At 40.2% G+C, this 228,355-nt stretch overlaps 3 protein-coding genes, 1 non-coding gene and 3 pseudogenes across 8 annotated transcripts; 4 read left to right on the plus strand and 3 right to left on the minus strand.

Annotated features, from left to right (window-relative positions):
• The first annotated feature begins 4,146 nt into the window (after positions 1–4,146).
• On the plus strand, positions 4,147–54,269 carry TC2N (tandem C2 domains, nuclear). 4 transcript variants are annotated; one of them, XM_054567135.1, is made up of 12 exons: positions 4,147–4,662; positions 25,581–25,703; positions 27,028–27,261; positions 35,692–35,859; positions 36,871–36,962; positions 38,326–38,401; positions 38,958–39,058; positions 39,467–39,583; positions 43,240–43,431; positions 45,933–46,047; positions 48,245–48,444; positions 52,888–54,269. In XM_054567135.1, exons 2-12 carry the CDS (start codon positions 25,637–25,639, stop codon positions 52,996–52,998), a joined length of 1,473 nt encoding a protein of 490 aa, XP_054423110.1. In that variant the 5' UTR covers positions 4,147–4,662; positions 25,581–25,636; the 3' UTR covers positions 52,999–54,269. The 4 variants fall into 4 exon arrangements, with proteins under 4 accessions (XP_054423110.1, XP_054423108.1, XP_054423106.1 ...); XM_054567133.1 differs by lacking the exon at positions 4,147–4,662 and adding an exon at positions 14,955–15,024; XM_054567131.1 differs by lacking the exon at positions 4,147–4,662 and adding an exon at positions 15,282–15,376.
• LOC129065787 (peptidyl-prolyl cis-trans isomerase A-like) lies at positions 28,770–34,355 on the minus strand (annotated as a pseudogene).
• Positions 54,270–63,223: 8,954 nt separating the features above from the next.
• LOC129066128 (Z30 small nucleolar RNA) lies at positions 63,224–63,323 on the plus strand. The gene has a single exon (XR_008528660.1). It is a non-coding gene; the product is annotated as a Z30 small nucleolar RNA (small nucleolar RNA).
• A 17,543-nt stretch (positions 63,324–80,866) lies between these two features.
• On the plus strand, positions 80,867–152,482 carry CATSPERB (cation channel sperm associated auxiliary subunit beta). Its single transcript, XM_054566976.1, has 26 exons — positions 80,867–80,945; positions 85,997–86,085; positions 88,048–88,188; positions 91,196–91,256; positions 93,912–94,007; positions 98,145–98,294; positions 104,560–104,655; positions 104,765–104,883; positions 106,364–106,396; positions 108,882–108,948; positions 109,220–109,266; positions 109,657–109,809; positions 111,187–111,339; positions 114,068–114,212; positions 121,882–122,036; positions 124,800–124,954; positions 129,176–129,363; positions 131,530–131,862; positions 137,892–138,031; positions 140,117–140,314; positions 141,125–141,235; positions 143,920–144,030; positions 145,259–145,394; positions 146,796–146,896; positions 148,280–148,354; positions 152,282–152,482. Exons 1-26 carry the CDS (start codon positions 80,867–80,869, stop codon positions 152,480–152,482), a joined length of 3,333 nt encoding a protein of 1,110 aa, XP_054422951.1.
• LOC129066052 (pyruvate dehydrogenase (acetyl-transferring) kinase isozyme 3, mitochondrial-like) lies at positions 92,148–92,935 on the minus strand (annotated as a pseudogene).
• A 21,096-nt stretch (positions 152,483–173,578) lies between the features above and the next one.
• On the minus strand, positions 173,579–174,861 carry LOC129065712 (eukaryotic translation initiation factor 3 subunit E-like; annotated as a pseudogene).
• An 8,083-nt stretch (positions 174,862–182,944) lies between these two features.
• PPP4R3A (protein phosphatase 4 regulatory subunit 3A) lies at positions 182,945–220,366 on the plus strand. Of its 2 annotated transcripts, none has more exons than XM_054567136.1 (15): positions 182,945–183,966; positions 194,935–194,990; positions 198,238–198,336; positions 201,974–202,591; positions 205,148–205,225; positions 205,307–205,423; positions 205,851–206,006; positions 208,021–208,152; positions 208,254–208,356; positions 209,801–209,959; positions 215,125–215,294; positions 216,353–216,495; positions 217,151–217,341; positions 217,771–217,997; positions 219,147–220,366. In XM_054567136.1, exons 1-15 carry the CDS (start codon positions 183,825–183,827, stop codon positions 219,255–219,257), a joined length of 2,502 nt encoding a protein of 833 aa, XP_054423111.1. In that variant the 5' UTR covers positions 182,945–183,824; the 3' UTR covers positions 219,258–220,366. The 2 variants fall into 2 exon arrangements, with proteins under 2 accessions (XP_054423111.1, XP_054423112.1); XM_054567137.1 differs by having other exon boundaries at positions 205,851–205,967.
• Positions 220,367–228,355: the final 7,989 nt, after the last annotated feature.

Genomic DNA, 228,355 nt, shown 5'->3' on the forward strand with positions numbered 1-228,355 from the left:
ACTGGGTCTTTCTTCCACACTCAACTTCATGTGAAGCACCCGAAATCCAAGTCCGTCGTACTCTCTTGTGCAGGAACCCTACTCCAACTCAGCTGCCAGCCCACCTGAGGGGTTTCAGGCCAGAAACCCCGCAGAGGCTCAGCCGCACAAAGATACTTTGCAGGAGACAGCAGCCCCCTCTCAGAGGGGAGATGTGGACATAAAAAGCTATTCCTGTCCCCGTTTTGAAAAGACATGTTCCTTCTCTGCTGCCTGTCCTTTGGCCGACCAGAGGCAATGGGGTAGGCTCTGTTGGCCTCTACCTGCACCCGCCCCTAAAATGCTCAAGGTGTGGATTGCGGAGATCCAGAGGAACCTGTCCGTCTGTCAGTCAGGGGATGCTGCCCCGGCCGCTTTGGGGAGAAGCTAAAGAAGCACAAGACGTTGTCCTGCCCTTGAGAAACATTCCAGAAAACTACCCTTAGCTTTTTTGGAAACTTTGTTCAGCTTGTTTGGTCTTTCTCATCCTCTAATAACAACCTCTTATATTTTAATCCTCCTCCTCCCTCCCTGTATTTCCTTTTCTTTTATGTGTCTATATGTATAGAGATTTAAACCTTCTGTCACCCTTATTGTTCTATTTTTTAATGTTAACCTCTTTTTTTTAATAAAAATTTTTTTAACTTATTGATTTCAGAGCGAGAGGAAGGGAGGGAGAGAAAGAGAGAGGCTGATCTGTTGTTTCACCCATTTATGCATTCACTGGTTGATTCTTGAATGTGCCTTGACTGGGAATTGAACTTATAATGTTGGTATATCTGGATGCTGCTCTAACCAACTGAGCTACCCAGCCAGGACTGTTCTATTTTTTTATGCTCGTAAATTTCTAAGACATGTGGAGCAGTATTGTCCCTTCCATCTTTTATAGGAAAAAGGCAAATCAAACCCAGAGGTAAATGAATTTGTTCAAGACCGTCTCTACGTAAGTGACAGAGCTTGCCCTTAAACTGCAGGCCAGGGTCCTTCCTGCACATGCCAGGGCCTTTGGTCCAGGGGTTGTGAGCTTCAGCCTATAGCCTGGAAAACTCCACTTAGTTCAGACCAGCCATCTTGTCAGAGCAAGAGCTCTGGGTGCTGAAGCCTGATTCTGTTTAGATACCATTCTGTTTTAAAAACCGACTTCCAGCCTGGTTTTACATTAAGTTTATTAACTGGTTTGAAGAACTCCGGATTTTGCCTCTGGCCTCAGAGAACTGCTCTTACTAGGTTACACGAATATTTTGACTCAATAAGGATTTGCGCAAACAATGCATCCCACAGGAGAAATGCATGCCAGATCCCAGATGTTTAACACGTTTGCTTCAGATATTGGAGTTCATGGCCTCTTGTGCTTGTTACACCAAAAAAATGTAAGACCATAGAAATGATTTTTAATATCTGGGAGTGCCGCAAGGTCAGGCTGGATTCTGGGCAATCGTGGCATTTCAACAAGTTTTTTGATCACAGGTTTTTCGTCTGTGTGTGTGTGTGTAATTTTAAAGAACAATCCAAGCAGAGAATTCAATGAGGGGGAGTCTGAACTCCTTAGTTTTGAGTCAATTCCAGTTCATTTTGGTTGATCTATGCAAAATATTCAAAAAGTTTCCCTTCTAATCCTGACATTGACTCTCCAACTTGTAGTCACTCACTTGGGTCTGCCATTCCATCAACCAACCATTTATTGATAAGCCTTGGTGCTCAGAATGCTGTAACACTAATAATAGCCTGCATCCCCTGGGGATGACTTTCTTGGCCTATGACATAGCCTTTAACCCGTCAGCTTCAAAAACCAGCCACCGTCCTCTCTGCCTCCATTATGGTCAGTGGGCTAGCCAGTCTCTCTGCGTCCACACTTGCCCCCTGCTCCCTGCAGTGTGTTCTCAATGCAACAGCTGGAGTGCAAATGTTAAATTGGTTCATGTCATTCCTCTACTTTATACCCTCCAATGGCTTCTTAGCCTATTTGGGGGGAAAGCAAATAATAATGGCCTACGCTCTCTCCTTCACCCCAGTGCCTACCCCACACTCCTCTGTCCTCAATTCCCAACCCTCTCCCTCTCTTTTGCTCCAGTTGTCTGGCCCACTCGCAGTCCCTCAAATGTGCCAGGCAGGTTTCTTCTGTGTGGTTCACTGGGCCAGCACAGAGTGCAGCACACATGTTGCGTTATGTGTATTAAGGTAGGAAAGTGGGAGAGAAGTTGTTTCAAGCAATTGACCAGTTAGGGATCTATTGGTGGGGTCAAAAGAAATTCAAAGCCCATGACGATTCATTTTTTTCAACAATCTTTCTTGTAGGAAATTTGGCCCCAAACAGTTTTCCCTTATAAATTGAAAAAGTCAAAGTTAGTGAGGGAAAGTATTTTTATCCTGATAGAATACACATATTGTTAGGAGGTTGGTTATTTTCACTTAACTGTGACATGTTAAGTGTTGGGATCTTTACATTATGGGAATCTAGTACCTGTGATTAACTTACTGAACCACTGAATGAGCAATGATATCCCCAAATTAAAACTCTCTTGCAGCGTTGAAAAAGTGAATCATTTGAGGAAATGTGTTTCAGCTACTTAGGAATATACTTTTTGAAGCACTAAACCTTTAAAATAGTTGTAATCATTTTGATGGATATTAGAAATAAAGTATCTACCACTTTCCTGTCTTGGTAGCCACACTATAAATATCCTAGGTAAAGTTTTACTTGGTGCATGATTATCATTATAAACTTTTGTGGCTACACTCTTCTGTATCATAATACAGTGATGAGTCTGTTTGCACCACACCAAATGCTCGAGGTGACTGTGCTTCTTGAGTCCTCGTGTATTCATTGCGTAATTTTACATGGGAATTTGGGAAGAAACAAAGGACTATAAATGAGCAACTTGCATTCCTGAGAGTTTTGTGAGACCCTTAGCCATATCGATGGTTCAAAAGGAGAGGTAAATTTATGTGCTAATTACAAGTGAAAGGGCCTTAGATCATTTCAATAATCTCTTCTTTTACTGTTGTCTGCATTTGATGCTTCTATGAACAGCATAGAGCGTCTCCAAAACACTGGCCGCTTTTAGAATTTGGGACCAGAGACACATTGACTCAGGATCAAACGGAGGGAGAATAAGCAAAGAGAGAATGGAGAGGTACTGGTCACAAGTTCCATTTACTTCACATCTCGCTAGGAGGAAGTTTTGTTCATGACACTGATATTGTCATTTAGCTCAAGACCATCTTAACCTGCTACTGTTAATCATTACACATACATCCCCTAATGTGAAGTGGTCTGCATCCTATTAACTCACATTTAAATACCGCTATAAAGTATACAAAATTCTTTCATTTTTAATTTTATACATCAGACATTTGAATATTATCTGCGCCATTGTCCCAGGCCCTGTGGTAGACATCAAGAATGCAAAGGTGAATGTGGCCCTGTCCCTTTCCGTTTTCTTATTGTGACCATCATAACAGTGCTAAGAGGTTGCCAGGGCAAAGGTGACTATTACCTCCACTTCACTGAAAGAGAGAAGGGGGCTCAGGGAGGCTTCTGAGCTGTCACAAAAGAAATATTAAAGCCAGGATTTACACTCAGGTTTTCTGCCTCCAAATTCCGTGTTTTCTGTCTAGTATCTCATGCCATAAACATGCTACACAGTGCGTGGCATGTGATAGGCTCACCAAGAGGGGAGCATTTAAAATAGATACAAATGTATGCAAATCACAATCAATTAAAAATGCCAGACTCAGTTACAAAGAATCTTGTAGGGACCTAGTTTTTTTCAGTACTCATATCAAGTCCCTTGTGTTTAAGTGAGGGAATCTAAACATGTATTAACTTAGACAAAAGGTTTTATTTATCAGATGTACTCCAGTACAGTGGGAAATCAGAGTGCAGCTTCCCACAGGACTGAATGCAGCCAAGACCTCTAATGCCTTTGGAACCTTTTAAACCACTTCTTATCTTTACTTCTCTCCAATTATCAGCTCCATTCTCCTTCATTATATGTTGACTTCTGCCTAGGAGACCTGGCCACCAAATTGTCTTCTGTTGCTGAAAAGAGGACTGACTGTTCTTGCCTAGTTAGTAATTGAAAAGGAATTCTAGAGAAAGATTCTGGTTGGCCCTTCTGGAGTCAGGTGCCTTTTCATGAAACCAGTCCACTCTGACTCGGGGGATAAAATCATGGGAAAACAGTAGCCACAGCCAGAAGTACAAATTTGGGGTGGAGGAAGGAGCGGTTCTCGTAATCTTCTCATGATATAAAGGGATGTCTATTCCGAGCATCCTAAATTTAAGCTACAAAAATATTTTTTTACGAACTGTCCCATTCAGCCTTGGAAATGAAATATTTGCAGAACTCCATCACAACACTTTGCTGTGTTTAAAGGACTCAGCCAATGCCACAGGGAAGGAGCAGAACTCCATGCAGGAGAAGCTAAGGAGTCTGCGTTACCTTCAGCCAGTCCAGGAAGTGAAGGAGGAACTGGCCCAGCGCAGTGAGAACAATCTCGTGAAGGATGGAGAGACGGTGACTATGAGGAAGACTGAGCATACAGCATGACAGTCATCAAGTGATATCGATTTTTGGGCATGGCTGTAGTCATCTTGAGGAAGATAGGAGGCAGAAAGCAGAAACTCCTGGAGCTAGAAAGGTTAGTAATCTTCTGGTCTGTTCCTTTCATTTTTGATATGAGTAGATAGGTTGAAGAAGTGATCTGCCCAAACCCTAAAGCCTTACTTATTTCATTGGCACAGTAGGAAAAATAATGACCCCAACCCTTGCCTATGGCAAGGGGTTATTCTTCCGAGGGAAATTGGAGTAAGTTACGGGAAGTTGAACAGTGCCCTTTTGTTTACCACTAGGCTGACCTCTCCCAGGGAGCAGGTATACATATGCAGATGGCTGATGAAGATGGGACAGGTGATAAAAATTGGATGCCTGGATAAGGGAAAGATCCTGAGTCAATGGGTTTTGAAAGTAGACTTTACCTCCTTCATTACCTATACAAAGCTAGATCCTCTACCGCTTACTCAGACCAGTCCTGATCCTGTGAATTTTCTCCTAGTTATCATATACATGCCAGGGCTGGTCACCACGTGAGGGTCTTCCTTGTTACCTGACTTTCTTTTCAAATGTTCTTACACCAATGAAGTCCTTTCCAATATCCATTCTATCCTATAAGTAGCAGCAATGTGGTTTAGTACAGTACATTGAGCTCAACTTACCAGTTAGGACTGATCAGTCAAAATGTTATCTTATCCTCTTTGCCAGTTATTTATTCAAGAATCAGCATGTGACCCAATTCTGGCCACAGAGCTATGAGGAGAAGTTTGACAGCTTTTCTCAAGAGGGGTCCAGGAGACTTTATTCTGCTTCCTCACTCGAGTCAAAGGAGGACGTTCTGATGGCCCCGGCAGGCTTTCTACAAACACAAGGCAACTAGATTTAGGACGAAGCTCACACAATCTGGAACAGAGCAAAGGGAGGGAGAACATTCAGTGACACGTGGCTGAATTGCTGGATCAGTGGCTCTGAAGCCTTGCCAGCCCTTGGACTTCCTTTTAGGTTAGCCATGCCAGGTGCCCGCTGCTGCATCATGAACCCTCCCAAAACTTAGTGTCTTAAAACAACACGGTATCATTACTTAGTTCATAAATCTGCAATATGGCAGGGTTCATGGGGACGGCTCGTCTCTGTCCCACGAGGTGCCAGCTGGGGGCTGGCGGACCCACATCCTGGATGGCTCACCGCAGAACTGGAAAGCTGGCACGGGCTCAGTCATGTCCGAAAGTCGTAACCCTGGGATCCTTCTCACGTGGCTCCTCCTCCACACGCTGCTTAGGCTTCCTCCGAGCATGGTGGCTGGACTCCAAGGGCCAGCTTCCGAGGGGAACCCAGTAGAAGTGGGATTGCTTTTTATGACCTAGCTTTCGACATCCTATTCCATTATTTCCACATCCTGTCATTTGCACAGCCCTGTCTGGGTCAGCCAGTCCCTCTGCTTAGCCTCGATGTAGGAGAGAGGACACCCCAATCTTTGGAGAGAGGAAATTCCAAGAATTTTGAACATGATTTAAACCACCACCCCAGCTAATGCATTTCCTTATTTTTATGACCATTTGAGTCTGGTTTTTTATTTGTGGCTGAAAACATCCTTATTGATACAGTTAGTGTCATCTCAGCTGTAGGTAGCAGGGTGTCTTAACGTCTCAACAACAATGCCAACAGTAACGTGCTAACCAGTAATTTACTAGTAATTGAATACCAAGGGTTTGAAACTATTTCCTTTTTTTCTTTGGCAAATTAGAACAGCATCAAGCTGAACACTGTAAATAGATTAGAGTCATTTATCTTAATTCTAGTAGAGCTTCTAAATGGGTGGTAAAGCGATGGGATCAGAGCAAGAATATGGTACCTGCAAGCATTATTCAAGTTAAGAGCTTTTGGCTGGATGCTTCTTTTAAGAAGAGTTGGAAGATACTTCACAGTTCATGTGCGCGGGGTCAAGTTCTTTTCCTTCTCCACATATTCTCCAGTTAAGCCAATGAGGTTAAAGACTTATGATCACATGTGATGTTCTCTTTATAGTTCTGATGGTATTTCTGTGGGAAAGGGAAGAAATAAAGAAACTCTTCGTGATCATCTGCATTGTCCTGCCCCATGATGAACTCAGTCTAGTAAAACAAATCATTTCTAAGTGCTCATTGTTTTCTTAGCACTCTGCTAGGCATTGCAGATATAACTACCTTAAGATGTAGTTCTCACCCTGACGGTGTGGCTTAGTTGGTTGAAGCATCATCCCGTACACCAAAAGGTTGCTGGTTCGATCCCCAGGCGGGGTACGGGCAGGAGGCAACTGATCGCTGTTTCTCTCTTTCATCGATGTCTCTCTCTCTCTCTCTCTCTCACTCTCTCTCTCTCTCCCCCCCTCCCTCTCTCATCAATAAACATATCCTCAGGTGAGGATTTTAAAAAATGCAGTATTCTGGGGGCCTAGAAAATAAATAAAATGCAACTGAAAAGCAATGGGGAACTACTTAAAATTAAGGGCTAAACTGGGTATACACATCAGCCTTATAAAGGAAAGGGGAGTGAATGAGAGCTGAGCATTTACTGGACTTCAAGGTGCTTCCTCACCCAGAAGGGGCAGCAGCAGATCACTTGATCCTTTCTCTCCAACCTCGAGCTACCTGTGACTGGACCAGGGTGAACATCTGACGTAGGGGTGCCCACCCATAGGCCGGCCAGCAGCCTGTGCCCTGTGTGCGGTCCAGTTAACAAATATGAGCCGAGCCCCTCAGATTCCTCTCCTCGGAATCTGGAACGTGACAAGCAGTCATTACTCTTAGGTTGCAGGCCCTGAACTCAAAGGTCCAGTGCTGCGACCTGTACAGAGTGGCAGTCCCTGAGTGGGAGTGACAGGGGATTGAGAAAGGACAATACAACACAAAGACACAACACAAGACAGTTTAGAGAGAAGCGGGGGCCAGGTGGGGCATCGTCCTCTGATGGAGAGACAATGACGATGACCACAGTCTCCACCTTTATTTTATAGGAGTTGGTTAGATAAAGCTCAAGGGAGTTTTGCAGACTTAGGGGAAGGCTGTGGGCATGGATTGTTCCATTCCCTGGCTATCTACATGATAAGCTTTCTTCTGCAAAGGTTGCTGTCGTCTTTGGCGGGAGCTTGCGGTTATCTACTTCCTTCTCAACGCCCCGTGCCCCCTGCCCCCTGGGCTCAGGCTGTTGCCAGTTGCCAGCTTACTCTGTCTTGCAGATACAAGTGTCAAGCGTGGCCTTGCCAAGCACTTAACCTGGCTTTTGACGTCAGCCTTCACTGTCCCCCATGGTCCAGCAGTCAAGGAAGCCACGGTGGAACTGGGGGCAGACTGCCGCTTTGAGGGGCTTGGGGCTCAGAGAAGCCAGCTGGGATGGGCAGGCGCGCAGAGAAAAGTGGCCTCTCTGAGACCAGAGGCCCAGAGCTGCCTGGGCTGCCTCAGCTGCACCCGCTCTACTGGCCACTCGTGCAGATTCCCGAACCCGCTACGTTCCCCTCGCTTCCTTGCCCGTGCTTGGGCCGGGATGAGAAGACCACGCTGTGCCTTCTGCCTGAACGAATTTCAGCGGGTTTCTCCTACTTGTTACCGTCAGAGTTCTGTTCAGAAGAAGTCAAGAATCCATAGACGAGATGGTGATCTCAACCAGCCTTGAGTAAGGAATAGGGTTCACGTAAAAACAATTGCTGTGACTTAATGAGAGGAGCTGGACCCCCGGAGTCACACACAGCCTTGGGTTCAGATTCTGGCTCCTCGACTGCTTTGTTGCGATCGTGGAAAAGTTACTTATCTGTGAAGTTTAGATAATATCTACTCTGCAGGGGTGTTGCAAGAATTAAAATAAGTATATATATATATCATTACACATACACACACACACATTAACACAGTGCGTGGCATGTGACAGGCCAGTAAAGAATGGGTGCTATTATCATTCCAAACATATCTGGAGGAGAAAAAGGAAGTAATTTTCAACCCTGTTCCCAGTTATGTAAAGTGGTTTTGACTGAGGCATTTTGTATTTCCCAACATTTAAGAAGTTGGGACTTGGAGGGGGTGCGGGTGTGTGTGCATGCGCGTTTGTTTGGCAAGGGTATTGTTTGTCTTCCTTTCCCATTGAAGCCATATTCATGATGTTCTTGGACTAGCTGTTACTAATCAGGCACGGAGCGCGAGATGAACAGGGGTGATGAGTTGGTCAGACTGCCGAGCAAGTGTGTGTTTTGCAGAAGAAGCCAGTTTATTTCCTGAGGGGATGTTTTTCAGAAATGGAAAGGGAGGCTTCACTGGCCTGTCAGGTCCCCTGAGTGCCATTACCTTGTGGAGTGACACAATAGCTCTCTAACAGCCAGTGCGCGCAGTGCAGTGAGCTGCGCTGGAAGCACGTTTGCACTGTTGGTGGTGGTTTCTGTCCTTCTCGTAAGTGAAGCCCACGTCAAGGAGGAAATGGACTGCAGACCTCCCACATTTCCTCAAAAACTTTTCCAACATCCTCGGTCCCTCGTGAACTGGAAGGGCGGGGGAAGCGAGTGAAAGGCAGAGAGTGGTAGGGGGGGGGGAGCAGGGGCATCTGAAAAATTGGGATTATGAAATGTTTGAGGACAGGCTCCCTACCATGCTGTGTATTCACATAAAGACAAATGCATGCTTCAAACTGAAAGATTAAAATACAATTGTCATAAAAATATGTCTTTGGATATTTGGTTCATCTGCCAACCACATTTATTCATGAGTTCTCTTTATGGGCTTGGAGCAGATTGAAAGAGAGGGGAAGGAAGTCTTGGCACCCTAAGCTGCCTGAGGGTTTTGCTGGGTGTATGAGTTTTTCCTAAAACTCTGATAAATGCAAAAATCACAATGATAAGCTTCAGGTTTTTTTTTCATATAGTGATTTACAGTTGTATTTACAAACAACCATTAGTATTCAAAGATAGCCTTCTGAAGAGTTTAAGTCTTTCTCTCCTCTGATGTGACAAATAGATTTTACATCTACCCAAAAGGATAAAAAATGTCAAATAGAATTTTACTGAGGGAACAAAGATGAAACTCTAACTTACCATTGGCCCAAATGGTGCCTCCTAGTGGTTTGGTGGGAGAATCCTGGGTTCACTGCTCTGGAACTCTGGTGCCACGATGGGGTAAGAGTGCCTCTCCCACCATCCCAGAAAATCACAGTTGGAGGGTATGTCAGGTAACTACTGCTGTGTAACAAACAGCCCCAAATTGCCTTGACCTACAACAACAATCATCTACTATTTCTCACCTGTCTGCTGCTCAGCTGGGGGAATGCTGATCTGGTCTGGGCTTATCTGGGGACTCCAGTCTATGGCCCTCATCCTCCTTGGACCAGCTGGCTGGCCCAGACAAAATCTTCTCATGGTGTTGGCAGAAGCACAAGAGGGTATGCAGAAACGTGAGAGTCCTCTTCAGGCATAAGCTCAGAAATGTAACACTGTTACTTCCATCTCGTTCTATTGGCCAAACCAAGTCACATGGCTGAAGTCATAATCAAGGGGTAGAAAAATATACTCCACTCCTTGAGTGAAAGGAACTTCAAAGTTATGGTAAAGGGTGTGAATACAGTGAGAGATAGAGCACTTGGCCAATACTGTAATCTGCTATAGAGAAGGCCTATGGCTACGACTGGACCCTTGGTGAATGGGACCACACAGGTGGCCAGCAACTGTGACAGTCCAATCTGTTCTGGGGTATTGATACAGCTATCACAACATGATGCTATTCATCACTCAATATTCCTTTTCATTTTCCTAATTTTGGTAACATATCCCTCCCCAGCAACTTTCTGATTATCATTTAGTTTCCTGTATGGCTAGTTCTGCAAGTGTAGTGCTTTGCCCATAAGATATAAATGTCTGGAGCCTGCAATAATTCCATTTCTCATGCAATATTAATAGACTCTGTTAATATTAATAGACCTTATTGTCTATTTCAGTGTCTAGTGAGCCTGACAGAGTCTTCTTCAACAGAGTTTAACTTGGCATGCGAAAGGGGAAGAGAAGGAAGGTTCTAAGCTTGAAAAGCTGGAAGTCAATTTCCATTCTACAGTCAAGTCACAGTAGGAAGCCAATGGGCCTCCATGAAACTCTCAGTCTTCTGTGCTGTGACGTTTCATTGATTAACAGGGTTTAGAGGAGAGAAGGGCTGTGGGGTGAGGACATTGACGAAGGAGGCCCTTCTCATGGTTAGATCTCTTGGTGAAGCACCTATGACCAGCCGCTTTTCCCATTGTCACCTTAGTCTTAGTGGGTACCAGTCACCCAGGAGAGAATATGGTGGGAGAAGGGAAAAAAAATGAAGAAAAAAGTCATCCTGCCACAAATAGTCCGTAGTTTATTCAACTCATGTATCCTGTAGAGCAACATATAAACTCCGTAGCAAGATATTCGAGAGCCTACAGAGCCCCTCTTCTCACTCCCGTCTTCTGTCGTTCCTCAGTGCACACTCTACTTTCAATAACACTAGACCTCCTGAAGACCACTGAGGGAAATTCTTCAAAGCGCAAGAAGAGGACCAGCGGTGGCTGATAAAGGTGATGAAGATGATGTGATAGGTGACCCTGTGCCTGTTTTCAAGTCAAGATGTCAGCATTCTGATCAGGTGGCCACCTGAGGGCGAGAACAAAGAGCTGCGTGTCCATAAAGCTTTTTCTCTCTCCATGTGGGACAACCTTAAAGTCTTTATGACCTTAATACCTTCTTTGATAGATTCTCACATTCCATGTTTTCCATGCAATGCCCAGAGCAGGAGACAACATTTTTCTAGTGTTTTATGTAATCTATAAGTCCCAATTTATGACAGTGTTAATCAGGGTAAGTAAAGCTAGCTGACAGGGAAAAAGAAATCCCCAGATATGATTAGTTCACACAGTAAAGTTTGTTTTTCACTTGCATCACAATCCAATTAAGCTCAGTGAAAGGTGGTGGAGCTTTGTCCCGTGAAGTCAATCAGTGACCAGAACTTCTTCCATCTGGTCTCATTGTCCGCGCTAGCAATGGTTAGCAAGGGTTTAGTAATAGTCCAAGGTGGTCAAGGGAGGGGAAGAGGGAGAGAGTGTGGAGAAGGCTCACCAGCTCCTAGTTGCCTAGATCAGAAGTGAAACTCTACCTCTGCTCAGATTCCATTGGTGAGAACTGGTCACATGGACAAAGTACTTCAGTTTTGTGCCCAGGAAGAGGAATCGAGGTTTGGTGGGCCTTCACAACTCTGCCAAAACGTCACTTTCTCTCAGAAGCAAGTGCTTAGGACTGTGCCTGGCACACCATAGACATTCAAAAATGTTTGTTTAACAAGCAAATGAATAAATAAATACCTATGTATAAACTTTTCCTGTAGTTTTTCTAAAGCTGAAAATGGAAAGAGAATACTTTGAAGGGAAACGGAGATCTGTCTGCCCTCCCTACTCCTGCATTGTATTCATATGCCCATTTGTATTTGTGAAATTATTTTACAAGCATTCTAGGAATTCATATTTTTTAAAGCTTTGTTTTTCCTTCATTCAACAAATATTTTAGTGTTTTCTGCGTGTCAGGTGCTATGAGATATATTCAGGAAACAGGTGGAAGTCCTAATTCCTGTCTATTGGTAACTCACATGGAATGAGTTTAGTAGGAAGAGGGAAAAGAAATCAGTAACCACAGCTATTGTATAGGTACTACGACAGAGATATGGATGGATTATGGCGGGAACATTGAGGAAGGGCACTGAATTCACTCTGGGATGCATGTTGTGGAGCTCCATCTTCCGAAAGAAGTGATACTTCAGCTGAATGAACATGAATTTGCCAGTTGGGACCCATTAAATAGAGTCAAGGGGAGCAGTAGTGCAAATTTGGCAATTTAGGGAACTACAATTGATTCAGAAGGTCAACAATGTGTGGTGGGGGGTAGCAGGAGGTGAGCCTGGAGAGGTAGGGATGGACTGAGCCACAAATCACTTATGAGCTGCACTGACTGAAGGCAGAATGAAAAGAGATTAGGCCAGAGATTAAGTGATTTGTCTCTTTCAACTGAGTCAACACGCACGCGAAATCTAAGCAGCACTCTTACCCACATCAACCCTAATCTATTTTTTGCTTCAGATCTGTCTCAAATAATATAAGACATTAATATTAAAAAGGAAACAAACGAAAACTCAGAATGCTGCACAACTCTCCTTTTGTGGGAGGAGGTTAACCGCTGGGGCACAGAGAAAGGCGTGGGTACAGTACCCGCCGTGTATATCCGTGAGGCCTGGCCTCTGAAAGTGGAACAGGAAGGAGGCCCATTTCAAGGACAATAAAGGAAATGGTTTCATTGTTTTCAAAGAACTATTTCTGTCAATGGAGTGGATTATTCTAAGGAATCCTTTTTAGATGGAAGACGGAAGAAAACTGGGAACAATTTGGGGAGCTCTTACTCTTGGAATTTCTGCGTCAGTGAAGAGGTTGTTGCGGTTGCTGAGTTAGGGAGCTAAGCACCCAGTCCCGTTCGATATGCATTGTTGACCGTTCATGCATTCGTTCATTTTTCGTTCATTCAGCACATCACAGTGACCATTTTGTGCCCTGAACTATGACATCAGGTTTGGGAGTAAAAGAGAAGTAAAGATCCTTGTTTCTCTCTCTCTCTCTCTCTCTCTCTCTCTCTCTCTCTCTCTCTCTCTCTCTCTCTCTCTCCCCCATTTGACCCTTAAATACAGCACATCACACATCTTTAAAAAGCCTTTGAGTCTGAAGTCCAGAGTCAATCTTGACTCTTCTTGGGCAGCCACTGTTTGTCTGATCCTCAATACCTTCCACTGTAAAATGAAGACAATTACAGTTACATCATAATTGTGAGGATGAATTGAGATGACTCATGTGAAAGTTTTGTGTAAACAGTACAGAACTTTGCAAACATTTGTAATAGAGTGGAAGATTATTTATGGTAAATGTACTTGGACTTTAAAGCAGTGTTTATCAAAGTGCACTGGCTGAAACACTATTGCTCCGGGATTGTAACAGGCATTTCTCAAGAAGAGAGTTGAGCAGTCTCTGAGGAAGGTAAAACTTAACCCTCTTAAGGTTTCTGACTAGAAATGAAAAATAAATTGACATAGATTAGCCCTGGCTGATGTGGCTCAGTGGATTGAGCGCTGGCCTGTGAACCAAAGAGTCACCGGTTGGATTCCCAGTCAAGGCACATGCCTGGGTTGCGGGTCAGGTCCCCAGTATGGGGTGCACAAGAGGCAACCACATATTAGTATTTCCCTCCCTCTCTTTCTCACTCCCTTCCCCTTTCTCTAAAAATAAACAAAATCTTAAAAAAATAAATTGACATAGATTAATAGGAGCAAAGCAGGCAAATTTTTACATGCACTGGAGAGCACCAATAGGAAATTGAAGACCCAAAGGAGCAGTTAGAGCTAGACATTTATACACTAAGTTGGACAAAGAGTAGTGAATAGTGAAAACGGGAAAAGACAGAGGGACTTGAGCTATGGTAGTTACTCGTGTACTGACTAGGAGGATAAGGGTCAGTTTAACAAAGTTTCTATATATTTCCCTCCTCCTTGACTCCCATCTCTGGTGATCAGAATGTTTCTTTCCTTCTAGTATTCGGAGGACATCTTTCACACTGGAGTTTCCTTTGCTTTCAGGAAGAAAAAGGAAGGTCTTATGCTACAGTGTCATGTTTTGGGGTGGCATAGTCTGCTACCTTCCAGGTCAAATAAATTTCCGAAGTGCAGGATGATAGAAAGTAAAACAGCTTTCAGGCCTGTAAACGTGCCATCAATTTCAAGGGGAGCAACTATATAGGGGTGGGCAAAAGTAGGTTTACAGCTGTTCATAGGGAAAATGATACAATCATTACTACTACAAGAATACACTGCGTTTTTGCATACTCATAACTTCCAGCATTGAATGCGGACATGGCCATTGCAGGGGATACCCGTAGGATTCCTTTCAACATGCCTGCTGCTGGCAAGGTGCTAGTAGATGCAAAACCACAAAAGTGCAGGGATGTGGGGTAACTATAAAAGACATTATAACTAGGATGTAAACACTAAAGTCCAGTAATACTACAGCTAGAAGGTTCTGTCTTCCCAAAGAAAAAAAAGTGTGCAGAAATATCTCTGGCAAGAGAAACTGCCTCTTTCTTCCCTATTCAAAGAGGTTCATCAGGCCAGTGGCTTTCCCTCTATTCCTCTTCTATTCTTTTCTCTCTTCGGATCCCTCAAAACACTCCAAACTGCCTGGTAGCCTCATAGACATCGACGGCGCAGGCGCCGTGTGCTCAGGTACGCGGACCCAGGGCCCCGCCCGGCCTCGCCCCACCCCGCCCCTCGGCTTGCAGTACCCGACGAGCGGGCGGGGAACCTGGAGGAACAGGGGCGGGGCCTCGGGCAGCTGCTTGGCGAGGTGATCGAGACACGATTCGCGGGGGCGGCGACGACAGAGCGTCCATTGCCCGAAGCAGGTAACCCGGCGGGGCAGCGCGGCGCCGCCTCGGTGCGGTGTGGGGCAGGGGTGCCCCGAGAGCCGCGCGTGGAGACCCCGGGGCGCCGGCGTGGGAGGGAGCCGGCCGGCCCAGGTGCGCTGTCGGGGGCGCTTCTGCGGGCGCGCTGCTTGGCGCGGGCCTCGAGTGATCCTCGGCCGTGGCCTCCGGTGTCCTGCCCGCGGGGTTGGGTGGGCGTATGAGAGCGGCCCCGGACCCAGCGAGTAGATTTTTGGTCCCAGGCCTCGTGGGGCTCAGTGTCCTACGACTGTTCTGCAGGTTTTTTCGTCTCCTTAAACTTTTTTTAAAAAGATCTCCTTCGTTGCGGGCCCCGGTGAGTGTTCGAGTCTGCTCTCCGGAGGGAGGCTTAGGGTCGTTGGACAACTGCGATCACCGCGGCCTGGAAGGCAGTGCCTCGGCCTGTTTAGCGGGGTGGGTTGTGGGGTTCACCGGTCCACTCAGGGGGACCCCTGGCCCGGAGGTAGGGGAGTCGCCCCCACCGCCCAGGTGGGCTCCGGGCCCGGGCCCCAGGAAGGGGTAGCGCACAGCCTTCGCCGATAGTCAGATGAGAACTGGTTAGTGGAGTGTTTCTGAACTTTTTGAAGTGGCAAAGAGGTGTTAAAACGTCACTTTCCTTTGGTTTTTGCACAGCACAAATGATCTGCCCAGGTAGATTTTAGATTTGGTATCTATTTCTCCCAGTGTTTTGTGGGATTTTGTTTTTTTTCCTTTTCTTTGCTATGGGTTCCTTTAAGTAAAGGAATTTAACATTGCATACAGACGTCTAGGTATAGGCAAAAGGGGCGCCAAGCCAAAAACATTGATTCCTGTAGAATATTTAAAATACAGCATGTGAAAGGATTGCTTTTGTAGTTAAAATATTATAGTGATTCTAACTCCAGGTAGACTGTTAATAGAGTTCTGTTAAAAAAAAAAAAAAAAAAAAAAGGCCTGGAAATACTGAGAGTTAATAACAACACTGTCCCCCGTTTACCAATTTAATATTTTGATATGCACCTTTATCAAGGTTTAAAACTTGCTTTTTCCGAAGGAAATGTTGGTACTGCTTGCTTCTGAGAGCTGGGATTTGAGAATTGCTTTTTATCATCTTTTGTATTTTGTCATTTTTGCTAATTACTATGAGTTACCTTCATAACTGGAGGAAAGACTTTATAAAATTTTGCGCTTTTTTTACCCTTTAAGACAAGAATTTTAAGTATCTCTTGTATTTCATTGGCTCCTCTTGAATTATAATAAATAATCCAATCATAAATTTAATTTATGAATAAATCTAACAAGTTGATAGACTAATTCGGGTAGAGACAAAATGAGTTGGAGATTCTTGCAAGACATCCCGGCAAGGCTGTCTGATGGGCAGTTTATTGATCTATATTGGTGTTTGGATTTGCTGAGGTCAGTATCAGAGATGTCGATGTTGGAAGCATCTGGATCGTGGAAGTTAATTCTGAGAGAGGAAGAAATCATTCAAGTATATAGAGTAAGAAGAGAGGGAGACCAAGGAAGGGGAATGCCAGTATTTAACGGATAGGTGGGCACAGTCAGGGAAGAAAGGAAGAGAACAAGCAGACAGTGGTGTCGTGGGAGCCAAGCGAGGGAACAGGCTTAAGGAGAATCTCAGAGTAAAATGTGTCAGAAGAACCAGGGACATTGGAGCTGATAAAGTGCCCATTGGCCTTGCTGGGAAGGAGGGGAGTCACTGATCTTAGCAAACATAATTTACATAAATTGACATGGCTAGAAGCCAAGTTTGAGTGAATGTGAGGCGTAAATAGAGGATGAAGAAATAAAGATAGTGAGGGTTGAATCTTTATTTTTTTCAAAGAAGTGACAGGGTGGTAGAGGGGACTTGAAAGTCAGATTGGAAGGAAGATAAGGAAAATACTTTTGTGTTAAAGTGCATCTCACAGCATCTTCCCTCCCTCGTAGTTAAGTAGCAAAAGCTGAGAGCCAGGAGGGGACCAATTTGGTGGAGCTACGGTATTAGCAGTGTTTCGTGTCTCCCCGCCTTCGAATGACGAACACTATGTTAGTGCAGTTTTGGCCTGTTGGGTTCGGGTGTCGTTATCCGTGTTCAAGTCACTTTGTAACTGGTGGGCTGTATTTCACCTGAGTTCCAGTGCACTGACTCCCAGCTTGCTGTTAACTCCTGTGATTCTCTCACGTGTATCTCAGTAACTCCTCTAAGATTCTTCCAGGGAGATCATATATTTTGACTAAGTCAGAATCCATGAGGCATACGTCAGTGAGGGCCTTTGCTTCAGTTATTACTAAGCATTCCAGGGAAAAGGCTCTTAAGATTGAAATTTCTTAGTAATGAATTCCACTTCAGTCACCATTGGGCGTTTACATTTTTGGGGGTTGTTGTTCAGACAAGTAGTTCTGTATGTATTTCCCGTAGGAATATGAGAAGCGCTCAAATGGAAAAGGCTCATCATCAAGGGTTAACCAGGTGTGGAGCAGCGGGCGCCCTCACACCCTGCTGGGGGTTGAGGGATCCGGGGCGCCTTACAGAGCTTGCGGGCAGTGTTCACGAAAGTGAAATACGTGCATAAGTCATGCCCAGACGCGCCTGACCAGATCCTAGAAAAGCCCGAGTAGTTTAGAGCACAGAACGCAGGTCAGTGGGAACTCAAGGATGGGGGCAAGGGGAAGGGAGGAAGCGTGGGTTAAAGGGGTGTGAGGAAGCTTTGGGGGGACGATGGGGGATGATGTGTGTATTTTCTTGACTGTGAAGATGCTCTCCTCAATGTATACCTATGTCTGACTCATGTAAGTGTACATTTTAAATATGTGCCATTTACTGTAAGTCAATTGTGCCTCAATAAAGCTATAAAAAAGAGTAAATAAAAATAAAGAGTAGAAGAACACACCATTTAAGTGGTAATAATACAGTTGACCCTTGGGCCAAGTGGAGGTTGGGGCGCTGACCCCCCGTGCGGCTGGAAATCCATGTATAAACTTGACTGCCCCCGGAACTTAGCTACTAATACCCTACTTTTGACAGGAGGCCTTGCTGATAACATAAACAGTGGGTAACCCATATTTTGTATGTTATATGTGTTATATACTCTATTCTTATACTAACGTAAGCTAGAGGAAAAAATGTTATTACAAAAATCATAAAGAGGAGAAACTACACTCGTAGCATTTCTTGAAAAATATCCCTGTATTAGTCGACTTATGCTGTTCAAAACCGGTGGTGTTCAAGGTCAGCTATATTTCTTTCTTCCTTTCCTCCCTTCCGTCCCCTCTCTGCAAGAATTCCCTTAGCTTTCTTACGGTGGAGTTGTGGGTGTTCAGCTCTGCTGGATTATACTGGAATTGTTTTATAAGGTGGTTGTACCAGTTTATACTCTCACAAGCTGTGTGTTAAGTGTTTGCTTTGTTCCTTTTCTCAACCACATTGAAACATGTGTACAGTAACATTTGTATTTGACTGAATTTTTTCTTTTCAACACTCTGGTAGGTGTGGAAATGGTACCCCACTAGGAGTTAATTTACATTTCCTTAATTACTAATGATTTTGAGCCTTTTATAATTCCTCTTCTATGGGATGTCTATTCGTGTCTTTTGCCTAGATTTTATTGTCATTCAAAATCTTGTAAAAATTGACTCCTAGGAGCCTTTAAAAAAAATACATATTCTGTGTACTAATCCCTTGTCAGTTATACATGTGACAAGTATCTTTTTCCTAGTAAATACCACCTTTTGCTGTGTATAATGTGCTCCCACATTTTTGGCCCAAACGTTCAGGGAAAAAAATCTTCCTTTTTTTAATTTAATTTTTTATTTATTTCTATTTAGATACTTGTTTTTGTATTATAAAGGAATTCAGCATTTTTTTGAACATATTACGGTACAAGAAATTTCGTGTAACAAATAATTACAAAACACAAGAACAGATACAAGGTATTTCAGGTGTTACCCATGTGTAATGCGCATCCTTAATTTTTCCCTCAAAAATTTGGGCAAAAAGTACACACTACATGGCAAAACGTGGTGGCTTGTCTTCTTACTTTCTTTATAGTGCTTTTTGATGGACATATTCTATAGTTTAATGTACTTCAACGTGTCATCCTTTTCATTATGGTTAGTACCCTTGGCATCTCGTTGAACAAATTTTTCCCTTTCCCAACGTCACAAATATCTAGTCTGATATTTTCTTCTAGAAGTTTTAAAATGTTGCCGTTCATATTTATGTCCTTAATATGTGTGAAAATGATTTTTGTGTGGTGTGAAGTGGGAAGATCTCGTTTTCTTCTCCCATATGGGTAATCTCTTTTCCAGTATTATGTATTAAGTTTCCATGTACGTGTGCATGTTTTTGCTGTTTTTTTCCTTTGGTTTCCTTGCGTATCCTTGCTGCGATCTTACTTTAGTTGCATAAAGAGCCTTGATACCTAAGAGAACAAGTCACGCACACATGCTTCCTTTAAAACTGCACTCCCGCTCAAATTAGTGCTTAATTTTTTCTAAAGTAAACTTTTTATTGTAGTTGTGTGTTATTTAAATCTTAATATCTCTACAGTAACCGCCAGAGGTCCCAAGTAATACTGAAGCTATTTTAATGTGGACCGTGTCAGGCTGTCTTTAGTTCCTGCGGATCCTGTCCTAACTCACCAGACTTAATTCTACCTTGAAAAGCAAACATTGGATTTTCATTTGGGGCTTTATAGTGAAGATATTGGAAAAACTTTCACACGGAAGACAGCCAAGAATGCTGTATTAAAACAAATTAAACGGTAGTTAGGAATTGGTATGTTAAAATCTAAGAGAAGGCTGAAACTCTGAGATACTAAAGGAGCCCCTAAGTCTTATCTGAGGGTATTTGCTCACCTGGGAGAACTTGATTGGACTCGAGTAAGAACTTGGTGGATTTGCAGAAAGGAAGGCGTAGCTGGAAGTCAGCACAGGGCTCAGCCAGGGTTAGCTAACAGAGACTTTCTGCTCATGGTTCTGGGACGCCAAAGGTCTGCGATGTCATGTCAAAGATGAAAACTCACTGTACCTCCTTCAAGGATCTGCAGGGAACGTTGCCTTGACCTTACGTGAAACGGAGGGAGAAAGCCTGTCCTTAGGAAGGTGCAGCCACCAGACAGAGGGTGGGAGAAATTGACATCACCGTGGTGGTCTTAAAAAGTTTCAAAATGTGAATTTTTAAAATCCTTTTATATGGAGATATAATTCACCTACCATAAAATTTACCCTTTTAAAGTGTACTATTTAGTGAATAGTACACTATTAGAGTGTACTATAAAGTGTACTATATATTCACAAAGTTGTGCAACCATCATCACTAATTCCAAAACATTTTCATCACCCCAAAAGGAAAGCATATACCATTAGCAGTCACTCCTTATTTCTTCCCCTCCCCCGAACCTCCGGCAATCACTAATCTACATTCTGTCAATGTGCTTATTCCGGGCATTTCATATGAATGAAATCATACAGTACGTGCTCTTTTTTGTCTTGCTTTGTTCACTGAACATAATGTTTTAGAGGTTTATTCATGTTGTAGCATGAATCAGTACTTTATTTCTGTTTCTACCTGAGTAATATTCTGCTATATACATATACCACATTTTGTTTTTCTCTTCATTAGCAATGGACGCTTGGGTTGTATCCACTTTTTGGCTACTGTGAGTAATGTGCTCTGGACATTTGCATGGAAATAGAGTTTTCAGTCTCACAGATGTATTGACCTAGGAGTGGAATTCCTGGGTCATACGTTAGCTCTGTGGTTAAGTTCTTGAGGAAGTACCAAATTGTTTTTACAAGCAGCTGCACCGTTTTTCATTTCCACCAACAATATATGAGGCTTCCAGTTTCTTCACATCCTCACCAACACTTATTTTGTCTGACTTTTTGACTAGTGCCATCCTAGTGTGTGTGAAGTGGTATCTCATTGTGGTTCTGATTTGCATTTTCCTAATGACTAATGATGTTGAGAATCTTTTCATGTGTTTATTGGCCGTTTGTTGATCTTTTTGGAAAACATATCTATTCATATCCCTTGCCCATTTTTAAATTGGGTTATTTGTAAAAACATGAATTTAAAATCATCTGGTAAGCAAATGCAGTTATTCTCTGTAGGAGTATACTTTCCATCTTAGAGTTTTGAAGTCAGTGATCATTAATTTGTTGCCAAAGATAACTCAAGTACATAAGGAAATAAGACAACTTGAGCAAGAATCAGCAGAAACAGTAGATAATTAGAAGTAAACTTACAAAAGCTTTATGTATTGGATTAGCAGTCATTGACTATTAAAATAACTATGATGGACTATTTTAAGGATATAAAAGACAAGTTTAAAAATAGATGCAGGGAGCAGGAAGCTTAAAAGTGACAGAGATACAGAGCTGGTTAAAAAAAGAACAATGTAATTTCTATTCATGAAAAATGCAGTAATGAAAACTCAAAACTCATTTGTTGCGTTTAACCACAAATTCTGGGATATAGATCAGAATAAATTATTCAGAAAACAGCTCAAAGAGACAGAAATGGAAAATATAAAAGAGATTAAGAGACATGGAAATGAGAGTCATCAGAATGAGAAGTTATAGTGAGGAAGTCTAATAAATTGGAGTTTTTGAAAGAAATAGAGAATAGGCAAAGCAATATTTAAAGAGATAATGATGGAAGATTTTTCAGTACTGGGAAATCTACCAGTACTGGTGGAAAGACATCAATCCACAGATGGGTTATTCCTTGATTGCTGAATAGTATTTCATCGTATAGTTACAGTACAATTCGTTCATTCACCTGCTGATAGACATTTGATAGTTTGGGCTATTTCAGGTAGAGCTGCTATGAACAGTAGTGTACAAGTCTTTGTGTGGATAGTATCATTTCTTTTTTCTTGACCTAGGAATGCGATGTCTTGATCATATAAAGGAGGTGTGAGCTTAATTTAAGACACTGCCAAGCCATTTGATATTGCAACCAGTTGAATATGAGAGTTTTACTTGTTCTGCATGCTTGCAAACTCTTGAATGGCCAGTCTTTGCAATTTTATCCTTTTCATTAAGTGTGTAGTATTATCTCATTGTAGTTTTAATTTGCAGTTTTCTAATAACTAATGGTGTTGAACATACTTTCATATGCTATTTTGTCTTCTTGTATATTTCTTTGGAGAAGGGTCTGCTCAAATACTTTGCTTATTTTTAAATTATGATATTTTTCTTTTATTGTTGAATTGTAATAGTCCATATATTCTAGAGATAAGCTCATTATTTGGTTTATGATTTGCAAATATTTTCTCCCAGTCTTTGAATTATCTTTTCACTTTGTTGATGGTGTCTTTGTAATATATCAAAATATAACTAATACATCAAAATTTTGTTATTTGATTTAATGTATCTAAATTTTCTTTTACTGCTGTGCTTTTGGTGTCATATGTAAAAAATCAGTGCCTAACGCATGTTCACAAAGAATTAATTACTTCTGTGTTTTTTTCTAGGAGTTTTGTAATTTTAACTCTTACATATAGGTGATCAATTTTGAGTTAATTTTTATGTACAGTATATGGTAGTCATTCACTTTTTTTTTGCATGTGGATATCCATTTGTCCCAGCACCATTTGTTGAAACAACTATTCTTTTCTCTTTAAAATTTCTTGGCACCTTGATTGGCCATGAATGTATAGTTTTGTTTCTAGGCTCTCACTTTTATGCCATTGATCCATATGTCTGTCCTTATGCCTATATTGCAGTCTTAATTACTGCCGCTTTGTGGTAAATTTTGAAGTCAAGAAGTATATCTTCCAACTTTGTTCTTTTTCAAGATTGTTTTGGCTCTCTGTTTTTTGCATTTTCGTATGAATTTTAAGATCACCACTTCTGTAAAGAAGCTGAAAGGGATTGTGTTAAATCTAGAAAATTTGGGGTATATTGTTAAATCTTAATATGTCTTTCAATCCATGAAAATGGGATGTCTTCATTTATTGAAGTCTTCTTTAATATCTTTCAATAATGTTTTATAGCTTTCAGTGTACAGGTTTTGCATTTCTCTTATTAAAGTATTCCTAAGTATTTTAGGGTTCTTTTAGATATTATTATGAATAGAATGGATTTCTTAATTTCAGTTTTAGATTGTTCATTTTCAGTGCATGGAAATACAGCTAGTTTTTGTAATCAATCATATGTCTTGGCAACTGTGTGCAACTTGTTTATTACTACTAAAAGTTTTTAGTGGATTCCTTTACTCATTTTATTTACAAGATCAAGTTATCTGTAAATAAAGAAAGTTTTACTTTTTCATTTACAGTATGGGTGTCATGTATAGCTTTTAGTCTAATTGCACTGGCTAGAACCTCCAGTACATTGTTGAACAGAAGTGGTAGAAGTGGACATCCTTGTCTTTTGCTTGGGTTTAGAGGGAACGTATTCAGTCCTTCAGCAGCTACAGTGATGTGAACTGTAGCTTTTTCACAGATACTCTTTATTTCGATGAGAATATTCTCTTCTATTCCTTGTTTGATCAGCTTTCCTTTTTATCATGAATGAATATTGGAATTTTCAGATTTTTTTTGTACTTACTGAGATGATCACGTGATTTTTGTCACGTGTTTTATTATGTAATGTATTACATGAATTGATATTCAGACGTTAAACCAACCTTGCAATCCTAGGATAAATCTCACTTGGTTATGGTGTTTACATGTTTCTGGGTTCAGTCTGCTAGCATTTTGTTGAGAATTTTTGTGTCTATATTCATGAGGAATAGCCATCCTTTTGTTGTTAATTTATTTGTGTCTATATTTAAAGTACATTTCTTGTAGCCAGCATATAGTTGGGTTGCGTCTTTTTGGCCAATCTGACAGTCTCTGCCTTTTAATTGGTGTATTTAGAGCATTTACACTTAACGTGACTTTCGGTATGGTTAGGTTTCATTGTGTCACTTTGCAGTTTTTTATTCATCCCACCTGTTTTTTGTTCCGCCTAGTGTGTAATCTTACTGTTTGTTTACTACTCATCCCAACTGTTCTTTGTCTCCCCCTTTTTCTCTGCTTTCTTTTATATTAAGACTTTTCTTCCTATAATTCCTTTTGATCAGCCTTTTGGCTCATTAGCTAAGCCTCTGTTTTCTTAGTTCAGCGGTTGCTCTAGGGTTAACAGGACATACGTTTAACTTGGCAGAGGGCGGCAGAGGCACCGCTGCGTGCTGGTGCCGACTGAGGCTGCTCGCGGGGCTGGCAGGGCTTCCGTGGAGGGCGCAGCCTGGGTGGGTCCACAGGGCCGTGCAGGGCTGGGCTGGGCGGCGCTGGCAAGGCTAACGGAGAGCGTCGGAACGGCACCTGTCGTCAGCAGACCAGCGAGGAGGGAAAAGGGCCTAGAAAAGGGGAAAGAGTGGCGCCCACCAGCGCTTCTGATGCTGGAGAAAGATCCCTGGCTCTCCAGCACGCTCCCCAAAATTAGTGTATCGCCTCCCGGTGTGACCCGCGTGCTTTTCAAGCTGCCACCTCTGTGCTGGGACTTGGGAAGAGCACAGTCTTCGTTTCCCTCGGCTCTCTGTTACGGCGGCTCCTCTCGGCGGTGCGGACCCCCGGGCTGCACTCAGGCCCCTCCCTCTTGTGAGGGGGACTCTCTGTAGCTGTGATATCCCCCGCGCTGGTGGGTCACCCCATGGGGATTGGAGGGTGGGGCAGGGCTTGACTAGACTGAGCCTCTGCCCCCCTTACCCTCTCAAGGTGGCTTTTTCTTTATATCTGAAGTTGTAGAAAACCTCTCCTGCTAGTTTGCAGTGCGTTCCCAGAGACAGCTGTTCTCGATGCAGTTGTAGTTTCGGTGTCAGTGAGAGGAGGTGAGCTCAGGATTTTGCTGCTCCGCCACCTTGCACCTGAAAGCCAGGAGTCTTGCTCTTGACTGCCAGTTTAGCTTGTCCGTGAAATGTCATTCCGTGCGATTGGTACACTGTCCCTCCAACAAACGTGTCTCCTGGACGTGAAGTTCTTACATGGTCTTGTATTTCAGGTAAATTTTAAACAGACTCCCTTTTTTTCTAATATATCTTATTTGTGACTTAATTAGTTGGTGGGGTGTGTGTGTGTTACAGTGATTAAGATATATTTTTCTCCTAATGTAATTCTAAGCATTAAACTATCTCATGAAGTATGAAGTTATTTGTTTTTTGGCCCCATGATAGGGTCTTTGGTTTACCAAAAGAATTAATTTGGAGCAAGTGAAATCTTTCTCACACTTTTGTTATGAGTGCCATCTTATATTTCAAGTTTTGCTTGGTCATCAATCGAGATACACAAGGCAAAAGAGAGTATTGAGAGTGGAGATTTTCTTTTTTCCAGATGAACATTGAAATTTTTCGTTTAGTAATTTTAAGCATGTTATTTTATTAACTTAAAAGGAGCCCAGGTTATACAAATTACATATAGGAACAAAAATCTATCATCCTCTAAACATTTGAATGTCTTAGAAAGGCGGGTAATATAATTTATTGTATTTAGTGATTCCTGACGACATTAAGCATGATCATTTCAACTTGTTTTCTGTTCTGCCAACAGATTAATATTAAAATTGGAAGTTTGTATCTCTCGCTCGATTCTGGAAATTGAATGTAATGGCAACAGAATTTATAAAGAGTTGCTGTCAAGGATGTTTTTATGGTGAAACAGAAAAGCACGACTGTAAGTTTCATTTTGCTTTGACTTCAACAAACACTTATTTGTGGCATTTTGTAATAAAAGGATAAATGAGACATATTTCCTAACTTCATGGGAGAGGCAGACACATAAATATAAGACCCACTAGGTAAGTGTCAAAATACCCTGGAGCATGGGGGGAGAGATGACTCCAACCCAGGAGACACCCTGGGACAGTCCCACAGGGAAGGTGGCGCTAGGCAGGGGAGCGTGAGGAGGGTTTTAGCGAGCTAAGTGGGAGGAAGGATGGAGAGAAGCTGAGCACCGGGCAGGAATGTTACAGGCGGATGAAGTGTAGGCAAGGTCGGGAGAGAAGCATTGGGTGTGTTTGGAGGACCGCGTGCTCTGGCACATGTTTTAACGTCCGTTTGTGAACAGTGCATTAAAAATGCCTTTTGCGGGTGAATGACCAATAGAGGAGGACACATGGAGAGAAGAGACCCATACAGTTATCAAGACCCACATATTTCAAGGAGTCCTGGAGATTTCTCTTTCTATTGCATGGTTTCCTCATCTCTTCAGGATTATGACGGGAACTTTGCTTTTCATTGTTTTTTTCTCGTATTTCTTAGTCTAGAGCATAGCTTCCTAGTATATTTGAGTATGAAGGCTTCTTTTTTGCACTGAAACATTTTATAAATCAATACACAATGGTAGTTATACTTTTATTCATTCTATAGACAATACCGATGATACATAGACTGTGGGCCATCCCTTACCTCCCCATCCTAACTCACGCATTTTAGGAGTCACATATCGTTTTAGAGAATGGACAACAGAGGTCAGAGATGCTTGCACAGGGAGAGTGGCTATTATATTCGGGTCAGTGTATATTTTATTTTGTAATTTGGTGAAGATTTTTGTAGACTTAGAGACCTAAATTTAGCTTCTTTTCAGAGTTGCTTTATGTATTTAAGACTGATGTTAGTCTTAGTATTACATTAGTATTGACAAGAATTGCTTAGATTTTACTTGAAAATATTGTGTAATTAACTTCAAAATAAACTTGTTTTCCATCTGTGAACTCTTTTGTGGAAATGAGACTCTTTATAGACTGCGCTTACCCTTATGATAAATTAATATACTTTGGCAGTAGTCTATTAATTACTCAGCTATTGGCCGGACAGAATTGCTGTGGAGTCCAGATGTGTTTGATAGGACCCAAGAGTAGTTTCTGTATCAGCAGTTTTTTCTAAAGTGATTGAAAAAGTACCAGAGCGTGTTAGGTTTAGATTATTATATATAAATCTACATGCATATTTGTGATTTTTTTCTCTTTTTCTTTCCTTTCCCCTTCTTTTACATGCAGTGTCCATGGAAAGAGACTTCCAAACAGCCGCCTCCGATAGCTACAGTACCCCTGTCTGTGTACCTCCCATGACCGCTGTTTCCGTAAGGCCTCAGGTTGGCTGTTCTGAGGATTATTTACTTTCCAGATTACCATCTGATGGCAAGCAAGTACCGTTTGTGGTGCCCAGGTTTAAGTTATCTTATATTCAGCCCAGGATACAAGGAACTGCTTCGCATCTAGAAGAACTTGAAGGTAAACAATAGAATGGCAGGGTTTAAAAATCAATGTGCAGCTTTTAAATGATGTTATTGTGCTCTTTTGCATCTTTAACATAAAGATACACCTTTTGTACACAGGTTTTATATTTCACTTCTTATGTTTTGTTCTTTCTATAGAGGAACTTAATGTATAGTATCTGACCATAATACAACACATTTGTATGTAGATTTGGTCTCTTTTAAAGGAATGTTATAACCATAGTACATCAGTTATCCTTCACCATCTAGAAAGAAAAATAGAGGAATTATTCTGTATTCATTAGTAAATATAGGAAACAGTCTGTCTACTGTTTTCTAAAGTTTGGTGTATAAAGAAATAAGGAAGCAATAAAGGAGTCATTCTTCCTTCTCATCTTTCTACACCACTACAGTTCCCAGTCTGTAAATACACTTGCCACTCTAAATAGCTGCTTGAATGAGGTAGATTCATTGACTGAATTTTGGCTGATGTTGTAGGGGCCACTGGACTAATGAAGAGGAAACAACATGTAACTCTTGTATTTTAAAAAATAATTTTGTTTTAGTGGATTGAAATATTCAGCCACAATGATTATTTTCTCTCAAAATTTTATTATGAAAAATTTCAAACATACATAAAAATTAAAAGAACTTAACAGTGAATACCTATACATGCGATCTGCCCAGAAAAAGTCCAGCCATTGTTAATATAACCAGAATGTTTTGTGTGACACCGATGTAACCTGGCAGCCAAGGAGAGTGGACTGGAATGCACATGCATGAACAATGATGACTTCACTGTACTAGTCAGTGGAGGTTGTAGACGCCGTTGAGTGAGCATGTGTCCTGTGTGGCTGTCACATTTAAAACAACTGAGCAAGGAGAGCAGCGAATCTGCATCAGATTTTGTGTTAAGCTAGAACATTCCTCTGTGGAAACTCTTAAGAGGATTCAGAAGGCCACAGCTGTGGGCAACTGGTGATTAGCAGCTTCATCACAACAACGCCCCCCACTGATGCATCACAGCTCATGCACATTTTCTCAAGACTAAAATCACCTTTGAAAGGGAAGAGATTTCAGACCATTGATGAAATTCAGGCAACTACAACAGGGCAGCTGATGGTGATTGAGAGAACTGTGTGAGGTCCCAAGGTGCCTGCTTTGAAGGCAACTGAGGAGTCATTGTCCTGTGTACAATGTTTCTTGTATCTTGTATCTTCTTCAGTAAATGTTTCTCCATTTTTCATAGCACATGGCCGGATACTTTCTGGATGGACCTCTTATTTATCTACCACATAGATCCTTACATTTACATTTTTTTGTTGTTTAGTTTTTATTTCATAATCATAAACTTAATCTGCAGTCCAGCTAGAGTTGGAAGGGGTAAGGAAACATGGAGCCCGATGAACTGCGGCAAAAGCGCGAAGATTATAGAACATTCCAAGCAGGTGGGGGTGAAGGGGTGCTCTCTTGAGCTACAGAAGGAATGGTCTGGTGGTTAAGATAAAACACAAGTCAAATGTATTAGCGTTGTCCACAGTCGGTAATGGTGATCGTGCTGGTCTTGCCGTTCCTGGACCCACAGCGCTCCATGGCTGTCACAACGTCCACGCCGTCCTTGCCCTGGCCCAAGACCACATGCTTGCCATCCAGCCACTCGGTCTTGGCAGTGCAGATGAAAACCTGGGAACTGTTTGTCTTGGGTCCAGCATTTGCCATGGACAAGATGCCAGGACCTGTGTGCTTCAGGATGAAATTTTCATCATCAAATTTCTCCCCATAGATGGATTTGCTGCCTGTACCGTTGTGGCGTGTGAAGTCACCCCCGATCCCAGCACATCAATCCCAGAATAATTCGGTGAAAGCAGAAACCTTTATAACCAAATCCTTTCTCCCCCGTGCTCAGAGCACGAAAGTTTTCTGCTGTCTTTGGAACTTTGCCTGCAAACAGCTTGAAGGAGACGCGGCCCAAGGGCTTGCCATCAGCAGCAATATCGAAGAACACGGTGGGGTTGACCACGGCTGGGCACGGGAAAAACCAAGGTGGCAGCGGCGTCTGCCAGGCCTACATTTACTATACTTCTCACATACCTATCCGTCTACCCATTTCACTGTGTATTATTAATCCATTTTGTGGGGGAGAATGCATGTTAGTAAATTGTGGACATCAGTAGACTTCCCTCTAAATATTTAAGCACATAGATCATTTACTAGCGTTCAGTATCTGTTTAGTCTTCTTTCAACATACACTTTACATGCAATGAGCTGCCCAAGTTTTAAGTGTGTAATTTTCAAGTTTTGCCAAATGCATATACATATACCAGTGTCATCAAAATTCCTATCAAGATGTAGAATATTTCTTCAAATATTTTTTTCTTCCCCATCCTTTCTATTTTCTTCTGGGGTCCAACTACATGTATGTAGGACCTTCTGGTATTGTTTTATGTATCTCTGAGACTTTTTTTTTCCAATCTTTTTTTTCCTCTCTGTTCTTAAGATTAGATCATACTGATCTATTTTCAAATTTATTGTCTCTTTACTTTGTTATCTCCATCCAGCTGTTAAGCCCATCCAGTGAATTTTATATTTTAGACATTATAATTTTTAGCTGTAGAATTTACATTTGGTTCTTTTCTATAGTTTCTGTCTTTGCTGTTGTGTTGTTTTTTTTTTATTGTGAGCCTATTTTCTTTTATGTCTTTGAGCTTTAACATCTTTCTTATTTTTTAAAAGATTTTATTTATTTATTTTTAGAGAGAGGGGAAGGGAGGGAGAAGGAGAGGAAGAGAAACGTTGGATTTTTGCCTCTTGTATGTGCACTGACAAGGGATTGAACCTGCAACCAAGGCGTGTACACTGGCCAGGAATTGAACTGGCTGCCTTGCAGTTTGCTGGATGATGCCCAGCCAACTGAGCCACACTGGTCAGGGCCGAGCTTTAACATCTTTGTCTACAAAATCTAACGTCTAGGTCATCTAGATTTGGAATCTGTGTATTGTCTTTTTTTTTTTTTTTTTTTTTTGAGAATGGGTCACATTCTTCTGTTTCTTTGTGTTTGGGGGTAACTTTGGATTATATTCTGGACGTTGGATATTGTAGAGGCTCTAGAATCTGTTTTATTACTCAGGGTGTTTTTCTCTTTTTTTCTTTTCATTTTTCAGCAGACAACTTAGGTTGGACTCTGCAACTTGGTAGTGGGAGCTCTTACCTCAGCTTAGTTTTATTATCCTTAGTTGGAGTTTCTCCCACACACGTGTGGTTCAGGGATCAGCTAGGTATTCAAGCAGACTTTATTCGCATAGTTTGGGGTTTTCTCCTTTCCAAGATTCCCACCTTCCTTTCTAGCCGCTGTGATCACTCTGAACTTTGCCTTCTGGTTCTTCAGGCCAAAAAGACTGGATTTTCTATTGCCGTTTTATCCGCCCTGCTCAGTGCCAACTTTGGCCTGCCCTTTAGGCTAAACGTTATTAAAAACAAATAACTAACTTTGTGCTATTCCCTTTTTTCCAAGAGTAAGATCCTGTCCAGGTTCTGCAGTTGTTCACTCCCCAGTGCCTTTCGGGGGGTTTTAGTCTGTTAGTTTTGTTTCGGTTTTGGTCTAGAGTTCAGTGTTGTTATCTATAGGAGAGTAGGGCCTGGTGGGAGTGATTTTTTTATGAAACAAAGGAGAAAAAAAATGAACCCTGGGCTTTGTTTTTCGTATGTCAGTAGTGTCTCTAAAAGATAGTGTTTAAAGCTCTGGCTCACAGGATACCGTGATTAATTGGTTTTTCTCTTTCTCTCATACTTGTTTAACAACACTGGGATTAAACCATATAAACAGTCTTGTAATTTGTTTTACTCACATCATATATTCTGAACATGTTTTCAAATTCATTGCTTTTTAATGGCTCCATAGGATTAAATTATATGGGTGAACCACAATTTATTTAATAAATGACCAATTTTTAGACATATAGGGTATTTTATTTTGTTTTATTTTTTTTATAATCAGAAAATAAGTGAAAAATACCTACCTGGCAATATGTGATAGTTTTTCATTGTATCACTAGAAAAATTACTTTTTGAGTTGAGTAAGTAGGAAATTTGTTTATACTTAAAGTATAGCCTCATTAAGGCTGTCTTGAAGCCATCTGATTTTTAGCATATTGGAGAGAGAATTACTTTATATAACTATAGTCAAGAAGGCATTCTTGGTACCTAATTACAGAAGTAAAATATGTGTAAGGTGTATGCGTACCTGCCTCTGTTAGTGATGGGCTGATAAGAAGATTTAGAAAGGAAGATAGAGCAGACCAATATCAATAATGACTAAAGTTATGTTTCAAATATTTGAAATTTGTTTTTGTTGCATTGCTTACTGGATGATGAGTCTGCTTATAGCTGTAGCTTTCTGCTTTGATAACGGACAGATTCTGCCATTAACATTTTACTGTGCTTGCTTTATCACCTATCTACCTATCCATCGGACAATGCATATTAATACTGAAATTTTAAATAGGGCTTTTGAGAGGTATAGACAATTATGTTACTTTACATTTAATTTTACACCACCGTGGTTCTCTAAATTGGGTGAATTTCCTCTTTAACTTAAAAAATGATATCACTGTGTGCTCTTTGAGGGGAAAATTGGAATTCTGTAGTGGCTTACTTATAAAGGAAAAATGAAATCAGAATATTCTTTTTTAGGTATAGCCTATAAAGGAAGTGAGTCATTTTTAGTGCTACTACTCTTGACAGTGCTATTCTTGTTACCATAAACAGACTTTCGTAGCAGTGCTCGTGCGCTGGATGATCCAAGTGTTAGCTTGCAGGGGCGCAGGCTCTGTATAAGGCCCTCTGGCAGCATCTTTTCCTGTGGCGCCCCTCCGACTATGGACTGTGCTTGGATTGTACTCGTAGTTTTTTGAACCAGAATGAGGATAAAATCTCACCTCATATTTTTTCTTATGTAAACTCAGTGTGAAACTACCTGTTTTATTGTTTAGCATAGTTCAAAAAATACTAGTTTATACTGTTGGTTCCATTTAAATGGTACAAAAAGAATTAAAACATGGTAATAATTTAAATATTTTAAAAAACTTTATATATTATTTCCAGTGTGTTTTGAAAAAAATTGATCTAAACATAAAACATGATCTTCTGGTCAAGATGGAGGTGTAGGTTACCTCCACAGCAAAAATTACAACTAGGCTACAAAACAAGTATCACCCAGATTCATCAGAAAGTTGAACTGTATGGAAGTCTGACAACCGAGGGTTTAAAGAAGCCACATTCTCCCGGCAGGTAGGAGGGGCAGAGAGGCGGACGGGCGTGGAGATGCGGAGCGGTGCAGAGAGGCAGCAGCACGGGTGGCTCCACATCCAAGTGTAGCAGATAAAAATAGGGAAACATACCACAGAAGCAAGTGATTCCAGCCCCAGACCAGACCGTCCAGCCCAGGGTTCCGATGCAAGGATGATAAATCCCCATAACTTCCGACTGTAAAAACCAGTGGGGGTTGGGGTGGCGGGAGGAACTGCAGGATTCTCAGGAAACTCCTCGCAAAGGGCCCCCAAAGGAGTCAGGACTTGACGCAGACCCACCCCCTCTGGGATTCAGCATTAGGGCAACAGCTGGAAGGGCACAAGTGACGAATGGGGAGAAAATGAAGTGACTGGGAACGGGGAGAGTGCCAGGAGACAGCCTTCTTCTGGGCAAATCTCCAGAGGCCTGGCTGCGGCATTGTCCCCTCTTCGAGCCCTCCCCTACACTGAGCCAAAAAGTGGTGAATGCATTGCCCTGCCCTGACAATTAGCTAAGCCTCTACCCCTTACAATTTACAGATGCCTTTTCTACAGTAGGCCATACTACTAAGGCAGCGAGTCAAAGTAACTCTACCTAATACACAGAAACAAACACAGGGAGGCTGCCAAATTGAGGAGACAAAGAAATACGGCCCAATTGAAAGAACAGGAGAAATCTCCAGAGAAAGAACTAAACGAAATGGAGATAAGAAACCTATCAGATGCAGAGTTCGAAACACTGGTTATCAGGATGCTCAAAGAACTCCCTGGGTACTGCAACCGCATAAAAAAGACCCAGGCAGAAATGAAGGTTGCATTAAGTGAAATAAAGAAAAATCTATAGGAGACCATCAGCAGGGGGGATGAAACTGAGAATCAAATCAATGATTTGGGACATAAGGAAGAAATAAGCCTTCAAAAGAACAGCAAAAAGAAAAAAGATTTTTTAAAAATGAGCATAGAAAATGAGCATAGAATTGCTGGGACATCTCCAAATGTACCAACATCCTAATCATAGGGGTGCCAGAAGGAGATAGGGAGAACAAGAAACTGAAAACTTATTTGAAAAAATAACAAAAGAAAACTTCCCTAATTTGGTGAAGGAAATAGACATACAAGTCCAGGAAGCACAGAGGGTCCCAAACAAGGTGGACCCAAAGAGGACCACACCAAGACACATCATAATTAAAATGTCAAAGGTTAAAGATAAAGAGAGAATCTTAAAAGCAGCAAGAGAAAAGCAGATAGTTACCTACAAAGGAGTTCCCATAAGACTGTTAACTGATTTCTCAAAAGAAACTTTGCAGGCTAGAAGGACTGGTAAGAAGTATTCAAAGTGATGAAAAGCAGGGACCTACAGCCAAGATTGCTCTACCCAGCAAAGTTATCATTTAGAATTCAAGAGCAGATAAAGTGCTTCCCAGACAACGTAAAACTAAAGGAGTTCATCATCACCAAAATATTCTTATATGAAATGTTAAAGGGAACTATATGAGAAAAAGAAGACCAAAACTATGAACATTAAAATGGCAACAAATTCACAACTATCAACAACTGAATGTAAAAAACAAACTAAGCAAACAAAGCAGGACAGGAACAGAACCATAGATATGGAGATCATTTGGAGGGTCATCAGCAGAGAGGGGGAAGGGGGAGAAGGAGGGGAAAGGAACACCATCAAGAAGCATAATTGCTAGGTACAAAATAGACAGGGGGATGTTAAGAACAGGATAGGAAAGGGAGTAGCCAAAGTACTTATGTGCATGACCCATGGACATGAACTAATTGCTGGAGGGGGAGATTGCTGGAAAGAACCTACGTGCATGACCTATAGACATGAAGTAAGGGAGGGATTACCAGATGGGGGGAGCAAAAGGGGAAAACTTGGGACAACCGTAATAGCATAATCAATAAAATATTAAAAAGTGAAAAAATAAATACAAAACATATAGGAAAAAAACAAAGAAATGTATAGCTCAGTGATCTATTTCAAAGCAAACCATGGTGTGCAGTCACCATCAGTCGAGGGAGCATAACCAGCAACCCCAGAGCTCCCATCACCCCCCTTGTCAGTCACTTTAGAGTAATCAGTGTCCCAGTTGTTACACTCGCGACTTTCTTGCTTTTCTCCCTCTCCCAGCTGAGTATATATTCCTAAATGTTATGGTTTAGTGTCATTTTTGTCTTCAAACCTTTATATAAATGAAATTACATGTTCAGTATTTGTTCTTTTGTTTATGGGTAGCTTCCATTCATTTTCATACCTGTACAGAGTGTATCTATTTATTGTATTCCATTTGGATGACATACGGTAGTGGTTCTGTAGAGCACACTGTAATGTGTTTTATGTAATAAGTATATGCTATAGTTCATCTGTCTTACTGTTGATGCGACACTTGAGTTTTTCCCAGTTTTTGGCCATTATGGATAATGATGCTTGTGAACATTCTTGTACTTGTCTCTTGGTGCAAAGATGCAAGCATTTCACTTGTGTGTATGTCCCAGAATGGGATTTTTGGGTCGTAGAGTATAAATATATTTAGCTTTAGTAGAAATTAGCAAAGTGTCTTCCACAATGATCATATCAGTTGGCATTTTCATCAGCAGAGTATGACAGTTCATATTGCTCTCCTTTTCTTGTCAGCTCTTGCTATTGTCAGGCTTTTTAATTTCAGTTGTGGTGAGCATGTAGTAGTGTCTTATTAGAGGTTTAATTTACATTTCTCTCATTGACCAATGAGATTGAGCATGTGGTCAGTTTTTGTAAATGTTCTGGTCTTCATGAAAAAGAGTACACTGCCAAAAAGAGACAGTCTTTTTACTTAGATGTTTTTTTGTGTAAGGAGAAAAATAAAAGGAAACTCGGGTCACAAAATACAGAATTGTCCACAACATTTTGGAATGTGTGCTTAGGGGCAAAGAAAAATGTCAGCAGTTCACCAGACTGCCTCAGGAGCAGGCTTCTTGGCTGATGCCTGGCAGGATACCCTACGCAGTTAGAGCTAGGTAACTGTGTGCTTATCTAGGTATCAAATGCATGTGAGTTAGTATTGAATATTATGCGAGACAAACATTTTTTTCCTTTGCCCTCAATGCTCCAACTACTGGCTAATAACTTCAAGAAAATGATGTCGTAAAACCTGAGAAACATTTGTTTTCAGGATCTGCCAGAGCATCTTTTGGAGATCGAAAGGCAGAACTTTCTGGCTCATTCCATCCTGGACCCAGTTATGACGTCTATAACCCGTTCTATGTGAATCAGCGCGTTTCACCAGATTTGAGCCGGCGCTTTCCTCCTTGTTTAGAAGCGACAAGATTATATGGATCAGGTTTGAATTTTTTTTAATCTTTTTCCTCTTTGTGTGTGTGTGTGTGTTTTCAGAGTTCAGCTTTTTATTGAACGTGTACAAAAGAGGTTTAGTCAAAAAGACCAAAGCCTTTCAGGCTCCTCAGATTCTTCTTTCTTCGTTTCCACTTCTCACCAAGGGCAGCAGTGGCGGCTCTTTGTGCTTCTCTTTTAGCAAATGTATAAGTCAAATGAAATCTAAGGCCCTGAAAGAGTTGAGTCTTACTATGGAAAACTACTTACAAATTAAAAAAAAGACAGGCTTCAGAGGTGATGTGATAAACAACATGACTTCTTTGTGGTATTCTATCTAATATAAAAATGGAAAGATTAATAAGTTATGTGTGTGAGTGAGTTCTAAATCCATTTTATTTATCCTTTCTTGGAAGAAGTTTTATTTACAGATTACTTTGGATATATTTTATATATCATTTATCCATTCACCAATTCCACAACAGATAACTAGCCTTTTCGTTTTCTGTGCTCTATTCTGTGAAAATGATAAATTTAGAAACTCATGATATGATTAGAAATGTAAACAGAGAAAATAGAAAACACCTAAATGATTTTAGAACAGAAATTTCTTGGTTTCATATTTGAAACTGCATCGGTTATAGTCTATCTTGTGTATATCTGATTCACAAAATTCTCATTGTTCTTTAGGTCTGTATGTATGTATGTCTATACATATATATGTTGCTATGTATGTATAGACATACATATATTGCTGCCTCAGCCCTGAATTCAGGATGAGGTACTAAAAATAAAGATTTATTTAAATATGTGCAGAGTTCCATTCCTTAAGGATCTTACAGTTTAGGAGGGAAACTAGAAATACAGGATCACATAGGATTTGGTAGTGATTTATTAAAAATAAGTGCTCATTAAATAGTTGAATTGCATTTAGTACAGAGGACTTACTTCTTCTTAGATTATTCTTCTGTTTCTTCTTCTTTACTGTAAAAATAAGTAATTTATTCATGTCCCTTTGTAGCTTGTGACTTAAGGACCAACAAACTCCCTGGTTCTTCCGGGCTAAGCAAGTCCATGTTCGATCTTACAAGCTCATCGCAGAAGTTCACCCAGGTATATCATGTATATCAATTTAATTATATCTGGTCATTTATTTTCAAACTGAAAACTCAGAAACCTATGAATTTCATTAGGAACAACATGTTTTACATCTTTTGGAGATGTGTCTATTTTAATATCTCTTCAGATAACACTTGACATTTCCCATGGGCATTACTTTAGGAGGCTTTCAACAGAATACAAAAAGGCAGTAGTTTTTATTTTGATTTTTTAGGAATCTTACATCTTTCAGTTGGTACACACTCAGACACTAGGAATTTAAAATGGTATATAATTAAAAGTGCTTATTGATTTCACTTTCTTTAATGAACATAACTGTAGTTAATAAAAATTAGTGTTTCTATTGAGATGTAGAAGTTTAATTATTCACAGTGTTAATGTTAACCCTGTCCTATTTCTCAAAATGAATTGAGAATTTTTAATATTTAAAAGTATTTCTTTTTATAATGTAAGCAAACTGTTATTATTTAAAAAATAGAAAGTAGACCTCAGCAAAAGTAAAAAGACAACCCTCCTGTATTCCTAAAACCGAGAGTAAAAGCACTGTGCAAATATTATCTATATATACTTGTAGACTTTTTTTCAAGTGAATATATAGACATATACTTTATTAATATGGGAATATATTCTAAATAATCCTTAACAATCCCAATTGAGTTATTTTTGCAGACTTAATTCTTTATAGCACCAGTTCTTTACCATGCATTGGAACTGTGTGAAGAGCTTGTTAAAATACAGGATGCCAGACCCCGCCCCCTGAACTTTTGAGTTAGTAGCTCTGCAGTGGGGCCTGACTTTGTGTTTCTAGTAGTTACCCAGGTGATGCTGGTACTCCTGGTCTAGAGAAACCATGCTTTAGGAACTTCTGTTTTACAGGTTTTTAGGTAGCAGGGCACTTCTGAATACATTCTGATTTTCATTAGTACTTTTAAATATGAAACATAAGCCATAATCTCTTCATCCTTATTATAAAACCAAACCAAACAACAAAGGCTTTTCATAGATTATATAGTAAGATATTTAAGATTTTCCTGATAACACACACGTCTCTTTTCTTCTTTTTTATCTAAAAGTGGAAAATTAAAAAAAATTATTATATATTGCTTTGTCATTCCACTTATGGATGCATTCATTTGTTGCTTCTTATATGTGCCCTGACTGGGGATTGAACCTGCAACCTTGGCATATTGGGATGACACTCTAACCAACTGAGTTCCCCGGCCAGGGCAAAAATGGGAAATTTTTATCAGTAGCCGTCAAAATGGTTAGCATGCAGTTTGGTAGTAGGGTAGGTATTATTTCAGAATCCTCAAGGTTGGATACACAGTTCCTGACTAAAGAAGAATTTTATTTGTAGAGACATGATTCACTGTCCAGTGTGCCCAGTAGCTCTTCGTCGAGGAAGAATTCTCAGGGGAGTAACAGAAGCTTGGGTAAGGAATCAAGTGTCCTGTTTTTATATTCTTAAGGGAATTATTTTTACCCAGTAGTAATTTGAAAGTATATATGATAAAGTGAAAGAAATTCTAGATCATTATGTCTATGTTGGCAGTGTTATCTGCTTACGAATATACACATCAGATGGTCCTCTTTTTAGTGGTCAGGCATGAATGTGTCTTTTTAAAAAGTGAAGCAGTTAAATATCTTTTGTTGGTTGTTTTAAAGTATATTAGTGAAGGAACTTCCTGAAGCATTCAGTATGAAGGCCCTATCAACGTTATTTGGTAAGGTTTTTCTTAGTTCAAACTTAAACTTCTCAGGTTATAATTGGGTTAACTTTTTAAGCCATGCATTACTTTTTATAGCGTATCTTCCCTCCAGCAGGTCAGTGAAACACCAGAGTGTGATATTTGTCTTATTAAATTGTCAACTTTAAAGAATAATTGTAGCACTTTTCAGCTTTACCCTTAAAATCAGATTGTATCAAAACTTAATTGGGTTAGAAGGATTGTATAGCATTTCAAACATCTTTGTCCTTTTACAATTCAGATACTATCACTCTATCAGGAGACGAAGGAGACTGTGGGAGATTGAACGTGAAGGTGTTTTACAATTCTTCCGCAGAGCAGATCTGGATCACAGTGTTGCAGGTAAATCCTTAGAGTGAACACCAATATTTCTTACAAAATTCAGTATTTAGACATGACATAAGCGTATACTGCTGCTGTCTTCTGGGGAACGGGTCATTCCCTTCTTTGGAATTTAGGGTTCTATAGTATTTTGTAGAAAACAGTACTTAATAAAGAATCTAAAGAAAATAAATTAGTAGGTATGATCAAAGTGTTTGATTTTTTTCACCTCAAGAAGGAAATGGATGTGATATCTAGAACATTAAATGTCCAGTATTTTAATGTGGATGAAACAGGAGGTCTCAGTAGGCTAAAGTTTACTTTTACAGTTTGTATCTAAAGTCATTAACTCAAGAAATGCATAATATATTTGTATTTTCAGTATTTTTGTATTTGTAAGATTCAAGCTGTATTTAAAATCTTTTTTAGTGCAAAGATTTAAGTTGGCCCTCCAGCTGTGGCGATACTCCTGCCGTTTCTGTAAAAGGAGTACTGACTTTGCCCAAACCAGTGCATTTCAGATCTTCAGCCAAGGAAGCCTCCAGCGTAAGTGGCTCTCTGCGTTTGAATTCTCTTGATGTTTTTCTCGTATTTGTCACTTTAACCCATGTGAAGAATTGGAATAAGAAAGTGTTTTATTTTGGGGAAAACTATAGGTTATGTACCCCTTGCTTTTTAAGGACAATTTTGAGCCTGAAAAGTATTTACTATTTCTCTGTCCAATAATAAAGTGCATTTAAAAAGAAAATTTTAATCACTAAAGTATATAGAAGATAAACAATCGATAAGAAAACTCTTTATTTTTCTCTTATGAGAGGAAAATAAATGTCTCTTATTTTTATCCTCTTTCTCCCCATCCCATATGGCTTTGAGAAATAATTGCATGATTGTAATTAATTACTTTTAAATACTTCTCATTATTATAATTAGGAGATTTATGATCCTGATTTGGTTTTGTAGGCTCTAGATTTCACATTAACTTAAATATATATTTTTGTCTTCTGATATGGGTTGAAAGTGTAGTGTTTCTCCATGCAAATGAAAGGTATTTTCTACAAAAATATATCATTTAAAATTAAGGTAATTCAAATGATTAATAAATGTGGAATTACATATTGTTTTTATTGTCAATCTTCCTATCTTCCTTTTTTTTAAAATTAAAATCAGATGAAATTTTTTAAGTACTGTAGTAAATAAAGCATTCTGAAAATTATTTTAATGCTAATACATATCAAAACCTTAAACTGTTAGTATTTATACTTTTTAAATATAGTTATTCTACTATATAGTTAAATATTTTAATCTGTTCCATGCAAATAATTATATATAAAAGTATATAAAAAAATATATATATACAGAGTAGGCAAAAGTAGGTGTATAGTTTTTTGTATGAAAAAAGACATGCAGGTTATGATTGTTACAAAAGCTTTGTTGACTCAGGAGAATGCCAGAGCGGCACAGCGCAGTTAGGTGCGACCTTGTCCGCGCTCAGATTGCCAGCCCCCATTGTTTATGCCTTCCGTAGCCTGCCTGCGGTTCTCAAGGATACTTCGGCACAGAGTTCTTCATTGTCATCAGTTTGTTGACATGCTTCTCCTTTGTTACCTAAAAGATAAATCATAAGGATATGAAATAAAAAGAAATAACAAAAATGCAAATAAATAATATAATTATACATAAATAATAATATAAAAGTAAACTCTATGTTTTGCATACTCACAACTGTAAACCTACTTTTTCCCATCCCTGTCTATTACGTGAGGGGGTGATGTGTGTGTAGCGGGGGCGGGCGGGGGGGAGTCTGTCCAGAAAGTATCCAGCTGTGCAATGTGAAAATGGGAAAGACATTTATTGAAGAAGATACAAGATAGAAGAAACATTGTACGTAGGGTAATGATGCATCAGTCCCCTTCCCAGTAGGCACTGTGGGACCTCACAGAGTTCTCCCAATTGCCATCAGCTGCTCCATCGTATTTTCCTGAATCTCATTGATGGTCTGAAATCTCTTCCCTTTCAAAGGTGATTTTAGTCTTGGGAAAAGCCAGAAGTTGCAGGGCACCAAATTTGAGCTATTGGGAGGCTGAGTCACCTGGGTGATTTGATGTTTCACCAAAAAACTCTTCATGACATGGGATGCATCAGTGGAGACGTTGTCATGATGAAGCTGCCAGTCACCAGTTACCCAGAGCTGCGGCCTTTTGAGTCATCTGAATGGTTTCCACAGAGGAATGTTCAAGCTTAATGCAAAATTGGATGTAGACTTGATGCCGCACTCACTGTCATTTGGAGTGCAATGGCCACACAGCACACATGCTTACTCAAAGGCGTCTCCCACCCCCCACCAGCTGCTACAGTGAAGTCATCATTGTTCACACGAGTGCATTCCGAGCCACTCTCCTTGGCTGCCAGGTTACATTGACGTCCTGCAAACCATTCTTGTTATATTAACAATGGCTGGGCTTTTTTCCAAACAGACCTCATGTATATAGTATTCTTGACAATTTGTTCATAGTAGGAAAGTTGGACAACATCTAAATGTCTCCTGTAGGGGAACAATTGCGAAAACCCATGGAATACCATGGGTATCAGTTTCCTAGCGTTTTTGTAACTAAGTACCGCAGACTAGACTTAGAACAACAGAAATGGATCTCTCACATCTTTTGGAGGAAGCCTGGAATTAGGATTTCAGCAGCATTGGTTGAAGGATCCTCCTTTGCTGAAGGAGGATCTGCTTCGCACCTCTCTGCTAGCTTCTGGCGGTGGCCAGCGACCCTCGGCGTCCCTTGGCTTCACCCTCATCTCGGCCTCCCTCCTCACAGGACGTTCTCCCGGTCTCTGTGTGTCTTCACAAGGCCGTTTTCTCTACTCCAGCAGGCCCTCGTCTTAACCTCACTAATTACATCTTCAGTGACCCTATTTCCAAATAAGGTCACATTCCAAGTTCCTCGGGGTTAGGACATCAACGTTTTTAGGCCGGGGCGGGGGGGGGATTCAGTGTATTTTTTGGAGGGGTGACGCAATTGAATCCGTAACACCATGTGACAGAATACTGGAAAGCATTTAAAAAATGTATAGAAAGTGTTTTCAAGGATGTGGGAAAATGTTCTTAATAAGCGAGAAGACAAATCAAAATTGATGTCTATATAGTAGGATATCACATTATGAAAACATGCAGTATAGAAAATCTAAATGGAAATAAGTGCTATCTCTGGTTGTAATGCTGACACTTAGTTAACAATTTCATATGTTGATTTTTCAAAGAAAACTAAGTTAACTTGGGAAAGGTTGGGGGGAAAAGAAAGCGTAAGTCCTTGGTGACTCTCAGAAGCACGGTTCTGACTGCACAGAGATAAAAAGCCACAGTGAAAGAGAACATTCAGGCGCAGCGTCTAAGCTCTGGATATTAGTTGCCCGCTATCTTGCTTTTCCAAAAGGCAGAAAAAGAAAGAAAGAAAAAATAGCTTTTCAAAAGGATCTAGTAAAGATGGAAAGAAGGGTGTGTGTAGCAAAGAATAGTCTAGTGTCAAGAAGATCTTAGCCCGTGGTAAACCAGGGTTTAAAAATATTAAAAGTAACAAAAAGAACATCTGAAAATATTTCGAGCATGGAAAACATGGACTTCCCTTGTGGTTTGGATGCCTATGTGAGAAGGTGGAACTTTATACTCATGTTTTCCTTTGTTTTCTCTCTCAAGGAGATTGGTGGAGAAATTGAGGCCCAAGATAGATGGGAAGAGCATTAGACAAAGAATCACTCCTTTCAAGAAATAACTCAAGTCTTGTAACCTGAACAAATAGATTTGGAGTACTGAGAGAGCTCGCCTGAGATTCCTAAATCACTCCTATTTACTGGTGAAGAATTGTAAATAGCAGAAAAGATGCCCCAGAACCAAAAATGGAAAATAGCCTAATTTTCAGAAAGGGGAAAAGCTATATATACTTGGTGTTGATATTGACCTGAATTCCTGATTAACTAATTAATAGGATGATTTGTGAAATTAAGAAAGGCAATACCAGGATAAATTCTGGAAAAGCAAGCTAAGGCCATTCTCATTCATTTACATTAAAAATTTATTATTATTGTAAAAAATCAGAGCCACCTTTCCTGGATTATAAAATGTCATTCTTATTTATCTCGTATTGGCATACCATTCTTTTTTCAGTCCTTTAATTTATGTATTTTGTATTTTCTTTTTTTTTTAGACTATTGAATTTATGGAAACTTTTGTATTTGCTATTAAACTCCAAAGTCTGCAAACTGCAAGGCTTGTGTTTAAGATTCAAACCCAGACCCCCAGGAAAAAAACCATTGGGGAGTGCTCGCTGTCACTCAGGGCTCTCAGCACACAGGAAGTCGATTACTCTTTGGATATAATGCCACCTTCAAAGATGTCTGTAAGTAATAGTAGTCTGTAAATAACCCTGGACTATGGATAATTTTAAATTATTAATTTTTTATAGTTTCTTTTAGTAGATGATAACTTAGGAAAAGCAGGAAAGAATCATGAACTGTAAACGTCACCAGAAACTACCTTCCAATAGATTAAGAAAGTTGTTTTTAATCATGAATCAGCCATATATCTGTCCATGAATTGGGTATAAAAGAAGTCCTTTCCTCTGGAATGTAAATAATGTTTATCATCACCCAAGGACAGCTTGTTGATTTTAGAGAGAGGGGAAGAGAAGGAGAGGGAGCGGGAAAGAAGCATCGGTATGAGAGAGAAACATTGATTGGTTTGCCTCTCATATGTGCCCCAAGTGGGGAACAAAGCACAGCCTGGGTATTGTCCTGACCAGGAATGGAACCCGCAGCCTTTCGGGTCACCGGTTCACCACACGATGCTGCAGCCCGCTGAGCCGCGCCAGCCCGGGCGCAGCCGGTAGCTTTTGTAAAGACCTTCATTAGCCACAGTGTTGATTTATTTTTGAGACCTGGTGTTTTGCTTGTCTCAGCGAGCCACCTGAACATTTAAATTGTTTAGAAATTCCTGATAACTTAATTATATAGTTTCTACGTAGGGATAATGTTTATAGAAATCAGCCATAAGCTTTTATAAGGTCAAAGCTTATGGGATTTTAAATTTACATAGGATTTATATTTTACCTACTTTTCAAAAATATTTAAGATGACTTGAAGTGGCCCTGAACCCTGGACACACATTAGAATCACCAAGGGAACTGTAAAAAAAAAGCCCACTCCTCAACCAACTAAATCAGAGTATTTGGGGGGCATAGGACCAGAGGCGTCCGTAAGTTTCAAAAGCTCTGCAGGTGATTCTAACATGTAGCCTGGCTTGAGAATCACTGCATTTGGTGGAAAGTAAGTATTAAAAACTTTTTAAAAATGGATTACTGTAATTGATCGAGAAGAGTTGAAATTTCTTGATTTCTCTATTCCTTGTCCATTGTTTTCTGCCTCCGTCCCCCAGTGTTTTTTTATAGTGTTTATTGCAACTCAGAATTATGCAAGTTAACTTGTTTTAAACAAAACAAGGCCTGAGCTTTCATCTTTCGTATTTTGCTGGGCTCTTAACAAGGTGAGGAGGGCCTGTCATGTTCTCGCATTGAATGTTTGTGTGTAGATCGATAGAAAGAATAAATGACGAGTGAAAATGTGCCAGTTAGGTTATTTTCTGTTAAAATATAGCAAATTTGTTTTATAGCTGGGAGCAGTTTGTCACTGGCATCTTTGAAACTAGCTTAGTAGATAATAATCTGCAAACATCCTTTACAGAAGGCACAAGTATTTAAATGGAGAATTCATCTATTAGAACGGAAATTCATCGCTCTAGACTTTATATAGGGCACTTTAACCTCAGCAGTTGATTTTATGCTTTTAAGTGAATCACTTTGCACTGTCTCTTCTTGATTTCTTACGGCATAACCAATTTTAAAACTCAGTATCATGTTTTAAGAGAATGCCCAAGATTCAGTCAATGGAATGTACCTAGAAAAGTTCTTTTTTAGTAAGACAAGAGCCAGTTATTGGGACTGCCAGACGATTATCAAATATAAATGACTCTCCATAAAGTGTCACTTAGCTGGGCTGTGGCCTTTCCTCAACCGGGATTAGCAAAGACTTTTGTGTCTGCCTGTGCTGAGCCCTATGCGATCTCTTAACATTATGTTCTCGCTTTGTCCCCATACTTACTCTTTTCAACACATGAAGAGTAATGTTTGTGTGTTTGGACAACTTTATGTTTCTCTTTTATTTTTCACTCCAAGGACTTTGGAATCCATGTAAGCAGGCTGGCTTGTGTTCCCTTTCACAGACATATTACCAGCTTTCCTCTGCTGTTAGTCAGCAGTACTGAGCAGCACATTTTTACTTTCCCCCACCTTTTCTATGTCTCTTTCTTTTTATTGTTTGCCTCAGGTTTTCCTTGACCTTTTCCTTATTATTTACTGCCTCATAATTTTCACTAGGTTCCTTCTTGCCAGCTCTCTTCTTTGGCTTGCTCGCATTCAGCATGGTAATTCAGCTCCCAATCCACAAATCTGTCCATTGTCTGTGGTCTCTGATTTTGGTAGCACCTACTCTGGTTCCTAAATTTAGAAAAAATAATGATGATTCTCAGTTATTACGTTTTCAAATAATATTTCCTATGTTCTCAAAAAATAATTCAAATGATTACATTTAAGTGTTTTGAAAGTTTGCTTGCTCTTTTAGTGTTTATTGCACTGACATTTGCCCTAGTAAAACTGCTTACGCATTAAGTTTGTTTTTAATTTGAATTGTCTTTTGGTCTCCCTGATTTTGAAGAATCCGTATGTAGCTGTATGCCAGTAAAAAGCAGTGATCTCAGAATTTGTAATCTAAGCTGTTTATTTTTGAATTTTTGAAATATCTCAAAACTTTATTCTTAATTACTGAATGATGCTTTTTGGATATGCAGGTTTGCCATGCAGAACTTGAACTGGGGACTTGTTTCCAAGCGGTAAATAGCAGGATTCAGTTGCAGATTCTCGAGGCACAGTACCTTCCAAGCTCATCAACACCTCTGACTTTGAGTAAGTACATCAGTGGTTCAAAGTGAAATCTAAAGAAAATATTAGTAAAAGATAGTTTTTTCTACACTTATGGAGATTAAAATTTTAATAACTTTTATTATTCAACTCAAGTACTTATCTTTTAACTTAAAATCACTTCATTGGACTTCACATTTTAGCCATGGTGTCTGCCCGAATCCACTGGTCTGTTGATTCTTCTCCAGTCGTGATGTCTCTGCATTTGAGGCTGTTCCTTATTCGGCTCACTGGTAGCTGTAGGTTGAGTGGCCACAGAGCTATCAGACATGTTTTATCAGCCTCATAAGTTATCCTGAGCCCGTTGCTGGATACTCTGCTAACAAGAAACTTAATTTCAAAAAATCAAATATCAAACCCAACCCTTGAAAGGCTTCCCCCCCGCCCCCGCTCCTAGCGCTTTGGGCACAGCCAGGGGTTCTGATGATTTGGCTGCGCAGGCCTGGGTCACATGGCCGCCCCTAGAGCTGGAGGTCGAGGTCAGCTCTGCCTGCGGGGCCGAGGGTGTGGTAAGAGCGCTCCTGTCAGAAGGGGATCTTTGGAGCTGACAGAAGTAATGGACGTCCAGTATCACTAATGAGACCGCAAATAAATACAACTCAGCATTCAATTCACAGAGCTAGGCAGGCAGCCAACACGAAGGAAAGAAGTAAGGAAATAAAGCCAGAATTGAAGTTGATAAGTATTGAGGCAACAACAAAGGACAATAAGTAAAACTGAAAGTTTTTTCTTTGAAAAGATCATTAAAATAGACAAACTAAACCTATGATAGGCCGGATCAAGCAAAAAATAAAGAGAACATGAACAAGGATGAGGAAAAAAATTTTCAAATTCAGAAGATTTAATAATAAAGAAGAAAATGCCATTTATAGCCACCAATGCATTTGAAATCTATTTAAAATAAATGATTTTTTTATGGGAAATTGTTCAAGCTCACTAGAGAAGAGTGAAAACCTCAATAAAACAAAATCTATATAAAAGTAGTTAACTTCTAATAAAAGCACAAGGCCAAGATGATTTTACTGGCAGATTCTACCAACCTTAAGGAACATGTAATTCCTATATTATATAAGCTGTTCCAAAGCGTGAAGAAAGATGGAAAAAGTTATTTTATGGGGTTAGCATATTCTTTATGTCAAAACAGAAAGGATAGTAAATACATGCAAAAATACCTATAGACTACCGTCCCTTAGGTAGACAGATGGAAAAATCATAAAAAATAAGCAAAAAAAGTCCAACTTGGCATTAAAACAGTAAATTACCAGGACTACAAAATGTTAATTCTAGGAAACAGGAACAACAGTAGAAATCTACGGATGTAATTTATTACATTAACCGGTGTCTTTCTTAAATCAGAACTGCTAGTCAGGATGACCAGTGACCTCTGTTTTATGACCCTAACGGCCAGTCTCGGTCCTCACTTTGCGGCTCCCCGCTTTCTTGCCGCCCCAGCAGCCTCAGCCCCACCCGGTGGCTACCCCGTTAGTCAGACTGCACTTCTGCCTCACCTGCGGGCACCGTGTGCTGGTCGTGGGCTGGGGAGTCCGCTTAGGTGAAAGCCATATAAACCCAAGTTTCACCCCGTGCAGTTCCCATCTTCCAAGAGCCAACTTTCCTCCAATTTCTTTTCTGTTTTTGGTCAGTCTGTAGTGTCTGAAGTAACTATTCTTTATATTTTCCCCAGAGTTTATTTTTGGTATCTATGGAAACATTAGTTTGTAGAAGCTCTTCTACCATTACTAGAAGCTCTACATCTCAAATTTATTTAAAGAGTAGATTTTCTCAAGTGAGCCTATGTTTAACTTGTGGAGTCTCGAGCACAGAATTCACCTATATGAAACTGTGGAATAAGTCCCTCCAGCTGTCCAGAAAAGTTGGTGCCTCTCTTTTGTGTGACCCTTTACAATGTACACACCTTGCTGCTCATTGTTTTCTATGCCTACAGCCCCAGTCTCCAGTGGCATTCATGTTGGAGGAAGATTAAATTCATCTGAGGTTACAGTAGTCAATTATAAAGTGTGATAAAAATTAGAAAGTTTACTAACGGTGTTTTCTGTTATGGCAGTGGCTCATCAGATCTTGAAAAGTGGCTTCTTTTTATTTTTACAACAAACATATAGATACATATCTGTATATGAGGCTTTAGAGAATATTTTATGTATCAGCATTTCTTATTTTTTAGGTTTTTTTGTGAAGGTGGCAATGTTTAGCTCAGGAGAGCTGATTTACAAGAAGAAGACACGCTTACTGAAGGCTTCCAATGGAAGAGTCAAGTGGGGGGAGACTATGATTTTTCCACTTGTACAGAATGAAAAAGAAATTGCTTTTCTCATTAAGCTTTATAGTCGAAGCTCTGTAAGAAGAAGACACTTTGTGGGCCAGGTTAGTAGGGAGTTTTTATCTTGAGTTCTTTTCTCGCACTTTTCTGCATTCGCATTTAAACAGCTGGTTAACAAAAGGAATGTAGGATAAAATTGAAGTCTGATGAAGTACAAGTCTTCAGCATCGTAAGTTAAAATTCAGTGTTGCCACAAAAATCTTTTCAGACTTTTCTGCTTAAATACAAATACATGGAATTTCTGAGCAATTGGGCTTATCCTAAAATACGTTTTTTTCCAGATAAAATTTGCATTTTTACTGAGGGAAAGTAAATCTTTTTTTGTGCTTTTTAACTTTAAAAATGGTGAGAACAATCAGCTTTTTAGGTCCTTATGAAGGAGGGACTGCTGAGCGTTCCAGTCGCGTTTCCTAAGGCTTCAGATACCCAAGATTACATTATTCTTTTTTTGTTCAATTTAAGGTTTAACTCTGTCTACTATTAACTGAATTATGTTAGATTTGAACTCATAAAAAAACATCATTTTTATAGTAGTTGCACTATTATTTAGATAGGCAATATGGGTGTCTGGATAAAAATCTATTTTAAAATTCTTAGTAGTCTGTATAAGACAACATAGTAACATTTGCCTACTTGCCAGGCCTGTAGGAACTTGTCTCCTTTTGTCCTTCCATTCTTTACTCTGAATGGATTAGTGGGAGCAATCTCTTGAGTTTTATCTTAAGTACAGTTGTTTGACTCAGATTTAAATCTCAAAATCTACATTATTGGCAAGGTGTGACTAGCAGTCTATGTGAAATTTTAAAAATGATATGTGAATTTTCAAAGATTAATATTAACTCTTTGACTTCATATATTTTACGTACAATATTTGTAAAAGACATTATAGTTTTGTTTTTCATTTTTTCTTATTCAAAAAATTTAAACTCAACAGTATACTTTTCAAAGCTATAAGGCCCACGAAGTGAATTTTGTTAAAGTTTTCCTGTTCCAAGCTTCCACTATCATGTTTGAATGGAATAGGTTTACTTCATGGATGACTTTCAGGATAACTTTTTTGGTAATTCTACCTCTTTGGTTAATATAAAGTTAAGAATAATAATTGTGGCAAGGTCCTTGCTGGTCATCTGTTCCCTGTAGCTTGTCTGGAAGCTTCTCCAGGAGCCAGCACGGCGGAGTGGCCAAGTGTGGAACCAAGGTCTCCCACTCCTGCGTCAACCAAGCACTCTGTTACCAGTTTTTATGTTGGGGTGTGTAAGGTTTTATGTGAAAGAAAAGTTCTTCAGACCATGAGATGAAGGGGAAATGTTTAAAAACCAGTGAGTGAACTGCTCAAATTTTTTTATTTAAAAGAATTAGAAACAGTCTCAGAGAAGTTAATTTCAAAGCGGCAGCACTGGTTAGTGTTAGAGCTGAGATGGGAATTCAGGGTTTTTGAGTTTTTATCCCCATTACCCCCTTAACATGTAACCATTGTGCAATCTTACCTTTGCATAATGCTTTACAGTTTTCCCAAGTTCCTTCACATCTCTTGTCTAAAGTTACATAGGTGATGAGCACCACAATATTATTTACAGTGGGTAGGGAATGACTACTTATTAGATTTCAATTAAAATTACAGTTTTACATACTGTACAAAATGCATAAAATTGCATAAATTAGATTTCTCACCAATCTAAGTTAAATCAAGATTAGTCTGAGCCAATCTTCACAAAAATGGTTTTGAGTGATTGGGATCAATTTTAAGTTGAGTTCCTAGATTTCTTCAATAAGAAAGGATACTAATTGTTTTGGGAGGAATGATTATATAATTATCTCACATTGAATTTTTAAATTGAATTGGATCATATAAAATCGTCCTCAGGCTAACTAAATAGGTTAAATGTTTCTTATGCATTTTTAAAAATTATATTTTATTGATTTTGCTATTACAGTTGTCCTGATTTTCCTCCCTGTGCCCCCCTCCACCCAGCGGCCCCCACTTTCTCAGGCAGTTTCCCTACCACCATTCATGTCCATGGGCCATGCGTATAAGTTCTTGGTCTGCTCCATCCCCTACACTGTACTTTACATCCCTATGGCTATTCTGTGACTACCTATTTGTACTTCTTAATCCCCTCACCTCCTCACCCATTTCCCCACACCCCTCTCCCATTTGGCGACCATCAAAATGTCCTCTATATCCATGATTCTGTCTCTGTTCTTCTTCTTTGCCTAGTTTGCTTTTTAGATTCAATTGTTGATAGCTTTATATTTTTTGCGATTTTATTGTTCATAGTTTTGATCCTCTTTTTCTTCAATAAGCCCCTTTAACATTTCAAGTAATAATGGTTTGATGATGATGAACTCCTTTGGTTTTTTCTTGTCTGGGAAGCTCTTTATCTCCCCTTCGATCCTAAATAATATCTTTGCTGGGTAGAGTAATCTTGCCTGTAAGTCCCCACTTTTCATGACTGAACTGCTCTTCTCTTGCTGCTTTTAAGAGTCTCTCTCTATCTTTAACATATGGCTTTTTAATTATGATGTGTCTTGGAGTGGGCCTGTTTGCATCCATCTTGTTTGGGATCCCTGTGCTTCCTGGACTTGTATGTCTATTTCTGTCACCAATTTAAGGACGTTTTCTTTCACTGTTTTTTCAAATAGATTTCCAATTTCTTGCACTGTCTCTTGTCCTTCTGGCACCCCTGTGATGCAAATGTTGGAATGCTGGAAGTTGTCTGAGAGGCTGCTTACACTGTCCTAATTTTTTTTTTATTTTTTCTTTTTGTTGTTCTGATTGGTTGTTTTTTGCTTCCTTATGTTACAAATCATTGATTTGATTCTCAGCTTCATCCACCATACTGTTGTTTCCCTGTAAATTGTTCTTTTTTCAATTAGTGTACCCTTCATTTCTGCCTGGGTCTTTTTTACGCTGCTGAGGTCCTCACTAATTTCCTTGAGCATCTTTATAACCAGTGTTTTGGACTCTGCATCTGATAGGTTGCTTATCTCCATTTTGTTTAGTTCTTTTTCTGCAGTTTGGATCTGTTCTTTTATGTGGGCCATGTTTGTCTCCTCGTTTTGGCAGCCTCCCTGTGTTTGTTTCTATGTATTAGGTAGAGCTGCTTTGACTCCGTGTCTTGGTGGTGTTGCCTAATGTGGTAGGTGTTCTGTAGGGTCCAGTGGCACAGCCTCCACTCTCACCCAAGCTGGGTACTCGAGGTGCGCCCTTTGTGTGGGTTGAGTACACCCTCCTCTTGTAGTTGAGCCTTGGTTGCTGTGGGCAGGTCAATGGGAGGGATTTACCCAGGCCAGTTGGGAGCAGGGATTGGCTGTGACCACTTACCATGTCCCTCTGTCCTCCACGGAGGATCAGCTGTACAGGGGCAGGGTGGTGGTGCTCCACCTTGGTCTGTAGCTGTCCACTGGGTGCACTGGGTGCAGCGCCCACTTGTGCTTTTTGCCCAGGGCCACCCTGCCTGAGATATGAAGCAATGTAAGATGGTTGCTACTTGCGCTGGGCTTGGAGATTCCCAGGCAAAGCCAAGCTGTGGATCTAGGTTGGCTGCCTTTAGTGCCAGGCCTGGGACTCCCTGAGGCCAGCTGTTGCTTGTTTTAGAGGATTTAGGAAGGTGTGCAGCATGCGCCAAGACCAGCCATTCATGTGGAAAAGCAGCTTGGGTGGGCCCGTAAGTTGGGTGGGGTGGAGTCACTGGGGAATCTCCAAGGTGGGTCAGACAGTGCAGGCCAGGTTGATGGAGTCTCAGACACAGCAGCAGCTTGTTAGCTCTGTGAGGGGAGTGTTTAGTAAAGGGACAATGGCCTCTGCTCGCCTTGATGCCGGACACTTCAGTTCCCCCACTGTGGCACTGGTGCCTTTCAAGTTGCTACCACAGTGCCAGAGCTCAGAGGGACTGAGTCCAGTAGACGAGTCCCTGGGTGGGTTCTTTAAAGGGAACTGCTTGGGGCTTCAGAAGTTTCTTCCATTGACTCAATCGCCACAGGTTTATGCAACCAGAGCTTGTGGGGGCTTATCTTCCTGGCACTGGAACCCTTGGTGGGGGTCCTGGTATGGGTCTGGGACTCCTTGCTCCTGAGGTGTCCCTCCTGAATTTTTATCCACCACGCGTGGGTGAGGGACCAGCCCGCTCTGCGTCTGCGCCCCTCCTACGGTCTGGATGGATGTGGTTTCATTACTTCCGTAGTTGTTAGACTTTCATTCAACTCAATTTCTGATGGTTCTGAGTGATAGTGGTTCTGCATTTTAGTTGTAATTTTGATGTGGTTGTGTGAAGAGATGAGCCATGTCCGCCTACCCTGCCATCTTCAATAGGCTAAATGTTTTCACATTGAAGTTTCATATAGAGAAATCAGACTTTTCGAATAGTGGAAAAATGTTTAATTGAATATATGTAAACCAAACTTCCAGTTGTCTTTTATCAATAAGATTAATGAACTGAACTCACCATTTCTATGTTAGGTTAAATGGTTGTACTGTTCCTTTGCAGATTTGTGTAAGCGAAGACAGTAATAACACAGAAGCAGCAAACCAGTGGAAAGAGACAGTTACAAATCCCGAAAAGGTTGTTATCCAGTGGCACAAATTAAATCCATCTTGAAGACTTCACATGTTATTTGGTGAAGAATTTGACATTCTTTTAGAAGACTTGTGATTTCAATTTGCTACCAATGAGAAGAGACAAATCAATATATTTCTCAAGTTATTTATGGAGGTCATAATTGTAGTATATAATGGACCTGTTAGAATACTGAACTTGATAAAAAGTGGTATGAATTAGATCAGATATCCAAAGTAAAGGAAATGTTTAAAAACTATTCCAAAATAGACAATAAAATAAAATGGTTGTATTATTAGGGCAACTAAATACATTTAAAGAATTAATGAGAATGTCAACCATGGGTAGTTACTGCCATATTATATTTATAGGTTATTTTCAAGCTTTACCTAGATATTCTTAATGTAGTATATCAAGTTCTCTGTTGGTACTATTACACATTTAGAAGACTTGACCACTATTTCAGTGCTAATCATTACTGATTATATCTTAACTTCACTGTTTACTTCTTGCTACATATTTTTCTCTCAGATAGCAAAAATTTCTGCTAATGAGTAGACCAAGTGCTCTGTGTTCGTGGTCTTTCATTTTCCTCCCTCTCGCCTTGTCTCCCACATGCCAGGAAATGGACGGTGACATTTTAGGCCAGAAGTACCCTTTGGCACAGCTCCAGCATGCCCTCTTCATTCTGGTTCCTCTGCTCTGTGTATCTTACTGAGATTTTTCCAAATGAACACTTAATTCCCCTTAGCCTAGACATTGCCTCCTCAAGCTATAACACGTACGTACTTCACAAGCGCTTTGCTCCTAATGACTAGAGTCTGTGGTGCGCTGGTGGTGTTGACAGGGGCTCTCTGTGCATTTTGAAATATTTTAAAAATTTTATGTATTGAATTTTAGAGAGTAAGAGGAAGGGGAGAGAGAGGGAAAGAGAAAGGAAGAAAGAGGTATCAATTTGTTGTTCTACTTACGTCTTTGTTGAGTCTTGCATGTGCCCTGACTGGGGATCGAACCCACAACCTTGACATAGCAGGGTGACACTCTAACCAACTGAGCTACCCAGCTAGGGCTGAAATACTTTTTTCGATTTGTGAAAAATGGCATATTGGTCAGTTCTCAAATGGACTTTTAAGATAAATCACCTTGTGTGGTAGTCTGTTGAATCTTTGAGACAAATGGCGACTATTTCAAATAAATTTTTAAAATAGACTTTGTTTCTGGTTCACAGCAAAGTTGAGAGGAGGGCACAGAGAGTTCCCTCATGTCCCCTCGCTCCACACAAGCACAGCCTCCCCCACTCTTAGCAGCTGCACGGAGCGGCATATTTGCTACACTGAACCTACACTGACATACACTACACTGACCTACACTGTGAACCTACACTGACATAGCAGGGTCACCTGAGAGCCATAGTTGACATGAGGGTCGCTCTTGTACATTCTGTGAGTTTTGATAAATGCATAACAACCTGTTTCACTGCTATAAAATCCTCTGCAAATGCAACTATTTTAATAGCTACCAGAAAAGTAAGTGTATTGGCTTTTAGATAATAAATAATGGATTTTATTGTTTTAAGAAATCTAGAATTTTCTTTGAGCAGTTTTTTTGTGTTCTATTATTGCTTTCAATTCCTGAATGTATTATTTGTAGTTGTGTATTTAACTCAATTTTAATTATTTTATTTAATTTTCAATATTTTTACAATATGTGTATAATGTATAATTAAAAGCTATGATTTCCTAGTTTGTTGTATATCTTAGGTAAATAAAACAATCAAAAGAAAACTTTTTCATTTAAGAGTCCTTTCAGTTAGAGGTATTGCTACAACTGAGATCCCAGATATGTTCATTAGCGTTTGCTTAAGCCTTCCTCAGGTGAAGGCGTACTGAACAGAGATCCTGGTTGTTTCTTTGAAGATTTATGTGGAAATATAAAAAGAAAATAACTCCTTACGAGGAAAACATTAGAAGCTGGTAATAAAAAAATGAGATGCTGTGCAAAAATCGCTTCCCCTTGTATTTGCGTAGGCATTTCTTGACCTTTGCTCACTAATCATGAGAAGGGAACCAAAACAACGCTGAGTGACCAGAGGAAGCCATGAGAGGGGCCTGCTGCTCGCTCATCCCTTGCTCAGCCCTCTTCCCTAACAGTGCATTTACTTAGAAGCTTTCAGGTGAATACAATTAAATATCAGCAGCCCATGTCAAAAGATAACAGCATCACTATTTGGCGTTCATTTAGTTTTGCATGGTTTTTTAGTATAACTCCTAGAGGAATGACCACCGAAGTATATCAGTTCCAGCTCTTATCAGACTGGTAAGAAGGAACCCGTGGGATTTGAAACATATGTCATATAATTGTGCTCTGAAAATAACGTCAACTGAACTTTTGTTTGAATTCAATTATATGAATTTCTCTGATACTAATGTGCTGAAACTGTATTTCCCAGCAACAATTTCCTTTGTTTGTTTAATGAAATAATTGCTTTTCTATGAAGGGTTTCAGAAATTCAAAATAAATTTCAATGTTTTATATTATGACCGTTACAGATATTTAAAAAATATACATATCTTCTCACTCTACATTGTCTCTCTGCAATCTCACCTATTTTCTTGACTCCAAGTGCTATCTACCAGCTGAAGGCTGTCAAATTTAGATCTTCACCCAAACCTCTCTAATGAGCTCCACTGTCATTTGGATAATGCAGACATTATTTCTCGAACATATCCCAGACCAAACTTTTGATTTCTCATTCTTTCCACAAACCCAGCCTTCCCTGTTCCCCATCTGAGTAAAAGGAACGACCTTTGCCCCACCCCCCGCCCGCTTGGCCAGCCCAGAAACCTAGGAGTCACTCCAGAGCTCCTCTTTCTCTCATCTCTCCTAACTCAATCCATTACCCTATTCAGAAGCACGTCCTGAGTGAGCTCCACTGTAACTTCCCTGGTCCGAGACAACATCACCTCCCACCTACAGAACCACTCTCTCCCTGGAAGTGGTCTCCGTCGTATTTCTCTCTAATCCATTCTCCACCTAGCAGCCAGAGTGACGCTTCTCAAATGCAGCTGGGATTACCATCCCTTAGGCTCCTGGTGTGAAGTCCAAAATCCTGAGCATGTCTGCAGCCAGCGTGGTCTGAGCCCTGCTTTCCATTCCAGCCTCACTGTGAACTCTTCCCCTGACCTGTCTTCAGTTCTTGGAGACTGTGCACACCCAGCATCCTTAGGGTCTTCATGTGCGCTTTGTGTGGGATAGTTTCCTCTTTATTCTGCCCTTTGCTAAGTCCTGGTCTTCTTTTAGACCTAGCTTAAATATCTGCTGCTCAGAAAAGTCCTTTTTTTTTTTTACATCTTAGGCACTGTTAAATTCTATTTTCCTATATGATTTTCCTTTATAGCTTTTATAATTGTGGTTACAGCGTTACATAACAGTTTTGTTTAATGTCTCTCCCATACTACAATTTTCATGAAAGCTGAGTCACATTGTTACGTTCCTCAGGGTAGCACAGTGCCTGGTGCATAAGAGGCACATAGTAAATATTTGTTTATTCATTCACTTACCAGATAGGCAGTATTTGGGGTGGTAGGAATATAGCAGTGAATAAGCAAAGAGGTGAACAAACACATTGGGTCATATTTTATTGCTCAGGAAAGCAGTAAAGGCTAGTACAGTATCTTGTTGAGAGAGAGAATGCTGGATTATATGTTACCACTACATTTACTTCAAAAATCCATTGATGTATTTAATTATAGAAAAGAGAAATATGTTAGCCTCACACTGAGGTATGGCCTAGGGAAAAAAAGACATAGAAAATTTTTTTTCTGAAATTCCAGGCAGTGTTTGTAACATAATTAGTGCTAACTTTTGAAGTTTGCTATTGAGATAGTCATCTGATTTTACCTTATTGTTGCATGTTAACAGCTTAATATATATCATAACCAAGCACACAAATTCTATGTTTACTTAAAACATTTGGTTTTTTGCAGGGAGCCAGGTAAGTTTGATTCCTTTATAAAATTTGAGAGATACTTACATTGTGTCCAGCTTGGAAAAGTTCCTATAAGATATAAATAACCTTATATTTAAGTTACTGTATTTAGCATGTTAAACAGGATTCCCAAGACTTCTGTAGAAAGGAAGAGGAGCAGGAGATGGTTTGGCAACAGTTCTGTCTGGAAAGACAGAAGGAGAATTTTGGAGACCTTTTCTGATAGAATTTAAGAAAGGGACTCTGGGAAGAGGGAGTAAGAGAAGCAAGTCTAACCCCATACAGGTCTCAGTGCTAAGGACTTGCCCTCGCAGGTAATAGGTCTGCAGATAAGGAAGGTGGAGAGGGTTGCTGAGTAACGTTTTCTTACTCATAGTGAAAAGGAACCCTGGGAAGAAGAACAGGTTGGCAGTCAGGAAGAAGAGAGGCCTATTGGAGGAAGAAAAGCTGATGGAGGACAGTTAAGGATGGAAAAGGAGCAAGGTAATGGTGCAGCTGAATAGTGAACTCTCAGTGAGTTGCCTATTTGTGTCCTAATACAGTATACTTTTTACATAAGTCACCCGGTCATAATTCAGCTTTCCTTCAGAGAAATGCTCATAAAATTCTTAATGATTCCCTTCCCCTCCTTTCCTCCTTCCTTCTTCCCGCCTTTCCTTCCTCTTTCTCTCCCCCTCCCCACTGTTTATCAAAATGCATGCTCAGTTTCTGCCTTCTTCCTAGAAAACCTGAAAACTGCTTTGATGTATTATAATAAAATCTTTGAGTGTTGTGTTTGAAAAAGACGGGAAGAGTCCTCCAGTGGAACTGCCCATCTACCTAGAATTTAGGAATATCAGGAAACGTTTATTCCAGAGCTGCTGTGTGCCTCTCGCATTAGGTGCTGGGAATGCACCTCGTAAGCAACAACTCTGCCCTCAGCAAGCTAATGTGGTAGTGAATGTATCAGAACATTGGGTTTTATGCAATGAGAGAGCAAATCGAAGATGAGAGAATCTGTGTGTGGTCTCCTTCTGTGGAACTGTTTTGTATACTAATTGTCATTTAATTTCTTCCTATCTTATTTCAAATACTCATGTTCATAATAATTGATGAATTATTACCTACAGTTTTGGGGTTTTTTTAAGTATATTTAAAGATATTATTTTCCTTGAGCTATTCTGAGCTAAAACAATTTGAAGACCAACCCACATGTAAATCAGTTTGTTTTTTTTTTGGCTTTAAAAGATAGTAAAGTTGATTTTCTAAATGTGATTTCTTTTTATTGACTTTAAATGAAAAAGACGATGGACATCCTTATATTGTGTTGAGTTATTTTTAGGGTATTTGGGAAGGCCAAAGAGAAAATGTGTCCAATTTTCTGCATTTACTTTCTTCGTGTATGTATTCATATTTCTACCCCTCAGTGGGGTCGTGTATATTATAAAAAAGTACTTTAGTCTTTACTATAAACATTTCATTTATTTTTCCTTACAGATACTGTATTTTTTTTTTAAATATATGGGCAAGGCAAAAGGAAGGGTGGGCTAAAGAGAGTGCGCTTTTGCAGGGAAATGGTGACATCAGGGGCCAAGAAAGCCAGGGTCAGCGGTAGGACCTGGTTTATGGTGTGTGCGTGTGCATGCCCCCACGCGTGTGTGCCCTTCCGTGCCTGCAACACACATGTCCTGTATCTTGTACAAAAATAACATCTGTTTTCTTGAAAGTGAGGGCAATAAATGATTCCAACTGGGTTGGAAGAGTGATGGAAACATTATGACAGATTTGATCGCAGTCAAGTTTGTTTCTTTTCCCGGTCTAGAAAGAGCTAACCTTAAGAAAATACAAAGGGGAAAAGTTTTCCCTTTCCATGTCCAAAAGAAAGTACGTTGCAGAAAAAATAACAAAGCAACAGAAGAATGTCAGAAATGACTGGCTTTGTTCTTTTGGCCTAGAGTGTACGGTTCTCTGTGGGCGAGAGCTGCGCCCGGTGCCTAGCGTCCGGTCTCCCTTTGCTGTGTGCATAAAAATGAGGTCATGGGGGTTCCTATTCCTCGTTCCTTCTTGAAAGCTGAGAGGGGTTTAAAAAAAAAATCTGTTTTCCCTAATGATATTACGTGGCTGTATAAAACAAGATAATAGTTTTTGACTCCTTTCTTCCCCAACACAGCAGTAATAATTTGCACCCAGCTTGTGAACCTTGAAAAAAGCCCCTCAGGTGATTCTGTTATACTCCTTATAGAATCAATGAAGTATGTAGGCCATGGTGAAACTCACACACATAACAAGACTGTGTAGTTTTTTTTGGCGGGGTGGGGGGAGCTCGATTTTTATCGTAAAATACACATAACGTAAAATTTACCGTCTTACCCTTTTTAAGTGTATAGTTTGTGGTATTAAATATATTCATATCAGCAGACACCACCATCTATCTCCATAACTCCTTCTGTCTTATAAAACCCACTAAAAATAACTCGTTCCTCCCTCCCCCAGCCCCCAGCAACCACCATTCCACTTGCTATCTCTGTGATCTGGACTACTCTGGGTCTCATGGGAGTAGAATCCTACAGTAGTTTTCCTTTTGTGACTGGTTTATTTCACCTAACACAATGTCCTAAAGGCTCGTCCATGTTACAGCATGTGTCAGAACTTTCTTACTTTTTAAGGCTGAACGAGGTTGCAGTGTATGTATTGTAGATACCACGTTTTGCTTATCCTTTCTTTCAACAGTGGACACTTAGGTTGCTTCCATATTTTAGCTATTGTGAATAACGCTGCTACAAGCACAAATGTACCTTCAAGATCCTGCCTTCAGTTCTTACGTGTATATATGCAGAAGTGGAATTTCTGGATCCTATGGTAATTCCATTTTTCATTTTTTGAGGGACCACCTTACTCTTGTCCATTGTTGCCATACCATTTTACATTCATGTGCTTATTGGCTATCTGCATATCTTCTTTGGAGAAATATCTATTCAAGTTCTTTGTTCTTTTTTGAGTGGAAGTTTTTTGGGTGTCGTTTCTGAGTTTGGGGGTTCTCTATATGTTCTGGATGTTCATCCTCAGTCATATTTATGGTCTGCAAATATATTCTCATTCTGTGGGCTGCCTTTTTTACGTTGTTGATATCTTCTGATGCACCAAGTTTTTTTAACTTTTATGAAGTCCAATTTGACTATTTTTACTTTTCTTGCCTGTGTCTTTGGTGTTGTATCCAAGAAATATTGTCAGTCCTAGGCCTTGAAATTTTATCTTCAGGCAGTTCACACATTAAAATGTAATTCATCCTTATGGGTTCCAGGAGTGCTTGTTTCTTATTAATATTATTGCCTAGATATTTTTCATGTCCTTGGAGTGGGATAAGTAAACTAGGTACACATATATTTTGTTTTTAAAATAGAATGTTGGAAGGTGTTATGTTAATCTTTTGGTCTTTGGGCCATATTTGTAGAACATTGACCCAATCAAATATTCCTTTGTAGAGACGACTCTTTTCAGGACCTTGTGTGCCTCCTGTTGCTTGCCACAGACCCGAGGAAAGCTTGGATGCTGCGTGAGAAGGGAGGTGGGAATGGCTGGGGGAGACCAAGACGCCTCGAGACAGCCTCACCTGCGTGAAGTCTGTGCGCACAGCGGCTGGGCCACCGCTCTGCAAGGCTTGGATTTTCATTCAGCCAGAACAGCAATAAATTAGGGGATTAGCTCAGCTAACAAAACTTTCCAAGGTCTGATGCACAAACTACAATGCTGGTTTCCTAATTTATAGAGGGAGGATAGTCCCTTCCAACGACAGAAATATTTATGTCTGCCTTCACAGTCAATCTCTGTTTTGTGTCAAGGCACCTGCAAAATTGAATTTTAGAAGCCAGATAATTGTTTGGAGCATTAAATCAAAACAAAGGGAAGTGAATTGTAGACAGTTATCCAGGCTCTGGTGTGGACGGTTGAACATCCCGCCGCAAGCAGGAGGCTGCCGAAGTTCCTCGCTGTCTGATGCCCATATTTAGTGTCTTTCTTCTGGAGAGCACAGGGCTCACGCAGCTTATTCTGCCTCTTCGACTTTCGCTTTTGCTATATTTCATGCTAATCATCTCTACCCATTTACAGACTCTTTGGCGAGGCAGGTTATCATTTAATCAATGAAGTCTCCGCTTGCTAGGTTATAATCGCGTTTTACAGCGTCTCCCAGACATGCCCAGGTCATCTGAAGTGCAGCTGTCGGCATTTGCACCACTCTGGTTGCCTGTAGATGTGTGTTCTGTAATAGATAAATGAAGCCTCTAGGTTTGTAGTTTCAGTTCTATTGACAGCACTTGAAGTATTTGACACAGTTGATTACAAAGCACTTATCTTCATTTTTGAGAAACTTTCTGATGCATTTTCTGCATTTAATGCATTTTGATGTATTAGCTGCACTGGCTTTAAGCACTGTAGGGGCCATGCTGGAGAATACGGCCCTGAATTCGATGGTAAGGGAACCGGACAGGATGTATGTGGTGCTTGGCTGGGGGGCTGCACAGTGCTAGGGAGGTGCGAGAAGTTGACCAGTGCAGCGTTCCTCCCCGGCTTGTTGCAGGAAGTCACAGGTCATGGGAGACTCTGTCACTGTTTGGGACTTGGATGACTGGAGCTCAGAGCTTCCAAATGGTGATCCGCTTTCCAAAGACACGGGGAAATGGCGGTTGGGAAAAGCCTGACTCAGCTCTGCGTGCTCCTCACCTCTCTAGCAGGATTTCTGTTTGTATTGCAAGGCCACTTGAACGGTTGGAAGTGTGCTGTTGGTACTGCCCAGCATCTCTGCTTGCCGCTCTGAAAGTGACAGCGTTCTCTTTTTCTGCCTTGGGAAGAAAATAACGAGAAACAGCTTTTTCATTCGACGTATGGTGTACAGCTGTTTTGTAGTCTTATATCATGGTATTACGTTTTAAAGACTTACCAGTATTCCCTGCACTGCCACAATGTTTTCTGCAAGTTTCAGAAGTAGACTTTCCTCATCATGAGTATGTTAGTTCATAATGTCACCAAATATTAAGAGATTCCTTCACTCAGTGCCGTCTTTACCCCATTGGTGGGGTGGTGGCGCTAAGTTACTGGAAAGCAATCTGCCGTCCTCGTTCTTAACCGACGTGACAGGGCTATCGTTATCAGGTAAGCGTTACCACAGCAGTATTTGCTAGAGAGCTACAAGTTCTAGTGCTGAAGCTACTGAGGAATTTACTTAACCTGAGGTTAACTTTCTGCTTGCTGTCTGTGGGGTCTGGTCACAATAACAGAAACCATTAATGATTTTCATTTGTGGGGGGTTACTATACTATACCTATAAAAAACAGCTGGAGGCTTACTTATAGAAAAGGCTGTTTGCTAAGATTTCAAATAATTTCATCATGGAGAAATAATGATGAGGAAAAAATACACACAAAGTTCTAGGCATGGAGATAAAACAGGAGTAATACATCACTTACCACCACTCGGGCCTCTTTGAGGAGGTTATTTAATGTCCATACCCAAAGAAAATGATAGGCACCTGAGAAATGCTTTATCTTATATAGGTAAATGACTTACTGTCCGTCCCAATAAATGGAGCTTTCAAGTCAGCTGATGTGTAACGGGCCAATATTATATGTGGGGTCCAGAGAAGACTATTTCTGTATTGTTTTTTCTGTTTTATAACTAAATCTATATACAGGTCATTTAAAATTTTTAATGTTTAAAGTTTACTTGGCGTACATTTCTCTCCTGCCTCCATGTGTGTCTGTGAGAAAGCCGTGGGAGAAAGTGCTCAGCCGACTTGTGTTGTGACAGGGCGGCCATTAATGGTCAGATAGTTCCCAGTGGGATCTGACTCAAGGTAAATAGCAGTAGTTAATATTAACTACGAGAGATTAATTACCTGCTAGAAGTCTCTTGAAATACTAGCCTGTCCTGAGAAAAAGAGAATTTGATGATATGTAAATCCATATCCTTTGGGAAGGCTGATTTCTCCTTTTCTCAGGATACAGAATAAGACACAGGCTGTGATAAAATCCCAGCACGCGAGATCACTAGCTCAGGTCTGGGGTTTTCTACGCGGGTGTCTCCTACACAGCCTTGCCCTTCTGGCCTAGGCTTACATTGTTTTTCCATCGCCTATAAACGCTGTGGTCAGTGCCTCCTTTTTTCTGCCCACTTTGCCTACCTAATTTCAGTGCAGCAGGAGAGTCTCAGCTTAGGATCACTTTCGCCAGGGAGCCTTTGGCATTGGCAGTTCTCTAGAGAAACAGAACCAACGTTACTTATAATAATGCATATTAAAATACTTTAATGCGATGGCGAGTGAAGTATAGTCCAACCCGGTATTGCCTTTCTTCAGTATTGGCCTTGACCGGGGTATGATCACCTACCTAATCATCTCTCTGAGCTGGAAAAAAAATTTTTAAATATATAATTAATATATTTTATGAATATATTTACTAACTAAAATGAATTTTAATGTATAAAGTAGTGTATTACTAACTGGCTCGCCCCTCACAGAGCCTGGGAAGTCCCACACCTGCGCTGGGGGCTGGCAGGCGCGAGCCCGCGAGAGCAGGTGGTGCGTTCTCACCCCACGGCCGGCGGGCGGGGGCCCAGGGGCCGCCGCTGCAGGCGAGGGCCCGAGCCGGGCTGCGGGAGGGTTCCCTCCAGCTCCGGGAGGCGCGTCTTGTTTCTTTTTTCTTTTTTTCCTATTTAGGCCTTTAAGGGATTGGGTGGAAGACAGTCCGCTTTACCCAAAGTCCACCGACTTAAATGATACTCTTATCCCAGACCACCTTCCGGTCCCATATGAATTCACCGTCACTCCGGCACCGCCCCCCGCCCCGCCCCCGCTTCTCACGCTAACCCAGGTTTGCGTTCAGGGCCCCTGAGGCCTGACTTACTGTTGGCAGTGCTCTGCCACTTTTGTTTTGAAAACAAAACAAAACAAAACAAAACATGAGAAATAACTTATTTTATAAAATTAAGAAATTTCAGCATTTGTGGTTTGCATAGCACTTGCAACAAGATTCTTCTCAGAATTCTGTGGTTTAGCTGCTCTACTTCTATTAATGTGACCCAGAGTTTCATTCATTTTAACCCATGATACCACTCTTTGAATTTGCAATTAGACCAGTAGGTCTTGAACTCTACATGAACTGTTGTTAGGCCGACTTTTCTTTGTCCTCTTCCAGTCCTGTTCTTCAGTAATTGATGACATATAATGTAAGTGTAGATTTTCACATTAGAATTCCTATTTTAAAATATTAATAGTTATTTAGCCTTGCAGAGCGATCTTAGAATCATAGAATCTTAGAGTAAAATGAACATTTTATAACAAAAACTGGAGTCCAAAGTAAATGTTGTATAGATTTATCAGCTAATTAGTGGCAGGGCTGAATCGAGGATTCATGTTTCCTAATGTTTAGTAGCCTTTGACTTGACAGACACCAAATACCTGCTACATCTCCAGGTAATGCATTAAGTGCTATATTTTGGTTAAAATCATTTTCGAACAAGTCACTGCCTGTTTCAGTTGTAGAGAGGAAATATTGGGATATCACATATTATCCAGGTAATATGGCTTTCTGTAATTTGAAAATCAATAGCCATTTCGTTATATCTTTGCCTTAGTTATTGATAAAATTCTTACAACAGTCAGGGTACGGATGTTGCTCTACTGTCTGCTACTTATTTTAATAAGTATGTTGTAGATGTCATTTATTTAACCATTACTTAACAATTAGAGTTCTATCTAGTTAAATTTTATTTATTTTGATATGACTGGAAAGGAAAAATATCTTGCTCTGAGGATGCGTTTTGCTTTGAGTTTTTGTTATTTCTAAATCAAAGTAAAGATTGACATGACAAACTGAAGAAATAAAGGAAATCTTGTTTTTACATTTATTATTTCTTAAATGCCACAAGTGACCGTAAAATAGCCTTCATTTGAATCAGTATGCTCAGTTGCCCGGCCCCTTTAAGAATAAGTGCATTTTACTTAAACCTATGGGAAATTGAGTTGAAACTCAATAAATGTTAATTCCTTTCTCTTTGATGGTATGCGGTGTTCCCGTGCAATGAAAGGCATGATAGTATGTGGGTTAAAAAATCATTGCAATTTAGTTTTAAATTTTTGCATTTAGTCACTAGAAGCATTTTGAATCACAGCTTAAAATGATTGCTTTGCTGCTGACTCTATGGGCGATTAGATTCTTGAGAACAAATACTCAACTTTGAGATCTTGGATCTGAAAGAGTGTTAAACATGTATTTGTTTGTCAAGTGCTCACAGGCAGTCCAAGTGCCTTGTGGTGTTGGTTGTGGAAGACGGGATCTAAGCCCTTCCCTAACGGAGGGGGCTCTGCCAAAGATACCAGAGAGGGGAGTACGCCTCTCGTTGCCGGATTCTGGAGGAGCAAGACTTGGGGGAAGTGCAGGGTGCAGGTCCCCCATCTCAGGAACCAGCTGAAAACTTGTGATTCCATTTCTGCTGTCACCCTACCTTTATTGACCGCAGCTGGTCTTTCAAAATTTTAAGACTCTTAGAAGATTTTCTAATGCACATTTCAATATAATCATTATCAAAGATGAGAGAGAATTATGTCAGACCTTCTTCAAAAATTGTAAGCTTGTTCTTAAATCCCTTTGAAAGAAATCAGCAATCCAGGAATGAATGCTTTCGTTTTAGCCTACTTCCTAGGGTTGCTGAGGCAGGGTACATTTCTAGTAATGAAACTGAGAATTCTTTCTTTCCTGGAAATTCTTCTTGGGAGTGTAAAATTTCCTGAGCAAGATGTGACATTGGCTATTTATGTAATATGTTGGATTTGACTGTCAGCTCTTTGTTTAATGAGGGTGTGAGAGGTTTGTGCCAAACAGGAATGTGAAGTCAAAGTTAAGTATGGTATCATCTTACTACACGTCACATGAACAAACCCGGATTCATAAGCAAATAGGTTGAACATTTAAATTTTACCAGCTCAGATAAGCCAGCTATAAATAGTTTTCTCTCTTAACTTGCATGCAGTTGGGGGAACTTTATCCTTTTTGCTTCAGGAAGATGTTTTTAGAAGAAAACTTGGCCCCCCAAATTGTGTCCCCAGGTTGGTGAACGTGTGAGGGAGGTTTCTTCGGTGACTGCAGCGTTCAAGGATGTGTGCTTCTAGTGCATGTAAATCACAACACGTGGCTGAGAGCTGAGTCTTTAGAATAATGCTTGACTTGCTAAGATTCAGGCCCCAGCTCTCCTCTGTCTCTAGCTCTTCGGTAAGTACTCAATTCTGCCATGCTACACTGCAAGATCTGTTTAGAACAAGTGCTTCCAGATCTTGCACAGACAGCATTTGTGGTCCACGCTGCTTTTTGGGATGCATTTGGAGAGCATGCTCTAGGGCCCTTCAGTAGCACATAAACCCTAACTCTCGGGAATTCCCGTAGTTACTACCTAGTCTATCTTGTGAGACAGCGTTTCTCTGCCTCAGCACTGTTGGCATTTTTGGCTGGGTAGCTGTTTGGCGTGGTGGGACTGAGGGTCTTGCCTGATCACTGTGGGAGACAGCAGCATCCTTGCCTTCTCAGTGAAAGGCAGGAGCACACTGTCCCCAGGATGACAGTCCAGAATGTCTCCGCCGATTGCCAAATCTCCCCGTTTGAGAATCACTGCTCCAAGACAAAATACAATGTTGGATAAAAGACGTTAGCAAGTACCTAGTTTTCATTTCTCTCTTTTTGTCCTGTGCTGTGACTTAGTTAAGATCTCGTGACTCCTCAGTCACAGGGATAACAGGGGTCTCTTACTTTTCAGCCAGCTGCTCTTCCCACCATAACACGCCTTCTCGGTTTGGGTTTCCTGAACTCTGAGCCCCTATTTGGGGGCTTGTCCACCACGGGGGTCCTGCTGGAGCACCGCCAGCCATTTAGTCACCTCCTGCACGCTGTGTGCGTAAAATCCGTAGCTCTCCTTAAATGTCCCCTTGCACGCATTGTTTTGGGTTGTTTCCCGAAACACAACTGTGAGGTGAGGATTTGTGTAAAAGTGGCTTATGAGGAAGTGTTCTCGGGACAAGCTGGTGGGGCAGTAGAGAAGGGGACCGGGAGAGAAGGAAACTAAACAAGGGCACCAGAGCAGGCACACTTCCAAGAGGTAGATGTAGCTCTGGCCCCGAGGAGGGTCCTGGAGGGTGCACCCCAGAATTACCCAGATGGGGTGCAAGGGAACTGGAGTATTTATGCTTCCCTGCCTAGCAGTCACTGGGTGAGGTAGAGTTTCTTAACCCGGGCGCTAGTGACATTTTGGGCTTAGTTCTTTGTTCTGTGTTACGGCTGTCTGGCCTTTGCATTGTAGGGTGTTCAGCAGCATCCCTGGCTTCAACCTGCTAAGATAGCACCCCAGACCCCTCCCAGTGGTCACAGCCAAAAATGCCTCTAGACATTTGGACCTCGGAAGGTCAGCATTGGCCCCAGTTGAGCGCCCCGGGTTTAAGGGTTGCCTCTGGGTGGCACGGAGCCCCAGGAGCCTCAGGCTTTGGGCACAGAGGTCTTTGGCCACCGGAGCAGCAACAGGCAGAGACCCCGGGAGCACACCAGCAGCCGGCGCGCAGGGAAGGCCAGTGAGTCCCAGTGGATACAGGCACAGCGCTGCCATCAGCTGCTCCACGTGCACGAACTTATTAAATCTCTACCCTTCAGCTACATGAGCAGGAGAGAGTGATCTGATATGAAGGGCCAGTTTCCCTTTAAGGGCTGGTCTTGGATTGGCAACTGAATGTGCTCTGTCTTATAGCCCTCCCCACAGCCACAGTACTTGAACCACCCTACCCTTGCTACCAACACCAACTGCTTCTTCCCTGGGGCTCATTTCTGTCTCTGGGGGAGTGGCTTGATTTGAAATCTGATTCAAGAAGGAGTTTAATGACTTGGCACCATCCCCGCACTGGAGTTTCTGGGTTTTGTTTTGCTGTATCACAGAAAGTCGCTGTGTGAGCTGTATTTTTCTAATCTTGGACCTATTTTCTTTCAGTCCTTCCTCCTGTCCGTTATTCACATATTCAGCAAGTGTTTACTGTGTGCCTACTACATGCCCAGCACTTTGCTAGGTGCTGGGAACGCAAGAGGAGATGTAGGAGAGGCGATCTCTGTGTTCAGGGAACTTCCGGTCCAGGAGAGGAGAAAGATAAGAAATGAGTCGTAGTTCAAACGGCAGGATTGTCAGACAGTGACCGTGAGTCCTCACTCTGGGTTTCCTGGACAATGAGAACGGGGGCCTCCTCGTTTCCCAGTAGGAGGGCCTGTGCCTAGTTCTTCTCTGGGGGGACTGTCCTCCCGGTAGAGGTGATTGCAGCTTCACAGGGAAGCTGGCACGCTTAGCTCCAGTGCCCAGCCTGCCTGGCACCAAGTGGCTGGTGTTGCTCTAAAGTTAAGGTTCTGTAAACAGGGAGTAGCAGGGGCTCGCTGTCTCCCGACCAGAGGCCCAGCCCGCTACCGCAGTGGTTTCTGTGGGAAGAGGGTGGGATACCCCCATCTGTTCCTCACTCGCTAGTCTGGGCCTTTTACTTGTAAGTTTTCTCCCCCAGGAAAGCCTATCTTTAATCCAGGCTGCAAAATGTGGAATTTGTCTTGAAGCCTGCATAATGAGTACTGTAAAGAACAAAGCAGATTTGAGAGAGCTGCTGTGTACGTTGGATTATCAGACTAATCCAAAAGTCCTGTTCAAGAAAGGGACACTTAAGCTGAGATCTGAACCCGGAGAAAGTAAATCCGTGGAGACGCAGGGCCACAGCCCTCTGGGCAGAGGCTGAGTGTGGGAAACAGCTGAGGCGGGGAAGAGCTCAGCGGGTGTGAGGAACCGGGAAAGGCTCAGTGTAGGCGGCTGCGGCGTGGGGTTGAGGGGGGAAACTGAACGTGGCATGAGACAAAGCTGGAGAAGTTCGGAATACAGCGACCAGATCATAGAAAATGACCTCACTGGCCATCATTAGGAATTCTCATTATATCCAAAGTACAAGGGAAACGACTGACTTAGGTTTTTAAAAGATAACGGTTATTGCTATGTGGAGCGTGGTGTAGAACGGGAGCGATGAGGTCAGGAAACCGACATAGTGGTCTGCTTGCGGGACGGTGGTCCCCGTGGGAGGGTCATGGCAGGGCACGTGGGGAGCAGTGGAGAACTGAGATCCGTTTTGGAGGCACAATCCACTGGGCAGGTCAGCCAACAGGACAGAGGGGCGAGAGGGTGAGAATCAAGGATGCCTCCCCAGGTCTTGACTGATGCTACTGGGTGGGCGACGAGACGGGGGAAACGCTAGGGGAGAAGGACTGGGGTGTGGAAGGGGGCAAAATAAAGGCTTCGATTTTGATTGTGTGAAATGTGAAATGTGAGCTGTCGAGGGATTGAAGAGCAGCTGCACATACACCAGTGAGAAGTTCAGAGGCAAGGTCTGGGTGGGACATGTAAATATGTAAGTGTTGGGGCCACTGGCATGCACGCAACATTGACAGCTAGGAGACTGAGTAGGCGTGAGATTTTGACACAAACAGAAAGATTTGCCCTGGAACTTCTCCACTTGACGGGTATATGCCTGGGTTTCTTTTCACCCCTGGAGGGTTTTCAGCTGTGGTTTTTCCAATAAGATATTTTGTTTGAATTACATCTCTGATTCTATTCACTATAATCCTAGTTATTTAAAAAATCTGAAATAAAACATTTCTGCATTAGTTACAGTTTACCCCCTTGGGTTTTGTTTTTTATTACAGCAGTCTGATTTGGTTTCATACATTTCTGCCTGTCGTAGCTTTGTCGGGTGTGTTCAGCGCCCCCCATTCCTGTGCTTGGAACGCCCCTACTTAGGAGTCTTGGTGTGAAATGGAACCCGAAATGCCACATGGTTAGTAGCTCACCCTTCTTTGCAGCTTGGGCCCAGACCTGTGACCTAGGGCGGATCAGTCAGGTGTATCCATGTGACTGTTGAACCTGGAGCTTGTGGTGATAAAGAGGCAGCGGCAGCGAAGCATCTCAGCAACATCCAGTCTCAAGGCCACAGCAAGCGTTCAGTGCCTGTGCAGGGCGTGTGGTAAGTAGTAGGTGTCTGGTGGTTTCGGTTGCGGTAGCAGCTATGTGCTCACGGTGTCTTCTGTGGCCTGATATTTAGCTGTGGCCTTGGCACCTCTGAGCCGTGCCACCAATTCTGTGAGTCAAACAATATGCTTTCAGTTGACTCCTTTTCTCCTCTTTCCTCTTACACCATCATTCTGTCTTGGACTTAGAATTATCTTTCTGGGGTGCTTTTCTTTCTTGAAGTGCATACTGTAGAAGTTCTATTAGTGTGGAACTGTTGATGGTAAACACTCTATTTCTATCTGCTAAAGACTATTTCACTCTCGCTCCTGAAAGATGATTTTGCTGGGTACATAATTGTAAGTTGACAGTTATTCTTCTCAACACTTTGAAGGTCTTCTTCCTTTGTCTCCTAGCCTTAGTTATCCCTGAAGTTAATTGCCTTTCTTGTTACCATATTTTACCGTGTATAATGCGTTCCCATGTACAATGCACACCCATGTTTTTGGCCCAAACCTTCAGAAAGAAAGACTTTTGTTTTAATTTTTAATTCAACTATTTATTTATTTATATTTAGAAACAAAACTGATTATCATATTCCTGGGTATCTTGCATAGGGATAGTGTTATTGCTTTCTGGAGTTATACTTTTAATGCATAAGCATAAATAAAATAATTGGAAAAACATTTATATAGATACAGAATTAGGACTACCCATGTATAGTGTGCATCCTTATTTTTCCCTCAAAAATTTGGGCAAAAAAGTGTGCATTATACATGGCAAAATACAGTATTTCTTTGTAGGTCATCTGTCCAGTTAATTCTAAGTTCTTTTAAAGAACTGAAGTCAAACTGATTGAGAAGCTCTAGAAATTACTAGAAATATATTGGCCAGTAATTTTCCTAATAGTCTTCTTGTTTTAGTCTAAATATCAAAATCCTGCCCCATGTGTAAAACTGGTTTGTTTTTATTTTACTATGATTCTATCACTGATTCACCCTGATACCATTTTTGTATTCCATATTTCAAAGTTTACAGTCTTCTGCAATTATGTCTGCTCTCAGATATCTTACACTATCACCACCATTCCGTAGGGCTGCTGACTCTCCATCCAGTCTTTCCCCTTCTGAGAGTCTAGGTGCAAAATCAGTAGCCTGCGATGTAATGAACTGAGATGAATTGAGCCCATTCAAATGGACTGTTAACAGATCAGCAACTGTAGAATCAAACCATAAGCTGCAGAAGACCAGCGAAGCATCGTATTTAATGAGGAAGCACTAGAAGCTCTCCCTTTACAGTCAGGCGTGAGATAAGGATGAAATCATCACAATTATCTTTGTTCTGGAGGCATTGGCTATTGCAATTAGACTGAGGTAAAAAATAAGCAGTAAACAAAATTTTAAAAGGAGGAAGATCAAACCAATATTTGCAGAGCCTTGGAATCAATAGAAAGGCTAAGTGACAGGGTAATTCAGGAAGGTCATTGAGACATAAGCACAGAAATAGAACTGCATCTATTCAGGCAACACCCGGTTAGAAGTAGAGATGGAAGGAACTCCATCGCATAGGTTTGAAAAGATGGAAGGAGAAGAATTGGCTTAGCGTGCAGCATGCCAAATCTATATGAAGAAAACTGAAAAGCACCATGAAGACTTAAGGAAATGTAAAGACATTGCCACATTTGGATGGGAAAATTCAAAATCATAATGTCGATTCTCTTTAAGTTACTCTAACTGGCCCCAACTCCCAGCAGGGTATTTAGTTTTTGTTTGGAATTGGACAAGCTTCTTCTAAAAAACCATGTGGACAAATAAATAATTACCAGGAAAAGTCTGAGAAGAGGGTACTACCTATATTAAATGTACTAAATTAAAGGGTACTAACTACTCTAAATATAAAAACTTTTTCTGCAATAATGAAAATAATGACATACTGGCACATAAATGGATCAAGAATTCAAAGGAACACACTGGAAAACCCAGAAACAGACCAAATATGCACATCAATTAAATAAAGGTTTTATTTCAAGAAATAACAGTGGAGAAAGAAAGGATTGTTTAGTAAACAGCTTTAGGACAACTGGGTAGCACCTGAAAAAAAAAGTTGGATCTCTACTTCATAGATTATACCAAAATGATTTCCAGATGAATCAAAGAAGTCACATTAAAAGTGAAACCATAAATTACCAACGATAAAAGAGAAAATCCATTTATTTAACTATAAAAAAAATCACATCACCGTAAAAAAGTCAAATGACAAAGTACAGAGGGAGGAAATTTGTTTTGTAGTTCACATCACAGACAAAGGACTTTTCTTAACATATAAAAATGCTTGCCCTAGCTGGGTAGCTCAGTTAGAGTGCCATCCCAATGCACCAAGGTTGAGGGTTCGATCCCTAGTCTGGGCACATACAAGAATCAACCAATGAATGCATAAATAAGTAAAATAAATCGCTCTCTCCCCCCCAACTACCCTCCCCGCTCCTGTCTCTAAAATCAGTAAATAAAAAAGGTGCTTACAAATCAATAAGAAAATATCAACAATCCAGAAGAAATGGACAAAGCCTATGAATGAAGACCCCAGGAGAAAGGAAGCATGCAATAGGGGGAATGCGCATGCGGTGCCAATGCAACGCTTTGGTTGCGGGATGGTGCGGAGGGCTGGCGCTCCCGCCGCGGTGAGAGTGTGTGCTACTGCAGCAGCAGTGACAAGCGACATGAGAACACCTCAACTGCCAAAACACTTTTCCTTCAACCTAGCAATTTCTTTCCCAGAATTTATCTTACAGCTATTCCTACTCATGTGTGAAATGACACATGGATGAGAATATTGTTTGTGATACAAGGAATTGGAAACGACTGACATGTCTATCAATACAGGTGGCTGGTTATATAAATTATGGTACATCCACCCAATGGAATAAGAGGTAGCCACTAAAAAAGAATGGGGCAGATGTAAGGGAAAGGCTCCAAGATGTATTGTTAGGTTCAGAAGTTCAGAGAGAATGGTGTATGGTAAGCTACTTTTAAATAAGAAGAAGAGCGTGTGTGTGTGTGTGTGTGTGTGTGTGTGTAAACACACTTATAATACAGAATGGGATAAATAGTAGTGTTATCCCAATTTTTCAGATAAGGGAACAGGATTAAAGTGGCTAAGAAACTTTCAAAGACAACAAAGACCACAAAAATGAAAATCCAGGAACTCTTAACTACAGAGTTCCTACTTCTTACTAATCTGTATTATCTTCAGTGGGGAGAAGAATGTTGCTTTTATTAAAGCTGCCCAAATATTATGATGATATCAGAGTTCAAGAGAAGCAGAACCAGGAGGACATTATACTTATATCTACATCTCTATCATCTATCAATCAATCACCTATCTACCCACATGTGTATCTAGATGTACAAGTATATGTACGTGCATGCATGCACCCAGTAGTTTGTTTGCCGTAAGGAAGTGGCTTGTGCAGTGGAGGGTTGGCTAAGCAAGCCTGGAGTCTATAGGGTGGGTGGTCACAAAGGGAGGGTCCCGCCAGGCTGGGACCCCGGAGCATGAGCTGAAGCTTGAAGTGTCCAGACTGAGTTCCGTCCATCCAAGACAATCTCGCATTCGTTAATTCAAGGTCACCCACTAAAGGTCTTTGACTGCACTTGCAAGACCCTTCATGGCAGCACCTAGATTCGTGTTCGAGTAACGGGGAGAAGGCCTGTGGATTCCACAGAAGGACAGCTGCCTCCCTGCTGGCCCTCCAGCTCTGGGAAGACTGTCTCCAGGAAGCCCTGCTTCATGGGAAACATGCAAGGATGGGAATTCTGGAGAACGAGGCCAAGCTGACACATCAGAGAACTAGCACGGTCCACCCCTTGTCAACTTGGCACCCATAAACATCTGCTCATCTTATACTTAATGTCCATAAAAGGGCAGTAACCAAGTCATACTTCTGCCTAACCTGATACAACTGTCCTGTGCACAAGTGAACAGGCTAACCCTTCCCCTGAAGAAGAACACAAAGTCCTCAAGTGACGTATAGTCTTCTGATTAACGCAAGTGAGAAGATAAGAGGATGACAGAGAGAAAGCCACAGAAATATTTGAGATATGCATACACACACACAAATATTCATATTGAGATATAGAGGAAATGCTGACTACTAAATAGTGCTCATTCCTACCACTGGTCGTGTGCTCATTATTTATAGCTGCCTTCTTCTACCCAGTCCTTATTTTCTCTGCCCTCAGCAAGCACCTCGGCTGACTGCATTGTTTTCACTGGCAGGGTGACCTTACCTTCGTTCTCCAAGGTCTGGCCTATTAGCAGGCCTGCCCCAATCGGGTTGCCTTCCATCAGCTTGGATCTCGGGACATGGGAGCACTAAAAGGTGCCCTGGGGAACCGCCTGTAAACCACGTGTACTCTTGCTTGCCCCTCTTGTGTAATGCCAGCCAAGCTTCCTCTCCGCAGCCAGGAGGGGTGGGAGAGAATCAACCCCCTCTTCCCCTGTTGATGCACAGTCATGAGAGGCCAGAGGGGTCGGGCAGCAGCCTCAGTTTGCGGTTCAGGGAAGTCACTGTTGTGATCTGTACTCGTTCTCCATTACTGCGTAAGCAACACCACCAACCTTGTGGCCTAAACCATTACCCTGTTAGTACCTTGCCATTTCTGTTGGACAGCAGTCCAGACCCCTGGGTCTCTGTCCGGGACCCCACAGGGCTGCCATCGAAGTGCTGGCTGGGTTGATTTTTCATCTGGAGGCCCAGCTGGTTGGTAGGATTTATTTCCTTGTCACTGTGTAACAGAAGGCCCTAGCTTCTTACCAGCTGGAGGCCACCTTCAGCTCCTAATGGCTGCCTGAGTTTCCCTGCCTTGTGGCCCTCTCCACAGGCAGCCCCCAACACAGCTATTTGCTTCTTCGAAGCCAGCAGAAGGATCCACCTTCTTATTTAATCTCTCAGCCTTCTTACATAATGACACATAATCACAGGCGTGGCACCTCATCACCCAGTTGTTGTAAAATGTAACCTAAACAAAGGAGTGACATCTCATCAACTCTGCCATGTCCTATTGGTTAGAAGCAGTCGCAGGCCCCGCCCACACTCGGGAAGAGGGTTTTATAAGAACAGGATCATTGTAGGTTGCCTTAGCTTATGTTGCCACAGTAACTGTGTAAATACTGTTCATTTCCAAGCCAAATAGCATGCCAGAATTATATTGTATTTCCTTTTTTATGGTTTGAATGTCATAACCACCAGGCCATCAAAAAAGGGAATGTCCCCAGAGGGGTGTTAGCTAGACTTACTGTGGAGATCGCTGCACAGTATAAACAAATGTTGAGTCATCATGTCGTACACCTGAAACTAATATAATGTTACATGTCAGTTATATCTCAACTTTAAAAAGAATGTTCCCAGCATTAAAATCGAATAGATTTCTTACTTTACTACCCTCCATCAATTTCATGATGTTTAAATTCCCGGTGCATTTAGGATTTCTGTTTATTGGTTTTGAACCCACATTTACGCTCGCTCCTGCTGAACTAAACTCTAAAGGGATTTCTAAAGTGGCATAAACCCACAAGGACAGAGAAACCTGAAGAAGTGGAACAGAAGTTAGAAAGCTCGAAAGCAGATGGATAAGTGGTACCCTAACTGGCAGACCCAGGAACGCTGCATTCTCAGCCGGCCCAGGGGGAGGATTGGGAGCGATGGGGTGCAGACAGCAGGACCCCCAAGGGCACAGGGCTCCGCAGCACTGCAGATGTGGGCCAAGAAAGCGGGGCTAAAAGTGGGATTGTCTGAACCCTCACAGACGTTTTAGACCCTTTCCCCAATGCTCTTTGTCTGGCACCTGCCCTTCCCCCACCTAGGCGGGGGGCTGCGGGATTACTCTCTGGAGAGGGTAGATCTGAGGATCTCTGGGCGAGTGGAAAGTCTGAGACCGGGACCATACCGAAAGCGGGCACGGTGCGTGCTTGCGTGCTAAGCACGGGCGCCCGCGAGCGCCAGCAAGCCGGCCTGCACTATTTCGGAAGGAGGTGGGGAGACCCCAGGAAATTTGAGAAGCTGCAGGGGAAAGACCTACAACTCAGCGGTTATTTCTCAATAAAACAACTTCTCCAGAATATGCTGCTGGTTCTCATCCCTGTCCACAGCTGATAGACCATTCTCTTGGATCCAGAGCTTCAAATGAGCTTCTAAATCTGAGAAAACAACCAAGGATCATAAAAAGTATTGGGAAAGTCTCAAAATTGAAAGACTGAGACCAGAAAAATGACTTGGATAAATCAAACTATGCAAGGAGGTTAAAACAAAACAAAACAAAACTAACCCTATCATTAGTAGTCTCAGAAAAAAGAGATTACATAAGAATAGAATGCATCAAAAGCTCTGAGAATAAAACAATTATTACAAAATAAAAGTGTTATAGATATTGTAAAAATTAATATAGAGAGTTTGGGAGACAAAGTTCAGAAAACCCTTAGAAGATTAAACAAAACGACGAAGGGATGGAAAATAGGCGCAGACAGAAAATTAGACCGAAAGCAGACCAGAGGACAGCTGAGCGACGGAGGAACAGGCGGAGCGCTCGCGTGTTGGGGGCGTGGAGGGAACGGGCGCCAAGCCTCTCCTTGCATCGTGGGGAGTCAATGCACAGTGCCTAAAACGGAAACACGACAGAAGAGCAAAAGATCGAAAGGGATTGTCTCTGGGGAGGGGAAGACGGGTGAAGCATGCAAGGAACCGCTGCTTTGGGCAACAAGGCTCTTTCAACTTTGTCCATACATAACTCGGATAAAAAAGTAAACCAGAGAGAGAAAGCACAGTTTAAAAAGTGCCATCTTGTATTATGACTGGGAACATTACATCATTGTAGAGCATTTCGTTTTTGCTATCCCCTTCTATTTTTTTTCTTGTTGACAGAGAATGACACGCCTCTTCAAGTTTTTTCTGTCTTCTCAGCCGCGCTTCACGCCGTGTTTCTTTCTTGTTTTGTTCCCCACTCCTCCAGCAGCAGCGCTGTGGCCGTTCCAGTGCCACTGCTCGCTCTCCAGGCTCGCCCTTCACTGGTGTCCCAGATGGATTCCAGTTCTTTCTAGATCCCATGCCTTTCCACTCTCTTGCGTACACCTTCAAGAAACTTCCTGAGAATGATGCATAGGATGTAAGTTTTCAGTTCCTAGTTGTATCAGCTACTGCGTAGGCCATCGATGTGCACCCAGCACTGCAGGCATTTCAGTTTTGATGCAGTTTAGGGAGACGACTTGTCACAGTGTTGCTGCAGAGACTGAAAACTACAGCTGGCTTCCATTGTTAATCATTGTGGTCACCCTATCTCATGGGAAACCGGAAACAGAGAGCGCCTCAGGGTTCTGGGAAATGAGCCCTTATTAGGAGAGAGATTTTGTTGAGTTCAGCACATTATTTCAGATTGAGGAGTAATTTTCTCCTTTAGATCAAGGTCACCAGAAAGGGTCAGAAAAAGATATTTCTTACCCAGGCTCTTCCAGGAGTCAGTTAACTTCAGATACCAGCCATCTTTCATGACATGAGCGTAACACAGGGTCTACGTTGCCCCGTGAAGGGACTTCTGAAGAACATGAGTATAAAACAGGTTTTATTGTCATCGTTTAAAAAATTATTTGTTAGCCTCTGTGATCACTCATGACCAGTCAGGTACTGAGTGAGTCAGAAAGGGTTGGTGTCAGCCCACTCATCAAAGGCCGCCTGAGTGAGTATAACCAGCCCCACAGAGGACGTTCACACGCCGAACCTGAGAGCAGGTGGGCACTTCATTCGGTCTTCCTGATCCCCATGCAGCTCATCCCTAGCTTTGCGCTTTCTGTATTTACTTAGGTAGTTTCGTGTGTCAGTAACGTCTTCTCTATTTCAGTCCCGCTCTTCCTGCAAGACCCAGTTAAGAAGCTCTCTCTGAGAGCCTGTCTTCTCTTAAACCTCATTGTGTGCCGTGGGCATCATCCTTTAACATTTATGTTTTCCTCAGGCATTCAGCAATGCCATGATGACTGAAGTATTTATGGATAGTCTCAGGTGGGTTTCTAAACCTTCCTCCATAGATGTTGTAGTAAAGATGATAGGTTTTGAGAAACTCCACCTCTTGTAGATTTTTAAAGAAAATGACCTTTGGTCCTCTGAAAGAGGCAGTTAATTGGAAATTCCAACTGCTGTCCTTTGGATTTTCTAAGCAGGCTTCTGTACTGGGCAGCAGCTGATTGGCTGTTACCAAAGTTAAGAGTAACTGAAATCTCAGCTCCTGAACTGGGGTCTTCTTTCTCAGCCTACGTGGAAGACATCTTCGGAAAACACAAAAATAAAAGTGTGCGAGGCAGGCAGCCCGTTAAGAGTGAATTGCAGTAAGAAATAAGAACCCTACTAGAGTATGAATTCACAATGTGTAACTATTGCATGGTAATGGAGTAACCGCAAATGAACTAGCTGTGGAGGAGGTAGGTTCCTTTTCTGGGGGCAAGTCCCTGTATTTACCTTGGTGCCAAAGAAGAAAAAATGTCCAGATATGTGACTTATATCTGACAATTATGTAAAAGTCGTGTGAACATGTGGACTCTGAGCTAGTGTCTATTAAGTGCTCATTCAATGTAAAATAGCTGTTAGACGGTTTAAATATATTACTCATTCCGTTCTCACAATAACCATGTGTCATCCCTGTTTCACCGAATAGAAAATGAGCTTGTAGAAGTGAAGTAGCTTTCCAAAGATCCAACATCTCAGGGGCAGAACTGCTGCTGGGCCACAGTGTGTCCTTTTCTTTACCATGAGACGATGCTTGAAAGAAGACAGTATCGAAGTGAGAAATAGTGTCATATTGAAGAGTGAGACTAATGTAGGTATGGAGCAGAATTATGGTGGACAAATGTAGTGGGTTGGGTGAGAATTCACATCTAATTATGAACGTTATATCCTCACTTTAAAAAATTTTTATTTTGTGCCATCTTTGTATGCTCACTAGATCTATTGAAGCTGGAGGACTCTGCCACTAGATAGTAAGACTTCGAACATGTTACTTAATGCCTCATACATCAACTCTCAAGTGCATTCCATCTCTAAATTAAAATATATACACAGGCTGAATTGCCAGAACAAGGGGGCGTGAGGCTGGTAGCAGACCCATAAAGAACCCAGAGACTGCTCCTTAGTTGTCTCTCCCCTGAATTATGTCCTCTCAGTTTCCTTTCCTTAATGAAAATGTTAAAAACAAAACAAAACAAAAACCCCTTTCAAAGTAAGCTTTTTGTTCTTTGGTCAAAGATAGATATAACCAAATTTGGCGGGGGCAGGGGATGAGGAACACTGACAGGTCCTAACGGTGCTGTATCTCTGAATCTGTTCAGCAAAATAATACAAGACTTTTCTGGTAAGGAGACTGTTTTTAAAGTTTGACTGTGGTGACCTCTCCATTTAATGTTAAATTTACTCGAATGCCCTAAAAATATAATGAAGCACAGCACCATGCTGATAATAATTTTGACGAACCATTTCTTTCCTCTTACCTTGTGAAAATAAGTTGTTTTCTCAGATCTCTAAAAAACGCACTTAAGAAAAAACTCTCCCCTATGTGATAAGGGTGGTGAATTTAAAAATCCAACAAATGCTTGAGCTTTTATGGTCAATTAAATGTAATGAATGAAGCAAACCAGCTTTGAGAGAAGAAAAAAAAGCATCAGTTAAATTTAATGTGCTCAGTTGTCAGGAGCTGCACAAAATCTGGATTTTCCTCTGCCTGCAGCTGGTAAGTTAGTTTGTTACTGTTTCTTGAATGCTGGCAAAAGACAGAGTCTTCTCCATCAAAAGACAAAGTTCTTGTCACTCACAGCAAAAGCAGTAGCCAGGTAGCAGCATGACGCTCATTCCAGTTTCCCATATGCCCCTGAGATACATGTCTTGGATGCTGCGTTAATTCACTAGGGTCACTAAGCAAGATCCCACACACTAGGTGGGCTTCCACCACAGAAATGTACTGTCTCGTGGTTCTGGAGGCTCTGAGTCTGAGATCAAAGTGTTGGCAGGGTTGACTCCTGAGGGACAGAAGGCGAGGAGCTGTCCAGGCCTCGCTCCTCGGCGCGTAGATGGCCACCTTCTCCCTGTGTCTTCACTTCGTCTTCCCAGTGTCTGAGCGTGTATCCAAATTTCCCCTTCTTATAAGGACACCAGTCATATTGGATTAGGGCCACCTTCATGACCTCATTTTAACTTAATCATATCTAGAAAGACTCTCCAAATACAACCACATTTTCAGGTACTGGAGTGTAGGACTTCAGTATGAATTTTTGAAAGGGCACAATGCAGCCCACGAGAGATGCTCACTTATACTCACGGTGGGTGCATTACAGGAGAGGAACCCTGAGCTTGGGAGATTCACCGTGGGAACAAACCTGCTCTTGTCCAAGGAAAACCACCTTATCCCTCAAAGGTCTCTCACTGCAAACACAACTCAAAAGAGAATGTGCCGCAGGAACGTGCAGGGATGCCCAGGATCCATGTGGACCGTCTTCCCCGCAACACTGCAGTCGAAGTCTCCGATTAAGGTGCAGCTGTACTGTCGTCAGAGAGTTTGTTAGGTCAGGTTCCGTTTTCACACAGCTGTGGAATTGACGTACCTCTCCGGCAGTCATCTGCACTGAAGAAAAGCCTGAGCCGTGCCTCTTTAGTATGCAGTACTTGTATTGATAAATATCTTTCATACCAGTTAGGGAGTAAATGTGGAGTTTAGTCAACTGTTATGTCATCTGCTTTTGTCACATACTGAGAAATATTTTTAATTTAAAGGAAGAGATGTTTCTTAACTCTGTAGTTGTTTATAGTGAAGGAACTCAAAAATATGTTTGAAGTTATCAAATGGAAATAATTCTTATTTCTCCCAACAGATGGAATTGTTACTTTTATATGTTATAATTTTACTTTTGAACATGTGTGATTTTTCTTCAGGAGTAATATATAATAAAGGTAAGTTTCAGACTCTCTATCTCTCCATTTTTCTTCTCAGAAGTTCTCCTTTATATCCCTTCCTTGCTAACAGTTAAAATATTTTTCTTCTAGTACTTCTTTGTTACCGTATCTTCCAATTTTCTGAGGTATTATCTATTGTACTCTAGTTCAGAAGTTTCTAATACTATCACTGTGAATCTATTGTTAGGTTGTATACATATAGGCTTTTCTTTTTGCTACACTATTTCATTACTTAGAAGTCATAGAATCTTTAACATTTAAGGAGCACTTTATATTTGTGAGACTTCCTTTGAATCTCTTTTTTTCTCCCTAAATAGTCGCTTGTAGTATGAATTATAATCTGAATTATAAGGCTAGTAGATTGAGACTGAGAAAATTTTCTGAAATACAGAATTTAACCAAAGTGGCCCCTCGGTACCTGCAGGGGATTGGTTCCAGAACCGCCCACAGGTACGAAAATTCGCACATACTCAAGTCGCTCAAGTGAAATGGTGCAGAAGAATGCATACAGTTGGCCCCACATCCCACATCTCCAGATTCCCAATGGTGGATCGAAAATACTATTGGGACCGGATCTTAAAATGTGTTAAAATTCAAGGCAAAGAACAGAGTAGAGAGAACCCCACAAGCACTTCAGGAGCACTGGCGTGTAGGTTCCGTGCAGAGGAGTTGGAAAGAGGGGCGTGGCCATTTAACTGCGTCTCACAGGATGAAGAGAAATGACTCTTAGACACAGAAACACCTTGATTCCACTCTGACTTACCGTTGTGAGCCGGGTGACTTTTGAGCAATGCCTCAATCTTCCTGAGTCTTGGTTCAGTCTTTGTTAAAGAGGAGACAGTAACACATATGGAACAAGGTGACATGTAAACCCGGAGTCTGGCTCAAGTCTATTACCCAAAGGAATTAATTTCCTCTGTTTAGCTTCTCTTCCTTTATGGAGTTTATTCATTAGGCAATGGAGTGTCAGTGGAGATTTTTTAAGCAGAGAAGCGATTTGGACTTCAGAATCAAATTATAGCTTTAATGTATAGATCTGGCAACGTTATCAAGTATAGGCAAAGTAAATGTATAGGACAACTTTAAAAACTGTTTAACATTATAACCTCAAAATACACTTTAAGCCATATTTGTGATACTTGCATTAATATAGTTTCTTATAGGATTTTGAGAATAGCATTGAAACTGTTAGGTTGTACAATGAATAAGATGCAATCAATCATAAAGAAAACTTGCATTCACATCCTACTCCTTAGGGCTAGCTCCTCCTCTGTCCTTGGATGAACATTTGGGGAAGCCCCATGAATTTTTTTGATTACAATGAGGTGGTTTGAACAGCTTCCAGTGATTTCAACTTATAAAACACAGTGTTTCATTGTAACCAAAATACCCAAGCCCATGTAACAATCATAACTGAGCCCTTGTTTTATAATAGAAGCTTCTCTTTTTCCTGACTGGGAAAGCTGTTAGGTGAGAAGCCCATAGTTAGGGAAGAAGGGTTAAGGTCACTTCCCCTTCTCTCCACGTGGAGCTGAGGTTCCTTCTCACCAGCTTGCTAACTTTGAGCTTGGGTCCTCCCTGGGGCAGGGAGGAGGTGGGGGAGGCAGGAAGAACAGCAGTTCCTACCCAACAGATTCTGCAGTGGCCACTGGAAACCAGACCTCTCTGAACCTAGTCAATGTATAGCATGTGATGTTGACCCTCAACCTCCGGGCACTTGCCCAGGTCCTACAGAGTCCCCTTCCTTCCATTAAACTACTGGAAATGTCTTAGCTACAGTTCTAACAAGGGCTAAAACTTTGCCAGTTTGGCTGGTCATCAATTTTTTTGCCTGCTCCTGAAAATCCAGCTGTGCCTCCCAATTCTTTTTGCTAAGACCCACTTGTCACTCAGGGAAACATTTGAGGACAGGACCCAAGATGACCCAGTGCTCGTTATTTCTCACAAGTGGCCAATGAGATGCATTCATGCATCTTTTGCCCCAGAAAATCTGGGTGGCGCAGGACCCTCAACATAGCCACCTCCTTCCCATAAAACCTTGTCCTATCCTCTCCACCAAATCATCTCTTGTCTGTTTCCAGGCAAGAGTCTGAGCTTATACCCCAAATTAAAGCAATATATGTTACATTGTTGCGTGATCCCATCAAAGCCTCTCTTCTCAGACTCAAGATAAGGAGAAAGAATAGAGGATTCTGGAAAGATAGCAGAGTGGGAAGCATCAGGAATCTGTCTCTCCACCTAGACAATAGTTGCATTGGAGGAATTTGATGTGACTTCTTTGTAACCCTGAAATCTACTGAAGATTTGTTACTTCCAGGGGAAGGTTTGGACAGTAAATAATAGTTCATTTCAGTCATTACCACCTCATCACGGTAGAAACTACCCACCCGCCATGCTCACCCCCAGGGCAGGCAGCTGTGCTCATGTTCCTGGAGCAGTTGCATCCAGCTTGCAGAAGCCAAGCTGGACAAAAAGGGCCCCACATTTTGAATATTGGGGCTATGTGCTCCAATTGCTGATTGCTGATTCTGATCACAGGGTGCAGACAAAGAGGCAGAGAGCCATTGTCGTTACCTTCTCCTGCCCCCCCATCCCCCCACATCCCCCGACATCTGTTGCTGCCAGAACCTCTCCCTCTGGCTGAAATGATTTTCAGGGGATTTAAAGGGCCAGTGTCCTTTCCCCCTCCTTCATTTTTCACTTATTTCCCCTTCTGGGAATCAGACATTAAGGACTAGGGCATTAAAAAACCGTGTATATGAAGGGAAATTAGAAAGTGACTGCACGTGCTCAGGAGAATGCACCGGCTCAGAGAAGGACTGAGGAGACCTTAGGTTTACACTCAGGCTGGTCCTTTTCACAGAGACAGCCTGAACAACAACACAAAAGCTAACAATAAACACAATAACAAAAAATCAACCCCTGGGGAATGGGGAGAATCTGATTTCTAGAGTTACCACATTATTAGATTCAAATGTTTAGTTTTCAACAGCAACAAAAAAAATCACAAGATATTCAAAGGAACATGAAAGCATGGCCCATTCAAAGGGAAAAAAATAACTGGAACTTTTCTAGAAAAAGATCTGATGGCAGATCTACTAGATAATTACTTTAAAACAATCATCCTAAAGATGTTTGAAAAACTTATGAAATATGTGAAGAACGTCAACAAAATAATGTATGAACAAAACAGAAATATCAACAAAGACATAGAAAACCTATAAAGAAACCAAAAAGAAATGCAGGAGCTAAAAAGTATAATAACTGAAATAAAAAGTTCACTAAAGAGATTCAAAGGCAGATTTGAGCATGTAGAATAAGGAATCAGTGAACTTGAAGATAGGACAAAGGAAATTATTGCAGCTGAGAGGCAGAAAATAAAAAGGTTGAAGAAAAGCAGAGAGTCAGGGACCTGTGAAACATTGTCACATGGACCAACATACACATTTGGGAATAACTGAAGAGATGAGAGAGAGAGAGAGAAAATATGTGAAGAAATAATGGCTGAAAACGTCCCAAATTTGGTGAGAGGCATCAACACAAACATTCGGGAAGCTCAACAAACTCCAAGTATGATAATCTCACAGAGACTCACACTGAGACACATTATAATCAAACATTCAGAAACCAAAGATAAAGAATCTTGAAACAGCAAGAAAGAACAAATCATTAAGTACAAAGGAGTCTCAATAAGATAACAGCAGACTTCTCATGAGAAACATTGGAGTCCAGAAAGCAGTCTGCCAATATATTCAAAATTCTAAAAGAGAAGACCTGTCAACCAAGAGTTTTATATCTGGGAAAACTACACTTCAGAATGAGGGAGAAAGTAAGACATTTTCAGGTAAACAAGCAGAGGGAGTTTGTTACCACTGCAAGAAATTCTCAAGGGCGTCCTGCAGGGTGAAATGTAAGAACACTGGACAGTAACTTGAAACCATGTGGAGAAATAAAAATGTTAATAAAGGTAAATGCATGGGCAATGATAAAAGCCAGTATTATTGTAACAACAGATTGTAACTCTTTTACATGATGTAAGAAATTAATATTTTTTAAAAATATATTAGTGTAAAAGCTAGTATTATTGTAACTTGGTTTACAATTCTAGATCCTCTCTTCCACATAATTTAAGAGATTAATGCATTTAAAAATATTTCTGTTTGGGGGCACACAATGTATAGAAATGTAATTTTGTGACACCAACAACTGCAAAGGGTGGGGATGGCACTGGAAAGGAGTAGTTTTTGTGTATCATTGAAGCTAAGCTGCTATATAATCAAATTAGAGTGTTTACCTTTAGGATGTTAAGTATAATCCCCATGGAAACCACAAAGAAAACAGCTATAGAATATATACAAAGAAAATTAGAAAGGAATTTAAATGTTTCACTGCAAAAAAAAAAAAAAATCAGCTCACTACAAAAGACGACAGTAAGTCAGGAAATGAGGGGGAACGGCATAAGACAGGTAGGAAACTAATAGCAAAATGACAGAAGTAAGTCTCTCCTTATCAGGGTAAGTGGGTTAAAACTCTTCGGTCAAATGGCCGGGATTGGCAGGGTGGATAAAAACAGATGGCATCCAGCTCTAGGCTGTGTGCAAGAGCTTTGCTTTAGATCCAGATAAGGAGAACGGTCTCCCTCCCCTCCACCTTCCTTTGTGTGAGAGGAGTCACCTTCACGTTAATATTGGACTATTAAAACTACCTTTCTTTCCAGTCTCCAACTCCTTTCCCTTTTGTAGGCTCAGCAAGGCTGAGGAGCTTAAGAGTCGGGGACAGTTTGTAGACCGCCTCTGAAAAGTTTGCACTGTAGCCTTGTACACGGTATGTTTTAGTTTAGTGTTCAGTCAAACCTTCCTTTTTAGGGTCCTGATTTTTTATCCTGAAAATTAAAAATGGTAGAGGGTTTGAATTTTAGGTAGAGGTATATGAGTTCAGAGCATACAGTTATAACTATTCTTTTAAAAATATTTTGTCAGTTTAAAATTATAATTTTAAGTTCCATCAGTAACTTAAGACATATATTTATATATATTTGTATTATTTAGGTGATAAAGAGGGATACTTTGCTTGCGGTAGCCAAGGGTTCTCCAAAAATAATGAAATAATCAAGTTGTATCTCTCCTCAGATGACTTGGTGAGGCCCACTAATACCGTGTTGCAATCTTTTACATTCCTTTTTACTCCATATGTAAAGCCAGTAGCACTGTACTCTTTTCAAATATCTACTACTGTGTTCAGACTTGGGGAGGTAAAACCCTGCATAAATAATAATCCTTTCTATTCCATTCCACTTGGATTAGGAACAATATTTCATTTAGCCTTTGAATGCCCTGCGTGGTTTTCCTTTTTTTTTCTGCAGATGCCTCATCCTTCCCTTTTTTAAAAGATTGGCTGTAATGATTTTCCTTTGTTCTGGATGTGATTTGTACTTTGGAAGGTTGACAGAGGTAGCCTGGTAGACAAAGAAAGGCATCTCCCTGACCTTTAGAAACAATCATTCCCTTTTATAACACGTACCACATTGCAATTGTCATTGGGGTAAGGGACGAGCAAATTCCTTTGATTCAAATAATGGCAGATTCAAAACACACACTCACTCAACAAAATAAAATAAAACTCATTATTAAGATAGCCATGTGGCAAATGCTAACAAAAACATAAGTTAATAAAAAATGCACAGATCGTTTAAAAATCTATGATAAATATAATAAAAACTAACAAAAACACCCTACAAGGACAAATACATGTAGCCCACACTCTGCTTTGACTTACTTCTAGTTCCTTCTTAATATGCCAAACATATATACACTTTTTTTTATTTACAACTATTGTGAAGTGCATGCCTTTTGAGGAAAAAAAGAAAAAGGCCCGTTTGTGTTTATATGGTATGGGAAAAGAAGTGCTTTAGAGAAAGAGACACCGGCAGGCAGAGCTGGGGTTAGACCTTGGTCCTTCCACGTACGGTCTGTGTGCCCTGGTGTGCATTACCGAACCTCTCTGATCTCAGTTTTGTCCTTTTTAAAGGGGAATTATAACCCGCTTTTTGGGTAGTTGTGTTGTAGTCGGCCTAGAAATGGTATTAGTAAAAGTAACAACTAAATGTATAAACTGCTTATGTGTATCAGACATTTTTCAGAGTGTTTTGTGTTCGTGGTGACATTTAATCTTCTTTAATATAAGAATTGTAGAGAAGTACTAACCCTACCCTCTTACGTTCACTGACTTGGGGCCTAAAAAGTAAACTGACCAAAGACAGATTGACAAGAGAAAAAAAACTGTATTTATACGTGCAACGTGTTTATCCTGGGAAATCAATGAGAGGAGCTCGAAGGGGCAGTTAGAATTTAGGGCTTATATGCCATCCTAACAGAGGGCAATGAATTGTGGAAAGTGACAAAGACAAAGGAAAAGGAGTTTGCATTTATCTTCCTTTCAATCCCATTAAAATGTAAGTTCCATGAGGGCAAGGATTTTTGTTTTGTTTGCTTCCGTTTCCCCAGCATTATATCACTGCCTCATTTGTAGAGAGAGCTCAGTAAATATTTTTGGAATGACTATGTTTCACCATTTTATAGCTAGGGACTCTGAAACTTAGGTAACTTATCCAAACTACTGGGAGAAATAAACAAGTTAAAACTCCTAGTATCTATCACCATTTGTGATTGCTACCTTTTCACATACTTTCTTAAAACTGGGCAATATCCAACAAAAAGCAGCAAAAAAAAAAAGCAGCAAAAATTTGCTTTATATGTTACTTTCTATTAGACACAAAATAAGGATTTCTACATGCAATAGCATATGACTTTGATTCTGTGTTTATTAAGTGTAATAATTTTATGACCCCTTCTGTGACAAAGAAGATTATTAGAAGGATTAATAAAACCTGTTGTGACGCCAGCATAATAGGTTACTGAGTTCTGAAAGTGTATTTTTCAAAATCCACCCTTTTCCTAGAGACTAGAATTACTAAAGATAGCAGTCTTCAGCAGCATCTCTTTGGCATAGATTTCTTCCCACTTTTAACATAATGTAATACGCTCCTCTCCGTTGAATTGTCATTACTGGTTTGTTTTGCCCCACCCCCTCTTTCCTAAAGAAAATCCAGTGTCTTTTCCAGTCGGAAAGTATGCTTTCTTCAGAGGAGTTTCGAAGCGTGTTCACATCAGGAGGCCTTGCTCCCACCTTGGCAATCATAAATAGCACATATACTGGCATCTTCTACTTTAATCTAACTTTGGTAATTACATTTTATTTTATCCTGTGATGTGTTATTAATAAGAGGCATACTTTTTAAATGGAATGTATTTTTTTTAAATAGCCAGTCCAGTAATATTACATAGGTATGTATAGTACAGGGTTATACTTTCTGCTTTAAACAGTCATATGTTTTTTCAAAGAAATTAAGAGAGGAAAAGAAAAAAATACATATGGTTGCTTTCTACTTACCTCCTTATTTACTATTTCCACTGCCCTTCATCCTTTTCTGTAGATATAAGTTGCCATCTAGTGTCATATCCTTTTAGCTTGAAGAACTTCTTTTAGCATTTCTTACAGTGCAGGTTGGCTGGCAACAATTCTCTGGGATTTTTTTCCCCTTGCAAATGTCTTATTTTGCCTTCATTTTTTTGGTAACAACTTTATTAAGACATAATTTACATACATACAATTCACCTTAAAGCGTAAAATTAAATGATTTTAGTGTATTCATAGAGTGTGCAACCCCTATGTTTTCTTCTAAAAAGCTCCTAGTTTTACCTTTTACATTTAGGTCACTGATCCACGTTAGTTCCTTTTTGTGTGTGGCGTGAGGCCGTCGGGGTCCACATCATCCCTTTGCATGTGGATTTCCAACTGCCCAGCACCATTTGTTGGAAATACAATACTATTATTTTGTTTCTATTGAATTGTTCTGGCACCTTTGTTGAAAATCAATTGACTACAAATAGGAGGATTTATTTCTGAATTTCTCAATTACATTTCATGCTCTATGCATGTCTTTTAAGCCACTACCATGTTGCCTTGATACTGTTGATTTGTAGTGAGTTTTGAAATCACAAGAATGAGTCCTACAACTTTGATTTTCTTTTTCAAGATTGTTTTTACTAGCGTCCATATGAATTTTGCTAGTTTTTATATGAATTTTAAGGTAAGTTTGTCAATTTTTGTAAAGAAGCCAGCTGAAATTCTGATAGGGATTATATTGAACCTATAGATCAATTTAGGGAGTATTGCTATTTTAATAATATTAAGTCTTCCAAACATGAATGTAGGATATTTCTCTATTTATTTAGATTTTCTTTAATTTGTTACAACAATGTTTTGTATTTTTCAGAGTCTAAGTGGTATACTTCTTTTATTAAATATTTTCATAATATAATATTTTATTGTATTTGATGCTATTGTAAAAGGAATTGTTTACTTAATCTCATTTTTAGATTGTTCTTTGCAAATATGTAGAAATACCATTAATTCTTGTATATTGATCTTATATACTGAAACCTTGCTGAACTCACTTATGAATTTTAATAATTTTTAGTGGTCACAGTTTTTGAATAACAATATTGTCAGATATAGAGTTTCTGGTTTATCACCTTTCCTTTCAGCACTTAGAATATGTCACTCTGAATTTTAAGTTGCCACTTGACACTATTGTTTCTGAGTGAGAGGTCAATTATTAATTTTATTGTTTTCCCCTATATGTGTTATTTTTCTCTGAATGCTTTTAAGATTGTTTCTTTGTGCCCCTGACTGATGTGGCTCATTGGTTGGGCATTGGCTGCAAAACAAAAGGTCACGGGTTCAATTCCCAGGTAGGGCACATGCCTGGGTTGCAGGTTCTGTCCTGGGTCAGGGCATGTAAGAGAGGCAACTGATCAATGTTTCTCTCTCAATTTATGTTTTCTCCCTCTCTTTCTCCCTCCTTTCCTCTCTCTCTAAAAATAAATAGATAAATAAAATCTTTTTTAAAAAAAATATCTCTTTGTGTTCACTTTAATTGAGTTTCTCTGGGTTGCTTGAATTGTAGGTTTACCAAATTTGTAAAGTCTTCAGCCACTATTTCTCTCCCAAAATGGCCTCTGCCACTTTCTGTGTCTCTCTTCCTGCCTTGGATTTTAATTACGCACATTTTGGAACTTGTGATATTGTCCCACAGATATCTAAGTCTCTACTCATTTTTCTTCAGTCATTTCGCTCTTTTTCAGATTGGATAATTTCAATTGCTATATTTCTAAGTTCATCTGTTCTTTCTCTTGCTATCTCTAATCTGTTTTTGAACTCATCTAATAAATATTTTTTTCCAGTTATTTTACTTTCCACACTCATATTTTCCATTGGGCTTTATAGCTGTATTTTTTTAAAAAATTATGTGCTGGGATTCCCTATCCATTCCTTCATTAGGACATTTTCCTTAAATCTATGTACATACTTGTAATAGTTGCTTTGAGGGCTTTACCTGCTATCTGGACTCTCTCTGAGTCTAGTTTTTCCCCTGAATATCAGTGGTGCATTCCTGTTTCTTTTCATGTCTTGTCATTTTTGGTTGAAAACTGGATATTGATGATAATAACTGTAGCAACTCTGGATTCTGTTATGTTCCTATAAAAATTTGCTGTTGTTTTTGTTGGTGGTGGTTTAAAGGCTATTTTTTTGCTTGGCGCAAACTGCAAATTGTCTTACCTATGGTTTCAGCAGATGATATATCTGCTCAGTTCTTTGAGCTGCTTCTTCTTCTTCTTCTTCTTTTTTTTTTAACATGGCCTTCTATGGGTCTTCTCTGCACTTGTGTTGCCCAAGGATTTCAGAAGAGGGTATATTTAACTCTTAGATCATATTTGCAGTTCATTTGCTCCTGGGATCTTCCTCTTAAATTCCCAAATTCTCTGTCAATACCAAGCTCTGTCCTCTGAAACATCAAGCCAGCGATGTTTTAGCTTTGTCTTTCTAAGCTTGGCTGTATGATATTTCATTTTGTGGCTATAATATTATATACATAACTGATGAACATCTTAGTTATTTCCAATATACTACTATTACAAATAATGATGAAGAAAATTCTTGAATACATTTCACACATATATGAATATAATGTAGGATAAATTTGTAAGAATAAAAGTACTGGGTAAAGAGTTTATATATTGGATATTTTTGTTTTACATTTGTTTTTAAGAGATAGAGTGCAATATGCAGAAATAAGTGTTATTTACACTGTAAAACATTGTTTTCTGATGTCTTTTTTATTTAAGTACAGAGATCAAGTTTACTGGTTGATTACTATTCCCAGAGAAAACATCACAAAAAATACAGGTAAGAGTGATCTGAACTGATTATTTTAGTCATGGGTCTGGATTTCCAAATTCATCAAATAAAAATATTGATTACATTATAAAATTATTTGTTAACCCATGTAAATGCCTCATATAGTATTTGGGTCATACTAAAAATTACTTGTGCTTAATCTGAAATTCAGATTTAATTGAAAATTAATTTAACTTCTGTATTTATCTGAAAATTCTCATAGATTTTTCTGACATACATAACATTTATATTATTCTTTATTTAAAGTAAACTTATTTTCTAGAACTTGAAAAACTAAAGTATTGAGAAATTCCTGTACCAATTAATTTTATTGAAACTGAACCATTAATTTTAAAATGTTGTAGGCTATAATGGGTAATGTGTTATTTTACTGTGGAATCTGCTATTTAGTGTTACGTGGCAGCCTAGTTTTTGTGCTTATTTGCCACTTGGTGAATTACTATTCAAATGTTTTTTCAAGTTTATTATATATTCTAGATACAAGTCCTTGTCAGATATATGATTTGCAAATACCTTCTGCCAGTATATGGCTTGTATTTTTCATTTCTTAAGAATGTCTCTTGAGTATCAGGGTTTTTTGATTTTGATGAAGTCTAATTTATCTGTTTTTAATTTTATGGGTTATACTTTTGGCATCCTCACTAAAAAATCTTTTCCTAACCCAAGTTTATGGTTCTAGGTTGTATATTTAGGTTGATGACTCAGTTTGCTTTTTGTACATTATATGGACTGAGGTTAATTTGGGGGAAATATGAATATGCAATTGTTCCAGCACCCTTGCAGTACAAACGATTTTGTCTCCATTAAATTGCTCTTTCTGGGCTGTCTTTTACCGATACTCACTGTCACTGTCTTGATGACTTTAGCTTCATAAAACGTTCAACTAGTATAGAGAAAACAAGCATTCGAGCCCTGCAATAATGTGGTGCTAATTTTCAGAGTGGGCACCTTCGCCTTGGTCACTTCTCTAATGGACAAGTCTTCTTTACCCAAAGTAACATGGGTTTTAACAGCCAGAGAGCCCTCTTTTCTATAACTCTTCATGCAGTTCTGCTGTTGTTCTGAGTTCTTGAACAGCATGTCAGGAGGGCACATAAGCTACCTGAGTATGTTTGTCTTGAGTTTTGGCATTGAACTCTTCAGCTTCCAGCCCTGGATCTGCCAGCTAACACTGTTCACACGGCCTCTTGGCTGTCTCATATGTGCCCTTCACTACCTTAGCCACATTACAGGTGAGAGTAATACTTCCTTTGTATTTAGGATGAGCAGGATTGGTATCACCACCAAAGAGAAGTGTGTGTGGGTTAATAAGCATCTGGAAAGAGATATTGTTGGTATAAAACCAGTCCAGAAGATATGGAGCGCTACTCCCAATGAAAATATCAAATCCATCCTTTTCCTTATATTCAATCATTTCATGTACCAATATAAGAACCATATCATCATTCCTGTTTCTAATTTTAATTAAGACTGTAAAAAGTTATCCAGGACCTGTGTTTCTTCAGAGCTCATATTTTTCTCTTTTCAAAGTTCATGAAAACTATGCGTATGCCAACTTGGATCCAGTCCCAGGGAAGGCCAATTATGTTCTCTATCAGAAGATCAACTTCTCTCATTGTGAGAGCCAGTTGTGCAGGAAACTCCTTTTGGAGAAGCATAGATGACATTTCTCACACCATTTTCTTTCATAAAGCCCAGGAACTCCTTGATACAGAACAGTGACAGCAAGAGCACAAATAGCAGTTGATGTGCTTGGGTACCAGGTGCTTCAGAAGTCACTGGAAGAGCCATATCCTTGCTGGGGTGATGCATAGACCCACCTAGAAGCCTGGGTAGACATGAGAGCTTGTGCAGCCCAGCTGTTTGGGTCAAGCATGTTTTTTATGGGTGCGCCCTGGTTTCAGCTTCGGCCTCATCCTGGCCTGTGGCACAACCGCTACAGCTGCTCCCAGGCTGAGTGCACCATCCATGGCTTCCCCAGATCCTATGTGCTCTTTCAACTCATCCATATTTTTTATTTTAAGTGGGTTTCTTAGAGTTCGCATATAGTTCAGTCTTGATTTTTACCTCTAATCTAGACATCTGACTCTTGATTGGTATTTTTAGACCATTAACATTTAATATAATTGTTGGTATGGTTGTAATAAAATCTGCTATCAGGTTGTTTTCTATTTGTTCCAGGTCTTTGGTTCCACTTTTCCTTTCCTGTCTTCATTCATATTACTTATTTTTTGTGATTCCATTTTATCTCCACTTATTGGCATATTATTTATGCTTTAAAATATTCTTATTGTCAGCCCTGGGGTTTACACTATATATTTTAATTAATCACAGTCTACTTTAAAAAAATATTATACAATTACACCTGAAATACATAATTTGCTTTTCACTAATCCACAACCACCCTCAGAGAAAAATTATGATCTAAAATATTACCTGGATTCATTGCTATGGTGGTAGATCAATTCACAATTCTTTTTCTTTATTGTATCATCAAATGTTTATAAGAAAGCATATATAAATACAATCAAAATGATTGGGAAATGAAAGGTACTTGTTGTGGGTGATATTCATATAGTCTTAAATTTTACCAATGTGACATACTAAAAAATAGTTAATTATTTGCCTTTTGTTTTCAAACAGATATTGCAGCTATAGAACAATGGCTAGTAAGAATTAATTTACAACATGGATTAAGTATTTATACTACTGAAGGAACACTATTGGATAGTGTCCGAGGTAAATGCCAGCAGATAAGAATAAAATGGAATTTCTGGTATTCTTTCAACAAATCTTGTAACCTACTACATGCCCCACTCTGTGCTAACGACTGGAGATAAATAAGAGATGATCATGACCCTCACCATCCTAATGAGGCAAAGAATTAAATACACACGGGTAATTGTTCAGAGAGGGCTGCAGCAAGTGCTGCAGACACATGGAAGTACATTTTTTATGTAGCCACGTTGCAGGTCATACTAGAGAATGGCTTTCGGAAGTTAGTTTTTGCATCTTTTATAAAGGTGTTATAGAAGGTAATGTTCATCGCATCGCAGTCTTCTGTATCAGGACCATCAGCAAAATTTCTTGTTCAGTCTTAGTAAGAACATTTCTATTTTTTCATGAAAAAAATGGTTGCTTTATTTTAAGGCTATAAACGTTGAGTGCTATAACTGACTAGGTTTCTTTTTTCCAGATCTCTGATTTATAGCCCAATTTATGGATCACCTATAGCGCTATATAGTATAATTTTTAAAAAAAATACTCAGCCCTGGATCTTGTATTTATCCTCAAGTTCCTTACCTTCCGTTTTACTTTTATTATTTTTTTAAAAATCCTCATCTAATAATATGCATCTATTGATTGTAGAGAGAGAGGAAGGTGGGGGAGAGGGAGGGAGAAACTTTGATGTAAGAGAGAAACATCCCTAGGTTGCCTCCCCTACATGCCCTAACTGGGGATCAAACCTGCAGCCTTTTGGTGTATGGGATGATGCTCCAACCAACTGAGCCACCCGGCCAGGGCTTTACTTTATTCTTTTATTCCTACTTTTAATACGGTGCTATGTAGAGTATAGAGTAGAAATAAATATTGCATTTTATGAGAAGGGTCACCAGGGTCGCTTTAAGACAAGTAATGATGCCTGGACGCTTCCACATACCAATTAAAACCTGATCTCTTTCTGTGAGGCCAGGCATCTTTAGTTAAGAACAAAAGTTTCCCAGCTGACCCTGATGTGTGGAGCTACTCTAGAAAAAAGTTTGCATATGTACCAAGAGACATATACAACCCTACTTAATGCAGCGTTGTGATAAGAAAAATGGAAAATGACATAAAAGTACAGCAGCAAGGGAAAAGACAAATACATGTCGCGTATTTTGTTAGAATGAAGTACATAGACTCATATATGTCATCAAGAACGGAGCGCAAAAACATTGGTGAAAAATCAAGTTACAGAATAGAATAGGAAAGCATTTATCTAAAATTCAGAAAATGCATAAAGCAATGCTGTATGTTGTTCATGGATATATATTAGTGAAGATAAAAAAGGATGGGCTAGAAAGATACACATGAAATACAGCCATTTAATGACAGTGGTTGCATATGGGGATGGGACCGCGGAGGGGGCAGGGGCGTCTTCCATCAGATCTGTATTGTTTTGTTTCTTTGACCAAAGATAACATATCTGAAACAAAAATGACCAAACATTGTGCGCTCCTATGTTTTCCTAGTGTCCAAACTTTTCAAAAAGAGTGAGCCAGTCATTCAATCCTTGCAAGATTTTGAGGCTCTGCTATTTTGAATTTTTTTTACTAGTTTAGTCCATTTAAAAAAAAAAAGTTTATTTTTGTTGTACTTTTTCTCATTATCATTTATCCCCCTTATACCCTCTCCCACCCCCGCTCACCCCGTCCCCCACCCTGCAGCCACCACACTGTCGCCTCATCCACGAGTCCTTTATTTCGCGCAATCCATTCATCCCCAGCTCCCCGCCCAGGGCGGTCAGCTTGCTCTCTGTCTATGAGTCTATCTCTAGTTCACTGATTTCACTCATATGTGGAACCTAATGAACAAACTAAACTGAAACTGAATACTTGCAAATACTAAAATAGCAATATAAAATTATTTGAATTTAAAAAAGAATCTGAAATCTGAATCATCTACATATTGAAATGTACCATGAGTATTACATACCGCATTATAGTTTTAATGTACACTATTTAGAATTTACAGCCCTGGCTAATGTGGCTCAGTGGATTGAGCACTGACGTGAGAACCGAAGGGTCACTGGTTCTATTCCCAGTCAGGGCACATGTCTGGGTTGCAGCCCAGGTCCCCAGTGGGAGGCATGAAAGAGGCAACTACATATTGATGTTTCTCTCACTGTCTTTCTCCCTCCCTTCCCCTCTCTAAAAATACATAAATAAAAACCTTAAAAAACAATTTACGGAGGCTCACAAATTAGTAGTTCTTAAAGGTTCCAGATGCAGAAATGAGAGTCCTCTGTTAGAGGGACTGAAATGCGCCCCACGTCGCGGAAGCGCAGTAAATGACTGAAAGCAGCGTAGAGTGAATTTGGAGAGGCTGGTAAGATCATGGTGAAAAGTGTGCATTTTATTCTAGTCACAGTGAAAAGCTGTTGGAGCGTTTTAAGCAGGAGAGTGGTAAATTCTGATTTATGCCTTATAAAAAGAGCACTTTGGCTGCTGTGTAAAGAACTGACTCCCGGGGGAAGGATGGCAAGAATAGAATACAGGAAATTGGTTGGCAGCTGTGGCCGTGGTCCACTCAGGAGATGGTCCAGGAGTCCTCGGGCTGCAGGGTGAGCAGTGGAGGTGGCGAGAAGGACGAGGCTTCAGAGTGCATTCTGGAAGTAGAGCTGCTACGACTTCCCGGTGGATTGGGCCGAGGGAAACAGAGGTGTGGGGGATGGATCCTAGATTTCTCACTGGAGCAATCACATGCGTGGTGTTCTCACTCACTGAAATGATGAGGACGGGGGGAGAGAACATTGGAAAATGACAATCAAGGTTAAGGGCAAGTTAACAGTTGGAAGTATTCCTTCACCACTAATGCAAAGAGATGTTTAAAAATGTTGTCCCCACTTTCTAATCTCCCGTCCATACCCCAGACCAACCACTAAAACAGTTCTTAATCACAATTATGAGTCACCTTCATATGGATCACTTTTCTATCTCTGTTTAACTTCTCAGTAGCAGGCAAGACTTTTTAATCACCCCCTCATTATTAAGGCACTTAAAATGCAGTACCTGGCTTTAAGGAGATCACACGTAAGGGGTGTTTCCAAGTCGATGCCCTCCTGTCCAGCTGCGAGCTCACAGCTCCCTGCCCTCCAAGACCTGGTTGGTAATTGCCTGCGCACACATGCGACGCCCTGGAAACTCAGCCGCCTTGCCCCAGATTTCTTTGACTTTTGGAGCGGATTAGGTCGGTTATAAATCGTGCCTCTTTCCCTTCTTGGCTGTCCCTACACTATGTCAACTCAGATGGAAATCTAGCTCCTTTCCTGGCTTTGCAGTGAAAAAAAGACTGTACATGAAAAATATATCACATACAGTCTTCGGTTTTGTAGCAGATTTTATTAAAAGCTTGGGCAGTGGCAGCAGATTTACACAGTGACAGCACTATTCTGTCACATTTCCCTGGCTTACTTTTTTGTATGCGCTTTTCTCATTTTTTCAGAAGAGAAGAAGTCCTCCCCTTTTCTTGTGCATTAATATTTGACTTTATCCGACCCCAACCCTCTGCATACCTAAGAATAGATCTCTGAGTGGAAGATGGCTGCCTCTGGTTGTTGTGTGTGTTTTTTTTTTTCCTGTTGGTTCTACCCCAACTTCTTAATATCTTCCAGAAATCCCTCTAAGCCCCTTGGCCATAATGATGACTTTCCCTCGTTGCCACTGCTATTCAGACTTATTCTCATTTTTTTTGTATCTACTGCTGTTTAGATGGGTTTGGGGTGCTTGGGGAGGGGGACAAAAGATAAATGTACGGGCTCTTGAAGCAGAAGTTGCACTCTAAGTTATAAATGTGCATAGCATGTGATCCAGAGATTTAGTTTCTAGGTATAGATCTATAGCCAGTTATATGACCAAAGCAGATCTATTCCATCCCACGTGTGCTTCTGCGGCATGACCTTGCCAGGCCCCATCAAGGGCAATTAGGCCTCATTCTTCTCATGCTGGAAAATAAGAACTGACCTATTTTTAACGACTGGAGAGTAAGGCAATGGCCCATTTTTGGAACAATGGAATAGTTCCTTCACACAGGTCCTCTAAAACCCTTAAAGGAAAGCAGTATTCCATTTGTCAAGGGTCCTGCCTCAATGTAAACACCCAAACTTGATTTTCATAGAACCTATTCTTCAGTGGACCCTCGGGACGAAGGTAACGAGAGACGGCCTCCAAGAGTTACTCCCACATGTGGTGGGCCTGAAAGTGACAAAATGCCCTTGCGCCAACGATGTAGCGTTGCTTGGCTTCCTTGTGAATTTGACAGGCAACGGTAAGTGAATGGCTTTATTGAATGTTGGGAATGGCATTTTGTATTTTATAACTGTGATGTTTAACTGGCAGTACATGCCAAATGCATAGATGTGATAATGGAGTAAAAACGGTTCCTAAAAATACCCAAGAATGTCCTTCCATCACTGCACCTTGTCTGTTTGGACATGTGATTTACTATGTTTTCCTCTAACTTTTTGCCCTGTTAACAGTGACTTCAGTGTCTTTCCTAATTTCCTTTATCCTCTGTCCTCCGCTAATGCATTACTTCCTTCTAGAGATTATTTACTGTGATTCTAATCCATCAATTCTAATCCATCAACATGGCTAATCTTACCTATTTGTACAAGAATAGCCATGTACAAATAGATGCTGCAATTCCAGGATATCACATTTTGTAATTTATTATGTATGTGTTTTTACATGACTACTGTAATACTTCATAGGGTCCTTACACATTTCAGGTACTAATTGTATTATTCTAGTTGTTTTTCCCAGGTCACTGATGACCACCAGCCCCCAAACAGTGAATATAGAAGAACAAATACATAGATAAAAGAATTTAAGAAATAAGAAACAAAATTTTATTACTCACAGATAATATGTGTATCCACATAAAAACCAAAAGAACCAACAGAAAAACTATCAGAACAAATATGGGAGCACTATAGAATTGAAGGATATACTAATAATTTTTGAAAACCACCCCACCAAAGGCCACTAAAGATTCTAAATTTTTTTCTTATATTTTATTGATTATGCTCTTACAGCTGTCCTGAAGATTCTAATTTTAAAATCTTTATTCAGAAAGTATCAAACCTCTAAAGGGACCCAGAGAGAAACAAAATGAACAAATGAAAAAAGTCACAAGGCCTGTGGTACAGAAATTATAAAAGTTTAAGGAAGGCCACAAAAAAAGACTAAAGTAAATAAAATAGTTATGTTCATGAACAGGAACTTTTAACATTGTGAAGATGTTAACTCTCTCTAAATTTATGCATCAGTGCAATACAACTCCAAGAAAAATTACAACAGTATTTGTGTGCGTGCAGAAATGGACAAGCCAACCCCCGAATTCACATGGGAGAGTGAAGCACTATGAATAATAAATAACAAACATAATTTTTAAAAAGAGTAAACAGAACAAAAACCTGCCCTACCATGACTTACTATAAAGTAATGGATTCACACTATGCATTGGTATAAGGAAAGACAAATAAGCCTTCCCCAAGTTTCTTCGCATTCCTAAAGGCTTCCAATCTTTCAGTTACCTCTAGCTCTGAGTGCCCGCTTATGCTCAGTCAGCTTAGTGATAAATGCGTCTCTTTCCTCTGTGTATCAACTCACGGAAGCTAGTTTGTTCCGTGGATGCTGGGCTCGGTAGGGCCCCTCCACCTTCTCTTCATGGGAACACCCGCACGCCCCTGCCCTACTTCTGCAGGCCACAGGGGAGCGGCCATTCTTACTCCCCTGCGCTCAAGCCTGTCACACAAGTGAAAGTCTCAGTGAGAAGGGACAGTCTCTGCTTGTTGGGGTCTCGCTCACCAGATCACTTCAGCGTCTTGGGAAAAGAAACTGCTTCAGCCACCTGCTCTCTAGATGCAACCACCGCCCTTTCCCCAGCTGGCCGCCTCTGTGCTCAAGCAGAACCGCGGTTCCCGCAGCATCAAGCCGCCGTGGCCTGAACGAGCAGTTCCTATGCGAGGCCCTTGTCTGTCCCCGCAGCCTCACACCGCGTGGAATGAATGGTGAGGACAGCTACCCAGGGGCGCCACACGCTCCAGTTCGTGCTTCTTGCCCACCTTCCTCCTCTGCGACACCCCTGCCACATCCGCCATGCCTCTCCTCCTGGTTTTATCAGTCACCGCCAGAGCCCTACACCTCCCAGGTCGCCTATGGTCACCTAACCCATCAACTGTTCTGACGTCCTTAAATTTCACCCAAACTTCGGTCCCTCTCCATCCACCCAAGTCCACCCAGTGGAATTTGTGGTCTGTCGTCAGCAAACTCTTGTCTCCGACTGGCCCCTTATCTTTCTTGCCGTAAGGAGTAACCTGGCCATTCCCAGTTAAGTCTTTCTCCTGTGGGCCCCTCCCACAGGCCACCAATGTCTCAGACCCCAAGGGCAGAGCTGTCATCCTTGCTCCTCACAGCTACTTCTTAAAAATTACTCTCTTCTCCTTCAAAACGCCCAGCTCCTTTGAGCTCAGACTTGACCTCCCTCGAACCCTTCTTCCCTGCCAGCCTGCGGAGAGCTTCCTATCACTCACACTCACTCCTGAGGCCCCTGCCTGCCTCGCCACCCGATTATTGTGCTGTTCTCGGGGACTTCCCCATCCATGTGAGTGACCCATGCAATACTCAGTCCAACGCCCCCTCTCCTTCAATGATCTTTGCCCCATCTTTACGTCTACGGTCACATTCTTGACCTTGTCACCTCTAATAACGTTATTGCTCCCAAACCTCCACAGCAAGCATCTCGCGCTCTGCCCACTGCACCCCACTCTTTCAGTCCCTCCAGTACTCACACGCCAACATTCCTTTGAGTCTACTGAGCCTTCACTGCGGTAGCCCTACCACTCTTTTTTGCTACCCAGAATTTTTACTTTCTTCTTGTTTCATCATCATTTGCATAGTCTATCCTTGTAAGTACTTCTGTGAGTTCCTTGCCCTTCTCTATCTTCCTTACCTGCACAATCCAAACTCAGGCTAAAACCATCTCTACCCCTTCCCTGGAATAACAGAAGTTTACTAGAAAAAACACGCACACTGGTGTCACTTTAAAATCCCACCGGCTGACTTCCCTATAAATTCATGATCACAAATCTCAGGCGGGTCCTCAGCGCAGTGCAGAAATCCTCTCTCTCTTCGTGGGCATATTTATTTTCCCACTCTGCAAAATGGGCTTGTCACACCTCTTCCCACTCCTCAAACCCTCTACCTCCCCTTTGTTTCCCGTTCCCTCTCAGATGTGCCTTTGACACTTCATGTACAAAGTCACGATCGGTCACAAGGAACTGTCTCTGCACCTGCGTGTCCGCCGTTCCCCCCGGTATTTGTGCTCTCACACGCTTTGCCTTTGGCCTGTGGCACTGTGGGAAGTGCCTCTGCTGCCTGCGAAGGTCACCGCTCACCCCTCGTGTGCTCTGGGTCCCTTTCCCTCCCGGCCCCCTGATGCGCGTTGCTCCTGCATCTCACCCGCAAATCTCACTTTTCCTGTGTGTGTTCCTCCTCCTCGCTGGGTCAGAGCACCAACAGGCAGGCAAACCCTGATGTCCCACAGCTGAAGCAAAATTTCATTTACCTCACTTTACTCCCATCCCCCACTTTTCTGTTTTCCTTCAAAGCAAAATTTCTGGAAACAATTTATCGTAGATGGTGCTACCATCTCCACCTCCCATTGCATCTTCATTCCATTGCGCATCAGACTTGTTCCCACTTCTCGACTCAACGGTTCTTCCCAAGACCACCCTTGGTCTCCATATTGCCAGCTCTCTTTCAGGAGCCTTTGACCCATCTGACCACTCTCTCCTCAAAATATTTTATTCTTGCCCTGGATGGGTAGCTCAGTTGGTTGGAATGTCATCTCAGGCACCAAAATGTCACCGATTTGGTCCTCGGTCGGGGCACGTCCCTAGGTTGCGGTAGGGGCATGTACAGGAGGCAACCAATCAATGTGTCTCACAGCTCTCACATTGATGTTTCTCTCTCTCTCTCTAAAAATCAGTAAAAATGTATCTTCAGGTGAGGACTTAAAAACAACATTTTATTCTCTTGTCTTTCTTGACACCACCTCGGATTGCCTTCATCATACCTCTTGGTCACTTCTTCGTTTTCTAGGCAGGCTCCTGAAATGTTGGTAACCCTGGACTTCGTCCTTGGCTCTTCTTCCTTACACACTGCCCGCTCTTCCTGAGAAACCTAACCCAGTCTCGTGGCGGTAACGCCAGTTAAAGCTGACAATTCCCAAACCTACATTTCTGGTGCTGACCACTCCTTGGAGACCAAACTCAATGCCAGTTGTCAATTTGACATTTCCCCTTGATGTCCAGTGAGCATCTCCTGTATCGCAAGTCTAATCCAGAGCTCTTGATTCATTGCCCTCGAAAACCCGGTCCTCTCCAGTGTTCCCCTCCCTAATATATGTGCAGTTACTTGAAACTCAGTTCTAGGGCACATTCTCGACTGCCTTACTCTCGGGACATTCTGGGGTGGCGCTATTCCCAGCGTCCATCCCCATGGCAACCTCTTCTCACCTCTGCTCAAATCTGAAGTCAATGCTGTTTCGCCACAGGCTGACAGTCTCTTACGTGGTCCCCCTCGGTCTCGTCTTGTCCCAGGATAACTCACCCCGCCCCCCCCAGCTACCAGCATGATCTTCTCAAGTGTGAATCAAATCACATCACTTACAAACTTCAAGTACTCCAGTGGCTTCCCTTGGCCCATTACAGCGCAACCCAAATTCTCCCCAGGGTCTGCCTCGGCCTCTGTAACCCTGGGATGCATGGGAGGCCAGTGCGGCATGGAGAATGGCCTGAATTTCAGTCTAAAATATTAGCCAGAATGAAGCATCAACTATTTCTGAACTTTGCTGGAGTCTGGCCCTGTAAGACCACGCTGTGCACGTAGCATCACCTCACTTAGAACCCAGTACACTGCTACAGTGCTTAGAAAGGCAAAGCTTATCTTTAGCCTTTCCCCTTCCTGGAAAAAGCAGAGGATAATAACACTTCTTCCTACATTTTTCCCTACCCAGAAAAGAGCCAGGAATGAAAATATATTCTTTACACTATGACTGGCCCTACATTCACCTTTTGGAAACAAAGTGTATGCATCAGATTATCAACCATCCTCAGACGCCCACACTCCACACCCCTAACCCTCAGTCATTATGACTTCTGACTAAAGCACAGAAGACTCAATATTCCTAGCTGTGGCCAAGGAAAGGCAGGATCAGGGAACAAAGTACTTTCGGTATTTGCAATATGTGTGTTTTTGTTTTTGTTTTTGTTTTTTTTTATTGTTCAAGTACATTGTCTCCATATTTCCCCCACTACTCTCCCCCACCCCGCACACCCCCACCTCCCACCCTTAATCCTACGTCCTTTGGCTTCGTCCACGGGCCCTTTATACATGTTCCTTAAGGACCCTTCCCTTGCTTTCCCCCCTCCCCCGTCCCTTCTGGTCTCTGTCAGTTTGTTCTTTATTTCAATGTCTCTGGTTATATTTTGCCTGCTTGTTTGTTTTGTGGATTAGGTTCCACTTATAGGTGAGATCATGTGGTGTTTGTCTTACACTGCCTGGCTTATTTGTTTGATCTTTTTAATAGGTTCCCATGAGGCATTAGCAAATTTTTTTTTCCTTTTTTTAAAATCACAAATATTAAAGTAAATCAGTTTTTCCTCTTGGGGTTTACATTTTAATGTTTTATTTGGAGGTTTTTTTATTGTTCACTAAAACTGTACTGATGATATAGGACCATATTTGGGCTCAAAAGGATATTAGGGAGGAAAAACTCTTCATCTGCCCCCTTAAGTTCAGTGCCAGGGATCAGTGAATTAAACTGTCAAAGATTCCCAGGAGAAAAGACATGTAGTTTTTATTAATACTTAACATACATGGGAGTTCAAAGAAGTAGTTAAACTCGGGAGTTTATATACCATTTTAACAAAGGACAGGGATCTGGGCCTCAAAGGATGACACGTTGTGGGGAAGTGACGAGGCAGCAAGTGGGGGGACGGATGGAAGGCAAGAGTTATTTCGTAAGGTCTGTTCAGGCACACTTGCCTCAGCGTCGACTCACATCTCTGGAGATAAGAGTGTCCTCCTCTTTCTGGTACCATGGGGCACCTTTCTCAAGGGAAAATTTATGCCCTGCTTTTAGGCAGAGAAGGGGAAGACAGAGAACTCGCCTTGCATCTATCGATTCTCAGTTGCCTTCAGCGCAAAATAATCCTCTGACAAAGTGGCATATTTTGGGGCGGTATATTCTGACCCCCTTCAATATAAAGCACAATGCTTAATAATTAAGTCAGATGGCTGGTTAAAATCCTGGGGTTTTTTAAAATCCTGAAGTTATTTCTGCTTCCTGGTGCTGGGGGAAGGGGGGATTCAACCCGAGGGGAACGACTCGAGCGCAGGCAGAGAGCGGGCAGGCCCGTGGAGCAGAGCAGGCGCTGGCTCCTGCAAGCCTAGCACCATAGATGTGAGCTACTCCCTTTGCAAAGTTGTCTCGCCTTAACCATCATCCTTTGCTCTGGTGGCAGGTGTTTACATAGGCGTCAGCTTTTCCGGATTTTGGAACTATGATGATACCATGTGGTATAACCTGACCGATATGATCTATTCCCAAGTTGGAGAAGGTAATTCCCCTAACAGTGCCTTCGCTTCAGCATTTCATTTCTATCAACATTTAATCAATATTTCACCCCTGCCTTACTTTATGATCTATGGTATGATTTCTTACTTTAGAACACACAGAGCTCTCATTGATGGATATGGTTTTAACAAATCATTTCTTAGTTATGCTCACATCTTTGGGACTTTTTATAAGTCAAGATCTTCGTTATCGATCAAGCCCTCTCCTAACGGTAGGTGAACTGCTTTGTATCGAATAGTTAACCTAAATATCTTTCACGACATAAAGTAGAAACACTGAATTCTTGAGTTATGGGTGGTCTATCTTAGAATGGAAATGTTTCTTCCTTTTAAAAAATGTAAATGCATGATATGGTGCCTTCTTCCTTTACCTTGCAGTGACTATATCATTGGGAAATGGTACTAGTTTTATTGCTATTTAGATTTATAGTAAGTTTTACATACATACAAGTAGAAAGCACTTTATCTATTTGTCTATATATCTGTAATTATATATGTTCCCAAAATACTTTATGGTACTCTATAAAGCTAAATATAGTATTGCAAAAGTAACTGAAGTTAATGTGACTTTTGGGATTGAGAGAAGGGGGAATATACTGTATTTTGCCATGTATCATGAGCACTCCCATATTTGGCCCAAACTTTCAGGAAAAGAATCTTTCATTTTAATTCATCCAATTATTGATTTACTTATATTTAGATATCTGTTTTTGTATTATAAAGGAATTTTAGCATTTATTCTTGAACATACAGCTATCATTGCTTTCGAGAGTTACACTGATAATGCATAAACATAAATAAAAGAATTAAAGACATTTATATAGATACAGAATTAGAACATCCCATGTATAATTGAATCCATATTTTTCCCTCAAAAATTTGGGGAAAAAAGTATGCATTATACACCGCAAAATACGGTACATTTTGGGGAAGATAACACAACATGCATAGAATAAAATTCTTAAGAATGTTAATAAACACCTTTCAAAAATTACAACAGAAATCGTGATAGCCGTAAAGACTTAGGAACAATGGAAGGGCAGAAGGATAAGCAGGGAAGGGGCAGTAGGCTGGTTGAGAAGCAGGTATGTGCTCTGCACAGTAACTGCGGCCTTCCTGCGCGTGTACAGATATTCACAGGCTCCCCTCCTTCCTTAGGGTCTCTGAGAAAGTGCCACTTGTTGCTCAGACAACTAATCGATCTGGCTTTCTTTGTGCTTATCACATAATTGCTAAAGCAGAGCTGTAGATGCCAGGAACAGCGACTCAAGTTCAAAGTCCAGAGGGCTTGATCTAGGGGCTGTGCTGGGCTGGGCGGCAGGAGGGCCTGCGGGAAACGGTGGGTGAACTTTGGGCCTCCCCACACCCGAGAGGGTGCGGACTTAGGGGACAAGGGCTGCCCCGTCTTCACTCCTCCACGTCAGTCTCCAGCAGATGGGGCGTCGGCTCCAAGTCCTCGCTGGCGTTAAGGCATAGATAGATTAATCCAGTGGCGAAACAAGGCAAAGCCTGATGGGGAAATCCCCAGGATACTGTGTAAACAACGTAAGGGGCTGGTTTCACTGGGACAGTTCACTCCTAACTGCTGGGCTAAAAGGACACATTGCCTTCAGTACAATTTAAATTGCGAAGTTTTGTTAAGCCTTTGTTAAGAGGCGAGCAAAAATTAAAGTTCCTTTTTTTTCCTTCTAGTTTTCAAGGGCAGACTTTTGTGGTTTCGAAAGGGTAAGATGCTTTAAATGTCCAAGGTGTGGGTAAAAGATATGTTTCCTGGTGCCCAAAGGGATGAGGTGCAAGAGGAGAGTTCAAGATGTGGATTATTCCTGTTACTATAATATTATTTGCCATTTAAGCTAAAAAATTGTATTTCTACCAACTGTCAAGCAATGATCTCCTCTCATAACTCAAAGGACACAGTGCCCACGTTGTTTTGGAGGCCAGCCCACCTCTACTTTCGGTCCTGCCCAGGGTCATTGTGGGTGTTCAGGTATTTTCTGCCCAAGGGTGCCCAGGGGAAAGAGAGTTGTGGCTGAAATCTGGCTAAGACTTTACTCCCAATCCAACCACCCCCATGCAGGAGAAAGTCACTTTCTAATTCGCACGGAAGTGCCATAGAAGCTAGCCACACCTCCGCGTCTGCGTTTTGGGGGGATTTTGTTCCATCGGTTATCTCCCCTCTCTGTTACAAGGTCAAGTTTCATGATTTAATAGGTCATTTCCATCAACAGACAAGCATGTTTTAGTCTGGAAAGCACAACACAAATTTTGAGTATCCCTGCGCTTTTGCCATGGCCCCGCCCCCATCCCCCCATCATACGCACATGCACAGTCAAAACTGAAATTGTTCCGGAAAGTGTAGGGATTTACCTTCGGATAAGACCTCTTTTTTAATGACTGAAGGCAGGGTGGTTAGGAATGGGCTGTACGTGGCTGTTTAGGAAGGTTTGAAGGAGTTAATATTTGATGATTTATTCATTTACTTTTTTAGTCATTCTACAAATATTTGAGTACTTTCTATAGCCCATGCTTGTTTAGACAAGAAGAATTCCATAATGAACAAAACACAGTCCCTACTCTCCTGTAGATAGGAATCAGGGCTTAATGAAAGCAAAGCAGGCAACGGAAACGGAGAGCAAGGGCGAAGATAAGGTTCTACTTTAAAGAGGGTGACTTTGGCAGACCTCTCCGAGGAAGTGAAATTCAGGCACAAACTTGAGTGACTTGAAGAAGCACGTTTAGACACAGGTAGTAAGCACAATGATGCTAAATTGGGAAGTTAGTGTGAGAGAAAATCTGTTAGCCACCAAAATCTGTTTAGGAGGAATAGCAGGGACTTCGGATCACTTCTTTAAGAATAACATTCTCACTTGTATAAGACACACAAGATCCTTAATTCCTGTCATGCCTACCCTTCACCTCAAGCCATCCTTGCCCGCCATTGACTTCATTCTCAGTACATTTTCTCCAATTGTTAGTAGGAATAGCTACCAGGTTCATAAGTGATCAGCTTAGCCATCCCAATGGGAGGACAGCATCTCTTTCCCAGGAGTCCCTATAAGTTGCCAGGCCAACTCATTCACCTGATGGGATCCTGCGTTCCTTCTTAACCAATCTTTGTAACTCTAAGTCAGACCTGGGTCATGAGCTCATCCTTTAGAATGAAGTCAACCTGCTCAGGTGAAATGATCTCCTAAGATAATTGACTGGGCTGTTATCAGTTGGATTCCAGGTAGAAAATAAACAAGAAGAAATCTAAAGAGGAAGAAAAGGAGTAAGTCCGGGTCCAATAAAGATTCTATATTAATTGCTCCGATATTATAATGATAATGATAGTGGCCTGCAAACCTGAAGATTTATATAAGAACTCAAAAAGTTCATTTGATATAAGCACCTTAGCTTAAAGATACCACACCATTTTAATACACTGTGGTACATTCTGTTTTAAGGGGCTTTTTTGGTTTTTTTTTTTTAGCAGTTTTATTGAGATATGATACACATAAAATTCAACCATATAAACTGTACAAGTCAGCAGGCTTTAGTGTATTCACAGAGTTGTGTAACCACTACTACTATCGATTTGAGAGCACTGAAGAGGATAATGCACAGATTATACAGATTTTACTACTGACCTATGAAAATGTGAGAAGGTCTCCCTTTTGTTTCAACAATAATTTCAAAGTCAGAATCTTCCTATAACAAAAAAAATCTCAAACTCTTACATATAATTCATATCCAAATACGATCTCACTTCCTTGAAAGCTTCCCTCTTATGACCAGTTTTTCAAAACACATATTTTTATGGCTTTTTTTCTTATTGCTTCTCACTCCTGTCAGGCTTCTGTGAAGAGTCCTTAAGCCCAGCTACACCTCAGAATAAAAGATAAGCACGTGACCCACTATGACTGTGACAAGAGGCTGACAGCTTCTGGTAGCTTCAAAAAGACTAGGTGATAAACCAGGGCATCTGCCATTAACACATGCTAATTCCTGTGAAATTTCTTTTTATTCCTTTTCTGCACATGTGTTGTTCAAAAAGCATTATTCTTGTTTCTTGTCCTCATTCTACAACCTTTTATTTGCATATAATTTTTCTCTCTCCATTTGCCTCATATCCCTGAACTATTGAACTTTAACATTTTTAAAGTGTTTTTCCTACTTTACATCTTACGCCTGCATATTGCCTAAATGATATTTTTATTTATTTATGTAGGTGGACTATGTCAAAGGAAAATTGTGGTATAATGAAAGGTGTTTTGCTAACAGAGAACAATTTGAAGGTAAATTTTAGTTAAAGAGGTATTAACAGGCTTTTTTCCTACATAGCACATATACATTAAATAAAATGACAAAAATAGAATAAAGTGTAAACCTCGGTTTGTTCCGTATATGTTAATGGCTTAAGACTTGGGGTGTGGGTGGGAATCAATTTAAGTCTGAGACAACAGGCACTCCCTGAAAGAAGTGCAAGAAAATTGATTCGACTACATTTAATAATACATTTAGAAATATAGATGCTGCTTGTAATATCTGTGCCTTCATATTTTATAGCTGACTACGTTACTATCACCTTTGAGAGAAACAGGACCTTAAGTGAGGTATGATATTGAATGGATTAAAAAGTAAGAAATTTCATTGTGCACAATTTTAGGGATTATTTTTAATCTAAAAAAAAAAGCGATTATACAGACTGAAAGACTTAATGATTACTCATTGTTCACAGTGGTACCTGTACTTGGGTTTAATGGTGATTAATTATGCCACAACTAGACCTACACAGGGGTTCCAGAAAAACAACCTGTGCCAGAAGGGATGCTTTCTGAACTTACATCCGCCAGAAGAGAACACAGACGCTAAAGATTTAACACTTTTTAAAAAAAAATTTAACACTTCTATTTGTAGTCAGTCATTAGTTTATTTGCTTAAGAGAACTAATTAGAGCTTATATGTCAAAAACAGCATTAATTTCACCTTTCTCTTTTTTGTAGGCGAGCTCTTGTTTTTATAGTCGAGAGCCGTTTTTGGAATGGTTACCTTGCTTCCCTCACCTTTCAAAAAATGTGAAAACTATTCCTTCAACTGTAATTACATTTCTTGTTGACCAAGAGCATCTTTCTGGAGTCTACCTCTTACATAACGAGGTAACCTCGCGGTCCGGAGGTCGTTGCCCCTGACACTGGAATAATGAATGTTTAACCGAGCAAAACCGCTTCCGAGTTCCCGTCATCTTTGGTGGTAGAATTTGGTCACACTGGCAACAGCAGAAGTCTTTATGGCTAATAACATAGATTAAGACACTTGAGAGATTTCTCTCTTCTGATTGTCATTCAGTTTGATGAAAATGGAAACTAGGATGCTGTTTGCATAGTGATTCTTCTTTGCTTATTCTCCCCAAGAACATAAGCTGAGTTCGGTCTGTATAAATATAAGGTTTCCTAAAAGTGGTTAGCTTAGGTGAACAAATAATGGAAATAAGTTGCCACAGTTTTATATTTTCTATTCCAAAGGGGCTTAACCCCAACTGTGAATTAGAATTTTTCGTAGAGCCATTACATATATTTCAGCCCTACCCTTGTGGTTTTAGGGGAGAAAAAAATAATTTTCCTCTACCCTCTTAGGTTCAGTGACCAGAGTCCTTTTCATTAAACTGACAAAAGACAGAATAGCTGGAGGAAAGAAAACAGCTGATTTATGTGTGCAGTGCCTATACAGGCGGATGTGAGTCCGCGATGAGTGACTCCAAAAGGGGGTTAAAATTTGAGGGTTATGCACCCTCTTAATAGGCTAAGGGGGAGAGAAAGGCACTTAGGGAGACAACAAATGAAAGATCGTGGCTTTACAGGAGATAACATAGCTGGTGACAATGTTTGTTTATACAGGTGTGAGAGGCCTTTCTGTCCCCTTCAGGGTGATGAATCATCCACAAAGGAGGGACTGGGGTTGGCTTTATTCACATTCTCCCTTGTGTGAGTGGGTCCTCCCTGAAGAAGGAATTTATGGCAGCCCTATTTCTCAGAGGTTGCTGCTTTTAGTCAGATAAGGGAAGGCTTTCTTTCCCGCATCTGTTCAATCTCAAACGTCTTCAGTTTAAAATAATCTTTATAACAAAGTGGCATATCTTGGGAATTATATTCTAATCCCCTTCAAGAGCGTGAACCAATAGAATTGGAGTGTGGCCCAGGAGCCCACACTTTTAAAAAGCAGTTTGAAGCGATAGAATGAGCTCAGGGATTGCAGTCTTTCTGCTGAGTTCAGTCATTCTGCCATTTATAGAACCTTGGAGAAATTATTCAATCTTCTAAACTTCATGTTTAATAGTTATTAAATGAATGTGTTTGGGGGGGGCGTTGCAGAGTAAAGAGATATTAATGCTGCTAATCTTTCCACTTCTATGCCGTGTTAATGGGTCCCTATCTTAATCCAAATCTGAGTAACAGGAAACTCTGAAAATTATAACACAAATTAGTATTACTCATGGAAAAATTCTTATGATTGCTCAATGCTTTATCTATTTCTAGAAAGAGACTGCTGTCTCCGTACACAACCTAAAAAATAACAAACCAAGTTTGAAACAAAAATTTCCACTTTTCAAGTTTCCTTCAACATTCTCTTCTCCTGTTGGAATGGTATTCCACCCACGAAGCCACTTCCTCTATGTCTACGGGGATCAGGTGGGTACCATGAAATTTCACTCTCTAGTGTAGGCGGGAACCATTCCCGTCGTCTATGCCGAGTGGTTACACATCAAGGAAAGAACTGTCGCTGCTGATCAGGGAGGCGGAAAGCCTGAGGAGAAGGGAATGAGAGGAGATGAATCAGAGACAACGAATATGATTTTTTTGCAAAGTTTTGCTGAAATGTAGAGCTGTGAAATGAGAAATGGTTGAAGGAGGAAGGGTGTTCAAGAGCTGTTTGTTTTTTTCTTAAGATTGGAGAGAGTCCACTGTGTGCTGATGGGAATTGTTCAGTAGGAGGGCAAATGGATGCTGCAGGAAAGAGAGAGGTTTGTGGAGCAATGGATGTTTCTAAATAGGTGAGAGGAGAGGAGATTTATGCTCTAGTGGAGAGGTTGGCCTCAGGAGGAGAATTAACCTACAGTTACAGGAGGGAAGGGAGAGGTGATGGGTTCAAAGCTGGTAGGTGGGTAGATGTGGTAACGGAAGCATGGGGAACTTCTGTTTTCGCAATAAAAAATCAAAGTCCTTATTTGAGAGTGAGGATGGAGGAAGAGCATTGGGGGTTTGAAGGAAGAGAACAAAGTTAAATAGTGGCAAAGGGGGATGGAAGAATGAACGAAGGAAATGCAGTGTGATTGTGTGAGCTTTATGTTCATGATTTAAGTGTGACGAGCTCAGCGTCACTGCATGTTCTTCTCCATGTTCGGTCACGGTTTGTCAGGGTTGTATTTAACCGCCGCTGGAGTTCTACCAAGAACTTGCTAATAAGTAAAAGTGTACAGAACAGAATGCAATAAAACAAACAATAAAATTAAGAAATTAAAGGCATGAATGTTAAAAAAGTAGCAAACTCTAAAAGGTATAACCAAAAGATATGATTGTCTATGAAGGAAATCTAAAAGATACATGCAAATTACTAACACAAACAAAAAAGGAGGAAGAAGAAGGGTAGGATTCTGTTCATTAAAGACATCATGGAAAGTGAAAATACAAACTGGAAGATAACATTTGCAACACACTTAACTGAGAAAGAAGTACGTGTAAGAATAAATAAAGAATTCCTACAGAGCAATACAAAAAAAAGGTTAAGTTGATTAAAAAATACAAATGGGCATTTTACAGAGAAGGAAATTCAAATGGAATAAACATGTGAGGAGATGATATAACTCACAAGTCATCAGGGGACCGCAAATCACGAGTGCAGTGTGGTATTTTCAGCTATTTAATTAGCAAAACATGTTGGCAACGCTCATGTTGAAGAGGATGTGGATCCCTTTGACATTGCTGATGGGAAGGTAGATTCCTGAAACTTTTTAGGACAGCAATTTGGCATTATTGTTGTCCTGTAAGTTTCAATGTTTGCATGTTCTGTGACCACCAATGTCACTGTTTTTGGCAAGAAAAACATATATATAAGGAAACATTTAAAAATTTTCATCGCAGCACTGTTGCTAATAGCACTGGGTAACTGAAAATAATCCAGAAGCCCATGAATAGGAGAATGAATAAATTACATTTTATTCACATGATGAACTATACAGCAACAGAAAAGCAAATTAACTGAACCATATGCAAAATGTATGAATAGAAGTAAATGATATTGGGGGAAAGTAAGTTCTAGAAGACAATATATAGTCTGATACCCTTGTATCCAAAAAAAAAAGTTTAAAGAACAAAAAATAAAATCAAGCAATATATTAAACATATGTACGTGTTTAAACTAAAACAAAATAGCAAGGGAATGAAAAATACAAATTTCAGACCTTGGATATCTCTGAGGAAAGAGGCAGGGTGGTAGGATTGGGGAGAAATTTATAGGAAAAGGTGACGTAGCAATATGCTAATTCTTGGGTTCGGCTGTCAGTTCACACATGTTCAGTATATTATTAAATAAATAACATAAGAAAAATAAAACTGAGCCATAAATAGGTTAATAATTTAAAATATTCAGAAAAATGCAATGAGATGCCATAGTTTTCATTCAAATAATCAATAAAACTTGAAAACAAATTTTTGATAGTGTCAGGTGTTGGTGAGGTTTGGAGAAATGGATACTCTCGTCATTACTTAAAAGAATATAAGCTGGTTCAGCAAAATTCAAGAACATTTAAAAGCCAGAAATCTTCATTTGAGTAAGACTTAGGGAATTAAAAGAAGTCGCTAGCACGATTCATCTTCAGACAATTGTTACCAAAAGACAAGGCAACGGGGAAACCTGCCTGCTGTGTGTACGTCCTAGTACAGCTGAGGACGTACTAGGGTTCCAGGACCCACCCTTGCAGACGTCTGGGGGCTCTTTCACACCAAACACGTCCACAGGCATATCTGCCAGAGGCCTGGAACGGGAAGTCTCACATCAGAATCGGTTAAACTCTCTTCTCCTTACTCAGATACACCCAGCACTTCATTCTTCTATCAACAAGGGGACCCCATGTGGGAGGTGCTGGGCATCACTTCATTCTTTTATACATTCACCGTACATGCTGTGTAGACCTGAGCCTGTCACATACACTGTCATACAAACCCCAGGAAGGAAATACAGGGCAGGCCGAGTAAGGAGTCTGTACACGTGTGTGTAAGGGGGCAGGGGAATGGGTGAACGTGGGAATGTGGAAAAGACCGAGCTGCGTGAGTTTTCCTGTGCAGGAAGGTTGGGCTGGTAGGTGAAGGCTGAAGGGGCGTGGCAGCTCTTTGATGTGGGGTTTCCATTTTCTTCCCTTAGGTATGGCTGTCCATCGATGGCGGCAACACGTTTGACTTATTGGCTGACCTTCATGAAGATGTCATAAAGAGCACTTACCATAGCTTCTATACTTCTGATATTACTTTTGTCTGCCAAAGTGGAAATGTTTACTTGACGAAGGCAGGTGAGGGATCCACGTTTATTGGTGTGAGCCCTACACATGAAAAATCGGCCACGTCGGGCAACTAACCTTAAGGTCTAAGACCTATTAAGAGCGATTGATGGATTTAAGCATGTTTTTAATTGTAAAATACGCATGACATGAAATTTACCATCTTAGCCATTTTAAAGTGTACAGCCCAGACACTGAATATACATTCAGAATGTTCAGTAACCATCACTACCATCCATCCCCAGAACTCTTTTTGTCCTGTAAAACTGAAACTCTATCTTTTAAACACTTGATTCTCCCTTCTCCTCTGCTCACAGCCCCTGGCAACCACCATTCTACTTTCTAATTTTGTGATTTTGACTATGCCAGGTCTCTCACATCAGTGGAATCACGTGGTATTTGTTCTTTTGTGACTGGGTTATTTAACTTAGTATAATGTTCTCAGTGTCCATCCATGCCATTTCATACTGTAGCCTTTTCTTCATTTTTAAGGCTGAATAGTATTCCATTTATGTAAATGCCACATTTTGCTCATTTGTTCATCCCATTGATGAACGCTTGGGTTTCTTCCATGGTTTAGCTATTGTGAGTAGCACTGTTAGAAACATGGGTGCACAAGTATCTCTTTGAGACCCTGCTTTCAATTTTTGTGGGAGTATAACCAGACGTGGAATTGCTGGATCATATAGTAATCCTATTTTTAATATTTTTGAGAAACTTCCATATGTTTCCCAGTGGCTGCACCATTTTACATTCCCACCACTAGCATAGAGTTCCGGTTTTTCCACATCCTATCAACACTTGCTATTTTCTGTTTTTTTCATAGTAGTCATCCTAAAGGGTGTGAGGTGGTATCTCATTATAGTTTCGATTTGCATTTTCCCTAGTGATTAGTGATGTCTAGTATCTTGTGCTTATTGTCTGTTTGTAAATCTTCTCCGGGGAAATGTCCATTCAAGTCCTTTGCCCATTTTTTAATTAGATTGTATGTATTTTTCTTATTGTTTAGTTTTAGGAGTTCTCTATGTATTCTGGGTATTAATCCCTTATTGGATATATGATCTGCAAATATTTTCTCCCATTTTGTGGGTTACCTTTAACCTCCTTGGTTAAGATGATTTCTGGGTATTTTCTTGGGTTCGATGTTATTTGCTCTAATATAATGTAGGTGAATTATTCTCGAGACCTGTTTGCTTCACGTCAAGCAGGACCTAGATTCGTTTTCTCAGCTTGGGGCAGTGCCTTGGAAGGCTGTAATTTGACTTCACTCCAGACAGCTTGACTCTCCACTCTGCTCTTACTCTGGATACCATCTCCTCTGCTGTCACCTTCTCCCTTGTTGGAGGAGGCTATTACGGAGGGTCCTCAGGAATTTTTAATTTACTTTTCTTCCCTCAATATTGCCTCAGAGGGCTGGGTGTAGGGTAGCGTGACCTGTCACCCCAGAAGTGTCTCTTTCTTTCCTTAGCTCCTTTTTCTCTATTTTGGCATGTTGCTCCTTTTCTTTTTTTGATTTCTGCTGATGGCTTTGTTTTTGGTTTTTGCTCTCCATCTACTTATTTATTTATGTTTGTTTTTATCGTAAAATATGTAAAACACAAAATTTAGTATTTTAACCATTTGGAAGTGTACAATTCAGTGATATTAAGCACATTCAAACTGCTTTACAACCACCATCACCACCCGTCTCCCTCCAGAACTTTTTCATCTTCCTGAACTAAAATTCCATGCCCCTTAAACAAGGCCTTCCTCCTCCTCCTCCCTGCCAGCCCCTGGCCACTCCTTTCTGTCCCTGTTGACTTGACTGCTCTAGGCACCTCCGATCCATGGAGTGATACAGTACGTGCCCTTTTGTGAGTGGCTTATGTCACTAACACATTGTCTTCGGGTTTCATCCACGGGTTAGCACACCTCACCCTTCGTTCCTTTTTATGGCCAAATGACATTTCATTGTATGAACAGAGCACATTTTATTGACCCATTTACCAGGATATTTGGGTTGAAAGACATTTGATGTTTTTTCCCCCCACTTTTGGAGGTTAAGAATAATGCCATTGTGAACATTTATGTACAAGTCTTTGCATAAGCATGTAGAAGACATCAAAAGCAACCTGCTAGAAGGAAGTGGGAGAATGTCTTCTTAACTTTAGAATAGGCAAAAATTTCTTAACAGGATCTGAGAAGCAGAAAGCACTAATCATAAAAGAAAAGATTCATAAATTTTTAACTTTTGAAAATAAATATATAATATATAAACATGTATTATATATAAAATATATAGTAATATAGATATGTTTATATATATATATATATGTGTGTGTGTGTGTGTGTATATATATGGTTCATTCTGGTAGTGTTCCCAGAATGATGATGCTACCAATTGTATAAAAGTAATGCTGAACTTCAGTAACTTACTAGGCGAGGGAGGTTTCCTTTAGGAATATAGTCTCCCAGCGCAACTTGAGTTGCACTTCCATAGAATATAGAGTCAGTGTGGAGATCGGGGTAAACTTGGGGACATCTGATAAGGTCTGACCAGAGTGGGAAAAACAGATTGTCTCCAAGACAAGCGTGAGACCGGTTTTCTTTTGGTTTGTTTTTAACATTGTCAGCATTCTTGACTGTCTAGCTGAAAACCAGTTTTTTCTGGTCTGGTAAGTCTCTGACAGAATTTGAATCACGCTTTGGCTACAGGTTTCTGATACGACTTCAGAAAGCCTGGTTTCTCGGACCCCAATATTGTGTCCTCGGTGCTCAGGGGCACAATCAGTTTTGTCGCCCTAACATCTGTTTGTCCTTCCGAATTCAAGGATAAGGAGAGACCACAAAATTCTGATCCTATTTTCCCATATCTTTGCCACTATGTTTACTTACTCTCAGTTATGTCAATAAAACTTCTGCTGGTTCATGCTGGCATCAAGATTACCTTTGCAATTTATTTGTCTAAATCATTTGTTGTGACAGCATTTGTGCAGTAGCGTTTACGAATCTGATGGTCAGCCATCATGTGATTATGAAATAAACAACAATGATTTTGAGCACCATTGGGAGGGGTGGGGAAGTCGAGTGAGGCACGGACCACGTCTGGCGCTCCAGAAGGCTCCCTCCAGCCGCTTGGCGGTCCGTGTGCCTCCATGGCGAGCCAGTATCCCAGCTTCTAATCCCACAGTTTTGCCTGGTTTTGAACCTCACGGAAATAGAATTATGCAGTATATGTTCTTTGGTGTCTGACTTTTCTCAGTCAATATGATGACTCAGAGTTCTGCGTTCCATTAACGTGTGTTAGTACTTTGTTCTTTTTCACTGCGGTGTAGTCTTCCATTGTGTGAATATTCACCCATTCCGCTGCTGATGGGTATTTGAATCATCTCCATTTGAGGGCTATTATTTAAAAAGTAGCTCTACACTTTTTGCATAACTTTTTTTTGCTGGACAGAGCTTTCACTTGTTTGGAATATAGTTAGGAATACAATCGCTGCATTATCCAGTATGCGTTTGTTTAGCTTTTGGTGGGAAAAAAATTGAGCAGTGCCAACACTTTTCTGCAGTGAGTGTAATGAGTTTCCCGCGCTGCCAGCGATGGGAAGGAATTCCAGTTGCTCCCCTTCCTGTCCAGCACTTAGTGTTTTTAGTCTCTTCAGTGCTGAGCCATTGTGCTTAGTATGTAATGGCATCTCACTGAAGATTTCGTTTGCATGAGTAATTATGTTGAGCATATTTTCATATGTTCATTGGCCAATTTTTATATCTTTTTTGATAAATTATATCTTCTGGTCCTTTTAAATCAAGTTTTGATTGAATTAACCTTTTCTTATTGATTTCTATGAGTTTTTGAATGTATTATGGATATGAGTCCCTTTTTAGCAATGTAACTTGCAAACATCTTTTCTCAACCACTGGCTTGTCTTTTTTATTCTTTTCATGGTATTTCTTGGTGAGCCAAATTATTGATTTTCAGAAGTCAAATTTATGAATCTTTTCTTTTATGGTTAGTGCTTCTTGCTTGTCATCTCCTGTTAAGACATTTTTGCCTGCTCCAAAGTTAAGAAGACATTCTCCTGCTTCCTTCCAGCATATTGTTTTAGATTTCTTATGTAGGCTTATGTAACATCTCTAATTTTGCATATGTGGTTTGAGGTAAAAGTTTTTTTCCCCATAAAGCTGTCAGGTTCTCTACCCTGGCCTTGAGTTAGACGTTCAAGGTCATAGGCCTTTTTTTTTTTTTTTTTTTTTGTAAGCTCTCCGATACATACACAGAAGCCCTGCCACCCCCCATCTTTGTGAAACCCTAGCTGCCCCTGCGGTCACGCGCCCCACCCCACGTCCCCCTGGGGCCTGGCCTCCGCTGGCACGCCGCCCACGCCGCTCCCAGCAGTCATCTGGGCAGTGACCCCGGCACGTGTCGCAAAACCTACCAGGTAGAGGTCACCTGTGCGTTCCTTAAATGTGTGAGCTCCTCAGTCCCAGAATCCTGCCTTGATGTTCTGCTTTCCAGGTTTTTCTGATAAAAGTACTGTATCATTTGTGGTCCTGGCCGAAAACACAATTCCACTCAAATGCTTCGCCTGAAGAGGAGTGGACAGTTAAAGAACCAACAATGATAGTAAAATATCCGAAGACCGACAATGGAAGGAAGTCATTACAGTCCCTTTGATGAAAGGGGTAATACAAATAAATAGATAATAGGTAGGTAGGCAGGCAGGCAGGCAGGCAGGCAGATAGACAGACAGACTTCTCTCTCCTCCCCTTGTTCCTATTGTCTGTCAGTGCTTTTGGTTGGTCAAATCCAGTCAGAAGCCAGCCAGAAACAGCACAAGTGTTGTGATTCATAGGGCTCAGCGTTCCAGGGCCCCGGACAAGAAACAGGAAGCCTGAGAGTGGATCAGCACATCTTATGAAACAAAAATCAAAATAGACTAAGCAAGATGACTTTGGAAATGGTAAAAATAATTAACACCTACGGAAACTAAATTAAATGAGCAATATAAATTCTAAACTTTTAAAAATTATAGATATAAACTATAGGAACATGTCCACACACCGAATGAAAAACCAGTAAATAGAAAGAATCTAAAATGACAAATCCAGAAACTAAAGATTGAGAAACTGCAAGTTTTAGGAATTTCCAGTGATGCACAGAGGTGGCGGCTCTCTGTTTCTTTTATCTACACAGATAAATGAGTAAATGCTGAATATAAGAAAAAAGAAAACCAAAATTGACGAGAAAGCATTACTTTTTAAAAACTAAAAATAACATCAATAATAAAAGCAAAGATACTTCTGAATTATTTGAAACAGAAAGTGTAAATCAATTTTAAAGGCACATAAAAAATCACACCAGCCTTGGATTTTTCTGCTACAACCATAAATATCTCATATTTACCTAAAGAGCCTTCTGAGGAAAATAATATTACCTAAGAATCTGGAGCTACTTCAACTAGTTATTCATATGCAAAGCCAACACAAGAATGTTATGAACATTATAATTCATCAAATCTGAGGTCCATTAACTCTTAGATGCACCTTGTTAACACAAAGAGTGAAAAAATCTTCCAGTTAAACCTTAACACAGTGTTTTTGCAGGGACCTTGGGGGGCGGTGCATAGGTTGCTGTGGCATTATTTCCACCCTCAGACTTGTGTTGCTTGGTGTGTGGTCGGCGATTTTGCATGTCATCTCTGTAGAAAAACATAATAAAATTTCATCTACTTTTGATTTTCTACCTTTCTTAGGTCCTATAAAGTACCTGGTGGTGGTTCTAGTACTTGGTTGTGGTTCTGCAAGAAAATGTGGAATTGTGGTATTTCTTAGGTCACCTTTTGCTTTACCGATGATTACATGCCTTGCTTTGTTTTCCCCTTGTGCTGCACCCATGATAAATGATTCATAATGTGGTATTTTTGAGGGCATTTTTAGCAGCGATACAATCCAACATGCATTACACCAGTGATTCTAGAATCAGGGAAGTGCTGACAGTGTACAGACCGCTGAGACAGGTACATGCGCGTGTAGGCGATTGACCACTGTGGCCTGAGCGCCACCTGCTGGACAATAGCTGTAAGACACACCAATTATAAAACAATTTACAAGACACTAAAAATGTGGGAAAAATATAGCTCATGTTTATAGATGACATATGGCATATTGAACTTTAGAAAATTTAATGGTTACTTTTACAAGGCCAAGAAGTTCGCAGATTAAACAGGACTTCTGGGTGTGTCTCAGAAGAGGTTTTGGGGTAAGGTGAGCATTTGAATGGGTGGACTCAGTAGAGCAGCGAGCCCTCCGGGGTGGGGTGGGCATCACCCAGGCCTTTGGGGACCTGAGTGGAACCAAAAGGCAGAGGAAAGAGGAATTCCCCCGCTTTGCTTCCTGCCTGTCTGCTTGGCCTGGGGCGTTGGTCTGCTGCCCTTGGAGGGGGACGTGCCTTAGTGGCCCGGAACTTCGCAGGCTCCCCTGGTGCTCGGCGTGTGGCTCTCCAGCCTGCAGACTGCAGGTCGTGGGACTTCTCAGCCTCCACCGTTGCACGAGCTACTTCCTCATAATGCAGCGCTTCCTTTTTCTATATCGTTTTGGAAAGTGGTGAGAAGTGGTTGGGTTCTATGTGTACTTTGAGGCTAAAGTCAATAGGCTCTGCTGATGGATTAAATATAGGCTGTGCGAGGGATTAAGAAGGACACCGAGGGTTACAGGCTGAGCAACAGGAAGGATGCCGAAATGGAAACGAGGGGCCTCAGGACGAGGGAGGTCAGCTCGAGGATTAGGAGCTCCGTGTGGGGCGGGTCCAGTCGGGGAGGCCTGACTGAGGTGGATCTGGAGCTGTCCGCCAGCAGTCAGATGTAAATTTGGAATTCATGGAGGAGAACCAGATGGCAGGTTTAAATTTGGGAGCCACCTGCCTAAAAATGGATTTTAAATCCTAAAACTGGACGAGCCCTTCAGAGACAGCGAGAGAAGAGCTCTAAGTTCCGAGAGCTGGAGCCCTCCGGCGTTTAGAGATCAGAGACGGAGGGTGGGCTTCTCAGGGGGCACCCCCTCTCGCCCCCCCCCCAACGTGCCCGGCTCAGGAGCGTTGGGGCGGGGTGTGGAAATCAGCCTTGTTCAGCCTGAGCCCTGAGCTCTCACTCCGTCCCCATCCTCCACCAGGGGGCTCCGGCCTTCTCTGGGTCTGTGTCTGGTTAAGGGAATGCTGTGGTCCTCCTGCCAGACTATTCCCACAACCCTCCATGTGTCGCCTTAGGGCACGAGAGAAACACAGGATACTACATTTGGAACAACGTCTACTATGGTTTATGGTCCAGTGGTCTCTACTCTAATTTCCTTTGCCTCCCAGAGGGTTATTTCTCATTGCCTTCTGCCTCTTCAGGAATCTGACACCCTGCTATTAGGAAGAGACACCACAACCGGGGGACATAACCCCTCTTCTTCTCGACATCTTTAACACCTGCTCACTCTGTCAGTCCTTCACCTACTTCAGTGAACAGGTTCTGTAATGAAATGGAGCCAGGAAAAGACTTCCTAGGCACTTAGCAAAGACTAGCATGTATTTCACGAATGCTGGAGTCTCAGAGCTCTACACTCACCCTTTCATTTAAATGAGGAGGTTTTACAAAGTGTGCTATTAAAACTTCTCCAGTTGTATTAGGTCAGTATCAAGAGACTTCTGTTTCTTTCCTAACAGGATTAGAAACATACAGTAGAATTGGATCTATTACTGATAACATTTTCACATTGTACTATGACCACATGGGATTCATACATAAACTGACTCCAGATCATTTCAAAGCCAGTGAGCTACATGGAGCCTTTGTAAATTCTAAAGGTATCTTTGGGCAGGTAAGTGATGTAATGCATTTCAGCAGTTTGCCTTGTGTTAAAAATAAATGCCACATTCCATACACAGAGTGGGAAAATGGGAAAAGATATCCTTTGGGACAAACCCTTATTAATGCACCTTGCTCTACATAACTAGGGGAAAAAGCTCCATATTCCAGGGAACATCTCCTAAACCTTGCAGGTCCCATTCAGGGTCACATAGATTTAACTCCACCCTGGGTGGCTCCACACAAGTACCTCCACCGCAGACCACCACCAGGTAGTCTAAGCCAGATCCGTTACTGCCGACCCAGGTTCACGGTGGCTTGGACTCCCTACCTCTCAAGACTGACCTTGAACAAATACCAGTTGTTTTCCCTATTGGTTTGCCCTTCTTTATATGAACCCTGCCCCCTTGTTTCTTCTTTTTGTAATGCTAACATAGGAAAGAGCTCTTGTCTTTTTCATGGATGATGCTATGTACAGGTTGTTCTAATAATTTGAACGTTCAGTGCGCCACTTGTGAATGTCCATATGCCTGCGGCCTCACTGCTGGGCACACAGTCGTGAAAATGGGCCTTTATCAACATGAGGGCAAAGAAGCAAACAGATTTTTTGACTGGGGTTTAACGAAACCTGCCCAAAGGAAGGAGAACGAAGGATGAGTCTAGCTGTAGCAGAGCATTTCCAGTCTGCAGACCAAGAAGGCAGTTGGAAAGATGGTGTTTCGCTTTGCGACAACACGGAAACACCGGGAGGGTGTTGGGCAGGGTGCATAAGTCGGAGAGAGGAAGACCAATGCTACGTGATTTCACGTCTGTGTGGAACCTAAAAAACACAATAAACAAGCAGGACAGAAACAGACTCACAGATATAGAGAGCATTCTGATGATCTCCAGATGGGAGAGGGTTGGGGGAGGGGTGAAAAGGGGAAGGGATTAAGAAATAGATTGTTTGGTACACAATAGTCGTGGGGGTATGAAGTACAGCATAGGTAATATAGTAAATAATATCATAATAGCTATGTATCGTGCCAGGAAGGGGCTAGATGTATTGGGGTCACTTTGCAAGTTATATAAATGTCTAAGAAACTGGGCTGTACACGTGCAACTAATATAATATTGTGTGTCAGCTGTGATTGAAAAATAAAATATTAGTTAATGTTAAAAAACAAAGAAGATGGTGTTTTGACGCAAATCCAGTGATGGGAACAGGAGGGCGGGACTAACCAAACAAGCGCTTACCTCCATTTTTCACGACCTTCACACTTCATAGAAAAACTCTTACTTCTCTTCCATGAAAGCTTAAATCAGAAAAATCAAATGCCGAGCGAGATTTTTATACTCATGAGTTCAAGGAGCGCATCCCCAGTGTTGTCACCCCACCCCCCACCCCGCGCCCCACCCCGCCCCGCCCAGCAAACTATCCCTGCATCCCATCCAGATGAAAAACGATCGCTGGCCTTCACTGGGCCCTGTTGTGAGCCCTTATAAATGTTGATGACACCCATGGGTCCTCATTTTACGGAGGAGGAAGTGAGGCGCAGCAAGCCACATCGTTGACCCCAGTTACATCTCCCACCGGGCAGCGACTGGACCCGGCGTCCCTCCAGGCCCGCGGCGCCAGGGCCCGCGCTTTCGGTCATGACCCCGCCGCCTTTCCCCGGCTCGCACGCGCTGTTCACGGGACGTTCTGACACTCCCGGGCTAGCACGGGGCGTAGAGACTTCTACAGCGCTTTCAGCCTTTCCAGGGTCCGGAAGCCGTCGGTTCGGTCCCGCGCTCATTCCCCTTGCACCTGTTTCTTGCTCTCCCCCCTTCTCAGTGGTTCCCAAATTTAAGAGACTAGCAAAAGGCAACAGAAAATGGGGCTCGGGGGTGTTTTATGCTGGCCGGGCCCCCAACCAGCCCGCGCTAGGTACCACTCACTCCTCGGGTCGCAGCAGCAGGCCCGCTCCAGCCGGCCTCCGGGCGCGGCCTCCACCTCTCCGCCCACCCCCTGAAAGTTCCCAAAGCCACAGGGCTGGGAGCCGAGAGGGGTGTCTTAAAAAGAAGGCCCTCGGCGTCAGAAAGCTGGGCCGAAGCTGCCCGTGCTGGCCACGAGGGAAAGCCTCATGAACCAGCGGGAGTGAGAACGGCACAGGCCACTGGCGTTGGGGACTCAGACGGTATCTGTGCACAGAGTCACCAGCAGGGGACCCGGAGCGGCAACTTGCAAAGGGAGGGAGGTGCTTCCGGGCTCCTGTCCTAAATAAAGGTCTGGATAAGAACCGAGTTTAGAATCTGCACCTCCGGGTTCCTCCACACACGCAAGCGGTACGCTCGGGCCTCTCTACACCCCTCGGCTCCAGCCTTCTACAAATGGCACAGAACCTATTCTTTTCTTTTTTAAGATTTTAAATTTATTTTTAGAGATAGAGGAAGGGAGGGAGAATGAGAGGGAGAGAAACATTGATGTAAGAGAAACATCGATCGGTTGCCTCTGGTATGTGCCCTGACCAGGGACCAAACCAGCAACCCTGGTATGTGCCCCGGGGCAGAATGACGCCAAACCCACTGAGCCACACGGGTCAGGCCAGGGCACAGGAATCTTAGAGGAAAACTTACTCCTCAGACATTTTCCCTATGTACATGGACATTCAAACAGAACATGCTGAGGTAGTGCCCCTATGGATAAGCAAAACAGTGCTGCTCGGATATGAACTGGAAACAGATCTGCAATCTACGTTTTGTCATCATCGAAGTATAAAGTTTTTTAAATGCAATATTATTTCGCCCACTCCAGGCTCCTGATATGGGCTTTGAGACTGCACTTGCCCCACAGTATATCTCCCTGGACGAAATGATCTTCTATGCCTACGTGCCCGACAGTGAACCTGCAGAAAGTATACATACCAAGAAATTCAACAACATTCACTCTGGAAAAGTGATACACTTCAGGTAACCATTTACGTTTATTTAGTTGGCACACTGGTTCCTGGATTCTCAATTTTGAGCCTACTTTTTTGAGTAATTTTCTTGGTCAAATAGAGTGAGTCTTTTCTCTCTCTCTCTCTCTCTCTCTCTCTTTTTTGATACCTCACAAGGCCAAATACAGCTGTAGACTCCAAGGTACCTTGCTTGATGCTACAATTTCAGAAACTTGGAGCTAGTTACAGTGGCACCATGGGGCCAAGCTGTAGAAAGGTGCATTTTCTGCCATGAGGGTAAAATGTTCAAGGCCACGCTGGACACTGCTTGTGTGTCCTAAAAACAGATACGCCTAACGTGGCGAAGGCCATCTTGCGTGAAACACTGCATGACAGGGTATGTGGGTTTCTCGGGTGCGCTCCCTCCTAAGATACTGGCAAGAGCCACTGTTACCCTTAAGGCTATCTTTAGGGCCTAGGTACTGTCTTTGAAGAACATTATGAATTCTATAACCCCCCCCCGCAAAAAAAACTAACAACCAAAAAAGGAACAATTTCAGATTACCAGAAACTCAGCCTATCCCAAAGGCAGTGGGCCCTCTTCCGCCAGGTGAGAATCTGTTTATTACCTATGAACTGGTTTGTCAGCGCACGCCCTGTCCCACAGGCAGCACCTCACGCACCGTGCAGCCGCTCCCTCGGAGCTGGGGAAGGAGATTGGAATCAGATATAATAGCACAAATGCTGGTGGTAGTTTTTTTTTCCCACAAGGACTGTAGAACTTTCTGTCTCTAAGCAAAGTATCCATGATCGCTAGAACTTCATTGTTCTCAGTGGCTTTTATATGTGTGACATTCCAGGTCATTTTGTTGGTGTTTATACTGTAGGAATGTCCTTGTAGAGAGCATAGAATCACTTTTGAAAAAATTAACGTGCTCATATGATCTCAATGTTAATATGAGTTTCCCATAACCTATTTTATAAAAATTCTCTTAAGGATCAGGATATTCGAAAACCAGACCAGCACATTCTGTGATCAGATGCAGTAACTTTGCTCTACTTGCAGAGAAACTAGGGGACAGGCATTTCCAAGGCAGGAAATAAGAGAAAAGAGCCAAGATCAGAGAACTGGGCTAAGTGAACATCAACCAGGCCCATCCAGGATCTGCGAGCCAAAAGTTATGACGTCAGCAAGAGGCCAGAGGCAGATGGCTAGATAGTCAGGGAGTAAAGCGCAGTGAGCCCTTCATCGGTCTCTTCCACGATAATTATTGAGCATTCATCCATGACGGCACTATGGTTGTGCTGGGATAGAGCTAAGAGGAAGACATCACTTCAACTTGTATTCTAGAACAGGAAGTGGGCAAGAAGGTAGTTAGAGTTGACATAAGTCTACATCAGAAAAGTGTGTCTCGTTGAGCGAGCGGTTTCCTGGGGTGGAGCCCCGCTGGAGGTTCTGGGAAGGTTCTCAGGACAAGGATGCTCACAGCAGGTTAGAAGAATGAGGAATGGGGGTGGACGAAGGTTCCAGACTTGAGAGCACAGCATGGAAAAGGCCCCCAGCCGAAAGGAACACGGTATGTGTTTGAGAAATCAAACAACAACAAAAACCAACCAGGTGACTTCAGTGTCATCAGCAAAGGAGGAAAGTCGGGCAGCGCCTTTGGAGTCCCGGTAAGGAGTTTGGATGTTAGTCCAGGAGAGGACGAAGCACAGAAGGCTTCGGATGAGCTGAGTAACTGGGCTGATAGACGTGTCACTTGTCTACTGCATAAGCTGGGGAAACCAACTTTGTTTTTCTTCCTACTGTGCCTTCTGAAATCCCCTCTGTGGACTGATTTCCTGTCTACCTCTCGATGAAGTATGAGGTGAAAAGTATAGCTTTTCTCTTAGAAAGTAAATAAATATTTCCTTGACTTAAAAAAGTAATAATCACATGATGCCATCCCTGTCTAGTGTTTTAAAAAGCTTTATACTCTTAACCAATTCATATTTGTTTCCCAAACTGTATTTGGAACCTGACCCAAACTCGGAAGCCCAGAGGGTAGGGAGGTAGAGTGTCTCTCATTCTTACTGTTTTCTGGTTCATACCCTCCTCCGTCATAGCTTAGGTTTCTAGCCCTTCTAGTTTGGGCGAAAGAAGGGAGGACAGTAGAGGGGGCGAGAGGCCTTCCTGATGGAGACCTCCAGAATCCTTCAAAGAGGGCAATGCCGCTCTTCTAACCGGTGACAACTAGAAGGCCCATCACCACCACAGCTCTGCGTTCCTCTGCCGCTCTCCTGGGTGCCTTCCCCCTTCTCCCTTCGGCAGCGGGCCATCGTTCTGGGCAGCATTCCTTTTCCCTCCTGCCTCTGTCCCACCTCCACGGCTATGCCAGTCCCCAGGAACGAGCACTGTCTTGCATTTTGTGGGAACACTGAAAACATTTTTTTTCTTTATAACTCTAACGTATGCATACATATCGAAATATATTTAGTTTTGCTACATGTATTATGTAGCTATGTAGACCTTCTCATGTGCTGTGCCTTTTTTCATCATGCTTTTAAATTTTTCTTATGCTTCATAAATTACTCAATATTGATATATGCACCTATAGTTCACTCTGATGAACACACCACAACTTATTTAACTATGCTCCTCTGGTGTCTGGTAGTAGTTTCAAACTTTTGCTATTTATTTTTACGTTTTTAATTTATCTAGAATTGACGTGTGCATTGGGAAATGAGAATATGATTTATTTATTTATTTCTCTAATAATAATCAATTGCCCTAAGGGTCCCCACCGATCTGCAGTGTTACCCTGTGATATATCATAGTTCCATGTATGCAGTGGTCTGTTTCTAGTCCTTCTTCATTTTCATTGCTGTCATTTGTCTTCTCTCCACCCCACTGCATTTCTCTAACTATATAACACAGTAATAGCATCCCCTCCTGGTTTTCCTTGGCCTTTCTTCTTGCATTTAAATGTGAGATTGAGCGTGTCAAGTTTATTAACGAAAAAAAATGACAACTGTTAATAGAAATGACTAGTTTGTGTAGATTTTTGCATGGAAAAAAATCATAAATTTCCCTCAAAATAGACTGTGTCGCAGTACCGAAGTTGCCATAATAGTATACAACAATAAAATGTGTTTTAAAAAGCTATCCTTTTCATTTTCAGAGATAACATAAAGATCTTCACATGAGTTCAATCTAAATCATAGTTCACTTGTAGGCTTCGCTGAGCCCTGTAAAGATGAAAGGTGTGGTGGAACACCATGCTGTATTTAAATGTTGTTTTCAAACTTTTTTTCTGTGAAAATCATATGGAAACTTCTAAAATGGAATTTAGTGCACATGTACTGCTTAATAAAGACTGATAAAGAAGTTTGAATAGAAAATTGGAAAAAAAAAGACAAAAAAGAAATAACCCCTTGCAGCCAAATTCTTCCTTACGTCTGCCATTGCATACTGGGTGGACATTTCTTACTCTTCTTCTAGGAATAAGACAATGCTACTTCATTCCCTTAGAATTTTAGGCTCAAGACAGCATCCCGACCCCCCGTCGGGGGTAGAGGGTTACTATTTTATACTTCCCTCTAATAGTGTTTATTAGCCTCTGCCCTGAGGTTGAGTTGACGTTGCTTCTTCACCTTGTTTCTTTCAGTTAGACATTGTAATAAGACCATTTTCTCTATGTAATTAACAACTCTGTAAATACCAGCTTAACAGTTGCATTTTTGTTAAGTAGATCATGTATTAACATCTACTTAATTTTCCTATTGTTGGTAATTCTTATTTCTAACTTTTATCATAATGCTGTGATGGACATCTTTATGTAGAGAGATGCCCCCTACCCCGCACCCCCATGTTTCAAGTTACTTCCTTGAGGTGAAGCCTTATCAGTAGTAGACTTATGGAATCAGAAGAGAAACAAATAATGCTATAGCTCTTAATGAATAATATCAAATTGCTTTCTGGGAAGTCTGCACCAATTTCTAATCCCCATCAGTAGCAGATGAATGCCTTTCTCTGCTCACTCCTGAACGCTGTCATTTAAAAACCTTTGCTAATTTGATAGGTGAAAACTTGTCTCCAATTGCTGTAACTGGCATTTAATTGATTAGCTAATGAGGTTGAAGAAATACTAACCAAATGTTCTTTTGTTAGCCATTTGTGTGGTACATTTTGTTTGTAACTTACATGTTCATAAACTTGCTCATGTAAGCCACAGTTTTACCCAAATTCCTTCACGTGTGTTGGTTTGTTTAGGAAAAGTGGAAAGGCCTACATAAGAAAGATACTGCAACATAGCACTTCTGAAGGATTTTTGTCTGCTGTTTTTGCCGAAATAATAGAACCTTTTGAAATAGAAGATGTGCGTGAGAGCCCTTGTTTGTCTAGTTCCCTTTCCATTAAGCAAGACGGAGCCTTCTTTAAACTTACTCTTCAAACACAAAGTAAGTGAAATGATATACTATAGCTCTTATGGCTAGTAAGGATGAAAAGTTATCTTTTAAGAAGGGTTCAGGCTCATTTATAGAACAGTAGACTTCAAATTTAGTCCAATTGGCAACCTCCAGAAATATTCATCTATGTAGGTTTCTGGAGGAATTTTGTATTTCTAATATAATAAAACCAAGCTATAAGTTCATTGATATTACATCAATACTGGTACCTGTTATTTATTCCTGTGATGTTATTTTTGTATTAAACAGTCTTCAAGAAAAATGGCAGAAAATAGGAAGTCCGTGCAGACTTTGCCCTCCATGATAAAATAATTTTAAATCACTATTAGGTAGGATATTTCTATTTCAAAGGATTATATGATAAATACATACCAAAACTTAGTATAATTTATTGTAAGAATTTGGGTTTTACTCTGAGTAAATAGGAAGCCATGGGAGGGTTTTGAGCAGAAAGTGACAAGATAGGACTTGCGTTTAACAAGATCATTTTGGCTGCTGTGTTGAGGACAGACTGGGCAGGGGATAGAGAAAGTACAAGAAAGATAGCAGAGAACTCAGGAGGCTATTACAATGATCAGGCCAGGGGTCATATTAAATTTAAGATGCCTGCTCTGACTGGTGTGGCTCAGTGTATTGAGCATCGGCCTGTGAAAAGAAAGGTCACTTGTTCAATTCCCAGTCAGGGCACATGCCTGGGTTGTGGGCCAGGTTCCTGGTTGGGGGCATGCAAGAGGCAACCAATAGATGTTTCTCTTACACATCAATGTTTCTCTCTCTCTCCTTCTTCCTCCCTTCACCTCTCTCTAAAAAAAATAAATAAAATTAAAAAAAAATAATTTAAGATGCCTGTTACTCATCCAAGGGGAGAAATAAGGTAGATATTTGGAAAGATGAGTCTGGTGTTCAGTAAAGAACATCTGGGCTGGAGAGATAAATTTGAGCAGTCAGCACATACATGATAGTTAATACTATGAGACCAGGGGAGATCACGTGGAAAATGGCTGTAGGTATAGAAAGGGAATGGCTGAGGTCTAACCCTTGGTGTTCTAACAATTAGTGGTCCAGGAGATGGGGTAGAACTGGAAAAGAGGTTGGAAGGTCTGCTCAGAGGAGAACTAAGCAAAGATGTTTAGATGCTGCCCATAGGTCAGGTAAGATGAGGAAAGAAAACTGGCCAGTGGATCTGTGTGAAAATCATTGGTAACTTTGACAGAAGCTGTTGCTGGGTGGAGTAGTAGAACCCAAAGTCTAACTGGATTAACTTCAACAGTTTAGGAGAGAAGGTGAAGACCATGAGTAAGGCATCTCAGGGAATTTCATTACAGAGGGAAGGTGAGAACTTACGTGGCCCTCAGGGGATGTAGGAAAGGATTTTGTTGGTGTATCTAAAATCAGAGAAATTAAAGCATGTATGCATAATAAAGGGAGTTATGAGGTTCTCTTTGTTTATTTTTTCAGAATGAGGCAAGTATTGTTGTTTCATGACCTATCAAACATTTGATAATAAAAAGAAGGAACATTTGCTAGCGATACCCTCCCCGCTCTGTGAGACAGCCTTCTTTTGACGTCCCTCGGGTTCTCGAAAGGCCCTCCCCCAATCGCTGCTTCTTTGCCTGCTTTGTGGACTCTTTCCACTCCTTGTATGTATTTCTTATGGTCCTGCCCTAGGGCCCCTTTTCTTCTAAATCTTCATGCTCTCCTTAAACAATCCGTTATTCGTGCCTTCAACAAATATTTGTCGAGCACCTTCTGTGGAACAGGCAGATGTTAGGTACTGGGAAAACACTGGCTACATCCTCCTTCTATGGGAGAATCATGATAAAGATGCTAAGTTATTAAGGCTCTTGGCAGTTTTATAGTGAAGAAATCCGCTTTCTTATAATAAGTTAGCCCTACATGTTTTTTTTTCTTTTCTACTGATAATTTTATAGAATACATTTCATAGTAAAGGGTTAATACAGATTTGTGTTTGACGTATTTGTGACACACTTTCTATAAATTAATTTGATGTGTAACCTGAAATCTGGCAGATGTGTTTTATGGTGAAGACCAGAGCTTAAACACTCCAATGGAGTGTTCGCAGATGAAGTCCACCAGTCTGCTTGGAGAACCCTGGCTGTTTTATTTTATATCAAATCACTCCCGTTTTAGCTCCAGGTGCTGTGTCGTCATTCCAAGATTCAGACATAGAGAAGACCGTGGTGATCCCTGGTTACAGCAGCTTCCTGATCGTAAGCATCGTGGACGATAAGAATGCTTTAGCTAAGGCTACCATGCCTAGAAGAGTACCCACCGGTATGACTTTTGTAAAAGACTCCTGGTTCCTGTACGACTTTGGGCAAAGGAATGGACGGATATGGGAAATATATGCAAAACCATGTAATTATTGGTTTGAGCAGTATGATAATTCACTATCCCTCAACGTCCTGAAATATGTTGATCTGGGGAAATCTCAGGCTTTAAAAGTGAAGGTCAAACCTCATATAAAAGGTAAGTTTATTTTTATCAGGAAACATCAAAAAGAAATGTTTTTGTTTACACTGCATGTGAAATATACTCTTTGACATATCTTTCGTTTCCATAGCAGCCGGCTTTCTACTTATAACAGTATTAGCTTCTAATTATTGAGCACTTACTATGTGTGAGGCTCTGTATTCAATGATTTTTTCATACATTTTTTAATGTAACGTTTATAACAACCCTAAAAGGTAGACTATAATTATCATTTTACAAATGAGGAAAATAAGGTTTGGATTATTATAATTATTTCAAGTGTTTGTTTTAAAGCCCAGCAATGGCTTCTAAATAAAATTCTTTACTTTTCTCCATTTTCCAGCATTTATTTATTACAGAAGTAATGATGAAACATTAACAATGATGGAGAAATGGCATCCTTGAAAAAAATTTTTTTAATTTAGTAATTAACTGAGCTAGAAACAGAGGAGGGAAAGAGAAGGAAGGGAGAGAAAGAAAAGAAAAGTCTGCCAGCAGAAATGAAGAGGGAACTCAAAGCCAAAACATGTGCCAGGGTGTGGTTTCCCAAAGGACATGGGGCTCAGCTATGGGCTGCACAGGCCGGGGATGCATGTTAAGGCCCACGCCTTGGCAGGAGATGTGGCTTTGGGCCATCCTACTTTGTGTTAGGAAATTGGAACTGAGACTGTTAATCTATAGAGAAGGGATTCAGAAAACTCTACATACCATTCCACCCAAAAATGGAGCTGGGGAGATGGTCACTTCTGTGACGCTCAAAGTGGCGAAAAAGGATCTCCTGGAAAAACCCCAAACTCCAGGACTGGGCGACACCAGAGTCTACCCACCAGGCGCAGGAACCTTGAGCTGAGAAACAAAGGTAATCCCAGAGCGCCAGCCGCAGCTCGCATGGAACCCGTAGTGGAATATTTTCATAGCCCCGGTAACAGGGGCTTCCATGGGGAAAGATCGGTCTTCGTTAAACATGACTCAACGAAAACAGTTTGAAAACTCTGCAGGGACATGGCCCAGCAGGAGGGAGGGTCGGCAGGCACAAGAAATAGGAAATTTTAACCTCTTAGAACCTGAGATGATAGAAAAATCAGAAAGACACTAAAAATAAGCATACGTAAAACTCCTAGATTTAAAAAAAGGACATATGAGCCATAATAAAAGGAAAAGCACCATTTTTAAAAGAAGCTTACTTGAAAAATGGAACCAACTATAATTCATATAAATGAAAACGATGGGCTTTGAAAAACAGTGGAAGACATCTATTTCGATTTTCATCATATCGTGTACTAAACATCTGGAAAAACTTCTTTCTGAAACTCTTAGAGTTCTATTTCATTGATTATAATTCTAACTGTCCATATTTCCTTCAAGTAATTTTAGAGTTTCAATTTTATGATTTTAACTTTCCATTTAATTCTTTAATTTATCTAGATTTGTTTTGGTGTATTGTAGGTGGTTAGCGAGTTGTTCTGAGATGGCTTATTGAATAGTGTATCCTTTCTTCACTGATTTCAAAATACAACTTTATCTTAACATGCAGTTTACCTATTGTTTTTTACCACTTCTAGGTCTTAAAATTCTGTTCCTCTCTCTCTTTATATTCCAGCCCAAATCCCACAGTGTCCTAATTATTTTAGCTTTAAAATATGCCAAATTGTTGTTAAATGGTGCAATCAGCTTTACTCATTGAGTCTGATGGAAGTAAACAGTAATCAGCAAATTAACCCAGTTGCCTTCTTGTGAAGAAAAGCCTCTCCTGTGTCTCTCAATCGGTGGTCCCTGGGTCAGCTGTATCAGCCTCGTCTGGGTGCTTATTAGAAATTCAGGGTCTTCCGAGATTCCATTTGAATTTTAGGGCTGTTTTTCCTATTTCTGTGAAAAACTCGATTGGACTTTTGATAGGAATTGCACTGACTCTGTAGACTGCTTTTGGTAATACGGACATTTTAGCAATATCAGTTCTTACCATCCTTAAATGTGGGCGAATCGGTTCTTAGACCCAGTTCCTGTGAGGGAGGTCTCCCCATACCGACAAACAAGGCTCTGGACACCAGCTGGCTGTCCTACAATTTATCTCAATTCTGACACTATCTTTCCAGAAACAGCATCAAATTCCACCAGGGTTCAGCCCCCCAAACTGCCAACCCGACTTCAGACAGCAGTTGCAAGCTCAGATTGTAACCTGTGCTTCGGACGGAGTGGCTACAGGTTGGAGGTTCTCCTGGCCTCTTCCCTGGGTTCCTTTAATTTGCTAGAGCAGCTCACAGATCTCCAAGGAACATGTTAGTTACCGGACTACTAGTTTATTATAAAAGGCTATGATTAGGGATACAGGTGAACATCCAGAAGGAAGAGCCGTATAGGTCAAAACATTGAGAAAGCGCGCAGAGCTCCCATGCCCTCCTCGGGCACGCTACCCCCTCCCCCCTGCCCCGGCTCCTCCATGAGTTCCCTGACCCAGGACTCTCTGAACCCGGTCCTTTTGGATTTCCATGGAGGCTTGGTTACATAAGCATAATTAATTAAACCTTTGGCCATTGGATCGATCCATCCTGGGTGTGGGGTGGGAGCAGGGACTGAAAATTCCAACCTGGCAAGTAGCTCCTGTCATAAGGTGTGACCCAAAAGTCACCTTATTAACATAGCAAAAGGCAGCTTTGTTGCTCTCATCACGTAGGAAATTCCAAGAGTTTTGAGAGCTCTGTGCCAGAAGTGAGACAGAAGACCAAACACGTATTTCCTGTTCTAAATCACAGTATCACAGTGGGATACTTTTGTACTCACTGTGTCTTTTTCACTACCTTTCACTGATGTTTTAGAGTTTTCAGTGTACAGGCCTTTCACCTCCTTTTTTAAACTTATTCCTAGGCATTTTATTTTATTTTTGGGGGGTGTTATTATGAATGGGATTGCTTTCTTAATTTCTCTTTCAGATAGTTCATTGCTAGTGTTTAGGGATACAACTGATTTTGTATATTGATTTTTGTATCCTAGAACGTTACTGACCTTCTTTCTTCTAACAGTTTTTTGGTAAAGTTGTTAGGGTTTCCTGTATGTAAAAGCCTGTCATCTGCAAAAACAGAGGCAATTTTACTTCTTCCTTTCTGATTTGGAAGTCTTTTACTTATTTTTCTTGCCAAATTGCTCTGGGCAGAACTTCCTGTTCTATGTTGAGCAGAGGTGGCAAGAGTTGATATCCTTGTCTTGTTCCCTATTTTAGAGGAAAAGCTTTAAGCTTTGATTATAATGAATGTGGTCAGTATGAGGACATGTGAGTATGATGTTAGCTATGGGTTTGAATATGATGTTAACTATGAGCTTGTCATTAATGGCCTTTATTATGTTGAGGTACATTCCTTCTATACCTAATTTGCTGAGAGTGTTTTTCATGAATAGATGTTGAATTTTGTCAAATGCTTTTTCTGCATTTATTGAGATGGTAAATAATTTTTATTCTTTATTCTGTTAATATGGTATATCACATTAGAAACTCTGAATATCCAAAGCAATCTTGAGAAAGAACAAAGCTGGAAGCATCACACTTCCTGATTTAAACTGTACTACAAAGCTATGTTAATCAAAACATACTGACACAAAAACAGGCAGACCAATGGAGCAGAATAGAGCCCAGAAATAAATTCATTCGTATCTAGTGAGCTAATTTTTTTTTTCAGCCTCACTCGAGGATTTTTTTTATTGATTTGAGAGAGACAGAGAGAGAAAAGGAACATCAATTTGAGAGAGAAACATAGATTGGTTGCTTCCCATGTGCACCCTGACCGGGAATCAAACCTGCAACCTAGGTATGTGCCCTGACTAGGGAGCAAACCTGCAACCTTTTGGTCTATAGGATAATGCTCCAACCAGCTGAGTCACCCAGCCAGGGCTGGTCAGCCAAGCTTTGACTAGGAAGCCAGGAACACACCATAGAGAAAGGATAATCTCTTTATTAAGAGCTGGGTGACTGGATAATCACATGAATGAAACTGGACACTTATCTTACATCACTCACAAAAATTAACTAAAAATGGGTTAAAGACTAAATGTAAGACTTGAAAGCATAACATTCCTAGTAGAAAACACAAGGAAAAAGCTCCATGACATTGGTCTTGGCAATGATTTTTATTTTTTTAAATGGCACCCAAAGCACAGGCAACAAAAGCGAAAGTAAACAAGCGGGACTACAGCAAACTGAAAAGCTTCTGCCCAACAACAATAAAAATAAATAAATTAATAAATGCCAATCAACAAAATGAAAAGGCAATGGGAGCAAATATTTGCAAACTAGATACCTGAGAAGGGGTTAGTAGCTAAAATATAAGGAACTCATACAATTGAATAGCCAAAAAAAAAAAAAAGGGACCAAAAATTTAATTAAAAAACGAGCAAAGAACCTGAATATTTTCCCAAAGAAGTCACAAATGGCCAAGAGGGTACATAAAAAGGTGTTCGATATTTCTTACCATCGGAGAAATGCAAATGAAAACCACTACAAGGCATCACCTCATAGCTGTCAGATGGCTATTATCAAAAAGATAAGAGATAACAAAAGTTGGGGAGGCTGTGGAGAAAGGGGAACCCTTCTGCACTGTTAGTAGGAATGTATATTGATCCAGCCACTGTGGAAAACAGTATGGAAGTTCCTCAAAAAATTAGAAATGGAACCACTATATGATCCAGTGATCTCACTTTCGGGTATATATCTGAGGGAAATGAAATCAGTTTCTCAATGAGATAACTGCACTCCTATGTTAATTGCAGTATTACTCACAATAGCCAAGATATGGAAACAACATGTGTCCATTGACAGATGAATGGTAAAGAAGATGCAGTGCATATACACAATGGAACACTGTCCAGCCATAAAAAAGAAGCAAATCCTGACATTTGCAACAACATGGGTGAACCAGGAGGACATCGTGCTAAGTGAAATAAGGCACATGGGGAAAGACAAGTACTGCATGGTTATCACTCATATGTGGAATCTAAACAAACAAACAAAAAAAAGCCTAGCTCTTAGAACCAGAGAGTAGATTCTAGTTGCCAGGGAGGGAACATCAGCAGATGTTGATCAAAGGGTACAAATAGCTAGTTATAAAATGAATAAGTTCTGGGGATGTTATGTACTGCGTGGTGATTGTAGTTAATAGTACTGCATTATGTATTTGAAATTTGCTAAAAACGTAGATTTCAAGCATTCTCACCACACACACAAAAGATAACGATATGTGAGGTGGTGAATATGTTAGTTGTGGTAATCATTTCACAACGTATACATATCACAAATCATTGTATTATACACTTTAAAAAATACAATTTGATGATCAATTTACCTCAGTAAGGCTGGGGAGGGGTGGAATGTGGAACATCAGCCCCCTCTTCAGACCTGCTAAATCAGAATGTGCATTTTAACAGAATCCCTGGTTACAGTTTAGGAAGCACTGGCCAGATCACTTTGGTTTAAGGGAAACTTCAGATGCAACTTCAGGCAAATCATTTCTTACTTCTCATTCCTGATTTACTCATTAGTAAAGATGGCTATTAGGCCACACAGTGTTTCAAAACTCCATTTCCTTTAAATTTCTCAGCATGGAAAGATTGCACACAGGTCGCCTTGCAGGCACGAATTGCCCTGGTGACATATTATGTTAATTGCCTACAAGTTTTCTCTGGATAACAATTGACTGACAGCCCTTTAAACTAGCCTTCTAAACTGAGTTGGCTGAGCTATCCAGCTCAGTGTGACCAGTGCCAACCAAGTGACCTTTATGTGCACTTGAGAACCTGGCTGAGGAAATAAGGGGTGGAGTGGAGCAGTATTTTTGTGAGAAATTTGGAGAAAATATTTGCAAAGTTATATTTTTCTAGTAACTATTAAAATTAACTCTACATAAATTCCTAACTGTATTCACAGGCATTACAGAGTCTTCATGAGAGATTCTTAGATGTTCTAGAATCCTGATTAGCCAATTGTTATTAAATTGTTTAAAATTTTTGTGATTCGCCATTAACCATTTGCCTTGTTTCTGTAGGTGTTCAAAAACCTGCAATACCACTACTGAAAATAATTGTTGGAAACCCAACTGTGTTGGACGTTAAAGCTGAAGGCTCTTTTGATGAAGCTGATAGTTACATAATGGAAATTACTGTAGCTAGCAATGCTTTACTGCAAGTAAGATTTTCTCTAATTACAAAAAAAAATCAACTAATTATAGAAAAGTTAGAATATAAGCTGAGGGAAACCTGTAAGGTTAGGGCTACGGTTAGGGTTAGGGGTTAAAAGAGAGTGATCTCTGTTAAAGACTAGCTGAGTTAGGTCTCATTTCTGGTACTTTCAATGTGAACTTGGGACAGTTACTTTACTGTGGTTAGTTTCCTTACCTATAAAAATGGAGCTGATAATAATAATACCTACCACATACAGTTGTTTTAAGAATTAAATGTGATAATTCAAGTAGGACATCTGAAACATAGAAAATGCCCAGTCACTGAGAACTTACAGTATTTTCCTATTTTTCCCATAAAGCTGGAAGAATGTTCTATGTACCCTTAAAAATATTTGCTCCTTCCACTTAACTATATGTTTCAATCCTTTCAAGTCAATACATTCTTTTCTACATATTCTAAAGTTTTTTTTTATCATGAAGACTTTAAAATAGAGACAAAAGTAGAATTTCCCTATCTCTATTACACTTGAATTAAATAATAGTCAAGATGTTGTTATTTTTGTTTTATCATCCCTGTTCAATTTTTTGTTTATGTCCTGACATTCTTAAATGCATAGCCGTTTCATCCTGCCGTTTCATCCCTACGTGCTTCAGTCTGCACCTCTAAGAGTGTTAGTATGACCTCTCATACAGTCACAATGCCATTATCATCCCTAAAACTTTTTAAACTAAATTTTGGGTTTGAAACTTGTAAGTCCTGTAAATCTCAGTCTATAATCAAATTTCCCCAGCTTTCTAAAAATGTTTTGTAGCTGATTTCTTTGAATTGGGATCCAAACAAGATTCACACAGTATGTGATTATTTTATCTCTTACGTCTCTTTTAGTTGAAAGGTACTATTCCATTTTATTTTCCTGCCATTGAATTGTAGAAATTGGGTCAGCTGTGCTGTAGAATGTCCAGCCTCCTAACTTTTGCTGTTTGCTTCCTTGTTTCTTGTTGGACTTGCGCTTCCCCTCCACCCCAAATATCCTTTAAGAGTATAACCCTACGTGGATTGTGGTTCACTATATTTTGGCAAAAATGTATTTAAAATGCACCATTTTTAATGGCTATAGAATATGGGAATAGAAGTAAAGCTCCCCCTACCACAGTTTACTATGCCACTAGAGTTATTAGTATTTCTGTTCTCTAAAAATTCAAAAAAATACTTTAAAATTTCAAACAGAATTTGTCGGGTTTTGTTGCATGTTTAATATTGTTCCAATTTCAAATACTTGGATTGTGCATGAATCCCACTAAAAACAGAGCTTTGTGAGATACAGCGATTGTTAATGGAATAACTTCTTTTCAGAGTGTGTGCCAATAGAAGTTATGGTCTTCATGTCATCAAAGCACATGTCCAGGTGCCCGGCAGTGAGGGCGGGGGGCCCCGTCGATGTGAGCAGGATGTGACTACGGTGTTTATTTAATAAGCCCTTCCTGATTCTTGCGTATTTCCAAGTGTTGCTCATGTCCAGTTAGATAGGAATGTATGTCTTCCTGGAAAAGAATGTGTTTTCTATTATGATTTATTCTCAAACAGATATTTATGTCAAACTTATCACTCTATTTCTGTTTCTATGAATGTTCTTTTTCCATTTCTTTTCTTTTTCTATATTCTTTCATTGGTTACTGGGTTATTTTGCTCAGGCTGCCATTACAAAAAAATATACCACAGACTGGGAGGCTTTAAACAAGAGAAATTTATTTTCTCACAGTTCTAGAGGCTAGAAGTTCAAGATCAAGGTGTCGGTGGGGTTGGTTTCTGGGCCCCTTTCCTTGCCTCTTGCCTGTGTCTTCACATCATCCTCCCTCCGTGTGTGCCTGTGTTCACATTTCCTCTTGCTGTAAGGACACCCATCATATGAAATTAGGGCCTACCCTAGCGACCTCATTTTAGCTCAGTTGCCTCTTTAAAGACCCTATCCCCAAACGCAGCCACACTCGGAGATACTCGAGGTTAAGCTACCAGCATATGAATTTCGTGGGGACGCAGTGCATCCTGGAACAGTTACTTGAAATAACCTTCCTAATTTGGATATTTCCAGGGAACGACTTCACTGGCATTTGTCGCCTGGAAAGCATCAACGGACTGCTTTGTGACAACATTCGTGCCAACATTGAAAAGCAGCTGCAGTTACCTCAAATCCATGCATCACATTCCCAGCAAAGTTATCCCGTTGGAAGACTGGATCAGTGGAGTTCACAAAGACAGCCAGGGTTTTAATATGATCAAAACTTTGCCGGTAATAAAACAAAAAAAAGCAAACAAACAAAACCTGAGCAGATTGTTTTAAGGGTACCAGTGATGTACTTAGTACTTTTGTGTGATTAGCTAGCCATTCGATCTTAGCATTTCTTTCCTAAGATACTCAAAACACTCCAGTTATTTTTTAGTCCCTATGTTAGTTCAAGGATGTGACAATGACTTATTTCTAAAATGTAAAGAGTTTCTGAAATAATGATTTTTCTTGGTAACTTAGTTTCATCATTATTAATATCATTATGTATATAAATGGTGGCATAATCATGGGCTTTTGTAATATATGAAGTTATTTGCCCCTATGTTGACCTGTCCTGAGCTAACATTACTGGCCCCATTTCAATGTAGTAGCTATTTTAATTTTTGCCTTGTCAAAATCTGTGACTTTTTAAAATAGAAATTATTACTCTGTTAACTAATTAATTACTATTAATTTCCTTGTAGCAAAAAAAAAAAAAAGCCAAATAACAAAACTTGAAGAATCTAGTGACTAAATATGTCACTAGAACTTTTTATAAGGTTTTTAAACATTTTTTGCATTGACTTTATGACCACTATTTTAGGCACTCAAAAGGTTTTCACTTATTTACAAGATCCAAGTTATATTAGCATGGATTGAGGTTGCTGAAATTCCAGAAAATATTGGTTTGGGAGCATAGGGTGAATAGAAATTTACTTTAATACCTGGAGCTAAAAGCAAAATATTTTCTGAAAGTGCTTTTCTGGAAAGTCAAGATATTTGCATTGAAGACATAGTAAATAATGACATATATTTTTGTTTAATCACCTGCAGATAAACTACAGGCCTCCATCTAATATGGGGATTGCCATTCCACTTACAGATCATTTTTATCATGCAGATCCTAGCAAGCCCATACCAAGAAATCTATTTCACAAGTCAAAGGTAAATCATTTTTCTACAAATAAACTAGTATTTATTTGAATTCAAGAAATCATTGAGGAAAATTACAGCTGGAAGTAGCTACAGGGATTCAATGAGAAGTAGCATTTAGTGTAATGTTCCCTCTGCCCTTGTTGGTGATGATGCTGCTGCTGGTGGTGATGGCGGTGATGATGATGGTTGTGATGGTGATGGTGGTGGTGATGATGGTGATGATGATAGTTGTGATGGTGATGGCGGTGGTGGTGGTGATGGCGGTGATGATGATGGTTGTGATGGTGATGGTGGTGGTGATGATGGTGATGATGATGGTTGTGATGGTGATGGCGGTGGTGGTGGTGATGGCGGTGATGATGATGGCGGTGGTCATAGTGGTGATGATGATGACGACGATGATGATTGCTACTGCTGTTGCTACCCGTTCCTCCAACTACTAGTTTAGTCCCTCTCGTTCTACTGCTATTCCTGGTTATGGTTTTGGAATCAAGAAGTCTAATGGGTACTTTACTCCTAACCCCTCCCTGGCTGCCATTTGGATTTCAAATGGGATATAGGGGGTGAAAGCATTTTTTCTCGAATAAAAAGAGCCCCTAGACCCATCTCACACCTCTAGCCCTGGAGAAGGATGGTGTCCAAAGGAAAGAGGAGTGTTTGCTCCAACAGAAGCACACTCAAACTCCTGCCAAGGTCCTGCCTAGGAAGGAGCCCAGCAGCACTCTGCTCTCCGGAGCGTGGAGGGAGCTAAGTAGAGAACAGAGAAAGAGTACATTATGGGGTAGCTTCTTGAGGAAACTTCACAGATGCCTATGGAATCTGTCTCCAAAAAAACGCACTTACCTGCCTCTATATACGTGTATAAACAGACATTCGTATCCATTCATGGACATGCATGCACATACACACACAATGACATAAAATTGTTTCTTTTGTTTAAACTTCTCCACTGTCTTTCCATCTCAGTCTGAGTAAAAACCAAATTCTCACAGTGGTTTGCAAGGTCCCCCTTGATTTGGCTTTGGCTCCGCATCTAACCTGATGTTGCCCAGGTCAGCCTGGTCCAGCCACACAGGCCCCGTTGCTGTTCCTCTCATGTGACAGGCATGTTTCTACCTCAGGGCCTTTGCAGTTTCAAGAACTCCGTCTGGAATGCTCTTCCACGCACTGTGGCACGGCGCACTTCATCACCGTCCTTAGGTTTTTGCTTAAATGTTACGTTTGTTGCGAGGCCTTCCTTAACCCCTTTATTTCGGATTGCAATTCCCGTCTCCACGATTACCCACCCACCCCCCCGCCATCCACCTTCCCTGCCTAATTTGTCCTTATTGCAATTATTATAGTTTTGCATATTTTACTTGTTTATTTTATTTATTGTATTTCATAAAAAGGTAAGCTAAAGAAGTCAGGGTTTTTTAAAGAAAATCTATTTTGTTCTCTACTCTATCTTTAGTACCAAGAACAGTGCCAGGCATGGGGAGTGCTTAAAAATAGTTGAACAAACTAATAATACACATTTACACACATTTGGTTACACACATACACAACACGAGGAGGTCGACCTCTTGAATCTTGGATTTCAAGGAAAGAAGCTCTGCTCTGGGCAGTGAGCAACTATAATGCTAAGTTCTTCGATTCCAGTTTCTCACAAAGATAAACCTGGTTGTGTCACTAGAGCCAAGCCTCCTGTATGAAAATATGACTTTACTGTATTTACATGGAAATCTTTAGGGGTTTTTTTCAGGGTTTTTTGGGGGAGAGTTGAATAGGAAATATAACTAATATACCCCTAAGTAGATGAGAGTTTTTAATGCATCTTTTGAAATTCAACAACTGTTCATTTCAGCATTGCCGGTGTTATCAGGCACGGTACAGACGTTCTCTGAGGACACAGCAATGAACATGATAAGCATGGTATCTTCATGAATCTTCACTCTAATGCGGGAGAACAGGCATTAAATTAAAAAGTTATACAAACTAAATAGCGTTATCCAGTGCAGTGTCTGTGAACAGCAAGGCCCTGCAGAACCGGAACAAAAATTACCTGGGACTATTTCTACGACATCACGTTCTCACTAATAGTTACTGAATCGGAAACCATGGAATGTGGTCCTGAAATCTGAACTTTTAAAAAATCTCCTGGTTGATCCTCGCTTACCCTAAAGTTTCAGACAGACATGTAATAGAGACAGACATAAAACGCACAATATGACTGTGGAGCAGAGATGCCCAATTCAGTCCAAGGGAGTCACACTGAGAGATGAGTAGGAGTTAACCAAACCAGGGAAGATGGCAGAGAGCAGGCCAGGGTGGAGGGGACACAAACGGCATCTGGGAGGAGGAAGCACCGTGCACAAAGCACAGCGATGGGGAAGGGCTCAGTGACTTTGCACCATATTGTTGTTAGGGAAATGCACATCAAAACCACCATGAGATAGCACTTCATGCGCGCTAGGATAGCTATGACAACGTATAAACCGGCAAGCAGCTCAGTGATACTTGGATTCAAATCACCAAGTGTGGAGACACAATTCAGAAATACATTCCTTTTATTATTAATGGGTTTGTTCCCTTTTCTCAGGGATTTTACTTATTCGGAGGACAAATATTGTTTGAGCATTTACTCAATGTAAATGTGCGTGTAGACACTCTGCCACAGGGGAAAAGTCAACATTTATTAATTCTGTTTGCAGAAATCTGGAAAATTCAAACAGTGCGCTAATGTGTCTACTCGGGAGGAGTGCAATTGCACACATGACCAGAAGTTTTCACATGCTGTTGCTTTCTCAGATTGCAGAGAAAAGGTGAGTTCATTTTTAATGACCTGAAGACAGAGTACTTTCATATCAAATAGATTCTGAAATGTGTATTTTGGTTAAGGACGGAAACTAAGAGATAAATAATGTCTTATTATGGCATAGAACTAAAGATGATACAGAGCTAAAAAGATCTGGAGTTAAGTGTTCCCAGACAAGTTAGTTAACATCATCTGTAAGATAGAATAATATCTGTACTGCTTGTCCATTTCACAGTTTCTTATAAAGATACCCTCTCACATATGCATGAAAGCAGTTTGTAACTTGTCAAGCACTCCACTACATTATGGTGAATACTGATTCACTCAAAAACATTTACTATCTAATGTACATCAGGTTCTGGGATAATAGAAGTCGAAATCCTATCATCAAGAAGTTTAGCCTAGTAGTTGTGACAAAATACAAGACAATATAATATGTTGGTGAAGAGAACAGATTATATGAAATATTTCCTCCTGTCAGTCTCAGAACACTCAAAGGTGTAGCATGTTGGGGTTTGCGTTAGCCAAATTAAGTATGTACTTGGTATGACTTTCCAGTAGGTCTACTTCAAATGCCATATAAGCTATATATAGCATTATATTATGTAATTTATCTTTACCTGTAAAAATAAGATCACTTACTACAATATTGGGCATAGAGTTACAGTAAATTGTGAGTGTTGTTATTCCATACCTGTCAACCCTCTCCCCTTGCTGAATTACAGTAATATTTCTTAAGCATTTACTACCTACTAAACCCTTCTCTAAGCCTTCTCCGTGATTCCATTTGGAGCCAGGTAATTTGCCAAAGATCACATCGCTCATATGTGATGGAGTTAGATTTGAGCTCTGACTCCAGAGCCTGAGTTTAGAGAGTATGGCTGAAAGGTCATGACCAGCAAGGAGAGAGGCAGGCGGGGTCAGGGCAGAATCCAGGTCATGAGTGCCTTATGGGATATGGGGTAGCTAAAAAGGTTTGCATATCTTCATAGTAAATTCCTGTGGAAGAGGCCCATAGAAAGTTACAAATTTTGTTAGCACAGTGTTTGTCTATCGCTTTTGGAGTTCACATTGATTCTGCTGTAAGACAGATTTTTATTGTCAGAACCCCTAAGTAGCCCATTTCATTTCGAGAAGCCAAACTTTTGGGAACGTAGCTATGCACTCTTTGCTAGGAAATCAAATTAGTATTGTCTTTTCCAAATTTACATCCATCCTTGGAATTTGCATTGTAGGTTCCTCGTTTCAAGTTTCCAGTTACACAGTATCCAATTTCTTTGGAAATTCACAGTGAGGATGGACATGTGCCAGTGGAAACTCCCTATCTGGTGACCGTGACGGAAGTGAATAAGAGGGAGAACTGGGAACTCAGTAGGGTTTGCTTTTTTTCTATAATTATCTTACCTTATACGTGATGTCGTTCTTACATAGGTTAAGTGGTTTGTGGTTTATGAGAACTGCATGAGAAACAGCAGGGGCGCTTTGGAAAAGGGTTTGAATCTGTCGGCACTTTGCTGTTCCTTCTATTCCTGTTCTTTCCCTCTTATTTCATCATCACTTCCTGTGATCTGGACCCTGTGGCATAAAAGCATTTTTGAAGAATTTGAACCGCACGATATTTGAAAGCTATTTTGTAGATCAGGAGCAAAAATGATTGTGTGAATGGGCGCTGCCTGTCGGCCTAAGTGTCTCCTGTCACCGCTCACGGGGACTTACACAGGAGGCTACGAGGGGGGGTCGCCGGACAATCGATCATTTTCATCTTCTACTTATATGAGAAAATTTCTTAAAGGTTTTATGGTAAAATAATTGAAAAGATGCAGAAGTACTTTTAAATAAGAAAAATTAAATTTTCTACAATTAATTTTACCTCAAACGTGTAGTCTTTTGTTGCACGTTTTGAGTTCGGTTTTGTATGAATACTTTAAGGCAATAGGTAGATAGGCAGACAGATTGAATTAAATAATATTTTGATTAGTCATTAATGTTACGAAAAATCCAGACATCTGATGTTCAGTGAGTCTTACTGTGCCCAACATATGCTTTTTTGGAATGAAAAATCAGTATAGAAAACTACTAAATATTTTGCTTTAGCTAACATCGCATTTTCTGTGGTCTGCTAGAGCCTGCTGTTAGCGCTTTGAGCACTCATTAGTAAACCTTCAAGCATTTTGCATTCTGGTTGTTAAACCATTGGTAGTTTGAAATTAGCCATGGTGAGAGTGTTTACACTATGGGAATTGGAAAATGCCATAATCAGAGCTTTTTTCCCCCTTAGGTCCTGTATACCATTACATCACTGCAATTTTAACCGCCACACTATACATCTGGTTTTAGAAAGAATCATAAGAAAGGCAGGTGTGACTGATCATCTTGGGGAGAAAAGGTTTTAGTGATCCTATCGTGAAATTTTTCTGCCACCTTCTTTAACTTCACGTAACAACTTCTAAGATGGTCCTGAAAGAATCTCATTGTCAAAGACATAAAGTACGTGCAGGTCAGGACTGGTCATGAGCAGGGGACTGGAAGGAATTAAGGTGGTCAGAGGTCTTGTTCTTTTTGACAATGCCCCTGAGAAGATGCCAAGTGAGATGCAAGGCCTAATCTCCCCTAAATTTATCCTCTACAAAGTCAAGCAGAACTAAAAATACAGGACAGCTTAGTCACGTCATGGAGTGGACTCTTTCATTTTACCCTAATGTATGCAAAACGTTTTATACAAAATGAGAAAAAAATAGATACAAGCTTAAACTATACTTCATGTACTTTTAGAACACACCGTACCAGAAAAAGTAAAAAAACTGAAAAAGTACTTAGAATCTATCCTTCAGGTTCCAGTGTATAATCCTTCAGGCCTCAACTTAAGCATAAAGGTAAGTTGGCAGCATTTGTACCATTCCTGTTTTGAGTTGAGATCAAATGTATATGTCTAAACTAAGATCAGTTTTAGTTTTAAAGTATAGGTATCCATGAATTGCAGAAACAGCATCCTTCAAGTATGAGATCTGTCCAGAAGGTATCCAGCCATGTAATATGAAAAGTAGAGACATTTACTGAAGAAGATACAAAATAAAAGAAACATTGTACACAGGACAATGACACCTCAGTCCCCTTCAAAGTAGGCGCCTTGGGACCTCACACAATTCCCCCAATCACCATCAGCTGTCCCGTCATATTTTCCTGAATTTCACTGATGGTCTGAAATCTCTTCCCTTTCAAAGATGATTTTAATTTTGGGAAAAGCCAGAAGTCACAGGGTGCCAAACCTGGGCCGTAGGAAGGGCTGGCTGAGTCACCTGGGTGATTTGATGTTTTGCCAAAAAATTTCACAAGACATGATACACGAACAGGCACATTGTCGTGATGAAGCTGCCAGTCACCAGCTGCACACAGCTGCGGCCTTCTGAATCATCCCAGTAGTTTCCATGGAGGAATGTTCATAGTGCAAAATAGGATACAGATTCATTGCTCTACTCACTCAGTCATTTTGAATGCAATAGGCACACAGCGCACATGCTCACTCAACAGCATCTACTGCCTCCACTGACCAGTCTAGTAAGGTCATCATTGTTCCACACGCACATTCCAGTCCGCTCTCCTTGCCTGCCGGGTTACATGGATGCCGTGCAAACTGTTGTATTAACAACGGCTGGACTTTTTTTGGACAGACCTCGTATGTGGAGAGTGTTTATTTTTCCGTTTCCTTCAGTGTTGTTATTTCTAAAGGTATCTGAAAGTTGAATTTAGCATTAACTTAATGATTTTTTGAGCTGATAAGCAAGACCAATACATTATCCATCAAGGTGGAGCTAAAAGGGCATTTCCAAAAGTCAGGGGCCATGGGCTCTTCACCTGCAGGTACACAGACGTGCCTTGTGGTTCCATCTGCCCATAAGGACACATGGAGTTGATATAATCTAGGTAACTGTTGAGAAAGCCAATGAAAGTCAGGGGACATACCAAACCATGAATAGGAGGGCTAGCCCAACATATGTGTCAAGGCCACGTGAGGTTTCACATTTCTGTCTCTGCATTCTAACTGTAAAGTGCGGCATCAGCTACTGAGTGCCTCTGTTTCAAACTCTTGTCCTTCTCCTTCCATTTTCATTTTGAAAAATACTGTACATGCCCAGAGCCTTCAGGCAACTGGAATTTCAATGAAACGTCTATAGGGAAAGTGGCCCCAGTGTATATTTTTACTTAAAACAACATACATGTCTGTGCCGCTAACGACCAGGTATGTTTTTTTTCCACAGGGCTCTGAGCTCTTTCATTTCAGAGTGTCCGTCGTTCCGGGGGTCACTTTTTGTAACTTAGTTGAAGAATTTCAGGTACGGTGAGTCAGGTCCAGGTATCGAATGGGGTGAGGGCTGGGGGAATAACATAACAAGCGTCCATCCAAAAGACACGGAGGATTTAAACATGGCAGGTCTGTGTGACTGGCACGGCTTGGGGACAGGGTACCCTGAAGCCTGGTGGTGACGTTGTCGGGAATGGGGCAGTGAGAGCACATGACATGAGGCAGGACCTGTGTTTATTTTTGTTCACTCTCCACCTTCCATGTTCAGCTCAGTTTTCTGACTTTCCACGCCCTTCCTCTCCCCCTCGCCCTCCCACCGACACGCACGTCTGCAATGTCGCCATCTCTGCTGTTATCCTACCTTTGGTTAGGCGCATTATAATAGCAAAGTCTTGAATACTACAAAAGCTAACAGGATTTAAAGAATTTGGAACCAAAATAAGTCTCCCCAAATCACCCCGTGATGTGCAGGGACTCGTTTTTATTAATTTAAGTAACGACATCTGCTGTCTCTGGGAAATGGGAAGGAAAGAGGATTTGGTTAAATCGATTGATGACTCATTCATTGCCAAATACCGATACCACCTTATTGATAATAAAATCAGTCTCCCCTCTGCCTACCTTCAGTTGGCCCTCCTGGCCCTGCCCCAGGGCCAGCCCCAGAATGGCTCTCATATCTGCGGTGCCGCGAGGCCATGGCAGGAGGACAGACACCTAGGACCCTGCGAGAACACCCACCTCTCCGGACAGAGGAATTAGGAAAAGAGGCGCCTGACAAACGAAGGGCATCGGAGGAAACCCCTCTTTGTTCTTCTCTCTTTTTCCTCACCTCTTTGTGCCTGAAGCAGCCCAGTTTCAGGGAACAACACAATAAATAGTACAGGGAGCTTAAATTCTCAGAGACCATCAGCTCTCTTCCCAGAGGACTTGGAAAAGGGCTTTTGGGAATAGAAAGTGGGGGTGAGGGGGCACTAAGAGAAGGGAGTTGGAGAAGGAGATTCCTAATTCTGTGCATGAACTAGCACAGGTACCAAGCAGCACACTAGCAGAACACGCCTAAAGAAGCAGAGCAAAGGCTTCAAAATAAAACTGTAACATAAACACCACTTAAGTCCCTGAGGAACCCCTGAGCGGCACAGGAGCCCAGAAGGCACGGTGCCTGGCAGAGGCCTTGAGCCTGGAACCGACGCTGGAGCCGCAACACACGGAAGGTGAAGCTTCCTTGCGACCTCAGCTCAGCCAGCATCACTGGCCCCCGAAACAAACAGAGAGTTCACGTTTGTCAGGGAATTTTTAACAGAAACCAGAGTCCCACAACATAATTATCTCCAGTGTCCAGGATACAATCCAAAATTACTCAACATACCAAGGCCTAAGAAAATATAATCAATTCTGAAGAGAAAAGACAACTAGCAAATGACAACAAATGGATTTATCAGACAGATATTTTAAATCATTATAACCATGTGCCATTTTCAAATAAATGGAAAGGGAGAGATTTTTAAGCAGAGAAATAGAAACTCTATAAAAAATAATCAAATGGAGATTTTAGAACTGAAAATACAATTTTTTAGTTCAATTTTTAAAATTTTTAAGTCACTGGATGGACTCAATAGCAGAATGGATATGGCAAAAAAAAAAAATGCATTTGAAAGTAAATAAGTAGAAATCTAACCTGAAGAAAAAGATTTTTAAAGGAATAGCCTCAGGGACCTATGTGACAATATCAAAAGCTCTAACATTTATGTCACCAGAGTCCATGAAGTAGAGAAAAAAGAGATGAGTGCAGAAAAAATATGTATTTGAATAAATAAAGCCTGAAAAGTTGGTAAAGACATATACTTACATATTCAAGAAGCTTAATGAATCCCAAACAGGGTAAACTCAAAGAAATCATGCTTAAACTCATCATAATCAGACTACTAAAAAATCAAAGATAAAGAAAAATATCTCAAAACCATCCAGAGAAAAATAACATTACATATAAGGGAACACCAATTTGAATGATAGCAGATTTCTTGTCAGAAACCAAAGAAGCTAGAAGAAAGTTGTGTGACATCTTTAATGTGATGGGGTGAGGTTGGGGAGGGAGGAGAAAGAACTATCAATCCAGGATTCTATATCTAGTGAAAATATTCCTTCAGGAATGAAAGCAAAGTAACGGCATTCTCAGCTAAAGGAAACTAAGAAAATCTACTGTGGACAAAATGTCTCTTAAAGAAAAATGCTTAAGGAAGTTCGTCAGGCTAAAAGCAAGTATCAACAGAAGAAAATGAATTTTCAGGAATGGAGGAAAAACTACAAAAACGAGTAAAAGTAAAAAGGAAGTAATTGCACAGTTAACGGAGAGAATCATTAAGAAATAATTTTTTTTAAAGATTGTAAAATAGCTTATTTATACCAAGTGAGGTAATAAAGCTCACAGGAGCAGTACTGTCAGTAGAATAGAAATACTGAATCTGAAAGGAATTGTGAAACAATTGATAGCATACAGAGCCTGTTCCTAAGAAAATAGATACCCCGTTGGGTCACTGGGAGGATGGTGGCACATTTAACTTGAGTTATACCCTTATCAATCCTTTTTCTTACCAGATAACATTTGCCCTCATTCCCCACTATTCTATTTCTATTCCACTCCACTTCCTTCTACCTCAAAAGATGGTCTTGCTTCCTATACTTCACAGAGAAAACGTGAGCCACTGAGCTTGAACCACCTTCGTCCCCATATGCCCCTGCCTGTACATTCCACATAAATGGCACCATCCTTAGCCAAACTCTCAGAGAAAAAGACACCTCTGTGCCTCTTGGTCAATAATCCTATCTTGGCTTCAGGAACTTGTCTTCCTAATTACCGCATTTTGTCATGTATAATGGCAAACCATGTTTTTGGCCCAAAACATGTTGTTTTTAGGAAAAAAATCTTTCATTTTCATTTTTTATTTTTTAAAGACTTTATTTCTTTTCTTTTCTGCGAGAGGGGAATGGAGGGAGAAAGAGAGGGAGAGAAACGTCAATATGTGGTTGCCTCTCACAAGCCCCACACTGGGGACCTGGCCTGCAACCCAGGCATGTGCCCTGACTGGGAATTGAACCAAAGACCCTTTGCTTCGCAGTCCAGTGCTCAATCCACTGAGGCACACCAGCCAGGGCTCATTTCAATTTTTTAGTTCAATTTTTAAAATTTATATTTATAAATAAAACCAATTATCATGTTCCAGGGTATTCTTTTGCATATGGATATCGTTACTTCTTTCTAGAGTTACGTTTTCAACACATAAGCATAAATAAAAGAATTTAAAACATTTATATAGGTACAGAATTAGTACTACCCATGTGTAATATGCATCCTTATTTTTCCCTAATAAATCTGAGCAAAAAAGTGCTCATTATACACAGAAAAATATGGTATCCATTCAGGGAGAGAAACCATGTTGAACACAGAGAAATTTCCCTTTGTCAGCACTTAATTAGAGGATTTTCTAAAGATAGCTTGAGAAAGCACAGGCTTAATCCCTCTACCTGGATGTCCCCTGTTCTCTTCTTCTGTGAACCCGCTTATTTTTCAAGACCCTGCTCAGGAAGCACCTCCCCGACCCCCCAACGAGGTAGTCAGGCATTCCCTGACCCTGGTCCTACCACGCTGGGCCCATCCCTCCATAACTGAATGTAGGACAGTTTCCTGCCACGTACCTGTCCTATCTGCCTACGTCTGCCACTAAGGAGACAGGATAAAAGTGTAGGGTAATAAGGAGGATTCTCATTCCCTGTCTATCGTGTGAAAATTGTTACTTACTGAATCATTGGGAGACTGTCTCCAGGCTTTGTGGATGCTGAGTAAGTCTGGGCAGCATTTGGCTGCATGATTAACAGTGTCCCCACCATGTGGGAACTGTATCAAGTTCAGTGTTTTGAATTACTAGGTTCAGAAAGCTTAAAGGCTTTGCTTTTTCTGTTGCAGATTTACGTCGATGAAGTACCGCTGCCATTTCCAGGACACACACTTATTGCCATCGCAACCGCCGTGGTGCTGGGGGGGTTAATTTTTATAGCATTTATTTTTCAAATACGTAATATCCACCCATTGGATAATTGCCAAAAATTCATCAGAAGAAACAAAAACTTATCAAATACCAGTGCCAGCGAGCTGGCTTTTAGGTGAAAATCTGAATAGTGCACATAGGATCATCCTAATTTTCTCTTTATTTCCTAGTTTTATTAGACAATTCCTAGAATAATATATTTAAATGTTAATATAAAACCTAGATAAAATACTACAGAATTGCCATTATAACTCAAATTGCTATTTGTCAATATGTTTACTATTCCATTCTCTTATTTTATTTTAAATTTTTATGTCAACCCTTCTATAAAGGATTTTTCCTTGGGGTTCTTAAAAAAATATAAAATGATAAACAGCTCTGTGTGAAATGGGTTTTCTGTATTTTTCAGCTTTTATTGGCTGGAGCCCATTCTGTGGGATCCGCACGCCTGAGCCTTGTTCTTTTCATTAGGAGTGTGAGCAGACTGTGGTCCTGCCAGGGTAAGACAGGCGGCAAAGGAGACTAACCTGCAGGTGTGCTTTTAGAGCTTCGTGAGAATTAAAGTTGGCGCCATCCGGGTTTCTTAGAGCAACTTCATAAGCAGATTGTAGCACCCAAAGAGAGGGAAATGCGCCCCCCACCGCGGGGGCGTTGGGAGGACACGGCATCTTGGGCGAGGTATGGCTCCAAGCAGCATGCAGAATTCCACAGATGCCCGCCTGTGTGCGCTGTCAGAGCACGCGCCCCCAGGTCCTCAGTAGGTGGCCAGGCCATTCATAGGTCATCACTGTCCTGGAAAAACTCAGGAGCAGCAGCACCCTGCTTTGGCAACTAGGGGACAGGTGAGGCATCCCGTCCCAAAGAGCCCAGGGCTAGGAGCTGAAAATCGTGGCCATGCCGTGTATCCTGAAAGTTCCTTTGAGAGGGCTGGGAGCGAAGTGGATACGAGCATCAGACTCATGAGCCAGACGTCTCCGGTTTGCCACTTCATTGTCACCTAGCACGGCACAGAAATTGGGCAGGATTTATATGAGTCAATCCAATCCCTTAGAACCGCAGTTAGCAGCCGTAGCCAGCACACTGAAGGCGGTATCACTATGAAAACGAACTGAGAACATGTTACGTTCTTCAGTCTCTGATCAAACATCTCAAAACTGCCAGCCCATAGAAATTTCCCCAGAGATTTGATGATAAAATGAATTCATTTCTATACCTTGCAATTCTGTGATGTAACTCTTTTTTATTCTGATTATGCTTACCACCCTCCCGTTTGTTTTCAGTCAGAACCCACTATTTGACTAAGAGGGATTCTGAGGCTTGGCCCGCAAAGGTGGAAGAGGGGGAAGCGACAAATTTTTCCCTGAAGGAAGAATTGAGATGATATTTGGTCGGTGGATCATTTAGACAGTTTTTGTAACAGTGGCAACCCTCAGCTCCCGCCTCTCAGTGGGTTGTGACAAGAAGCATGTGTTTCTTGCTCGCTGGCCTGTGGCATGGCCGTGGTGGCTCTGCTCCCGGCAGGTGTACCCTACGTGGTTGTCCTCTGGAACAGGCTGAAGAGCAGGAGTCACCTGACAGCTCTTCTCATGGCACAGGACCAGACCCAAGAGACCCAGCCAAATCACCTGAACTGTCTAAAGCAAGGGATGCACATCATGCCTGCTCGTACTCCATTAGCCAAATCACATCCCATGGCCAAGCCCAGTGCCAGCGGGACAGGGATGTACACTGTTCTCATTCTAAATGTCAGGTCTTGGGAGCACTCTCTCACCTGGTTGCTTCGTTATCAATTACCGTTATCAATTACCGTATGACCAGCTCCACAACTTAGTGCCTTAAAAAACAACTGCTTTATTCGCTCCAGGCAGTGTAGTCTGGGCTGAGTTTAGCAGGGTGGTTCCACTGGCCTTGCCAGAGGTCATCTGTTCATGGCCTTCAGCAGGCAGGTTGGCCCGGGGCTGGGCTCAGCTAAGCGCCTCATGTATGAGCTTCTTTATTTATGTGGTCCCAGGGCCTCTCCCTTTTCAAAAGACCTCTCCACATGGCCTCTGTATGTGGAGGCTCCCATGCCTTCTCCACCAGGGGAGCTGGACCCGTTATATGGCAGCTCAAGGCTCCTAAACATTGCAAAAGGAGAAGCCGCCGCAAATCAGGCCTAGTACTGGCACAACATCACCCGCACCCTATTGGCTAAAGGATATCCCGCCCTGATTCAAAGGAAGAGGACTATGCACAATCGTGAATATCGAGATGTGGTTCACTGAAGGCCATGAATGCAACAGACTGCCAGAAACCGCCCTCCTCAGAAAGTCCGGGCTCCTCTGCATGCTGGGGCTGGAATGCCCAAGCTGACTTCCTAACTCCCCTCACTGGCTTCTCAGCTGGTTTGGCCAGAACACCTGGGAGCTGGTCAGGCATCTCTCTCTCTCCACGTGATCTCTCCACGGAGGCAGCTCTTAGGCTTAACTCACAGCCTTGCGGTATCATAGTAACTGGACTTCTTGCATGGAGGTTGGCTTTCCCCAAAACAAAAAATTGGGAACTGCCTGGTTTTCTTTAATATTTGGACTTTGAAGCCTCAGAATATCACTTCTGCTTCATTCTATGGGTCAAGGTGGTCAGCCCAGATTCAAAGGGAGGACGCACACATTCCATCTCTTCTGAGTGGCAAGGTGACATTGCAAAAGAGCCTATGGGTCAGGAGGAATTGTTACAGTCGTCTTTGGAAATGTAATCTGCCGCTTTGATGTTCATCGAAGAAATCTCCTTGGGCTCTGAAGTCAACTCGCAGCCTGCTTCGGAAGTGCACGGTGTCAGTTCTGTGCCAGCTTTTCCATCATCTTAGCTTTTGGCCATGGGTAATGAAAGATTCATTCAGAAGGGTCACAAAATAATTCTGACCAAGGCTATTTTGTCTAGACCAATATTTTTGAAATTTGAGTTTTTCGGCACCATCAGAAGCAACCATCCAAAGCCGAAGGACCAACATCCTTCTTTCCGTGGTGAACTGCAGCGGCACCTCCGTACTTGTTAATGCATTGGGGAACTCGTGACGAGTGCCGAAAGCGACAAGAACCAAACATGACGAGTGATAAAGCATTTTCTCTTGCAGAGCGGCGTCATGACTCGTACAAGTTCTAGCAAGTGCGATGAGTCCCAAGCAAGCTGCCAAGTGCTGAAACATTTTTCCTTGTCAAAATGTGACCGAGTGCAGGGTTTGATGAGTTCTGAAGCCCGACGAGTACCGAGGTCTGACTGTACCATCCACCCTGCTCCTCCCAGTTCACGCCCATCTCACGTCACACTCAGTGGGCCCACGACCCTGCCCTGCCCCAGGCAGCTCGGAGCTGCAGTAGCGGGCATTCCTGTACAGACTCTCTCTCTCTCTCTCTCTCTCTCTCTCTCTCTCTCTCTCTCTCTCTCTCTCTCTCACGCGCACGCACACGCACACACACGCATGCACGCACGCACACGCACACACACGCACGCGCGCACACACACTGCCATCCTGTGGCTAAGCTCCACCCCACCGCAACTTCCACCTCTAGGTTCCTGATTCAAGGTAAAAATCCTCAGTGCGAATTGGCTGAAGGAGGCTGAATCAGTTGGTCATCCGTAGGCTGATCAGCTATGATCAGAGGACAGGGTCACAGCAGCTGAGACCTAGCCCTCCTGTTCATTGGGACCATTCCCAGAGAAGAAGAAAATCATTTTTCAGCTTGGCCTCCAACTGGTGAGGAACAGGAAAAAGCTGGGTACAGCCTCCGGAGAGCAGAGGGGGTGACTGAGGGTGACTGTGAAAACGGGCGCCCTGGGCCAGCTGCCATGCTGGGCAGGTAGAAGGGAGGCGGAAGGCTGGGGGTTGGTGGGCAAGGCTGCAAAGGGCGCAAACCTCCCTCCTTCCTCGTCCAAACAAGGTTGCGGGCTCACCCACCGGCCCCCTCAATGCATCAGGCCTTTTCGCCTCCAGCTCCCAGGTGGGCAGCTGTGGCCCAGGAGGGGCGGAGACGGGGAGCTGCCAGCCTCCTCAGCTCAGCACCTTGGTTTGTGCCTCTCCCCCTCCCCCGCTGGTATGAAGAGCAAATATTGAATGACTGGCGTGTGATGCCATGAGGGCTGAGCTGGGATAGTGGTATGTGGCAGCCAGTGTCTTTAGAACCTCAGCCTGCCTTGGGGTCTGAAGCAGGTCCCCAGGCCCACAGCTTAGACAGCAGCTCTTCCCTGCCATGCCCCTCCCCCGCCAGCCTGCCCCTCCCCCGCCAGCCTCCTACTCTCAGCCTTTCCTTCTTTTCCTGTCCCCTGACCCTGCTACACATGTAAAGAGCCGTCTGGGAAGACCCGTGTACACCTTCTTTCAGTTTATGTATAGCTCTTCCTGCCACCCCATTATGATTCAGCCGAATGACCATGGAAAGACTGATTCTGGAAGCGAGGAAATGAATGATTATGGACTCTCTTCTCAGTGATCAGGTACTTTTTCCATGTGAATAAAAGAAATACTATAGGATCTGTTAGATTGACCCTACCTCTTCCAATGTTCACTGGGGGTCAAAGACCTAGGCTTCAACATTTTTAGGGGGAATCCATGCATTTAAACCGTCTAATAAACTGGCTGCTGTCCTTCTCATAGAAACATTCAAACTTGCCCTCAACCTCAAATCAGTTTTAATAAGTATTTCTCATGGTTTCTTAAATACCATGAGAAAGACAGATATCTGGTATTTAGAGACATAAATGTTTAGTATTTTGGTAAAACTTTAGGGTAATAACAGTAATGCTAGAAAGGACCTTCATTTTGATGATGGCTAAGTTTGTTCCATTTGTGGCAACCAGGACTCCCCTTTCTGGAATGGCAAATATTTTTCCCTCTTCAATATTGACCCAATGGATACACGCACGTATTCGGGAGAATCAGAGTAGTAGCTAGTGGTCCTCTGGGGATCCCGTGCTGCCTGCTGCACCTGTGTCCATAATGAGAGAGGCCGCTTCTCTGACCCTGGAGAGGTTACTACCTAAGGGTGCTGACTGTAGGCTTTTAGACATGTGGATGTAAGGTTTCCTTTTTTTTTTTTTTTAACGATTTTATTTATTTATTTTTAGAGAGAGGGGAAGGAAGGGAGAAAGAGAGGGAGAGAAACATTGATGTGCGAGAGACACTGTTGCTCGCCTCTTGTGTGCCCCCTGCTGGGGACCTGGCCCGCAACCCAGGCATGTGCCCGAGACTGGGAATCGAACCAGCGACCTTGGTTTGAAGGCCAGCATTCAATTCATTGAGCCACATCAGCCAGGGGAAGGTTTCTTTTTCGGATGGAAAAGTACTTTTCTGGCCGAGAAAACTTATAACCATAGTCTTTCTGCCTTCTAGACTTGTAATTTGACCTTCCTTGAACATTCTTGCATTCCTAGAATAAACCCTACTTGATCATGATGTTTTATTTTTCCAATACACTGTTGAGTCTGGCTAACTAATTATTTACTCTGGACTTTGATGCTGTGAATGTAACTGAACTGAGCCTGTAATTTTCTTTTCTGGTACTGTCTGTATCTGGTTTTGGCATAAAAGTAGCTCAATCATACAATGAGTTTGGCAGCTCCCCTTCTTCTCTTTTATGGAAGTGTTCACTTGGGCATGGACTGTCTGTTCCAGAAGGATTTTATAAACTCACTGGTAAAAATATGATAGCAGGCCTCACTCTTCTGTCTACTTAGCCAACCTCCTGGATTTACTTATTTACAATTTTACCAAGCCCTATATTTTTCATTTTCTACCCCAATTCCTTCTAAAAACACTTCTTCTCTTGGTCTTCCAGCTCATTGCTCTCTTCTTCAGTTATCAAGTCGATCACTTATTCCCATAGATTAAGCTTCCTGACTTGATGTTATTCACTTATTTGACAAATAGTCATTAAGCCTCAGGTGCTTTCCCAGGCATCCACTAACCTGTACAGACTTTTGTAAGGGATAAAGAGCAGAGGTTTTCCTTCCTCCAATAGCTCTTCTCTCAGTGATGGAAGGGCATTTAGTTTCTTAGTTCAGCCCCTGTTTTTTATTAGAACAGATATGTTTATTTGTGGTACTTGTGTTTCCAACTTTATTTTATTCTATACTAAAGACGCCTCTCTTTTCTAATACAGTAATAGATGTTTCAGCTTTGAGTTGCTCATTTTCTTTTGCTTTAGAGTTTAGAAATAGCGTATACATCATGAAGTAACAAAACTTTCCGATTCTAATAGTTTGTCCCAATTTGGTAGAGGTACTTTTCTCTTTGTTTTCTTCCCTAATTTCAGAGCATTAATATCTATTCATTCACACACATTTGTTCATTCATAATAAATCAATGTGTACTGTTTGTTTGTTTGTCCATCATGTCCTGCATCCCAGGCCACATGCTAGGTGTTAAGGCTGCAAAGATGTGAACAGCGTGTCCTCTTCCCTACAGAACCTGGGATCTGCTAGGTGGGAAAAACTGGTAAGGTTAACCCAAAATGCTCAAGTGTGGTGCCATCCATCCCAAAGATGTGATTATCAACATGAATAAATGTAAAGGGACGAAGGATTTAAAATCAGTAAAACTAGCGAGGAGTTGGGGAGGGGAAGGGGCTTGCCTGACCTGTAATTGCCAGGGCATGGTGTGCGTGTAAGGTGGGTCTTGATATGAGGGAAGGCGCTGCCACACGGGAAGAGGAGGTTTTTATCGCCGTTGTTTTTGCTTTTTCCCCATGGCATCTTTTCCGATTGTGGTTACATTTTGAATCGTGTTTGGGCCCTGCTAACTTTCCTAGAAATAAGGAGACTCGTGGGTCGATGAGCCCTCCCATTCACAGTGGCGCTGACCCTCGCCATGGGGCTCCTCGGTATTTTTTTAAAATCAAAATGATAATAAATCCACCAACTTTACACAGACCCAAAGAGTCGTATTTGCAATTTGGTTTATTTACTTATTATTGTTTTATTTAAATGGGTGCCATTAAGATTGGGAACCCCATTCTCCCGTGATGTGTCCTTTGTTAAAGAAAACTGACCATGTTACCTGGTTGATTGGTATTCCAAGAGAAAAAAAATCAGTAATAAGACAGGTAAAAATTATTTGCGTTACTTCTCTTATAAGTAGGTTATAGTTTAAATGTTAATAATACATGCATTGAGATTTATTTTTGATTAAGCTATTTTGAACCAAATTTTGAAGTTGATAAAAAGGTTAATAATTGGTTTTAATCACTTTGCAATGTTAAACCTAAAAAAAATTTCAGACTAAATACTTTCATGAAAGTATATCTACCAAAAAAAGTATCAGATAAGCTAATTTCCTAAAACTATAAATATTTCAATTTATTCTTCTCAAAAGTTTTAAATTCAGCATCTCTGTATGGACCAATAAAGAGATTAATTTCAAATAAAATTTTTATTAAGAGAAGTAAAATTAAGTAGTCTTTCAAATGATAATAGAAATGATGATAGTTTTAAAAGTTGATTTAGTTCAGAGCAACAGGGAACAGACAGACTTGAATGGAAGGTATTTAACTGCCAGAGTTTTATTCACAATGAGAGGCAATGTGGCGAAAAAGAGTAACATGGAATCTGCCATTTGAGAATATAGTCATTTGGAGTTATTGAAGTTCTGAGATGCACAGGATATTGACATTAAAATCTAATGAGAATTGGCAAAGATAGAAAACAATAAGATGTAGTATTAATGAGAACAGCTGTTTGAATGTAGGTTGGTAGAATCTGACAGGAAGGTAATTTGGCAATATATTTTATAGGTTTTGAATATATTCATACCATTTGTCTCATGGTTCCACTTAACCAAATGAAACAATTAGCTAAACACTAAGAATCAGGGAGAAGCAGGGCTGACATTGAAAACTTTAAACAGCCACCGTGGGCTAGGATCGGCCAGCCAACACGCATGCCTACCTAATCGGAACACTTGCTGTCTGTGAACCGCCGCATGTCTCGTGCTGACGCATATGTCTGAGCCAACTGTCAGCCCGTACGTGAGGGTGTTCCCACAGGACTGCTGACAATAGTAATCAATTAGAAACCTCTCATATGTACAACAGTAGGAACTTGGTTAAATTAGTTTTGATACACCCATATGGTAGAATACAATGAAGTCAGGTTTTTAAGGATAAGTGACAAACTTGTCTTAATGCAGTGTTAAGGAACAAAACAATTATAAAATACTATATACTATATGATCCAAATATGCAATACAATCCAAGTTTTATTTAAAACATACAAACTGAGAAAATCGACCACACAATTACCAGCGGTTACGGGCTGGGTAACAGATGACAGCTGTTGCCAATATTTTAAGTTTTGTAAATGTTTACAGCAAACTTGTACTAAGTTTAGAAAAGACAAATGTATTTAACAATATTATGAGAAGGGATATTTTTCATATTTTGTGTTTTCTCTAGGGAACCAGACTTTATTTGGAGACACTGATAATGTAAAAGTTGTGGTTCCTGGGTCCAGTGACTCCTGGTTACAGAGTTTCTTTGTTACTGAAATGTGGGATAAACAGAGGCCCTGGAACTTGCCACAATGTCTAAAAGAGCGCCAGCTGCAAAGATCTCCCCACCAGAGACTTGATTCGTAGGCAACTTTAGACGTCAAAATGGCATTAAATTGTCGGTGCATTCCAGCAAATGTCAGCATTGGATTCAAAAGCCTGTTCTACAGAATAAAGTGATCCTCAGTATATTGATCTGGGATCATTTCAGGATTTTATCTTTAAAATCATCCCTGCTGGTAAAGGTGAGCTTGATACCTGTACTCTGTCTTCCACACTTACTCCAACTTTATTAAAAAATTACATTGACTGTGGTTACCAGCAACAAAATGAAATTTAGTTGGTTGTAGGTTAGTTCTAGCAGTTAAAATTCCTTCTAAGAGGACATTTTTTTCTTATTCTCTTGAACTTTCAAAATTCTTTCTTACAAAAGCACTAGTATTATTTTCATACATGGGTGACTTTTTTAGAACAGCTTATTGAAATATAATTTATATACCATAAAATTGACCTTTTCAAAGACTACGGTTCAATCATTTTTAGCATATGTAGAGACGTAGGCAACCATCACCATGATCTAAGTTTAGAAATTATCATCACCTCCAAATGAAACCTCTCGCGCCCTTTAGTCAGTCTCCACTGTGCACCTTAAGCCCAAGTCTACTTTCTGTCTCTTCCGAGTTGCTCATTCTGGACAGGTTATATACATTGAGTCACACAGGATGTGACTTTGGAGACTTGCTTCTTTCACTTAACATACTGCTTTCAAGTTCATCTGTGTTGTCTCATCAATCAGTACTTCATTTCTTTTTAGTGTTTTATCGTATTCTATTATTATGGACACACCACATTTTGTTTATCCATTCATCAGTTGATGGATATTTGGGTTGTTTCAGCCTTTAGGCTATTCTGAATAATGCTGCTAAAAACATTAATATCCAAGACTTTGTGTGGACACATGCTTTCAGTTCTCTTGAGTAGATATTGAGGAGTGGAATCGCTGAGTCATATAGTAACTCTAGATTTAACATTTGGAGGATGTGCCAAATTGTTTTTCAGAGCGGTTGCGCTGTTTTTACATTCTCAACCACAAGGGGAAGGGTTCCAGTTTCCCCACATCCTCACCCACACTTTCTCTTGTCCTTTTTATTATAGACATCCTAGTGGGTGTGAAGTGGTATCTCAGTGTAATTTTCATTTGCATTTGCCTAATGACCATAATGTTGAGAGTCTTTTCATGTGCTTTTTAGCCACTTACATAACATTTTACGGGAAGATGTCTATTTGTTGGAAAGACTATTCTTTTACAGTTGATTTTTTAATAGTAAAATTTATTACATATATCTCCATTTAAAAAAAATGTAAATATTTGGATAACTTAAAAAATGTAAGAAGGAATAAAGAAGGGAAAAATTCATATTTCTACTACATAAAGACAACTACTTTTAACTGTTCAAATATATGGGATGTGCATATGTATATTTAACTTAACTTACATGATATTATGCCATAAATTTTATTGTTTCCTTTAACACTCAATATTTTGTTTGGTGTACCTCTGGTCTGTGACTTCTGACTAGTGCATAGTAATTCATATTATAAATACACTTTCACCACATTTCACCCACTTCCCTGTGGATGAAACCCGGATCGGCTCCCACCGCCCTGACGGTGAACATCACCCCCTGAACAAGCGTCCCTGCCCGCGTTGCCTGAAGGGCATGGGTGAACATTCCCCCGACATACACACCCACAAGTGAACTTGCTGGGCCAAAGAGAATTCACATTCTTAATTTCCTCCAAATGATTGTTTCTAGAATACCCTTCCCCATTTATACTTTCACCAGAACTGCAAGAGTTCCCAGGTACCCCATCTTATCCAACACTGAGTAGCATATTTATTTTATTTTTGTCCTCCGGCGGGTATAACATGGTAGCTATTGTTTCCGAATGATTACTAGTAAGTTTGAGCCTTCTTCATATACTTGTTAGTTATTGAATCTTCCCTGTCAGCTTATTGTCTACTGCCCAATTTTCTGTTGAATATAATTATTTCCTCAGTAATTTGCCTGAGTCCCTTAAATATTGAGTGGTTTTCACTGTTTTGATCATAATTGACAACAGAAAGTATATTTTACATCACAATCAACACATATACTTTATATAATACGTTAATATGCACGAAGACTATACATGAATATATTATTGCTTATAGTATTTAAGTATATGAATAATTATGTTACTATGTATCAATATACTACATATGCATATGTAAATATATATCCCCAACAAACATACACTAGATGTATACATGTATATTTTTAAATTTACATTTATATTTACATAATATATACAAAAGTTTGATGGGTATATTTCTCTAATACTTATTATGTGCAATTCTATTCTACTTATTGCTTTAGATGCTGATTGTGATCCACTAAGTTAAATTTATCACCCAAGAATGGTCTAGAAATGATAGTCTAAAATTAATTGTCCTTGATGTAATCCCTGATCAGTTATAGATTTGCAAACATCTCCCAATCTGTCATGTCAGTTAATTTTACCAGTGGGTACATTATCAGAAATCTTTAATTTTCATGTACTGAAACCTCTCTCCATTATTTGAGACTTGGTTAGGAAATTTCTCTCCACTTCTAGTTCACATATGTATTCTCCTATGTTTTCTTTGATTTAATTTAAAATTTTACTTTTGAATTTAGGTAAATTCAGTCTGAGACCCACCGTCTTAGTTTAATATAAGGTAGTAATTCAACTTTATTGCCCAGTGCCATCACCTGATTTTTTTAAACCATTCCTTTGTGGTATCTTCTATCAAATTCCCACGAAACATGGATTTATTTCTCTTTCTTGGTCCAATTGTTGGTTTTGCACTAGTATTCTGTTGTTTGATCACTTTTTCATGTGATGTATGTCAAAGATAAAAATCAGGCGAGTAAAAAGATTGACTTTTTCATGCAACCTGGGGAGCATCCAAGATCCAACAATCAGAGTGTTGGTGGGGGGGGGGGGTGCCTTCGACTTTTATGGGGAGGAGTAAACAAGTCGCGCGGGGTGGGAGTGTTGGTGATTTGTAGTTGGGGTTGTTTTTCAAGGAGGAGCAGTCTCCATCAGTTATGTGAACAGGAAATATTTTTCTCTGTGGTTAGTGTCAGGGGACAAAACAGTTTTAATCTTAGTAAATCAATCATGAGACAAAGATTGGGAAGTTGGAGGGTCAGTGTCTGGCCTTGTCAGGAGGTTCCGGCAAAAGGGGAAAGGTCTGTAATTGACCTTGTCAGTGCCCCTCTTGTTCAAGACAAACATCATCTGTCTTGGAGCATTCTTAGGAATTAGAGTAATTCTGCGGGGCGTCGGTCAAGAGTCAGCCGAGTCGTCCACAGGGTCAGCAGTTTCTCGCCGGCCTTCTCCCTGGAGCAACAGCTGCGCCATCTGTTGAGCGCTGAGGGTGGTCTGAAGCTGGGAAAGGGCTCTGGAGACGAGGCGATTCATTAAAGGGATACGTATAAGAGAAAGCAGGAAACTGATTGTGCGGGGTGCATTCAGGAGTGAAAAGCAAGACTCAAGAGCAGCGGGAACCAGTCTAGTGGACCCTAGGAAACTGGTGCGGACAGGTCCTTCGATGGTGAGGTCTGGCGGTGGTGGCGGCAATACAGCGAATTTCTCAGTTAGCATCTCAAATGTCCTCGCTTGTGCTGCACAGCCACAAGAGGTTTAGGGGAACAAAAATGCAAAAGCTCAGGGCCCTGAATGTTGGTAGGTAATTGAAGAATCGAGAAGAACATGATAAGAGAGGCAGAAATAAGAAGGTAAAGGGAAGGCATGGTTCAAGAAAGTCCTGAAATGAATGAACAACAGGAAATAAAATAACGATGAGAAGAATATAAAGGAGAACTATGGAGAGGGCTAGAGAGGAGAACCCTAGAGTCGTGTTGCAGCATCTCAGGAAGAACCTGACTCCCTTGTGATGTGACCTACCTGTTCCGAACTCACAAGAAAGCAGTCTGTCTCGTGTCATTCCTGCTTTGGGGAGCTCTCCAGAGGGCCTCCATTTAAAGTCTCCTGTTGGGGGGAACTCCCCCAAATTCAGAATAACACTTGTATTTTTAAAATTGAGAAACACGAATACAAGGTTGATGCCTGGTGTTATGCAGCAGTGTGAATGTTTAGGAAGACAGAAGAAGGTTCCTCCCAGCTGGAATCAAGATTGGTCTTCTGGTGGTGTCTTTTCCAGAAGGCTGCCTCTGCTACCTGAAGATAAGGGCCAAGGTGGGCTGTCTGGGGGAGAGGTGGATTTGAACTGTTGGTAACAAGTAAGAACGTATTGAATAAGACTTTGGCGGGTCTTCAGAATACAGACTGGATCACATTGGAATCTCCCGTCCTCCAGCAAGAATAAGGCATCCTCCCTGGCCTGACGGCAATTATGTTATAAAAAGATAGTCAATGCTAAGAGGAGAGTGAGGATCAAGGGACCACCAGGGCCAAGGGCGAGGCTTCAGGCCACGTCAGGCTGCATTCTGCAGAGTCTGGCTTCTAAGAGCACCGCTGGCCCTCCTGTTCTTTGAGAGTTGGAGATGAGGAGGACGACACAGTTGGTGAGGGCAGAGGAGCTCACTGACCGTCCCGAATAATCTTAGTGAGACAGGGAGCTCCTCCATCACCAGAGAGGAGTGAAGCGGTCCCCCAAGTGGGAAAAATTCCCTCCAGCAGCAGCTCAGCTAGAGTTGTGGCAGCTGCCTGTGTGCAGGGGAAAGCTTCCCAGCATTCCTTCTAGAATGCAGCTTATGGTTAGAACATAGTTGCACCCATGAGACTTTGGGAGTTGAATCAATCTGTTTGCCAGCGGAGAGAGGGACCTGAAGGAGCTGGCTGTCATCCTTGCTCCACACTTACGTTTGTATCAGGATAATGTTTCTGGCAGATGGGACATATGGAGGTTACCCGTTACATGTGACTGCCTAAGCGTCCCCTCCAATATTGGTGGGGGAGACCTTTAAGATTTGCTCTATCATGATGTGTAATCTTATGGAGGCTGTGGACCAATTTGGTAACTACTCCCTTTAAATAGGAAGTGCTTGACACGCTGGGTCGAAGATGAGGATAAAGTACCAAAAGGCTGATGGCTTGTTGTGTTGTTCAGGGTGCCTAAAGCATGCCCTTCCCTTTCCTATTTATAAAGGGAAAGGGTGATGAGTTTTCATTTAGGGACCTAGAGAAATAAGCCAGGGCCTCACTAAACCCCTGAGGCACGACAGTCCCTGCCTATCGTTGGTTTGTACATGGGAAACCAAAAAGATATTGTGAGTTGGATGATAAAAGCGGAATGCAAGTCGATGACTGTAAAATGAGTGGTGTGTGGGACAGAGGCCAGAAGGGCACAGGGTTAGGAGCTGGAGGAAGCCTCTTCTGTTTCTGGTTCACGGGCTTTGCACTGGCCAATACCCCTTGGCAGTGGCTTCTTTACTGGGGTTACAGGATGTTCCAGGGACTGGATAGATGGCCTAAGAGCACCTTGTCACAGAGGCCTGAACTTACAGATTGAAAGCTTTGGAGGGCTTATTGCTACTTTTAGGGGATAGTGTGGTAATCTTGGAAGGCTTTATTTCTGCTCTGACAGACCTAGTCTCCTGGATTTGGCCTATAAGTGGAGCGACCACATCCAAAGGGGTCAGGTGTCTTCTTGGCACCTGTCTTAGTCTGTTTGGGCTGCTGTAACAGGACCTTAGATGGGTGGCTTATTCCTCACAGTCCCAGAGGCTGAGAAGGCCAAGAGCAAGGGGCTGGCAGGGGTGGCGTCAGTGGGAGCCTGCTTCCCGGTTCACAGACAGCCGTCCTTTAGCTGTGCCCGCACATCATGGGAGGGATGAGGGAGCCCCCTGGGGTCCCTTTGATAAGGGCACTAATTTCATGTTTGACCGAGAATCACCTCCCTAAGGCCCCACCTCCTAACAGCATCACACGGGGGGTTGATTTTCACCATGTGAATTCTGAGGAAACAAACATTCGGTCTGTAGCAGCACTTAAGGGACCTAAAGAGTTTCAGCACCAGTAAGTTAGCTCGTCAGCGAGAGAGTCATTCAAGGGCAAAGGGGCAAGGCACAGAGTAAGGACCTTGAGTCGGCTGGGGCCCTCAGGAGAGCGAAGAATACTGAAATTCCAACTGGAAAGCGAACATCTTCCCAGAAGGGTTCCTGGGTAGTGGAGCTAAGCAGAAAGGTGATGGATATTCTCATTATCTTGATTGTGGTGATGTTCTACTGGTGTGTACACTTGTCAAAACTTAGCAAGTTTTTGCTTTAAACCCTATATAAAGCAAACTTTATATAAAACTTTATACCCTATAAAATGTATATACACACCGGTTGTGACAGGCACGGCATGCCCTCTCCAGAGTGTTTCTGCGGTGTGTCACCAGCCCACCGTTGTCCCGTGAGAATGTGAGCGGTGGGGTCCGATTTCTCAATCCCTCCAGAGAAGTAAGAAATCCAGATTTTTATGTAAAATCTCCCAATTTTTAAACTACACAGGCAGACTTAATAGGTCAGTGAGCTGGATTTGACCTTCAGATTAGGGGTTTGCAAGCTCTAATCTGAGGATGAAATGATTCTCCTGGTAAAGGATTTAACAGGTCCGGTACACAGAAGTCAGAAGTGTGTTGATTATTAAGTTTTCAGTGACAACAATGGCCCTGTGGTTCATTGGCCTTAAACTCTGTTCTTGATCCCTTTCTCCTCACTTAGAAACATAAAGATACACTCAACTTCAAATCTTTTAAAAATACAGCTCTCTGCCAGGCATTTTTCACATATAGTTTATCAGAAGAGCCAACACTCTTTTAGCATTTTTTCTTTATCTTTTGAATCAGGTTCATTAGGGTGGAACTGGTTAATAAAATTATATAGGTTTCAGGTGTACAATTCTATGGTCTGTCATCTGTATATGGCATTATGTACCCATTCTCCAATGTTTTTTTTTCTATTATTTATATGGTTTGAAACTCAAGAAGTGAGTGCCATTATGAATTTTCAAGAAGCTGACCCCAGAATTCAAAAAGAGAACGTTGAACTTCCTGGGTCAGGAGCGGGAAGAATGCTGAGGGAGGACCACTCTAGCGGGGAACATTGCCACCTTCTGGCACAGAGAGGAAATGCAACAGCAAACACGGCAGGCAGCCCCTTGGTGCAAAGCACTCAAATTGCAATTTCAGTATGTATACGTTCTGACTGCTTACATAAAAAAATTCTGAGGATGGACACTGACATTGGAATCACAGGCAATGTACAATTTAGGACAGTCCACAATGTATTCTGAATGGGTATCCAGTTCTCCCGAGAGTAGGCACTGCTCACATTTCAGAGAGAACGTGCCCAATTTTCAGGCAGCCTCATTTATTTTTGTACCAGAGACACAGTGCCCACCCATGTAGTCACTCTTTTTTGATAGTGGTCGTGAAAGGAGGGTATAACAGTCATGCTTTAAGAGACACTGAGGGAAGATGGGAGAATGAAAAAGTATAAAGAAAAACCTGGACCCTTTGCAATTTGACCTAGCGTGGCCCTGATCATGTCATGCAAATCATCTCTTGAACCTTGCAAGCTTGTGTTCCATTACTTGTGAATCTCCGTTATAAAGACAGAAGATAAAGTGAAGGATACCCAAGTACTAGTCCATGCTTGTAACCCTATGATTTTTGAAAAAAAAATTATGTTGTATTATTTAGGACTATTTGTGAGGCTTTAGCTTTTATTTATCTACTATGAGTAGAATCCCAACTTTAAATACTTGGTAAATAGCAAAATCGTCATACTGAATCCACTTTTTGTTAAAATGTAAATGTGTTGCTAAACTATGCTAAGATGATACAATCTTTTTTTTTATTTTTAAAATAAAGACTTGACATTCCCTCCATTTATGTATCCTATTAAGAAGCAATAGAAAACGATGGTTTTTTAAAAATTAATAAACAGAATGTACTTAACACTCCTGTCTGTAGTCTAATATGCTCTTAACAATGGTTTCTTTAGAATTATTGTATTTGTTATCGAAGAGTAAAAGCAATGAATCATTTCAATGAGACAGCTTTCCATGGCAGAAACAACACTGAATTTAGGGTTCAGAGCCCCACCTTCAAGCTTCAACTTCTCTCTTGCCAGCTATGCAAACCTTGGGTAAATCCTAATCTTTCTCATTTTCTTCATCAGTAAAATGAGACACTTGGATTTCATGACTTCTGGATTTTGATCCCAACTGTAACCACCTATGTTTGTATTTATTTATATTCTTTAAGTAATTTTTTATTTTTCAATTACAGTGGACATACTATAAATATTAACTTTTTAATTAATTAAATTATTTTAAATATGAATTAAATATAAATATGAACTTTACATATCAATTAAATTTCTCTTCAGAAGTGACAATATTTCCAGAATCTTTCCAGGGAGTGTTTTTTTCTTAAGTAAATTAACTAAAATTTTAAATTAAATATGAAAATTTTCAAACTGTTGCTGAGCATACATTTTTATCATTTGTAGGCTACTAAAGAGGATGGCAACTTCTGAGCACATTTGTTCACTATGTATTTATTGGGTTTTTCATTTAGGACTATAACGGATTAGTGATTGCATATTACTATGGCTATATAATTTAGGTTGCCAAATGGCATGTTGATATTGTTTAACAAACCATTTATAAAATGGTGTTTGAAAACAGAATTCTATTTAATCTTAGCAGTTAATTAATGTTTACCATTCAATGTCTAGTTAATCAATATTCTATTTGACCTTACAGTCTGCTAATGTTTAGCACTTGATACTCTTTTTCCTAAAAAACAAAGAATGATGTTTCCCTTTTCATTATAAATAGTCCTAAAGATACCCTTGCAGTCAAATTTTGATACTGAACTTTCTCTTCCTTTCTTGTCATTAAATGTAGTTCACTTGTGACAGTTACCAAAATTCAACATCACTTGTCTTGGTTACATGATGTTATCACCTGAATGTTTTGTATAAACAATTGTCTTGAACTTGAAAAGCACCCGTAGTTATATTAAAACCTTGCATATTGTTTCCAGATACTCTGTTCCTTTAAGTGATTGGGATAAGGGAGTACTCTGAGACTAATGGTTTCAACATGATCAAAACACTGCTGGTAAGAAATATAAGTAAATTCCATTCAAGTTAATTAGTAATGTCAATATCAGGCTACTCTGATTCAGTTACTTTACTTCGAGATACTTAAAATCCTCTACGACTATTAATGTAGAGAAAGACTTTTTTAAAGACTTTTAACTTAACTGGACAGAAAACATAAGATTCAAATTGCTTTTCTAATGGCTATCATTCATCTTAAGATATTATCGTAAGAAAGCTATATTTAATTTTATCGTGCATCATGTTACCTGTAGCGGGGTCTGTAGAATGGTGGCCCTTAAAAACATAGATCCACGTCCTAATGCCTAGAACCTATGATTGTTACTTTATTTGAAGGGGTGGTGGGGGTGGGAAAGGCCTTTGCAGGTACAATTAACTTAGGGATTTTGAGATAGGGAAACTGTTCTGGATTATCTGAATGAGACTTAAATGCCATCACAAGACAGATGCACAGAAGAGAAGACACAGAAGAGGAGGAAGCAATGTGGCCACGGTGACAGATTGGAGTGATGCAGCCACAAGCCAAGAGACACCTGCAGCCACTGAAAGCTGGAAAAGGGCCGGGACACATTCTGTCCTTGGAGGCTCTGGAGGGAGTACAACTCTGCTGACACCCCGATTTCAGACGCCTGGCCCCGGGGCTATGGGAGCGGGCTCCTCTTGTCCCAGGCCACCCAGTTAGTGGTAATTTGTCACTGCAGCGCCAGGAAACTCATGCTTCACCTCAGTTACACTGCTTTCTGGTGAGTGTCTAGAATGTCAACTGCCTTTAAAATTTTCTGTCTCCCATAGTTGTTTTTATTTATTTTTTTGAATAAGAGAAACTTAACAGTTAAGAAAGGACTATTATATTTTGGATTCAAATGTTTTAATCTGTGATGACAAGTTACAGTATTTCCAGGTATTATCAAATGAGGTTTTTGTTGTGGATTGTTTTCTTCAGATGACATTAACTATGTAGAACTTTGTAGCTACTAATAAAAGAAGATAGCATCTGCCATTCCATCATGGAAGACTAGTTTATATGGCAAAAACAACTAACATTATGGGTAGAACATTTTTAAAAAATCGTAGCATTTAAAATGATAATATAGTAAGAAAATATAAAGCCAAAAGTGAAAAGGAACCAATTATCCAGTTTTCAGGTAACCTGGGTTGACAAACCTTAAACTTGCTTTCAAGTGATTGAATTGGTAGTAACCTAGGAACTGGGTAGGGGCAAATGTAACTCTTCTTTGAAGTAAAGTACCTCCACTGTTGGTTTCAAGTTATTTCTACAAATAAATTTTCAAATGAAGTGCCCAAACTGCAACCAAAGAATAGCAAGAACCCCCCAAAATCAAACTCTATGAGCAAGAGGAAGCAGAAATAACAAACAGGAACCGACCCACGAAGTCTTCTGGTGTTGGATTTATCAGCACATGCTGTCAAAGAGCTGTGCAAACGAAGTAAACTAACTAAGTTTACTTACTAAGTTTACAAACTAAGTAAGTAAATAAGAAATAAGTTTGAAGATTTCCTTAGGAAAAGAGAGGGTTAGTTGAGTAGATCATAGGTTGTTATAACTAAGCAATCTAGTTAAAAAACAAAGAATGTCAACTAGATTGGACAGAAAAAGATGGAAAATACAGATGATATGGTAGACTTAAAAGAGGCAGTAAGAAATCTAAAATACAATGAGATGGAGTCCTTTTAAGGAGAAAACAAAGGGCAGTGGGCAATACTCATAGCCTTTTTAGAGGTTCGTCAATTTTAGTGATCTTTCCAAAAAATCAGCTCCTTTTTCATTGATTTTTTTCTCTAGTATTTTTCTGTTTTCAGTTGTATTGATTTCTTCTCTAATATGTATTATTTCCTCTTTCTTGCATTCTGTGGGTCTATGTTCTTTTTCTAGGTCTTGAGGTTAAAGGCTGGATGATTTATTTGAGACTTTTCCTCTTTTCTGATATATGCATTAAATGCTATTAATTTCCCCTCAGTACTGCCTTAGCTGTGTTCTACAAATTTTCACGTGCCATTAAAATTTGTATTTTAAGATTCATTCAGTTCGTGTTTTAAAGTTTTGTTTTATTAATTTTAGAGAGGGAGAGAGAGAGAGAAACATCAATTTGTTTTCCACTCACCTGTGCATTCACTGGTTGATTCCCACATGTGCCCTGACCAGAGATCAAACCTGTAACCTTGGCTCATGGGGATGATGCTCCAACTAACTGAGCCACCAGCCAGGGCTCATTCAGTTCATTTTTAATGTGTTATTAAAAGGCTTTATTTTTATTTTCACTCAGTTCAATTTTTTAAAATTTCCCTTGGAACTTCCTCTTTAGCCTATGGGTTATTTATGCATGTGTAGTCTAGTTTCCAAGTGTTGGACACTTCCCTGTTAAACCTTTCTGTTACTGATTTTGGTTTGATTTAATGTGATGAGAAAACACCCTGTGTGATTTCAATTCTTTTAAATTAGTTGAGATTTGTTTTATGGCCCAGGATATGGTCCATCTTGGTATACACTTTGTGGGCAGTTTATTTTAACACTTCCTTCTGGCCTCTGTGGTTTATGAAAAGAAATTTGCTGTTATGCAAATTGTTTTTCCCCCTATAGTTAAGGTGGTATTTCTCTCTCCCTGCTTTCAAGACTTTTTTCCTTGTTTTTAGTTTTCAGAAGCTTGACTGTAATGTAAATGGTGGATTTTTTTGTTTTTTGGGGTTTTTTAATGCTTATTCTGTTAGGAGTACACTCAGCTCCTTAAACCTCAAGGTTTACTTATCTTGACACATCGAGGGAGTTTCTGGCCATCATTTTTTTGAGGGTTTTTTTCAGCCCTGCCTTCTTTCTACCCTCCTTTTGGGTCCCCAATAACATGAATGACAGGTCTGTTGTTTTAGACCCACAAGACTCTGAGGCTCCGCTATTATTTTTTCTGCCTATTTTCTCTGTTGTTCAGAGTGGGTAATTTCTATTGTTTTATCTTCAAGTTCACTGATCCTCTCCTCTGTCTCCTATATTCCGTTATTGGGTTCCTCCATTAAGTGTTTTTTAATTTCACCCACTGTATTTTTCATTTCTAAAACTTTCTGTTTGCTTCCTCTTTATATCTTTTATTTCTTTGCTGAAACTTTCTATTTCTTTACTGGTTTCAAGTGTATTTGTAATTGTTAGTTGAAGCATATCTGTGATGATTGTTTTCAGTGTTTGTCATAACCCTAACGTCCCTGTCATCTCAGTATTGGCATCTGTTTCCTGTCTTCTTTACATTTGAGCTCCACCTGGTTCTTGAACTGACAGTGATTTTTCAAATTGAACGTGGGACATTCTGGGTAATATGTTAATGAGACTAGATTTTTTTTTAAACACAGCCACTTTTATTCAAATTTCCCCCAAATTATACTCAATATGTTGTTTTAAAAATGAATGTCATCATTTATATAATGGTTTTATTATTTCATCTTCCCTTTATAGTCTTTTTTCATCTTTTCTTTACAGTTTTCACTAGAAGCCAGTCTTGAGTTGCCCACTTCAGAGCCTCTTACCTACTATTCTGATTAAGTTTCTTCTCAATATTCATGGCCAACATCTGGCTTGTAAATGAAAGGCTCTTGGTCTTTTCAAGCACTTGTTGGTAGGGTGAGACTGCATTGCTGCCTATAACCACGTGACCTAATTTAGAATCAACCTTGGCATCCAATCTTGCATTTCTAATCAAATTTCAGTCCACCTGTCAGCTTCTTCTGGAGTCACATGCAATTCACCTGGCAACATGTTAATGCTGATACACTGGTGGATGTGACAGAAAGTCTCAAATATGAAGAGATGGGCATTGTTAATGAAATCTTCAGGACAAGTACCAAGAAGAAGTCATTTGTAAGCACAGATTCACATTCCCTTGGCTTATTCTGAGCCTTATCAAAGTCAAAGTTAACCATATAAGCATTCAACAAATTCTGTAACTGATTCTCTATATGTATAAGACTCCTGCAAAATAACTTTGACTAGATCTTTTAGCACCTGCTGACATTTTCAAACATCCTTGTTTGTTACAAGTGCTGTAGTCAAAATAGCAAAGACTGTGTGGACACATCATCTGAATTGCAGTAAGATACTATGACTGGTAAAGGAAGAGATTAATAATGTTATCACCGCCTTTGGGCTGGGTTGAAGAAAACCAGTGCATGAGCCGTATTCGCTGCTGAAGAGACTGGAGTTGAGAACTCACAGAGTTGTTATCTACGGTCTCTTTTAGCTGTGTAAGGTCTTCCATGGCTGCGTCCCAATTCTGCATTAAGTGTCAGAGGCCAGTTTTCCCCAGTGGGAACTCAGCACATTTCTGTCCATTGCTAGAACCAAAACTCTGAAGAGATAAAGATACTCTGCTGCTCCAGAGTAATTCCCGCACTCACACTGGAAGGTTGCGTGCCTGCAGAGGGTCTCTAAATATTCTAGCCTAAAACTATGCTTGTCTGCCAGGTGCTCAAACAGCATCTGACCACCCCTGATTGGATGAATTTGTCTTGAGTTTCCGGATCTTCAGACATCTTCACAATTGGTTCCTTTTCTGCCTGGAGCTGTTTTAGTTTTCAGCAACTGGGTTTTTTCTCTCTTGAAGCTTGAGGAATATCATCAGTATAAAGGTTTTTGTATGTATCCACCGCCAAGTCTCCCATGTTGGTATCACTAAGAAAGATCCAATTTTCCTTGTAATAATTCTTTTCCATTTTATAGTTCCTTTATGGAGTGAACCTGAAGCCACGGAAAGGCTAGATGCAGATCCAAAAAGCGCGCGATGCCAGTAGTGAAGTTGTAGTCAGCCATCTTGTCAAGGGGAAAGAGACTCTAGATCTTAATTAAACCTTTTTGTTTTTGTTGTTTGACTTCTTCTGAGACCCTTCCAGAGGGGAAGAGAGCACTGCCTCATTACTGCTGGCTGGGAGGAGAAGTCCGGGTTCGTACTCAGCCTCCTCCTTGGCCACCCAGGCTGGGATGCTCTTCATTGCTGCCAGGCCGGGATGGGAGTTCCAGCAGCCTAGGAGGCGCCCCGATCCCTTCCACCTGGGAGGGTGCGGGAGGTGGTAGGAGTACTGAGAATCCATTCCTCCTCCTCCTCTGCACTCACTGGCGCTCCTTTAATTCAAGAATTGGCTGCATCCTGCAGAGTCTGGGACACTTAATTTATAACTGGACTCGCCCGCTTTGATATTATCTCTCTCCAAACCTTTCTTGCAATGCTGCCAGAGTTATCTCTTAAAAACAAATCCAGTTATTACAATCCCCAACTCAAAATCCTCTCATGAATCCCTGCGCCCTCCAGAATAAAATCTGAAACAATGAAAGGCCTTCAGAAAGGCCTTGGTCCATCCAGAATTCTGGCACCATCTCACTCTGCTCTAGATGCCTCGGTCCAGCCACAGAAAACTGTTTATCCTAGACTTTGGGCCGTGACAGGTCTGAGGCCCCGAGTCAAAAGGAAAACAAGGGAAAAATACTGCAATAACTTTTTCCTTCCATTTCCTCCCCCTCCACAATCTCATGCCATTCCTTCCACTGACTGAGTGCAACCAGAAGCAGAAGCCGCAGGGCCTGCAGGACACATGTCTGGGGATCAGTCCTCGGGCACAGAGCAGGGGAGGGCAGGGCAGAAAATGTCAGTGACCAGGGCGGGGCGGCCAAATGGAGAATAACCAGCACAGTGAACTTCAAGCCAGCCTAAGTCCTAGAGCAGCTATGGACCAAAAGTCTTATCTTGCCAAACACTATTTCTCTCCCCTAAGATCATGATTTTTTTTTTTCCTGAAAGAGTTCATCAGTGTGTGAATTCCAGCATTCCAGGTCTCAATTCACATAATATTAAGTGTGTTATACAAAATTCCATTTGCATTGTATGGATAGTACCATTATTTTGCTCTCCATGGTTTCAAATTTCTTAGCTCAAAAAGGAATGAGATAATTATACCCATAACCAGAGTCTAGTTGGTGTAATACAGGTGGTTAAAAACATGCCCAACTATCCTCACTGACCAAAATGTCTTTTCATCCCATTTACAAGAGCCATTTCTTAGAATGTAGAATGTATTACATTTTCAAGAATAGAATAAATAGGATTTAAATCTTTCTGTATTTTAAAAACAGCTTTCTTCTGATATGCTCCTTATGATTCATAGAACTCTTTGTTTTGGTAGATGCAATGACTGTAGGAAATGAAGTTTTGAGCACAACCTAGACTTCAGAAGTCTGACTCAGGTTCCAAGGTTTGATTCGGGACATAGAGGTCAGATCTATTAAATCAACCTACAGGGACTATATAGAAATTTTGTAGCACCGGACTTTATACGCGTGTGTGTGTCTTACAAAGTTGGCCTTGACATTTTTGCATAGTGAAGCCTGACTTTTATTTACAAAATTATTTTGAAGTGAAGCTGATCACAGGAAAAACTAGCGAGATGAGTAAGAATGAGCACAGGCCTGTCCTTCCCTCTGTGTCTCCGTGGGAGCAGTTCCTCTGAGAGGGAATTAAAGGTCAGCGTCGCTCCCGCAGGCTCTCCGCAGGCTGGAGGAAAGCTGGGAGCCAGGGCTCGCAGGACGCATGTGTGAAAGGAGAGAATCAGAGCATTGTTGAAGCTGAGGTATCTTAGCTCAGGTATCAGAAAAAGCAAAACCTGAGGCAGAGACTTGAGAAAGAGTATTTTGTTGGGGAGAGTGAGTCCACGGAGAAAAGAAAGGAGGAGGGGTCCTGGGCAGAGAAGGAGAAGCCAATACGGGGAGGTGATAGCAAACATGGCCACCGCCGTGGGTGGATGACTGCTTGACCCCACAGGACCATTAGCCCACAGGATAAAAGGGAAGCATCCGTCCATTGGTTTCCATGTCGCTTAGTCTAAATCGACCCAATGGAGTGTTAATTCCCTTGCACTTCTGAGTCACGCATTCACGGGCATGGGGCAGGTTCACGTGGCATTCCCCACACTGTAGGCAGCCCCATACCACACCCTTCTAACTATGCTGTTTAAGAGGTAAGAACATTTCTCACCCAGTGATAGTCTGAAAAATCCAGGCAATGTTTGGACTGGCCTGACTCCTGTCAAGGACCACCTAACCACTGTGGCCGGGGGTAAAGTACAGAATTTTTGCATTATTGAAGTATAAACATATAACTCTCAAATACAAAATTAGAGCATTTGGAATGATGAAAACTAAGTCACAACTAAACATTTTATTTCTGATTTAAATATAGCGAAAGAAATAAGTTGGATACTTTCATGTTGACATCACCGCCCCCGACCACCTATCCTACCTTCTTTGGTTATTAGCATGTGGAAAAAGAAATTGAGAATAAGGAATGCATGGATGCATTTTCACATGCAGAATATACTTATATTATTTCCTCTCTGTCAATCATCTGAAAAAATTACCCACCACAAAGCACCCCCTGAAAACGAGAAGCCCTGTCATCTGGACACTGAAGGCATGAAGCTGAACACAATTCAGGTTTGGGGGGTCCCCTGACCATCTCTCATTCATTTTCAGAATAATATCCAAACACTTTAGAATGAGATTTCAGGATTTCACAACTGCGCCCCAAACTCCCTTTTTCTGACTAATTTACTGCTTCTCTCAGTTTGCACTCTCGAGCTACGCTAATCTGCTTGCAGTTTCCTAAATTGACACACATGTTCATATCTGCTTGCGATTTTTTCTCATAATCCTGTAGTCTCAGATGCTCTGTCCCCGTTTCCCTTGACATCAAACTCCTCAAGTCTCACCCAAAGTGGCCTCTTCTACAAAACTCTTCTCTGATCCCTACAATCATCATTTTTATCACATCTTCTGTGCTCTCTCGGCATGACTTTTGCCTCAGTATATAACACATATTTTGTTGTAGCTAGTCTATGAACAATGAGTAGGCCAACTTCTTTTTTCAAAAATTTAATAAATATGTTTATTAATTTTAGAGAGAGAAAGAGAGAGGAAGAAAGAGGTGAGGGAGAGAGGGGGAGAGAGAAGAAAGAGAAACATCAGTTGGTTGCCTCCCATATGCACCTGCACTGGGGGTTGAACCTGCAACCTAGGTATGTGCCCTGACTGGGAATTGAACCCCCAGCCTTTTGGTGTACGCAATGGTGCTCCAACAAACTGAGCCCCACTGGCTAGGCCTAGGTCAATTCTTAATTAAGCAGTTTAGCATTTAGTTCAACAAATATCTACTAAACACTAACCGAATTCCAGGCAATGTACTTGACTTTGACTATACAGAAGAGTAACAGAAAGTCCTGCCTTCAAGGAGCTTCGCCAGCTTATAGAACTATGCATGTAAATAGAGTCGAGTATAAGTCATGAATAGTATAGTGATAATATAAGTAGTGAAAGGACACAGAAGTGTTATAACAGAGGGGATGACGACAATTGTCTGAGATGGGAGCCATCTGAGAAGGTCTGACAGAGTAGGTGATGCCTTCCTAGGGTTTTAAAGGAAACGAGACGGAAAGGACATTCTATCTAGAGAGAGGTGCAAAGCGTGGAGACGCAAAGCACAAACTGATGTTTGGGAAACTAGAAGCAGTCAACAGGCCTGCAGTGTAAAATTCAAGGGGCAAGTAATGAATCATGAAGGTGAATGCTGGTTGTGACCTTTAGGTAAAATGAGATTGCTCAAGAGTTTCTAGGATGTACCTGTGTATCACTGTATACAGGGATACATATTTAAAAAATACATAATTCTAACAGCAGGCCATTCCCTGGTTTGGAGTGAAGGAGAAGCATTTAAGTAATTACCCAAATATTTAAGCTACCCACCTGTTCTTTTTAACATACATTTAGTAAAATAATGATTGCTATTTATCTTGCTTATATATATTATCATTCACTGTGGTACAGCACAAATGACTATTTATAAGACTAGGGTTACATAAGTATTATGACAGTTCAACATGAATAGAGCTCTTGGTTAATTAATAGAAATAAATCAGTATCACAGACTTTCGCTCCTTTTATTACAGATCTACATCAATGAGGTACCAGTTGGGTTTCCAGCAGGAATGCTTATCACACTACTACTGTACCACTGTACTTTTAGGATGGCTTGTATTGTACCAAATTTTTGATGAAAAGGAATGACAAACATATGGAATCTATATAAAAAGCTATTCAAGAAAAAGAACAAACTACCTTCCTCTTTCTTTAAAAATTTTTTTTGGGTAACAATCTGCACAATGAAAAGAACAAAGAACAAATCATTGTAATTTCAATTATGATTTCCATTCCCTAGAAGTATCTTAAATAATTCCCAAGCATGCTAACTGAATGACAGACTTATGGAATTTTCTTTCAATTCAATTTGTTCTTTGTAAATGCATTTGCCACTTGTTTTGCTTATTGTTAACACATGAAGAGTTGCCAGTCAGCATTTCATGAAAGTGTTTTTATATTTGAAGAAATGAATTAAAAAATGGCACTGAGTTTTAAGCTGGTAAAAGTTTGTTGTTGTTCCAGCTTTTACCTAAAATTATCTTCAATTTCTGATTTGTTCATGATAACATTCATTATTAAGGGTAGAATGAGAGAAAATGTAATTTTTCCCCAGGTATGACACACCAAATTAACTATTTACATCCCTTATAAAAATAGTTTAGAACAAAAATGGATGGTTGCTGGCACATTTTTCTGCTGAGTGTTTTTTAATGATTTTCACCTATTTCATTACATGGTAATACGATGCTTGTAAACATCACAATAATGCTCATGTACAGTCACACTGGCATCTGCCTTTATGGAGGCAGAATGACGCCTATTGTTCTTACCACCACTGCCACACAGCTATGGAATTGGAAAGCTGGCCGCATCCTTAACAGCCATCTCATCAGCATTAGAAAACCGAGGCCCAAAGAGGCTAAGTGTCTTATACTAGACCACTAGTTTAGTGGCTGAGCCACAGTTAGGGCTCAGATCCTTTGGTGTCACGCACTTCCCGCCACACAGATACCATCACCTTCTCTGTCAAACATGGAGGTCATCCATGTGGCTGGTGCATTCCAGGGCTGGGCAGTGTGCAATCCAGCATTCTAGTCCTTGCTCTTCCCAGGGTTTTCTGTCTAAAGCAGGAGATACTATAAAAGGATACATGCAAATGGATAAAGGTAAGTAACTTAGAGTAGGTATGAATACTGCGTGATGAGTGGACCCCACTGCACGTTTTACAAGTTGATGTTGTGCATAGAGGTGAAGACACAAGAGTTCCAGGGAAAAGTTTCGTGTTAAAGTGTTGGAGAAACTCGTATCTTTTTTAATCCCTACAATCTTAGATATTACTATTCCTATCTTATAGATGAGGAAACAGGCACAGAGAGGTTAAGAAACTTGTGAATATCACACTGTTCCTAAGAGGAAGGTCCTGGACTCAAAATACAACACCCACTGATGATGTATCTCAATCTTTTGTGACTTGCAACCCTCCCTTATTGAACTCCATTAGGAATTTTCTTAAATTTTATCACCATTTGTGCCTGCCATATGACTAAGTGATTAAATCAAGTACTTATTTACTATTGTGATAATTTTGTGTCCATCAAACAGTAATCTAGGTGTTGCTGTGAGAGCATCTTGTAGGTGTGATATTAAGTAGAATATTCTCAGTAATCCGGGTGGGCTTCATCCATTCAGTAGGCCAACACTGAGGTTTCTCTGTGGAAGTGAAAGCTGTCCATGGACTGCAGGGTCAGCTCCTGCACAAGAGTTTCCAGCCTGCTGCTGACTTGCCCTATGTACTTCAGGCTTGCCTAGCCATACCCCACTATCATTTAAGCAATTCCTCAAAATTTCTTTCTCCATAGACACTTCCTACTCGCTGTTTCTCTGGTTGGACCTGAACTGATACGACACAATTGTTATTTCAGATTATATTATTCAGCAGACATAATTGTTAATATTCCTTGTAACATACATGTAACTTTAAATAAAAATCCCTATTTAATTTTTCCTAAAAGTGTATTATTAAAAAATGCATGACTTCCCCCCCCCACAAATTATTTTATGTTTGGTTTGGTGATCAAGTAAGCAATGAGTAAATTTAATGGTTTCTTACTGTGCCCAAGTGGACAAAAATCACTGCTATGACCCGAGGCTTGAAATTATTGCACTGTAATACTTTCTATATTGCACTTTCTATAAAAAAAAAATTGCTTGGTTTTGGGGGCGTTTTAAATATAATTTTCCAGTTTTGTTTGTAAATGATGGAACTCTCAGGCTGCCTTTTCCAGCACATCTTTGTGTTTCCTAATTTCAAGGCGGACACTCCTACATCCTGGGAAACCACTCAGCTCTGGTAATGTCATCAGGCCTCTTTCTGAATAGATGAGTTTATAACAAACTACATTGCAAGTTTGATATGAAATTCCTGGCAGTGTTAAAACACCTGAACCTGCCGTAAATGTAGACATAGCCATGTGTCGTTGCTGAGCACTTGAAATGCGGCTGTAGGAACTGAATTTTAAACTTTACTTAATTTCAATTAAATTTTACACTAAAAAATTGATAGTTGATTCATTTTTAAAAGCACTTTAAATACGCTGGAAATAGCTTGAGTATGTGAATCTTTTTCGGTGGCAAATTTAATGAAATCTAAATACAGGTCAGGTATTACCATTGAATATTTAGCATCCAAATTGAAACTTATACTAAGGATAAAACACACATTGCATTTTAAAGTTAGTACCAAAGACAGCGGGGACGGGGGGCAGAGGAAATTTAGAGGAGTATTTGAGATCTTGTTCCCTGGGATGTCTTTAGTTTGGCTCATGTAAACTCTTATTGAAATTTTCAGAAAGGAAGGGAAGAAAGGAAGGAAAACATCTTATTAAGATTTTATTAATATTTAGAAGAGATTGCATTCAAGAAAATACATTATTAAAATAATTCAGCAGTTTCCTCATACTTTTTTAAAAGAAGTGATTATTGTAAGATTTAAAATTACATATACCACTTACTCTTTCTAGTGGACAGCAATGACCTAGAAGGCCTGGCAAATAGAAACGGAGGAGTGGCTGGATTTAACATGTAACGTTGAGCCCCGGCTGGTGTGGCTCAGTGAACTGAGAGCCGGCCTGGGGAACCCCAAGATTGACGGTTCCTTCCAGTCCTGGTCAGGGCACTTCCCCCGGTTGTGGGCCAGGTGCCCGGTGGAGGGCGTGGGAGAGGCAGCCAACCGGTAGATACTTCTCTGGCACATCGATGTTTCTCTCCCTCTCTTTCTCCCTCCCCCTATCTAAAAAAATACATCTTTAGAAACAAACAAGTTGAGAATTACTCATCCTGATCATATAGTATCGTGTGTTTTTGTATGCCCCTCAAGTTTTTTGTTTTTCTTTTTTGCAGCATGGAGGGCTAGAACAGTTGTTCTGATACAGGATAAAGAAATGGATGTAGCAGCTGAATTGCAAGGTGAGGTTTCAGACTTGTCACTTTCCGGGCTTGACCTCAGGTTCAGAAAATGCAAACTGTCCCAAGTCTGTAGACTCGCCACACCATTGCAGCTCCCAAGGGAAAAGGCTGGCCACTCTGCCAAAACCTGTGGCCTTTCCCGGAAGGTTTCCTCCCAAAGGAAAACCGCCACAACTCCGAGCTCAGATTCCGAACCCAGCCCCAAAAGGCGCCCGGAAAAGAGAGTCGTGGAGACAGGCGCGCCACGGAAAAGACCCAGGCCGAAGTGGCTCTGCGGGTGGTCAAGGATCCACACGAGACCGCAGCAGTCCGACTGAAGACCTTAATACACCCAGCGCTCCGCTGGGCAGAGAAAATAGACTCACTCTCGCTGCCGGAGGCGGGTCCCGCGCCCTTGCCGAATCCCCGAGCGGGGCTGATGACGAACACAGGGCGCGACGCACGCACACGCCGTGCCGTGCTCGCACGACGGTGCGTGCAGGGAGCGCGAGGGAGCCCCGGCCGTCACCGGCGCGACCAGCGTTCCCCCTCCTCCGCACTCAGTGCTCCCGCCACCTCGGCAACTCAGCAACTCGGCGCCCGCCTCCCGCTTCCGTCCGAGGTCTTCGACGCAGGGAGGCTCCCGGCCTCGCTCCTGTCTCTTTAAATGGTGGGGTCAGCGGGCCGCCCCTGCAGCTGCTGCCTGGGTGGCCCCGCGCGCCGCTATTGAGGGGCGAACCAAGATGGCGGCGGCTTTGGCTCCGTGAGGAAGACGGAAGAGGCGGTGGCAGCGGCGGAGGAAAGAGATTTCCAATAGGCCTGGAGCGCTCGGCGTCTGGGGGCTCTCGGAGTCTCCCGCGCAGTGGAGGCGCCTGCCGCAGGAGCAGGCGCCCGTCGGCGTCGGACATTTGAAGCAGGCGAGCGGAGCAGAGCTACCGGCTGCGGTGGCAGGGCCAGGTATAAGGAAGGAAAACATGGCGGCGGCGGCCTGAGAAGGCGGCGGCGGCGCGGGAAGCGGCTTTACGGACATCATGGTGGAGGCGGGAGCAGGGCAGTGACCGGCGCCCCGACTTTCTATAGCGGCTGGGCAGGAGGCTGCGAAGCGCTGCGCGCCCCCCTCGGGGCTGCCGGGCTTGCCGGGCCTGGACAATAGCGCCGAGGTACCGGAGGCGAGAAAAAGCGAGGGCCCAGATTTCGGGCCCGGGAACGGGCCATGCGGGCGGCAGCACGGCCCCGCGGCGGCCAGCGGTGGCAGTGAAGTCGGGGAACCGTCGTCTTGCGGGCGTCTTCCCGCCTCGGCTCCCGCCTACCCCGGACCCCCTTCCTGGGCGACTCCGGCGGGGCCTCTGTCCCGGCCCCTGGGCGGCACGATGACCGACACCCGGCGGCGGGTGAAGGTTTACACGCTCAACGAGGACCGGCAGTGGGATGACCGGGGTACCGGGCATGTGTCGTCCGGCTACGTGGAGCGGCTGAAGGGCATGTCCCTGCTTGTCAGGGCCGAGAGCGACGGTAAGTGAGCCCCTCTTCACGGCGGGACCCTCGCCTCCCACAACCCTGGGCCACCTCCCTGGTTCTTTGGGGCCAGCGGTCCTCTTAATACGTGGCCGGAGGGGGCGACTGCCGCCTCGGGGGAGGGCGGGCCACCAGCACCCCAGTCCCCCCGGAGCTGCTCGGAGAGCGCTCGAGATGTTTTCTTTCCGAGTGTCTAGTGGCGCTTGGGGGTACGAGCGGGGCCTGGCACGTTTGGGCTGTGCCGCCCGGGCGTGTGGAGAGGCCGGGGACTTGGGATCGTTGTCCGGACTGTGCCGTTCTTTCGCGCTACGGTGACCTTGAGAAAGGCACTGATTAATCCGATCTGCCTCCTTAGTGCACCCATCTGTAAAGCAACCGTGAAACTTTTTTCGGAGGTAAGAAAGTTCTCAGCTGTTTTCAGTCTTTGGAAAACATTTTGCTGTGCAATTTTTTTTCTTTTTTTAAACACTTCTGCTGCATCTTTTTGATCCTGTTGCAGCTTGGCAACACTGGTTCATGGGTTTGGCAATTTAACACTCAGCAGAGAAAAAAAAATGCCCCTTTGCTGTGAGAAGATTAGATCTGTGTTCCCCAGTGTTTGTTTTCTTGTTCGAAAGTAATGCAGAATTTTGTGTGTAATTTCACTGTGTAAACGTCTTGCAAGTTTGGAATCATTTAATGCCAGCTTCTTTGATTGCTTAAGAGTACATTCACTATTTGGTTAACAGGTGGGGAAGAGTTGGCAGGTGATCTTTAAAACCCATCGAATCTGCCCTGGTGCCTGCGCTTCAGGCGTTTGGAAACGGCCCTCAACGTTCAAAGACCAATTTGTTAAAAAATAAATGTTTCACATTTTTAAAGACTTAAACCCTCTTTTGTGATTCCCTCTTCCCTCTGTGGCATACAGTGAATTTCACTTAAAGAAAACAATCATGTCAGGTCAAACTGTTTTCAAATTGTTTTTCTTGAATTTGAGAACTTGCTTTAGTTCGTCTATAATTTTACGGTTAGCTGTTTCAGTTTATTATGATTGTAGTTGCTCTGTATCTGAATTATTACAAACTCATTTCAAAGAATTTTAATTGGACTCTCTAGGAACACTGGTTTTCAATTTGAATTGAAAAACAGTAATTTGGAGTATGTTGCCAACAAGTTATCTTAAGATTGGCTACCCAAAAGAAGTTAAACCTGGAGAAAAATTCTTTCTTTTCAGAAACATTTAAAGAATTTTGAATGCATCAGGTATATTTTTCTGAGGCCTGTTAAAATACAAATTTGAATGTCAAGTATTAGTGTGTTTTATATATGACTATTACAGAGTAATCAACTACTCTAACCTCTACATCTTGGGAGGCTTGGAAAACTTTTTACATACTAAGATGGAAAGCATGAGCTTTGTAGGTTCAGTTAACTTTTGAGATGAAAGCGCGTGTGGGTTTGACAGCAAGTCTTTGAGATCTGGTAATTTTAAGATAAAACCTCATCATGTGTTTAATCAGACTCATACAAAGTCTTTTGTTTAAAGTATTTTTAAGCATTAAGTCTCAGTGTCATACTGTCATAGGGAATCATACTCTTCAACATGATTATACAGGATTATTTTTTTTCTTTTCCTGTTTTTATTTTCACCATTTTAGAAATAGCCCCTAACCTCTCCTCCCTCCCTTTGGAAGGTTTGAGGCCCTGCAATAAAACAGGTTAAATGGCTGAAAGAAATTGGATTTAATTTTTGTCTAATAGGGAAAGAGATGAAATAAGTTAACTTATGTGCCCTTGTTAAATTTACATTGAAAGGAAAACTTAAGTCCAAAGAGTAGACTTAGAAAATTCTAAAATACTTGTAAAGTATTGTAAATAACCTTCAGTTAGATGAGTAGTGTTTTTTCTAACAAGAAACTGCAAATAGAATAATGAAAAAATTTTGAGTGCCTACTGTGTGCCAGAGACTCTCTATCTGTATCCTCTGGCATAGGACCTTTTATTAGCTTTATTTTACAGATGGGGAAACTGAGGTTCAGAGAGGCTAAATAACAGCTTGGTTAGGAAGCAAGGTCAGTGTTCAAACTGGGTTTGAGTGAGATATCTAGTCTGTGGCTTGAAACTAGTCTTACCAGTTATTTTATTAACTGTGTTGACAGTGTGTCTTAAATTCCCGTATTGTCTACTTGCATTTATTTGCTGCTTTATGCTTAGACTCAGTGCTTATCTCAAAGAAAATAAAAACAACTTTTTGACTAAAGATATTTAAAATTATATTTTATCTCCAGGCCACATACGGGAGTTTCAGTATTGATTTAGTAGTTTGGGTTACCTATCATTGTGTGCTTTCCTAATTCTCCATTATAGGATAATTGAGAATTTTCTTTTTATTGTGTTGAGCAAAATAGAAAGTATTTCTGATTTTCTATAAAACGGGTAATTTATCTTGTTAGAGGAGCTTACACATTTACCTGAAAAGGAGGAATGCAGTTTCTCGGTGGAGGTAAGTGTGGCGTCCCTGTTACAGAGCACATCTGACGGGGTGAGCATGCTCTTCCCCCCTGAAGCGGAGGGGCTTGGCAGATCTGTAGTGCATTTTGCCTTGGAGGTGATAGATGTCCCACGAAGCCACTGAGCCCGTTTTCTGGGTTGCATCGTTACTTAATAGGAATAGGTTCACATTGGCAAGGTGTGTTATAGGAGCATGTATTTTTCTCTTTAGCAAGCTAGGTTACCTCATTTCTCATGTATTGTAGCTCTGTACCTGCAAAGCTCCTTTTCCGATAAAGATTACTTAGTAGTTTTCTTTCAATTTGCACTATATCTGTTAACTTCCCAAAGTGAGGATAACATCATCCCTTACTTGCCCCTCTCATTTTATGTTCAGATTGTTCTACTTTTCTCCATTATGGTCTTTACCAGCTCCACCTGCCAGCTTTAGAATTGAGAAAGAAATTGAAATTTCTCTACATACTGAAGGATATCTTTGAACAAGAAATCATAATCCATGCTCTCTGCTCTGGATTACATGCCAAGCATCAATGATAGGGTTCTTTTATTTGGTTTTTGCCTTAAATTTTATAAAGTAGTTTGTACATTTCAAAATAGTTTTAACTTATCTGACTAGACTGTTTCAGAATTGGAAAGGTCAGATTCTCACTGAGGCGTGAAGAAAATGAGGAGAGGGGATGGTGTGGTCAAGGTAGCACTCCTATCTAATGGTAAAAACTGCAGCCCTGTGCTTCTGCCTCTTGGTAGAACTTGGATGCCTCTACCTCTACTATAATTAGAAAAGGAGGTCAGACCACTTTGGGTGGGAAAGTCTTTTTTGTTTTGTTTTGGCTGCTGTGGTGAGAGAGCTGCAGAGAAAGCATCAGCATTTTTTACTGCTATTCTTACAAATCAGTAAGTAGAATAGAATCTCTCATACAGGAAGCATTCCAGATTTAGCTACCAAGAAGAGCTTAGTATCAGTACTGGGAGAGATACCTCACTTGAAATGTTGATTTAAACATTTTTTTCTTGTGTAGACCTACTTTGTAGAAAATTGATAGGCTTAGGGTCATCTGTTGCATGTGATAACTGAGTGTAGTGAAGACTTGACACAGGTGTGGAACCTTTTAATGTAATGTTACCACTTGGTTTTTTCCCCCTTAGACCTTCATTTCAGTTTTTAAATGCCATGTGTAACCTGTGGGCCACAAAAATCAGGAGAGAGGGACTTGAAACACAGACCTGCTGTAGTTATAAAGCATATCCTAGTCTCCTATCTGGATGAGATTTTTGGACTTCCTTTAACTCATTTTCGATGGTGTTTTCTTCTTAATACCCAAGTCCCTTTCCTTAGCTTTGGGCATTAATACGAACGATTACTGGAGAAGCCTAGAAGTTGAACTGCTTACTCAGGAGTGACAGAGCTGTAGCTATTCATTCTGAAATCCTTACGTGTTTATCTGAATCTAAACTAAGATTCTAAACTAAGTCCGAGTCAAAACTAAGGCCGGGACCTAAGTTTCTTAACCCTAAACCAGATACACCCATTCTATCTGAATCAGATTCGTTGGTTGTTGGTTAATATTGAAAATAGAACTACAGAAGTTACAGAAACTCTAGAATAGTTCATTTCCCCAGTGAAAGGAAATGATATCTTCTAAATAAATGAATTTTCCAGCGAACTAAGACTATACCAGAGATTAAAGCTCTCAACAGTTTTCATGTAATGTTTCCTAAATACATGCTAAAATGTTTTTCTTAAATAATGTAATGGATGTGTGTTGGATAACCTTTCACTTGTAATGTGTTTCTGGATGATCATCATCAATACTAATGTTTCCACTATTCAACAGTACAGTGATGCCAGTGAAATGATACTCTGTTCATGCCCTAAAAAAACAAGTATCGAGTGCTAATTATGTAGTAGATACTGGGATAGGGACTTTCATACAAATATTCAGTTAATACAGCAACCCTATGAGGTGGTATTTCTCTAACCATATGTCCTGGTGTATTGATTCTTTGATTGGATAGTTTAGTTTTGTGTTTTGTAGTTTTTTCCTGCACCTAGTCAGAAATCTAGATTTTTTAAAAAATGTAAAATCTTTTCATTTAAAAATACTTGCATGAGTGTATAGATATGTTTGTTAGGCTAGGAATCAGACTGTTTGCTGGCTGCATTCAGGCCGATTTGAACTCTTTTGTAATGGTACTTCAGTCTGCACTACCAACTATCTTTCACCCTCTTCCTGGGAGGTGTTTGTTTTGACCGGGTGTGTTGGGGGTTGGCAACAGGATTGAAAAAACAGAAAGAAAAGCTCTCACATTTCATTTTACAGTAGGAACGAAGATGTCATGAAGCAGAGAGTAAACATTTTTAATGACCTTATTATTTATACTTGTACTATTGTCACTTTTTCTGGCTGTCAGTGTATGGCTGCTTCTATCTGCAGTTGTCTTGGTGATGTTCTGAGGGGGCATTTCCCCTCCTCTACTATTGTTCCCCCATTTTCTGAGTGTATAGACCTCCTTTTTGTCAGTATATTTGGGGCATCTGTTTGTGTCAGGATACACAGATCTATTTCATCTGAAAGTAGAGTGGTAGCCCACTGTATATTTAATTCACAGAGTGCATTGGTGCGTGGCATTTCTCAAACCTTTTTCCCAGAATACCTTTATATTCTTAAAATTGAGGATGCCCAAAATCTTTTGTTTTTGCGGGTTGTATCTATTGATATTTACCATATTAGAAATTAAAAGTAATGCTTTAAAAAGCTTTCCGGAAACAATAGATTTAGTGAGAAGTGTCATTATTTTACAGTTTTACAAATCTCTTTAATGCTTGGCCTAATTTTTTTAAAGGAGGATTCTTATGTGCATTCAGCCTGTTGTAATATCACAGTATGGACACAGAAAAATGAGAGTGAAAATTGCATACCACCTTTAGTGATATGAATATAGTTTTGATTTTCCAGACCCCTTAATGTCCCCACACTTTGAGGACAGCTGGCATGGAGATTGTTTCTAGTTTTTTACCATTATAAACACTGTCAATGACATATATATTCATATACTTGGCACCTATATGAGGATGTAAGATAATTTCCTGAAAGAAGAATTTTGCACTAAAGAGTGGTATGTTTTGAAAAGCTTGGTAGATAAAGACAAATGACCCTCCGAAAAGGTTTTGTTGATTTTGAATTCTGGTAATAGTAAATGAGAATTATGGACCCTTTTTTTATTTAAAGAAGTGTGTGTGCAAACAGTGACTAGGAGATCTGTCAGAACTACTTTGGAAGGGACTCCAGCAAGCACTTGCTGTGCAGACATACTCTTTAGTTCACCTGAGGACGGTTGATGTGCTCGTGGTCTGAATGATAGATTCTACAGTGACAAATTTAATTACATGTATTGATACATTCTCTTCAGCTTGATCACTCTGTTGATTTTTGTGTCTCCATATTTCCCAAACGTTCATGTTGGAAGTGGGAAGTCCTTTCTCAAGTCTTAATATTGGAATTTGCTGTGCGGGCTTGTCTTTCTCTGGTCTGTTGACAGTGTCTGTCTCAGATGGTAGGAGGAGGAGGCACTGGGAGGGTGAGAGTGAAGTCCTCTCCAGGACATCTGTTCCATTCCAGAGAATGAATGTGTTTCTCACATACGTTGTAGTGGAGGGCTGCTTTATCTGTGTGCTTCAGTTATTAGGATACACTGGACCTTCTCATTTTCAAAAGCATGTGTACACCTTAATGGGAACCTTTTCTACCTCCATTGATGTTGCTTACGGTCTGCTAAGGATCATCTTCCTCAATTCTCTCTTTGTCTCTGCTACTATGAAGAATGCCTCTCACCAACAGTTGAACTGGACATCTGCATCCATACTCATATTACTAGGATGGGAGTATTGTTCCCAGTACTGTAGCTATAGCAACTGATACAGGTAAACTTGTTGGGGGAAGGGTTGGGTTGATGCATGTTAACACTCAGCTGGATCTTTTTCAGTTGACTGGAGAAATGCATATAACTTGATCCAATAGAAACCAGAAGATTAAGGTGAGGAACCTAATAGCTGGACCAAAAATGTGTCTTTTCATTATTATCTTACTTAACCCCCAAACTAAAACGCTGTTTGCCATGTTCCACCCTCTACAACCTCTTCCGATTGCTGAGGGAACATGGTATTTGGGGACCGGAGATGGGCTTCTACAAGTTGGGTTTTAGACCAAAGCCATGGGGTATGGCTGAAACGGGTTTCAGAAAAGATACTTTCTCCTGACATATTCAGTGGCCCCCCAGAGAGCATATACTTGCCATCACCAGAAGCTCTAGTATGTGCTTATTCTTGTTTTAGCCAGAGCTTTGGGAGGGAACACTTCAGATTTTCAGCATGTGCTTTTTCCTTTGTAATTACCCTGACCCTGTAACTCAACTGAGAGCGAGTTTTGAAGCAAATGGAAAATGGACTAATACTTAAAAACAGTTATACCACTGCCATTTTTGTTTTGTTTTGTTTTAGCTGTTCCCAGTCAGGTGTTGTATGTTTCTTGAAAGCTAACTCCAATTTCCTGTGCTATGTATTGTTCACCCCTTCTTTCAAACTTGGGGAAAAAACAAACTTTTGAAATACAATATGTATGTCAAAAAGGTACACAAATTATTGGGTTGGCTAAAATGTCTGTTGCGTTTTTTTCCATAAAATAAAAGACGTTTTTCATTTACACCGATAACTTTATTGATGATTTGGATAGTTTGAGTAGGCTGGCTCTCCCAAGTGGTATAGCGTTGATTGTTTTCAGTTAATGTCTCAATGTGATGGCTGTCAACTTCAGCTGGTCTACCTGACTGTGGAGCATCATCCAGAAAGAAAGCTCCAGCATGAAGCTTTGCAGAGCACTTCTGACTTGTTCAGTCAGTCACAGCACTTTCTCCATACACTGCACAAACCTTTTTTTTTTTTTTTTTTTTGCGTTTCAGTTGTGTTTTTACCTTTCTTGAAATAATAAAGCGTAATAAGCCAAAAATGTTGCATATTTTTTTCCATCTTCAGTATTAAATGGGCTGCACAAAAATTCACCAGTTTTGATGTGTTTTTTTTTTAACGCATGCCAACATGACAGCTGTCACAATGCAACCTAACACAGTTGTTTTGAATGAAGTTCAAGACAACTAAGCACTACTGGAGCCATCATATGGGAAAAAAACTAAACGAACTTTTTGGCCAACTCAATATAAGTATTCAGCTTGGTGAATTTTCACAAAATAACCAGGACTCTGGAAGCCTGTTCCTGTTCCTTCCTTTTAGTAACTGTCTTCCCTTTTTCTCCCCACAACCTGCTTGCTAATACCATAAAACCACAACCTAACTTCTAATGCCATAGATTAAGTTTTGCCTTTTTTGAACTTTATAGGAATGGAATTACATGGTATACACTTTTGTCTGAGGCTTCTTTCACTCATGCTTGTAAGATTCATGTATGTTGCTTTTATACATGTTTGGTTCATTCATTAACATTGCTATATGATGATGCGCCATTATGAGTATTTACACTTTTAACTTTTTTTTATTAAGAGAAAGAAGAAGGTGGGGGAGGGGAGATATGGAGAGAAAGACACAGTCATCAATTAGTTGTTCCATTTATTTATGCATTCATTGGTTGATTCTTGTATGTGCATTGACCAGGGATCGAACCCTCAACCTTCGTGTATCGGAACTGTGCTCTAACCAACTGAGCTACCTGGCCAGGACCTACACTTGAACTTTTTTAAAACAGCATTCACATGCCATATAATTCTCCCATTCAAAGTGTGTAATTCAGTGTTTTTATAGTATATTCTCAGGGTTATGCAGCTATTACCTCAATCTAATTTTAGAACATTTTGTCTTCTCTAAAAGAAATCATGTACCCATTAGCAGTTATTATCCATTCACTACCCATTCACTCCCTGTTCCTGCCAGTCCTAAGCAACACCTATAGATCTTTACATTTGCCTACTCTGAACATTTCATTAAAATGCAGTCATGTAATAATGTGGTCTTTTGCCAGTTTTCAAGGTTCATTCATGTTATAGCATGTATCTGAACTTCATTTCTTTGTACACCTGAATAGTATTTCATTTTATTTATCTATTCATCAGTCTTTGGACATTTGGATTGTATCCACTTTTGTGCTATTATGAATAATGCTGCCGTGGACATGTGTACATGTACATGTACATGTACGAGGTGGGGCAAAAGTAGGTTTACAGTTCATATGGAGACTATAATAATAGTAGTAGAATAAACTCTTTCACATCACAGCTGTGAGCCAACTTTTGCCCACCCCTGTATATGTGTGGATATGTTTTAATATCTCTTGAGTATATACCTGGGTGTGGAATTTTTGGTAACTTTTTTTTTTTTAGAAAGAGAGGGAGGGAGGGAGAAAGAGAGGGAGAGAAACATTGATATGAGGGATAAACATCTATCTCAGTTGCCTCTCGCATACCCCTAGCCAGGGGGATGTGGCCCACAACCCAGGCGCTACTCTGACTTGGAGTCAACTGGTGACCTTTCAGTTTGCAGGACGACACCCAACCCACTGAGCCACACCAGGCAGGGCGGTAACAAATTTTTTGAGGAACTGCCGAACTTTTACAAACTGGTTGCCTTTTTTTGTACCTATAAGCAAAAATGTATGAGGGTTCCCATTTCTGCACATGGCTGTCAACACGTGTTATTGTCTGCCTTTTTATTATAGGCATCCTACCTTGTGCGAAATGGTATCTTATTTGTGATTTTAATTTGTATTTTCTTAATGACTAATGATGTTAAGCGTCTTTCCATGTTTATTGTGAATTTGTCTATCTTCTTTGGAGAGAGTCTGTTCAGATCCATTGCCCATTTTTAAATTAGGTCATCTTTTTATTACTAAGTTGTATGTTCTAGTTACCAGTCCCCTAGAAGATATGTAATTTCCAAATAATTTCTCCCATTCTGTGGTTTGTCTTTTCATATTCCTGATGGTATTATTTGCAGCACAGGAATTTTTAATTTTGATCATTTTTGGAGGGGTGGGGAGTGGTAGGTTGTGCTTTTGTGCAGTTCAGCATTTAAAGAGATATTACTTAGTGTGGTTCTATGACACTACACTTCTTGGTGCTTCTGAAATGTTATAAAGTAATCCAGTTGTTTTGTTCACTCTATTATCTTATAGTTTCCTAGAGATGGACTAGAGGACATGATATTTCAAAGTAGGTTTTTTTAGAATGTATTTTTTCATAGAAACCATGTTTTGAATGTAATTACATGCCACGACCCATCTTTAAAAAGTTCGATGCATAATGTACTTGACATAGTCTGATTTCATTGGGAAATAATAGGATAAAATTTTTGTTCTAGTAGTTAAAACAATGAGAATATTTACAAAGATAGTTGGAGACTTAATACTTTTAAGGACTGTAGACATTGAGTTCATTCACTTGCTGCTGTTTCTTATGAGTGTATCACTATGACATTTCTTAAAAATTACCAAAATAAAAATCCAGTAATTGTGCATAAAGAAAATTGAAGGGACAGTGGAAAATTTATTTGATTATCCTGGCAAAAGTTAGAACAAGAGGAAGAAGATTAAACAGAATTTCCTCTGGAATGTGAGAATATTTATCTGAACTTCAGCTAAAATTAGTAAAAAGAAAAGAGACCTAAGAAATGGGGTGTTGGGGATACAGGTGGGAAAAATATGGAGGTTGTTTAGTTACCTTAAGTACAGAAAGGAAAAGATTTTGGGTTAAGCAGTTCACCCGTGCTAGACATAGAGGGAGGATTAGTGCCAAGTGGGAGGCTGTTCGTGTGCCTGGGGTATTTGCAGATGAGGTCATCACAGCTTGGCAAATGCTGGTATTTTATTGTGTAACACTTAGCACTGTTATGAGCACATAGAAGTGTACAATACGTGGTCAGTAAGTCACTAACGTGAGACAGTATCATAAGTTACTAAACAAATTTTAACATAAAAGCAAGCTAATTAAATCTGGAAATGTTAAGAGCATTCTTTTGGAATGGGCAAAGCAGCTGTTGTTATATGAGAAGAAATGAAAGCTTAGGGTGAGAGACAGGTGCAGAGAAACCTGCTTCTTCTCAAGCATTTTGGGCCAGAACCTTGTCTTTAGATTAATGTGTTGGGGTATAGCTAGGAATTTGTGGATGAGGGGAGAGGTATAAGTTTAGTCTTAAAGTTTGCTCTTTGTCACAAAGTGGTAGTTGTTTTCCACATATCATGAGTCTTACTAGGCTACCAAGGGGGAAAATCTATGAATATGCAAATTAGTTTACAATGAGAAATAAACTGATTATTTGAAGATGGAGAAGTGTGGTGATTGCTATATTATAAGAAGTTTCCTTAAGTGAAGTTGTATGCGCAGCACACCTTCAGAAAAGGAAATATGTGTGTATGTAATACATAACTTTGCAGCTTTGCAATTATGTAATGGAATGTCTTTTTTTTTGTTTCCTAGGCTCTCTACTTTTAGAATCCAAAATAAATCCTAACACTGCATACCAGAAACAACAGGTAAAAATTTGAAGATGTGTTTTATTTTGCCTACTATACCTCTCAGTTTGGTGATTAAATGGAAATTTACCCTCTGATTCCTTACAATGAAAAACTCAAAAACAGATTACAACATATTTTGCCAGCCTAATTTCAAAAAGTTGATTTCTACCAATTTCTCTTGTGTGGACAGCAGTCCTTTTAAATTAAAAAACTTGAGTTAAGCAAAGCCTGTGTTCCAGATAGTCTAGCAGCTGAGCCTTAGTAATTGAAAATTAAAACTAAAACAGTTTTCTCGTGTCTGTCAAAAGTTCTTTTTTTAAGAGACCACCGTTGTAATCATTAGCCAGTAACACAGCTAAATAGTAGAAGCTCCTTTCTTTGCTGTTGTGCATGCTAGTGCAGAAGGAATACTCACATCCCTGTTTAACAACACAGTGTAGATAAGAGTCTGATTTCTTACATAGCCCGAAGAGGTCTTATAATGATGTTACAGTGTTTAAGGCAACTTTCAATTTGAGTATGCTCTTTCTTGTACCTTTCTGATGTACGAAAGATTTTTGCAAGTAAATCTTTCCCTCACTTAGTACCTACTAGCACTATCATCAAACACTATTTATTCAGCACTCATACATACACTGTTCTACAAAGTCAGTGAAATTGGTATGTTTCCTCATTGCCCTGAAGGTGCAAAGATAATTTACAGTAAACAATATTACCAACATTCATACATATATATATTACTTTATCATTCATATACCATTTTATAAAGTGCTTTGCTTCATCATTGACACTAAAATACTACTAGAAGGATCTTTATTTTACCCATTAGGCGATGCCTAAAGATTGTGACTTGTTTGAAGTCACACAGAGCGTACCTAGGAAAATTTATTTTAACTCCTAAATTTATTTAACGGTGATTTATTTGTCCAAAAACAGTGGTACAATGTGATATTTTCCTGATATTTTAATGGTCTACTTAATGCTTTATTGCATTTAGTGTTAAGGAAATTTTTAGGTTTGACTGGAATGGTTGGAGACTAGAGTATTTTGACTTCGATATTTTATACTTAAATATATAAATTCATGTTTTGAGGTTCTGGTCAGCTAAAATATAAGAGCATATCCTAAGAAGACAAATTAGGTGTATTTTAGTTTAGTGTTTAGTAAGAAGATCAGGTGTATTTTAAGAATGAATGCATAAATCCATGCTTTAACCTTTAGGCCATTGGGTGATAAACAGGCAGAGTCATTTGATGAAAATAAGGCTCTTCTAGGAAAACTGAAGAGCAAGGTATAAAAATTCTGTAACTTCCAAATTTGCCAAATGGATAATTAAGAGATGTCTAGCTGTGCCCTAATGCAAGCCTTCAAATGATTCTGAATATACATTGTAGCAGAGCAGTTGCTTACAGTTACATTAAATCTGTCTTATTACTAATGTGATAGTGATTTTGGGCTTTTTCCTATGGGTCTTATACTATTACCATGTTTAATAATAGTATGTATTATACTCATTTTAAAAATGAAGATACTGCGGTTCAGGGAGATAACCCACCTAATTTCTGGCATGTTGATCTTACAATGTCCATGTAAATAATTTTGAGCCTGAACAGCTATTCATCACTGTGGAACAGATTGCCTACCCGGCATCTGTGATCACTAGCAGTCCTTGAATATAGTTGAAAAGAGGTCTTTAAAAATTCTGAGTAAGATTATGGATTTTCACTAATAGCAGTGCTGCACACCCAGATCAAATGATCATTTACACACTTCTTTCTGGCATTACTTACTATTTCTTTCCTTCCCTCCCTCCTTCCCTTTTGTGGCTGGCATTACTTTAGTTCAGTAAGAGATTATATTGGTCTTATGATGGACAGTTATATACTTGACCACACAGTTAATCTACAAGTTTAGCAGACATTTTTAAACATGAAATCCATTTGTGTCCAGTAAGAGGTTTCTTGGGTAATGAAGAGTATTAGAAACTGCCATAGTAAAAATATAGGTCCTTGAAGGTACCTTAAAGGTAACCTAATCCAGGAACTTTATGCACCCTGATAGATCCTCAGCCCACCTTTTTTTGGCTCCTTTCAGTTACTTATTAGTTGGATTGAGTTATTTTTTTCTCTATATTGTACTCAAATCCATCTAACTCTATAACTTCTCTTATTCTTCTCTTTGGACTAGTTTGAAAAAATGCTACATGATAGCGGTTATATTGGGCTTTTAAAAAATGTAATGCTCCTGAGTGCCATTCAACATGTCATAGGCCTCTCTCAATAAGAGGGCCCTTTTTCCGTTTTTAAAGATTTTATTTATTTTTAGAGCAAGGGGAAGGGAGGGAGAAAGAGTGGGAGAAAACAACCGCAGACGTGGCCCACAACGCAAGCATGTGCCCTGACCAGGAGTGGAATCAGCACCGCGTTGTTCCACAGGCCAGCACGCAATCCACTCAGCCACTCGGGTCAGGGCTGGGCCCTCTTCTAAAAAAATGGTTGATTGCTATGAAAGAGTGTGTATGTTTATTTACTGGCAGTAAGTTTCACAAGATACCTAGAACCTATAAATATTGTAAGACACATTATTTTGTGCTACAGGGAATATAAAATGATCTCCACATTGTAAGTGTAGTGTTTTGCTAGATTACATCTTAATAAAAACTGAACTGTTTATTAAATTACTACCATTAAAAAAATGAAATGAATAGGAGTAGAGGGGTGGTAGGAGCTTGCTTCTTGAACCACAGCACTGGTGAAAGTTAAAAAAAAATCTGTTTAGATAAATGCTCGCATATTACAAATGTAGCCAGTAATTTGAAGGATTTCGTGGGCCCTGTGTACCCCAAGTAAAAAATACTTGATGTTGACAGCAGAAGAAGGAGCTAGGTTTCTCAATCCCATCCTCTCCTAACATGCCTTAGTTGTTATTAAATGCTCAGACCTTCTCTTTGGGCATAAAATATAACAATATGCAAGCATAGGATTGATATAATGTTTACTTTGTATGTTTTAGTACATTTAGACTGTAAGCTCATTTTGTTGTGCTCATATATTGGTTAAATTCTTTAAGAAAAATAGTTTTCATTTTATAGATTGGATAAAGTGACATGTAACAAGGCATAGGTAATTATCAGTATCAGTGTTTCAAAAAGTAAAAATGGAATACTGTTCTCAATTTCTTGTTGCTTATACATTTGCCTTACACATTCAAGTAGTTTTTGATAATGTATGTTAATCATTCAGACTTCTTTTTTTTTCCTCTCAAGGATACTTTGATTGTGTGGTCGGAAGCTGAAAATTATGATTTGGCCCTTAGCTTTCAAGAAAAAGCTGGATGTGATGAAATTTGGGAGAAAATATGTCAGGTAATTTTGAAAATTAGAAAACCAACATACTCTCTTTAAATATTTTGGGTTTTTGCTATGCTTTCAGCTACTACCCAGTATTTTAAATATATATAGGGGTTGGCAAAAGGAGGTTTACAGTTGTAAGTATGCAAAACACAGTTTAGTCTTTTATTATTTATTAATTATTGCATTTATTTGTATTGCAGCTGTAAACCTGCATTTGCCCATCTCTGTACACAAGCATTTCAACTAGATCTCTTAAATTCACTGCTTTCTATGAAAAGCCTGATTTATAGAAAAGTTCAGTTTCTTAACATCAAACTATCCAGCCCAGACCTTTGCTGTATGCCCGAATTTTCTGTCCAGTTGCCTTTGAGAGCTCCTGTTAGTTCCCAGTTGCATCTCAGATTTAATAGTCCAAAACCAAACATAATCTCTTAGACCTATTCATTCTCCTATCTCTTTCATCTCAGTAAGTAATCATCCAGTTGCTGAAACCAGGAACGTGAGGGTTGTGTTTATCCTTCCTTCACTCCTATTCCTTCAGTCTCAACTATAAATCTTAAGTCCATTCACTTGCCTTAATTTTCACTTGGTTTATCATTTCTTTTCTTGCCTGGTTTATTTCATCTTGACTGGTCTTTTCATTAAAATCCATACCACAGCTAGAGTGATCTTTTTTAAAAAGCAAGTCTGATCATACCACTTTGTTAAGTAACTTCTGTGGCTCTTAACGGTTTCTTCAACCTCATCTTGCATGCTCTAGTTGATTCTGGAATTTCCCATTCAGTCTATAATTTCCATAATCTTTTGAATGCATTTTATGTGCTCCAATGGCTTAAGGCATTGGCTCTTGTTATGGTCTCATTTAGACCGTTGCATCCTAAGGACAGTTTCTTTATTTTAGCTGGAGAATAATCTTCAGATATTCCTAATTCAGTCATTGTCAAGGTTTAGTCCTTGGATCAGCAGCATGAGTATGGTCTAATAGAGCCTTTGGTCAGATTTCTGTGTAAAGGACAAGAGCTAAGGATATTAGGCTTTGGGGGCCACATGGTTTAACAGCTACTCAACTTTGCTGTTTTAGTGCAAAAATAACCATAGATAACACATCAATAAATGGGAGTGGTTTTCTTATTGTAAAACTTCATTTACAAAAACAGATGGTGGGCCAAGTTTGGCTGTAGTCGGTCAGTCCTTGCTTTGCGAGATTCTAATGCACCCTGAGGATTGAGAACCACTGCCTTAGTATCAAGCCACAGTGTTCTGGAGACACAGTTTTTCCTTAACTTGTAGAATTTATTTTTGCTATATATTCTACTCAGCTGTTTTTTTCTGCTATAAATGAACCTGCCTTTTAAGCTGTCCCTTCCTTCTCTTAACATGTAAGAGGCTAACATTTATATCTGAATTCCTTCTTTGCTTTCTGTTTCATAAAATTGTTTTTTATAGCATATTCTTCTAGAATTTGTCCTGTGGAATTCTACCACAAAAAGAGAAGAAATTAGGGGTATGCTAAAATTACTGGCACTCCTTCAGACCCGTCTTGTGCTCCTTCACCTTCCTGAGTTGCACTGTTGCACTCTGGACCCGCTCTTCTATTAAGCCAATATTTAACTTAGACTGGCATTTAATCTATTACCATGTCTGGCTCTCCTTTAATATAATTGTCTGATCTTTACTGTACTTTTCCTTAGTCTGTAATACCATAAATTTCATAGTCATTTTCATTTTGGTCACAGGTAACATAGTACTTGTATACCTTCTCTGCAATAACTTTTCTAGGCTATTGTATGTTTTTCTCTGATCTTCTCCAACTTTTACATAGTTTATGTTCAGTATTTTGTTTCTCAGTCACTCTTTTACGGTCCTGTCTGTACTTCTCAATCATTATTTCTGATCCTGGCTTATCCAAGAGAATTCTGTTTTGTTCTTTGAGATCTTACATGTTTCTAAATGTTTTGAATCCAACTCACCATTTTAGATCTAGAAACCATTTTCTCGTATACTCTTTGATAGAAGTTATGTCTGGGTTCATCTCTTTTTAATTTTTATATTTTTCATGTCCTTCACATTCTCATTATCTTCATATTTGTCCAGACTGACTTCTAAGATTCATACTTTCTCTTAATGAAAGCTCAATGCTAGCTTATATCTTTCTTTTATTTTCATTCTTCTGTTGTTCCAGTTCTGAAAGTACGACTGAAACATGTTTGTCAAATTGTACAATCTCACCTCGATGCCCTGAGTAGATTAGACTCCAAGAGTATCCTAAATATAGGTCATTTTGACTATCTTCTTAACCTTTATATTTGTAAATTAGCTCAAGAAGATAGTATTTTCATTACAGTAAAAGCTCTTGTCCCTTTTCATTTGTTTTTTTAATTAAATGCTACCATTATTCTATAGGTAAAGCCATGATTTCAGTATTAGGACTCTAAAGTAAATAACAGATCCAGAGCCAAACTTGAGATCATAGGAGTTACAAGCTGTGAATGTGCCTAGCCTCCTTTCAGTGGTCTGCCCTCTGGGTCAAGGTCAAGATGGTATCACCTTGTAGCATATTTTAAGACATATTCCAGGTCTTCTTCCCATCTAGTGTCCAGCAATCACTTATAACTGTGCTTAGCAGTTTAAGTTTCTTGGCCATTTTATGTAAGGCCCAATTTTTCCATACTTCTACCATTCAGTTTTGCCTATGGGGCTGCTTTAGTGGCGGTCTCAAATGATAGGGCCAAGAGAGTAAAACTGCTTTTATTTAAAAATATGTCTTTGGCCTTTTGTAAAAATATTTTTTAATCTTAGTTATCTTTTTATAATTAGAGCTTTTACACTGACATAAAATTGGGGTTTAATGACAAACTTTAGGACTTTGGAGGGTCCAGAAAGCTACAACTTTGTGTATGTAGACAGGAAAACTTTTCTGTTGTTTTCGTTCCTTAACTTTTAGCAGATATTCTTGGGGATAGCTCTACTAAATATAGGTTGCAGTTACTTTTTCCTGGTTTCATTTCTGTATGTGTGCACTTGTTTCCCACTCAGTTTACGTAATCATATTCTGGGCTACCAACCAGCGTTTCCAGCAAATCAGTGACCCACTTTGGTCCAAAGCCAGTTGGTATGTGCTCTTTGGCCATTGATTTCTAGAGTTGACATTAATTATTTTCCTTGTTGCTTATAATAACATATATTTTCTATGGTCACAGCATTATGATATTTTTAAGTTTATCTTTGAGGAGATTGGTGACTCTCCTGGAGCACAATGCAGTGAATGTTCCTGAGACTTGCCCTGGTCTGTTAGAAGGGAGGGCCATGGGTATAAGATGTGGGTGGATGTTTTAGCACAGGCCTCACAGTGAGGGTCTGCAGGGCACACCTTCTACACGGTAACGGAGCATATCCTAGAATGTTTCTGTTGCTGATCACTCTTGCACTGATGAGGAAGCTCATCCCTTTGAACTAACTTCCTTAAAATTGAAAAGTATATATTACTTATAGAGATGTAACTTAGAAAAGTAGGCAGTTGGGTCAGATTTGAAGGAGTATTAAACTTAAAAGTTGTCATTATAGTTTCTTACATCTCTTGTATTTATGTAAGAATATTATTTGGATTTGCTTGATTATATTGTCAGCTATCATAAATCTGATTTAATAGGTTCAAGGAAAGGACCCTTCAGTGGACATCACTCAGGACCTTGTAGATGAATCTGAAGAGGAGCGTTTTGATGATATGTCATCGCCAGGTTTAGAATTACCATCTTGTGAATTAAGTCGCCTTGAGGAAATTGCAGAACTTGTGGCATCATCTTTACCTTCCCCCCTGCGTCGTGAAAAACTTGCACTAGCACTGGAAAATGAGGGTTACATTAAAAAGCTTTTAGAGCTTTTTCATGTGTGTGAGGATTTGGAAAATATTGAAGGACTTCACCACTTGTATGAAATTATCAAAGGCATCTTCCTCTTGAATCGAACTGCTCTTTTTGAAGTTATGTTCTCTGAGGAATGTATAATGGATGTCATTGGATGCTTAGAATATGATCCTGCTTTATCACAACCACGAAAACACAGGGAATTTCTAACAAAAACAGCCAAGTTTAAAGAAGTGATTCCCATATCAGATCCTGAGTTGAAACAAAAAATTCATCAGACATACAGAGTCCAGTATATACAAGATATGGTTCTACCTACCCCTTCAGTCTTCGAAGAAAATATGTTATCAACACTTCACTCCTTCATTTTTTTCAATAAGGTAGAAATTGTTGGTATGTTACAGGTGAGTTTGATTATTCTTTTTTCCTGTTTAAAAAGATACCTACTTGATCGATACCATTTGAACTATTGTCTTTAGCAGAGGTAGTTTCATGTTCCCGTTTAAATAACTAAATTTTTTTAAAGTATTCCCAGTCTTTTGGGTCTGGTGTTTCAGGCTGTTTGCATCAGGATTGCCTAGGCTACAAATTCCTGGATTCTGCACAAAACACAGAATCAAAATCTCTGAGCTGGCCAGTAACCTACATTTATAACACCTGCAAATATATTATCCCATAGTGTGTGAATTAGTCTATTCTAACTGAAATAGAAGTTTGCATAGTGCAAAGATTTGTGTGTCATATACATCCCATGTTTTTTGTTTCTTTGATTCCCACGATACTGTAATAAAAACAGATACGTGATATGACTTGAAAGATATAAAGCCTTACCTCAGATCTACAAACAATAATTATTTGAAACCTGGACTTGTTCAATAAAGCAAGGAGGCAAATAAGTATCGGTACAAGCTACTTTGTGGCACATACTATAAATAAAGCAGTAGATTTAATTTTTGTGTCTGTTCCTTTTTAGAAAAAATGCTGTATTTTCAGTGTCCTTGGCCTTTGTCATTCTTTAAAAAGGTGACTTCAAATAGAAGTCAGTTTTACCAAAATTGCTTTCCTGGAACTAGTAATCCAATTCATGTTAATTTTACATGTTTTCTGTTTATTTAAGACATGTCAAAAATAGTATAGACAATACAGTCTGGTAAGTATAATAGTAATCCTCTGTACTGTGTATTATAATTGATAATGGAGGAGGAAGAAGAAGGGTTTTGGTACCAATTTCCAGTTGTTCTTTGATAAGGAACTGGTTTTTACTAGCTACCTAATGGGTCTGTGTTCTGGTCCAGTTTTGATTCCTGGTTTCCTTGGATAGTCCTGAATGTTACTGGTCCTTTTCTTCAGCCTCACATGGTTCTTAATTTTGTTAGACATTGATTTGTCACTTCTGTGTTTTCTTGGTCTTTATACCGGTGCCAGTTTTGCTGATTAAGTATGAATAAAGTTAAGTGCTTTGGTAAGAAAGGAGAATTTTACAAACTTTTGATGAGGAGTGATAGAGATATAATTAAAAGCAGTTTTTACCCACCTTAAGTACACTATCATATCCCTTACCTTTGCCTTCTCTCTACATAACACTATTAATCATTCTTATTCTCTCTACTTCTATATATCAAGTGGAGCAGTTCACAGAATCTTTTTTTAATCATTTGATTTCCATTTCATGGAATACATTATATCTGGGATACATCTTGAAATTTTATGCCATTTGAGGTATGACCTATTTGTACACTTTAGGAAAAAAGTAAAGGTGGGAATAACCAATTCAGTATCACTGAAAATGTTTTTCAAACACCCAGAACAGGAAAATAGAGTTATAATTTAGTAGGAGACTGTGTACACACCGGTATGTGTATATATCTTTAGACTTAGGCGTGTCTATATGGCTGTAGTGTTGAATTTACTCCTAGCTCAGATAGTGTGGAATTAAAATATAACAAAAATCTTAAAAATAGGGATGGAAAAAATGGAACAGGGTATTAGGAGGTCTCTGCCACCCACTGTGGTTGGGCTTGGGGGAAATGTCTTAATCTGTCTCAATTATAAAATAAGAGGTAAGATAACATCTAAGTTTCTTTCCAGGATCTGTACTCTGACTTACCCTGCGAGAGTATTTTTTGAATTCCTTTCAAAATAATGTAACGCATATTTATGTGTATAATATGGCTATTTCCAAATAATAGATGTTTCTAAAGTTCTGAATGTAGCTTTTTAAAATATTGAATAATTTTCTGTGTCTTTAAAACATCAGGGAAGCTTTGTCCTCATTTTTATCTTTGTCTGAAAGGTTGTAGAACCTTAACTCCTGGCCCTGGCCAGGTAGCACAGTTGGTTATAGCATTGACCTGCTACGCCTAGGGTTAGGGCACACACAGAAATCAGCCAGTGAATGTGTAAGTGGGTGGAACAACATACTGACACGTACCCTCCCTCCTTCCCTCCGTCTCTTCCCCCTCCTGCCTCCTTCCCTCTCTAAAGCAACAACAACAAAAAAAACCCTAACTTCTAAAGTTAAGGTTATGAAAACCGTATGAGAACCAGGGTTCTGCAAACTATAGGCCATAACTGTTTTCGTAAATAAAGTTTTATTTGAACACAGCCACACTCATTTATTTACATACTGTCTCTGGCTGCTTCCTCTTATAAAAAACAGAGTTGCGTGGTTGTGGCAGAGACCATATGGCCTGCAAAGCCTAAAATATTTACAGTGTGCCCTTAAATGGGCTTAGGAAATAGAGCCTTGCCAAGTTATAAAGAACAGTTTTTCTGTATAAATTGCCAATTTATCCTTTAGTAGTTTAGTTTTTCTTTCTCTCTTTTAAAAAACAGCATCGCCAATACTTTCTTTCCTTTTTTTCCAGTTATTGCAATTCATATCTTCTATGATGGCATCTTGAAAATATTTTATTATACTCTTACCATTAATTAGCATAATTTATCCTTTGATTTTATAGGAAGATGAAAAATTTTTGACAGATTTGTTTGCACAACTAACAGATGAAGCAACAGATGAGGAAAAAAGACAGGAATTGGTAAGAAATTTCATATTATAAAGGACATGAAACTAAAACAACAGACCTTTTATAGTCACTTACCCTTTTTCCTAATTTCAGGTTAACTTTTTAAAAGAATTTTGTGCGTTTTCCCAAACGCTGCAACCTCAAAACAGAGATGCTTTTTTCAAGACTCTGTCAAACATGGGCATATTACCAGCTTTGGAAGTCATCCTTGTAAGACTCTTTCTCATTTTTAAATACCATTATATTTTTAATCTACAAAAGTAGTATATTTTTACATAACATGCCAGTATTTGATTATAGCCAATACTTAATATTAGCTGTGTATTACATAACATTAAAACTATACAACTTAAGTATTAGAGTTCTTAAATAGTACTGAAAGACTACTCAGGAATTTTTTATATTTTTAATAATAATTTGTTAAGTTTGCAGCCTGCTGACATGTTAAAGTAGAAAAGTAAATAAGAATGAAAGTATAACTTTATCCATTGAACAAGGGTTTTAATACACAGCAGAATATCTTTGATCTCTTTTCTCATTGCAGTGTTTTCTTTTAATGGGTTAGGTTTTGATTTTATGTAGCCGTAAGTTCCCTATTTTTATAATTATAGGAGACATAAGTGCTTTTTATCTGCAGGGCATGGATGACACACAGGTGCGAAGTGCTGCTACTGATATATTCTCATACTTGGTTGAATACAACCCATCCATGGTACGAGAGTTTGTCATGCAGGAGGCGCAGCAGAATGATGATGTAAGTAAGAAGTTAACAGAGCAAAAAATAACCAGCAAGGTAAATATTATTTGCACTAACAGTAAGTATTTGTACATGGGGAGCAATAACTGTATTTATTTAAAATTTAAATAGTTGACGTTTGGGAAGAGTGTAGCCATAATGTCATATGGCCTGTTCTTCCCCTTAATTGGCTCCTGTCTCAGTTTTAAAGTGTACCTTACAGCAGTTATTTAATAATGGTCTACCTCAGTGTCTTTTAAAAATTTTGAGATCCTTAATTCTGAAGTTAACTTTATTGTTTAAATCATTGAATCAATAATTTTTTTTTTCTTTTAAATAAAGATTTTATTCCCTGGTAGAGAGAGGGGAAGGGAGGGAGAGGGAGTGAAACATCAGTGCATGAGGGAGAAATCGATCTGTTGCTTCTCACATGCCCCCAGCTGGGCCCACAACCCAGGCATGTGCCCTGACTGGGAATCAAACCGTTGACCTTTCAGTTCTCAGGGCAGTGCTCAATGCACTGAGTCATACCAGCCAGGGCTAAATTGTTATTCTTTATGTGGAATTACGGATAACTTTCCTAGGAAAACATTGACTTTGCTAGGGAATGATTCTCAAAATCATCAAGAATGAAGAAATGAAGCACAGTCCCTTAGAAAGTGTTTAGGGTGCCTTTACTGCCTACCCATGGGGAACAAGCTATTGTCTTGTTCATGCACACACATACTAATTTTAAAATAAGTGAGGGAATAAGATATCTTGGCAATGGGAAGCGCACTCCCAGGATATATGTAATGCAGCATACGTGATAGCCATTTGTGTGTGCTCTGTTCTATTTTAAGATAATTAAAGCAATGATTCTGATTCCCCCCCCTTCTTCCCCCATAAAATTGTGAAAGTAATTTTTTACTTAATAATAAACTGAGATTCTGCCCTGAACTCCTTAAGGCTTGGGGGGGCGGGGGAGGTGGAGACATCCCCTTAAGGCTAAAATTCTGTATAGAATTTTTTTCTCATATTTTTAAAAAATGAGGAAATAAACTTACATTTTAGAAAGATACTCATGTGTAGTGATGTCAAAACAAAGTAGAATGGTAACTTCTATATTTAAGGTTTTTAAAAAAATTTTAATGTCAGAATAGGTGCAGAAAAGTACAAGTTTGAACTCTTACATATTATCACACTTTTCTTTTATAAAATAGTCCAATCTTGAAAACCAAAATATCTATATTAAAATAAAGGCTATTCTTGTTGGCGCTGCGACCCACTAGTTGAACATACATTGTTGTACTTTACTCACACACAGTAGGTTTCTTGATTCCCAGTCTTAATTGTCATTTTCATATACTGTTCTTGTTTTCTTTTTGTCTATCCTACCATTGCATGTATAGGCAAGAGCAGGGATTTTTCTCATTGAATCCTTCTCAATTTTTATTCACTCTTTGGGCCAGGAACACCAGTCATAGTAGAACCTCAGGAAAACCAGCAGTCAATTTTCTATGACACTTGGAATCTATATAATACATTTATTCTCCTGTTGTCCTCTAAATACTGTAATCTTGCTTTACCCAATTTCAAACATGCAGGTACCAACTAATTTTTTCTTAAAATGGAAACTTTATATTATTCCCGTAAGTTGAGAACAGGTATAGATATCATTTGCCATGAATAGAAGTAATCCATAAAAATTCAGTGAAAGTAGAATAAAGTTATAAATTCTAGCTAAATATTCTTACTATTAAAACTATGAACCTAAGGCCCATTACCTTTCTTCTGGAGAGAGTTTGTTTTCAAGAGGTGTAAAGATTATTAGCACCAAACTGAAACTGTGTTTTTGCTTTAGTCAGATTTAAAAATACTAGAAAAAACTAACTTTCTTTACAGTATTGTTTAGTGTAATGTGTTTATACTACATTTTAGGGAAACAATGCCATATAACCTATTTAAGTCAGTCATTTCATTTCATTTGTAGTTACTAAGACAGAGCTAGGTATAATGCTGTAGCATGTCATAGTATGTACTTCTTCCATTCTCTCATAATAAGTGATCCTTTTTGTATTTTTCTCACCAGGATATTTTGCTCATCAACCTCATTATAGAACATATGATTTGTGATACAGACCCTGAACTTGGAGGAGCAGTCCAACTTATGGGCCTGCTCCGAACTTTAGTTGACCCAGAGAACATGTTAGCTACTGCCAATGTAAGCCATGGGCGTGTCTTTGTTTATCATGCTAGTATATTGTTTATTGCTGGTAGGAACCAGTGCAGTTAAAGTTCATGGAAGTGTTTTTGATTCCTTAGAAAACAGAAAAGACTGAATTTCTGGGTTTCTTCTACAAACACTGTATGCATGTCCTCACTGCTCCTTTACTGGCGAATACAACAGAAGACAAACCTAGCAAAGGTAACATAATGCGGGTTGGTAGTACTTTGAGCTTGAATTCTGAAACGTACAGTTAGTGTTAATATAAAGGTCTAATGTATTTTCAAAAGTGGAGTTCAAAGTAAAATTCTTTAAAGTGTTATAATCAAGATAACAGAAAGGTAAAAGAATGTAAGAAATACTTGTTGCTTTCAGAATTCAAAGAAAAATTTTTGTTAAAGCAATATTTGTTTTTCATTTGCATTTATATAGGTGAAATAAATAGAAGGAAGTAGTTATAAGTTCATTTTAAGTTATTTTTACTTGATGTGTGTAGTAGAGCAAATTACTCAAAATTAAGCTATTTTTATTTGCATTGAGGATTATTTTTGTTTTAATTATTTATTATTTCTTCATTTTATTCCTTTGGCTTTCAGCTTATGTGTGTCTGTTTAATCTAGAAAGTGGTTTTAGGATCTTCATTTGGAAATCCCTTACTGAAACTTTGGGAATACATCATTTTGTCATATGAATTATCAATATAGTATTTTTTTTTAAATCCTCAACCAAGGACATACTCACTGATTCTAGAGAGGGGGGAGGGAAGGAGAAAGAGAGGGAGAAAAACATGGATTGGTTGTTTCCTGCACACGCCCCAACTGGGAATGGAATCCACAATCTTCAACCCCTTTGGACTGCCCAGCCAACTGCTCCACACTGGCCAGGGCTCAATATAGTATATTTTAATTTACAACACCACTTAGGAAATAAAGGTTAAATTACCTTTTTTTATGACTCTCGAATCAAGTCTTGGAAACATGATACTCTTCCTATTTACTTGATTGATATTAGGTAAAGTCTGAGGCTTCTTTTCCAAACCCACATGTTCAGTTCATCAAACATTCATTGAGAGCCCATTGCATGGAAGGCATGTTCTATGATCTTTAGGAGGTTAATGGGGGGATTGAAAAAAGTGAGTAGAATAATTTCAGAGGCTTGCTGCCTGGTGAGGAAGCCGATCATTACAATTCATTGTGGATTCATATGCAAAAAGGAGGCACAGAAGATAACTTTAGATAACTGATTCGTAGGAGCAGAGAGGGTAATTCCACCAAAGCCCAGATGTTGCCCGACAGGACCTCCTGTGCTGTGTGTGCATCTGCTGAGGGATGTGTTAAGACATGGAGGAGCATTCTCACACTTTGGAATAAAGCAGATCTAATAGATCAGTATCCCGTCTCTGCTTTACTAACTTTTCCAACTTGGGTCTTGGGTAACTAATTCCTCATAGATTGTTTAAATAAGGAAACATGGGAAGCGTTCTTGGCACATGGTAGGCATTCAATTAATATTAGTTTCCTTTTTCTTAACTTTAAGATATTTGCCTTAATAGAAGGGATTGTACTTGACTGGAATTTGGATTCTTACATTTGGGGAAGAAAAGAATATTAGCCATTAAATATAAATTTTGTTTTGTTTATTTTAGATGATTTTCAGACTGCTCAATTGTTGGCACTTGTATTGGAATTGTTAACATTTTGTGTGGAGCACCATACCTACCACATAAAGAACTACATTATTAATAAGGACATCCTCCGGAGAGTGCTAGTTCTTATGGCCTCGAAGCACGCTTTCTTGGCGTTATGTAAGTGTTGCTTCTGGTAGACTTGCTTGTCTGTGTATTATCATGTTGTTGGTGTCTTTAGGTCTCATTGCCTGAGAAGAAGAGATCACTGATCTCAGGTCAGGAGAGCAAATACTAAACTACACTGATATGTCGTTGTGCCTCATTTTGAGCAGGTGATTGTCCTGACTCTCTTTTCTGTTATACAGCAAAGGGGTTAAGAGTGTATCAATAAAGTATATTACCTTAGAGTATTATATTCCACCTAAGTATTATATTTCACCTAAGATCATTTTACCTCAGTTATTATTTTTTAAACAGTGCAGCATCACTAATGACAAATCAAGCTTCCTACTTATGAGACTTAGAGTCACACATGAAATTATGAACATTTTCATAATTTTAAAACTTTATAGCTAATATACTGAGTTCCCAAAACACAATCTAAGATACAGAATGCCTAGCACAAATGTCTACAGATGGTTCATTTGTTAATTCCACAAATAAGTTTTTCCCAGCTTTATTGCAATATATTTGACACAACATTGTGTCACCTCAGTTTAGAAGAGGGGTGGCAAGCTACAGCTGTTGCCACATCCAGCCTGTGGTCTGTTTTTGTACAGCCTGAAAGCTGAAAAATGGTTTTTAGGTTTTTGAGGGTTATTTAAAAAAAAAAAGCAGCTAGAAATGATATGTGGCCCCCAGAGCATAGAATACGTGCTGTGTAGACAGACCTTTGTCGGAATGGTTTGTCAACTCATTTGGAGCAACAGATAGTCTTTTAACACAGTTGCTTTTAGCCACACGTGTTTTGCAAAAATTGGCTTTCATTGTATTCATAAAGACTGTACTTAATTGAAATTAAAAAAAAAAAAAACATTTTCCTGAATTGGATACAGGTTAATCCAGGATATTGTGGACCATGTAGCAGCCAGCCTTTTTTTGTTAAGCTGGCAGTTCAATTTTAGGGGTACCCTAGAGGCTTATTAAGAGATGTTTGCTGGTAATTAATGCCTTTTAGTTTTTATAGGTAAGTTTGGTTGTTTTATTGTTGTTGTCGTTGTTAAAGACATGGTAGTCGTATACTAATTAGAGGCCTCAACATACATATCCGATTTTGCTCTTTTTTTACTTCATCCACAAATAATTTTGCCTGATTTTTAAAAATATCCTTAAATTACGAAAACATTGTTTATATAAGGGTATTTCTGATGTCAATTTATCAACATTTTATCTTAAAATAGTATTAGAAACAGGTTTCTGTCTAAAAAAATTCAGTCAGCTTTCTTTTTATCAGGGTAACAGTTGTTATAGTTGACTTAGTTTTTTCAGGCCAGTGCACACATTGCAGTATGTACTGAGAATACATCTGATCAGAGAATATTTTTCATTTTCCAATTTTCAGATATTCCGTACAACTAATTTCTGGTAATTATCCAAATCCTTCGATATTACCTAAGTAATCTTTTTTCAGCCAAGAGTAATATGTAGCATGGGTGGCATTAAACTATATTGCCAAAAACAGCAAAAAATAAATTATTTTGGTTTTATCCTACTTTGGCATATGTCTGTGAGCTTATTTTATTAGCACATGTGAAAGAAGGGCTTTTAAACTCATGTGCATTTTCCTTACATACCTGTCACAGCAGAAGTGAGAACCCCAAGATCAAGTTGAGAGGGAGTTTATAATGAATGCTGCTTTGAATGATGTCACCGTAGAAGATTTTGTTTGAATGTGGGAAAGGGGGTTTGTTAGTAGATGGGACAGAATGGAACAACAGAATTAATAAAAAGTTTATCAGTTTTATTTCAATTTAATAAACACCAACTGTATTTCACTGATTCTAAGATACATATTTTTATGCATTTATCATTTCTCAAATCAAGGTGAGTCTTAACAATGGCACGTCATGATCTGTAGCTCTTTTTGTTCGTTCATTTTGTTTTCTTGGCAGTGGAAAAGATAAAGTTCTTTTGCAATCATTGGCATCTTAGATTTCAAAAAGTGTGATATATACCTGGTACTAGGAAAATGAAGATGGTTAAGACCTGGACTCAGCTGTCAAGGGGATCAGGTTATGTAGGAGGATGGTCTATAAAAATCAAAACAAACAACATCTTAAGCACTGCATTGTGATGTGTTTAGATGAATAGTGGAAATGGTTTATTCTGCATGAATGAGGCAGATCAGGAAAATTTTGGAAGAATTGAGCTTCTCCTCGTCAGGGGAGAGTGACGTTCATATTAGAATACACAATTCAGATGTGCAGATGTAGAAAAGTATGGTGTGTTAGTGGTTTGGTATAGTAGAACACAAGTCCCATGGGAGAGTGGCAGGCAAGGCCTCTTCTTCGGTTCTTTCTCTCATTTGGCTTACAGTATTGCCAAGGAAATTTCTTGTAATTTGATGAGAACTATGAAGAGAATCATTACAAGTTAATGAAAGTTTATATTGTAGGAAACTTAAGCATGGCAGATAAGTCTTAGTTGTGTTTTATCATTGTTAATATTTTCCAAACTAAGTTATCATTAAACCTAACTCTTAAATTATTCTCAGTGTGGCTGTCTTCCCAGGATTGAGAATGTCAGTAGCTTCTGAAAGATGCCAGTCAGTAGGAGTGAGCTCTTTAGGACTGGTTTTGCAGTATACAGGAGGAGTTTTTATCAAGGCTTTCTGAAAGAACTAAGTAGAAATTTGAGAAGATTTACTTTTGGATTTCTGAGAAAGAAGTACATTAAAATAAAATACTAGGTATAGTTTTTAAGGAAGGGTTTTATAAGTAAATTTAGATGCATACTTATAAGGACAAAAGATAATGAGTGTTTAAATGTAAACAGTTTGGGGACTCGGGGAGACTTTTCATATCTGCTGCCTCTTTTTACATTTTTATCATATTTAAGGACAACTAATCAACTCCGTAAGTGAGACCAGCAATACTTTCAAAACTTAGTCTTACACGTTAGATATGTACACACAGGCACACACATATACCAGTGATATCCGTCTTCTTTCTTGGCCTTTTCAGGATTCTTGGATTGAACATTGTAACATTTTAGCTCATATCTTTCTGTTGTCTGTATTTTTATTGACAAAATATGGAAATATGGAAATCTTATATAAGAGGAATGAGATTAAGTATGTTGGAGATGGTTTTATTTAGTTGTATCATTAGTTACATATGAGGCGTAGAGTCTTGTGTATGGATTACTTATTTTAGAGATAATTGAAACTAAGCACAAAAGACTCCTTGCATGCTAATAAGGAAAGTTAGAGGTGTAAGTGGAAGCAGAGTGCACTTTACATTGAAAATCCTGTGGTTATGCCAATTTGTCCTATCCTGAAAGCTTTCTCTAAAACCCCGTTGAGCAGCTTGACTTGACAAAATGCACGGGTAAATTTTTGAAAGCAACTTGTTATTCAACAGCAAAGAATGGTGGTTGGATTTTTTTTGATGCAAGTTTCTTTTTGGGGTGGGGTTTGGGTGGAAACAACACAGTTTTCTGTATAAATAAATGAGGGCAAATGAAAATGAGAGGAGCAAAATAAAAAGACTGTTAGAACTGCCTTCTGTCTACAGGAGCAGTTTCTGACAGAACTGCTCTTGAGATAGTGGTGCCACTGGCACTGGTCTTGGTGAATTCTTGGAAGGGAGCTTCTTTTCACTGACCTAGGAACTGCCCAGAAACTGCACAAAGACCACGGGGTTCAGCTAGTGTGTGTGATAGTAGGACACAAGTCTCCACAAAGCCGGCAAAGCTGGAGTACAAATTCTTAATAGCTCTTGCCTCAGCTACTAAAAGCTTAAAATTTGGCCTTAGCAGCATGAGCTCTAAAAGTATAACAAATGGAACTAACTGCCTAGGTTACTTTGTCTAGTAACATTAAAAGAAGAACCAAACTCTAAAACCATTGTTTTGGGAAAATAAACCCTTGTTCGGGGTTGACTTAAAACACAGAAAGATGCCTTTTACTGTTTAAAATGTCTTATTTCACCATGCTTATGTATTTGAAAATATTCAGTAGTTTAAAAAATAATATGCAATTACTATTCTATAAACTATTTTGAAGTTCCCTGCCCAGAGTGTCTCTTCAGAAAGAAACACTCTTAAAGTTGAATTGTTAAGGCAGTTTATAGTCACCTGTACCTAATTGGGCATTCACTTGTGGACCTCTTTTCTGCCAACTGAAGAAAAATTGAGCTGCTTTACTCCTCTGCCTTCCCACCCAGAAACCGTGTCAGCATGGTTGCCTGGCTACCTGCTCATGAAGGACTTGATTAATAACAAATTGGCAATTTAACGAGCCACTTCCATGATCTCCAAAGAAACCAAAATACAAACACAATATTTAATCTTGCCAACCGAAGACGATGTGACTGCATGAAGTGAGTATGCTTTTTTGAACTGTTTACAATAACTGGGGCATTAACTTACTGATAATCTATTTAGGTAAAGAGGGCTTTGTTGAAGTCTAGCTGTTTGTATATTTGGATCTTGACGAATGGTGACTCAACTCCCCATGCCTCAAGATGTAAATATACCTTTTAATCTGTAAGTTAAAGCCTAATTAATTGTAAAAAGAAAAACTGAAAAAATTAAAAAGCATACTCGCTGCAATAAGATAGAGGACCACATTTTAAAAACAACATCCTCTAAATTTATTTCTAAACTATGAGAAGGCAAATTTTGGGTCATGCAGATTTTTGTGGTTTATAGCATTTCTACAGACACATCCATAAATAAACCAGTGCAACCCATGAATTCTGATGCAAAATAGTGTCCAAAAATAATGATCAAATTATACAGTGGATTGCCCTAAAAGCAATGGTTTTTCTATTGTTTTGAAGATAGCTATAAATAAGGATATGTTTAAAACTCTCATCTTAAGAAGTATGATAGGTTAATTCATTTCTTAGCCCTATCTTAGCTTCTGTTTCAGATACAAAGTACATTCCAGTCATTAGTAACTTCCAGAATTTTTCTGGCTCTCTAAGACTTGTGTTCTGTTATGACAAACACTACTTTTAGAACGCATTTTTCTGATAACCCTTTGGTAATCTTCAGGTTCACACTTTTGGAAGCAATAGCATCACTGCACAAAGAGCTATATTAATTAAACAGTTCTTTTTGTAAGTCTAAAATATGGAAATGTGGTGTGTAATTTGAAAAACACCTCTTTGTTTCAGGTGCTCTTCGTTTTAAGAGAAAGATTATTGGATTAAAAGATGAGTTTTACAACCGCTACATAATGAAAAGTTTTTTGTTTGAACCAGTAGTCAAAGCGTTTCTCAACAATGGATCCCGCTACAATCTGATGAACTCTGCTATAATAGAGATGTTTGAATTTATTAGAGTGGTAGGTTCTATACTTTTTTTAGTTAGAATTTTGGCTTTAATTGTTTGAGAAACTTGAATATACATCAATGATACTTTGGCTTATTTGAGATTGTTTTATTTGAAGAGAATTTCTAAAAGAAAATCTGTGTTACCCAAAAGCTTTGTGAGAGATTCAATTCAAACTAATAAAAACTAAAATAATCTCTCTCAGCAGCTATGACTCCTTATTACAGGATAGTTCAAAACTGTTAATACTATTGTAATCATTTTTAAAAAGTAAAATTATATTTGATAAGTATTTGGATGTGGTTTTGTGTAACTTTTTTGACTGTGTATTTCTCCCATATATTTCTAAAGAGCAATTTTATAGCCAACTCCTGAATCTTTAATAATATATTCACCAGTAGCTCTCAAACATTGGCATGTATTAGAACTATCTGTGGCATGGTTTTTAAAAAATTTTGGTAAAGTTTATATAATACAAAATTTGCTATCCTAACCATTTTTAAGTGTCTCATTCAGTGGCATTGAGTGCCTCCACGATGTTGTGCAACCATCACAACCGTCCATACTGGGCACTTTGGTGTGATTGATTGATACATAGCTATCCATCCTCACCCGAGGACGTGGTTATTGATTTTTAGAGCGGGGAAGGAAGAGAGAGGTGGATTGGTTGGTTGCCTTTTGTACATGTCCCACCCGGGGAACAAACCCATAACCCAAGCATGAGCCCTGGCCCAGAATCAAACCCATGATCTTTGAGTTTGCGGGATGATGCCCCAACAGCTGAGTCACACTGGGCAGGGTGAGTGTGATATAAAATATCCATGTCCGGATCCCACCCTAAACATAGCTGAGTACAAATCATCTAGATTGGGACCTGCGCGTTTGCTTTGGAAAGACCCACAGATAATGCTGAAGTGCCCAATACGTTAGGCCCGTTTTCACTGTTGGATGACCTCTAAGATTGTATAATAATTTTGTGCAGTTAAACTCTTGGTGAGTTTGTCACTTTACAACAATTAAGTCATTATCTTTCTCAAATAACATTTCATCTCATTTTTTTATTTTCTATAGGAAGATATAAAGTCATTGACTGCACATGTCATTGAAAATTACTGGAAAGCACTGGAAGATGTAGATTATGTACAGACATTTAAAGGATTAAAATTGAGATTTGAACAACAGAGAGAAAGGCAAGATAATCCCAAACTTGACAGGTAAATTACCAATGTTCGAACTGTTCATTCAGTGAGTGACAAGTTTCGTGTGGCAGCAGCTCTTTTTTGCTTGTGTTTTACCCATTGGCTTGGCAGGGGAAGACGAAACAGCAGATAGTGAGTACAAGTTGCAGTGTTCGATAAATGGTCACTGTAAATGTTTTCCTGAAGGTGTAGGTGGTTATGATCTGCAGGCTCTTTCCCAGGCATCTATTAAGCTAATGACAAGAAAAACGGTGCTGCTTATGTGGCACTGAGGCTTCATGTGTCCAGACAAATCAGAATATTACCGGGCTGGCTTTGAGTTACTTGAAGGTTACAAATTATTTTTAAGAAATCTTGCACATTTTCCTAAGTACCTGAAGTCTCATTTTAAAATCCATAAATTATGTGAATTCCTAATGTTAAGTTTAATAACTGATATGTAATAGTACAATTTTGGTAATAGGAAGTTGGATTCTACTAATTACTACTAGATTTGGCAGAGTGTGTTTTTAAATTATATGTCAGGTACAAACTTTTTGTCAGCCTCTAAAGCATAAATCTATTACACCCCATTTATCTGAATAAGACTAGATCTAATTCAGAGCAATACTTGAAGACTAAAGAAGTTTTTATGAGTCTACTTACCCTACCCTCTTCTCTTTATTCACAGTATGCGTTCCATTTTGAGGAACCATAGATACCGAAGAGATGCCAGAACACTCGAAGATGAAGAGGAGATGTGGTTCAACACAGATGAAGATGACATGGAGGATGGAGAAGCTGTGGTGTCTCCATCCGACAAAACTAAAAATGATGATGATATTATGGATCCAATAAGTAAATTCATGGAAAGGAAGAAATGTATGTTGAAAAGATGGGCAAGGAAAAATGAAGTCTTTCTCTCTCTCGGTTTATTTATGTTTTCTGACACAATGATTAGTATCTAATTTATATGTGTCACGACATAAATTTTTAAAGACCATTGCTTTATAGAGTGAATTAATAGCTGTGTTAGGAGGGTACAGGCTAAATTTTCTTAATTTGATCTAAGGAGAAAATAATTTCAGGAAGGGTAAGAACAATATATTACTGATGGTTTCATTCCTTCTCATTAGTAAAATCCAGTGGGTAATGGTGTTGAGTGTTTTGTTAAGCTTTGTTCAGAAATTCATCTTCAGTGCTTCTCTCTAGCAGAGAAGTAAGCTGTCTGTGTTTTAGTGTCACCTCACTTGGGGGAATTTTTAAAAGATAAATACGGGTGACAGCTATTGACAATATTCTTATTTTTAGTAAAAGAAAGTGAGGAAAAGGAGGTGCTTCTGAAAACAAATCTTTCCGGCCGGCAGAGCCCAAGTTTCAAGCTTTCCCTCTCTAGTGGGACAAAGACTAACCTCACCAGCCAGTCACCTGCAGCAAATCTGCCTGGTTCTCCAGGATCGCCTGGGTCCCCAGGGTCTCCGGGCTCTCCTGGATCCGTCCCTAAAAGTACATCTCAGACGGCAGCTATTACTACCAAGGTACATTTCTGAATCCCAGGCCCGCCTCACTTAAGCTTTCTCAACAATAATTGTTTTGACTGAGAATCCCTTTGGTCACTGTCTTTTGGAACTGGTTTAACATTTTGAACTAGAGAATCATTCTCTCACCACCACCTGCATTTACCTGAAGTTGAGAATTGTCTGAAATTTTTTATGACCAGTACGGAAGTCTGAATACATCCTAATTTTGGTTATTTTCATTTTAAAACCTCAGGTTCAGATTTGTGTGTCAAAACACTTACAGAAATTTAAGTTTTTTCCTTTCAAATAGAGAAATTTAAAAGTTTTAAGTTTTTTAAAAATCAATTTTCCCAATTAATACTTTGTAGGGGAAAGATAAGCTAAATATCTAGACATCCCTAACTTTATTTTGTCCAGCACGGTGTATAAGAAGAAATTAACCATCTATTATTAGTAGCATTTCATATAAAAATAAATCAAAATTTTGATACCAAAAATGTAGGAAAGACATCATCTGAGAACAAAAACCAATTCTTTTGGTTGCCTTTTGCTGCCGAGACTAGCATAACAGACTAGCATTTGGGATTTATTGATCTAAATCAGGAATATAATGCCCATCCACATGTGTGCATTCCTCTGATGTGAGCAGGAGACCCCCTAAGGTACAAAAGCAAATGTGAGAAAGCTGAGATGCACATGCTCAGGGCAAGAGCAATGTGAATTTTTCCCCAGCCATCCAGGTAAAGTGAACTACGGGGACTTCTGGTGAGAGGGCTGCAAGGAAGCCCAGATGAGATGATTGGGAGGGGACAGACAGGCCCAGTCCACTTTCCCAGCATCTGATAGTCTCTCTTCTCACATAGCTAGTGGTCTGTTGATGTTCTTTGCCTTATTTGATACTGTGTAGACTTCGTTTAAAAATTTTTAATGCAATGTTAATCTTAAAAGCATTTTAAATTTAATCATTGTTTTTATCTCCTGGGATTTACTAGGATTGTAAACTACTAAAAATGTTGTTTTACCGTAGAAAACTTAGGAACTACATAAAAAGAATGAATCTTAGTTATATATAGTCTGACCACCCAGAAATAACCACAGTTGTATATCGAAGTGGGTGTGGGAGGTCTGTATCCTTTATCCAGACTTACAGTCCTTGTTTCTGAACAGGGAGGCCTTGTGGGTCTGGTAGATTATCCTGATGATGATGAAGACGATGATGAGGATGAAGACAAGGAAGACACGCTACCATTGTCAAAGAAAGCAAAGTTTGAGTCATAATAATGGCAACTGCCTACAATCAGTACCTGTTGAAAAAACTGGTTCTCTACCCCTACCCCCTACAAAATCCACAACAAAGCAGTGGTCTCTTGTGAATGACTGACACGGATCAGCCTCACACACTTGACTTCTGCTCATCAAGTGCCAATTCAATGGAGCAGGAGGAGGGGATATTACACATTAGGGGAAAGACGTAAGCCTTTGAGCTCTCCAGCTTGGACCACACATTGCCCTTTTCTCAGGGAAGGAAATGGAAACATAAAGCCAACAGGGCAGGGGTTTTCTAAGTGGATTGACTGGTCAGTTGCTACAATCAATATGCTTTCTCGGACCATGTTTGGGACTCAGAAGAATAGGCTTTTTGGCCATAATTCTTAACTAGTTAAGAATGCCAGCAGTTTCTTTGTATAAAGAGACCTGCCTTTAAAATCCTACATTCTGAACATTTTAGTCAAACTACAACAGGTTTGGAAAACCTATGGGGGAGGGGCGAATATAAAGTTTCCTCTTTTTTATCTGTTCCCTTTGCCCTTCGAACTGCAGATTTTTTTTAAAGTGGGGTTTTGTCCCTGCTTTATTAAAGATTGAGTGGAATTCTAGATGTGGTCACTTGTGTCATAATTTTTTTGTTTCATTTTGTTTTCGATTTTTTTTTCTCCCGAGTGTATGCTTAGTTGAATATATATATTTGGGACCATTAAAACCTTTTTTGATGTAATATAACTTAACGTTGTGCTGGTACCTGTTTTACCATGTGTAATTTTTGTTTTACATCACAGTTCTTAATTTGTTTAGAGTTTTATGAAAGATGGTATAGTTTTTATTGACAGAAGCAGAGTAATCTTACAAAACTATGTGCATACAAAAGCAATACTATTTTGTGACTAAATATTTTATATTAAAATTTACATCAGCAACTGTCTTGAGAATTCAGGGAAGTAGAGTGGAATTTAAAATTTCAACAGTTTTGTTAAACCTAGAACCGTGAAATTAGTATTCCAAAGAGATTCTGAAACTTCGTATCTTGGGAAATGACGGTACATTAAATCACAATTGAGGATGGATGATTTAAAAATAACATATTTGACTTTTGAATAATAAAAAGAAAAGTGAAGAGTAAGATAAATTGTATTAGTTGTATGCTTCATTTCTTTTTTTTTTTTTTTTTTTTGTAACTACTCCCTTTGGAATACCAGTTGGAGTTGAAGGTGGTGGTCCTAAATAAATACCTGGCCAGAGGACCATCAGATAGGACTTTAAAACAGTATTTTTAAATAGGTTCTTTTTCTTGTCTTAGGTGTGCTAAATTCTTTTAAGGAAATGAAAATAACTATCTCAGTTCCACATACCCTCACTTTAAGTGAAGATTTTAGAACTTACTGAAGAATGTATTTGCAAATACAAATAAAAATTCCTATCCAGGAAAGGGTACTGTTTTAAGTATCATATACTTTGAGTATCTATTAAGCACTGTGTGCTTCTAAGCTTTTATTTTACTTTATTTAGTCCTCAGTAAATTCTAATCTATGGTACCAAAAACAAGGTTATATTGAATAATTGGATAGAAAACTAGAAAGCAACATTTGCTACAATCCTGAAGAGTTTTGTTGCTAGCTAATTAATAGAAACTTTAAGTGCATAATTAACTATAAGAGTTTAAGTGTATAAGAGCTTACCTGTAACTACAATACAGAGCTACGCCCGAGCCACAAATTCTGGCTATTAATAACTGAAGTTTATCAACTTACCTTGCAAAGGAAGAGAAGAAAAACTTGATAGGGTCTAAGTTAATTACATTATATCTTTGTTGCCTGGGAAGTACTATGAAACATTTGTTCTTTAAACATACAGTTTAAACTCACCTTTCTGACTGACTCTTGGAACACTCTGCCTTCATATTCTGAGGGTTCCTGGACACAGGGAAGAAGCATTTCTTGCCTCCATCAGCTGTAGTCTATATATCTATTTTTAAGGAGATGGTAACTATTGGCCTTTGACATTTAGGGGATGCCCTTTCATTGGTGGACTGTTGTATTTCCTTAGTGATCATGGTTAATGAAGCAAAAGCTGGACATTTGTTGCTATAACAGGAGAAATGAGGTCTGAAATAGCTTGTCATTTCATTGAGGGAGACTGTTAGCCAGCAACACAACACTTGAATCGACACGGTTCCGTCTGACGCAGAAGTCCATGCTCTTAAGCATAGGCACTGTCCTGATGATGTAAATATGTGCATAGAATATTTTCCACTTTAATGATACTTATTAGTTCTTTTGCTCATTTTGTAATGTTTAAAATGAAAATTTTACTTTAAAATGAAAATTTCAAAGAGTGATTACCAAAAGATTTCTGAAAAGACAGTTTTGTAATTGTTGTAGAAAACACCTTGACATCCTGACTTGTCCAGAAGTGCTACCCTGGCATTTTGGCTGACAGAAGCCTGGTGGGTTTTCCATGCCTGACTGTAATCAGGTCCTGTGCTTTGTCCCCGGAAACTCCAGTTTGCAAGTCAATTTTTGTGAATTTGGAAATGAGGCGGCGGGGTTGGGGGGACATTCCTTCTGGTTTTGTTTCTGATTTAAACAGTGTTCTCTATAAAGCTTGCAAAATTAGAATGGCAGGTTTAAACTGGAAGACTCTTCAGATTGTCTACAATTTCTAGTACCATGAAAAACTTTAACACAAACAGCATTGTCAAAATCCCTTCGGAGTACCTTCACAATTCTTTACATAAAGTTCTATTACCTTTCTGTCATAACATCCATTTTGAGCAAGAGGATTAAAAAACGTTTGGGATTGGATTACTGCCTGCTATTATCCTGGGAGACCGAGACAACAGGAAGCAGTGGGCACTCGTTCGTATGTTGTGACACCCAGTGCTAAGTCAGTTTGATTTCTCTGTCCTTGGCCTTACTGCTTCATCTTGGCTCTGGAATGGAACTGTTAGCCTCTACAGATAGATAAATGTCTTCACTACTGGAGTCAGATGTCTTGTTCCTTAAAATAGCTCTGGTTGGAGACAACTTTCCTTGACCTTTTTGCTCTCCTAGGTAAGTTATTCCATGGACTCAGTGAATAGTACTGTCTTCAACATGATGCCGAATGGGTTTTTGTTTCCCTTCTTTATATTCCCACAATTCAAAAAACAACAAAAAAACCCCACATAACTGCCCAGTGTAGGTCACACCCTACCTGCCAATTCAATGAACCCCCTTCCATCTTTGTAGTACCTGACACTTCTGCAGTATTTACTACTGGCTACTGACTCCTTGATCTTCCTCTTGGTTTTTTTTGTACCATGACCTGTCTTTGATAGCTCCCTTCTTTACCCCTTAAATGCTAGGGCTCAATGGGTTCTGTCTTTGATAGCTCCCTTCTTTACCCCTTAAATGCTAGGGCTCAATGGGTTCTGTCTTGGGTACATATCTCCCCAAACTCCAGCCAGCTCACGTTATTTGCATGTTCCTGACCCAGTCATGCTGTGCCCTAAAAGACTGACTTGAACCTGTCCCATGCCTCTTGGTGCTTTCCTTCTCGCCTTGTCTGCTGATGAACTCATACCTTTCCACATTTGTAAGTGTTCCCTGGTACTCCTTCCTGGAACAAAGCGTATGTTACAGCCTTTTCAACTCTGTATTTCTAGTGTCTAGCATGACACGTAGCCCACAGATGGAGCACCAGATGTTTACTGGGTAAATGACCAAAAGACAGTAATACGCGCCAAGAAATATACATACTTTGGAAGTCTTAGTTGATGCCCTTGCACAGTCAAAAGTTTGCTTCATTCTTGACCATAAAATTCCGTCGTGGATATAAAGGGAGGACTGCAGGCTTCAGTCCTGTCCTTTGTACCTCTGAGCCTTTAAGTAGCACAAATACAGTAGTATTACAGGTTCAGGAAGTTACCCTACTTTGATTCGTTTCAACAACAACTGAAGTTATTTAAGCTTTCCCCATCTATTTATCCCTGGCTCCAGCACCTCTTAACTACTTTTACTGGTCATTTGGTTATAGGTCTTAACGTAGAGGTACAGACCCTTGCCTTTTATTGCTGGACGTAGCCATGAGCTATAGATTGCACAGACCACTCATCTACTGGTCTGATGATTACTAATCTCATGCTCTTGAAACTTTTTAACATCTTGGTATACTTTCTGGAATGTAGTTCCTAGAGGACAGGTCCAGGTTTATGTGGATTCTGTTTGTATAGGTATTAGTACAGCAATATAGACGGTGGTTAGGTACATAGAATTCACCAGAAGAAAATAGTCGGTAAGTTCCTTGACATTAGTCTTGGTGATTTTTTTTGGATCTGACACCAAAAGCAAAGGGAACACAAGCAAAAATTAAGACATGGATTACATCAAATGAAAAAGCTTAAACACTGCAAAGGAAATCAAAATGAAAAAGCCTGAGTGGGAGGAAATATTTACCAATCGTATCTGGTAACAGCTTAATATTCACAATATAGGAACAACTTACAGAACTCAGTAGCAGCAAAAAAAAAAAAAAAAAAAAAAAGGCAAAGGATCTGAATAGATTATTTTTGCAAAGATACAGGAAAAATCAACAGTTATGTGAAAAGACGCTCAACATCACGAATCACGAAGGAAATCAAAACAATGAGAGAAAACCTCACACCTGTTAGTATGGCTAGTATCAGAGATAAGACAAAAATTGCTGGTGAGAATGTGGAAAAAAGGGGAATCCTTATGCACTGTTGGTAGGATTATAAACTGGTGCAGCCACTACAGAAAATAGAAGATTCCTCAAAATGTTAAAAACGACTATACAATCTCGCAATTCCACTTCTGGGTATATACCTGTAGGAAATGAAAACTGCGATACCTGCACTCCCATTTTCATAGCATTTGCATTAACCTGAAGGATGAATGCAAGAAAGTTGTGATGTATACACACACAAATGGAATATTATTCAGCCATAAAAGGGGGAAATCCTGTCATGCTAAGTGAAGTAACTTAGAATGACAAATATGTGATCTCACTTGGAAGTGGAATCCAAAAAAAGACACAAACAGATCTGTGGTTACCAAAGACGGATGGGGAGGGGAAACTGGAGAAAGGAAAAGGTCAAAATGTACAAACTTCCAGTTATAAGAGAAATTTAAGTTTGAGGGATGTAATGTACAACATGATGGCTATAGTTAACAGTTCTATATAGTATACATGGAGGCTGGTAGGAGAGTAGATCCTAATCTCAAAACAGGAAAAAAAATTTAGTCGTGTTGACTAAACTTATTGTGATAATCATTTCATTATTTCACAATACAGTTGACCCTTGAACAACATGGGTTAGAACTGTGGGTTCACTTACATGTGGATTTTTTCCCCCCAGTAAATACAGCAGGCCCTTCATATCCGAGGTTTCGCCTCTGGATTCAACCAACTGAGATCAGAAACATTTATTTTCACGTTCCCAACCATGTCTTCCTAACTGCAGACTGGAAATACTGATTTCAATCAACGGTTGGTTGAATTGGCAGATGCAAAGGGCCAGCTCTAGCTGTAAAAGTTACATGCAGATCTTTGACTTTGCAGGAGTCGGTTCCCCAAACCCCCACGTTTTTCAGGGTCAATTGCATACATAAAGTCCCATCATCATGCTGTATACCTTAAACTCTGCTGTATGTTAGTTATATCTCAATAAAACCAGAAAAAAAAATTTTAATCCTGATACAAACCTACAGTAATCAAAACACTCTTGTACTGGCATAAAGACAGATATGTATAGATAGGTTAATGGAATAGAATAGAGTCCATAAATAAACCCTCTCATGTGGTCAAAGGATTTTTAACAAGGGTGCCAAGACGTTTCAGCGGGGAAGGTCTGTCTCTTCAACAAGTGGTGCTGGGAAAACTGGATATTCACATGCAAGAGAATGAATGAAGTTGGACCCTGAATACAAAATGGATCAAGGACCTAAAAGTAAGACTTAAAATAATAAAATTCTTAGAAGAAAATGTAGAACAAATGCTTCATGACATTGAATTTGGCAGTGACTTCCTGGACATGACACTAAGGACAAATTTAACAACAACAACAACAACAACAAAAAAAAAACCCCAGAAAACTGGACTTCATGAAAATTTAAAATGTTTGTCCATCAAGAGAAACTATCCACGAAGTAAATAGGTAACCCATAGAATTGGAGAAAATATTTGCAAATCACATAGCTGACACAGGATTAATATCAAGAATATATACAGAGCTACTACAACTCAATTAAAAAAAAATGCCCACTAAGAAATGGGCCAAGGACTGGAATAGACATTTCTCTAAAGGAGATACATGAGTGGTCAATAAGCACATGAAAGGACACTCAACACCATTAATCATTAGGGAAATCCAAATCAAAACTACACTGAGATATCACCATAAATCCACTAGGATGGCTACTATCAAAACAAAAACCAGAAGAAAAAAAAGTGTTAGCAAAAATGTGGAGAAATTGGAACCTTTGAGCACTGTTGGTGGGAACAGAAAACAATATAGCTGCTATGGTTAACAGTGTGGAGTTTCCTCAAAAAAAAAAGAAAAGAAAAAGAAAGGAATTACCATATTATCTAACAATCCCACAACAAAAAACTGCAAGCAGGGTCTTGAATAGGTATTGTACACCCATGCTCATAGCAACGTTATTCACAATAGCTGAAACATGGAAGCAACCCAAATGTCCATTGTTGGAAAAATAGACAAGCAAAATGTGATCTTTACAATGCAATGGAACATTTAGCTTTATTTTTTTAAAGTAACAATTTTTTTTAAAGTTAACAAGTGCATATAATTTCAGTTTTCCAGGAAACTGAAAAACTCAAGGGCTATTTAGCTTTAAAGAGCAGGAAAACTGTGCACTATTCTACAATATGGAGGAAACTTGAGGACACTAGGTTAAATTAAATAAGCCAGTCACAAAAAGATAAACTGCGCGATTCACTTATATGTGGCAGTAGAATAGTCTAAATCACAGGGACGGCAAGTAGGATGGGGAGTTGCCAGGGGCGGGGGAAGGGGAGAACGGGAGTTGCCGTGCAGTAGGTATAGAGTTTCAGGCTGAGCAGCTGAACCCTTACGGGGATGGATGAAGATGATGACTGCACAACAACATGAATGAACTGTACACTGAAAAGTGCCTGAAATGGTGAATTGATGTGTATTTTAATACAATAAAAAGTAATTTTTATTATGAAAGTAATATATGCTTATTATAACAAAAATCAAATACAGAGACACATTCACAAATAGCCACTCCCCCGACCCCCAAGTTGTACAAATAATTTGAGCTCCTACCCGGTAATATGGAGGCCATTAGCTTATGCCACTAAACCAGCATTTTCTGAGTGGGGTGAAAATTCCTTTATCAGAATGAAGCTATTTACAACATTGCTTCCTAAACAGAAGCAATAATTTTGTAAAACAAATTATTTTTTTTATTCAGAAATGAAAGGAAAAATTTAAAAACAAAGGGTGGTCTCAGATAAAGTGAAAGCCAAGGGATTTCCTGGGGGAGATGGAGGGCCACTGCTTGCTTATCGGTTAGTATATAATCTGTGTGGCTGAACGGGGCAGAAGATGAGGAAAAGGCAATGATTATAAACCCTTTTACATGTATTACCTTCAACCTCAAAATTACTCGTATCAAGTAATATAGGGAAAATGTTCTTATTCTGACTTTAGGGATTAAGACACTTTTAAGAAGTAACTTGTCCAGCCCTACCCGAGTGGTTCAGTTACTTGGAGTGTCATTCCATACATCAAAAAGGTTGCAGGTTCGATTCCAGGTCAGGGCCCATACCTAGGATGTGGGTTCAATTCCCTAGTCGGGACACTTAGAGGGAAGCAACTGATAGATTTCTCTCCCCCTTCCTCTCGCTATTAAAAAAAAAGAAATCAATAAACATAGCCTTACATGACATTCAAAAAGGAAAAGTAACTTCTCCAGGTCGTCCAGCTCTTCGAAGCCTTCCTACCCTGTAACCTGGCCACCCACCAGACAGTGTAGTGACCAAGGACAGAGGGTGCTGAGTCAGCTCCTGAGTGTGAAGGGTGCGGTCTCCAGCCCCAGAACTGCTGAAGCACCCGTGATCGTGACCCAACACACAGCAAACTGACCCCAAAACAAATTCCTGAACTGGCTGTGGCCTAGGGGCTATCACCACCCCCAGGGACAAATTCTCTCGCCACGATGGGAAATGTCTGATTAAGAACTGTCAGAAAGCTTTTGTGCAATATACGTATTATGGTGAAAGATCATGCTTACCCAATAATAACTTTAAATATCACCTCCTCCTCTTTCCAAAAGAACCAGCGTCAATGTGAAAAAAATTCTGGCCGCACAGGCATCCCTTCCTTTACAGAACAGGGGCCTTCAAAATAAAGGTGGGTGTGGATACTATTTATACCCATTTTTCAACCGATTTTCTGATATGAGCAAGTAAGGCATTAATTAAGGAATTGCTGCATTTCTGGTGCACGAGAACACCACACAGGCTCGAAATTTTAGTTTCTCCGCCGTCTCCCACTTTCTTTTCAGTCACCCTGACTTCCACACTTCTCTTTAGGAACCCCTAACTGTCCGTTTGGGGTCCCTAAGGCGACACATTCTTGCCAGCCCAACGAGGTGCGATAAAACGGCCGCAATACCACATTTCACCGGCAGATGCCGCAGCCCTAACACCTGACAGAGCCAACTTTCAAATTACTAACTCAACTCGCAGCCATTTAGTGCTTACTGAATTCTCGCACAGCGTTATGCTAGGGACTTCGGGTCGACTCCGCGCCTGGCTTACGTGGGTAACACGTGAAAATTAAATTAGTTACATAGTATAAAGTGCTTTGAACAATGACTGAATTATAGTGTGAAATTATTACCAGTTCAAGGTAAAGTGGCAGAGAAGGGTAGGAACTCGGGTCTAAGTGCAGCTGTTTTAGCAGGGAGGTCTGGACCCAGGGCTTGTTTTCCATCCAGATGGGGCGCTTGTCCTTTTTCCTGTCGCTTGCCACCAAACTGCTATGTCCACCAAATTGGAATTGGGAATTTGTCTCCTCTCCGGCAAAGTGGAGGTGGTGTAGGGGCTTG

Source organism: Pteronotus mesoamericanus, unplaced genomic scaffold (genome assembly GCF_021234165.1).
Source record: "Pteronotus mesoamericanus isolate MK-2021 breed Mesoamerican mustached bat unplaced genomic scaffold, CSHL_Meso_final contig_182, whole genome shotgun sequence".
Taxonomy (NCBI): domain Eukaryota; kingdom Metazoa; phylum Chordata; class Mammalia; order Chiroptera; family Mormoopidae; genus Pteronotus; species Pteronotus mesoamericanus.

What these genes read in the sequence shown, in the direction of transcription:
- TC2N (XM_054567135.1), top strand. Translation starts at nt 25,637, where the DNA reads ATGGCAACAGAATTTATAAAGAGTTGCTGTCAAGGATGTTTTTATGGT. An exon ending in TGAAACAGAAAAGCACGACT is followed by an intron (nt 25,704 to 27,027) that starts GTAAGTTTCATT and finishes TTTTACATGCAG; the next exon opens with TGTCCATGGAAAGAGACTTC. An exon ending in TGCCACCTTCAAAGATGTCT is followed by an intron (nt 43,432 to 45,932) that starts GTAAGTAATAGT and finishes TTGGATATGCAG; the next exon opens with GTTTGCCATGCAGAACTTGA.
- CATSPERB (XM_054566976.1), top strand. Translation starts at nt 80,867, where the DNA reads ATGGAATTGTTACTTTTATATGTTATAATTTTACTTTTGAACATGTGT. An exon ending in ACTTACTCTTCAAACACAAA is followed by an intron (nt 129,364 to 131,529) that starts GTAAGTGAAATG and finishes TTTTAGCTCCAG; the next exon opens with GTGCTGTGTCGTCATTCCAA. An exon ending in ATCTATTTCACAAGTCAAAG is followed by an intron (nt 141,236 to 143,919) that starts GTAAATCATTTT and finishes TTCTGTTTGCAG; the next exon opens with AAATCTGGAAAATTCAAACA.
- PPP4R3A (XM_054567136.1), top strand. Translation starts at nt 183,825, where the DNA reads ATGACCGACACCCGGCGGCGGGTGAAGGTTTACACGCTCAACGAGGAC. An exon ending in AGGAAAAAAGACAGGAATTG is followed by an intron (nt 205,226 to 205,306) that starts GTAAGAAATTTC and finishes TCCTAATTTCAG; the next exon opens with GTTAACTTTTTAAAAGAATT. An exon ending in GCACGCTTTCTTGGCGTTAT is followed by an intron (nt 209,960 to 215,124) that starts GTAAGTGTTGCT and finishes TCTTTGTTTCAG; the next exon opens with GTGCTCTTCGTTTTAAGAGA.